At 42.8% G+C, this 288,358-nt stretch overlaps 7 protein-coding genes across 7 annotated transcripts; 4 read left to right on the top strand and 3 right to left on the bottom strand.

The window, feature by feature from the left end:
• Positions 1 to 22,261: 22,261 nt before the first annotated feature.
• ypel2a (yippee-like 2a) lies at positions 22,262 to 30,251 on the top strand (the record flags this gene model as incomplete). The annotated part of the gene is made up of 5 exons (XM_080748458.1): positions 22,262 to 22,339; positions 24,172 to 24,436; positions 26,976 to 27,019; positions 28,149 to 28,257; positions 30,162 to 30,251. The coding sequence occupies exons 2-5, from the start codon at positions 24,329 to 24,331 to the stop codon at positions 30,249 to 30,251; spliced, it is 351 nt and encodes a 116-aa protein (XP_080604584.1). The 5' UTR covers positions 22,262 to 22,339; positions 24,172 to 24,328.
• Positions 30,252 to 53,696: 23,445 nt separating this feature from the next.
• Positions 53,697 to 55,317, bottom strand: LOC308304886 (nuclear factor 7, brain-like; the record flags this gene model as incomplete). Its single annotated transcript, XM_080749514.1, has 1 exon — positions 53,697 to 55,317. One exon carries the CDS (start codon positions 55,315 to 55,317, stop codon positions 53,896 to 53,898), a length of 1,422 nt encoding a protein of 473 aa, XP_080605640.1. The 3' UTR covers positions 53,697 to 53,895.
• Positions 55,318 to 71,189: 15,872 nt separating this feature from the next.
• pom121 (POM121 transmembrane nucleoporin) lies at positions 71,190 to 99,274 on the top strand. The gene is made up of 14 exons (XM_080748763.1): positions 71,190 to 71,851; positions 73,504 to 73,722; positions 74,912 to 75,076; positions 76,223 to 76,303; positions 78,202 to 78,373; positions 80,114 to 80,202; positions 81,033 to 81,112; positions 82,344 to 82,465; positions 83,709 to 83,808; positions 85,481 to 85,915; positions 87,236 to 87,498; positions 88,415 to 89,744; positions 92,152 to 92,256; positions 94,220 to 99,274. Exons 1-14 carry the CDS (start codon positions 71,211 to 71,213, stop codon positions 94,315 to 94,317), a joined length of 3,900 nt encoding a protein of 1,299 aa, XP_080604889.1. The 5' UTR covers positions 71,190 to 71,210; the 3' UTR covers positions 94,318 to 99,274.
• Positions 99,275 to 104,992: 5,718 nt separating this feature from the next.
• Positions 104,993 to 192,880, top strand: ppm1e (protein phosphatase, Mg2+/Mn2+ dependent, 1E; the record flags this gene model as incomplete). The annotated part of the gene is made up of 9 exons (XM_080749512.1): positions 104,993 to 105,174; positions 171,250 to 171,374; positions 178,407 to 178,606; positions 183,589 to 183,777; positions 185,189 to 185,332; positions 186,176 to 186,269; positions 191,169 to 191,347; positions 191,936 to 192,163; positions 192,248 to 192,880. The coding sequence occupies 9 exons, from the start codon at positions 104,993 to 104,995 to the stop codon at positions 192,878 to 192,880; spliced, it is 1,974 nt and encodes a 657-aa protein (XP_080605638.1).
• LOC308304084 (ribonuclease P protein subunit p29-like) lies at positions 156,358 to 157,026 on the top strand (the record flags this gene model as incomplete). The annotated part of the gene is made up of 1 exon (XM_080748643.1): positions 156,358 to 157,026. One exon carries the CDS (start codon positions 156,358 to 156,360, stop codon positions 157,024 to 157,026), a length of 669 nt encoding a protein of 222 aa, XP_080604769.1.
• Positions 192,881 to 212,693: 19,813 nt separating the features above from the next.
• Positions 212,694 to 270,055, bottom strand: trim37 (tripartite motif containing 37). The gene is made up of 25 exons (XM_080748751.1): positions 269,878 to 270,055; positions 266,586 to 266,665; positions 265,961 to 266,062; positions 264,615 to 264,655; positions 262,784 to 262,900; positions 260,047 to 260,134; positions 257,430 to 257,552; positions 255,431 to 255,554; positions 251,590 to 251,657; positions 250,795 to 250,919; positions 246,312 to 246,362; positions 245,239 to 245,320; positions 244,009 to 244,085; positions 242,847 to 243,026; positions 239,356 to 239,470; positions 237,521 to 237,721; positions 231,780 to 231,913; positions 225,447 to 225,529; positions 221,351 to 221,563; positions 219,050 to 219,385; positions 217,017 to 217,163; positions 216,318 to 216,540; positions 216,025 to 216,116; positions 215,511 to 215,633; positions 212,694 to 214,653 (listed from the first exon to the last, which is right to left on the bottom strand). The coding sequence occupies exons 2-25, from the start codon at positions 266,604 to 266,606 to the stop codon at positions 214,586 to 214,588; spliced, it is 2,934 nt and encodes a 977-aa protein (XP_080604877.1). The 5' UTR covers positions 266,607 to 266,665; positions 269,878 to 270,055; the 3' UTR covers positions 212,694 to 214,585.
• Positions 270,056 to 272,283: 2,228 nt separating this feature from the next.
• rabgef1 (RAB guanine nucleotide exchange factor (GEF) 1) lies at positions 272,284 to 288,149 on the bottom strand. The gene is made up of 9 exons (XM_080749055.1): positions 288,087 to 288,149; positions 285,519 to 285,716; positions 284,209 to 284,429; positions 280,681 to 280,847; positions 279,416 to 279,497; positions 278,741 to 278,873; positions 277,920 to 278,011; positions 277,120 to 277,376; positions 272,284 to 275,100 (listed from the first exon to the last, which is right to left on the bottom strand). The coding sequence occupies exons 2-9, from the start codon at positions 285,695 to 285,697 to the stop codon at positions 274,678 to 274,680; spliced, it is 1,554 nt and encodes a 517-aa protein (XP_080605181.1). The 5' UTR covers positions 285,698 to 285,716; positions 288,087 to 288,149; the 3' UTR covers positions 272,284 to 274,677.
• Positions 288,150 to 288,358: the final 209 nt, after the last annotated feature.

Below are 288,358 nucleotides of genomic sequence, written 5' to 3'. Positions count from 1 at the left end.
AGGAGAAGCAAGCAGTGAGCGACATAGAGAAATCTGCGGGATTCACGGCCATCGCAGCATATGAGTTAATAATCAATTTCTCAATAAATATTCAACGGAAGCTTCGGAAGCTTGACTTAAGGTAGTGAAGTGATTTTATTTGGTTAAAATAATTTATTATATCAACCTTTTAACAAAAAAAGTTTTGTTTTAAACAAAAAACTATCACTTATCCAACCTTAAAATAAATATTGCGAATAAAATCGCAATCGCAATATTAGTCCGAAAAATCGCAATTAGATATTTTCCCAAAATCGTGCAGCCCTACTTTAAACCTAGTATATGCATCTGCTATTTTCAAATAAATCTTGAAAAACAACACATCAACACAAATCCGGACAGAGGGTTCCATCATGGCAAAACATTTTCAGAAGGGGATCAGGGACAAATACATATTATTTATTTGGGGGTCCTTGACATGAAAATATTTGAGAAACACTGATTTAAACAACATTTGAAGCAAGCCGAAAATAAGCAACTACATCAGGGGTCTTCAACGTTTTCAGGCCAAGGACCCCTTAGCTGAGAGAGTGATGAAGCAGGGACCCCCACAACCTGTTCATAGATTCCATATAGTTTCATCGTTTGACAGCAAAATCATCAGTGTATTTTGGATTCATGTCAATTTGTGCTTTAAAATATTTAACCACTTGAACTTGACCTTTCACTCTGCTCTTTTTCCCCTCTACACCAAAGCTCTTTGCCGAAAATAGCAGATCTACAAGCTTGTAGATCTGCTATTTTTGGTTGAAGTTCTCAGAATATGGAGGGTTCAAGTGGTTAATATAAAAAAAGGAGAAAAATAGTTTCTATCACACAAAGATTTGGAGGACCCCCTGTAGTAACTCTGAGGACCCCCTAGGGGTCCCGGACCCCCTGTTGAAGACCCCTGAACTACATTATAGAAACAAGCCCCCCACCCCCCAAAAAAAACACAACCTGCAACAACCAATATTTACAAGTGGCTTTACAGGAAAACAAGCCCAAAGTCGCTTATAATAAGCAGACATGGCAACCCTGCATACAAAGTCCATAGAGTGGAGCTTGTTTTTTAGCCAGCGGCCCTCTGCCAGGCACCCCCCCCCCCCCCCCCACCCCACCCCCCCAGCACCTATTCTTTGACTTGTTGTTCACACCTATTTCCTGCCCCACTGCTTAAGCACCATATGGGGAAGTACAGACACATGGAATAATAATAACTAGAAATACTGTTCCTACGAAACAGTGTGGGCTGGCATGGAACACCATGTATGGGCACAAATATCTACCCAACAGGCACTGCCACATATATGGGCATAAAAAATCATCAACATTACTTCTGAGACTCCTACATTTCATATACTTTATATCATTTAGGACGAAATTCATTTGCAAGTGTGATTCGAGTTGTGGTTGGTTGTTTAAGTTGGACAAAATGTGGACAAAATATTTCCCCAAATATGGATATGACTGACGTCTGACATCATAGATGTCTTATGTTATAGACCTCATGAGACTCACACAATATGTCCATATATGGGCATTCCAAGATAGGGGATTCATATTGATGACATCAGGGATCTCCATATATGGGCATACTAGGGACAAGGATGGAATGAGATGTCACAATGTGATGTCACAACTATGTGATGTCATAGGTCAGCTATAGACACTGAGTCTGTATCGGTCTACAAACTCAGTGACAGCTTATCCACGACTGAATATGTAATTGTTTGACATATTCTTTTATTTTTTAAATGCATGTGTTGGCACATGTTGGGCAGAATGGACTCAAAAATATTTTACTTGATGTTTGGCACAATTTAAAATTGATTTTGCATGAAGAAAAAAGCATTCAAATATACACCGTGGGCGGATGGCGTATTTCCCGACCTAAAAAAGCATCCTAAATATAAGCAAAGATTTACACCATGGTCAGAGGTGGCGTATTTCCCGACGTATTTCCAGCATAAATCCAAGACCAAAACACATTGATGAATTTGACCCCGAACCTGAGAATCGTCCTAAATGTATTTTGGTTGTAATAGTCCAGTCATTTTAGGCCAAAATTTGTCCAAACCTAGAACAAATTGCAATAGTAGCAAACTCAACTGATTTTGTATCCTCAATATGTCCTTAGTGAGGGAAAAAAAGTCCCAAGGAATCCCACCGGGGCAAAGTTTTGAAAACGACCTATCTACCTTCACTTACTATACACTACAATATAAAGGAAAAAATGACTGAAAAAAAATCTGCTTTAAGTGGGATGTGAGGGGTCAAACTAGGGGTTTGTCATCATGCTGAATCCATTGCAGGCATTTGTTTTGCACAAAAAACATTCTGTGGGCTAGAAATGGCCTTAGAAAACAATACACGTATGGGTGCGTTTTCATGTTAGTCGGAGGCCTTAGGGTTTTTTTTTCTCGTGCTAATCAGTCTAAAAGTTCAAAATCTTGCACAGATGTAGCTCAGGGCATGCTCTAATGATTTAGCTAGGGCGCCCGAGTCTGCGACCTTCGGGGTCGCCACAGCACCAACAAAACTCTGAAAAGTGATGACTCATCACTTTTCATCACTAAAGTCGATGGGAGCCCAACTTGATTTGGCCGCTGTGGCGACCCCGAATGTTGCAGACTCGGGCGCCCTAGCTAAATCATTAGAGCATGCCCTGAGCTACATCTGTGCAAAATTTTGAACTTTTAGACTGATTAGCACGAGAAAAAAAAAAACCCTAAGGCCTCCGACTAACATGAAAACGCACCCATACGTGTATTGTTTTCTATTGCTACTATTGCAATTTGTTCTAGGTCTAACCCTAAAATGACTGGACTATAAAGTGCTTGATGAATCGGGCCCAGTATCTCTAAAGTCATGTCATCAACATGGATCTGTCCCATTTCCCATATTCCCTCCTGATTGGCTATGATTGCCCATATTCGCGTCGCTTTTTGGTGTTTATGGAAAAAGGCGAATCGCGAATACTTTGCTTTTTTGGTTCGCTTATTCACGTCGCTTTCGCTAATTCGCCGGTATGTACAGAGCTTTACTGGTTTAACCACTAAAGCCCCATTAACACATTGACCGCCATTTTAACATACCTCCGTACTCCCACCTGCCATTCGTCTCCATAGACTTCCATGTAATTGGGTGTGCACGGATCATGCACACCCATGCCTAGATAATGCACCACGTGTGTCCACATTGCTCACAGCTTTCAAACAAAAAAATCCGAATGGAAATCCGTTCAGGCATTCATGAGATAACAGCCACTATGTTTAACAAAGATGGCTGCCAAAATGGCTGCCATGCTTGAAAGATGGGGTTGCTATGGGGGTTAAACATGCAATTTCGCGATTGCTATCATGCCTACTCCATTTTTTGGGGTCCAAATTTTTTTTTGAAAAAAATTCTTTTTTTTTTTTTTTTTTTTTTTTTATTCTCGGGACTATCGGGCCTGGCGGGGAAAGACATTGGAATAATCTCGGGACTATCGGGCCTGGCAGGGAATGAGTTAAAAACATGGCGACGCCAGGCTATGCCGCCGATATAAGGCTCTGAAAGGCACCAGCGTTCTCCTGATCAAGAGGAACGGCTTTTAAGGACAGTCCACACCAATCATTCACCACACAACAACTTGCAACATGCAATTCCTTGCAACATGCAATTCCTTGCAACATGCAATTCCTTGCAAGTACTTGCAAGCAGGGCTGTATTAACCATTGGGCCGGTGGGGCCGTTGCCAGGGGCCCTTGGCTCTCAGGGGCCCTTGGCTCTCAGGGGCCCTTGGGGGAACTTGCCCGCGTGGTCAATGACAATTTACTGTGTAATTTAATGTGTGGGCCCCTCCTCTGTTGTCTACAGGTGCTTTCTTGGTCCACAGATGATCATCATGGCTTAAAATCCAAGCTGGATAGTGCGTGTCAGGAGGGAGGAGGGGTTATGGTGGGGGGTGGGGGGCCCCTAAAAAATTATCGGCCAGGGGCCCTCGCGGGGGTTAATCCGTCCATGCTTGCAAGTTGCAACCATTATCCCAAATGGCAGTTGCAAGGAGTTGCATTGGTGTGGACTGGCCTTTAAATGACAACATTGGACGCCTTCTGTCTGACCACCGTTGTCTCACGAGCATATCGTCGTTGTCGGGTGGAAACCTTGTATGTCCACTCCAAACCATTCGTTTTTATCATTTAAATAAATGAACTAAACTAGTGAAAACAGCCGATCTACAAGCACACAACGCCTCGTGGTGCGAGGCGTTGTGTGAGGAGATACCGTCATACCGTCTGTAAACAGTGACTTATTACCGCGATAACTAAAAATCCATACCGCCCTAGCCCTATTTGTGTGCACGTGCCTGCATGAGCTTGCTGCTTAGCAGAAACTGAGCCTTGGGATTTGTATGTTCACCTGTTGTCTCATAGCCCTACAGCCTATTACTATAAGGGAAGGAACTTACACGTGAAGTAATAATAATGTAAAGATATTCTAAACCTAACCCTAACCTCAGTAAAACTATGTCTAAACCTAACCCTAAAACCTAATCCTAAAATCTAACCCTAACCCTTAGTCGGACTAATGGGTGGTCGAAATATCGTGATTTCACCTAGTGTGACAAGACTACTCAAGTCCACCATAACATGTGGATGAAAGTATGCAGTGTGTGAAAGTGTAAATGCGATGTTTTCATAGTTTTTTTGCGTGTTTTTTTCCGCATTACTTTTCTACCAGTCCTTTCCATAGCAACCAGCCTCCAGGCAGGCCCAGGTGGCCAGTTGGTCCGACGGCCCATCTGGCTAGCCCAGCTGCCGTGTCTTAAGCCTTAGTACTATCACTATGCACCGTTGTCGGCTTGAAAACCTGCTCTTGTCGACAAGCGACGCCACTGTGCAATGGAGTATACAAGCTTTAAAGCTGCAATCTGGAACTCATTTGATTAATAAGCATTAAGTGATATTTTCTTGTTGAAGCACTATACCTTTGTTTGTCTCATCTCTTTGTGTCATCACACAGGTTTTTCAAAAAACCTTAGAAGGATTCAAAAAAGGATTCTTATAGAATCGGGTAAAAATTCTAATTTTCACAATTTTTCAAAAATAGCAGATCTACAAGCTCGCAGCGCGGCACTCGGTGCCGCGCTGTGAGCTTGTATATCTGCTATTTTTCAATAGTTAAAGCATAAAATAATGATACACAATAATGTGTACCCGTTCTAATGGGTTGTTGCATGATGAGTGCCATGCACCGTGTGTTCAATTAAAGTGGTTGTTGCATTGATGAGTGCCATCCACGTGTGTTTAATTAAAGTGGTTGTTGCATTGATGAGTGCCATGCACCGTGTGTTTGTGTTTGAGAGGATCACAGTTGTTTATTCAGTATCAGAGCTGATTATGTGTGTGTGTGTGGAGCCAGTTAGGATTATCACATGTTAGTAGGTTAAACTCTGACGCTGTCGACGCAACACTGCACTTCTCCACTGCAGAGATGAGGTGAACTCTGCTGTGTTTACAACAGCAGCAACAGCCCAGCGAGCTTCTCTTTTCACACTGTCGGTGTTAAATTAACACCCCAGGGTGTTGCTGTGTACTGTGTACGCTCTACTGTGTACGTTCTCAGACCTGAAGCACTTAAAAGGATATTTCACGTCTATACTGCGAGCACCCCAGACAGTTTTTGAGTCACTTGATTCAGTATTTAGATATTTGATATTCATTTTATTATCAGACACGCCCTCTTCCTATACAAGCCCATTGTAACTTCAAACTATTTCAGTCGTGATAGATTCATCGAAAACACCCATCCTTGTTTTTATATATCTTTGGGGGTAAATAAAAAAAGGGAAATACAATAAAAAAAAATCACACCCAATGTGAAGTGAGTGGTGGTCGTGCTTGCATAACGTCTTCAGACTAGGGATGTCAAAAATGGACCTTTATCAAAATCGATTATTCTATAGCAATAATCGAATATTATTCGAAAATCGATAATTAATTAAAAAAAAAAAAAACATTTTTTTTTCTTCTGTTTTCTTTTTTTTTACTGGATTTCAATGCACATTTACATATGTACAACATGGCTCTTCAGGTAATTGGTAGCCTAACTACTACTCTTCATCTTTCTTTTTAGTGTGCCAGTGTACTGTTCACCTAATCTCTCAAGAACAGATTCTGTGATGCTTTACAATACAGAGGACGCTGTTTTCCCTTTTCTTTGATGATGGACACCAAGTACCAAACAATCAAGCCTGAATCAATCACACCTGTGTCTGAGACAGGGGGGGAGGGGAGTGTGTAGCAGGCAGCTGCCACTCTGCTGTGCTCCTTCACTCTGTCTACACAGTTTACAGTTGGTGCTGGTGTGAATAATAAATCAATGGCCATTTACTATTATCATTAATACTATTGTTAGCCTATATTCTATATTCTGGTTGAAACTAACTAACTAAGCCAAAAAATAGTATTAAAAAAAATAAAATATATATATATATGTTACAGTATGTTCAAGAAACCAGTAAAAGTTGTCAAGGAGCACTCGTTTTGACGTTCACCACACACTAATCACCACCAGATGGCGACGTCAGCCACTGCTCTGCCATTCACCAGAGTGTATATAAGAGAGTTACGTCACGCTTTGAACTCGCCGCAGACCGGAAGTGTTTACTCTTTATTTACTAGCCTAGCCTAGCCTAGCCTAGCCTAGCCTAGCCATTAGCTCCATTGTAGTCACTTGGACAGGGCGTTTAACGTGCGCTTAAATATAACGATTGCATTCACCACGGCTTCGTAACTCGCGCGGCGCTCCGCCGGCCGCGCGGCCCTGGCCCGCTCTTCGCGGCCACTCGCGCCTGCGGCGCTCGGGGGCGAAGAGCAGGACCAAGGTCCGCTGGCCTTCGCGCCGCTTGGGGCTTCGTGGACCCAGGGGGGCCTCGTAACTCGTTTGGGCTTCGTGGATACAGGGGGGCTTCGGTAGCCGCTCGCAGTGTCGTGGACAATAGAGCGGCGCACCGCCTGGAGTACGTTGTTGTGGCGACCGCTTGCTCCGCCCCGTGCCGCACCACGAGTGCTCCGCGTCTCGAATGTGCTGTTTCTCTAATATACTATGACATATGTATATATATATATATATATATATATATATATATATATATATATATTAATATTAATATTTTTTCGATTTTCGATTATGAAATATTAAAATCGAATATTGATTAATCGAACGAATATTCGAAAATCGATTATTCGGTGACATCCCTACTTCAGACTAGGATTGCTATGGCAAAACGCTGAGGAAAAAGGCTACAGACACACGCACAGCCACTCTATGGAGCGGTTTACCACCGCTCAAAAATACATAGGAAAAAAGGAATAGTTAGATAATAACACACTTAAATAAAGCGCTTTTCGACATAAGGTTACAAAGTGCTTTACAATAGCGAGATAAATGCTTAGGAATGCAACAAAGACAAAAAGAATCTCCATGAATTCAGTGCTCCTTCACGGCGTGTGTAATTGATAGAAAATAAGTCGTTTTTTGGGGGGTGAAAGTTCTACTCCTTTAAAGTAAGTCAAGTTGAACTAACTAAACTAACTAACTAAACAAACTAAAACATAAAGATTATACCTAAATAGAGTGCACCGACCGGATATATTGATGTATTTACTTGTTTACATCTCATCAAGGGCGCCACTAATTGTGTGGGTGACTGTCCATGGTTGAGTTGTGTAATTAAGGAAGTTTAGAGAGAACATGATGCCCTGAAGACAAGAGTGTTGAATTTCAGCATGGTCTGATCCTGAAGGAGAAGCAACAAGCAGTACTCCCAGTGGCGTCAGTTCAGAAAAAGCTAAGGTATGGCAACATGACTGGTGTCTTGCACGCGCGCAGACACCAGTCATGTTGCCATACCTTAGCAAGAGGCATGATACATTTATTTTAAGAAGTACATTTTTTGAAGCGGTGAAAGCCGCTTCCAAGGAGTGGCTTTGTGTGTCCCCCATGTCCATATATGGTCATTTCAGTCCAGAATGAACAGGTTTTATCTGTCCGTAAATGTGTGTCCCCCATGTCCATATATGGTCATTTCAGTCCAGAATGAACAGGTTTTATCTGTCCGTAGATTTGTGTCCCATATGTGTCCCCCATGTCCATATATGGACATTTCAGTCCAGAATGAACAGGTTTTATCTGTCCCGTACGTCCAGAATATGTGTGTAGTGTCCGTCCCGGTCTGATGATTGGATGATTAAAAATGTCCAATGAGACCATAGTTTGAGGATTGGTCAAGCTTCACATGACAATCCGGCCCTCCAGATAAAATCATTCATTCATTCAGAATTCTGTAGCTCTAGACAATTTTATACTCATTCATTCACCGCTTCACTTCGAACCGAGGTTTGATTTTTATTCCTCCCTTTCTACGGTTTCCTGGGCAGCCTGGAACAGTTGTTCAAGTGCAGCTAAACTTGGCATGTTAGTAAACGTGCCACTATTAACAATAATGCATTGCACCTGTGCAGCTGACCTGCGGAACCTGGGAATATACCATTCTGTCAAGATGGTGAGAATACAAGTGTGGAGAAAACAATTATAATACCTTGTTAAAGTGACCATTTTGTTTAATTTTGCATTTGTAGTTATTTTACTGTAATTTAACAACATAATAACCAGAACAGATAGACAAAGAGACATTCATGGATTTATATTTAAAAGTAACTTTTATTTTCCCCCCAGGGTATGGCAGCTGCATACCCCTGCCATACCCAATTGACGCCCCTGAGTGCTCCCATTCTCAAAGTAAAAGTAGCTCGCAAGACCATCATCATGTAGAAATACTCTGTTTACATGTCTAAATACTCTGTTATTTGAAGATCTGGATCCAAATCCACAGATCCAAAAAATAGTATTATGTTTGGTGATGTTCTGTATTGTCAGAATCAGCTTAGTTTGCCTTCGTTTTAGAGGCTAAATGAGCCTCTTCGCCGTACAATGTAAGTCATTGAGGAGCATATTTTACCAAAGTGGTCTGGCCCTTTAAACTATGTTAGCTCATTTTGCTGGGGACCCCCTGGAACCCCCTCAAGGACCCCTGGGTGTCCCCCACAAGGAACCCACTTTGAGAAGCAGTTCTACTGGGTTCACACAGGAAATACTCATCATGAAGTAATCTGACCATAGAGGAAGTGAGCATATAGCATGCTTTGTGTCCTGGGTAAGAAACAAAACAATGTACTCAGGTTTCTCTGCAGGGCTGAACGTCCATTCTTTTCTTATTGATTATTCCATAGATAACTGTATTCCATTAAACCAATAATCGAGCTCGTCAAATCATAAAGTAGTGAATCAAATCATACACAGCAAGTGAGGATGGTGCTGATCATTCTGATCAATCACCTATATGTCAGTGGTTCTCAAACCTTTTTTTTATTTATTTCAAAGACCCCTCATCACTCTTCGAGCGTACAAACGAAACCAACATTTGGTTCCGGGTTTTCTTTTTTACACAAGTCCATTTTTATTTCCACTGCAAGGTGGAACCAGAACTTTCAGGAACCTGAACCTATTTTTTTTGTTTTTGTTTTGTTTCCATTGCACACGGCCCGGTTCCAGACGAGGTTCCTGGAACCTTTTTTAGGTCCTGCTCCTGAGGTAGAAACCTTAGTTCTGGGGGCCAGCAGCGCTGCTGCTCTTTTTTTTTTTTTTTTTTCCCTGCTTCATCTCTCTCTCTCAGCTAAAGGGGTTTGATTCCTTGAATTTAATAGTTTAATTGATTGATTGATTGATTGTGAACAAAGAGGAGAGGAACATTTCATTGTGTAATTCAGTGGTTCTCAACCTGTGGGCCGGGTCCCCCAGGGGGGTCCCCATTATTTTCTCACTCAACAGTAAACAAACCAACATACAGTATAAGTATAGTATAAGTGTATAGAGGGTATCTGCACACATTTCTAAAGTGACAATTTAAGACCTTTTTTAGTACCTCTGCTCAAACATTGTTAAAATCTGATTATTTTGGGGGTCGCGGCCTGAAAAGGTTGAGGACCACTGCATGGTGTAATTGGTAGTAGTGGCTCCTGAAAGGCAGCATATCAATCCCCCATGATGCATTGTGCAGACTCCAGCCAGCCAGAGGTGTGGGTTTAGGTTTGCTGTTGCTCAGTTCAGTTCAGGTCAGGTCAGGTAAGGACCTGGGAATACCAGTGAGTGAGAGAGAGAGAGAGAGAGACAGAGAGAGAGAGAGAGAGAGAGAGGATTCACTTGGCTTGTACAAACCGGATATCCCTGTTCAAGAGCCACAAGCTATCTTGACTGTTGATTTCAATATGTGGGTCACGACCCAGTCTGCACTGGGGTGAGTAATGTGATTCACTGATTGTGGGGACCCCAGGTGCCCTTGGGGATATGTTTGCTATTCAAAAATAGCAGATCTACAAGCTCACAGCACGCCACTTCATGCTGCAGACTTGTTTTTTTTTTCCTTCTTTTCTTTCTTCTTTAGGCCTATTTTTTTCCTTTGTTTCTTTCTTTTTTAGGAAAATTTTTCTTTATCTTTTGATCATTTAGATGTTTACTTCTGGGGGTCCCAGGCCCAAAACATTTTCAGATGGGCGTCTGCGGTCATCAATTTGGGGGTCCTTGGCACGAGAATGTTTGAGAACCACTGCTGAACTACCACTAAACGAACCTGGAGTAAACAAAGTGACATGCTATCTTTCCATCTAAGAGCTAAATGCAGCACATTCTGCCGTGACGGTGTGAGTCAGAGGTGGCTTTGCCGCCGTCTCTTTGATAACACACAGAAAGAGTTCTTTGTCTCCCTTTCCCTCTTTTCCTGCATCTGCCTGTCTGTCTGTCTCTCTCTCTCTCTCTCTCACTCTCTATCTCTCTCTCTCACACTCACTCTCTCTCTCTCTCTCTCTCTCCCTCTCTCTGTTGTGTTGCCATTTGGTATGGGACGATATGGATATCGGATATGCAGCTCGGCAAATACAGGGTGAATTGATTCCTGTGCATGACGGAGGACGATATCACGATAAATTAAATGTCCACGATACGATTATCATGAGTGTTTTTTAGCACGATAAACGATAATATCGCGTATCGTCCCATCCCTAGTTGCCATCTCCTCTCCTCTGCCTTATGCTGTACTCAGTGGTGGAAAAAGTAGCCTACTAAAGTAAAGGTATCAGTACTGCAATTTAGAAATACTCAAGTTCAATTCCGGAAATGCTCTGTCGCTGTGAGCTTGTAGATCTGCTATTTTCAAATATCCCAAGTATATATAGGGCCGAAGTGGTTAAAGTAGTAGTTCACCCCCAAAATGACTTTTTTTCTATTGATTACTCACGCCATGGAGACATGAGTTCAGTAATAATTTTTTTGTATTTGTCGCATTACAAAGACAAAACATTTATTCTAGTAAATTTACCCCCATTGATTCCGGATGGGGACCCAAGTGCATTTGGGTCCCCATCCGGATGGGGGTACATTTATTGTAATCAAATTATTGGCTTAGGAATGCGACAAAAAACTAAAAATATTATTGAACTCAAGTCTCCATGGCGTGAGTAATCAATAGAAAAAAAAAGTCATTTTGGGGGTGAACTACTCCTTTAATGCATGTTTTGTAATAATAATCACAATCTACAAAGTAACTAGTAACTAAAGTTTTCAAATAATTGTAGTGGATTAAAAGTACCGTACAATAATTGCCTCTGAGATGTAGTGGAGTAGATCAAGTAAAAGTATTGAAAATTGGAAATACTGCCGAGTAAAAAATGCCTCAAAATTACACTTGAGTACATGTACTTCTTAGTTACTTTACACCACTGGCTGTACTTTTCCCTCTTTATCTCTCTGTCCTGTGTTGTCGTCGGGAACCCAGTGGTTCTCAAACCTTTTGTCTCAAGACCCAAAATCACACCCTTGGATTTGACCTAATACTTTCCAGTGCCCTCAGCGTTGAGCAGGGGCGTCACACCAAATTCTGGGCCCTGGGTACAAGGATTCACTGCGGGCCCCCCATGAATGTTAACTATTGAAAAATAGCAGATATACAAGCTCACTCGCTGCAAGCTTGGTAGATCTGCTATTTTTGAAAAATTGTGAAAATGTGTGCAAGAAATCCATGTTTCCATGTCAGTGATGCTCAAACTTTTTTCATGTGAAGGACCCCCAAAATGATATGAATTTGGCCACGGACCCCCATCTCAAAATATTTAGTTCCAGGGACCCCCCCGGGAGCAAAATTTGAGTTACAAATGTTACAAAATACATATTCAAAGATTTGCACACATTTTTCACGACTTTTCAAAAATAGCAGATCTACAAGCTTGCAGCGCGGCACTCGGTGCCGCGCTGTGAGCTTGTATATCTGCTATTTTTCAATAGCTAAAGTTACTAAAGGGCCCCTCCACCTTGGGCCCTAGTAACTCAGTCCCACTTTCCTACCCCTTGTGACACCCCTGGCATTGAGAGCTTGCACTGGAAAATCCTCACCCAGCCTACGTAAAACTCTTCGAAACACGTCACTAATGTGGGCTGGTGGCAGTCCTCCAACGGAAGCTCTCTGAACTGTATTACATTTTATTGCTTGAAGGATGTTGGAGTTGGTTCTGGTTAAGGCTGCAGCGCAGGACTTGTTTTAATGAATACAGCATTATTTGAACCAATCTGTAGGCTAGAGCAGGGGTTTTCAAAGTGGGTGACGGGGCACCCTGGGGTGCCGTGACAGCAGTCCAGGGGTGCCGCGAGATCATTTGATAATATTTTGAATTTATTTGGACACTTGAAAAAAATATTATTTAGTATAATTTTAAACTTGTACAAAGTACAAAGTTATTTTCAGTCAGTTCTAAGTACCAAAATGGCTATTATGTCAACGTTTTCCTCGCAACATAATCACTAAAATATCGTCACTGTCGGGCAGAAACCTTGTATCTCCAAGTTTCAAATGTGTACGTCTTTTGCCCTGCTTCATCATACAAGACCGTCGCACAAAACTAGTGAAAACAGCCGATCTACAAGCACTGTGTGCTTGTAGATCTGCTGTTTTCACTAGTTTAGTATATTTTATAGATGATAAATACAAAATGAACGGTTTTGGACACAAGGTTTCCATCCGACAACGACGATATGCTATAAATATAAGGTGCTGGGAGAGAAAATTATTATGTAGGGGTGCCTCGGATTTAAAAAAAAATAATATTTATGGGGTGCCCTGAGACAAAAAAGTTTGGGAACCCCTGGGCTAGAGTATGTACTGAGCAAGTACTGAAATGTTTACCATTGAGCTAATAGAGCCTGTCGGCTTGCCCAGGGGATAAACTGAATCTTGACCTTCAGGTCAGAATGTGTCAGATTCTGTGTCTAGGTGAGACATGACCTTTGACACCATCTCAATGTCTCAATAGAAAATACAATCACCCCAAGTGTATACGTTTTATTCTGTTAACAGTACACACTAGCATAAAGACTGGATGACATAAAAGGTTATATATAGTAATATAATTAAGGATGCAACCACACTTGCAAATGAATTCCATCCATTAGGGGTGGGCAATACAATCGATATGGCAATAATTTATTTGCCAATACAGGCCGTAGTATCGCGATACTTTGAGGAAAATAAAACATGTTCCCATGCATAGAAACCAATGGTAAAAGTCCGGTCCTGACACTCCGCTGCCTCTAGATGTCGCTGTACTATAGTAGCTACTTCCCCTTCCCACGGTTCAGTGAATGAGGTCTCTCGAGAAAATGGCTGCGAACGATGAAAACAACAACATTAGAGCAGCGTCTTCAGCTTTTAAAGCTGATATATCGCAATAGTATCGCAATAGTATCGCAATAGTATCGTATCGCAAATATTCGCAATTTACCCTTTTTGTGATACTATTGCATCGTGACCCAAGTATCGTGATACGTATTGCATCGCGAGATTCTTGCCGATATCCACCCCTACCGTCCATGTCCCTTTTATGCCCATATATGGAGATAATATTAAGCCCATATCTGGGAATGCCCATATGGACATACTGTGTCCATATAAAACACAGGACGATAACAGTATACGAGACATACAAACAATATCAGCCTTCAGGAGTGGCTCAGGAGGTAGAGCGACCCATCTGGGAACCAGAAGGTTCCAGGTTCCATTATTATACAAAAAAAAAAAAAAAAAAAAAACAGTATTTAAAATCACACAATATCACTAAAACTAAAAAAAAAGGCAAAACAGACCAAACATAATGTTCAGTAAATAAATGAAATTACTCTACATATGCGGGCGCCTGATGGAGGGGAAAGGAACTGATTTGAATAACGTGTTCCTTCCACGCGCTACGTCCTACCGGGGGAGCTCCCCCCTGTCAGGTGATAAGAAGCCCCCTGCTCACTCCTCATGCACTGAAGGAAGCATGAGCTCAGTTCGGGGCTCTCCCCAGGTTGGGAGAGGGAGAGCAGAGCCCAGGATTACAGCTTAGGCAATTTGGCACTGGGTGAAAAATGGGTTAGAAAATCGTGAGATAAAAAATTTAAGAGAAAAAAAAAAGAAACAGAACAATAGTAACCTCTAGTAGACACAAAAGCAGAAGTACTGTAGTAGTAATAGTATACATTATAATATCCTCAATACCAGTCAATATTCTGCATTCTTTCGACAAAATACTTTGGATTCTCCTCCTTACAAATGAACGACAGGATTCACTTTAAATGCCTGCAAAGTTCCCCTACTATTTACATCGAAAGCTCTCCTCATCTCTGGCCAAATGTCCTATTTTCATTCTGGTCTCCCTGTCTTCAGATAGTGGCCATAGTGTTCTGAAAAATTCACACTTCAAAGACAGTACCAAACCGTACGCCTTTCCTTTATATAGCAACAAAACCCCAGTCCTATCTGTGTAGTGAAAAGACAACCGTAGCGCTGCAGTTCATTTAACCACTTTCACCACTCAGACCATTGCTATTACCACCTTTTCTGGGGGAAATAGACGATCTACAAGCTCACAACGCGTCAAAGCGTGACACGTTGTGAGCTTTTAGATCGGCTATTTTCAGCCAAAGGGGGGCCTCGGTCCACAAAGTACCGGTATATAGGGTTTACATGGTAAAGCACAGCCCTATATATATACCGGTATGTACAGTACAATACATTAGTTAAATAATAATAAAAATCTATCTACAATCTCACAATGTGTCGCATCGTGACACGTGGTTAGCTTGTAGATCTGCTGTTTCAGCTACTCAAACAAAACTAATGGCTACAAATCTGACATCTTCTAAACATGACATGCCCAAAAAAGAGTGGTTAAAAAACCAACCCACCCAAATACATATTTAGACCCTGGTCCAGGGCGTCAGCATCACAGAACATGACTCACACACACACACACACACACACACACACACACACACACACACACACACACACACACACACACACACACACACACACACACACACACACACACACACACAGAGAGAGAGAGTTTTAACCCATTTAGAACGGGTACACAGTATTGTGTATCATTATTGTATGCTTTAACTATTGAAAAATAGCAGATATAGATAGATACCTTTATTATCCCAAGGGGGAAATTCACAGCGCTTGTAGATCTGCTATTTTTGAAAAATCGTGAAAATTAGAATTTTTACCCGATTCTATAAGTGTCTTTTGAATACTTCTAAGATTTTTTGAAAAACCTGTGTTTCTATGTCAGCAATCTGGCCAGCCATCGTCAAAGAAAAGGTCCTTTTCACTTAACTGGAGCTCAGTCTGTTCTTGAGAGACTACTATGTCAGTGGTTCTCAAACCTTTTCATGTGAAAGACCCCCAAAATGATATGTAATTGGCCACGTACCCCCATCTCAAAATATTTAGTTCCAGGGACCACCCAGAAGCAAAATTTGAGTTACAAACGTTCGCTTTGAAAATACATATATTCAAAGATTTGCACACATTTTCACGACAATTTCAAAAATAGCAGATCTACATGCTCGCAGCGCGGCACTCGGTGCCGCGCTGTGAGCTTGTAGATCTGCTATTTTTCACTGGTTAAAGCATTCAATAATTCTAGGCCTAAATGGGTAATCTACTGTAGCAGTTGGACCCGCAGCAGCTGCTGTCCTTTGGTAGCTTGGCTGTAACCCAGGAAGCTTACAGTCTTTTACACATGCGTACAACGGAAGTCATCCCCCCTCCTCCCAACCGTGGGAATTTGTTGGAAAGCATCACTGGAAACCTTGTACTGTACGTCCAAAACAGTTACTCTTCAGGAAATGGGAGGATAAAAAAAGAACCGGGGTTCCAAATGGATCCCATTTACAGTAGTCGCAAGCTTGGAAATGTGTTTCATCGGTTAAATATTTATAAAACGGCAGACAAACGTAACTGATTTGATTTACACTTTCAAATGATTTTAGAATAGCTTTTGCCTGACACTATTTTACTACGACAGTAGAGTGTGTGTGTGTGTGTGTGTGTGTGTGTGTGTGTGTGTGTGTGTGTGTGTGTGTGTGTGTGTGTGTGTGTGTGTGTGTGTGTGTGTGTGTGTGTGTGTGTGTGTGTGTGTGTGTGTGTGTGTGTGCGCGTGCGTGTGTGCGTGTGTGTGTGCAGGAGGCTTGGTGCTAGGTGGCTTTACCTTGAGGGCATGTGTTTTTCTTTGTATTTATTTTTTATTGATTGAATACTTTATTAGTCAGAAATGTAAACAGCTCGGAGGTACAGTAAGAGTCCTGGGGACTTCCTGTTTCCATTGTGGCCCTATGTTTTCAATTCATCATCATAGCATTAGAAAAAACACAATACGTCAACAACAACAAAACACTATTATGTACAAAGGAGATGGGAAATGACATTTAGCCGACCTCCCATTTAGTCTTCCTCTTTCTTTATTATATATTCTTAGGCCAATTTTGAAAGAAACCAGTGTTTTCACATCCTGTATGTGGTGTGCAATCTGTGTAGAGTCCTCACATAAGGGTCCATTTGGTTAATTGGTTCCATTGGTACACTCCGCTGAGAGTGAGGTTTTTAGTGTGGAAGACCTGGGAATGGGCTAAGGACAGTTCTAGCAGATGGCACGAACGCTCGCACACGCACGTATACATACGCACGCACAGTCGCATCCACACACACAGTCGCATCCACACACACACACGCACACGCACACACACACACAGGTTGGTTGAGGTTCCACGGCTATTGAGAGCTATCAGTGTCAGCTGCAGACCTGGCCAAGAACTGTCTTGTGTTTTAATCTCCCTCCCTATATACTGTAAGCTAAATCTTCATTTGCATCGCTTCCAGAAAAGAACCAGCGTTTGGGCAAGCGACAACATTGTACTACAGCGTATACGGTAGATTTGATTTGGTTTGGTTTGGTTCAAGTTAGTGATGAATGCTGTTTGTAAAAACAACATGGTGTACTGTATGAATGACTTCATCGCACAACGTGAAGCTGATTTCCAGACACATCGTTAAAATATCACAACGCGATGCAACCTACTGTGAGCTTGTAGATCGGCTATTTAAACATTTTGGACATACTCCGCGAGGCGTTGTGTGCTTGTAGATCGTCTGTTTTCACTAGTTTTGTGCGACAGTCTTGTATTGTATGATGAAGCAGGGCTTTGCTTTACGTACACATTTGAAACTTGGAGATACAAGGTTTCTGCCCAACAGTGACGATATTTTAGTGATTACGTTGCGAGGAAAACGTTGAGATAATAGCCATTTTGGTTAGAACTGACTGAAAACAACTTTGTACTTCAAGTTTAAAATGATACTAAATATTTTTTCAAGTGTCCAAATAAATTCCAAATATTATCAAATTATCTCGCGGCACCCCTGGACTGCCGTCACGGCACCCCTGGACTGCCGTCACGGCACCCCAGGGTGCCCCGTCACCCACTTTGAAAACCCCTGCTGTAGTGAGCTGTAGTACCAGTAAAGGATGGTCTGTCTTCATAAATTCACCATCTTTGGTACCAGCCAGACCTTGACCTTGATTATGAACGTGACCTTTGTCTGCTGATCAATTACTCTAGGGGTGCAGCAGGCAATCCAGCTACCAGAACATGATTTTTTATGAATAAATCAATCAATTGATAATTTTATAAAATAATCAATCCAATTCATCAATATTGTGGGCATGTGAAAAGTAGATAAAAAAAAACGGAACGAGTTGCGACCTCTGCTATTTTCACTATAACAAAGTATAACATTTGTTGATTGCTAAGAAAATAATATACGTGGTTTCCTTTAGTTGATTTTCTTTTTTGCTTTCATATTTGAGTTTCATAATCTTTATATGAAATACTTTAATGGTTTCCTGTGCAAATAAGCCAAGTGCTTACTAGGATCTCCTTTTAGTTGTACCAGAGAACTGTACCGTCATGAAACTGTACCTTTTCCTATGCAAACTTCTAATAAAGTCTTCAATCAATCAGTCAGTAGGAATCTTAAAAAAATAAAAAAATAAAAACATTTTGAGAAAAAGAAAATTTAGGAAAGGTTACAAATACATGATATTTCCTCGCGACCCATAAAAAGTGGTCCTGAAATGGAAGCGCTGTCCTATGATTGTGAAGCGGTGCATTAGGTTAATGACGTATGGGATAAAATGGCTCATGTTTTATTCACACTCAAAGGTATAGGCTTAGAGTTTCATGCTTCCTCTTCTCCTGGACGCGTCTCAGTGTCCACTTACGTCACCATAATGTCAGTCCAGGAGACCAGCCTCCGCTGGAGATCTGTTATGTTTAACGTTTGGAACATTTCACCTTACATAATAATGACACACATTGAAAGTGGTAAAAGAAAAAAAGAAATCTAGAAACAACGGCTGCATAATTTCTGATACCGTTATCGTCTCGACTTGTCAGGTGGAAACGAAATGTCCCAAACTTTTCAGGATTCAAATAAAAAAATCGTAAAAGTGCAGAATCCACAAGCTTGAAATGCGGCACTGTTGTTTGTAGTATGATCGAGTAAGGTGTCCATTTACAAGAAGAAGAAAAAAATACTCAAAAAGTTAAAATATGGAATTTCTGCCGGACAGAAATGATATATTAGTCTGACGCCTGGTTGAAATGGTTAACTTAACATTAACAAACAACGGCTTCATAATTACAGATGTTAAAAAAAGGCCCGTTGAATAACGGGAAATATATCGCCTCTGTCCAAAGCTGTTACTTTTCACTGTTCAAATTCAGAAATAGCAAAAGTACAGTAGCGGAACGATAAGCTCCAAGCTTTCGCGACACGTTCCGAGCTTATGGTTCTGCTTGTGGATCTGCTACTTTTGATGCTTGTGTGTGACGCTTAGGAATGCACCGATACAGTTTTTTTCAATTTCGATCCGATCCGATATATTAATACAATTGATATTTCCCGATACCTATACCCGATACTTACAGTAGGCTACATACCAAGTATAAAAATATGCATCACCTTTCAATTAAAGCCATTTATTAATTGTAGGATAGGCTTCAGTTCAAATAACTGAGTAGTGCAGTCAGTGCAACTGAGTGCAAAATGCAATGGAAACACGTGTCTCGTCTCAAGAGTGGAGGAGCGACGAAAAAGCTTTGCTGGATAAGATTTGTGGGATATCGTTTATTTAATAATTATATGCTAATAATATGTTTGGTTATGGGCTTACAATAGCGTGATTGTGGTGTATATTTATAAGCCAGAGACTTTTTGTTTTATCATGTCCGATATACTGATATCCGTTGTCCGATAACATTAATTAAGTCACATCAGGAACCGATACAGCGTCGGTATCGGTGCACCCCTAGTGGCGCTGTGATGGTGTGACAACGCAGGATCAAGTATCGTTCGTCTGTCAGTGTCAGCCTCGTACGTACCTCTGACCTCTGACCTCCTATGCCCCCCTGCAATGCTCTGACCTCAGCACTTCCATTCACACCCCGCTAAGAGACCCCCTCACACACACACACACACACACACACACACACACACACACACACACACACATTGTGCCAACCAGTGGCTCCTGAGTCAGCAGGCCTCCACAGCTGAAGAGCTGCTTAGCTCAGGGATACTGCAGGAGGTGGGGGACCACAGGGCTGAACCCCAGGACCCCTCGCGGACTGACTGGGACACACAACACTTTAACCCCATAAAGGCCGGGATAAGCATCTGATAAAATCGTTTTTTTAGCTATATATACAGTGTAGACATAGCGACAGATGATTTCTTAGGATTTCAAATAGTGGTTCTCAAAAGTAGCAGATGTACAAGCTTTCACTTCATGCCACGTTGCAAGCTTGTACATCTGCAATATTTGAACATTTTTGAAAAAAATGCAAAACTCAAATCTTCTCTTCCGGGGATCTCTGGCACACAAAACATTTTCTAATTGGGGCCTGCAAGGCAAAATACTAATATTTTTTGGGGTCCTTGGCATGAAAAAGTTTGAGAACCACTGATTTAGAAGTGCATTCGCAGACACGGATGGATTAACTCCCGCGAGGGCCCTGGGGCCGGTCATTTTTTAGGACCCCCCGACCATAACCTCCGCTCCCTCCCGATGTCCTACCCAGCCTTACCATGATGATCATCTGTGGGTCAAGAAAGCACCTGTAGACAACAGAGGAGGGGCCCACATATTTGATATTTCTTATACATTTCATTTTAGTAAATTGTCGATGACCCCGCGCCCGCGGCCCAGTTCCCCCAAGGGCCCCTGAGAGCCAAGGGCCCCTGGCCCCGGACCCACCAAACCTATGGCTAATCCAGCCTTGTTCGTAGAATGGGCCTTTAGAGAATAGGTCATTTTTAGAGAGACAATGGCTGACTGCACACCTGACCAACTGGTCCAACAAGATACAGTGTAGTCACTGTGTAAGCTGCCCCTGCCCTGCATGCATGCTCTCTGGTTTTAAAGGCTTTGGATGCTGCCAGACCTGAGCCGCTTACCTGTCTGTGTGTCTGTGTACCTGTGTGTGTGTCTGTGCGTGCACGCGTGTGTGCGTGTGCGCACGTGCGTGCGTCGACAACTGTAACTCTAATCTGGAGGCCATATGCTTGCTAAGCCCTGTAAATCTGTTGTGTCGTGGAGCAGTCAAAAGGGGCATTTTTTTCTGTGTCATCTTTTCAGACAGCATGCTTTTAGGGATGAACGATATTGGGTTCAAATCAAGTTCAGTTCTGCCTCAGTTGTGGGAAGAAGGCCTGTCCCAATTATTACATAATGCCCAGTCGCAATTATTTGAGATAATCACAATTATTTTTGTCATAATCGGAATCATCGTTTCCACATTGAAAAATGTATTTTCGTACATTTTCCAAAAATAGCAATGTGTCACTTTTTGAGATGTGTTGATCAGCTATTTCCGCTTTCTTAAAAAAAAAAAAAAAAAAGTAGTATACAATTATTAAATGTGTCAGTAATTTCTTTGTATATTTAAAGGGGAAAACCACCCATTTTCATTTTGTGGAAATAAATAAATTCTGTGTTGCCTTGAACTGGAGGATTGATTTTGGGGTTTGTATTTGCAAAGTACACCGGTGTGATGTCATCACGGTGTACTTTGCAATACAAACCCCAAAATCAATCCTCCAGTTCAAGGCAACACAGAATTTATTTATTTCCACACAACATATTAATGACATAAATATTGAAAATGGGTGGTTTTCCCCTTTAAGTTCTCATATCTCCGTCACCGTTGCACACTCCTTGCCTGCCAAACCACAACCTCCATCCCTCATTTCTCACATGGTCCTCTTCTAGTGCCACCATGAGGCCCATTCTTGCAAAACACATTTTTGGACACTGCTCCTACAAGTTTTGCCCTAAAATCACGCAAAGCGGTACACAGTATCTCTAAAGTCATGTCATCAACATGGATCTGTCCCATTTCCCATATTCCCTCCTGATTGGCAACCATTGCTTTCTAAAGTTTGTGTATGCGACCTGACGGTCGCTTATCTCCCGATTTAGGGAGTCTTACTGGTTATTATTTGTGTGACAATTAATGGTCACCTTCGATGTGTAACGGTGACAGCCCTAGTTGTGTGCCAGCCATCTCTGAGCTAACCTCCATGTGTGTTCTCTTCAGGCTTGGTGTGAGGTGGTCCTGGTGACTCCATCATCACAGACCTTGTGGCTAGTGGGCTTGTGGACCTTGTGACCTAGCGGTCCTGGTGGCATGATCATCACAGACCCTGGTGTCTAGCGATCCTGGTGACTCCATCATCACAGACCTTGTGGCTAGTGGTCGTGTGGACCTTGTGACCTAGCGGTCTTGGAGGCTCCATCATCACGGACCTTGCCCGCCTGCTGCCCTGCTTGCCCTGCAGGTAAACCTGTCACAAGTATTACATAATAATCGTCTAATCGCAATTTGACATAATCGTCATTATCTTGTCATAATTGTCATAATCGTTTCCATGTTGAGAAATGTTAATATATTTTCCAAAATGTTCAAAAATAGTGGAAATAGCAGATCTATGAACTCACACGATGCGACGCGTTGTGAGCTTGTAGATCGTCTATTTCCACTATCAATGTTCTTTTTTGAGCGGTGGTAAACCGCTCCATAGAGTGGCTGGGTGTGTGTCTGTAGCCACTTTTTCCTCAGTGTTTTGCCATAGCATTGTGTGTGTTTGTAGCATGGCCTGTACATCCTAGACTTAAATCCTAGTCGGAAGACATTATGCAAGCACGACCACCGCTCACTTCACATTGGGTGTGATTTTTTAAGTATACCGTTGCCAAACATGTCATTAATTTCTTTGTATATTTAGGTTATGTGTCATATTATATGTGCCATGTGCAACTTCAAAGCCTACAAGCCAAACAGAAATGTAATTGTCAACGACAAAAAACACAATTAAACTGCTGATCGCAATTATTTGAGTGACAATTAATCGTCATGTAAAATGTCATGATCATGACAGCCCTAATAATAACTAGAAAATACTGTTCCTACGAAACAGTGTGGGCTCGCTGCTCCCTCATTGGCTAAAGTGATGCCACCAAGAACGCTGATCCTCATTGGCTAAGGGCCCTGCCTTTGTACTGTCGAGGAGAACCTGACTGATACACTGCCTTTGTAATAGATTACGTCATTTTTGAGGAGAACTTGACTGATAGATTACGTCATTTTTGAGGAGAACTTGACTGATAGATTACGTCATTTTTAGGAGAACTTGATAGATAAATAATGAAGATAACAAAGTGTTCTCGCTTTCAATGAGCCCACAATAATAACTAGAAAGGTTGTAATTGGAAATTGCAAGTGTGGTTGCCGTGACTATATTCTGCAGCAAGCTAAAGCCCTTTGAACACAGGCGTGTTTATCCGCACGGATAAAGCGGACAATTTCATTTTTTTAAAAGAAAACAATGATTCTCTACGACCTCATGCACACAGGATCCGAATTAGCCATGCGACGAGTGGCTGCGGCCGTGCGTTTTTTTCTCGATCTAACCCAGTTCGATTCGTGCATCTTGTCGCATGCGGTAAAAAACTCATCACTCCTTTTATGACTCCTTTTGGGATCCGCAGCGCCGATTCAGCACAGCCTTGCACACCAAATCCAATGCGTTTCATTCATGCAGCAAACGAAAAAAACGCAATTGTCCTGTGTGCAAAGGGCTTATCATGTGAAGCCAGACCAATCCTCGTAAAAACATCTCCCGTAACGCTGCTCTAAAATTTCCACCACACGTAAACAATAATGGAGTCCCAAATCACTTCCTGGTTGTTTTCTGTGGATCTGATATAGAAATGCATTTCTATGCTCTGAATGGACGGCAAGCGGAGCGGCTCAATTCACATTCATTCTTTGCATAAGGCTGCCCTCTGCCGCCAGCTTGGCTAAAGTACACATATAATAGGTCCAATGAAAAAAAGAAATCGTTTGGAAATAATCAATAGATCTTTTTCTATAACATCGCAAAGGTAAGCTGCTTTTTGCTGGCACCAGCCCCAATAAATAAATAATAAATCTGGCAGTAGAACTGTTAATAAAAATAATAAAACTTTATTTGTATAGCACCTTTCATGACATGAAATGCAGCTCAAAGCGCTTTACAGAGCAGAAAATGAAGCACAGCTGCTTAACAGAAAGAATACACATGATTACAATAAAGTTGGTCCATTCATTCATACATTGCCCTACCTGCAGGTCCACGGGGGCGTCCAACCCTTTCCTCCTGCTCCGCCCGCCCCGGCCCCGACTCCGCCTGGGCCCCAGCACCAGCAACACCGTCATCCCCACCTCCTACACAGCCTCCACCTCCCTGTCGGCGCCCAGGCAGCCGCCCCCGCCGCCCCTGGGCAAGATGACGCGCTCCAAGACCTTCCAGGCGTACCTGCCCAACTGCCACCGCACCTACAGCTGCATCCACTGCCGAGCGCACCTGGCCAACCACGACGAGCTCATCTCCAAGGTACGGTGTGTGTGTGTGTGTGTGTGTGTGTGTGTGTGTGTGTGTGTGTGTGTGTGTGTGTGTGTGTGTGTGTGTGTGTGTGTGTGTGTGTGGTCTCATCTCTGGAGAAAGTGCTTCTCAGAACCTTTTCTGTTGGAGGACATCCAAAATGATGATGTCTTAACTAATTTCTAGCCGATCCCGCGTATACTCGTGAAAAATACTCAAGTATTTAGAGTGCCGATCCCGAGTATACTCGCGAAAAGTACTGTATATAGAGTAACACTGGCGTTCTTACCCGAGGGTCCGTTGAAAATGATTGGCACGATTGGACTCGCTGATTCATCATCATCACGGATGCACGTGCACAAAATAGTAATCCCTTAACATGGAGGCCGACGGGGAATCTCATCTTTAATGTCCATTATCTCCAAACAACACTTTTAAAGCCAAGGATGGCATTAGATTCTCGCTAATAAAACACATGTTGAAAGGCATCGATCGGCCATTACACAACCGCATGTTGATGACGATCGCTTCCGGTGAATGACGTCATGACGTCAAACCGGAAGTGTTTACGCTCTGGCCTTCAAAATAAGACAACGGTCGTGGATGCAGCCTGCGGGAGGCACGCTGGACATGTTAACCCGTTCATTTCTGGAGCACTAAATGGGTTGTTAAGCTGAGCGGAACCCCCCCATCTCAAAAATATATATATTTGTGCCAGGCAACTTTATAATAGTTTTAGATTTTTCATCATAGTTTAGTTTTAATTAGTTCTAATTCAGTTCGTCTTCATTTGTTTTTAAAGCGGGTTTGCTCGTTTGTATTAGTTTTGACTAAAGCGCTTACTTTTAGTGTTTGGTGTTTCTGTCGCGTATCTGTCTTTGTTCACCCCCGTAGCCAATCAGGGACCAGCATTCTTGGTGACGTCACGATCAACAGCCAATGAGGGATCAGCATTCTGGGTGACGTCACCAACAACAAGTGCGACCTGATATATAAATAGCAAGGCACGCTCTGCTGGCATATAAGTAGGCCATACTCTGTGCCACGCTGTGAGCTTGTATATCTGCTATTTATTTCAATAGCATAAAACAATGGTTAAATTAATAATGCGTCATAATATGTCTTTAAAAACATCTTTCAGGAGGTGTGTTTTATATAATAAAGGTGGGTGTTTAATAAAGGACATTATTTCCAGCAGCCATATGGCTGTTTGAATGGCCAGAGGCCTGCGTCTGTCCACTCTGCACCAGGCTTTGTTCCATTGTGTTGTTCCAAGGCTTTTGGGTTGGTTTGTTGTCGTGACTGATATGCCCTCAGGGCCCAGGATAGCCTACCATATTTACATTCAATATACATATCCAGCTGGAGCGCTGTTTAAACAGTCTCTGACCTCAATAATGATATAGGCTTGTCTTTGGTCCTGCAAACCAGTGTTGCCATGTCTGCTTCTTATAAGCGACTTTGGCCTTGTTTTCTTTCTTTAACTCATTGCATGCCAGGCCCGATAGTCCTGAGATTATTTCAATGTCTTTCCCCGCCAGGCCCGATAATCCCGAGAAAAAGAAAAAAAAATTTTAATTCAATTTTTTTTTTTTCAAAAACATTTTTGGACCCCAAAGAATTTAGTAGGCATGATAGCAATCGCGAAATTGCATGTTTAACCCCCATAGCAACCCCATCTTTCAAACATGGCAGCCATCTTTGTTTACATTTTAGGAAAACATAATGGCTGCTATCTCATGAATGCCTGAACGGATTTCCATTCGGATTTTTTTGTTTGAAAGCTGTGAGCAATGTGGACACACGTGGTGCATTATCTAGGCATGGGTGTGCATGATCCGTGCACTATGAATTACATGGAAGTCTATGGAGACAGGGGCAGGGGAGAGTACGAAGGTATTGTTAAATGGCGGGGAATGTGTTAAAGTCGCAGGTAAATATTGGTAGTTGCGCGTTTTTTTGGGGGGGCTCTTTTCTGAAGTGTATTGTTTATTTGGGCTTGTTTTCTAATGTTTATTATTGTTATTATTATAATAATTATTTTCATGTCAAGGACGCCCAAATGAATATGTTTTCGTCCGCGGACACCATCTGATTATTCTTATTCTTGCAACTTTGCAACTTTTATACTCAAGTCTTCATTTCAAAGGGCCTGTCAATCATTTTACCCAATATTAAACTATTGAAAATCTAATGCCACCGATCTGACACAAATTCCGGCAAAATGATCGATAAATCTACTATCCCTGTTCTGAGGAAATGATTTGAGATGTCTCACATTATCTTTGTACTGACAAAACTAATGTTAAGGAATTAGGAGCTGGCATTGTGATATGGGACTAGATATCGGCTGGGATTTTGGATCTAAATGTTGTGCTTTCCTAGTTTTTAATTGCTTAAGCCCTATTTTATACTTTACCCATCAAAAATCTGAAAAGTGAAACCACAGTAGTTCAATCTAGATCAGCAATTGTTTGTATTATAATTTTTTAAATACATGAAAAAACATATATATTGTGATGTTTGATTTTGTCCTGTTTCTCTGTTCCAGTCATTCCAAGGGAGTCAAGGCAGAGCTTACCTCTTCAATTCCGTGTAAGTACTTTGCTTACCTTTACATTTTCATCTAGTTTTCGTTTAGTTTTGTCAGTGAAAAACAGTAGTCGACGGGCTTTCTTCACCAAGCCCCACCCCTACCCTTTTTCCCTCTGCACCAAATGTGTTTGCAGGAAATAGCTGAACCACATGATATGCTATTTATATTTATATTATTATTATTATTATTATTTCTTTAACTATATTTTTTAATTGCATGTCCACGGCAGCTCCGACCACGAGCAGTGGGATTTAATGCTAAATCTCCACAACTATACAGTGTGTGGATGTGTTGTTGTAGCTAGGGATGGGATGATACGCAATATTATCGTTTATCGTGATAAAAAACACTCACGATAATCGTATCGTGGAGATTTAATTTATTGTGATATCGTCCTCCGTCATGCACTGGGATCAATTCACCTTTTATTTGCCGAGCTGCATATCCGCATATCTGGTACCACCCTCTATAATCGGTAAAAGGTACTTGTAATATACGTACTTGATACAGTCTTTTTTTCACTCTCTATCAGATGTCTTTGAGCTCACAGCGCGTCACATTGTGACACGTTGTGAGCTTGTAGATCAGCTATTTTTTGGCAAATGTTCAGCCCCTGGACTTTGATCATCGCGATAATATTGTAAATCATGATTTCTTTTGTCACAATAATCATGATATGAAATGTTCATATCGTCCCATCCCTAGTTGTAGCTCCATCCAGGCACCACTACACAGTGTGTGGATGTGAGCACGTGGCGCTGTGGAAAGCTAGAACCAAAGGAAAGCTCGTTTTTTTATGCAGAAGAAGAATTGAGCAGTGATTTTCACTTCAGAGTTATCTCGGCATGCATTCGTCTCATAGCAACCGATGATCGCTTGTACAGTACAGAACAGCGATATTAATCAGATTGATTAATAAAGACCAGTAGACGGAGATCTCCGTCTTTGGGAAGAAATTAGTTAATGGATGGAATGATATCAGATTACCATAAGAAAAGCACTCCTACGAAATTCCCCTTTAATGTCTGACTGTACCTCGTACTGTTTAAGTTTCTAACAATATAAAGTACTAATAAAGTATTCAATCAATCAATCAATCATTCAATCAATCAATGTGTGTGTGTGCAGGGTGAATGTGGGCTGTGGACCGGCGGAGGAGCGGGTTCTGCTGACGGGTCTGCACGCCGTGGCCGACATCTACTGTGAGAACTGTAAAACCACCTTGGGATGGAAATATGTACGTACACACACACACACACACACACACACACACACACACACACACACACACACACACACACACACACACACACACACACACACACCTCATTTCAATGCTGTTGGGCATGAGGGTGGATGAGAGACCGGCATGCCGCCTTATTTTGTTCTTAACACTTCTGTTGCCAACCCTGAGTTTCCCGAGTTTGGGCCGTTTTTGAAGATTTTTTTTTAAATGTTTTTTGGACCTCAAAAATGTATTAGGCATGATCGCGATCGCGAAATTGCATGTTTAACCCCCATACCAATCCATTCTTTAAACATGGCAGCCATGTTTGTTTACATCTGAAGAAAACATACCAACAACGTGGTGCATGATCTAGGCATGGGCGTGCACGATCCATGCACTATGAATTACATGGAAGTCTATGGAGACCATGGCATCTTGGACCTTCAAAGAGATTTAATTGATTGCAACTTAAGTGTTAAAGGAGTAGTTCACCCAAAACATGACTCATCCTCTATCATTACATGCCCCATGAAGCACTGTCTCCTACTGAGTCTGCTATTGACCCGCTCATCAAAGTATTGTCTTAGGAATGCCACAAAAACTAAAAAAATCTCCATGAATTCAAGTCTTCACTGGGTGTTTAATAATTAATTGGTGAGATACTCCTTTAAACAACATCAGACAACAACAGAAACCCTTCCATTTGTTTTGACAGCCGTTACTTTTAGATCTGCTACTTTATTATATTTTATTTTTAATCTTTATTAACTCACCCACCGCTATTTTTAAGACCCTTCTGAGGGTCCACACCGCCAGGATTTTGCCTACCTTTAACGTGGGCGCGCGCGCGAATCCATTGCGCGATGGTTCACCGATTGCATTCACAATATGATCCAGGCAGGGTAAGCAACAAAGCACTACAGCCTTCCATCGCTCAAAGCGAAACCGACGGAGCGCCACGCTGGTGTTGCACAACATTAAACCGGATGACATTTCGGCAGACAGGATACAGGCGTCGTTGTCCCGCCCCCCCATTTCCGTTCTGGAACATCCAGATCCGTTTTTTGTGAATAGGGCGGGTCCACAGAGCGCTATGGACGGCGAATCGGCGATCATACTTTTTTGTTTTATAGTTATTAAAGCTAATGATAGCTCGTCATATTCGTCATAAGCAGAGTGGACCCATAACTATAGCTCGTCAAACTCGTCCAATGTAGTGGATGAGTTAACATCGATCACATTATAGACAAGACAAACAACACAACTTACATTACAAACAAAACTACATTAATGTTATATATATTACAATAATAAAACAGTGTGCAGTATATTAAAGGAGGAGGACAGACCCTAGGAACTGGTTCAGTATGTTCATGGTTCAAGCCCAGGCAGGTTGTTGACAAAGTTCATAAATGGATACCATGTGTTGTGGAATCTCCCTGTGGGGCCATTGAGAGTACTCCTAATTTTCTCCACCTTGATATCAAGGTAGATTTGCTACTTTTGCTACTTTTGTGTGATGCTGTAGCATGAATTTTAGTATGAAGGGGCATCAGTGGCTCAGGGGTACATAAAGCGTCATTAGAACACGTAGGTTTCCCAGTTCAATCCCAGGCTCCCCCAGAGTTAGTGTTGAGTCCTTGAGCAAGACTCTGAACCCCTAGTTGCTCCCGGTGAGCAGGCGGATGCATTGCATGGTTTCCTCCCCCATCGGTGTATGAGTGTGGGTGTGAATGGGAGAATGTAATGCACAATCTGTGTAAAGCGCCTTGGATAAAGGCGCTAAATAAATGCACCATTTACCATTTACGGGGGAAAAAAATACAAAAGGTTAGAACATGGAGATGAGAGATTTCTGCCCGACAACAGCGATATCCAACCATGTCTCTTGTCTTCATGTCGTCGTTTTGCAGGAGCACGCCTTCGAGAGCAGTCAGAAGTACAAGGAGGGCAAGTTCATCATCGAACTGGCCCACATGATCAAGGACAACGGCTGGGACTGAACATGTTCCCCCCGGGAGGCGTGGCTTAGGAATAAAGGGCGTGGCTTGCCGATGGACGTCTAAAAGCAGGAACTCACTGTCCAGTCAGCGTTCACACTCCGTTCACGGCCACACGCCAACACCAGCGTGTGCGTGTGCGTCCTTCATTAGCTCACAATCTGTAAGACAAACGGACCGTGAAAAGACAACTTTGAGACGATGCGCAACACGCGTGTACACAACACACACACACACACACACACACACACACACACACACACACACACACACACACACACACACACACACTCACACACACACACACACACTCACTCACAGCTCACACACGTACATGAATATTGTCCCAATGAGACACCGTTTATTTTTTTTCGTGGTGTCACCTTCCCTTCTTTTTTTCTCGTATTCTCCATCCCTCGTCCGGAGTGGCGTCGTTGCCGTCCCAGCTTCCTCGTTCCTTCTCATTCTTTAATCTTAGCCTCCTCGTTGGTGGAGGGTTTCTGAGCCCCCCTTCCCCCCCTTCTCAAGCCCACATCCCATGCTGACGGGCCACAGTCTGGGTATGCCCCCCCCCCCGGCCAGGCTGGATCGCAGCACTCTAGTCTGCGCTCGCGTGGACAGGAGTCAGTGGAGGAAGGGGAGAGGACACCGCTGATGATGTTGTCCTTTGGCATGTCTTTGTCAGCGCACTGAATGGGAATGCGTCACGTCTTTTCAGACCATTGAATGGTGCAGTAGGCGAGATACTGAGCTACAAGTAGGTCGTCACCATTACCCTACCATGTACAGGGTTCCCATGGTCATGACATTCCTGGAAATATTTTGAAATTGGAAAAAAAGAATTCCAGTACTGGAAGAGTTTTTAGGAACCTTGAGTTCATCAAGGGTCCTGGAAAGTCCTGGAAAAAATGGCTATCCATTGTTTTTGGTTATTGATTTTGTTAACTCATTTGCTGCCACCGACTTTGAGGGTTTCCTGACAAATCTTTCTTACCTTTTGACGTCAGTGGGCGAGTGCGTGTCCATCGTGCACAATCCGCATGCATGCACGCCAAGGTCCATTTGTGGCATGCACGCTTTATTTTTGCCTTTGGACATTGCACAATAGGAGTAAGAGACTCGTTATTGCGCTGAATGATTGTTATATAGTCCTGGAAATTAAGTTAAATATTCTGGAAAAGTTTTGGAAATTCATTAGTAAAAATTTGTGGGAACCCTGCCTGTAACTCCGTATCTCAGCAACTGCACCATTCAAAGGTCTGAAAAGACGTGACAAATTCCCATTCAGTGCGTTGATATCGTTCGAATGGGGTGTTCTGTCCAACTATCAGTGACTCCTGCTCTCTCCCCCCGTGGTGGTTTCTCCGGGGACAGCAGACATCCCAAGTCTCCCGGATGTTGCGCGAGTCTCCCGGAAATCAGCGTCTCCTCCCGGACACCCGCGAGTGGCACTAAACCTCCCAGAAATCCCGGCCGCTCCCGCAAATGCTTGCCATATCCGGCTGGATCCGGTCGAAAAAACCGGATCTGCAACCCGCGATGTGTTCTTCATCGTCGAACTGTCAGTCTGGCAAATGCATGATTGTAATTCGCTGTGGGAGATGTGGGCGTCTAAAAGTGACCAACCACTGGTGTGGGTTCTCTTCTCAAGAGTCGAGACTCAAGCGCGAGAATATAATCAGCTCGTAACAGTAAACAGACAGGTTTTTGACAGGTCTTGCTTAATATGAATAAAATAACAGTACATTACAGCTGTCGGTTCTTTTTCGCTGGACATACAACTGGACAAGCTGCGTCAGCCTGTGCGACGCACGGCAGCCTGTGTCTCACTGTGAGAGTGACATAACTTTCTCCCAAATAGGTAAGAAAGACATCATTCTATAAATTAACCCGATTATATTAAGCCTAAATGGTTCCGCCGCCATGCAGAACGGTTTTTAACAGTTTTTAACCATTTTTAACCGTAGAAAAATGAGTAAAATCCGAGAAAAAAAACTATGTTTTTTCGCAGCGCGTACGCGAGAGCGGGTGCACGCGCGCTGTGCGCGCGTGCACAGGAGACATCCCGGAAATGGGGATCGTCAACTTTGGGATGTCTGGGATAGTGGTGGTGATGGGGTTTTTATTACTGTATGTGGGGTTCATCTTTTCCCCAGTTAAAGGAGTAATTCACTCCCAAAATGGGAGGTGTTGGGGGTGAAGTGCTCAGGCCCTTATGGGAATGTAAGTCCATATACAAATATTCGATTGTATCAAAGAATGTGTCATCGCACGCACGCACACACACACGCGCGCACACACACACACACACACACACACACACACACACACACACACACACACACACACACACACACACACACACTCAGCACCTTAAAAAAACGAGCTGAACTTCTGAAATCAGACTGTTTTGACTGTTGGAACTGAAGAAAAAAACCATACGAAAAAAAACAGGCAGAAAATGTTCTTGCTTTTTCTTTTCTTTTTTTTTAAATATTTGCTTAAGATTTTTATTATTTATTCATGTGTTTCAAGTTACTATAAAATGTATGCTTTACTTAATTTATTTGGCCCCATTGTGACAAATGGTAGCAATCTTTATGAGGTAAACACTTTTTGTCATGTTGTCTTTTTATTTATTTTTCTTTGCCTTTTGTCAGTGTGATGTTACTACACAGCGGAAAAAACCCAGAACTCTGAAGGCATACAAATGGCCCCGTGAAGGGGATTTCGCTGTTTACCGCCCCTCGGATGCTTTATAGCAGTAGAACGACGCGAGGAACACTTTTGAAAAGTGAAGCATTTGACGTGGTCGACGATAGAGGGAGGATTGTGGCACATGCTAGCGTGGTTAATGCTAGCAGCGTTCTTCAAGACAGCCTTCGAGAGACATTTGGAGTCGCGGGGAATATCTTGTTAAGGAAGTGAGCCCAGAACAACTGGACTAACCCGGGTCGTGATACTGGACTTATTGTCGTAAATCGGGCTCACTCTCGAGCCGGACATGTGCTGTTCTCTTGAGACTCTACGCTCTCATCGGATGTATTCATGCCAGAATGTCACATTTTGTAAACAGATTTTTTTCTCTCACGTCCTACTCCTCGCTGGTTTGTTTGTTTGTTTGTTTGTTTGTTTGTTTGTTTAATTATTATAATGTTTATTTTTATTACAAAGAAAATCATGTTACTGGAGACAATTATGTTTTTGTTTTTTCTTGAGTCCCTAAAAGCCTTGAACTCAAGAACCAATACAAACATCAAGAATGTGTTTTTTTAACGGTGTAAAAGAAAAAGAAACTGCCACAGAAATGGGGATCAATGTGGAATCTAAAACCAATCAAAAGGGAGTCGAGCGTCCCTCCGCAACCAAAGACTGTCTCAGCAGTGAGCCGTGGACCTACAGTAGTGAACCGTAGACCTACAGTAGTGAACCGTGGACCTACAGTAGTAGAGACATCAGGAAGTGACCCATATGAACCCTAGCGTCCCTATACTGGGGAAACATTTGGTTTAGAGCCAGGGGTCTTCAACAGGGGGCCCGGGACCCTTCAGAGATACCGCAAGAGCCAAATCTTTGCGTGATGATAATTAGTGACTTTATTCTTAATCTTTATTTTTACATTAACCGCTTGAACCCTCGCACCCCAATTCTGAGGAGAGGGGACATTAGACGAAAATAGACAGATCTACAAGCTCACTCTGCGGCGCGCTGTGCAAGCTTGTAGATCGGGTAGAAGGGTGTTTGGCGTACGGGGGGGCGGGGGGGGGGGGGGGGGGGGGGCAGATCAAGTACAGAGCCAAAATGTCACGTTTACAAAGTAATGAGGGCTTAAAGTGGTTAAATGTCTGAAAATACACGTTTAACATGAATCCATTATGTTGTGGGGTGGCTGGGTGGGGTCCCTGCTTCATCCCTCTCTCTCAGCTAAGGGGTCCATGGCCTGAGAAAAATGTTGAAGACCCTGGTGTAGGGGGGGACAGTAGCCTAGTATAGACCCCAGGGAGTGGTCGATGAAGCATTGGGTCTGGCTATAGGAGCCAGTGGAAGGCAGGCCTTTCTCTGTGAGATCCTGATAATAGCTGTATATTCTATACGAAGCATAAAGCATTATATATTGTGATAAAAACCATATTTGCATTGTGTAAATAGCCATATTCCATGTTCTATTTATTTATTCACTCATTCAAAGTTGACGATTGGTTATTATTTTAGTGTATACATGCTTTGCTGTCTTGTCTTGTGCTATAGCGGGACACGCGACAGGTTTAGATTTCCTACTTTTTTACACTTTGACGAAAGAGACGTTTTCAATTTTAGTGTCTTGTAAAAGAAAGAATTATGGCAATATGAGGACTCAATAAAGATTCTCGTCTGATGATCAGTATTGTATACTCTTCTTTTTTTTACCACCGATGTTCTACTTCACTACGTGAATAGCATTATGTAGAAAAACAGTTAGACCACTGACTGAATTCACGTAATTATCCCCAAAATTCTCACATTTCTGATTTCACTAGTCCTGTGCCTGGGGGTGTGCACGTGTGCACAGTATCTAAGGGATTGAATGTAGGAGTCTCAGAAGTAATGTTGGAGTGCCCATTGGGCAGATCTTTATGCCCATATATGGTGTTCCATGTCCAGGCCAGTTTGTGATGTCAGTACTATGACGTCAGAGTATGACGTCAGAGTAGCAAGCAGACAGACAGTTACCATGGCGGCGAAACTGTGTAGTATCAGTGATGTCAGCATGCAGATGGACAGACGGATGGACGGACAGACATTCTCTAAATTAATAGTCAGTAACCAGACTATAGTCCTGGGGAAACTTTATTCTCTGTTTCTAGAGTAACTAAAAGTTTGACCCCTACTCCTCCCACAGTTTTCGCGCCACACACTCGTGCCATATGTCAAATCGACCATATTTTCCCAAATATGGAGATGACTGACATCACAGACCACATGAGACCATATGTCCATATATGGGCATTCCCCCCGAAAACGTTAATATATATATATATATATATATAAGTCCATATATGTATGGATATATATTAAAGGATGACTTAAAAAATATGTCCATATACAGTATGGGCATTCCCAGATGATGCCCTGTTAGGGTTTATAGATGCCCTGTTAGGGTACCTACCCCCTTATACTCATATATGGGGATCCCCAGGCATCTGGATGAATTTAGTTCATTGACACACTAAAAGCAGGCTCTGGTCCCACATAGGTCAAATCAGCCCAGTAATGCACCACAAGATGCAGAAAATTCACTTCCCAAAACTCAAATATGATTTAAACCACAGGGCTCTCTCAATTTCACAAATTGTTCATTCTCTAGTTAGATATCTGTATTGTGAGATTTGTGACAGACTTTGTGAGTTCCTGAGATGTACAGTAATACCTCAAACATTTACACTCATTCATGAGTTGTACTGTATACACGTGGTGTGTGTGCGTTCGTGCGTGCGACTGTGTGTGCATGAACCCTAGCAGTAAGTGTGTATGAACCCTGGGAGTGTGTGTGTGTGTGTGTGTGTGTGTGTGTGTGTGTGTGTGTGTGTGTGTGTGTGCGTGTGCGTGTGTGTGTGTGTGTGTGTGTGTGTGTGTGTGTGTGTGTGTGTGTGTGTCTAAAAACTGCTGGGTCAAAAACAACTCAACTTGGGTTATTTTTGATCCAACTCACGGGTCAAATAGGGACCGATGCCAGGTTTGGTTATTTTAACGCAAGAAATTTGGTTATGAATGTTGACCCATAATTTGGGTCAAATAAATAACCAAATTATTTGTTTAAAATGACCCAAGATTGTAGTCAATTTAACCCAGGTTTTGGGTTGAGTGGGCTAAATGAATACAACCTACAAATGCATGGTCTGGAGAATGACAATGCCAATATTATCTGACATAACATAAAATCAGAAATGTTTCAGGGTTTTTTCACAGATGATTTGTTCAAAGTTTAGTAAAATCAACAGAAAAGTGCATAATTAAATATATATGCAACAATGTTGATAATACTATAATCAGAATAGTTTAGAGAAGATAAACAAAATAATCTCAAAATTACCATGAGTTCTTCTCTTTCAGACCAACTGGGGGAGGGAGCTCAACCCTAAGCTAGCAGCCAAGCACTTACGGTTAGGGTTTAGGCTCAAATACTGACAAATAAAATTCAGACATATGACAGTCAGCTTGCCGAGACAGACACATGGATATGACATATTTAGCATTTTTAGCTCCCAACAGCTTAGAAAATGTCTCTGGAAACCTAGACAAATGCTTTTCCCAGCCTGCTTTGCAAACAGGTTCATGGTGCCTGTCCCCTGATTGGCCCAAAGCTAGACCACTGACCCAAGTATATGGGTTACCACTAACCCCAAAAACGGGTCACCCCCAGATAAATATTACCTAACTCAAACAACCCTGGAATTGGGTCAAAATAATATCCCAATAACTCAAGGAAGGGTTGTGGCTCTGAGAAATGACCCCGAAATTTGACCTAACACAAATGACCCATGATTTGGGTCAAGAAATGACCCATGAGTTTTTAGTGTGTGTGTGTGTGTGTGTGTGTGTGTGTGTGTGTGTGTGTGTGTGTGTGTGTGTGTGTGTGTGCGTGCGTGCGTGTCTTTGTAATGCATGTTGGTTCTCTACATCAGCAGATGGTAGCACATGGGTATCCTAGCAACAGGGCTTCCAGAAACAAACTGAATGGCCTCTGTTAGAGGGGGCGGGGCATCTATCTCTGTCTGTTAACACACCACCAGCAAGACATCACCTGTCAACGCCAGGCGTTGTGAGCATGTAGATCTGCTATTTTCTCAATAGAACCGTGTCACTCCTTCCAATGATGAGGCAGTTGGTTTTGTGTAACTGATGTTTATTCACGCAACACCCTTAAAGTTTAAACACCGTCAAAATAGTTAACAGAAAATAATAATCGGGATATAGCAATAATAATAAACAACTCAAAAAACGCAAAAACAATAAAGGAAAATACATCTAAATTAAATGACCTTTCTGGCTGCAACTGAAACAAAATATAAACACAAATCCATCAATTAAACTAACTAGTCCTTACCCGTTCAAAGATATGAGCTCCGAAATGATGTGCAGTGTCTGGGATATGGGGTGTGCACTGTGCACACAGTATATGAGGGATGGAAAGTAACTTTAACTGGTGCTTGCATGATAATATGTAGGAGCATCAATGTAAGAAATACCCGTTTCATTTAATGGCTATAGAGATACTGTGTACCGATCTGCCAGATTTTCACTCTGTTAAAAACCTTCCCTGGCACTGATAGCAGTGTGATCCTCTATAATTTCCGCAGTTACTAAGGTCCTCTTTCTTTGGGATCTTGATGAGGTAGCCCTCTTTCCAGTCTGCCGGAACCTCTTCTTCCTCCCATATCTTCATGAAGAGTGGGTGGAGCATCTTCACTGTGATTTCCAGATCTGACTTCAGTGCCTCCGCAGGGATGTTGTCTGGTCCTACCGCCTTTCCGTTCCTCAGTTGCTTGATAGCCTTCCTTATTTCTTCTATTGTTGGTGAGTTGCAGGTTATGGGTAGGTCTGTGTCAGCTTGTCTGATGTCTGGTGGGTTCTGTGGTGCTGGCCGGTTTAGAAGTTCTTCAAAATACTCCTTCCACCTGTTCTTCCGTTCCTCATCTCCCGTTATCGTTCTGCCCTCTTTGTCCTTCACAGGTCTTTCTGGTTTGCTGTACTTTCCTGCCAGCTTCTTGGTGATGTTGTACAATTCCCTCAACAAAGTCTGCAATCTGCAAAGTAGCTAGTAACTAAAGTTTTCAAATGTAGTGGAGTAAAAGTATAACATTTGCCTCTGAGATGTAGTGGAGTAGAAGTAAAAGTACTGAAACTGGAAATACTCAAGTAAAGTACAAATACCTCAAAACTGTACTTAAGTACAGCACTTAAGTAAATGTACTTAGTTACTTTACACCACTGGTTTTATCTTACTTTAATCTAACCTGATCTCTGGTTTATCTATTCAGCAGATCAATGAACCTAACAACCCAGAGCTCTGAAAGACCACATGCTCTTGTGTAACAGAGTGAGAGAGAATAGCTTAACTGCTATACATTAGGCAATTGCTCTTTTATGGAACAGGCGGGGGAGGCAGGCCAGGCTGTTTTAATTTAGAAGAGATGAGATTAGAGAGTGTGTGTGTGTGTGTGTATGTGTGTGTGTGTGTGTGTGTGTGTGTGTGTGTGTGTGTGTGTGTGTGTGTGTGTGTGTGTGTGTGTGTGTGTGTGTGTGCAGGGGCGTCACAAGGGGTAGGAAAGTGGGACTGAGTTACTAGGGCCCAAGGTGGTGGAGGGGCCTTAATTATGTTATACTTTAGCTATTGAAAAATAGCAGATATACAAGCTCACAGCGCGGCACCGAGTGCCGCGCTGCGAGCGTGTAGATCTGCTATTTTTGAAAAGTCGTGAAAATGTGTGCAAATCTTTGAATATATGTATTTTTTAAGCGAACATTTGTAACTAAAACTTTGCTTCTGGGGGGGTCCCTGGAACTAAATATTTTGAGATGGGGGTCCATGGCCAAATACATATCATCTTGGAGGTCCTTGACATGAAAAAGTTTGAGCACCACTGACATGGAAACATAGGTTTCTTGCACACATTTTCAAAAAAATTCAAAAATAGCAGATCTACAAGCTCGCAGTGCGGCACTCGGTGCCGCGCTGTGAGCTTGTATATCTGCTATTTTTCAATAGTTAAAGCACAGGGGCCCCACAGTGAATCCTTGTACCCGGGGCCCAGAATTTGGTGCGACACCCCTGCGCGCGTGTGTGTGTGTGTGTGTGTGTGTGTGTGTGTGTGTGTGTGTGTGTGTGTGTGTGTGTGTGTGTGTGTGTGTGTGTGTGTGTGAGTGAGTGAGTGAGTGAGTGAGTGAGTGAGTGAGTGAGTGAGTGAGTGAGTGTGTGTGTGTGTGTGTGTGTGTGTGTGTGTGTGTGTGTGTGTGTGTGTGCGTTTGTCTAGCTATACTTATGGGGACCATACGCATGTTCACACACTCACATGCTGGGGACGTCTGACACAGTGGGGACAAAATCGTAGGTCCCCATAATTATTATCATTCAGGGAGATAGGGGGCAGTGTTGCTGAGTGTCTGGTGCTTTTTTTAAGCAAGTCCCACAATTCGCGTTTTCATGTCATATGACAGGTGTGTTAACCCAGTGGGGACCCCCCCAAAAAAATTATTTTTTTCCTGCAGTTTTTGTGTGAGTGTGTGAGAGAATGGGAGAATGAGAGATTCACACACTACTAGCCAATCACAGGTCCGATATTTGCATACAATGACGTTGGCTTCAAGTCAGTTTTTCAGGCCTGTGGGACCACAGGAAAGTGGTGTCCCCATAATCGATGCAAACCCGCGCAGGTCCCCATAATCGATGTTAACAAACATGTGTGTGTGTGTGTGTGTGTGTGTGTGTGCCACCGCTGCTAAAAATAACAGAGCCCTCAGTGTGCGTTGGTGGAAAGGCTGTGTGTACAAAGGCCAGTTAAAACCCACAGGGGGAACGTTGTCACAAAACATGTCAGGGCTAAAAGTTCATGCTTTACAGCTGAGTGGGATTAATCCTTCTGAATGTGGGACAGGGGTCTTCAACAGGGGGTCCGGGACTGATTGATTGATTCATTCAGTGTTTCTCAACCTTTTTTCTGCATGGGCACACTTTTCATGTCTCAAGAATCCATGGGCAGTGGGCACACCAACATAATACAGAGGTGTAAATATCGTCACTGTCGGGAAGAAACCTTGTATCTCCAAGTTTCAAATTTGTACGTTTCTTCGCAAAGTAAAGCCCTGCTTCATCATACAAGGCTGTCGTACAACAGTAGTGAAAACAGCAGATCTACAAGCACACAATGCCTCGCGTCGCGAGGCGTTGTGTGCTTGTAGAACGGCTGTTTTCACTAGTTTAAATAATTTTTAAAATGATAAATACAATACTGGCTTTCAAGCAGTTTCAAGGGGCACACTTGACCCTTCTCAGGGGCACACCAAAGGTCCCCAGGCACAGTGGTTGAGAAACACTGGATTAATTGATTGATTGAAGACTTTTACTAATCTATTAAGACCTGAGGCTGATTCCAAAAATGTCTTCTACTAATGTATTCTACACAGTTTCCTGAAAAACACACGTTTCCTTGCCAGTGGTTTCCAAACGTTTTCATGTCAAGGACCCCCAAAATGATATACTGTAGGTATTTGGCCGCGGACCCCCATCTCAAAATGTTTTGTTCCAGGGATCCCCAGAAGTAAAGATTTTTCAAAAGGTTAGATTTATATTCAATGAATTACACAAATTGTCAAGATATTTCAAAAATAGCAAATCTACAAGCTTGCAGCTTGTTTATGGGCAGGAAGCGCAAGGGATATTTCAACATTTTGGGTCATTTTATCATCTACTCAGGCCTTTGATGAGCACCTCAGACTGTTTTTAAATTGCTCGATTCAGTATTTAGATATTTTTATTTTTTCCCGGTACAAACCCATTGTAACTTCAAACTCCATTTTAACCATGTTAGATTAATTGAAAACACCTGTCCTTGGCTCTGGAGACTCCTAATAAGTGAGGAAGCCATGTTATATTTTTATCTTTGTGTGAATTGTTACTTTTTTATTTATCTACCGCTTGAACACTGGCATCCCTATATTTTGGAAGGAACATTCGGCGAAAAGTAAGCCATTTACCTGCCATTTACCAAACAACCCTGAAACAGTGGTAAATCAGCCAACAACCCAAGACCCTCGAATGGTAAATTGCTTTTCTACCACTTCTACCACATAAATGAAAGAAAACACAGTTGTAACTTGCAAAATTAATGTTACAACTGCAACACAACAGTGGGCGGGGTCCATGAGCCAACTCAAGGTTGTTGACTGATTTACCACTGTTTTAAGCCAATCAGAATCCAGTATCTGAACATGTGACCACAAAAAGTGGTAGAATAGCAAATCTACAAGGCATTGTGAGCTTGCAGATCGTCTGTTTTGGGCAAAAAGAGTTTGGGTCAAGGAAGATCAAAGAAGGAATGGACACCGACTTCATTTTAGGCTCCATGGCCATCCGCCATGACACTTTGGGTGGCCAAACTTGCAACGGAAGCTCAAAGAATAACATTGCGTCTATGAGCTTCAGCTGGGACAGCTCATGAACAAAAAATAATTCTGAACGATAGAGACCTTCATAAAACACTCAGCTCAGGAATATAAAAGAAGACATGTGACACATTGTTTTGTGCTGTGTTGCTTTTCGGTGAGTACACTGTATAACATTATAGAGGCATCTAAAGAGCACAATTTACGTTTCTGAACTAGATAGTATCGCGAGACCCTCCACCATTCCCTGTCTGGAATCCAAATCTCGCGATAGCTCCGAGACAGAAACGGCCGCCGCCGCTGTTTAGCTGCCTCAATAACATTATGTACCGTGCACATCGAAAAGCAATAGATTGTAAAAATACCTGTGATATGTCTTCTTTTGTATTCCTGGAGCGATTATACAACAAAGGTCTCAATCGTTCAGAATATTTTTTTGTCCATGAGCTGTCCCAGCTGAAGCTCATAGACGCCAATGTTATTCATCCAGCTTACGTTGCACGTTTGGCCACCCAAAGTGTCATGGCGCATGGACCGTGGTGTGGGCTGACTGTTCTTGCTGAGACTTTCTTTGGTTTGGGTGGGGAAGGGACCAAATCCAGTGAAAGCAGACCAAATCCAGTGAAAGGTCAAGTTATTGACCCAGAAGGTATTGACAGTTTAAGTGGTTGAATGTGTGAAATACACATTAACATGAATCCAACATACGCTGGTGGTGATAGTGCTGTCAAACATGTCTCTACGAAACGAAGCTGTGTACCTAATATGAAAACAAAACTTTTAGAGCATATCTGTAGTGATAATATGGCCATACCTAACTGTAGATGCTAAAAAAGTGATAGATTCCTGTGTCTGTGTACAGGGGCGTCAATTGGGTATGGCAGGGGTATGCAGCTGCCATACCCTGGATCCAGGGGGGAAAATAAAAGTTACTTTTAAATATAAATCCATGAATGTCTCTTTGTCTATCTGTGCTGGTTATTATGTTGTTAAATTACAGTAAAATAATTACAAATGCAGAATTTAACAAAATGGTCACTTTAACAAGGTATTATAATTATATTCTCCACACTTTTATTTACTCCCCATCTTGATAAAATGGTAAATTCACAGGTTTCACAGGTCAGCTGCACAGGTGCAATGCATTATTGTTAATTGTGGCACTTTTACTAACACGCCAAGTTTAGCTGCCCTTGAACAACCATTCCAGGCTGCAATGTCCAGCCCAAGAAACCGTAAAAACGGGGGAATTACCGAAAAATAGAATGTACTTCTTAAAATAAATGTATCATGCCTGTTAATAAGGTATGGCAACATGATTGGTGTCTTCGCGTGCAAGACACCAGTCATGTTGCCATATAGCTTTTTCTGAACTGACGCCACTGTCTGTGTATTATAACAAAACAATTACATGCAGCCCTAAGTAATGCCCCTGAATAAAAAACGTTATGCGTGATGACACACATTAATTCTACTTAATAATTCATGAGGTCAGAATTTTCATGAGGTCAACTTCAACAACTCCCTGTGAGCCACCGTTCACCGTGCTGGTTTCGTGGCTGTCTCCCCCCTTCCCCCGCGTCCCGTTCGTCCTCTCCGCACAGCAGAGCGCTGGCCTCAGCCAATCACAAGCCACGGCCGACGTCTCTTCCTATGAACACAAATTGTTTCCGTAGCCGCTGCCTTGTTACAGTCTATGGGAGCGCTGCTACGGAAAAGCTGTGACACTCAGCGCTGCCCGTCCTGTGCCTTCCTGGCCCGTTTCACTAGAAAATGCGTCACCATACGGAAGTATATTAAGTGGAGCACTTCCGTTGCAGTGCGACTTTAAAGATGATTCCAAATCAATGGGGATGCATTTAGGCCTACTACAATACATTTTCTGCGACGAATACAACAAAAATATTATTGAACTCAAGTCTCCATGCCGTGAGTAATCAATAGAAAAAAAGTAATTTGGGGGGTGAACTACTCCTTTAAGTTTTGAGCTTTAGATCTGCTATTATTATCTAATTCTTTATAATGGCGACACTATTTTGGGATGTAAATATAGGCAAACAACTTCAAAAAAAAAAAAAAAAAAAACATTCAGAAATAGCAGATCTACAAGCTCCCACAACAACATCACCCGACACAACACTTTGGCTTAAGTGGATAACATGTCAGATGATTGACCCAGTGGCCAGAGGGTATCTGATACTCTCTACTGCCTCCTGTGGCTCACAGTGTGAGCATGTAAATAGTACTGTACCACTGACATCTGAGTTTACAGCATGTCAGTTCAACTAGTGTAGCGTGACGGTCAGTGCTGTATCAACTACAGTAATGACATGTTGATGTAATTCATTATCATTAAAATCATTGCCAATTATTTGTGGGCCCACTTGTCCCTTATGGTACCAACATCAATACAGCATGGAATTGTGGACAAAACCCTATCCAACAATAACAAAATATTCAATGTTTTGGAAACATTCCTTGGGCTAAAAATGGCCCCAGAACATGATGGTTTAGTGATGAAAAGTGATGAGTCATCACTTTTCATCAGTTTTGTGGGCGTTGTCTGGGGCCAATGAATGTTTTTTGTGCAAAACAAATGCTTGCAATGGATTCAGCATCATGACAAACCCCTAGTTAGACCCCTCACATCCTACTTAAAGCCAATCTTTTTTCTGGGTATTTTCCTCCTGTATAGAAAGTCGATGGGAGCCCAACTTGATTTGGCCACTGTGGGTATTTGCAGTGAGCAGATTATGGTAGATTTTTTATCCTGGCTAGTAGACCTAATTTCCTGTCAGAATCAGTTGAAAAACTAAATAACACAATTTTTTCCAACCTCAGCTTTATTTTTACTGGACTACTAAATCAAATGACAAATGGTGGTCCGAGGCTCAAATAAATAAAGGCCCTCGCTATGAAAAGGATTGAAACCACTGGCGTACGTGATGCATAAATGTGTGTCAGTGGTACAACCATGTCATCAGTGTATGACTGACATGTTGAACTTGGCCTGGGAGCTTTGCCCCAGCCCGGTCAGCCACCAGGGCTTATCGTTTAGGAGGCCCACGGGCCATCTGCTGCCAGCCCAGTGTGTACGTGCACACACACACACACACACACACACACACACACACACACACACACACACACACACACACACACACACGTGCGTGCGAAGACTCGTGCAGACACGTGCTGCGAGATAGACAAGTGTGTCATGTCAGTCAATCCATAGAGGCTTGTTTATAGTCAACTTTTTCTTGAAAAACGGATGCTAAAATAAAAATAATGTTTCGAAAATATTTTATATAAAAATAGGCTTCATATATGTGTTTCTATTCAAAAATGACCACAAAAAGCGTAAAATAATGATAAAATAATCATTTTGACCATTGTCAGACCGACACTTTGTTTACATTCTAGTCTATAGACTAGGATGTAAACAAAGTGCCGGCCCTACAATGAAAAAGTTGACTATAGCTCCTTTAATGTTGCTTTATTCGTTTTAGGTTATTTCCTGGGTGTATCCTTTGCTTGCTTATCCTCGCCAATAGAGGGTATGCGCGTGACATCATCATCATACCAGGAAGTTATGCGGGAAAGCCTACTGAGTGGCAAAAAAAAAAAAAAAAAAAAAAACGACTTTCTGGCCTTGACGGCTCATACATCCAAACAGAAAAGTCCTATCTGATTGCATTGAACAACGTCAAACTCACTTTGCCACTCAATTTGCCATTCACTTTATTCATGCGCATAATATACTTTCACTGGGTTATGGTCCATTTTGGTGGGGGTGGTGAGACACTTTTGAAGTGATAATGATTGTACCTTTACTTTATTGTCTCCACCAGCCGAAGGCTGAGGGAGAGTATGTTTTCCCCTCCGTCCGTCCGTCCGTCCGTCCGTCTTTGAGACCCATTGGTGTAGCAGAGTGTTTCTGTCTGACTCAGTTTGACCCCAATGGAACACAGCCTTAAATTAGCATCATTGGTAACACCTGTGAAGGAAGCAAATATAAGGAAGTGGCGCGCTCTCTTTCCAATATGGCTGCTGGGCATATATTGGCTGTGTTTGGGGGAGGACGGCCAGGCAGAGAGGGGGTGATCTTTGCTGCTGGTGTATATTTCTCAGAAGAGAGTATGTTTGGGGTTGGGGGGGCTTCAGGTCTTAGTAATTAGCCTATACTCTTAGCAGCAGATGGTATGGACGGGCTGGGGAGGGGAGGGGAGGGGAGGGGGACCGGGAGATAATAGCAGACTAGAGTCACAGCTGTGTAGAGCAGGACAGGGCTAATGACATAGTAGACCTCTCATTTATAAAAGGGCTTTCACACACACACACACACACACACACACACACACACACACACACACACACACACACACACACACACACACACACACACACACACACACACACACACACACACACAGACACAGACACACACAGCTTAACCCAACACACACTCAAATCCCCGCCGTCCCCGGTGTCGACTTAACTCTGAAAATGGTACAAATGGAACCCAAGTGGGCCCATGTTTGGACCCACCGTGAGGGGTTTCCATTTTGGTTCCGTTTGGTACTAGTCTAGACATGAGCCGCTTTCCAATCCGAGGGGTTCGCACTTTGAAGTGCGCATTAGGTTAGATCTACAAGCTCACAATGCGTCGCAACGCAACGCATTGTGAGCTTGTAGATACGCTATTTGGCGCGGCCCAGTGACGTCATAGCCCTTCAAATGCGCACTTCAAAGTGCGAACCCCTCGGATTGGAAAGCGGCTATGGTTTCTGAACTGTCCACACGCAGAGCTCACCTGCCTCTGAGACGGTGAGTAGACAGAAATGGTGCCATCAGCGTTGGTGTTATTTGACACAAGGTTGGAAAAAGTGGTCCTTTAATTAAGTCTTTTTTTTTTATATATATCCCAAAATACTCAATCTGGAAAATATTTGAAAACTTCAAAACTGTTATTATAAAGCAATACAAAACCCACTCACAACCGCTTTGAATAGGAGTGCCCAAACCCTACAACCAGGTTAGGTATCATTTACAGCAGTGGTGCTCAACCTGTGGTCTGGGACCCCCACGTGATTTTGGGGGGTCCCCAGATGATTCTCACTCAACACTAAACTACAGGGGCACGGTGGTGCAGTTGTTAGCGCTGTCGCTTCTGTAGCTAAGGTCCTGGGTTCGATTCCCACCGGATATCTGTGCTACCCTACAAAGGCAGAGTGCAGTAACTACGAATTGAAATTTCACAAAAGAATGGGTTTAAAAATGATCAGCCAAATTAGATATTGAAGCAATAAGCCACAAGAGGCGAGTGGTTACCTGGTATTTTACACCGGCTGAGAGGCGTAGGGAGACACGAGGCACAGCCGAGTGTCTCCAACCCTCTCAGCCGGTGTAAAATACAGGTAACCACAAGCCTCGCGTGGCTTATTGCTTTTCTAAAGCGGTTACAATATGGCAACATGAAAAATCATAGACATGTACCAATTAAAACTGTTCTATTTCACTAATAATACACAATAAGGGTAAGAAAGTAGTCCCCTGCTACAAGAAAGTAGTTCCTGGCCAGGCTGCAGAAACAACTGTGGAAAGAAATAACGCACCTGGGTTTGATATAAACTGATTCAAGGTGTGGGTTATAGTCTCATATACCACAGCAACCAGCCAATCAGAATCAAGACATGGAACTAGTTGTTGTTTTAGAAAGGCATATAAGTGATATTACACTGATTATATATCTGTTCTTGAGGTAATTGTTCATCCCCCACTATCATGAAGGCTAATTTGACTTTTGGGGTACAGAAATAAGTCGGTGTGTCCAAAAACGTAGTTACTGCACTCTGTCTTTGTAGGGCAGTGTGGCCCTGGGGGCGTGCTTTCTCCTCTACGTCATCAGTGCCCATACCCTAGGTGGGGTTGGTGAAAGGGCCCTGTGTCCCCTGGGGTAGGTGCCCTCACAAAAACATGCAGATCCAATGATTTACATTAGTACATGACTACCGATCATGGTGTAAGCATCCTTGCACCATCTGCATCGAGTAATCTCCATGCATGAAAACTGTTCCACCCCTTTAAATTGTACATATTTTATTTTGTATTGTATTATATTGATTGATTGTATTGTACTGTTGCTTTGACAATGTAAACGTATGTTTTCTCATGCCAATAAAGCCCTTTGAATTGGATTGAATTGAAATTGAATATGCCAGAGGTTTGGTCAACAAGCAGCTGATTAGCAACTTCACTCAGGCAAGGAGCATTGTTCTCTGAACACTGTTTAGAAGGTGGGGAGGGAAGAAATGCTGTCTGTCCATTGTGATGCGTGTCTGTGTTTACAGCAGTGGTTGAAAGTAACATTCTAGTACTGTACTTAAAGCAGCACTTTGTAACTTTCCTCCTCTACCCCGGATTTGAACCCTGTTTCCTGTTTATGTGCTGTCATTTTCACCATTGAGCTAATAGAGCCTGAATGCTTGCTCAGGGGATACATGGAGTGAATCTTGACCATCAGGTCAAAATGTCAGATCCTGTGTCTAGGTGAGACATGAGCTTTGACACGATCTAAATGTCTCAATGGAAGAGCAGGAGGACAAACATACAACCACCCCAGTTATATAAGTTATGTTGTATTAACATACTTACTAGGGGTGTAACGATACATTTTAATAGCGATTCGATACGTATCACGATACATGGTTTACGATACATGGACGATATTGGTTCATTCATGGCGATACGATACGATTCGATTCTATGATTTAAAATCGATATAGTAACTATTTAGCAAAGAAATTAAATCTGTGTGAAAGGTGTAGATAGTGCAGGTTTTTAAGGGAAACATGTATTATTATGGATATAAATAACACAGTGATTATCTGCCAAATACATGGACATTGTATAATTGACAAACCTGCACCTTGACATGAACCCAGAGATTAAAGACATTTATCGATAGACCAGTGTAGCTATATGGAAAGGAAAAGTTATAAAAACCTCTCCTTTTAATTTTTTCTTCTTATAAATTCTAAATACAATGCACAAGTAGGTAGTATCGATACAATCGATTCTTTGCACTGCCGATTCGATACGATACAAATTCAAACGATACGATTCGATTATATCTGTTTTCATTTCGATATACTTCGATTTTATTTTAAGTTAAAAACGATATTTCGATGCAGTTCTATATAGTTACACCCCTAATACTTACAGATTAGACAAAATTACATTTTACTCATAAAAGAAAAGTAAGGCTTACATAGGGAGGCTTTAAGTACATGTATTTTACTAGAGTATTTCTGTTTTCTGATACTTCTACTCCACTACTTATCAGGTGCATGTGTTATTTGACAGCTTTAGTTACTATGTTGCTTTCCAGATTTAAATTATACAAATCACATTAGTACTTATTAAAGGAGTAGTTCACCCCTAAAATGACTTTTTTTTCCTATTGATTACTCACGCCATGGAGAGTAGAGTTCAATAATATTTTTTGGTTTTTGTCACATTCCTAAGACAAAAAATTGATTCGAGTAAATTTACCCCCATTGATTCCGGATGGGGACCCGTTTCGAAACGGGTCCCCATCCGGAATCAATGGGGGTAAATTTACTGTTATCACATTTTTGTCTTAAGGAATGCGACAAAAAACTAAAAATATTATTGAACTCTAGTCTCCATGGCGTGACTAATCAATAGAAAAAAAAAGTCATTTTGGGGGTGAACTACTCCTATAAGCCCCATTTAATTCTTCAGCTATTCGAAAATAGCCGATCTACAAGCTCACATCAGCAATACCTTTATTTATTTTTACTCAAGTCACATACAGGGCAGGTTTACAGTATCTATCTGCATAATGGCTACAGCATGTGTCCGTCCTGAACACAATAGAGGTGAAAGGAGGCTTGGAAGCGTTCCCACTTCCCAGGGCACAGGGGCGTCACGCCAAATTCTGGGCCCTGGGTACAAGGATTCACTGCGGGGCCCCCCATGAATGTTAACTATTAGTAGAGATGTTACCGATCAATCGGCAATGGATCGGATCGGGCCGATCAAAGCGTGATTGGCGATAATCGGTGGTTTAGATCAAAAGGTAAATTCACCGATCCGATCCGATCGGTGCATCCGATCAACCAGCCGTTCAGTATGCCCACTTGAGGCCATTTTGGGGTATTGATTTCCACAGTGCTGAAGGAATAATTAGTTACTGCTATGATAATAAATACATAGTAATGCTATAAGGCAAATATATAAATGAATTCATGAGTGAATTAATTAATTAGAGTTAAAACATTAACATTTAGAAAATATAAATAATATATAAATAATAACTTGATCGGATCGGTGATTGATCGGTATCGGGTGATCAAACTTTTGTGATCGGTGCTCGGTGATCGGTTCCAAAAAACCTGATCGGACCATCCCTAAAAAATAGCAGATATACAAGCTCACAGCGCGGCACCGAGTGCCGCGCTGCGAGCTTGTATATCTGCTATTTTTGAAAAATCTTGAAATTGTGTGCAAGAAACCTATGTCAAGGACCCCCAAGATGATATGTATTTGGCCACAGACCCCGATATCAAAATATTTAGTTCCAGGGACCCCCAGAAGCAAAATTTGAGTTAGAAATGTTCGCTTAAAAAAGACATATATTCAAAGATTTTTTTCACAACTTTTCAAAAATAGCAGATCTACAAGCTCGCAGCGCGGCACTCGGTGCCGCGCTGTGTGCTTGTATATCTGCTATTTTTCAATAGATAAAGTTATTAGGGCCCCTCCACCTTGGACACTGAGAGCTCCTCAGAGAAATGCACAAGTTCTTGATTTTATTGTTTCATTATAGTTCCAGTTCCAGCCAGGGCTTGAGTGCCATACACAGGTCATCATGTTCCCTGATGGGATTTCCAAAAGCCCGATGTACACTTTGTCGTACAGCGGTGTCATTCACCCAAAATAGCAGATCTACAAGCTGTCTTAGCTGTGTGACCCCTTGTAGGCTTTTAGATCTGCAATTTCTGGCGAGCGACACTGTCGACTACACTTGTAATGTTGGAAGAAATGTTTTAGCTCTATACACTGGAGTCCCTCCTGGATCTATACAAGGCCCTTTAGTATTTTACTTATTTTCCACCAAATGCCTTTGCTGAAAATAGCAGATCTACAGACGCTTGTTGATCTGCTATTTTCTTTTTTTGTTTTGGGTGCCCAAACGGGCTAGTCCCAGTTGTCCAACGTCCCAGTTGGGCGACCAGACTGTAAAGCAAGCGATCTTCATCCCATTCGTGCGTTTATCGTGGGCTTGCCCTGGCCATATAAATATAACGATTGCATTCACCACGGCTTCGTAACTCGCGCGGCGCGGCCCTGGCCCGCTCTTCGCAGGCACTCGCGCCTGCAGCGCTCGGGGGCGAAGAGCAGGACCAAGGTCCGCTGGCCTTCGCGCCGCTTGCAATGTCGTGGACAATAATTACAGTCGGACATTGGACAACTGGGATTTTCCCGCCCAAACTAGTGGGTCCCACACTCTTTTGGGTTGCGACTCGAGCGTAAAGGTTTGGTCACCACTGCTCTGACTAAACTCAGGTCGGTTTCGACCTCAGCTGCAGGAAAGGAACAGTGATTTAGGCTCCTTCGACCCCTGACCTCCAAACTGAATGTAGATGACAGTTAATGAATGTTAAAGGACTCACATCTGCTCCCAAACACACGCTAATGGGGGCTTTATCCTGCACTCCCCTGGCATACACAGACAGGCGTGCACACACTCACACACTCACACAGACACGCACACTCTCTCTCTCTCTCTCTCTCTCTCTCACACACACACACACACATGCGCACGCACGCGCACACACACACGCGCACACACACACGCACGCATGCACGCGCGCACACACACACACACACACACACACACACACACACACACATACACACACACACACACATTCACACAAATTGGTCTACCACACAATTCTGCTTCCTGCATACCAGTTAATGGCAAAAAGAAGACATAAGGTACCAGCGTTTGTAGCTTGGGCATGTTCTGCAAAGAGATTTTCACGTAGAGCAGGGGTCTTCAACGTTTTCAGGCCAAGGACCCCTTAGTTGAGAGAGAGATAAAGCAGGGACCCTCACAGCATTATATAGAATCCATATAGCTTCATCGTTTGACAGCACAATCATCAGTGTATTTTGGATTCATGTCAATTTGTGTTTTCAGATATTTAACCACTTGAACCGTCAATACTTAATAAACATGACCTTTCACTCTGTACTTAGTGTGCTCTTTTCCCCCTCTACACCAAACCACGTTGCTGAAAATAGCCTGCTATTTTTGTCTAAAGTTCTCAGAATATGGACTCTGTGGTTCAAATGGTTAAAACAAAAAAGGAGAAAAAAAAGTTTCTATCACATAAAGATTTGGAGGACCCCCTGTAGTAACTCTGAGGACCCCCTAGGGGTCCCGGAACCCCTGTTGATTTTTAGAACACAGTTCTTATATGATACAATCGATGGGGAAAATAATCCATAGGCGAGGGGATAGCACCCTCTAGTGGCACGACTCTACACCTGATGTAATCACAACTTGCAATACAACTCACTGATGTCATTCCAAGGGTGACAATTGCATCCCACATGTTCTTCTAATGGCTTTGATTGTCACCGTTTAGATTGCTCTGCAAGTGATCCAAGCCAGTTCTGTTTTCCCACATCCCATTTGTCATTTAATGTCACGAAGGCAAGATTACATAATCTTTTTTTTAATACATGTATACAAATAAATGATCAATACAAAAATAATACTCAAAGGTGATGGGGACAGCTGGGTGCTTTTTCCTAGTGTAATTCAAGGGTTCCCAAAATGTTCAGGTCACAACCCCCCAAAAGAATCCTATTTGAGCTGGGGACCCCCCGTCCTCCCCTCATCCTCCCCACCCTGAAAAGCACTAGGAATTGTAGGCTGCTGGCAATACATTTAGTTTGACTCGGTTCCTCACATATATTGCGAAAATAGCCGAACTACAAGCTCACAACACCTCGCACTGTGTTGTGAGCTTGTAGATCATCTATTTTCACAATGTTTGCCTCTTTCTTTTCAATTTGGCCAATCGATATCGAAAATCTCTTAGGTCTTCAATTTTAACTTTAGAAACTGTATGTTGGTTCTTTTACTGTTGAGTGAGAAAACAACATTAAGCTAATCACTCCCAAAATAATAACCCAATTAAAGACCCAATTATTGGCTTAGGAATCCATTGGGTGAGTAATTGACAGAAAGAAAATAAGAAGTTATTTTTGGAGTGGAATATCCCTTTAACCATTATGCCCAAACTTTTGGCATCTTTAAAAATAGTTCCAATTGCCAATCTACAAGCTCTCAACGTCTCGATGTAGAGCGTCTATTTTAAAAGGATTTTCAAAACTGTAAAGCATGGATGGCTAAAAGATTTAGACATAAGGGGTAAGGTGGCACACCATCTATTATTCCCAGTCATTGTGTTGAAATAATTAAATATCATTCACTAGACCAGCAACGGCCTACAAGGGCAGTGTTTGGGCACACTTTTCATGTCCCAAGAATACATGGGCAGGGCACACCAACATAATACGGGGGTGTAAACATCATCACTGTCAGGAAGAAACCTTGTATCTCCAAGTTTCAAATTTGTAAGTTTCTTCACAAAGTAAAGCGCTGCTTCATCATACAAGGCTGTCGCACAACAGTAGTGAAAACAGCAGATCTACAAGCACACAACGCCTCGTTGTGTGCTTGTAGATCGGCTGTTTTCAATAGTTTAAAATCATTTTTAAAATGATAAATACAATACTGGCTTTCAGGCAGTTTCAAGGGGTACACTTGACCCTTCTCAGGGGCACACCAAAGGACAAGGTCCCCAGGCACAGTGGTTGAGAAACACAGTACTAAGGAACGATGAAAGATCCCTGACATTATCAGTATATAGCTGATGTTGTCAGTCTATGGCCATACACATATCGGCGGTCCTGGAAAACAATCATAAAGATTCTAATATTGACTGGTATTCCTCTTTAAAGACGGGTTTGTCTAAATGTCTACAAACGTCCTAGTCTTTAACTCATTTACTACCAATGAGAAGTTATGACGAGCTATTTTAAAAAGCCTGCTGTACCAATGACGAGTCTTGACGGATTTCTTTTTTATTGCATTTAAACCAACATTACACTGCAGTTTATCTGCTCAAAAAGTAGCGATTCTTGTTTTGAACAGGGAAAAAAAAAGATCTGCATTGCCTCCCATGTTCAATTTTGCAGGAAAACGCCCATTTCTCAGGGTCCTGATCCGGCCACTCGTCTTCTGCATTCACACGCTGCGAGCACATTGAAAGGTAAGAAAAGCAAAAAAATAACCGGGATATGACGAGTAGTTTGGTTAAATATTCCGGTAGTGAATGAGTTCAAGAAGAATACCAGTCGATTTTCTTGATTTAGACTCTAAATCAACATCCCCATCATGTCAAGTACATTGTTCTACCGTCACAATGACCTTCTCTGGCAATATCTTCAGAGGGAGAGCAGAAATGGCGTTGATGTACGGAAACAGCGTGTCGGTGAACGTGTGCGCGAAGGTGTGCACGTGCGTGTCAGTGTCCGGGTCGGAGAACGACAGCTTCCCCTCGTCCCAGTCCAGCCGGACTCGGATCCTGCGAGGTTTCTGCTTCACCGAGAGGATGGAGGGCTTGGTCTCCGTGCTGTGCGAGTGTGCTGCCGTGTAGTACTTATCCTCAAACAGGCCGATGCTCCAGCATTTGCCCCCTACGGTCCCCTTCCTCAGGTAGGTCTCCGCCAGCAGCACGCCCAGCTCCCACTGCTCGCCGTCTCCCACCTCCACGTCCCAGCTGTGGGTGCCCGAGTGGAAGCCCTGGGAGCCCAGGACATGCCAGTAGTGGTCGAACCTCTCCGGATTGTCGGGCAGCGGCTGGCGGTCTCCGCCCCACGACACGCTGGTCAGGTCGTCGGAGAGGACCAGCGCCGGGTAGGCGGTGTTGGGGTCGAGGATGACGGGCGCGTACGAGACGATGTCCTTCATCTTGTCCCAGACTCTGAAGGCCAGGTTGCCCAGGTGCTTGGCCACGTCGATCAGCACCCCCGAGACCGGCTGCGGGTCCGGCAGCGTGAACTGGACGTGCGCCATCGTGGCCTCGAAGTTCAGCATGAACAGGATGGGCTCGGCTCTCAGCTGCTCCTCCACGGCTCGGATTTGGCGCGACAGTGCGGACATCTCTCCGTCCAGAGCCTCGATCCTCTCCCTCATCGTCCGACTCTTCCGCTGCTCTTCCTCCCTCAGCGCGGCGACGCAGGCCTCCTCTTCGTCCTCCAGGAAACGATGAAGCTTCTTGAACTGCTCCTTCATCTGCGTCTCCGTGTAGCGAGTCTGGGCCTTGATGTGCGCCGCCGTTTGATCGTAGCTCGCTTTGACTTGATTGAAGGCGTCCAGCTTCTCCAGCAAGAGGTTCAGCGACTTCTGGACGCCCAGCTTGTGATCCAGCGCCACTTCGTCGATGGGGCTGAAACCGTGGCCCGTGTGTCTCTTAGAATCCTTGCACACGACGCACGTGGGCTGCTGACACTGCAGACAGAAGAGCTTGAGTTTCTCGGCGTGCAGACCGCAGAGGACCTCCGTCGACACCCTCCGGTGTCTCTCCTGCACGAAGGCCTCGCACAGGTTCTTCAGAGCCAGGTTGCAGACGGGATCGTTTAAGTTGACCTTCTTACAGACCGGGCACTCCTTTATCACCTTGTTGCTCCACCACTCCTGCAGACAGGCGTCGCAGAAGCTGTGGCTGCACGACAGGAGGACGGGAGCCTTGTAGACGTCACAGCACACGGGACAAGAGATGTCCTCTTCTGAGAACAGAGACAACTGGGAGGACGCCATGATGACGACGGTTTATGGTCTCTGAGAGTTCAGGTACGAAACGATCAACTCGAGAATCAGCCAGTGCTCAGTGGTTGGTGACGCTCCCTCTGTAGAATCTTTACTTCTACTATGAATCCTTATCCTGCCTCCAGGGAATACACGCCACCGTTGTTGGTCTTCTACTTGTTGCACTTCAGTCAGTCAGAAGCACCCATCACGTCATCAAACTGTAATAAATAAATAAATAAAAACAATGCATTAAATATGAGTTCATATTGCACACATAGAAACATGAAAAATGTGGGTGATTATTCAGCCTGTCAAACCAGGAACCCTTGAATAACTGTGCACGCGCGTGCCCATTCATACACCGTACACGTTCATGCAAACCAGGCTTGTCAACTCTCCTGGATTTTGAACCCATCTCCTGGGAGTCTCCTGGATTGGCAAATCTCCTGGATTTCTCCTGGATTTGGTATCAAACTCCCAAAATTCACCAGAACACAGGAAATTACATCTACTATGTAGGCCTACATTTTTTTCTGGGGGAGGACCCCCAGACCCCCCGCTTTAGGGTTGGGGGCAATGCATGCAAGAAAGATCATATACGTGTAATGACTTAAAGATGAGAAGTCATTATTATTCACCTACATTTGGCATTTTAAGGCTGAAATTGTACCAGTGCTAGTAAAGCAATCCTGATAAAAGTATCAAACATGCACAAAATTCAACAGAACACAGGAAAATATATATATCTGTTAAGAGGTTTTGGGGAGAGGACCCCCAGTCCCCGGTAAGGGAGTTCCGCGCACCCCCAAAAAAATTCATCTCCTGGATTCTGACCGTCCAATGTTGACAACCCTGATGCAAACGCATGTATACGCAACATAGGGTGATGAGGGTTCCCAAACTTCTCAGGCCGTGACCCCCCAAAATAATCATTTGAACTGGGGATCCCCCCACCCTGACAAGCACTTGGAATTGTAGGAGTTGAAGCATTACATTTAGTTTGACTCACTTCCACAGATGCATTGCATATTGTGAAAATTGCAGTTCTACAAGCTCATAACGCCTCACGGTTGTGAGCTTGTAGATCGGCTATTTTTATAGTATTGTTTTTTTTTTTTGCCTTTTTGTATTTGTGTTTTGTTGAAAGTCCTTAAAATTGTCACTTTAACATTTAAAATATGCAGTTACAGTACCCTGGCCTGTACACAATGGAAAGGCTACTACTGTATGTTGGTTTGTTTATTGTTGAGTGAGAAAATCATCTGGGAGTGGCGACCCCCTAAAATCACTGGGGGTCACTATCCCCAGTTTGGGAACCGCTGCCATATGTTGTTTACATACATCTAAAACGACTGATTTGCAAACATCAACTACAGCATTTGTTCATGTTTTCAGATTGGTTTATAGGTGTGCATGTTTTATATGAATTCTGGCGAAATCCGGGACAATGTTGTAATGAATGTTGAATCTTGACTCTGGAACTTATTTTTAACTCTTAGCTCGGGACACGCAGCTTGAAGTGGAGACTGGATGATAATACACATTATAGCTACACCAAAACAACGCATAAAGAACACACATACCTGCATACAATTCCGAGCAAACGTGTCACAAACTTATTGTTCAAATGAATCAGGCAAGGCAATGTTCCCTTTAGTTTCAAACCTTTGAACTTTATGTAAATGCAAGAGTAAAACTTTTCACGGAGTTGCAAGTTGCAACAACTAAATATGTCCCCGTACAACGAAGCCGCAAGGAACCTTTTTATGTGGGTACACTAGTTCCTGTGTGAAACATACAGGCATGCATTGCCTGCTTTCCTAAAAACACTGCCTACTTTCCAAAAAAAAAAAAAGGGGGGTAGGCAACTTTAGGCACGGGTGCCAACTGCCAACATTGGCACAGGGGAGGGTGATCACTGTGACACTGGCAAAAAGTGCATGTGAGAGAGAGGATTTCTATTTTAAAATCAAATATATTTTTTGTAGTCAATTAAATGAAGTCATCTAATTTACATAAAATTACAAACTGCACAAAGTGCACTGTGCACATATACCAGGCTTGTCAACTCTCCTGGATTTCCCAGGAGTCTCCTGGATTTTGAACCCCTCTCCTGGGAGTCTCCTGGATTGGCAAATCTCCTGGATTTCTCCTGGATTTTATATCAAACTCCCAAAATTCACCAGAACACAGGAAATGACATCTACTATGTTAAAAATGTTCTGGGGGAGGACCCCCAGACCCCCCGCTTTAGGGGGTGGGGGCAATGCATGCAAGAAAGATCATACAGATATTCACTTAAAGGGACTACACCATGAATTTACATATTTCCAATTTGTATGTATTTTCTTGGTGTCCCACCAGCAACTTCTATCCTCACAAAGTCCTATTTCTGACCATTGTGTCTTTCTCAGTTTATGGGCAGATCTATGTTGGCATGTCTCAGAACGGTCCTGATTGTGAAAGGTCAGATTTGTGATGTCACAAGGCCTGAGAAGGAGGCAGGAGGAGCTGGGAGAGGGTCGGGGAGGGGTGGGCAGGCCTGAGAAGGAGGCAGGAGGAGCTGGGAGAGGGTTGGGGAGGGGTGGGCAGGCCTGCTGAGCAGGAGGTGGGGAGGAGTGTGGGGCCAAAACTGGCTCAATAGCGCAGTCCTCCCACTCAGGACAAGGTGGTACTGCAGCTGAAAATGCTCTGAAAGCCAGGCAGAAATGACAGGGGCTCTGTATTCAGGAGTGGTAATTTAGCCTCAAACCTTTTCAAAAACGTTTTTGGGACACAAACAGTGTTATATAAATTATTTTTAAATGCATGGTGTAGGACCTTTAAGTAATGACTTAAAGATGAGAAATCATTATTAAAGATGTCCTTTTGCTTCAGTCATCAAATCTGTACACCAACATTTGGCATTTTAAGGCTGAAATTGTACCCATGCTAGTAAAGCAAGCCTGATAAAAGTATCAAACATGCCCAAAATTCACCAGAACACAGGAGATTAAATCTACTATGTTAAAACTGTTCTGGGGAAGACCCGCTTTAGGGGTGGGGGCAATGCATGCAAGATCATATAGATATTCACTTAAATAATGACTTACAGATGAGACGTCATTATTAAAGATGTCTTACTTTGTTTCTGTCATCAGATCTGTACACCTACATTTGGCATATTAGGCTGAAATTGTACACATGCTAGTAAAGTAAGCCTGATAAATGTATCAAACATGCACAAAATTCAACAGAACACAGGAAAATATATCTATTAATATGTTTTGGGGAGAGGACCCCCCCCCCCCAGACCCCGGTTCCGCGCACCCCCCAAAAATAAATCTCCTGGATTCTGACAGTCCAATGTTGACAACCCTGCATATACACCAGTCAAACGTAGCTTTTCTCATTCAATGTGTTTCCTTTATTTTCATGACTATTCATACTGTAGATTCTCACTGAAGGCATCAAGACTATAATGGAATTATTTAGAACAAACAAAAAAGTGTGAAATAACTCAAAACATGTTTTATATTTTAGATTCTTCAAAGTAGTCACCCTTTGCTTTGATTACTGCTTTGCCATACTGATGTGTTAGATGCTTATATGAGCCCAATAACCCTGAACAATTCCAAAGGAATATAGGCCTAGGCTCTGTTATTTGCATGTAAAAGTATTAATTCCCCCCCTTGATGGTGTTCAACTCATAGATAGGCCTAAAAATGATCCAGCAGGACCACCACATTATATCCCGCAAAGCCCTGTGATCTAAATTATTTACCTTTGAATGTTAAAAATAACAATTCCCCCAAGAAAGTAACCACGCAAGAAAGGAGCCACACTATAATCCGTTTTCTGTAAGTGTAGGCCACTAAAATCCAATAGTCCATCACCAGTGGTACATCAAATCTTCTGACTGCCAGATATTACATTCAATAAGTAGGCTACAAATACAAAAATAATGAGTTCATGTAATACACGTCACACCGTTTCATAGTCTAGTCTGATGATGAGAAAGTCAGGCTGGCCCAACAATATCACAAGGATAAAGGAATGTTTGGGCTTCTGTGGATGTCCAAGAGTCCATTTGAGCCATCATTATCTCGAGTGTTGTTAAGATTCCTGGTCCCTGCAGTCAGTGAATGACAAACACAGATAACAGATTGCCCTTGACTTTTAACACATACGATGGTGTCTTATAAGTTATACACTACATAGACAGACATTATTTAATATGAATTTAAAATATCCCATCACCCTGGCGTATAGCATTGTACATAGCCTACAATGCCTGATGATGACCTTATAGCTAGGGATCATAGGAGAAGGGATTAAAGGAGTAGTTCACCCCCAAAATGACTTTTTTTCTATTGATTAGTCATGCCATGGAGAGTAGAGTTCAATAATATTTTTAGTTTTTTGTCGCATTCCTAAGACAAAAATGTGATAACAATAAATGTAGCCTACCCCCCCTTCGTTCCGGATGGAACGGGTCCCCATCTGGAATCAATGGGGGTAAATTTACTCAAATCAAATTTTTGTCTTAGGAATGTGACAAAAACAAAAAAATATTATTGAACTCTACTCTCCATCAAGAGTAATCAATAGAAAAAAAGTCATTTTGGGGGTGAACTACTCCTTTAAACCCAGGAGGGTAAAAGTTCAAATATAAAGGCATGGTTGATACTGACACCTAGTGGCGATGTGCAGTACAGCACAACCCATAATCAAATGTTACCAAATCAAGAAATAACTTCATTAAAATCACGTAAGACAGATATTTTTTAAAGACTTCTCTGCCTAAAGGTGACATCTTGGCTCCTACAAGCTGCCAAATATCATGACATACAAATATCACATGTGCTTTTATAAAGAAAGAAATAAAGACAGACAGACAGACAGACAGACAGACAGACAGACAGACAGACAGACAGACAGACAGACAGACAGACAGACAGACAGACAGACCATAGACATAGATATCTGTGAGACAGACAGCCTGTAGACTGACTGACTGACTGACTGAAAGAACTCCAGGCCAACTCCAGAGGCAGGGTCCAGGGAGGTGTAGTGTAGGGGGGGCCGCGGAGGGACCCAGGGCTTCAGCTCACATGCCACACAGGCCCATGCACCAGTTGCTGCACCACAGCAAAACTAAACAAAGCACATAAAAAGTCACAGCAACTATGACATGCCAGCGGAAGTGCTTTGTTACATGCTTTGTTACGACTACAAAAGTCAGCGGCAGGCTGTAGGGGAAGAGGCCAACGTATAGGATGGACCACCATGCCTTCACTTGCAGCCGCAGAACAAACTCCATCCATACTCCATATCATGTCACCTTCAGGCGGCTGTGACTCGTGACTTGTAAATAGACTAAGCCCCCATGCCCCCCCCCCCTTTTCTGCTTTTGTAAATGATGTTACGCTCTTTCAGCTTTTGAAATTGATGTTATCCTAGATAAAGTACTATCTTCTATCCGTCTGTCTTTCAATGTTATATGAGATACATAAAGTGTGGTTTGTGGTGTAAATAAGCCGTAAGGCTTTCTAGGATCTCCTTTTAGTTGACCTTGTACCAGTGATTTGTCTGTCATGAAACTACTTTTTTCTAGTGCAAACTGCTAATAAATTCTTCAATCAATCAAAAACTCCACAGGGAGGAACAAACACACTCCATCCATACTCCACAGGGATGATCATGTTCCAATTCCCATCTATACTAAAACACTATAGCAGTGGTTCTCAACGTGGGTCCAGCGACCGCCAGGGGTCCTTGGGGAGGTTCCAGGTGGTCCGACCTCAGCCAAATTATTGATAGTCAGGAACCAAATGGACCCTGTCAGTAACCTCTGAGAGTGTACAAATGAAAACAGATTTTGGTATAAACACTATCCTTGAATCACCAATTTCCACATTTTATTTGTACACTCTCAGAGTTAGGTGTCAATCTGCAAATATTCTATTGCAGTTTTTGCTCACCCTGTTACTTGCACTATTGTATCTAATTTATGTGAAGTGCCCAGCTTCTCACCAGAACCCGCTCCAGAGGCCAGGGACCACATCATCAGGCCAGTCCTCCAAGACCTTCACATGGCTTCCGGTCAAACACAGATACTGATTTCACCTACCTAATGATCACCTCCTACAAGGACCTCAACAACCTAACCCCAAGCTACCTCTCTGTCCTCTTCCACCACTATTACCAAGTCAGCATCATCACAGACCCTGAGGGAACGGAAGGGTCTGTGATGATGCCGACTTCCTGGTGGTCCCCCCAACTGCCCCAAGACAAAGCGCTGAACTTGGGGGTGACAGGGCCGCCCCCTCCCTCTGGAGCTCACTCCCACAACAAACGTCCAAGCTGCCCCCACCCTCTACTCATTTTAAAACTACCCTCCAAACCTGCCTCTCCTTCAGACTCGCCTTCCTTGCTTAAATTCAATTCCCCTTCTCATTAAGACCTGAGTCCGAGTGGACAATTGCCTTCTAAATCAGTAGTTCTAACACTTTCAAAATGTTTCAAAATTTCAAAAATAGCTGATGTACAGTACAAGCTTGCTGTGTGTTACAAATTATTGTGCTGTGAGCTTGTATATCTGCTATTTTCGAATAGCCAATGCAAAAATCTGAATCATCTGCATGTAGTTGCATTCCAGTAATACATACAGTATAGTAGGGCAAAAGGCCTACCGTGGACACGAACCCCAAGACTTAAAAGTATTCCCGTTTTGGTGCCTGGGTTTCCCTATAGCGCCCACTTTTCCAAAGGCTGGTGCCCACTCTGTTTTGGTGCCCAACCTTCCTTTTTACCAGGTTTGTCTTTCTTTGGTTGCTGCATAGTGTATTATTGTGCACTGCACACACAGAACCATGCATTAGCCCAGCAGGAGAGCTATACCACATGAGAGTGTGAAAACAACATGTTTTGAAACATGTATTATAATACTTCTCCTGGTTTATGAGTAGGGGCAGAGTAATAATAATAGTGGGGGCAGGGGTTGACACTAAGGTCTCGGAGGCACTTGCCGCTTGGGCAAGTACAGCTTATGTTCTACTTGCCCAAAGGTCATGCCCACTTGCCCACAAAGTAAATCATCCATTATAAAATGATAGATAAAATTGTATTTACCGTTCAATTTAAAACTTCTGTTTTATATTTTATGCCAAATACCTACATAGCTATGAATATGAGTATGACAATTGATTATTTTATATTTTCATGTGTAGCAACTGTGAAAACAGCACATTAAAGGTAAATAGTGCTCTTATTTTACATTCCACAGACCAGAAGACTGGTCACGTTCAAGTAGTAGACAGATATCTCGTGCTGTGTTTATAGACGGTTGTGTCCTCTCAAATGAGCACTTGCCGGGTTGGGCAACCTGAAAGCAAACTCCACCTGCCCAAAAGTGTTATTTGGGGTGGGCATCCCTTAGGCTTCCTACAAACAGTAACATCATATATCGTCTAACGTTTGAGAATGAGGGGCGGAGGGTGGGTCCAATTCATTTTCTATGGAAGTCATGTTTCATGTCTCTTCCAAGCCGCTTGTCCAAGAGACAAGTAGATTCAAGCCAAGCGGCTTGGAAGAGACATGAAACCATGTGACTTCCATAGAGAATGAATTGTACCACCCTCCCGAATTCCCTCATTCTCAAACGATACGGAGACGATTTATCACGCTTTAGTATGAACGCAGCCTCAGTGTCAAAGCCTGGTGGTAGGGGTGCAACAGTTAATCAAACTAATCAATGTCTCGTTGGCCTAGATTATAAAGAAATAATAATACATCAGATATAGCGCTTCTCATTGTAACCATAGTCGCTTTACAAAAACAAAACAATAAACCTTTGAGAAAACAATAGTTGAAAGGCAAAACATTTGCAACAATAAGCTAAGACAGGGAGATTTGAATTGAGTTTAGGCGGGGAAAACTATTATACTTTTTGAAAAATCTTGAAAAGTGTGAATTATAATAATTGATGATTAGTGATTTAATAACACATTATTTAATAACTGATCCCTATTTTGGGCAGGCCATATAGGCATTATTTCAGGGATCGTGTAGGATGGGATTTATTATTTACAGTATTTGGGAACTGCTTCACTTTAGGGGAAATTGGAAAAAAAATGTTTTTATAATTTAGTATGATAATCATTATAGATTAATCAGATTAATCTAGTTATAATCTTAGTAGCCTATCAATTTGGATTATTACAGAAAATGTAATGTCTCCTTTGAGGTCTACAGCAAGTCAGCAACATTGTATGAAACAGACAGACAGGCAGACAGACAGACAGACAGACAGACAGACAGACAGACAGACAGACAGACAGACAGACAGACAGACAGACAGACAGACAACAACAACAACAACAACAAACTGGGGATAATTATGTCATCAAACATATAATTTTCCAAATGTCTGTCTGTCTGTCTGAGTGAGTGTCTGTCTGTCTGTCTGTCTGTCTGTGTGAGTGAGTGTCTGTCACAGCGTTTCTCCTCAGTGGCTGGAGCAATTGATCTGAAATCGCATCACCATTAGCATATCAACACACCTAACATAACTGTGAAGCCCGTTTGTCACTTTCACAAATCATATGCTGTATATTAGCATTTTATGGTGTATCTATATCTATTCTGCATCTAGCTTGAGGCAATCTGAGTTCCCAGAGGTAATTTCTTCCGCCACTAGGTGGCGAAAACTAAGCTTGAGGCATATCTATTCTGCATCTAGCATGAGGCAACATGTTTAACCAGCTCTGTGTGTGTGTGTGTGTGTGTGTGTGTGTGTGTGTGTGTGTGTGTGTGTGTGTGTGTGTGCCCAGGCGGGTGGGCGGGCGGGGGGTCGTTTGTCTTGCCCTGTTACAGATTTTGTCCAAAAATCATGCAGATCGGTACTGAGTAAGATCTGCACATGGCTTAACGACAACAAATTATCAATTCACCTGGGAAAAACCGAGTCCATCATCCTCTTTGGATCAAATCATAACCTCAAAAAGGTAGATGACTTCACAATCAAAGTGGGTGACAAGGTCATAACACGAAAAAACGAAATCTCTTACTTAGGATGTATCCTTGAAGCTAATCTTTCCAGCGAAAAGATGACTTCAAAAGTAATAAAAAAAATCAACCAACGAACTCGTTTCCTACAGAGGATCACCCCAATGGTCAACTTCAACACACTGAAGACCATAGCTGGTGCAATAATCCAGCCCCTCTTTGACTACGGAGTCCACGTATGGTATCGTGACGCCCCACAAGCCCTTAAAACTAAACTCCAAACAGCCCAAAATAAACTAATTAGGGTCCTGCTTAACCTTCCCTATCAGACTCACCTCACCGCTACTCACCAGTTAAGAGTGGGGTGGCTCAGAGTAGATGACAGAGTACAGCAACTTGCAATGGGCCTGGTGTACAAGATACACTACACCACTATGATACCCAAGTACCTGTCAAAATACTTTATAAACGTTAAGGATGTCCATAATTACAACACCAGAGGCAGTGCCACAGATGGTCACCAGCACTTTCGCCTATAACATATTCGCCTACACGCATTTGGTCCTTTCACCTGGCATTTTCACCTTGGAGGAGAGTCTTTTCACCTACCTGTCTGAGCCATTTCACCTACCCTCAATTCTGCTGTCAGACTGTCCATGTTTGCAAATTATCTCTTTGTCATTTAAATATTATAGTGACTGTGACAGTGGTGTCAAGTGAATCTAACAGTTTACTTGACATTTATTATTTACATCACATTTTATTCCTAAAAAATGGCAAAATAGTTTTTTATGCCTGTTGACAGGCAAGGTTGATTCTATAGGCCTACTTAGGTGTAGCATATCTTATATATGTAGTGGGTTGAGCATTTTATTATGTCATGTGACTCCCTAATTAACCAATATTCAGGACAGCTGAGACACCTGGCTGTATAAAGGGGAGCCACACCCGGCTATCAGTGTGGCTGGCTGGCTTGTTGTGTTTGCCTGGTGGCGTGTTGGGTTGTAGGTGCAAGATGTCTTTGAAGGTATGCAGTGTGCAAGTTCTTCACCTGTGTTTTTGTAAATGTAAAGTTATCAGCAAAATCTGAGTGTTTCTTAATCTTACAGGCATCCGACAGTGGGAATCCCGCCATGGGATAGGCTGATTTCCCCCATCTGTATTCTTCACAGCTTCACATCATTGTATGTGGATCTGCTGGTTTCTTATAGCTCCAAGCTCCTGTTTCAGTTGTATGCAGCCCGTGGACCAGTTGGGAGCGCTGATTGCGTGGCCTCCCACGCCATAGCCTCATATGCTCGCATGTGGTGCTTTTCAGTTCCAGTTGGTTCAGTGCAGTGCGGCTTCATGGGATAGAGTGCTGGGCTGGGCTTTTCTCAATCTGAGGTAAAGGGCTGCCTATGATTGTAGTATTGTTTTATGGTTTCAATTTGTATTGTTATTAATCTTGTTTTTCCTTTAAATAGGAGGAACTCTGTTTTGCCTCTGCTGTTTTTGTCCTCTTTATTGTTTTGTTTTGTTAGATTCATGTTTTGTTTTGTAAACCAGCTGATTATTTTAGTTAAATCACATAACAGATACATTTTGGCTCCGGCCATGCCAGTGGGTCAGTAGTCTGACAGGGGGTGCAGGTCACAGGAGGTGTATAGGCTGTATCTGGGGTTGTGCTTAGCTATAGTGCATGATAATTAACTGCTGCATGCTTTATTATACAGTTTTTATTATGAGTGTTTGACCGTGTGTTTCTCTTGCAGTGAAGTGTGTGTGCTCTGCCATGTGTGCGCCCTTTGGTGGCGGTTTAGACTTTCCCCCTCACTCCTTCACCCCTTGCCTCCCTCCTGTATGCAGGACGCATACAGCCACTCTGTTCGATATTGATAATTTTGTAATCATTTTAAATAAGTTTCTTGCAGTAAATAATATATTATAATGACCTTCCATTTATATATGCTCATATTTTATTCTGCCTTTAACTATGAATAAAACAAGTGTTCTCTTTTTAAACTGGAATCGCACGTCTCTGCTCCCATTCATTATTATCAAACCTGTTGTTGGGTATTGATGTACATTGTGCAATTTAAGGTATTCTCTGGGTGAAATTCCCAGAGTGGCGTTGTCTGGTTGCCTGTTTCCGGGCCTAAGTGCCCTGGTCACATTTGGCGTTGTCGGCAGGATAATTGTAAAGTAGAGACGTGTAATTCTAGTTAGTTTTCTCAACTGGTTTGCACTTTGTTTTTTGTTTTGTTGTAAATGTTCGAGTTCTTGAATTAAGTAACCATTGTTATTTTGTTGAGGACAAAAACAGCAGTTGGCCCTGGATTCCACTCAAGGCACTGTGGACATCTGCCTGTGCATCTCGTGGATGGGCAGGACGGTAGGACCTGCAAGACTGACTGCTCCAGGTGGAAAAGGGAACACTGGTGCAAGAGCCTGTTGCATCTGAACAGAACTCTCTACCTCAGACTTTACTGACCTGGCTCTGAATCAACGGACTTGGTTTTATCGTCGGGACATCGATAGAAAGTAGGGGGTAGATTGTAGTGGGTTGAGCATTTTATTATGTCATGTGACTCCCTAATTAACCAATATTCAGGACAGCTGAGACACCTGGCTGTATAAAGGGGAGCCACACCCGGCTATCAGTGTGGCTGGCTGGCTTGTTGTGTTTGCCTGGTGGCGTGTTGGGTTGTAGGTGCAAGATGTCTTTGAAGGTATGCAGTGTGCAAGTTCTTCACCTGTGTTTTTGTAAATGTAAAGTTATCAGCAAAATCTGAGTGTTTCTTAATCTTACAGGCATCCGACAGTGGGAATCCCGCCATGGGATAGGCTGATTTCCCCCATCTGTATTCTTCACAGCTTCACATCATTGTATGTGGATCTGCTGGTTTCTTATAGCTCCAAGCTCCTGTTTCAGTTGTATGCAGCCCGTGGACCAGTTGGGAGCGCTGATTGCGTGGCCTCCCACGCCATAGCCTCATATGCTCGCATGTGGTGCTTTTCAGTTCCAGTTGGTTCAGTGCAGTGCGGCTTCATGGGATAGAGTGCTGGGCTGGGCTTTTCTCAATCTGAGGTAAAGGGCTGCCTATGATTGTAGTATTGTTTTATGGTTTCAATTTGTATTGTTATTAATCTTGTTTTTCCTTTAAATAGGAGGAACTCTGTTTTGCCTCTGCTGTTTTTGTCCTCTTTATTGTTTTGTTTTGTTAGATTCATGTTTTGTTTTGTAAACCAGCTGATTATTTTAGTTAAATCACATAACAGATACATTTTGGCTCCGGCCATGCCAGTGGGTCAGTAGTCCGACAGGGGGTGCAGGTCACAGGAGGTGTATAGGCTGTATCTGGGGTTGTGCTTAGCTATAGTGCATGATAATTAACTGCTGCATGCTTTATTATACAGTTTTTATTATGAGTGTTTGACCGTGTGTTTCTCTTGCAGTGAAGTGTGTGTGCTCTGCCATGTGTGCGCCCTTTGGTGGCGGTTTAGACTTTCCCCCTCACTCCTTCACCCCTTGCCTCCCTCCTGTATGCAGGACGCATACAGCCACTCTGTTCGATATTGATAATTTTGTAATCATTTTAAATAAGTTTCTTGCAGTAAATAATCTATAAATGCGACAAATCTCTGTCTGTTTGTTTGTAATCCGCGTATCTCAAGAACCGTTCGTCCCACCGGCTTCAGATTCGGCACGCGCGTTCCCCGCTGCGGCGCGGAGTGCAGTGCCGGGCCTCGGCCCGACTCGGCTTGCGGTTTTCCTGAAGCGGCGCGAAACGTTCGGAATCTCCTTACGCGGAGCTGATTGTTAACATCAGGCTGTTCCTGAGGAAATCGGCACAATCGCTGACTCATTGTGACATCACTTCATAAAAGGCTCTGACATCACGTACGCCAGGAGTCAACAAAAAGTCTATCTATAAATGCGAGAAGTCTCTGTCTGTCTGTCTGTGTGTCTGTAATCCGCGTATCTCGAGAACCGTTCGTCCCACCGGCTTCAGATTCGGCACGCGCGTTCCCCGCCGCGGCACGGAGTGCAGTGCCGGGTCTCGACCCGACCCGACGCGCGGTTTTCCCGAACCGGCGCGAAACGTTCGGAATCTCCTTATGCGGAAATCGGCGCAAAATCGGCGTAAGCGCTGACTCATTGTGACATCACTGCAGTGCCGGGCGCAAGCGCTGAGTCATTGTGACATCACTGCAGGCAGATACAGGGGCCTAGCCTCGACCCGACAGATATCTCCGTATATAGGCATAAAAGGGACACAGACAGATATATGGGCATAAAAGGGACACAGACTGAGATCTCCATATATGGGCATATGGGCAGATACAGAGATCTCCATATATGGGCAATACAGGGGCCTTGCCTCGACCCGACAGATATCTCCGTATATGGGCATAAAAGGGACACAGACAGATATCTCCATATATGGACATAAATGGACAGAGGCAAACAGATGGTCAAAGATCTCCATATATGGGCATAAAATGGACGCAGACAGACAGATACAGACTGAGATCTCCATATATGGGCATATGGGCAGATACAGAGATCTCCATATATGGGCAATACAGGGGCCTTGCCTCGACCCGACAGATATCTCCGTATATGGGCATAAAAGGGACACAGACAGATATCTCCATATATGGACATAAATGGACAGAGGCAAACAGATGGTCAAAGATCTCCATATATGGGCATAAAATGGACGCAGACAGACAGATACAGATATCTCCATATATGGGCATAAATGGACACAGGCAAACAGATGTTCAAAACGGGTCCTATGACAACAGGTATAATGAGGTTTGCATTAAAGGGGGAACCGGCACTGTGTCTGCAACACAGTTGGAGGCACAGACAGATACTCCATATATGGGCATAAAATGGACGCAGATAGACAGATATCTCCATATATGGGCATAAAATGGACCCAGAACTATAACTGCAGTGATCTCCACATATGGACATAAAATGGACGCCGACAGACAGACAGACAGATACAGATATCTCCATATATGGGCATAAATGGACACAGGCAGACAGATGGTCAAAACGGATCCTATGAAAACAGGTATAATGGGGTTTGCATGGGCGGGGCATTCATTCCCTATTTACATTGTTCCGAGTTGGCCAGGTCGCCGTTCGGGCGGCCCAGCTTCTAGTATATTATAATGACCTTCCATTTATATATGCTGCCTTTAACTATGAATAAAACAAGTGTTCTCTTTTTAAACTGGAATCGCACGTCTCTGCTCCCATTCATTATTATCAAACCTGTTGTTGGGTATTGATGTACATTGTGCAATTTAAGGTATTCTCTGGGTGAAATTCCCAGAGTGGCGTTGTCTGGTTGCCTGTTTCCGGGCCTAAGTGCCCTGGTCACATATAGACCTACATATATATATTTTGTATAGCCTAATGTTAAAACAATATAGGCCTACAATACTGTTCATTTTACAATACTGTTCAATACTGCACCAAAGAATGTATAGTATCGGGACATGGATTAATTAATTATTTGGGCGCACCTGATTCCAATAGCTCTGTATTTATGTGATTACTATGGAGTGCATAGGATAGCCGTGTGTAGGTTTGACATGTAACACCACTGTCACAGTCACTATAGGCCTAATATTTAAATGACAAAGAGATAATATGAAAACATGGACAGTCTGAGGGTAGGCGAAATGGCTCAGACAGGTAGGTGAAAAGACTCTCCTCCACGGCAAAAGTGCCCCGCGAAAAGACCTGGCGAAAATGTTATAGGCGATTATGCCTGACACCCCACAGGTCACGTTCAACCCAGAGTCAACTCAAAGAAAGGGTCGAACTCGTTCTTCTGCTATACCACAAAAATGTGGAATGCCTTACCGAAGGCCATAAAGGAGTGTGGATCACTAGCATCCTTTAAAATTGCCCTGAAAAACCACTTACAGGCAGCAGCCGTTCGCAACTGGTAAAAAACCTAGCCCAACCCTACCCTCCCTGCCCCTTCCTTGTATATACTTGTATATTCTTTGTATATACTTACTGTTTGTTTAGATTTACTGTATATTCCTTGTATATACTTACTGTTTGTTTAGATTTACTGTTTTCTTTTCTTTTTTTCCCCCTTTTTCTTTACATATCTACTGCATAGTACTGTGTTCTATTTGTCTGTCATTCAATGTTATATGAGATACTTAAATGGTTTCCTGTTGAAATAAGCTTAGTCTTTTCATGGATCTCCTTTTAGTAGACCTTGTACCAGTGAACTGTACCGTCATGAATCTGTACATTTTCCTATGCAAACTTCTAATAAAGCCTTCAATCAATCAATCAATCAATCAATCAAACAAACAAACAAACAAACAAACAAACAAACAAACAAACAGTATCTCTGTAGCCATTAAACGAAACGGGTATTTCTTACATTGATGCCTCTACATATTATCATGCAAGCACCAGTTAAAGTTACTTTCCATCCCTCATATACTGTGTGCACAGTGCACATCCCATAACCCACACACTGCACATCATTTCGGAGCTCATATCTTTGAACGGGTAAGGGCTAGTTTATATGGATTAGGTCAAATGTACAGCATTATATTATAGCAACAACAGTTTCTATTTGACAGTTTGAAATTGTTGACATCCTGGCGTCACCGGGATTTTCACCGATAATCGCCTGCTTTCTTTGTACTACTCAGAGCTCTGATCCGGTCTAGAACCCGCCTACCATATCCGGCCATTTTACACGAACACACCACGCACAAACAAACAACCGTTTCCGTATCCGCTCCAGACCGGATCCGCAAACCGCAAAACCCGAATCGAGTCGACGTTGAAGCAGAGTGCCAGAAGAAGAAGAGCGAAGCAGCAGGAATGCATCATGGGATACTAGAGTCCTCCGGCTTGGCGGCGCGGTGCCGCCATGTCTCCTAGAGAGAAACACTTGCTATTTGTTCTCTCTGTGTCGGCGGCCGTTCTGCTCTCGCTCACCGTGCTTCTCTACTGCGTCCCCGCTCTCCTTCTAGTCTCGCTAACCCTCGGAGTCTGCGGCATTGCGTGTTATTATTGCAACGGACAGTCGCTGTACGCAAGGCTAGGCCCCGTCGATCCGCGGCGTGGACTGACCGCGGTGGCCGCGCTCCGGCGCTGGTTGACCGGCAGGGCCGCGAACGGAGCCCCGGCGGCGGCAGCTCCTCTGGCGGGGAGGACCTCCAGGAGCCACCGCGGCGGCAACAAAGCAGCAGCGGCGGCAGCCCACCACGTTGTTGTCCGGGACTCGGGCGCATATCCCGGCTTTGGCCTCCCTCCACAGACCGCCGGTGTTGGACTGGGTGTTTACAGGAGAGCAGGAGGGGACTCGTCGCTGTTCAGCCCCCGGGACATCCTCATGGGCTCCTACATCAGCAGACCCGAGGGGCCGCCGCCGCCGCCTGTCGTGGCCGGCATGAGAGGCTCCTCCGGCGGCTCCGGAGCCGTGGTTTACCCCCGGGACCAGCTCCGAGAGAGGCTGAGCCGGCCCAACCATGCGGTGCACACCCCCAACAGGAGACTGTCCTTCTCCGGGTGAGTGGAGGAACGCTTTTCAAGTCATAGCTTGGTAGTACTTGATCATGTTGTTGGTCATGAACACGGTCAAGTATTGAGTCAAAGAAGTGGAATCAACCTTAACGGGTCAATTTGGTTCCATTCCCTGCCTGGCTTGACCCAAATTTGAGAATCACTCACAAGCTCTCAAACCTTATAATTACAACGACCCCTAATAAGTCTTGACAGTTACAGACCTGTATTGAGTCAAAGTGGGGTCAAGGGAATGGAATCAAATGGGCCCGTTAGGGTCCTTAACGGGTCCCTGGACCCCACTTTGAGAATCACTGACATGAGTGGCTCTCAAACGTTATGATTTCAACAGTTGACAGTTACATACATGTAAGGGTCTATTTAGACCTCCTCAACCTGACCCCACTCTGACAACCACTTATTAGACAATACACAGGGATGGCTCATTAAGACTGTGCAAACTGTCTGGGAATGGTAACAATTTATATTTAATTGTATGATAATAGCATTTAATCATAAGTGAAATCATAGACATGTACATCCTGCAAGCCGACTGGGTGGTGGGGGATGCATTTATTTATTTATTCTGCATATTATATCCTATGCTTTGTACTGGTGGTGATGAATGTCTATATTAACAGGAGGTGCTCCAATGTTTCATTAAGAAACAAAGTCTAGCCCGCCATATTTCAAAATGCATGAGGCTTATACTTTATAGACCTCATTATCAGTGGAATTGCGTTATGTGAACAGCTTGGGTCATTTCCTGTCAGACCGTCTACAGATCCTCCCACGCACTGCAACAGGAAATCCACCTGGACCCATTTAACAACATGTTGATGTTGTGAAGTGTGATCTAAGGTAGAAGGGTGAAACTGAAACTGATGTAGTAGAACTATGGCAAACGGTGGTAGCTGTGTTTAATATGAGTATATTCTACAATTAATAACAACAAGTAAGAAGTACAACAAATGAACACTTCTACAACTAATACGTCTTGGGGCACCTGATCATAGACATCATCATGAAGCAAGAGATTTCACTTATGTTTGTCACTTCATCTATGATTATCTGCTATATAAATACACACATCATATAATTATGTATTAAGTGTTAATAGACATGTTTATTCAGTTTAAACAGGTCATAATCATGAAACATCTTTACTTTATGTTACTTGAGATTTTATTAATCTTGGCTTGCTCTTTTGTTTACTACTTTTGCTCTTTACCTTTGCCTCTCCTGTGTTTAAAACTTGTTTCCCCTGCATTATCTTTGCAGGGGGGATGCATAAGGGTTACTTTATACCATGCTAATTATTATGTTTGAATATTTTATTGTTAAATAAGTATGTATGTATGATTTATGTGTATTGTGTAGTAGGCTGTGTATGTAGTTTTCATTTTAATATTTTTCTAGATAGGCAGCCAAAACAGTCTACAAGCTTTTCGGTTATTTGAAGCATTTGTTGTGGTCAAACTAGCAAAGAGATGGAGGCACACAAACTGATTGAACCCGACTGAACCAAATGAACCCTTCAGGTTTCATTTGGTTCCATTTTGTACACTGTCAGAGTTAAGGGGGAGACCATGAAATGTGAAAGTTTGAGAACCCCTGCTTTAATCCATGTGTATATTGTTTGTTTCTTCTCCTCCCAGGGAGCAGGTGGGCACGGCCAGCAGGTTCACCATCACCCCTCAGCGCCACTACCCCCTGCAGCAGACAGGCATGTCCTCAGTGGGCCTGCTGCCCCCGGCCCAGTGGGACAGCTTCAGGAAGAAGAACGTCCTCAGCCCGCGCAACTCCTCCCTGCTGGCCAGTCCTGTCACGGTCAAGATCGCCAGGCCAGACCACCACAGCTCCTACAGATCCCCATTGTAAGTTAATTTGATTATTTACAGACCACCACATAGGGGTGGGCGATATGGAAAAATACAATATCACGATATCTTTCCAAGCTGCATCACGATACACGATTTTATCACGATTCTTTTTCATGTTGGTTTTTATGGTTATTTTTCAAGTTACTTGACAAAAACTAGACTCTCTGGGTTCCTTTTGGGAGGTCTAAATTGAACTTTACAAGTATGTAACTCTGACAGTATACAAATGTCAGAGTTAAGGGGAGACCTCGACATTTTAAAGTTTGAGAACTACTGATTTAGACCAAAATGCAGGTTTAAATTGAATTCTGCAATTCCTCAATTGTATCACGATATATACGATATCTCTGAAAAGGCATATCGTGGACACATTGTATCGTCTAAACGATAATTATCATCATACAGCCCACCCCTACCACCACAGTTCCTACAGATCCCCACTGTACGTTAATTTCATTTTTCCCAGAAGTTATTCAAACTATTCATCTCGCATGGCTTAAAAGATCTCAGTTGCCATGACTGATTTCGGTCATTTGAGGTCCTGTAAAAAGCATGTCCTCTATGGAAGCATGTCGCGCACCGGAAACGGTGATCTACGAGCTCACAGTGTGTCTTGCTGCGACACGTTGTGAGCTTGTAGATCTATGCTATTTTCAGCATGCAACCAAGTGTAAAATCAGCCATTAACAATGCCATCAAGGCCTGCCAAAATACATTTTTGTCTCTGTAGATTTAGTTGACTAAAATCATATGATATTCAGTAGACTAAAACTAAAATGTTCATTTGACTAAAATGACTAAAACTAGAACTGCACTCTGTTGAGGTGCCAACTTGTGATGCCTGTGGTGAGCGTGCCATGAGGTGCGCTCACCACTGGTGGTGATGCCAGTGATATCACCACGGGCAATACCAGGAATACTGGTCCCTCACTGGCTGTTAATGATGAATGTGCCAGAAATGCTGGTCCCTGATTGGACCACAGTCTTAAACACACACAGCTGCCTACCTACATACCTACCTGCTTACATACGCTGCCGAACACAGTACTTTTGCGCTCTGCTGGCGCAAGTAACTAAGTGAAATGTTATTCAAAAGACTGACTAAACAAAATTAAAAAGAATTAGCTGTCCAAATGAACGGTTGAATGGTGGTTTAAGTTGTGGATGTTTGTTTTCTCTTTAGTTTGGAGCATGTGGGCTCCCCCAGAGGGCTGTGCTCTCCGGGCCCCCCGGCCCCCGCGGACCCCTGCTCCAGGGAGACTGTCCTCAAGGTGCTCAAAGAGAGCCGCAAGAGGGAGGTGGTCGACGAGGACAGGACTCTTACAGATGAGCAGAAGAGCAAAAGAAGGTGTGTAGGAGCAGCAACACATACAGCAGCTCCCATTCTGTCAAAGCACTTTGCACAAATGGTTAGGACAGTGATTCTCAACCTTTTTCACACCAAGGTGCTGTTTTGATGTGTTGCCATAGGAAAGATAACGGGCAAATGTTGATCAAAATAACAATTATTGTGACCGTCAGGTCGCAGTTACTATCAAAACCTCCACCGGCTGTCAGTCTGTTGGTCTGTCTCATTTCTCACGTGGCCCTCTTCTAGCGCCATCATGAGGCCGATTCTTGCAAAACACATTTTTGGACACTGCTACAGATTTTGCCCTAAAATCACGCAAAGTGGTACACAGTATCTCTAAAGTCATGTCATCAACATGGATCTGTCCCATTTACCATATTCCCTCCTGATTGGCTACCATGGCCTTCTAAAGTTTGTGTATGCAATTTAGGGAGTCTTACTGCTAATTCTCTAAGTGTGTAGACTTTACTGTAAATGAAGTAATGCAGATTTAACTGTCTGTAATGTAACTCTTGAGAGCGTAAAATGAAACCAAATGGACCCTTTAGGTCAAGAGTAAAATGGATTAAGAGGATCCATTTGGTTACCAAATATCCATCATTTAGCTGGGGACCACCTGTAACACCTTCAAGGACCAGACCACTGGAGGTCCCCGGACCACTGGTTGAAAACCACTGGGCCCAATTAATCGATCATCATATCAGTAAATAGTAACAGTAAATGAATCCTGAGATTATTATTTTTGTATTCCTATTTTGTAATATTTGCGTGTGAAGAGCATGTTGGAAAAATGTTAAGTAAAAGATAAATTACTACATTGAAATAATTTGAACTAATATGTGCATCAGTAGGGCTAATATATCAGGAAATGACAATACATCCATAACCCAGAATCACAGTTGAAGTATAACTGGTGTAAGGTCAAACTCTAATGGAAACCTGTATTGCAATATCAGTTTCTATCGAATTGACCATGAAATTAGAGGGATATCGGGCAACATTTCAATATTGTGCATCCCTGGTGACATGGTACAGTACAGGCCAGTGACCTGTCCTGTGCTGTGCTGTGTCCACCAGGTCCCTGTGAGACCAAGTGAAAGATTGAGCTTGCGTCTTTAAACCATCTTAATCTCCTTTCCACAGACGCAACGACAGTGGAGGAAGTGCACATTCTGCCTTTGAGCCCCTTCTGCCCAACGGAGTGCAATCCCAGCTTGTACCCAAGTGAGTTTAATGCCTGTTTAAACCATTTAACTATCACAGATTGGGAGTTGGGATATCGTATTTTTGTGTCTGTTAGTATTTGTTAAAAAATACCATGATTAGGGCTGTCACGATTATGACATTTTACTTGACGATTGATTATTTGGCACTCAAATAATTGCGATTAACGATTTAATTGTGTTTTTGTCGTTGACAATTACATTTCTGTTTGGCTTGTAGGCTTTGAAGTTGCACATGGTAGATATGACACATAACCTAAATCTACAAAGAAATTACAGACATATTTGACAACTTATGCTTTAAATAGAACATTGATAGTGGAAATAGCCGATCTACAAGCTCACAACGCATCGCATCTGTGAGCTTGTAGATCTTCTATTTCCACTATTTTTGACTTTCTTTTAAATATATGAACATTTTTCAACATGGAAACGATTATGACGATAATGAAAAATAATCACGATTATGTAAAAAAAAAAAACACGATTGGACGATTATGTAATATTTGTGACAGTCCTAACCATGATATCTGATTTTGTCTTTATCGCCCAGCTTTGGTCCTTAACATGTATGTGCCCTCGAACTACTGTTTTCTCATGAGCGTGTGTGGTGCTTATAGCAGCCTGATAGCCCTGTGACTGTTAACCTTCCTCACTGAAGCCTCTTATCACAACATCTGCTTGGCAGCTGTCTTGCTTTTAAGTCTCTGACTAATTAAGATGCGATCTCCGCCCAAGACAAAACATGAAAGAAATGCATTCCATCTCCGGTTTACTTCCCGTATCTGCATGAAGTAGGGCCGCTTTGCAGGTTAGAGTATTATTTCCAATGGGAGGGTGAACGTGAACACAGCTTCTGAACCATTCTTTAGACCAGGGGTTCCCAAACCTTTTTTGGCTCAGGGCACCCCTGGCCCTGTAAATATTTTTTTCATCCGAGGCACCCCTACATTATATTCATCATTTTCACTCCCAGCACCTTCTATTTATAGCATATTTTAGCGATTATGTTGCGAGGAAAACATTGAGATAATAGCCATTTTGGTTAGAACTGACAGAAAATAACTTTGTACTTAGAGTATAAAATGATACTGAATATATTTTTTAAGCGTCCATATGAATTCTAAATATTATCAAATTACCTCGCGGCACCCCTGGACTGCTGTCGGCGGCACCCCAGGGTGCCCCGTCACCCACTTTGAAAACCCCTGGTTTAGACCCATGGTCACTGAACTAACACAAGCCACATAATATTCCATAAGATTTTAAAATGGCTTTTTTCAGAGAGAGACAAATCAGAAGAAAATCGACTTTTCTTACCGACCACACTCTCACAGGGTCTAGCACCAGTAAACAAAGGACATTCACAAGATCTGCCATCTGCGCTTAGGGAACCATTTGTAGGATTTGTGTACCATTCTTGCTCGAGTGGCTCCAATTGCGGTGGTCTAGTCTTTCTAAATCAGTGGTTCCCAAACGTTTTGGCTCAAGACCTAGTTTGCATGGGACCCCAACTAGTGAAAGTAGCACATCTATTAACTTCTTAAACCTTTTTTAATATATTCATGGCAATTATTAGATTTTTTCTTTTTTTCTTTTCTTTATGAAATACTTTTGGAAAATGTTGTTTTTAATTGATGAAAAGTTGTGATTTTCTTAGTTTGAACTTTTTTAAATCTTTTGACATAATAAACACACACACACACACACACACACACACACACACACACACACACACACACACACACACACACACACTATTGTTTAAATGTAGGAAAGACATTCACCCGCGACCTATGAAAATGCATCCGCGACCCAGTGTTGGCCGGGTCCCGAACCCACTCACTGTTTTGGGGAAACGTTGTTCTAAACCAGCCGTCTCTGTCTCCATCCCTGCAGGCCGGGAACCCTGAAGCGAGGCCTGAACTTCGTGGCTGCGGAGGACGGCGTCATGAAGCGCTCCCGGACCTCCTCCGTCAGCTCAATGAGCGGAGGCCACGTCCTCCACACCACCTCCTCCCCCCGCAACGCCATCCAGAGCTCCTACAGCTCCTCGCAGGGCTTCGCCCAGGTAGGGCTGTCACAATTATTACATAATCGTCTAATCGTGATTATTTGACATTATCGCAATTATTTTGTCATAATCGTCATAATCGTGAATGTTGAAAAATGTCCGAAATAGTGGAAATAGCAGATCTACAAGCTCACAACGGATGCGACGCGTTGTGAGCTTGTAGATTGGCTATTTCCACTATCAAAGTTATTTTTTAAGTAGTAAGTTGTCAAATATGTCAGTAATGTCTTTGTATATTTAGGTTATGTGTCATATCTACCATGTACAACTTCAAAAGCCATACAGAAATGTAATTATCAACGACAAAAACACAATTAAATCGTTAATCGCCAATTATTTGAGTGACAATTAATCGTCATGTTGTAAAATGTCATATCGTGACAGCCCTACGCCCAGGTACTGGAAACACCAGTCATATGATCCAGTGTACCAGTGATGTTTTTGACATCAAATTTTGATTTAGTTTTAGTCTTTTGAATAAAATGTCATTTAGTTGTAGACATAATTTAGTCACCTGAAACGTTTTTAGTTTTAGTCTAGTTTTAGTTGACTGAATATCCTAAGATTTTAGGCGACTAAATCTACAGTTGATTTAGTCAAATAAAATGTATTTTGGCAGGCCTTGATGGCATCGTACTGAGTGATCAGCTATTTTCAGCACGCAACACTGGAGAGCAACCAAACATAAAATCACTCTATTCCCTACTAGTCCCTCCCTAACATTTTAGTCTAGTTTTTATTTTGTTGACGAAATTGTCAATATATTTAGTCTTAGTTTTAGTCATCACAGCTTAGTTTTTATTTCGTTTTTTTTAGTCGACAAACATTCTTTGTCATAGTTTTAGTCGACGAAATCAACACTGTCATGTTCTTTATCGTCAGTTCACACTGAAATGTGTCTTGCGACACAGCAGCCATGTATGCGAAACATGTATACACTACGGATGAGACGATATGAAACTTTCATACCACGATTATTGTGACCAAAGAAATTGCGATTTAAGATAATCAAAATTACAAACAACATTATCCTGCGGCGGAACATTGCCAACAATTGCAGATCTACAAGCTCACAACGCGTCGCAACGTGGCGAGTTGTGAGCTTGTAGATCGGCTATTTCTTTTTGGGCAAATAAAAGGTGAATTGATCCCAGTGGATGACGGAGGTCGATTTCACGATCAAGTTAATCTCCACGATGCAATTATCTTGAGTGTTTCTATATGGATTATCGTCCCATCCCTAATATAGACACACATTTGACATACAAAGGAACAAAACAGGATTACATGCATAAGTACATGCAGACAAGAGCAATGTCCACCGCCTAGCCTACCACTGGCCAAAGTGGTTGATTGATTTCATTAGATTGTTGGTAAAAGACAAAAATAAGTCACAATATAACTTAAACCTAGGATAACACATTACAAAATGTTATCTCAAATCTTTGAGTGTCAAGGACCCCCAAATTGTTGTGTATTTGGCAACGGACACCCCATCTGAAAATGTTTTGTCCCAGGGACTCCCAGCAATCCAACAATCAAAATGTTTGGAAACATTTTCTATATTTTCTCATTTTTACAAAAATGGCACATATTATACAAGCTTGCAGTGAGGCACGGAGTGAGGTGAAGATTTGAACCTTGTCGTGGTTAAATCTGTACCGTCAACCTAAAACTGAAGCTCTGACCAGTGTTGACCACGAATACAAAACTAATCTAACTTTGTTTTGTCTTTAGTGGAAGAGGCCATCGACGCACGCCTCCCCTCTCTCCAGCCCTGTGTCGTCTCGCTCTCAAACCCCAGAGAGAGCCTCTGTAAAGCCCAGGTAAGAGTTCTGCTTCTGACCAGCTGTTTTTGCCATGGGACAAGTTCCTTGTAGATTTTGGTGGTTGCGTTTTTTGGGGGCTTGTTTCTTAACATTTGCTGCCAGCATTTTTGTATTTATTTATCCTATAAGTTCTGCCATGGACGGAGATCTCTGTCTATCTGTCTATCTTTATTTAATAAGCGTATTAATATCACCGTTGTCTCCCCGTTGATCGATCCTCTGTTGCTAGGAGACAAAATAACCCGAAACAAATCATCAGTTCCCCATCCGGTCCCATTCTTATTCCCCAAAAGAAGTACGCTTTCCTCCGGTTTCCACAGCGCCACGAGGTCCCATCCATATGCATTGTAGTGGAGCCCGGGGCGGAGCTACAACAACACGGAAGCAAGGCCACTGTATTGCTCACATTCAGTACTAGTATAGAGTGCTCCGCAAAAAATCGGAGCACATGCACAGCAGTGTGCACGCTCGCGATCGCCCTCGAAAAACATGGTAATACACTGAAAACGCTGGCACAAAAGTGTATACTTCAATGGGGAAAAAAAACAGATCTCCGTCTATGGCACAAAATGTGTGGCTGCTTATTTGGGATTGCTTCCTAAATGTTGTTTAAACCAGTGGTTCTCAAACATTTGTCATATCTTAGACCCCCCGGCTTGTAGATTGGATATTTTCAAATAGTCAATCTAGGTTTAAAGTGCTTGTGTGGCCTGTAGTTGCGTCTTTTTGGGCTTGTTTTCCATCTCACTTTCATCACACTTTCTCTCTTGTTTTTGGCAACACTGCTAACAAGTCGAAGTGCTGAAACACTGTGTTTTTTTCTCCAGGGAGGAAGAGGCCCAGTCTCCCAGCTCTGCGTCCTCAGTGAAGTCTGTCAAGGTGGCCACAGACACTGAACCCACCATATGTGAGTCTTTATGTACAGTTCACACTGATATAACGTATCCAGTAAAAGTGTTAATATAACACTGAGAGAGTGTTTAAGCCCTCTTACGGACGTTCTGTTGACGTGGGTGTCCTGTCCTCTCCGTTAATTGGTTCTGAATGAGGCCACATCCAGACGGAGACGTGTTTTATCTGAATACGTGAATAAATCTGGAGACGCAGCATCGCAGCCCTTGCGTCTCCGTGTGCACGGCACGCAATTTGGATTCACACCACAGCTCCAGGCGGAGCCGCTCGTTTCGTTCCACCAGCGTCGGCAGGTAGGGTTAGGTTTGAGCATAGTTTTACTGAGGTTAGGTTTAGGTGGTCGGACCACCCGGCACCTCCGCACGGTGCAAAATAAGCGCTCTCTAGCTCCGGTTCAGCTAGAACCGAGCTATGGTGTGAATCCAAATAAAGTGTGCACAACCAATTACTCATATTTCCTGACATGATAAGTTGATAACACACTAGCCCAACCTCTCCCTTAAGTAGTTTACCCCCAAAATGACTTTTCTATTAATTACTCACACCATGGAGACTTGAGTTCAATAATATCTTTTCATATTTGTCTCATTCCTATTCCTAAGACAAAAAATGCATTTGAGTAAATTACATTTTTGGACATTGATTCCATCCGCAATCAATGGGAGTACATTTTATTGTAATCAAATTATTGTCTTATTGAATGCAACAAAAAACAAAAAATATTATTGAGCTCAAGTCTCTATGGGCGTGAGTAATCAATAGGGAAAAACTAATTTTGGGGGTGAACTACTCATGTAACCCACATGTGCAAAATTCGACTGTCTCTGCCAATGTGAACCTAGCCCTCTGATAAAGAATGTAATGGAGGAATTGGTTTATTGTAATGCAGCGGCAGCGGCCGTTCCTGGAACATATTCCCAAAAGGAAACCTTTATATCGTCACTGTCGGGCCAAAACCTTGTATCTCCAAGTTTTCAAATTTGTATGTTTTTCCACGAAGTAAAGCCCTGCTTCATCAGACAAGGCTGTCGCTCAAAAGTAGTGAAAACAGCAGATCTACAAGCACACAACGCCTCCCACCGCGAGGCGTTGTGTGCTTGTAGATCGGCTGTTTTCACTAGTTTAAATCATTTTAAAAATGATAAATACAGAACGAACAGTTTTGGACATACAAGGTTTTCACCCGACAACACGATATGTATTAAATGACCATGTTGCCATTCCAGCCAGAGTGGCCCCTGTCCCCAAGGTCCCAGTGGCCTTGTCGTCCAGCTCCACCAGCAGCGGAGGGAAACGGAAGAGAAAGATCCAGCTGGTGGCCAGCCATGGTGGGGAGCAGATCTCTCTGGTGAGACCAGCAGTGCATTGTCAAGCGCAGTTCAAATTAAATAAATGGATGAATCATGACCCCTTTTTTCCCCCTTTTTTTTTTAGCCTTACCCTTTATGCCAAACTGCTTTAGCATACTATTTTGAAGAAAAAAAAACAACACATTTTTAAATTGTGAAAATAACTGATCTACCTTGACACATTGTGAGTTTGGAGATAGGCAATTTCTAAATAGTAAAGCATGCCAAAATAGTTAGAGCCAGGGGTCTTCAACGTTTTCAGGCCAAGGACCCCTTAGTTGAGAGAGATGAAGCAGGGACCCCCACAACCTGTTCATAGATTCTATATAGTTTAATCGTTTGACAGCACAATCATTAGTCTATTTTGGAATGATTTCAATTTGTGTTTTCTGATATTTAACCACTTGAACCGTCAATACTTAATGAACTTGACCTTTCACTCTGTACTTGGTCTGCTCTTTTTCCCCTCTACACCAAACCTCTTTACCAAAAATAGCCGATCTACAAGCTCACAATGCCTCGCGCTGCGAGGCGTTGTGAGCTTGTAGATCTGCTATTTTTGACTAAAGTTCTCCGAATATGGTCGGTGGGGTTCAAGTGGTTAATATATGAAAGGAATTTCTATCACACAAAAATTTGGAGGACCCCCTGTAGTAAATCTGAGGACCCCCTAGGGGTCCCCGGACCCCCTGTTGAAGACCCCTGGTTTAGGCATATAAGGTTTAGGCAGAAATAAATTGTCAGTCCATAGTTATTTGCCTTTCTTTTTTCTGTTTCCTTTAATCCCTGGGAGCTCAGTGAATCATATGGGAAGTCCCCCAGCAGTCTAGAGTCTATAGCAGCATAAATAAGGTCTAGTCTACCACAAGCCTGAGCCTGTGTTTCCTAACCGTAAGCTTTATCAAAAAGCATTAAGTATAACGCCTGTCTGCCTCCCTTACCAAAACTAGGAGAGGAGCTTGATGTGACACGGTGTGAGCTTGTACATCAGCCATTTTCTTTTTCGTTTTGAAGAAGAAAAAAAAATAAAAAAAAAATACTTAACCTCCCCTCACCCAATAATGTATTTTTGATTATTTTATTAGTTGATTGTTTTTTTTTCTTTTTTGTTTTTTTAAGATTAAATCGATTAGTTTGATTCATGATTGGATCCCTACTAATGAGCACCAGCTATATTTTCAGCCACATGATAATGATAATGTCTGAGTTGCACTGATCGTAGAAGGTGATTTTCCCTTGCAGCCTCCTCCCCCAGAGCTGGGATACACCATCACTGTCAAAGACCTGGACCAGGAGAAGAGCGCCGCCCTCAAAAAGATCCAGAAAGTCCTGGAAGAAGTCGGTGAGTGTCCAAAACATTTAACTGAAAAACCGCGATGAGGAATTCATTTCCTCTCCAAGAGTTGTTGGCAATCACTTAAACCCATTATATATGGGATGCGATCTACAAGCTTGTAGATCTGCTATTATAGCCAAATTTCCGTCTACCATAACATGTCCAGAATAGGGACTCTTTTAAGGTCCATGCGGTTAAAAAGAGTGAAATAAATACAATATCCTCAGGTATGATCATAATCAAAGGTCATTGAAAAGAAGTGAGTCTTAAGAATAGTCTTTAATAACTCTTTTACTGCCTATTAAGGATTTTTATAGTCTGTCCACTGCCATCAAAGTACCTTACCTTTGTGATTTTATTGAAAAAATAACCATCCATTATTTCCAATAGCGGTCTTGTGGAAGGCGGGCGTATCTCTTAGAGTTGCGGGAAGAAAACCAGGAACGTAGATCCAGGGCTGAAAAAACAACGGAACCAGATGAACGCTCGCCATGGCGGCATGAGAAAAATGACGAGTGCTTGTCAAGCAGTAAAACAGTTAACTTCTTCAGTGCCATATTTAAAGTGGGACCTCTTATATTGCCGGTTCGCCAACAAAGGGTTAAAAAAATAGTGTGCACGCTGGTGCACACATTCGTGCATGCTTTTCACAGCTTTCAAACAAAAAAATCCGCTTGGAAATCCGTTCAGGCATTCAGGAGAAGGCAGGCCTTATGTTTTCTTCAAATGTAAACAAACATGGCTGCCATGTTTGAAAGATGGGGTTGGTATGGGGGTTAAACATGCAATTTCGCGATCGCGATCATGGCTAGTACACTGTTGGAGGTCCAAAAATCTTTTTTTTTCAAGACATTTTTTCAATTTTTTCAATTTTTTTTTTTTTAAAGACGTCCAGAAGACGTCTGGCAGAGAGGTCCATAGTTAAAAATACGTTTTTATTATAGAAAACGTCTTTTTTGGCAGGGTATGAGTTAAAAGGCTCAATAGACTGGGAGCTTCTAATGGTAAAGGGCAGGCTATGCCTAGAGGCTGCAGCAGCAGAGGCACCGCCTCCTCTTCCTGGGTTTGTTTTCAAAGCATCGACCCTGTTCATGTTGCGTCTGTGCAGCTCACTGTTGATTTCGTCGACTAAAACTATGACGAAAAATGTTTGTCGACTGCATTTTTTCACCGACGAAAACAAAATAAAAACAAAATAAAAACTAAGCTGTGATGACTAAAACTAAGACTAAATACTGTATATTGACAATTTCGTCAGCAAAATAGAGACTAGACTAAAACATTAGGGAGGGACTAGTGGAGAAGAGAGTAATTTTATGTTTGGTTGCTCTCAGGTGTTGCGTGCTGAAAATAGCAGATCTACAAGCTCACAACGCGTCGCGCTGCGCAGCGTTGTGAGCTTGTAGATCTGCTATTTTCAGCACACATATTTTCAGCACACAACCAAGTGTGAAATCAGTCATTACTATGCCATCAAGGCCTGCCAAAATGCATTTCAGTTGACTAAATCAACTGTAGATTTAGTCGCCTAAAATCTTATGATATTTAGTCGACTAAAAGTAGACTAAAACTAATACTTTTCAGGTGACTAAATTATGACTATAACTAAATGACATTTAATTCAAAAGACTGACTAAAACTAAACCAAAATTTGCTGTCAAAAACAACACTGGTGCAGCTCCAGAACCAAAGAAGCCCGATCCTCCCGCGGCAGAGACGGCTCCTTCCTCCCAGGCTCCCTCCTCCTCCTCGGTGGACTCTGGCCCCACCCTGGCCAGCCTCCTGGCGGCCCCTCTTCCCACCACCACCACCACCTCCTCCTCCTCCTCTGCCCCGAGCAGCAGCAGCAGTGTGGCGGCAGCAGCAGCACCCATCCCCGTCATCAACCTGGACCCCAGCCCAGCCTCCACCACCACCACCGCCGCCAGCAGCCTGGGCAGCATGAGCACGGGGGCCCCCACCTTCACCACCTCCACCCCGGCTCGCTCCTCCCCGTGCCCCGCAGCCGCCCCGGCCCCTGGCCTCCCCAGCTCCCTGCTGGAGATCCTGAAGATGCAGAGCGTCCCTCCGGCCAGCTCCACGGCCACCACGCTGCTCAGCGCCACCACAGCAGGTAGGTTCAGATTAGGGCTGTCACAATTATTACATAATCGTCTAATCGTGATTTTTTTTTGACATAATCGTGATTATTTGACATAATCGTCATAATCGTTTCCATGTTGAAAAATGTTCATATATTTTTAAGAAAGTCAAAAATAGTGGAAATAGCAGATCTACAAGCTCGTGTGCTTGTAGATCGTCTATTTCCACTATCGATGTTATTTTTTAAGTATAAAGTTGTCAAATATGTCAGTAATTTCTTTGTATATTTAGGCTATGTGTCATATCTACCATGTGCAACTTATAAGCCTAAAAGCCAAACAGAAATGTAATTGTCAATGACAAAAACACAATTAAATCGTTAATCGCAATTATTTGAGTGACAAATAATCGTCATGTAAAATGTCATAATCGTGACAGCCCTAGTTCAGATCAAGGGCCACAACTATCCATCCATGGGCCATACGAGATGTCGCTGTCGGAAAGTTGGCAAAGGTTATCATGCATTTTTGAAAAGCTCTATATGTGTAGATTATAATTTGGTATGATAACCCTTTCTGAGACACAGCTAAATTGGTGTTATCAGCCGCTAGAGTTGGTGTCCCATCTGGAAAAGTTTGGGAAATTAATTGGTAAAGATGTGTGGGAACCCTGGATATAAAACAATTGCAAAGGCACTGAATGTTCCTAAAAGTAGGGTTTTGACCATAGTTCTAAGTTAAAGGAACAGTGGCTATAATAATAAACCTAATTTTCAGAGGGGGTTGAATAATTTCGAACACAACGGTATCATGTGGGACAGAAGCAGTGATGATCACTGCTCATTCCTGTATGGTCATGTCCTTTAGGTTAGGGCTGGGCGATATGGTGATAGTTATCGTGGAGACGATACAATGTCTCCACGATATGCCTTTCAGAGATATCGTATATATCGTGATACAATTGAGGGAGCCTTGTAAAAAATCCTGTTTAATCATTAATACAGAGATTCATTGCAGAATTCAATTTAAACCTGCATTTTGGTCTAAATCAGTTGTTCTCAAACTTTAAAATGTCAAGGTCTCCACTTAACTCTGACAGTATACAAATGAAACCAAATGTACCCGTAAGGGTCCATTTGGTTTCATTTGTATACTGTCAGAGTTACATACTTGTAAAGTTCAATTTAGACCTCCCAAAAGGAACCCAGAGAGTCTAGTTTTTGTCAAGTAACTTGAAAAATAACCATCAAAACCAACGTGAAAAAGAAACGTGATAAAATCGTGTATTGTGATAAAAGCTTGGGAAAATATGGTGATATTGTATTTTTCCACATTGCCCACCCCTACTTTAGGTCCGGTGTTCACCACCACCACGGAGCCCAACGGCTCCGTCCTGAGGCCTGCCTCCACCCTGGCTCAGCCTCCTCCACCTTACTCCACCTCCTCCACACTGTCAGGCCTCAGCCAGCCCTCCAGCAGCGCGAGCTCGGCCTTCAGCCAGGTGCTGGGGGGCCAGAGCACCCAGAGCACCCACACCACCATGGCAGCACCCAGCACCCTGTTTGGTCTGAGCAGCAGCAGCAGCACAGCCACCTCCTCAGTCTCCAGCTCATCGGTAGGGCCCTGTCTCAATTCACCCTGGGTGTCGCTCTCCATTCCAACATGTCGCCACTCCGAAAATTGACTGTCGGAGTGGCGACACTTCCATAGAGGTTAAGTTTAGGGTAAGGGTTAGAGATGGGGTTAGTGTCGGAATGGAGACATGTCGGAGTGGCGGTGTGTGACCATTCACCCTAGGCCTGGACGATTTTGAGAAAAAATCGAATTGCGATTGCGATTTGTTTAGTGATATTTTTTATAGTAGGGTAAGTGATAGTTTTTTAAGGTTGAAGCACTATTTTCTTATAAATTATTTGAACCAAAGAAAATCACTTGGCCTGCCATAAGCCTCAGTTGAATATTGTGTAATACATTTAAAAAGCATTGGAATATTAATAACTAGGCAAATTGGCAATCATGCAATGGTTCAGTTATATTTCCAAAATGTTCCCTTTTATTTTGCTTATTGGCGATATAAAACTTTTTTATTCAGAAAAATCTCAGTAATGCTATAGTCTGCCTCTTATTATTGTCAAGGAAAAATTAACCTTATATCGTTGTCTTGCTTTCATTATGCTCAAGGCAAAAAAATGCACCTATGACACCATGTTTCACACTGTGCTGCAAAGTAACTAAGTACATTTAAGAGCATTTCTGAGAGCAACCAAACGTAAAATGACTCTCTTCTCCGCCAGAACCCCTCCCTAACGTTTTTGTCTAGTTTTTATGTTGTTGACGAAATTGTCAATATATTTAGTCTTAGTTTTAGTCATCACAGAAATTTCATTTTTATTTCGTTTTCGTCATAGTTTTAGTCGACAAAATCAGCACTGGTTCCAATGTTCATTACCAAAAACACACAACTAAACTGTTAATCGCAATTATCTGTTTGACAATGAATGCTCATCTCATCCCTGTTGTAACGGTGACAGCTCTTCACGTCGGCTGCCATGGTTCCCGGCAGCGCCTCTGCGTCCAGCATCTCCACCTCCAACCCTCTGCTGGCCTCGGGCTTCAAGCCCATCTTCGGAGCCTCCACCACCGGCCCGGCCTCCATCTCCTCCTCGGCCTCCGACAGCCAGCCGGCCGTCCCCACCTTCAAGCCTCTGTTTGGCAGCGCCGGCTTCGGACAGCAGCCTGCGGCCACCGCGGCCCCCGCTGCCGTCTCCGTCAGCAGCACCACCTCCATGTTCGGCAGCAACGCCCCGACCTCCATGTTCGGCGGTTTAGCCACCAGTACCTCCTCCAGCAGCACCACCGCCGAGTCGGCCGTCGTCAAGCCTCTGTTTGGAAGCTGGGGCGCTGCCTCCACCACGAGCGCCTCTGCCCCCTCCTCCTCCGTCACCACCGGGACCTTTGGGGTTCAGTTTGGCGCCGCCACCACGGCGGCCCCCGCCGCCCAGACCTCGTCCACGAGCAGCGCGTTCGCCTTCGGCGCCGCTCCCGCCACCACCGCCGCCAGCACCATCCAACCCGCTGCTCCCGCTGCCTCCGCCAGCGCCCAGAACCCCTTCTCCTTCGGCCAGGCGGCAGCACCACCACCCAACACCACCTCCTCCATGTCCTTCAGCCAGAACCCCACCCCCACCACCACCATGTTCGGTGGCTTCGCCATGCCCAGCGCGGCCTCCGCCACCACGGCGGCAGGCGCAACGCAGCAGCCCACCTTCAGCTTTGGAAAGCCGCCGTCGTTTGAAGCGGCCGCCACCACGGCCCCGCCGCCAGCCTACCCCGGTGCCACCCTGACCACGGCGGCGGTTAAACCTTTCAGCTTCGGAGGAGGCAACAACTCGGCGGCGGCCCCCCCAGCGGCCGCCCCGGCTCAGTCTCCCTTCACGTTCGGCTCGGCCGCCGGTCCCGCCCCCACCACGGCCTCCACCTTCGGCTCGGCCGCCGGTCCCGCCCCCACCACGGCCTCCACCTTCGGGACTCCGTCGGCTAAGCCGGCGTTCGGGTCCAGCGGCGGCGGGGGCTTTTCGTTCGGCGGCGCCACCGCGGCGGCTCCGTCGCCCGCTCCCCCGAGCTTCGGAGGGGCCACTCAGACACAGACTGTGCAGGCGTCCGCCTTTGGTTTTGGCGGCCCCGCCGCGGTGCAACAGCAAACCCCCGCCGGCCCCGCTGCTAATCCGGCCTCTGGGTTCAACTTTGGCGGCGCCATGACGGGCACGCAGTTCCAAACGCCCGTCTCTAATAACCAGCCACCGCAGATGAACGTGTCCGGCTTCAACTTTGGAGCTGCTGCTAGCGGTAATTCAACGTTTGGTGAGTAATGAAATGTAGAAAGTTACTTAGCCACTTCAACCCTTTGCCAGTGGTTCTCTGGGCATCTCAATTTGAGAATCACTGCCCTATTAGTCGGGGGATATCTTTAAGTCCTGGAATAAATTCCTTACCAAAACATTTCTTCACCAATGTGTTTGTAAAGGTGTCTAGTAACATATCCCACAAAGACTGAAATTCAGTTTCCCTAGGAGAATCCATGACAGCTGCTGAAAGTTGGGATCCCATTAAATTAATTATACAGGATAAAACACACCAAAATAAATATGCTTTAAGTAGTATGTGAGGGGTCAAACTAGGAGTTTTTCATGATTCTGAATCCATTGCAAGCATTTGTTTCGCATTAAAAACATTCCTAGGATTCTCCTAGGGAAACTGAATTTCAGTCTTTGTGGGATGTGTTATTAGACCCCTTTACAAACACATTGGTGAAGACATTTTTTTGTAAGGAATGTATTCCAGGATATGACACTATTTCTGAAGATATCCCCCGACTATATGCTCTTCATTGACCAGGGTCGACCAGGGGTCTACTCTTGGGGGCCCCCTCTTGTTTATCCCTCTAGTCCAGTGGTTCTCAACCTTTTCAGGCTGGGACCCCCAAAATTATCATATTTTTAACTGGGGACCCCCCCCCCCCCCCCCACCCCTACCCTGACGAGCACTAAGAGTTGAGGCATTACATTTTGTATAACACGGTTCTATTGTGAAAATAGCAGATCTACATGCTCACAACCCCTCACGTTGCGAGGCGTTGTGAGCATGTAGATCTGCTATTTTCAAAATGTCTGCCTCTAATATTTGACAATTTGGCCAATGTTTAATTTGTCAGGTATTAAAACAATCCTTAAATTGTCACCTTATAAATGAGCAGATACCCTCTACGTTTAAACTTTATGGTGCTTAGTTTGTTCACTGTTGAGTGAGAAAACAACATTGGACATTAAGTTCATCATCTGGGGACCCCCCAGTGTGTTCCGACCCACAGATTGAGAACCACTGGTCTAGTTCACTGTTTCCCAAACAGTGGGTCGGGACCCATTTGTGGGTCACCGACAAATATATATAATATATATAAATCTTTATATATATTTATTTTCTATAAAAAAAAAATAGAAAAAAATAAATAAAAGAATCTCAGGTTCTTTTCAAATTTTACAAAATCTAAGAAATTCCATCAATTCTAAAACAAATGTCCCTAACCCTTGTAGATCTTCTATTTTCACTAGTTTGGCTCTCGAGTTAAAAGGATTGTGAACCACTGCTCTAGTCTACGCACCAAATCTCTTTGGAAAGAATAGCTGATCTGCAAGCGCCTCCTGGTGTTGTGAGCTTGTAGGTTGGCTATGTTTGCTAAATATTCAGCTATTTGCAGAATGTTCACCTGGGCTGTTAAGACATGTCCAGAACAGCGATTCTAGGGTTCATGTGGGTTAACTGTTGAAACATCTTACATATAGAATTAGAAACCGCTTATCTCCATGTTTTCACTTGTTGTGTTTTCTTTCGTAAATGAATTCCCTGTTTGATCTGCTACATCGTTTTGATGTGTTTGAGTGATGCTGTAGTTTTGAAAAAACTGAGATCTCCGTCTATAGCACGAAACATGCAACATGTCTTCTATGGAAGCATGTTGCACAGTGAAAATCGGTTATTTTAAAATTAGAGCATTTGAAGTTGTCAAACTAGCATTAGCCTCATCCATAAAATCTTAATTGTGTCAGATGTTTCATATAAAATCAAAGATTAAAGCCAGGGGTCTTCAACGTTTTCAGACCAAGGACCCCTTAGTTGAGAGAGATGAAGCAGGGACCCCCACAAGCTGTTAATACGTAGATTCCATATAGTTTCATTGTTTGACGGCACAATCATCAGTGTATTTTGGATTCATGTCAATTTGTGTTATTAGATATTTAACCACTTGAACCATCAATACTTTAAAAACTTGACCTTTCCCTCTGTACTTAGTCTGCTCTTTTTCCCCTCTACACCAAAGCTCTTTTCCAAAAATAGCCGATCTGCGAGGCGTTGTGAGCTTGTAGATCTGCTATTTTTGGCTAAAGTTAGTTGAATATGGATGCTAAGGTTCAAGTGGTTAATATAAAAAAGGAGAAAAAAAGTTTCTATCACACACAAGATTTGGAGGACCCCCTGTAGTAACTCTGAGGACCCCCTGTTGAAGACCCCTGGGTTAAAGCCTCAATGCAGTGTGTGGAACAGCAGGAGCAGTATCACTAAAACATCATCATTTTACATATTGTGTTAATTGTTTATGAAGTTAGTGTGGAACCTAGTGTGGCTCCTATCACAGCGTTTCACAAATCACACAGTAGTGTGACTTTTTCAGTCATGAGATTTGAATCCATGAACGTTTACATTTTGCCTTCAGGGACATCTACCCCCACCTTTGGACAGAGTGCTCCCGCTCCCATCCCCTTTGGCAGCCCAGCCACTCCCGTGCAAGGCTTCAACTCTGTCGCACCTTCTCCCTTTGGTAAGAGAGAGTACACACACACACACACACACACAAAAAAGGAATAACAACATCCAATCTACAAGGTATAGACCTTGTAGATTGGCTGTTTTTGCACAAGACTGGCATACGACGAAGTATAAAATAGGGCTTAAAACTACACTATGTAACTTTTCTTCTTACTTTTCTCTTACTTTTCCCTCTACCCCGGATTTGAACCTGGTTTCCTGTGCAAGTGCTGACATTTTCACCATTGAGCTAATAGAGCCTGCCTGCTTGCTCAGGGGATAATCTTGACCATCAGGTCGAAATTCATGTCAGAACTTTTGTCTAAGGGAGACATGACCTAAATCAGTGTCTCTCAACCACAGTGCCTGGGGGACCTTTGGTGTGCCCCTGAGAAGGGTCAAGTGTGCCCCTTGAAACTGCTTGAAAGCCAGTATTGTATTTATCATTTTAAAAATGATTTAAACTATTACAGTTTACAGTTTACAGTTTAGGCATTTAGCAGACGCTTTTAATCCAAAGCGACTTACAATAAGCAGATACAACATCGCAATAATAAACAAGATAATAGGTCAGTACATTTACAGCAATATAACAATGTAAATGGATATCTATCTAGAGAAAAACACAATATAATCAAGTTCTAAAGAAACCTAACAAACAAATGTTAACTAGCTTCATGTATGGTCATTGATTTTACTGTAGTGCGAAGGGTTTAGGTGGAGTCTGAAAAGGTGAGTTTTCAGTCCACGGCGAAAGGTAGCGAGTGAGTCCGTTGTTCTAAGTGCGACAGGGAGTTTATTCCACAACTTGGGAGCCAAGAGGGCAAACTGTCTCGGACGAGTGGATTTTTGCCCTGGAGTTTTTAGCGAGGGTTCGGTCAGCATCCCTGTGTTGGCTGATCTAAGTGAACGAGTGGGGGTGTAGGGGTTGATCAGCTTTTGGAGGTATGGAGGAGCCATACCTTCAATAAACTATTGAAAACAGCCGATCTACAAGCACACAGGTGCGAGGCGTTGTGTGCTTGTAGATCTGCTGTTTTCACTACTGTTGTGCGACAGCCTTGTATGATGAAGCAGGGCTTTACTTTGCGAAAAACTTACAAATTTGAAACTTGGAGATACAAGGTTTCTTCCCGACAGTGACGATATTTACACCTCTGTATTATGTTGGTGTGCCCATGGATTCTTGGGACAGGAAAAGTGTGCCCATGCAGAAAAAAGGTTGAGAAACACTGATCTAAATGACTCATACATCAATCATATACCCTGCCACCTAACAATTCACACTTTTCACAATCAATAACTGTTTTTCCCCAGGAGGGGGCGTCTTTGTGTTAAAAATGAGGACTTGGAAGAATTCCCCAATACAGATTGGACAACATGACATTTTATTCTTTAAAAAAGTCACATAGTGCTGCTTTAAGTTAACTTGCTTTCTCTATATCAGGGGTCTTCAAAGTTTTCAGACCAAGGACCCCTTAGTTGAGAGAGAGATGATGCGGGGACCCCCACAAGCTGTTCATAGATTCCATATAGTTTCATTGTTTGACAGCATGATCATCAGTGTACTTTGGATTCATGTCACTTTGTGTTTTCAGATATTTAACAACTTGAACCGTCAATACTTAAAAACTTGACCTTTCACTCTGTACTTAGTCTGCTCTTTTCCCCCCTCTACACCAAACCTCTTTGCCGAAAATAGCCAATCTACAAGCTCACAAGTTGTGAGCTTGAAGATCTGCTATTTTTGGCTAAGGTTCTCAGAATTCGGACGTTACGGTTAAGTGGTTAATACGAAAAAGGAGAAAAAAAGTTCGACAGTTTTGGGGCCAGGAGAGCAAATTGTCTAGGACGGCTGCATTTTTGCCCTGGGGTTCATAGCGAGGGTTCTGTCAGCATCCCTGAAACGTGTTGGTCGGGCGTTCCTCTCACACTGATGATGACACATCATTGTTTTTCTGCTTTCATTCTCACAGGCGCGCCGACTCCTTCTTTCTCCATCGGCGCCAGCTCCAAGCCCTCCGGCGCCCGCCAAAGGCTGCAGGCCCGCAGACAGCACCCCAGAAAGAAGTAACTGGCTTGCTATAACCCAGTGGTTCTCAAAACTCTTTTTTTTTTATTTAAAGGATCCCCCATAACTAAAGGAACAGAATGGACCCTTGCGGTGGGTCCATTGGGTTCCATTAGTTTGCTCTCAGAGTTACAGAACTGCAGGGTTCATTTGGAACCCTCTGGAGGAACCCTGGCGATGCCCCCTGACCCCACTTTGAGAACCACTGCAACAACCCAAGACTCTGTGCGTGCGTGTGTGTCGGGGAGGACGTATATTTTTCTGTCGCTACTGTTGCTGCTATGGCTAAATACGACTAGCATAGCTGCCTGTTCTAAACCCCACACCTCACCCTTAAAAGACCACACTCTCCGTGCGTGCGTGCTTGTGTGTGTGTGAGTGAGCGTGTGTTTTTCCCGGGCCGTGCTCACCCTCGTGTTTGCCGGGGGGGAATTTAAACCCTTTTTATGCCCCGAGTTCTGTTGCTGCTTGGCTGACTTTACGACGACCCAGGAGGGAACCGGACGGCTCATGGAAGTGGATCTGAAACGCAAAATGTATATTCTACTTGAAAAAGAAGCGAGGCCGTTTAAAAAGAAAATTAAACGGCATCGATTCTACGCAAACGACGCATAATACAACTTAATCCCCCTCCCCCTCTTCACTGTCTTTGGTGTCTCCCATGTTTTTGTCCCAAGATGAGTCAGACTCATGCTTTTTTTTTTTTTTTTTTTTATGTGACATGCTAACCGTGTGAAGTGTAAGTGTATGTTAGTAAATGTATCAGGTCAAGAGCATATTCTTTAACCATGTCAAACAGTATAGGGCTTTAATGCACCATTTTATTTAATGTTCCCAATGTGAATACATACACAAAGCTCTTCGAAGACTATTATATTTTAATTGCGTTTTCTTTTTTTTTGGATGATGTAAAGAATTTGCTCTCGTCTTTGCGAATGAATGACCATAGCATGTCTGAATACCGAGACCCTTTGTGGGGCTTTTTGTTTTCATTGAATACATTATTATATGCATTCCCCTTACATTTGAAGTACTTTTTTTAGCAGACAACGTGTGTTTGTTTCGTTTGCCTAGCGTCCTCGATCGTGGTGATTTGCCAATGTTTGAAACCAAAGCCAGTTGTTAAGAAAACGACTCCCCTTGTGACATAACCAGACAGTGACTTTAGGAGGAGCCTAATTAATGTCAACTGTAAAGCCGCATGTTCACTTGTACAAGACGAGAACAAGTGGTTCAAGTGTTTGTTTTATTTATTTATTTTTTCACATTGGGAGCCCCATTTGTTTGGTCCCAGTATAGACCATTTTCACATGGCGGTCATTCTGGCAGTTTGCATTGAAGAAACGGGGTGGCATTTCATTAACTTAACTTAATTGAAAAATGACCACCGTGTGAATATGGTCCATTGCGTGATTAAAATGTCAAAACATCTTGTTACGCTGTGTTGGCTCCGACAGTCAAATCCTCAGTGTTCCTTTAACCCTTTGAGCGTACAAATGGAGCTTTTCTGACTCATTTATTAACTCTTAGTGTACAAATGGAACCTTTTGCGGCCATTTGCTTCCATTTGTAGTCTCGGTTAAATGTTAAATGAGCACTGAAGACTTATACTGTGTAATCCACTGGTTGAGACTTAACTACTTGACTACCTCTCTTTTTCAACACCGATTTCCTTATTCAGTGTAGCTGTGGCGCAAATGAGGCGACAACAACCCCTTTAGATGTCAAAACAATAAAGAACCTAGTGTAATATGTGAATGACTTAATTCCTACTAAGATGAGTTTGATGATCATTTAGGTGACACCTCTTTTCCTCTGAAATGCTCTCGAGATGTACAATGGCACAGGAACTGTTACGTTGCAGAACATACTGATTTAATGTCACGTAAACGTAATGTTTAGTCATGAATACTCAAATACCTCCCAGAGGGTGCTTTGTATCTTAAATCATTAAGTTAAGATTCCACTTTCAGTTTAAGGCCATAGAAAAATATACCATATTCCTTTCATAAACCACAGTTTATTTAAAGACCTCCTTCTCCCAATACGTGGCATTCTTTCCCAACAGTCAGAAAGGCCATACACCCTGTTTTTTCTGCATACGAGCTTGTCGAGCTATACTCTGGTAAACATGTGTGACACTTGTCAGCATTTGAAAATCCAACAGCGGTTGTTTTCCTTTTGAATCAAAAGTACAGACTGGAGCCTTTTTCTGGAATGATCACATTCGCTTTCCCCCTCCCAGCAATGACTTTCACTTACTTTAGATCTTTAATGTAATGTTTTTCTTTTTTTAATTGTTACTACTGTAGATTTGCCTTATTGGGTCGCACCTGGAGGAAATGAATGTGAATGGCAGCATATTTGGTAGTGTTGTTAGGCATTGGTCTTAACGTGGGGATCAACTGCAGTCGAGGATGGGAGTCTATTTTATATTTTTGTATGGCTTTTTATGAAGGGCTGCTTGCTTCTCGCAACTGGCACCAAGATCCTTTTATTCCCCCCACGAAACAGATTTCTTTCCCCTCTGAAAACCATGCAAAAAAAGGAGCCGTTTTATTAGGTTGATACTTTGTTTCAAAGGTCTTGGTGAATTAAATAGTTTACATATAAGCCTAATGGATACTTATAGCAACGAGGCAAAGTTTTCTCACATGATAAAAAAACTACATATTTTTCAACTTAAAAAAGCGACAACTCGGAAAAATGCACCGGCCGTTCTTGTCGAGCGCCGGTTGCGCAAATTAGGCTTTTGAATGATTCCCATTGGATCGGGTCTCTTTTTCTTCTTCTTTTTTTTTTTAGTATTGATGAATGTATTTGTCGAAAGTGAATTTAAAAACTGTTTCCACAAAAGCTCACGTTCATTCATGCTGGACTGAAACTCAGGACTGAAGGGAACTGAAGGGGGGGGTAAATAAATGTACGTTTAATATTAATGTGTGATCTTTGACCAACCAGGGAAGGTGAGCAGAGATGCCCTGGGGGGTGGAGGTTAATGTTGCACTCCTAAACACCTGACTTACACCTGCTTGTGCGCGGGTGCCGGGCACCCAAACTTCTTTCGGTGCTCGGCACTAAGGACGGGACGATATGAAAATGTCATATCACGATTATTGTGACAAAATAAATCACGATTTACGATATTATCGCGATAATCCATTATCCTGGGTTGGAACATTTGCCAAAAAATAGCAGATCTACGAGCTTGTAGATCGGCTATTTTTTGGCAAAGACATTTGATAGTGAAAGAGAGATTATAGCAAGTATGTATATTATAAGTACATTTTACCAATTATGGAGGGTTTAAGTGGTACCAGATATGAAGCTCAGCAAAACAGGTGAATTGATCCCAGTGCATGATGGAGGAAAATATCACGATAAATTAAATCTTCACGATACGATTATCGTGGGTGTTTTTTTATCGCGATAAACGATAATATCGCGTATCGTCCCATCTTTAACTCGGCACCCGCGCACAACCAAGTACAACTCAGGCTTTAGACTAGAAGCATATATTATGAGGTCGATTATTTGTTTTTCCAAGTCCTAATTTTTAACACGAAGACGCCCCCCTCCCGGACAAACCAGGATCCATTCTGAAATGTGTGAATTTGTACATGGGTGGGTGGGTGTATGGGGGGGCTTAACCAGTGGCTAACCGATGCTTAAAACAAAGAACAAGAAAATGTATATATTTTTGTATATCAAGCAGGTTTCTATTAGAGTTCCTTCAAGCGCTTGGCTCAGTGAGGCTCTTGGTCTAACATGTATGTTAGTTAAAGACCAAACTTTTTTTTTTTAATTTTTTGTTTGTGCTAATTCATTACATTTTTCCCCAACCATATTGTTGTCGTGGAAATAAAACGGTCAAAGTTTTCCCCTGTCAGGCGTTTATTTTAAATGTCTTTTTTACATGGTCTGGTATGTGAATGGTTGTGTTTTCAAAGCTCTTTGGCTGGAACATGGTCTCATGTGGGTTTCACAGAACATGGGATATCAACCATATAATAGTTAAACAGTTAATTTTATTTCCACACTGTTTGTGGTGGTGACTGTTCACATTTATTTAATTAACCGCTCTCATCCTGCTTTCCCAATTTTGAGCATGTCATTATAGGTGATAAATAAGCAATTCGAAACATTTGGAAAAGGTAAATAAGTGTTGATGTTCCTTTATTTTTTAAATTATTTTGTAAAATCACTGGCAATACTTAAAGATTGATTTTTGCACTACCATCGGCTTTCCGACATTCCAGTCAACCCTGTGACCCACTGAACCCATGAAACTTGACTTTTTTTCTTTTCTTTTTTCTCGTTTAGTTTAAATTATAATTTGTGTTTTTCCGCAGCCCATTTTAAAATATTTGTTATACAGTATTGAGAAGCACAAATAATCTGTGTCAACGACTTATAATAGCGAGGGTTCTGTTAGCAAAAGGAGGAACCTTTTTTTATTTTCACGGCGTACGTCAAATGGACTCCTCTTTTCCTATACGTGTCAAGCAGATCTACCATTATTTCACCTTGAAAAGTGTGAGGAACAATGATTGTGTGATGGATATGTGTGTGCTATTTAAGTCTCGCTCCAGACATGAAAACGGCCCTTAAAATATTTCACTTTTTTTGTACAAGGGAACCAAACAAAGGCTGTGGTTTCGGAGTGATCAGGAGTGATTGGAGAATGACTGCACAGTCAAATCCTCTCTGGTAATGTTATCTCTGAGCTGGTACAAATGTAACCAAACGGGCCCGTAAAAGAGTCCAATTGGTCACGCGTGTGCACTCTTTGAGTTCCAAATGGATAAAATAACAGTGGGGATTTTACTGCGTATAAGACGTGCCTACGGATTTGGGACTTTAATTGTCTGTGACGGTGTGCGTGAGTGTGCAGATGTTGTGTGAACGTCGCTGCGCTGGGCAGGGCAGTGTAATATAGCCTCTACTCATGATGTCTTGAATTGTGCTGGTTTTAAATAAAAATGTGACAAAGTTGACACTGGTGAATTACTTTCCGTTGAATGGACGATATAACAGAAAAACGCACAAGCCTCTTTTGTCCTTTTCCTCTCTTTTATCTCCTGTCCTTTTTGTTGCCTTTGAAATAGATGGTGGATGATGGTAGATGAGTAAGCCTGGCTACGCGAGGTTAGTAAGATGGAGGTCTTAAGCCTAATTTATGTTTAGTTGGTCTTCAGCCTGATTTAGTTGGGGTGCATTTACCTGATGGAATTACAGACATTAATTGGTATAGTAATAAAACAGTAAAATGCATTTAATAGCCAGTTATTGTACTATAGTTTATAACGCATTGTCTACCCAATGGCTATGACCAAATGGCTTTGTTTGTGGTTAACTGCTGCTAATTAACACTGTTATCTTGCCCAAAGAGACATAACAGCACTTAATAAATCAGATGTATAACCTTCAATATGATCTGTAGTAAATTGTATTGAATACATTTGATAGTACTTTTGGGGTCACTGGGGATAGATTTCAGACTATCATATTTTATCCAGTCTAGTTTCTCCCAAATCTATTATTTTGGCTTTTATGTCGTAACAGTTTAACTTCTACTCTTGAACTTGTTTGTTGTCATTTAATGAGATGCTGTGTGAAAAGTTTGATATTGTAGCCTGAGAGTGGCGCTAGAGGATAGCTCATACTATCCTTGCTGATGAGAGTCATGGCAATCTGCCATTAGATTTTGGGCTATCATTCATGCATCATCAGACATTGTGTCCTAATGGTGGCACTAATGGAAAGGTCATTGGGCAGTGGTGGAAAGTGACAAAGTACATAAGGTACATCAGGCATTTTTTTTTCTCTCAAACTTTTGTAACCAATTTTTCACCCAGAGCCAATTGCCTAAGCTGTAATCCTGGGCTCTGCTCTCCCTCTGCCAACCTGGGGAGAGCCCCGAACTGAGCTCATGCTTCCTTCAGTGCATGAGGAGTGCATAGGCCACTTCTTATCACCTGACAGAAGCACATGCCAAGTGCTTCTAGAAAAGAAAATCAGCATATCCATAAAGCTTATTGACATAGTGCTGTAAAATCTCCTGGTAGATGGCTTTGTTGACTCAGGACTTAAAACACAGTGGACCTTGATTTTCAAATGAAATGCAGAATCCAAGTTGCTTGATGGTGTCATGGGTGCCATTTCATCTGCTGGTGTTGGTCCGTGTCAACACAGCCATCTATCTGGAGATTTTAGAGCACTTTGTGCTTCCATTATGTTGGTAAGCTTAATGAGATGTTGATTTTCCTTTTCCAGAAGAACTTGGCACCTGCCCACAATGCCAAAACTACTAGTCACTGGTGTACTGACCATGGCATTACTGTGCATGACTGACCAGTGACCAGCCAACTGGCCTGACCTGGACCCCATGGTTGATCTGTGTTGTATCGTCAAGAGGAAGACGAGAGACCAGACCCAACCATACAGATGAGTTTAAGGTCTCTATCAAAGCAATACGGGGCTTCCCATAATACCTCAGCAGTACCGCAGGCTGACCACCTTCATGCCACGCCCCATCAAAAGTATTCCAGACCAAGTATTGAGTGCATAAATTAACATAGTTTTCAAAAAGGTTGACTGACATTTGTGTTTTATAAATCCTTCTTTTGAGCGGTCTTTTGAATATTTCACTGAAAGTTTCATTTTTTGAATTGTATTACACAAGAAAATGAACTTTTACACAATATGGACCTGTACATCTCAGCATATATCGTCTCTGTCGGGTGGAAAACAAAGTTGCAGATCTCAAATCGCGTCGCTTTGAGACTTCGAGCTTGCAGAACTGCTGCTTTTGATGCTTTTGGGTGACTGCAGTGTAGGATGATCAAGTCGGGCATTGACTTACGGAAAAACACAAAAAGTAAAGATTTAAGAGGTTTCTGCCCGATAACTGCGATATGTAACATCGCCTTAATCACCTGGGCATAGAGCATCGCAGCGGAAGTGGTTAACTGGGGTCACTTAAAAATCGCCCATTCATTTTCCCCATAGACTTTTACAAAAATATTTATAACAATTATGTTAAGCCTCGAACAAAGCCATCCAGGATGGCAGTGAATCATGAACATGAGACCTTTGTTTCTATGAAAAGAACGTTTTGAAAATCGTTAAATAAAGGGTATTTATTAAATGTAGTAAATTTGTAATCAAATAATGTAATATTAAAATATGTTTTCACATAGGATCAAAGGTTTTTGGTCATGATTCACTGCCATCCTGGATGGCTTTGTTCGAGGCTTAACATAATTGTTATAAATATTTTTGTTAAAGTCTATGGGGAAAATGAATGGGCGATTTTTAAGTGACCCCAGTAAACCACTTCCGCTGCGATGCTCTATAGTGACTAGCCATCGTAATCACCTGGGCATAGTGACTATAGCCATCGTAATCACCTGGGCATAGTGACAATAGCCATCGTAATCACCTGGGCATAGTGACTGTAGCCATCGTAATCACCTGGGCATAGTGACTGTAGCCATCTTAATCACCTGGGCATAGGGACTGTAGCCATCTAAATCACCTGGGCATAGTGACCATAGCCATCTTAATCACCTGGGCATAGTGACTATAGCCATCTTAATCACCTGGGCATAGTGACTCTAGCCCTCTTAATCACCTGGGCATAGTGACTATAGCCATCTTAATCACCTGGGCATAGTGACTATAGCCATCTTAATCACCTGGGCATAGTGACTATAGCCATCTTAATCACCTGGGCATAGTGACTATAGCCATCTTAATCACCTGGGCATAGTGACTATAGCCATCTTAATCACCTGGGCATAGTGACTATAGCCATCTTAATCACCTGAGCATAGTGACTCTAGCCATCTTAATCACCTGGGCATAGTGACTCTAGCCATCTTAATCACCTGGGCATAGTGACTCTAGCCATCTTAATCACCTGGGCATAGTGACTCTAGCCATCTTAATCACCTGGGCATAGTGACTATAGCCATCTTAATCACCTGGGCATAGTGACTATAGCCATCTTAATCACCTGGGCATAGTGACTATAGCCATCTTAATCACCTGGGCATAGTGACTCTAGCCATCTTAATCACCTGGGCATAGTGACTCTAGCCATCTTAATCACCTGGGCATAGTGACTCTAGCCATCTTAATCACCTGGGCATAGTGACTCTAGCCATCTTAATCACCTGGGCATAGTGACTATAGCCATCTTAATCACCTGGGCATAGTGACTATAGCCATCTTAATCACCTGGGCATAGTGACTCTAGCCATCTTAATCACCTGGGCATAGTGACTCTAGCCATCTTAATCACCTGGGCATAGTGACTCTAGCCATCTTAATCACCTGGGCATAGTGACTCTAGCCATCTTAATCACCTGGGCATAGTGACTATAGCCATCTTAATCACCTGGGCATAGTGACTATAGCCATCGACACCTCATATCAAGGACGTGCAGAGAATGTTAAGAGAGGCAGGGGCTGAAATTCCTAAAAGGTAATTTTTGGTGAAAATATCGAAAATAACTGACCCCTACATGGGGAGCTCCAAGCTCAGGTTGGCTATTTTCGGTGCTTGATACCACACTGAACTAGTCAAGTCAATAATGGAGATGTGACGTACAGCATGGATTTATACAAAGAGAGGGCAATTCTTTCAACATAAGAGGCTGCATGCATTCAAGTTCAGGAGAGTTTGGACAAGACAATTCTCTTGAATGTTGCCTTCAGGTATGGCATGGAAAGAGGGGCATTTGCATTTCTTTCACTAGGCTATAGTAAAAACTACATTCATGGTCTGGGCACTTTTTACAGACAGATAAAAGGGCAGGGGATCAAACTCCCTTTGATGTCTATGTGTGCACATGCCTACCTCATATTGTGGTATTTCTTCTTCAGTAAAGAATCTGAGTATAGGCTACTTCTTCCACCAGTGTCATTGGCTCACCTAAATCAGTAGGGACCAAGACCAACCATCCCCCCATCGATGATGCACTACAGTGAATTACCCACTCAGCAAGTTGCATGGTAATCCTCCCATTAGATTAGGCCATACTTGTGTGGAAGTGGAAATTGTGTGGAAAGGTCATTGGGTCACCAAATGTAGCCATCATCTAGGGAGTTGGTGTTTGTGTGTGACACATGCACGCACACACACGCTTGCTTTTCAAATTTTCAAATTCACCTTTACTACATGGGGAGGGTGCAAAAAAAATACTTTTTTTTTAGGAAAAAGCACATTAAAATAAATTCTCTCTAAGAACAAAAGCAATAATCCTGTTTCTATACTGTCTCAGACTGAGTCAGTTCAAAATCTGTTTAATCACTTTACAGCAGCTAATCTGAATATAGCCGACCTACAGTACAAGCTCACAATGGGCGATGCTTCTGAGCATCTACCTTGTAGATCTCCTATTTAGATATTGATAATTGATCGGGGGGTCTGATCAATTATCAATATCTAAACCGTTTGACATGAATTTTGATTGATTGAAGAATTTTATTGGAAGGTTGCAGGAAAAAGTACAGTTTCATGACAGTAGCCATATAAATCACTGGTACACGGTCAACTAAAAAGAGATCCTAGTATTAAAGCTTTTCGGCTTATTTACACAGGAACCACTTTATGTATCTCATATAACATTGAAAGACAGACGGATTAGAACACAGTAGACTACTTTGCATAGGATATCAATAACAAAAGGGGAAAAAACATTCTAAAAGAAGAAAACAGGAAATTAAAAGAAAAGAAAGATGAAAAGGGCAGGTAAGTATGGACTTAGTCTATTTTTACACATAAATGTGGTTCCAGATATAGGCTCGTTTGAATATCAAAAAATAGCCTATAAAAACCTGTCAGTCACCCCCGTCCGCCCACTCTGCCCCATCTCCATCTCTCCCCCAGTTCAGAAAAAGCTAAGGTATGGCAACATGACTGGTGTCTTGCACGCGCGCGAAGGCGCTCGTGCAAGACAGTGGCGTCAGTTCAGAAAAAGCTATGTTGCCATAGGCCTACCTTAGCAACAGGCATATACGTTTATTTTAAGAAGTACGTTTTATTGTTTCTATGGTTTCTTGGGCTGGGTAGGGCAGCCTGGAACGGTTCAAGTGCATTGCACCTGTGCAGCTGACCTGCGGAACCTGGGAATATACAATGTTCTCAAATTGGGGAGAAAAAAAGTGTGGAGCATATCATTATAATTTATAATACCTTATTATTTTGCAATTGTAGTTATTTTACTCTATTTAACAACATAATAACCAGCACAGATAGACAAAGAGACATTCATGGATTTATATTTAAAAGTAACTTATTTCCCCCCCCCTGGACCCAGGGTATGGCAGCTGCATACCCCTGCCATACCCAATTGACACCCCTGTCCCCATGCGCGTTCACGAGCCGGCGCACACACGCAGAGTGGTGGAGAACAAGTCCGTCTCCAGCAGCTTGCCGCCCCAACACAGACCAGCCTCTCCCCCTCTCTCTCTCTCTCTCTCTCTCTCTCTCGCTCTGCCTCTACCTCTCTCTGCCAAAGTGTCAGTCAGTACAGTCACAGCAGCGCAGCCTCTCTCTCTCTCTCCCTCTCTCTCTCTCTAGTCTTCTGGTAACCGGCGGGGCTTTCTCTCTCTCTCCTCTATCACTTCCCTTCTCTTCTCTTCGTCTTGTCCCGGGCAATGAGAAGCGATGGCCGGCTCTTTGGCAGAGGAGAAAACCTTCCGGAGGTTCCTGGAGCTCTTCCTGCGGGAGATGAGGCCGCCGCTGCAGGAGAACGACCCGCTGCCCATGCGCCCTCTGTCGGACCTGGTGTCGGACGACGAGGTGGAAGGGGAGTGCCTGGACCTGTGCCTGCAGCACCTGTACAAATAGTTGAGTTGTTCACCATTCTTCTCTCGCTTTTTATGTTCATTTACACCTTTTTTGTTTTGTTTTATTTTGCACGTTTGTGGTCACGAATACGATTTCTGAAATTGTGTTAAAGTGAGGCATTTCAGAAAATTGTTAAGTTATTGAATGAGCGAGGGTTTTTTATATTTGTATTGAATTGAATTGAATTGAACGGGGTTCTCTGTTTGCAGCCCGGCTGATGAGTCATAGCAGAGTAATTAGTCTTTATTTAAACCAGCTGCGTCGCTCGAGCTACAAGCCCACCGACTCGTACAGTTCACGTTGAGAGCTTGTAGTTCGGCTGTCTTGTCGGCAAACGACAGCCGAACTACAAGCTCACTCTCACTTGACTCCAGAGGCGTCAATTGGGTATGGCAAGCTATGGCAGCTGTCATAATTGGCTACAGGGGGAAATAATAAAATGTACTTTTCATTGTGCCTGCGTTGCTGAGGTATGGCAACATGACTGGTGTCTTAAGACACCAGTCATGTTGCCATACCTTAGCTTTTTCTGAACTGACGCCACTGCTTGACTCGAGAGCGTGTAGTTCGGGCGGCTCTTATAGTCAAGCGACTCCCGCTGTTTAAGCTCTGAAATGAACAAATATGCTAATTAAAAAAACAAGACAGCTTGTTCACACTTTGCTTAATCACATACTAATAGTATATACTCGTTCATTAAAGTCGGTTTGACGAGCCTTTTCTTATTATTAGTTATAGTGAGATGAGATACAAAATACATCTCCCAGTTGTTGCCCAATCCTTTATTTCATTTAAAACATTAAACCAGCGTTTGAACGCGTTGTTTTAACTGTAAGGTTTTTGCAGTGTTTTGTGTGCAGGCCCCTGTCAGTGTGTGAGGAGGAGAGGTGAATCCCCTCGGTTTGTTTTTGCGTAGCTCGGGACGTCATTGATAGCTGGCGTCGCCATCACTCCGCTCTGGTCCTCATCCCATTATCCCATAGCCTGGAGGGAGGGCGGACGGGTCGCCTCGCGCTGTGATTGGATGATAGCCGGGTTGGTTGTCACGGAAACCTCAGCAGACGTGCAGCCAGAGAGCTGGCATCACTTTAATTTAACTTTTAATCTCTTGTTTTGAGAGTTTTAGACCTCTTGTTTCCGTTTCCTCTCGTAATATATTTATATTATCTATGTGTTCTTATCATTTGCTGACAGTTGTACCGGCCCAGGTCTAATTGATTGATTGATTGATTGAAGTAATAGCTATTTATTAGAAGTTTTGCATAGGAAAAGGTACAGTTTCATGACAGTACAGTTCACTGATACAAGGTCAACTAAAAGGAACCACTGCTTTTTCTTTCTTTTCTCCCCCCCACCCCCCATCTCTATTGGGTCTATGAATAAGAACCACTGCTGGTCTATGAATAAGCTTGAAAACGTTGTTCCGCGTCAGCGGGGGCCCGGCAACCAACTGTCCAATCACATCAGGGCCGTCCCTCCGGGCTATGGGCTGTCTCAGCGCATCTTCACGGCGGGCTAAAAATAGCTGCAGACACCGGTCACGCTATGAGCCTCAAATCGAAGCCAGATCGTTGCGTTCTAATAGCTTCTATTAACACTACACTAATAGGGCTTGTATGGTTGATAGTGATACATAGCCTACAACATCCCCACACACACACAGGCTCATAATAGCTAGTATATTATGTTATAATCTGCATTTTGAAAGCACATCATGCACTACTACTAACTAGATCAGTGATTCTGAGCCTTTTAAAGGTCAAGGTTTCAGGAGGATTCTATAGGCTATGTTTTTTCACATGAATCAAAATGCAAGATGTGTACTTGCTGGTGGAGAAGACCAAGCGAAGAGAGGGAGGAAGAGATTGAGGTTAAGAAGTAGAGAATGAAGCCCTATAACTTGAGCAGGGCAGACAAACTCTTCCCTGAGCCGTAATGCTCTCTTTGGCCTGATTTCGGGGGCCGAAATAGACGCAGGAAGTGTGCTGGGAATGACAGTGTTGGAAGTAGTCATCTGGGGCACAATGGCAAGGAGAGAACCTGTCTTGACTGTTTCCATCTTGATGTGACCTGGATTAAATGTACAATGTTTAATGGCAAAGTAACCTTCCTATCAACGCCTGGTACATACAATTAATGCTTCAAAAGGTTAGTGTAGTGGATTCTTGTAAGAGGAAAGTGGAGTAATTTCATGCATCCCTACTTAAATGAGTATTGGGAGTAGTGGCGAACTATTTCTGTAGAAGAGTCAGTTTAGTGTCTTTGTCATACGACAGGGCATAAATTAGAGCAGCGATTCCCAACCTGTGGCTCGGGGGCCCATTGGTGGGTCATGAGGATAATGCAATCCCCTTGCCTGCCATGGCCTCACTAATATCACCATGTAGATATTGGTCTGGAATCTCTGAGGTTTTCAAGGGGCGGATAAAGAAAAAAAGAAGCCTCTGGCGATAAAGACGCCCCATATTTGCATAGTGGACCCTGATTGGGCCCTCACTACTTAAGAGGGAGTGAAATCCAATCACAACTGAGCGGTGCCAGACCAAATCTGCAGAGGATTATTATAATAATTTTTTGCAATGGCAGATTCTCACAGGCTGGTAATCCAGCACTTGCAGCGTCGCAGGTTCGAGTCCCGATCCTGACCACATTTTCTACCAGTCACCCCCCCAATCTCTCCCCCCGTCAGCCTACTGTAAACCTATCAATAAAGGAAGAAAAAGACCCCAAAAAAGAAAGTGTGGGTACATAAAAATGCAGCAAACAAATACAAAACATCATAACTCCTAAATTAAATTAGGAACATACTTCCTTAACATCAATTTGTGTATTGAGTACCGAAGTCTGACGTCCCAACCACAACCCCTGGGCCATAAAAAATCCCTTGATATAAGAGATGTGTTCCAAAAATGTAATAAAACAAGTCTGGGCATTCTGCCAGTATCGTTTATTTTGATACAGTCTGTAATCTGTAGGCGTGCTTGTATTTTCAGTTTATTTGGATAAATTAGTAATTTTCTGGCTTCTGTTTATGCTTGGGCAAAATGCCTGGTCATTTTATTTTTTTGTCATTTTAAAACACCGTTCTTATATTAAGTGATTTAAAGAAATGCAGTTGGATCTATGAATGGGTACATTATTTGATGAAAGAGAACACAGAGCCGGCACACTGGAACCAGCTTCTGCAGTATTTTATTTGACCACTAAGGTGATGTTTTGAGCCTGGTTAGTCTGTATTTATTTGACTTTTCTGACACGCTGTGTCAGTGTGTAGATTGCTTGCCTATTTTGGAACAGGGCTTAATTGTTTACATAATACACATTGAATGTCCTGAAACAGAAACACATTCTAATGAATGTCCTCAAACGAAATTGAGTAAAAGGTCAAACATGACATTCGGTTGTCTAGGACTGTCCAAAATTGATGTGACACATTGAATGAACTTGTAGATTTGCTATTTTCAAATGACCGAAGTGTATACTATATACTGTATATAGTTGAAGTGGTTAATGTATGTTTTGTAATAATAATCAAAATTTAAAAAGTAACTAAAGTTTTCAAATAATTTTAGCAGAGTAAAAGTATAACATTTGTCTCTGAGATGTAGTGGAGTAGAAGTAAAACGTATGGGAAATTGGAAATACTCCAGTAAAGTAAAAACTGTATTTAATTACAGTACGTAAGTATGTGTACTTAGTTACATTACACCACTACATCTACGCCAGAAGAAACCAAAGTTGGCGGCTTGGCTCATGACCCGTGCCCCACCGACTTCCATGGAGCTAACTTTAAATGGACTATTAGGCTGAGTATTTATTGTGAAAATGTGTGTCAGTGATGCTCTAACATTGCGTGTGATGACTAACTCAAAGTGTAATTCAGAATTTTTGTGAAACCCAGCTGTTTTCTCATGACCTTGGGTATTTTATAGTCTCTTCACCTCTCTCTCTCTCTCTCTCTCTCTCTCTCTCTCTCTCTCTCTCTCTCTCTCTCTCTCTCTCTGAGGCCGGGGGTTCTAAATGGACCCTTACAGGTCTGTAGTACACTCTCAGAGTTCTTTGAAATTGAAATATGTTTGAGAACCATATTATGCCATACATCAAAAGCTGAACATTTCTTCGCTGGAAGGCATTTACATTTTACAGTTGTCTCACTTCCCTCTTGTCTTCTCCCGAAGCTCTTTGAGGTTTGAACGTGGATGAAAGGTTGGGTTGTAAATGAAACAATTCATTAGTATCATTGGCGTACCAACAACAGCTGTTATCAGCAGGTGTTGAGGGCACTGCCGCATTGGCACATCATTATCATTTTGTCAGATCAGCTCCACGCAAAGCAGCCCTTTTGTCTCCTCACAATTTGTATTTTATTCAAATGTACACGTGGAGGGCTGTGGACAATGGTGGCACCTGCGCAAATAACTCAGAGAGTCTACAAATGCAACCAAAATGGACTATTTTACTCTCTATTGCAGTTGAGTAGCATTGCGTGGATGTGCAAAAAAATCTGAGATCATTCCCTGTTTAAGTTTACACTGATGCAAGCACACGATCTCCTACTCTGCTTGTTTCTCTGAATATAAATACGAATAGAAGTCAAATGCACACAAAAGGTTGTACACAAAAGTAAGCGAGGCGTTAGCCATAGGGATGCACTGATATCTTATCGGTATCGGGTCCCGATATGACTGAATTAAGTCATATTGGGAGATCAGATATCGGACACGACGTCACCGATCCAAGTCACAGATGAAAAATAATAATAAAAAAGTCTCTGGCTTATAAATATGCAACAATTGTTAGCCCATAACCAAACATTTTAGCATATACTGTATTGGTGCAGCATTATTGAGGAAGTCGCATGGAAATTATAAACCTTTCACAAGCGAGACCTTAAACAGGCCCAAAGAATTATAAAAGCAATATAAAACAACAGATAAAAGCAACAATAGATGAACACCTTTATTGCTCCCCTGATGGAAATCAGTTGTCATGGCAGTAGTGCAGTTGGAGACCAAACAGCACAGATGCAGATACAATCTAAATAAATAGTAAAGTAAACATAAGAGTGTACAGGTAGGCTACTGACATACAGGGATCAGGAATAGTGTACCAAAAACCAACAGGAGATTCAGTGCATGGCTCAAGACGGGAGGTGCAAGCTGTTCCTCAGCGGTGGGGTATGGGGACAACCAGGGGTCCAAGATGGACCCACACCGGTCTGTAACTCTGAGAATGTACGAATTGGAACCAAATGGACCCACGATGGTCTGTAACTATGAGAATGTACAAATTAGAACCAAATGGACCCTTACTGGGTCTGTAACTCTGAGAATGTACGAATTAGAACCAAATGGACCCTTACTGGTCTGTAACTCTGAGAATGTACTAATGGAACCAAATGAACCTGTACAAAACAACAACTGGGGGTTCCTTTAAATTAGAATGGTAGAGAATTACTGCTCGCTGCACGGACCACACACACACACACACACACACACACACACACACACACACACACACACACACACACACACACACACACACACACACACACACACACACACACACAGCAGCAGCAGCCTCCTCTTTACATCAGCCAGTGTGGGAGACTTCCGCCGGGCCGGGCTCCCTCCCTCCCGGTGGCATTTCCTGTGTGTGTGTGTGTTTGTGTGCGTGTGCGTGTCGCCGGCCGGTGCGCACGCTGTGCAGCCAACGTCAGCGCAGCCTCCTGTCATGCAGCCCCGCTGATTAGTTTGTCTCTGGGCTGAACATCTAATAATAGACTCCACGAGGAGGCAAGAGATCGCTTTCCTAGCCCCTGTTGTGCGCGCGTGCGTGTGCGCGCGTGCGTGTGCGCGCGTGCGCGATCGACGTTTGCCTTTTAAATGATGACAGATGAGGAGAATAAGATTGCGATTTCCCCCATGCTGGAGGCGGTGCGGAGAGGGGAGGGGGTTTGGGGGGGGATGTACATTTTAAACCAGAGAGAAACGTGTTGTGTGTGTGTGTGTGTGTGTGTGTGTGTGTGTGTGTGTGAGTCAACATTCCTGGAGGGGGGTGGGTGGTGGGCCATGGGAGGGGTGGGGGGGGCTCAGTGGCAAAACGAGGCATCAGCCCACGCATCCATCCATCCGCTCTCGGGAGAGAAGACGGTGTTCCTTTTTTAAAAGATCATTTTGAAGTCATTTCTAACCTCTTACACTGTTCTATTCTTAGTAAAAACGGACCTGAGTTGGTGCACTCTCCCCCCATGTTCTGTACACAGAATGTCTTGGCTGAACATGGCCCATGTACAAGCTATATTATAAATATTCTATGATCTGCTATTTTAGGTGGATGTTCCTCCCAGGACAGCCATGCCAGGGCTCAAGTGGTTAAAGACCGCTAAGTTTACAAGTCATAGATTTGTTACCCAAATAAGGCCTTCCTGAATCCTGACCCAACCCCACGTTGTTGTAATGTCAAAACGAGCGGGGGTGTAGAAACATTACCTCCAAGAGCACGCTTATGTGCACTATTTCATATTTTTTGCCTTCTTGTAGATCTGCTATTTAGGCATCACTCAAAGGAGCATAAAATGGGGTTCAACCACTTAAACCCGCAAACTTCTTTGCCTTTTTTTTATTATTATTTTGAAAAACATTTTTAAATAGTTCAAATAGCTGATCTGCAAATTGTCAATATATTTAGTATTAGTTTTAGTCATCACAGCTTAGTTTTTATTTAGTTATTATTTAGTTTTCGTCAGTGAAAAAAACACAGTCGACAAAAAAGAAATCGTCATAGTTTTAGTCGATGAAATCAACACTGCTGGGTCTTCTGGTGAAAATAAGAGCATTATAATGGCGTGTAAAACTGAAAACCTAGAATTTTCCACAGACAAAACCAAGTCTTGCCACGGACACATGTATCCGTGTACGGACATGTTGATGACCCCTGCGTGGAGCAAAGGTCACTAGCCAGGGTCGAACCTGAGGCGTTGCAAAGTGCTTGTAGCAACGCGTCAGCTCCCAGAGACAGACAGGGTTTGGTGGGAAGCTATGCCGCACAGCAACTGGTTCCTGACTATTTAGCTCAAGACCCAAAAGAGAAATTAGACGTTTGCCCGGGACCCAAACTAGTGAAAATAGCATGTCTACAAACTTTTAATACATTTATTTATTTATTGGAAATTAATAGATTCAATTGTATTATTATAATTATTTGTAATGAAATACCTTTGAAACATTTTGGAATCTTTTTTAATCGATGATTTTGTTTTTTGTTTTTAATCTTTTTAAATATATATTGTTTTAATGTAGGAAAGGGGGGGGGGGGCGTGCGTGCGTGCGTGCGTGCGTGCGTGCAGTATGTGGGTGCGGTTCCCCCAGGCCGCCTGTAAAACCAATCAAGATATGACCAGGATTGAATGCCCCCCCCCCCCCCCCCCCCCCCCGCTGGGAGAACTGATAGACAGTAATTGAGAGAGAAGAGGCTCTCCTCAAACCCCATTAACAGCCACGTCCTCCACAGCTGTAAACAAGCACAATTCAGCTTCCTCTGACGCGCACACACACACACACACACACACACACACACACACACACACACACGGACATACGCACGCACACACGGACATACACACGCACACACACACACACTATCATTATCAACCAGTACACCGATTGATGAGTATTGAGATATTTTTACTTGATTAAAAATTGCATTTTACCACAATAGAGACATCCTCTGTTACAAGTAAAGGGCCTGTGTTAAAAAATATATATAACATGAGTGAAAGTAGAAAAGTATTGGCATCAAAATGATACCTAAGTAACAAGTATAAGTACTCAAGTACTACTATTTTCCCAGGAATCTGTCAAAACATTTGAAATATATACTGTGCATCTCAAATGTTTACCTATTTTCAAGATTTATTTTGAAAATAGCCAATGTACTGTATATATACGAGGGTTACCCCCTAAAAGACCCCTGGGGGTCCCCGGACCCCACTTTGAGACTCAGTGGTGTGGTGGCAGGGAGGGAGGGAGGGAGGGTGACGGGGGATTTGCATGCTGACACGTGTCTCTCAACCTCATCAGACAGACGGAGCAGGAAACTCAACCAAACATGGATTAACCACAGCAGGAAGGAGTGTGGTTTAAAAATAATCCCAAGTTGGGGAAGTGATCGGCCAACCACTAACCACTAGTAGGCCTGTCACAATTATTACATCTAATTACGTCTAATCACAATACTTTGACAGAATCGCAATTATTTTGTCATAATCGTTACGTGTTGAAAATAGTGGAAATAGCAGATATACAAGCGTCACAACGCGTTGTATCTTGTAGATCGGCTATTTCCTCTATCAATCTTCTATTTTAAGTTGTCAAATATGTCAGTAATTTATTTGTATATTTAGGTTGTGTGTCATATCTGCCATGATGTGCAACTTCAAAGACTACAAGCCAAACAGAAATGTTATTGTCAATGACAAAAACACAATTAAATCGTTAATCGCAACTATTTGAGTGACAATTAATCTACAAGCTCACAATGTATCGCGCTGTGATGCGTTGTGAGCTTGTACTGTAGATCTGCTATTTTTCAGAGCGCAACACCCAAGCGCAACCAAACATAAAAAGGACTTTAGTTCTACTGGAGCTCTTCTCCACTAGTCCCTGCCTAACATTTTAGTCTAGTTATTATTTGTTCTCTTCATGCAATTACAATATGCTGTGACATGTATTCTGTTTGTTCCAAGCCCTGCATCTATAAGAGGGGAGACAGACTAGTGAAAACATTGAAAGACCACTATGCTTACCACAAGAGTTGCCATAGAAACCAGTGATGCCTCATTGGTCTATTAATGGCACAGATGGAATGGGTTTGAATGTCCAGAATCTTTGTCTAAATATACTTTATTCTTTGGGGGGGGGGGGTATCAGCAAACTCATTACCTTTTGATCATTTTAAATATCATATTTGTGAGAGGATCCTACGTTTGAGACTATAGCATGTACAGTAGGGTAGCGCAGTCGGTAGAGCGCTCACCTTTGGACCACAAGGTCAAGGATTCGATCCCGGACGGGCACTTCCAAATCCGTGTACGAGTAGCGTGGCTTGATCTACAAGCAGTGCTTGTAGATCGGCCGTTTTCACTAGTTTAAATCATTTTTAAAATGATAAATACAATACTGGCTTTCAAGCCGTTTCAAGGGGCACACTTGACCCTTCTCAGGGGCACACCAAAGGTCCCCAGGCACAGTGGTTGAGAAACACTGGTCTAGGACATTTTAACAGGGATAGACCCCCTGCGTTCTCGGCTGATACAAACGACAGGCCCCTCCGTCCTACTTACTAACTTACTTACATACAGTGTTAATTTAACTCTGGGAGTGTACAAATGGAACCAAATGAACCCTTATGTGTCCTTAGGTTCCAAACCAAGAGCTGTACATCCTGGGTTTTACTGTGTACATATGGCTACACTATAAATAGAACTACTGTATATAGTAAGTGGTGTAAATATACCAAGCTTACACGGTGTTGATGATTCATTATTCATGACAAAGGCTAGTCGGACATGGTTTATTGAAAGGCAGTGCAGCTGTCAAAGTGCACACCCACGCCGTCGTCATTGGATATGGTCGCTGTCGGGCAGAAACCTTGTATCTCCGTATTTCACAGTTTCATGTTGTCTTTGGCAGATTAACGCCCTACTTGGTCATCCGAGAATGTCGCACTAAAGAAGTGAAAATAGACGATTTGTAAGTTCACAACGAGGTGCATTGCAGCGTGTTGTGACGTTGTAGATCGTCTGTTTTGCGGTGCTATTTTCGAATGTTTAAAAGTGAGCGCTGCTTTTAACCCACTCCACACCAATGATTCACAAAGTTCTCCTTCCAACATGCAACTCCTTGCAACCATTATAGAGGGTATGCGTGTGACATCATCATCATACCAGGAAGTTATGCGGGAACGCCTAGTAAGTGGCAAAAAACTACTTTCTGGCCTTGACAGCCCATACATCAAAACAGAAGAGTCCTATCTGATTGCATTAAACGACGTTAAACTCACTTTGCCACTCACTTTGCCACTTTTTCACTATGCCTCCGTATACCCTCTATTATTTAAAGTTGACTTATAAACTGTTAAGTTGCAAGGAGCTGCGACTAGTTGCATTGGTGCGCTTTGGTCTTTAGCCTGCTCAACAGCACCACTTGAAGTCTAGGTCACCCAGTGGTATTGCAGCTGTTGAGGCCGTACTCATACATACGGACAGACAGACAGACATACACACTCGGTTAAGTGTTGGAGCGATAGGCACCGCTCAATAATAACAAAACAAAAGGAACGGTTTCGGACATACAGGGTTTTCGACCCGACATCGACGGATGTAGTAAATGTTGAACCTAGCGCCCGGGGGTGTTTTAATCAGGTGATTTATTGCACTTTATGTCATAGCATAGGGTTTGGAGAGAGGGAACATAAAATGTAATATGCCAGCCACTCCATTACTGGATCACTGTGTCTGCTTAGCTTCAGGACCATGGACAGCTGCTGCCAAAGGAGACGGCCAGCGGCACTCAATCCAAAGAGTGAGCTCTTTGGTTATTTAGTGTTATTAACCCATTTGTGAGCTTGTAGATCTGCTATTTTTGAAAAATCATGATCTTTGAATATATCTACTTAAAAGCGAACATTTGTAACTCAAATATTTACTTCTGGGTGGTCCCTGGAACAACATATTTTGAGATGGGGGTCCGTGGCCAAATACCTGTAATTTTGGGGGTCCTTGACATGAAAAGGTTTGAGAACAGCATGATTTAGGGGAAGGATTTAGAAGTCGAGTCAAAGATCGGGTCAAAGATATTCAAAGACTTGCACTCATTTTCACGATTTTTCAAAAATAGCAGATCTACCAGCTCGCAGCGCGGCACTCGGTGCCGCGCTGTGAGCTTGTATATCTGCTATTTTTCTAAAGTTAAAGCATAAAATAATGGTTAAAGTGGTTCAAATCTAACGCGACTCGGGCGCATTCCAGGTATTTGAGAGTTAACGTAGAGTTAATTCAGTGTTTCTCAAACTTTTACATTTCAAGGTTTCCCCTTAAAGGGATATTCCACTTTCAACAGGGAAACACCTTATAGGGTGTGCCAAATGTAGTTCTAAGAGCGGCCATTTCTTGGGACAACACAGCCTTACACAGGTGTTCTGATTAGACTATAGCATTAGTTCTATGCAATCAAACAATTGAAACACCTGTGTTTTGTCACAAGAAATGGCCGCTAAGGACTACAATGACGTAGCCGCTGGCACACACTATAGGCTTTTCTCCACACACACACACACACACACACACCCATTGAAACTTCAAACTCCATTTTAACCATGATAGATTCATTAAAAACACCCATTATTTTTTTCTGGTGACTCATTATACCATCCTATTACCTGAGCAGGCCATTTTTCAATAACCTTTTTCATTTATTTTTAATAATTATTTGGGAAAATGGAAAAAATGAAATACAAAAAATAATTATTAAAAATAAATGAAAAAGGTTATCGAAAAAACACGGCCTGCTCACGTATGAGGAGGGTAATCAGTCATCAGAAAAAAATAATGTTTGTTTTTAATGAATCTATCATGGTTAAAATGAAGTTTGAAGTTACAATGGGTGTGTGTGGGGAGAGGCCCTGGGCCTGGAGGGCCTGGTAACATTTACATCAAATATCTAAATATTGAATCAAGCAAATTAAAAACTGTTCAGGGTGTTCATAAAAGCCTGATTAGACGATAAAATGACAAAAGGTTTTTTGAAAGTGGAATATCCCTCTAAGTCCAAGGTGCAGTTGGCTCTCAGAAGCAGACATGTGGCTCCCTCAGTGGGCAGACGTGGCCTAGTATAGTCTAGCCCTCAGGGTCAAGGACACAGCTCACCTACCTTTCATACAGTCCAGACCTCCCAAAGGCCTTCGACGCAGTGTTTCTCAGCCCTGTTCCTCTCAAGCCAAGGACCCTCTGATATGAATTAGGCCACGCGGGCCCCCCAAAGTACACTTTCCCAAACTGGTACCAGGGGCGTCACAAGGGGGGGAAAAGTGGTACTGAGTTACTAGGGGCCCAAGGTGGAGGGGCCTTAATTATTTTATACTTTAGCTATTGAAAAATAGCAGATATTTTGAGTGCCGCGCTGCGAGCTTGTAGATCTGCTATTTTTGAAAAAGTCGAGAAAATGTGTGCAAATTTTGCTTCTTGGGGGTCCCTGGAACTAAATATAAATATTTTGAGATGGGAGTCCATGGCCAAATACATGTCCTTCACATGAAAAAGTTTGAGCACCACTGACAAAGAAACATAGGTTTTTCAAAAAACCGTAGAAAGATTTAGAAGACATTTTATACAATCGGGTCAAAAATATTTATGAAATCGGGTCAAAGACTCGCACAAATTTTCACGATTTGTATATCTGCTATTTTTCAATAGTTAAAGCACAAAATAATGCATAATAATGCGTTCCCAGTCTAAATGGGTTAAACCCCCTCCCCCTATGAAGAACATTCATGGGGGGCCCGCAGTGAATCTTTGTACCCAGGGCCCAGGATTTGGTGCGACACCCCTGACTGGTACGAATGCTGTGCAGCACACTTGGTCTTTCAACAAGACAAATGTCCACATGTCTTCCCCCCCCCTTCTCTGCTCCCTCCATTGGCTCCCAGGAGAGTACAAAACACTGATGTTGGCCTCGGCAGTTGGCACAGGAAAGTTTGAGAACTACTGTGTCATAGGGCTGTGGCTCTCAATTATTTTGGGGTGTCCCCAGATGATTAACTTAATGTTAACATTGTTTTCTCACTCAACATTAAACAGACCAATATACAGTATACGTGTATACAGGTATCTGCAGATTTCTAAACTGACAAATTAAGGACTTTTAAGACCTTTTTAAACATGGTTATTTGGAGGTCGCTGCCTGAAAAGGTTGCCAACCCCTGTCATAGGGGACAGGCAGATGTAGAAAGGACCCAATGAGTGGATGCGATGGTTGCTGCATGTGGTGAACAAGCTAAAACACCTTGGAGTGGTCTTACATAAGAGACCACCGCCCCCGGACCATATAGGAAACACTTTGCTGCAAACAGCTCTGTGGTGCTGTAAAGTAACTAAGTACATTTACTCCAGTACTGTACTTACTTAGGTACAATTCAGTAATTTAGTAACCGGATCATTTTCTATACTTTTACTTCTACTCCGCTACATCAAATATTGTACTTTTTACTCCATTACAATTATTTGACAGCCTTAGTTGCTGGTTACTTTGAAGATTTAGATTATTATCACAATACTCGGGTAAAAAGAAAGTACTTTTTCCACTACATTGCTGCAAAGATCTCATTGCTGCCATTTAACAATACCTTCGTACTCTCATATGCCCCTGTCTCCATAGACTTCCATGTAATTCATAGTGCACGGATCATGCACACCCATGCCTAGATAATGCACCACGTGTGTCCACATTGCTCACAGCTTTCAAACAAAAAAATCCGAATGGAAATCCGTTCAGGCATTCATGAGATAGCAGCCATTATGTTTTCCTAAAATGTAAACAAAGATGGCTGCCATGTTTGAAAGATGGGGTTGCTATGGGGGTTAAACATGCAATTTCGCGATTGCTATCATGCCTACTACATTTTTTGGGGTCAAAACATTTTTTTTGATTTTTTTTTTCTTTTTCTTTTCAAAAACGGGAAATTTCCGGGTTCTACGGGCATGGCAGGGCGGTACAACGGGATTTTTCCGGAATTTTCGGCCATAGCAGCATATGAGTTAAGGAAGGACTATGAGCGATATTATCGTTTATCGTGATAAAAAAACACTCACGATAATCGTATCGTGGAGATTTATCGTGAAATTAGCCCTATTCACGACCCGCCCACTCAGCATCCCCCGGGTGCTGAAGTCCCGTTTTGAAGGGGTAAATCCTACTAGAGCCTATAGAGTTAGCACAGAAATCGCAAATTTAATGCAATTTCCGAATAGTAAAGTATAAAATACGGCTAGCATGATCAAGAACACAAAATAGTAAACGGCACAAAGCATTATAATTTACTTTACCGTTAGAAATAACGATTTGCTGGCTTTAAGTCCAGTATAGTTTCCCCTTCTAAATTGAAGTCAGCACCCGGGGAAAACTGAGAAACGGAAGTAGGTGGGCGGGCCGTGAATAGGGCTAATCGTCCTCTGTCATGCACTGGGATCAATTCACCTTTTATTTGACCTATTATTGGTAAAAGGTACTTAATAATATACTGTACGTACTTGATACAGACTTTTTGTCATTCTCTATCAAATGTCTTTGGCAAAGAATAGCCGACCTATTATATCCACATGACAATGGACTTTGATCATCGCAACAATATCATAAATCACGATTTCTTTTGTCACAATAATCGTTACATGAAATGTTCATATCGTCCCATCCCTATTGTCGCAGTGTTTATAAAATGAGCGCTGGCTCTCTCTCCGGGGACCCTCTGGGCTAGTGGGCGGCTGTCTGTCTGTCTGTCTGTCTGTCCGCTCCCTCCCAGGCTGTCTGTCTGTCCGCTCCCTCCCAGTCTTTTCATTTCAGTAAAAGAGGTCCTTGACCTCGTCTCTTCCTGTGCTTTGCCAGCCGGCTAATTTGATCGAATGCTATAATTGATTGGCTCGCCTCCCTCCATCCATCCCGCCAGTGGCGTCAGTTCAGGAAAAAGCTAAGGTATGGCAACATGACTGGTGTCTTGCCTTCGCGCGAGTGCAAGACACCAGTCATGTTGCCTTACCTATAGCAACAGGCATGATACATTTATTTTAAGAAGTACATTTTATGTTTTCCCCCCGTTTCTACGGTTTCTTGGGCTGGATATGGCAGCCTGGAACGGTTGTTCAAGTGCAGCTAAACTTGTTAGTAAACAATTAACAATAATGCATTGCACATGTGCAGCTGACCTGCGGAACCTGGGAATATACGATTTTGTCAAGATGGGGAGAATAAAAGTGTGTAGAATATAATTATAATTCCTTGTTAAAGTGACCATTTTAAATGTTGCATTCGTAGTTACCGGTATTTTAATGTAATTTAACAACATAATAACCAGCACAGATAGACAAAGAGACATTCATGGATTTATATTTAAAAGTAACTTTTATTTCCCCCCCTGGACCCAGGGTATGGCAGCTGCATACCCAATTGACACCCCTGCATCCCGCCATCCCTCCCTCCCTCCTTTTTACTCATTCCCAAAAAAGTTATTTCTTTTCATGAATTAATAACAAAATGCAAATATATTTTCAGTAATTTCATGAAGAAATCAAAGAAAAATCTACAAAATTCTATAAATTAGAACACAAATGTTAAAGAAGTAGTGAAAACAGCCGATCTACAAGCACATGATCGATCTGCTGTTTTCACAAGTTTGGGTCCTGGGCAAACGTTGTCTTTTGGGTCTCGAAATAAAAAGTTTGGGAACCACTGCTCTACCATATAGTAGGGATGGGACGATATGAAAATGTCATATCACGATTATTGTGACAAAAGAAATCGTGATTTACGATATTATCGCGATAATCAAAATCCATTATCCTGTGGCGGAACATTTGCCCAAAAATTGCAGATATACAAGCTTGTAGATCGGCAATTGTTTTGGCAAAGACATTTGATAGAAGACTGTATCAAGTACGTATATTATAAGTACCTTTTACCAATTACAGAGGTTTAACTGGTAATGGATATGCAGCTCCGCAAATAAAAGGTAAATTGATCCCAGTGCAGTGTACGGAGGACGATATCACGATAAATTAAATCTCCACGATACGATTATCGTGAGTGTTTTTTTTTATCACGATAAACGATAATATCGCTTATCGTCCCATCTCTACCATATAGATTGGAAAAGATTACATTTATTCTTCAAAAAAAAAGGTTACACAGTGCGACTTTAACTCGGATACTCTTTTCGAACGAGACCAATCATCAAAAATAGGTAATAAAATAAGTGGGTTTAAATGCAATGACATTGCCTCTTTCATTCCCATTGTGGCACGCGGCACAATGGAAGACGCATCTCATCCACTTCATCATGGTTGAAGTGAGGTTCGGCAGCCTCCTCTGTACAAAACATGCAGTCAAAAGGCTTTGTATGGAAACAGCGTAGAGTGGATAAATAGACCGCCTCTCTCTCTCTCTCTCTCCCCAGGGGCGTCACAAGGGGGGGGGAGTGGGACTGAGTTACTAGGGCCCAAGGTGGAGGGGCCTTCATTATTGTATGCTTTAACTATTGAAAAATAGCAGATATACAAGCTCGTAGCGCGGCACCGAGTGCCACGCTGCGAGCTTGTTGATCTGCTATTTTTGAAAAGTTGTGTAAAATGTGTGCAAATCTTTGAATACATACACGTCAAACATTTGTACGTCAAATTTTGCTTCTGTGGGGGTCCCTGGAACTAAATATTTTGAGATGGGGGTCTGTGGCCAAATACATATCCTCTTGGGGGTCATTCACATGAAAAGGTTTGAGCACCAGTGACAGAAACACAACGTTTAAAAAAAAAAGAAGGATTTGAAATATTCACGATTTTTCAAAAATAGCAGATCTACAAGCTCGCAGCGCGGCACTCGGTGCCGCGCTGTGAGCTTGTATATCTGCTATTTTTCAATAGTTAAAGCACAAAATAACGCATAATAATAAGGCGTTCCTAGTCTAAATGGGCTAAACCCCCTCATCCCCCTATGAAGAACATTCATGGGGGGGCCCGAAGTGAATCCTTGTACCCAGGGCCCAGGATTTGGTGCGACACCCCTGTCTCTCTCCCAGACATTGTGAGGCTGTTGTTTGTTGGCATACTGTTCAGAGTGCTTTGTGTCCGGGGTTGCTGTCAGAGTCTATTACAGCGCTCCTGTATTGTCTGTTCGCAGCGCGCCTCCATTAGAGACTGATCCATGCCAGAGTTATGGGGGTCTGTCTGACTCTGATCCCAATTTTCTAAGAGCAGTGGTTTCTCAAAACCTCCGAATTGATGTGTTTGGCCATCTGAAAATGTTACATCATGTTCCCCCAGAAGAAAAGATCTGTATTAACAAAAGTCTAATTTTGATATTAATGGTTGCCAGGGATGTAATTAATTAATTCGGTAGAGCTTCTGCTTCTGCTTTTTCAGTGTTTTTATCTGATTTATGCTCCAAGACTACCTGGCTGCATACACTAGGGTCCTGTTGAGGTCCACGGGAGACAGGAACCTCAACAAGTGGCAGGAAGTGACCTCACACCTCTTTCTTGCTCTACCCCATGGAGGTTAAGTTTAGGGTTAGGGGTAGAGTTGGGTTGTCTAAAAGATAACATGTACACATAGCGACAATGCGGCTCAAAGGGACTGTAGTGCCTTGGACTGCAAGGCAGAGACGTCACGTGACCTCCACAAGCGGCATGAAGTCACTTGCGCACTGTGAGGTCACTTCCTGCCACTTGTTGAGGTTCCTGTCTCCCGTGGACCTCAACAGGACCCTAGTGTCTGCAGCCAGGTGCTGCTCGATTTTTGAGGCTCTATGAACACAGCGCTGGTCCCGGAATAATCCGATTACATTTAGGAAACGTTACATCCTGACTTAAGTCAGTAAAAGTACTCGACGGTCGGATTTGAAATCCCGACTTTAGTCTGGATAGGCACTCTGTGTGTAAAAGAAACCCCCTCATAAATAGCACAAGGCAAGCTCGAGGGGGTTCTATAGTCCTAGACCAGTGATTCTCAACCTGTGGGCATTGCAAGGGGCCCACAAAAGATGTATAGATGATCATGTAACATTAATCATTCATGAAAATAATATACTTTTACTGCTCCTAGTATCGACGATGGTCGATCTCTTGTATAGTATTGTATGTCTGCATGTGTCTTGATGAATTGAATACACAGGACCACAATGTTATCCTGTACCTCTCTACCTTTTGCAATCTGCATTTTCTTTAACATTCTTGAACATTCACCAAAAGTCAAACAATGGCCTCTATAGATTTAATAATGAGATGACATTTCATAAAATAAATATTCACTAAATTGCCAATCCGTGATGTCGGTGTCACTTCCTGGTGGCCAAGCCGTCGTATTGTCATTTAACAGCAGACTAATAATCAGAACAGGGCGTCCACTTAAATCCCTCATGTACTGTCTCAGAACAAAACGACCTCCTTTCTGCACTGAACTAGTTTCACAACCTGAAACAATGAGATACACTTCTGCTCTACCGTCTTGAGATGATGCTAACATCAGGTACATTCACTCCTGGATGTGTGGACACCATCACAGTTAAAGACAGTGCAACAGATTAATAAAACAACAACAATAACATTGTGGAATGTGGAAAAGGTAGTAGTAGTAGTAGTAGTGGACAAGTATATCGTCGTTGTCGGGCAGAAACCTCGTATCTCCCAAGTTTCAAATTTGTAAGTTCTTTCGTAAACTAAGTAAAGCCCTGATTCACCATACAAGGCGGTCGCACAAAAGTAGTGAAAACAGCCGATCTACAAGCACACAACGCCTCGCGCTGCGAGTTGTTATAAAATCAAACCTCGGTTCGAAGTGGAGTGGTGAATCTGAGCAGCGTGCGTGCGTACGTGCGTGCGTGCGTGCGTGCGTGTATGTGTGTGTGTGTGTGTTGAGTGTGCCTGGCCTGCACAAAACAGCGCCCCTCCTTTAACTAGTGTGTTGTGTGTGGCCACTCAAGGTATTGCCAGGCTACGGACACCCACCCAGCCACCCACGGACATACCCACGGACATACCTGTCTATTGGGAGTGCTTTCACCACTCCAAAAACGTCACTTTAGAAATGTGCAGATAGCCTGTATACACGGTATATAACGGTATGCCCTATAGTAGCATTGGATGTGGGTCTATCCCAGGCTGGGAAATTACTTGCTGGAAGTAATCCCTTAATCAGGGTCTCTCTGGGATTACCATTGAGGACAGCCCACCCGGCCCACCACAATGGATGCCACTAATTCAGGCTGCAGAGTCTAGTTTTTATCAGCTCGTGGATAGTGATGGGATGATAAGCGATATTATCGTTTAATGTGATAAAAAAAAACACTCTCGATAATCGTATTGTGGAGTTTTAATTTCATGTGAAATCGTCCTCCGTCATGCATCAGGTTCAATTCACCTTTTATTTGCCGAGCTGCATATTATCCGGTACCATTGAAACCCTCTATAATTGGTCAAATTATAGAGGGTTTGTACTAAGTCTTTTTTTCACTCTCTACCAAATCTGTTGTGAGCTTGTAGATCTGCTATTTTTTGGCAAATGTTCCGCCTTAGAATAATGGATTTTGATTATCGCGATAACATCGTAAATCGTGATTTATTTTGTCACAATAATCGTGACATGAAATGTTCATATCGTCCCATCCCGAGTCATAGAATACGGCCTGTTCAACATCTCCTCCTCCAGACCAACCTTCCCTTGTTTGCATCGTTCTCACAATAGCCAATGAGAAGGGCCATTTCCCCTCATTTGCATCGCTCCCGTCACGCTTCCAGGCTATGGGATGGATAATGGAGGGGGGGTGTGGATGCCTAGGCTATGGGGTAATACTGAAAGCCGAATCACGGTCCATCATTTCTCTATAAATAGCCCTGTCATTCATTTTGATAATAATCAAAAGAATACCGCACAATTTGTGCATCCCATATTGCGGGAAGCAGCCTTTAGTTTCCAAAGATGGGACGAGCGGGTGTGTGTGTGTGTGTGTGTGTGTGTGTGTGTGTGTGTGTGTGTGTGTGTGTGTGTGTGTGTGTGTGTGTGTGTGTGTGTGTGTGTGTGTGTGTGTGTGTGTGTGTGTGTGTGTGTGTGTGTGTGTGTGTGTGTGTGTGTGTGTGTGTGTGTGTGTGTGTGTGTGTGTGGCATTATTAGTCTTTGTTATGCTAAAGAAAACAACAAGTACGACCTGATATTGACTTATGTCATTTCTAGTTTCGTTCCTGTCTCTCCATATTCTAACCTTTCTGTGTTTTTTTTCCTGTAAATGAACTTGATCATACTAAAGCGTCACACAAAAGCATCAAAAGTAGCAGATTCACAAGCTTGAGCTTGTAGATCTGCTACTTTTGAATCCTGAACATTTCTGGTTTTGGGTCTTATGTGGTTTCTACGCGACAGAGATGATATTATAGTGTTGTTTTTGTTTGGTTTTAAAAAGAAATGCTTGTTGGGCCGTGCATGGCTATCGTTCACGGATTCAACTTTATTGTTATATCACAGTTGTAAAAGTGTAGGTATAATTATTGTTCTCTTCTGGGTATCCCTTTCTGATGGGGGGGTCTGCGGCCAAATGCATACCATTTTGGGGTCCTTGGCATGAAAAGGTTTTAGAACTGCTCATTTAGAAGGTATTTGGAGGGTGGCCCTCAGGTTTTAATGTGTGAAATGTGGTTAGAATGTTTCTTTTATCATCAAGACATATAAAGCCCTCCTCCTCGGGCTGTGTAGCAGCATGACCACAAAGTGGGACATGCATGGCTGCCATTTAGGCCATGTCCACGCTAATGCAGATACATCTTAACCACTTCCACCACCGTGTCCCCATTCTGGAGCATGTCGTAATGCGCACAACGTTTGAAAGTTGCAGATCTGCTATTTGGATTTGAAAAAAGAAACAGATCAATAGACCCCTCCTTGGGGGACACCGGTGAAAGAAGGATAAGCGTTTTTCTCCACTTTGGCGGAACGTTTTTGACTACTGAAAAGCCATTTTTGGCTAAAACGGATTGTTTACGAAACGTTCTCCGAAGTCAAATGCATTTTGAAAGCGTTGGTGTTGTGTCGTAACGCGGTGTTGACTGGGGAAAACATTGCTTTTCTAAGAAGGTTGATCTAAGATTGTCTTGTTGTGCCAAACATCCAAAATGGTGTCAATGGCTACAAATTCGTTTTTTCTGGTTTTGATTGTTGCTTTTGAATGCCTCTGTCCCTGAGATATGGGCAGTGAATATCTACTGTATCCCTGAGATATGGGCAGTGAATATCTCTGTATCCCTGAGATATGGGCAGTGAATATCTACTGTATCCTTGAGATATGGGCAGTGAATATCTACTGTATCCCTGAGATATGGGCAGTGAATATCTACTGTATCCCTGAGATATGGGCAGTGAATATCTACTGTATCCCTGAGATATGGGCAGTGAATATCTACTGTATCCTTGAGATATGGGCAGTGAATATCTCTGTATCCCTGAGATATTGGCAGTGAATATCTCTGTATCCCTGAGATATGGGCAGTGAATATCTACTGTATCCGTTAGATATGGGCAGTGAATATCTCTGTATCCCTGAGATATGGGCAGTGAATATCTACTGTATCCGTTAGATATGGGCAGTGAATATCTCTGTATCCCTGAGATATGGGCAGTGAATATCTACTGTATCCGTTAGATATGGGCAGTGAATATCTCTGTATCCCTGAGATATGGGCAGTGAATATCTACTGTATCCTTGAGATATGGGCAGTGACTATCTCTGTATCCCTGAGATATGGGCAGTGAATATCTACTGTATCCTTGAGATATGGGCAGTGAATATCTCTGTATCCCTGAGATATGGGCAGTGACTATCTCTGTATCCCTGAGATATGGACAGTGAATATCTACTGTATCCCTGAGATATGGGCAGTGAATATCTACTGTATCCTTGAGATATGGGCAGTGAATATCTCTGTATCCCTGAGATATGGGCAGTGAATATCTACTGTATCCTTGAGATATGGACAGTGAATATCTCTGTATCCCTGAGATATGGACAGTGAATATCTACTGTATCCCTGAGATATGGACAGTGAATATCTACTGTATCTCTGAGATATGGACAGTGAATATCTACTGTATCTCTGAGATATGGACAGTGAATATCTACTGTATCTCTGAGATATGGACAGTGAATATCTACTGTATCCCTGAGATATGGGCAGTGAATATCTACTGTATCCTTGAGATATGGGCAGTGAATATCTATGTATCCCTGAGATATGGACAGTGAATATCTCTGTATCCCTGAGATATGGACAGTGAATATCTACTGTATCCCTGAGATATGGACAGTGAATATCTACTGTATCGCTGAGATATGGACAGTGAATATCTCTGTATCCCTGAGATATGGGCAGTGAATATCTCTGTATCCCTGAGATATGGGCAGTGAATATCTCTGTATCCCTGAGATATGGGCAATGAATGTCTTGTATCTCTGAGATATGGGCAGTGAATATCTACTGTATCCCTGAGATATGGGCAGTGAATATCTACTGTATCCCTGAGATATGGGCAGTGAATATCTACTGTATCCCTAAGATATGGGCAGTGAATATCTCTGTATCCCTGAGATATGGGCAGTGAATATCTCTGTATCCCTGAGATATGGGCAGTGAATATCTACTGTATCCCTGAGATATGGGCAGTGAATATCTCTGTATCTCTGAGATATGGGCAGTGAATATCTCTGTATCCCTGAGATATGGGCAGTGAATATCTCTGTATCCTTGAGATATGGGCAGTGAATATCTCTGTATCCCTGAGATATGGGCAGTGAATATCTCTGTATCCCTGAGATATGGGCAGTGAATATCTACTGTATCCCTGAGATATGGGCAGTGAATATCTACTGTATCCCTGAGATATGGACAGTGAATATCTACTGTATCCTTTAGATATGGGCAGTGAATATCTCTGTATCCCTGAGATATGGACAGTGAATATCTACTGTATCCCTGAGATATGGACAGTGAATATCTCTGTATCCCTGAGATATGGACAGTGAATATCTATGTATCCCTGAGATATGGACAGTGAATATCTACTGTATCTCTGAGATATGGGCAGTGAATATCTCTGTATCCCTGAGATATGGACAGTGAATATCTACTGTATCTCTGAGATATGGGCAGTGAATATCTCTGTATCCCTGAGATATGGACAGTGAATATCTACTGTATCTCTGAGATATGGACAGTGAATATCTACTGTATCTCTGAGATATGGACAGTGAATATCTCTGTATCCCTGAGATATTGGCAGTGAATATCTACTGTATCTCTGAGATATGGGCAGTGAATATCTCTGTATCCCTGAGATATGGGCAGTGAATATCTCTGTATCCCTGAGATATTGGCAGTGAATATCTCTGTATCCCTGATATATGGGCAGTGAATTGGCAGCACTAGCTGAGTGTATCAGAAGGTCAGTGGTTTTTATCCCAGGGCTGAACTCTTGACCCCGACAGCAACACATAACAACTTTATATCGATGCTGTCGGGCAGAAACCCTTTTATCTCCATGTTTTAATCTTTCTTGTTTTGTTTTTTTCTCGCAAATTAACGTCCTACTTGATCATACTACAACGTCACAGAAAAGCACCAAAAGCAGCGGATGTCGATTGTCTACTTTTGCTGTTTTTTAAATTTGAATGCTGAAAAGCAACAGTTTTGGACATATGAGATTTCCAGCTGACAGAGACGATTATTATGTTAACATTTTCCATCATGTAAATGTCGCCCTCAGCTAAATGAAATCAAGGAGATTCATGCATGAGATGTCTTTCTCATGCATTAGAAGGGACATGTCTTTTTTTTCCTTCCTCTTTTGAGGAAGGCAACAGCTGACTATTCAGTATTAACTCATTTTGTAGGGACCCCCTGCTACGCCCATCCCAAGCACCTTGAGAACCACTGATCTAAGCAGCATAGAAAAACGCAGCACGCAGCCTGCTGGCTCCAACCTGACATGGGGAGGCTTTGTAGTGTAGCTGAGACTTCACTGGAGTCTGGAGTGATGTGCGCTCTCTCTTGCTCTCTCTATTTCTTTGTTGTTTTTTCCCCTTAGAAGTCTAGCAGCAGAGTTGTGAATAGACTGCAACCTTTCAATGGAGTGTTTTTTAGGAACAGAGGTAAAAAGCGCATTGCAGCAGCAGTCCAACCTACTTGACATAAAAGCACCATCATCTTGTTGAGTTAGGAATGGTCACATTTTTTGGCAATATTTATTTCTGGAGATGAAAGTATGTTTGTTTTGGTAAGTTGATATAGGACTTTAAAAAAACTCAAATCACATTCTATAATAACACCTGGGCCTTGTTACTTCTGGCTTGATCAAGGGAGTCAGTTTTCCTATTACTGGTAGTCTATTAGTCTATTTAACTCATCCCTTTTTGCTAACTAATTGCGACCGTCAGGTCGCAGTTACTATCAAAACCTCCACTGGCTGTCTATCTGTCAGTCACGTCACGTCACGTCATGTCACGTCGCGTTACGTCGTGTCGTGTCGTGTCGTGTCACACTTTTCCCCTACTCATATCTCTGCCACCGTTACCCCTATACATGCCAAACTTTGCACACACACTCCTTGGCTGCCAAACCACAACCTCCACTCATTTCTCACCGTGAGGCAGATTCTTGCACGACACATTTTTGGACACTGTTCCTTCAGATTTTGCCCTAAAATCACGCAAAAAGTCATGTCTCCACATGGATCTGTCCCATTTCCCATATTCCCTCCTGATTGGCTACCATTGCCTTCTAAAGTTTGTGTATGCGACCTGACGGTTGCTTATCTCCCGATTTAGGGAGTCTTACTGGTATGATTTATGTCTTATATCCTTGTTGAACTGATTTATAAGGGCTTAAGAAAATCAAACCCTGGTTATACATATGGTTTATGTGGGGTGGAATCCTCATACGGTATGTCCAGAACTGTTACTATTCAGGGTTAGCCTGGGTGCCAGCCTGCTGCGTTGCATTCAGTGGGTTGGTTTTGTCACTTGGCTTCTCAGTCTGGGAAGCCCCCATTTGACTTGTATTTCCGAACGTTAACGAACTGTTAACGTAGGCAACGTTGTTGCTGATTGGATGTTCTTCCGTAGAACAGGGGTTCCCAAACTTGTTTTGTCTCAGGGCACCCCATAAATATTTTTTTAAACCGACTCATCCGAGGCACCCCAACATTATAATTTTCTCGCCCAGCACCTTATATTTATAGCATTGTCGGATGGAAACCTTGTGGGCCTATGTCCAAAACCGTTTTGTATTTATCATCTATAAAATGTACTAAACTAGTGAAAACAGCAGATCTACAAGCACACAACCGTTGTGTGCTTGTAGATCGTCTGTTTACACTAGTTTTGTGCGACAGTCTTGTAGGATGCAAGGCTTTGCTTTACCAAAAGACGTACACATTTGAAACTTGGAGATACGAGGTTTCTGCCCGACAGTGACGATATTTTAGTGATTATGTTGCGAAGAAAATGTTGAGATAATAGCCATTTTTAGAACTGGCTGAAAATACTTCAAGTTTAAAATGATACTAAATATTTTTGTGTCCAAGTGGCCAAATAAATTCCAAACATTATCAAATTATCTCGTGGCACCTCTGGACTGCCGTCACGGCACCCCAGGGTGCCCCGTCACCCACTTTGAAAACCCCTGCCATAGAAACAGAGTTGGGTCCTGGAGGGGGTTCCAGGGGGTCCCCAGCTGAATGACCGATAGACTAATAGGTCTGTAACTCTAGCTCCTCATATTTCCAGGATGAAGCTTAGTGGTTCTGTTGAATCCATGGTCTTGACCTTCAGTCAATTCGGGAGTAAGTAAGGAACAACACAGACTCTCAAGGGAGATTTATACTCGGAAAAGAGCAGATCTACAAGCACACAGAGCTACTTTGGGGGTATGAAATGGCAGGCACAAAGTCAGTGTTTCTCAAACTTTTTTCTGCATGGGCACACGTACATTTCATGTCCCAAGAATCCATGGGCACACCAACATAATACGGAGGTGTAAATATCGTCACTGTCGGGAAGAAACCTTGTATCTCCAAGTTTCAAATTTGTACGTTTCTTCGCAAAGTAAAGCCCTGCTTCATCATACAAGGCTGTTGCACAAGTTTAAATCTTATTTAAACTGATAAATACAATACTGGCTTTCAAGCAGTTTCAAGGGGCACACTTGACCCTTCTCAGGGGCACACCAAAGGTCCCCAGGCACAGTGGTTGAGAAACACTGCACTAAGTAATAATCAGGCACTGACTATTTGGGCCTGCCTGAGGTGCTTTTACGCTCTTAGCCTGGTTTAGAATGTGTCTCAAAGTGTGGTCCGAGCTGAAAGCAGGACTGAGCAGGACATGGAATGTTCCGTCCATTCCACTCAAAAACCAGACTGCGTTGAGAATGTGTCCAACGCGTCCGTACTCGTCACTGAGTTGGACATTCAACAGTCTCTCTCCCGGTGTTCGGCTGGAGAGAGAGACGTGTTTGCCTCTAAAACAGGAACCTTCATTAATGTACAGCTCTGGAGAGAGAGAGAGAAAGAGAGAGAGAGTCCTAATTTTTGGAAGAGCAATGACCTTCAAAACATCCAAACCTGCTCAGCTGCCCTGTTTTTCCTTCCTTCCTCTCTCTCTCTCTCTCTCTCTCTCTCTCTCTCTCTCTCTCTCTCTCTCTCTCTCTCCCTCCCTCCCTCCCTGTGGAGTCGGTGCGGTGGGCCAGTGTTGGGGAAAAAGTACTGAGATGTAAAAAGTGTGATCATACCGCGAGTAAAAGTACAAAAGTATTGGTGTACTTCAAGTACCAAAAGTAAAAAATACTCATGCAGAATGTGCCATTTCACAAGTGTTCAAAATGTATAAATAATGAGTATTTAATGCATGTTTTGTATAGTAATTTAAAAAAGTAACTAGTAACTAAAGTTGTTAAATAAGTGTAGTGGTGTAGAAAGTACAATTTTTGCCTCAGAGATGTAGTGGAGGGGAAGTAAAAGTATTGAAAATTGAAAATACCAGTAAAGTAAAAAAAAATAATAATAATACAAATCCTCACATACCGAGGGCTGAAACCGCCCGGACCATAATTAAATATCTGCCAGGGCTCCAGGTGTTGTCATTGTGGACGGACATGTTTCGCGTGGGTTTCTCCACGCTTTCCATCTGCAGATAGTTGTTCCTTCTGCTCATAGTAAGATGTTGAATCATATTTGTGACAAATGTTACTGAATGCAAATGAACGTTAAAGGTGTGGCAGGTGAGGTGTTAAATAGCCCTAGTAGTCTGATAGCAGTCGTTGCTATAGAGCAGTGGTTTTCAACCGGTGGTCCGGGGACCACCAGTGGTCCTTGAGGGGGTTCCAGGTGGTCCCCTTTTTGTCGCATTCCTAAGACAAGAAATGTACTCCAATTGATTCCGGATGGGGACTCAAATGCATTTGGGTCTCCATCCGGAATCAATGGGGGTAAATGTACTATAATCATTTTTTTGTCTTTTTTTGTGGGGGGGGGGGGGGGGGGGGGGACAAATGCAAAAAAATATTATTGAATCCAAATCTCCATGGCTTGAGTAATCAATAGAAACCCCTACATCACCAGCATTGCTTAATTCACAAGAAGTCTACAAACTTGCTTTCATAGCACACTAATGATTAATGTCATTACTCTCCTATAGCTTACACTTTGTCAGTCACTCTGGATAACATTGTCTGCCAAATACCTTGTAAAGCGTAGGTAGAGCGGAAAGATCTGAGTCACACCCTCCTGCTAGCAGGGGCGTCAATTGGGTATGGCAGGGGTATGCAGCTGCCATACCCTGGGTCCAGGGGGAAGATAAAAGTTAGTTCTAAATATGAATCCATGAATGTCTCTTTGTCTATCTGTGCGGGTTATTATGTTGGTAAATTACAGTAAAATAACTACAAATGCAACATTTAACAAAATGGTCACTTAAACAAGGTATTATGATTAGGCTATATATAATGATATATTACATGTACTTCTTCTTAAAATAAATATATCACGCCTGTTGCTAAGGTATGCCAACATGACTGGTGTCTTGCGCGCGTGCAAGACACCAGTCATGTTGCCATACCTTAGCTTTTTCTGAACCGACGCCACTGCCTGCTAGTCAGCTTATGCCAAATACTCAGTCCCTCCCAAGCTGTGTTTTTCTCTGTCGGGTGGAAACTTCACGTAGGACTGTCACGATTATGACATTTTACACGACGATAAATTTTCTCTCAAATAATTGCGATTAACGATTTAATTGTGTTTCTGTCATTGACAATTACATTTCTGTTTGGCTTTTAGGCTTTGAAGTTACACATGGTAGATATGACGTGTACATAAGCTAAATATACAAAGAAATTACTTGACATATTTGACAACTTTATACTTAAAAAAGAACGTTGATAGTGGAAATAGCCGATCTACAAGCTCACAACGCGTCGCGATGCGACGCGTTGTGAGCTTGTAGATCTGCTATTTCCACTATTTTTGACATGGAAACGGTTATGACGATTATGAAAAATAATCACGATTATCTCAAATAATCACGATTAGACGATTATGTAATAATTGTGACAGCCCTAACCTCATGTGTCCAAAACGGTTACTTCTCAGGGTTCAAATTCAAAACATTTGCAGAAGTAGCTGACCGACGAGCTCGAAACACGCCGCTTCGCCTGCGGATCTGCTACTTTTGATGCTGTTGTGAGACGCTGTAGTACGATCAGCGACGGCTCCAGAGAATTGTGACTTGGGGGGCAATGGGGGGGCTGGCCTTTTTAGAGCGGGGGCTAATGAATTTTGGCAACAAACAATAATGAATAATACTAATACGACAAACAAGATTCTCTTGCTTAGGGTATTGATGATAACTGAACTGAACATGACCAGATCATTGCCAGATGCCAGCTCCAAATCTGTGGAATGTAGGTGTAAGACGCTGAAGACGCTTTCCAGCACAAATTGTCCATATAGATTGGTTTACATAGAAGTCAGTCAGTTGTCTTTCACATATTCATATATATTTCATTTATTTATTCCATAAATATGTTTCATCACAATTGTGCTTGTGGGGAGGGGGGCTTAGCTAAGCCCCCCCCCCCCCCCGGAGGCCATCCCTGAGTACGATGAAGTGGGGACGTTAATTTACGTGAAAAAAACCCCACAAAAGTTCAAATATGGAGATAGCTCAATGTGTGAAGGCAGTCCACATGTTAACCACTGTCAACCCGGTGTCCCTATTTTGGGCATGCCATTATAGGGGAAAGTTAAGTGTTTCCAATGTTCTTTTTGTTCATTTTTCAAAGATTCAAAAGCAGATTTAGAATTTGCTCATAAGATTTTACGTCATCACACGACATATATGTATAAAACAGGCCATAATCGGGGGTGGTTTGTCGTTAGAATTTAATATGATTTTGTAACCCAAAGCATTTTTTAGGCCCACGGTTGTATTTGGCGCAGCCTACTTGTCAGGAATCAGTCTGTTTGAAGTAAGAGTATAAGCCATCATTTCTATAGCACTGTGTGGCAGGCAGATTTCAAAAGCTGATTGCTGTGCAAATCCTTTGGGCAGAGGCTGCCGCGGCTTAAACATTGGATGTTGCAGTGGTTTGGTGAATGCCCTGCTGCTCTGGTTGGCAGGGATATTTCTCTGTTAGCCACTTTCCACCTGTTCCAGAATCCTACATCTACTGGAGTTAAAGTACAAAAGTATTGGCATCAAAATGTACTTAAAGTACCAAAAGTAAGAGTGCTCATTATGCAGAATGTCCCATTTAACAAATCTTAAATTAAATTGGTCCATGGTAAATAGTGCATTTATATAGCGCTTTTATCCAAAGCGCTTTACAGAGATTGTGCATTACATTCACCCATTCACGCACACATTCATACACCGGTGGTGAAGGAAACCATGCAAGGCACCAACCTGCTCACCGGGAGCAACTAGGGGCTCAGAGTCTTGCCCAAGGACCCTTCGACATTAACTCAGGGGGAGCCCGGATTTGAACTGTGAACCCTTCGGGAACTCTTCGTGCTCTAATAACGGTTTCTCTACCCCTGAGCTATGCCGCCCCCCAAGATCCACATGGGTCCCGGCCCACTGTTTGGGAAACAGTGGTGTAAATCATCCTCTAGAGCAGTGGTTCTCAAGCTTTTCTGGCTGTGACCCCCAAAATAATCATATTTTAACTGGGGCGCCCTCCCACCCTGACGAGCACTAAGAGTTGAGGCATTACATTTTGTATAACACGGTTCTATTGTGAAAATAGCAGATCTACATGCTCACAACGCCTCGCAACAATTTGGCCAATGTTTAATTTGTCATTTTACGGTCGGACTACACCAAAAAATGCGCGCATACGCGCCTACTGTCCGTGAAGACCCTCGCGTATGCGTAAACGCTCCAGGCTACACCAAGGAGGGAGTATATGTGAGGAAGACCAGATAGTCTGTGTACAAAACGCATACGCGTGCTTAAAAAATAGAACCAATCCTATTTTTAGGGAATGCGTATCCATGGTTCGCGCTATCCGTACGCCTGGTGTAGCCGGCTGAATTGATATACATTGGATCTATCCAAAACGCGCATACGCGTGCACGACCAGCATACGCACGCATACGCACTGACATGCGCGACTTGGTGTAGCCCGGCCGTTAGAGGTATTAAAAAGTCCTTAAATTGCCACTTTAGAAATGTGCAGATACCTCATATACACTTATACTTTATGTTTGTTTGTTTATTGTTGAGTGAGAAAACAATGTTGCACATTAAGTTAATCATCTGGGGACCTCCCAAAATAACTTGGGTCCCGTTCCACAGGTTGAGAACCACTGCTCTAGAGATGCTAACCATGGAGATAGATGCAGTAGTGTGGACTCATATGGCCCCTCTCTCTCCCAGAGCACATCCATGAACTGTCTCTCCAATTTGACTAAATGGCCGTGGCCTTATCCAGCCTGTCGGCCGCTAAGCAGCTTTATCTCCATCATTTTCACTGGGCACAGGGTTGCCATGTCCGCTTATTATAAGCGATTTTTGACTTGAGTTCAATAATATTTTTAGTTTTTTGTTGCATTCCTAAGACAATAATTTACAATAAATGTGCACACATTGATTCCGGATGGGGACCCAAATATATTTGGGTACCCATCCGAAATCAATGGGGGTAAATTTACTATAATCATTTTTGTCTTAGGAATGCGACAAATACAACAAAAGTGTAGTCACTCACTTATATCTAATGCTTTTTAAATCAATCTCAAACATTTCTATGTCAAGCACCCCCATCTGAAAATATTTTGTGCCCATACATGATTTGTGTTGTTAACATTTTTGAGCGGTGGTAAACCGCTCCTATAAGTGGCTGTGCGTGTGTCTGTAGCCTTTTTCCTCAGCGTTTTGCCATAGTAAAATGTGTGTACGTAGCATCATGTTTGTCTAGTGATGTCATATGTCGTGTGTCTGTAGCCTTTTTCCTCAGCGTTTTGCCATAGCAAAACGTGTGTGTGTAGCATACCCTGTACATCCTAGACTCAAATCCTAGTCTGAAGACGTTATGCAAGCACGACCACCGCTCACTTCACATTGGGTGTGATTTTTTTGAAAATATTCCAAAATGTGCATGTTTCAATTTTTTTTTTTTTTTTGAGAACCTGGTTGCTTATTTTTCTCACAGAATCTGGCAGCACGGACAGCAAAGCGAGGCGTGGCCCTCGGTGTCCTGTGACACCTCTTAAACGCATCAGAGTAAAGTCTGCATTATTGAGGCGGCCAGCCGCTACCTGCATATTTAATAGAGGCACCATGCTATTGCTTACCTGTTGAGACCTCTAGCAGTCACCTATTAGCTCTACCCCCTAAGGGCTCTCATTATGACTGCCTTATTTGTCCCTTAGACTCACCTCGTCGGCTAGAAAGAAATAAAAGCCTGTTTACTTGAACCCAACCCTAGTGGTTCCTCAATAGCGATCGCAAGCTTGGCCAGTAATTGTTTGTCTGGTGCCTGGCCTGGCCTGCTGTAGAGGCCTCGTTCCATGGTGATTGCTCAGGTGTATCAGTGATATCACTTAGTGATATCAGAGCTCAGGATGATATGTTTCCTTTTTGTCTCGGAAGGTTTCTGTTTGCTACCTGTTGTCTGTCTCTCGTCAGCGTCTATTATATGATATGATATAGTACTGTATGGTCAGTTCACACTGAAATTTGTCTTGCGACACAGCAGCCATATATGCGAAAACATATACAGTATACAAACATATAGTATGTGGTATGATCAAGTTAGGGCATTAATGTACAAAAAAAAAACAGAAGTTTAATTATGGAGATAAGAGATTTCTACCCAACAACAACAACTATATGCTAGTCTAATTGAACTCATATCTGTGGTTATTGGAAACATATTTGTTCAGCCATTACTCAGCAGTGAATTAATGTTGCGTCACAGGCATGCAGGCCCGGATTAATGCCCGGGGCAGCATAGACCAGTGGTGTAAAGTACCTAAGTACCTTTACTTAAGTACTGTACTTAAGTACAATTTTGAGGTATTTGTTGTCTACTTTACTTGAGTATTTCCGATTTCCAATACTTTTACTTCTACTCCACTACATCTGTGATCCAAACATTGTAGTTTTACTCCACTACATTGATTTGAAAACGTATTACTTTGTAGATTTGGATTATTATTACAGAACATGCATTACCCACTTCAACCTATACATTTCGGTGTAGGAATCCATGTTGTACGTCGTAGGGCATTCACGAATAGTGATTTTTAGTATTCGAATTATTCGACCTCAAAGTATTCGAATAGTCGAATATTCGACAGGACTGGCCAAACTGTCAAACTACAAGAGGCAAACATTGTGAAAATAGCCGATCTAACCGAGTCACATTAAATGTAATACCTACAGTTCCAAGTGCTTGTCAGGGTGGGGGTCCCCAGTGCAAATATGTTTATTTTGGGGGTCACAGCCTAAAAAGGTTTGAGAACCCCTGGTATAGAGCATTAACAAATTCATCCACCAGGGGCATTGACAACTCATTCTTATGACTTCCTATCTAGCCAAGCTTTATAAACTATATATATTTTTTAAAGAAAACTATAAAAAAAAAATAACAACCGAATATTCGACTTCGGTGAACAACGTCGAATAGTGACTTTGATATTCGAATATTCGAACATTCGAATATTTGGTGAATGCCTTAGTACGTCACATCTCCAGTTGTGAAAGAGTGCGGGGTCGCGCCCCCGAAAATAGATGATCTACAAGGTCTCAACGCGTCGCAGTTGAGAGCTTGTTTTTGCCAAAAGTGCCCTTCATGGGAATGTCAGCCCCTGCCTCTCTAACATTCTCTGCACGTCCCTGCACGCACACATCAGCAGCCAGTGGTGGAAACTGGAAAGTAACTAAGTACATTTACTTAAGTACTGTACTTAAAGGAGTAGTTCACCACTTTTCAACCTGTCTTCATATAATAGGTCCTCACTAATGTTCATGATAAAATATCACAATTTTTTTCTACTCAGTCCAAGTCTCCTAGGAGAGCTGTGGGAAGTTCAGAATCCATCGTCTTGTGACATCATCATTTTCCAAAAAAAAAAATTAATCAATATTTTTGAAAAAGATATTTAGATTTTTATTATCGTGAGAACAATGGCTTCCACTTTAAAATTGCAACTTTTCAGGAATAAAAAGCCTGCAGTTTCTATAAACTGGATTGGCAATCGATGATGTCACAAGACTATGGGTTTCTGACCTGCCCACAGCCCTCCTCTGAGAAAAAAAAGAAAAAAAAAAAGAAAAGCTATTTTTGAGTGAGGACCAATTATATGAACATAGGTTGAAAAGTGGTGGAGTGCCCCTTTAAGTACAATTTTGAGGTATTTTTACTTTACTAGAGTAGGCTATTTACAATATCCAATACTTTTATTTCTACTCCTCTACATCTCAAAAGCAAATATTATACTTTTACTCGACTACAATTAAAGGTGTATTCAGTGATAATGAAAGTGGCCGGGGGTCATCTTGTTCCTTACTGGCCTTACAGCGTGGAAATGTTTTTTATAGATTTTCTGCACCATTATAATGTTCTCGTTTTGATCATTAGACCCAATCACTGAATATTGGTAGGCCTACGTCTCCACCTTCAGGATATGTATGATACTGATTTACTAAGAGACTGTGGCATTTTATCAGTTCAGTAGTTTACAATTTAGGCATTTAGCAGACGTTCTTAATTCAGAGCGACTGTGGTTCTCAAAACCTTTATTTTGACCATCATAACTAAACATCATAACTTAACTACGACCATACTCTACCCTGATTGGTCGAGGACTGGCTGGCTACCTCTGAAAACCGAATCTAGCTATGCTTGTAACACGGGCCATGGTGGAAGTCCTTATATGGTCAGCACACATTCTATTGAGGAGAATGAATGGAAAATGTACCAATTATATTTTAATTTGAATGAAATACAATCACTGAATATAACTTTAATAATACAAAAATGTTGTTACTAGTTGCTTTGAAGATTTTGATTATTATTACAAAACATACCTTAAGCACTTCAGCCCGTTATAGATATCAGCCACAGTGAGGATTACGTGCTTAATCACACTAATCGATTTAGTTGATTCCATCTGTGAGTCGAGTTGATTGGTTGAGGAAAAATGCATTGGAATTGTTGCCGTGTGGCCAAAATACGCATCATTTCTGGGGTTTTGATAACTAACTGATTCTGAATGCATTTTGTAGAATCGGCCTCGGGTCTCAATGGGTTAAGCAGCCTCACCTATGAATGCATACACAAACAGGGGTGTGTCATGCAGTGGTAAGGCTCCCCTGCAGCCCATTACCACACACACGCACACACACGCACACACAGTCTCAGCTGTTAGATTACATAACAGGAGGCTCTACACACACACACACACACACACACACACACACACACACACACACACACACACACCCACACACACACACAGCCGCGCCTGTCTGAAAACCTGGGAGGGAATTCCACTTACAGGAGCTTTGACAATCTAAAGGCCTGGGTGGGTGGGAGGGAGGCACCCACACACTGAAACGACACTGTAAAAACACTCACTGCCGGGTGGAAACCATACTGTATGTTCAATTCCACCCACACACTGAAATTACAGTGTAAAAGCCTTGTATGTCCAAAACTACATTGTAAAAAAAAATATGATGTTGGGTGGAAACCTTGTATGTCCAAAACTACACTGCTCATCAAATTATTGGCTTAGGATTATATAGCAGATATACAAGCAAAGGTATGTCACTTTGTGCCACACTATGGGCTTGTAGATCTGCTATTTTAGAAAAGTATTTTTTTGTCTCTTTTTTTTAAGCGAACAATCATATCTTTGCTTCTGCAGGGGATCCTTGGAACAAAATATTTTCAGATGAGGCTGTATCATTTTGAGCACGGCTGATATAGCGATGATGATTTTCACGAAACAAGGATTTAGAAGCATTTAGATTACGATTTTGAATCGGCCTCAGGTCTTTACAGGTTAAACTTTTCTATCTCTCCGTCAACTCTGTTCTACATGGACGAACGGACAATGCGGCCGCTTCAAAACAAGAGGGCCTCATAAAGCCCTTACGGATCAAGCACTACACTGGCTTTGTGTTGGATCAAGCACTACGCTGGCTTTGTGTTGACTATTCTAATTTGGTTCCAGATTAGACACGGCACTGTGCGGAGGCGTTGACATGGAACACATTGTCATCAGTGGTGTAAAGTAACTAAGTACATGTACTTATGTGCAATTTTGAGTTATTTGTATATTACTTGAGTATTTCCAATTCCCAATACTTTTACTTCTACTCAACTATACGTCTCGCATCCAAATATTGTACCACTACAAGTATTTGAACACTTTAGTTACTAGTTACTTTGCGGATGTAAATTGTAATATTATAAAACATACATGAACCAATTTAGCCCTAGTTTATACCTGAAAATAGGCGATCTACAAGCTCACAACGCGTTGCATCGTGACGCGCTGTGAGCTTGTAGATCAGCATTTTGTACTTTTACTTATGGTACTTTAAGTATATTAGGTGCTAATACTTTTGTACTTTTACTTGTACGTTTTGAACTCCAGACTTTTACTTGCAACAGAGTATTTCCCCATTGCAGTATTGATACTACTTCTACTTAAGTAAAGAATTGTGAGTTTTCCCACCACTGCACGTTGTCATTGTGAATGCACAGAACACAAGCAGCAGCCCTTTGACGTCAGTCAGATGTCGTACGCTCGGCTGTTTCCCCCCCACGCTACACCGCTTCCTCCTTGTGCCCCGTGTTACATCACCCGCATCCCAGAAAGCATCTGGGGACGCGCCGAGCGCCAAGGTATAGGGATGACGTACGCACACACATCACGCTACGGTGCCTTAGCTCGCCACGCTCCAGTTCACAGCCGAGAGAGAGAGAGAGAGAGAGAGCCTTTCTCGTCCCCCAAAGTCACTGTATTCACAATCCATGTTTTTCTATCTACAAGTTTCTGCTATTTTTGATTAGCCAACGTATAAATGGAAAAAGTGATTAGAATCATTGTGATGCTACGTTCGCTACTCTCGCTGGGGACCCCCTGGAACCTCCCCCAAGGACCCCACTTTGAGAACCAATGATCTAGCTTGGGGAGGCTTCTCTAACAATAGATGAATGCAAATCTCTGTGTGTGTGTGTGTGTGTGTGTGTGTGTGTGTGTGTGTGTGTGTGTGTGTGCGTGTGCGTGTGCGTGTGCGTGTGCGTGTGCGCGTGTGTGTGTCCTTCGCACATGTTGAGAATTGTGTGACCGATTGGTTTCAGAGTCGGCGCATGTTGCAGAGTAACCTGAGGCGGTGCTGTCGGTGCCTGTAGTGTGAAAGACACAAATCCCCAAACATGGTCGGATCACCGGTTGGAATCTTCAATATGGGGCATAGAACTGACACAGACCATTACAGAGAGCTCCATATATGGGTATACGAGTAAGACGCCTCAGGGCGACAAGCGACAGAGCCACAGTGATGTGCACAGCAGGGATCACCATATATGGGCATAAAAGGGATTTGTTCCCCTGGCATCACAGGGATCTCCATATCTCCATATATGGACATACTGTAACAGGGATTTGTTACCCCTGGCATCACAGGTATCTCTCTAACAGGGCATCATTAATATTGATGACATCAGGGAACTCCATATATGGGCATAAAAGGGATTCTGTTAGTGCGACATCACAGTGAAGCCAGAGCGTGATGTCAGAGCGGCAAACCCATTCTGGTAGAGAGGTTCCCCTGACATCACAGTGACATCAGAGCATGATGTCAGAGCGGCGAACCAATAGAAACCCATAAAAATGTGCACACGTGCACGGACGCGGACAAGCTGTGACGTTTCTTATGGTAAACTGTGAACCTTCGGTCGCAAACAAACATCTTTGTTGATGAATCGAATACATTACCACAATATTACATGCTGTTATTTATATTTCTGAATGATAAATTAAGGATTCAATCAATAAAAAATTAAAAACTTGCACAGAGACCTGAACCTAGCTTGAGATGGGTATTATCCAACATGTTTACAGTTGATTGATTGATTGATTGAAACAAGTCTGATAACAGATACATGCAGTGTAGTCAAAGGTTGTGTGTCGCAGACAGTCCTCGGTGACTGTGTGTACCTTCATGTTGGAATGTGAGGTGTGTGTGTGTGTGGCGCTATGAGCAGGTTCATACAAGAGCGTTTTCGAGAGCGATTAGCTTAACATGACCGCTGGCAAGTGTGTGCGTGTCTGTGCATGTCTGTGTGTGTATGCTCCTTTGACTCCGCTTGCAGTATGAGGCCGATGACCCCGCATTTTTGGTCTAATTTGAGAAACAGACATTGTGAGGATACTTTTCCTGTCCTTACAAAAACACGTTAAAACACGTTTTCTTTTAGGATCTAGAGAACATGCTCCCTCCCATGTCTGTAGGCCAGTGGTGTAAAGTAACTAAGTAGATTTACTTAAGTACTGTACTTTACTTGAGTGTTTCCAATTTCTGATACTTTTACTTCTACTCCACTGCATCTTGGATCCAAAGATTACTTTTACTCCTCTATAAATATTTGAAAACTTTAGTATTATAAACCATACTTTAACCCCTTTAGCCCTATTGTATACCTAGGCTATTTGAAAATAGATGATGTGCCCCATTCTGATCTTGTAGATCTGCTATTTTCAAACATTTTGTACTTTTACTTTTGGTGCTTGAGGTATATTTTGATGCCAAATGCTTTCGTGCTCTTCTTACTCAATTACATTTTGAATTCCGGACTTCTACTTGTAAGGCTGCACCCACACCATTTCACTCCATTTCAATGAGAATGGAGTGAAAATGGAGAGAAATTTTCTACTAGCATGAAACCTCTCCATTCTCATTGAAATGCATTGGCGGAATGGGGAATCCACCCTCAGCCAAGGGTGCACGCACACCAAAGTATGGTCACCAGCGGATGAACTCTTTTGGTGCGCGGCTGACTAAAAACTCGGAGAGTGTATTCTGTCCCGAAGCCTGTCAGTCACTTCCAGGACCCTCCCCATTCCGCCTTCAACTCACCTGATTGGACAGAGGGGGGAAACCGGAGAATTTATCTGCTCCAGCATAAATTCAAAGTGTGCGCAGAAATCCTCTACTGGCATGAAACCGCCCCATTCCCATTGAAATGCATTGGCGGAATGGGGAATCCACTCTCATAGGTACTTTGGTGTGGGTGCAGCCTAACACAGTATTTCTACATTGCAGTATTGATACTTTTACTTAAGTAAAACGTGTGAGTACGTTTTCCAACACTGCTGTAGGCTATAAACCTTTTTGAACTATAGTTGGGAAGGCAGGACTTTGGGGAAGTCGGGATGTCTGGAGGTGCCACAGGGTTCAGACAGAAGGTTCAGAAGTTCTGAATGACATAAGTTGTAGTAGTAGTACTAGTTCTGAATGAAAATAGCCGATCTACAAGCTCACAAAGCATGGCAATGGGCATAGTGATTTGAGCAGTGGTTTGGGGTTGAATACTGTAATTCAGGGGTCTTCAATGTTTTCAGGCTACTTTGACCAATATATAGATGGTTTAAGTGGTACCGGATATGCAGCTCGGCAAATAAAAGGTGAATTGATCCCAGTGCATGACGGAGGACGATTTCACGATAAATTAAATCTCCACGATACGATTATTGTGAGTGTTTTTTTATCACGATAAACGATAACATCGCGTATCGTCCCATCCCTAGTTGTTGATGAGGGATTTTTTTTTTTTTTTTTGAAAGAAAAATAATAATAAAGAAAAAAGGCACAACTGTGTGTGTTGGGGGGGGGGAGCGTCCTCTCCTCAGCAGGGTTGCCATGTCTGCTTATTATAAGCAACGTTGGGCTTGTTTTTCTGTAAAGTCGCTTGTAAATATTGGTAGTTACGGGTTGCAGTTATTTATTTTTGACTTGTTTCTAAAGTGTACTGGTTTATTCGGGCTCACGACGCGTCGCGTTGTGAGCTTGTAGATCTGCTATTTTCAAATGTGGCCTATATAACAGTTGCTTCTTCTGGGCTTGTTTTCGTAGACCTGGTTGCTTGTTTCTCTCGTGAAACCTGGCATACGCTGCTCCTGGGATGACTGTGCATGTTGCTGCTGGGCAGGGTGTCATGCAGGGTTGTCATCGGGGTGTCATCGCGGTGTCATCGGGGTGGTGGGACGTTGCCAGCTGGCTCCTGTTGGAACGCCAGCGTCCTACAGCAGCTCTCTGTCACTAACAAGGCCATCATGGTCCCGGGTGGCTCGGCATGTCAGCTGTGCGTGATTCAGAGTCGTCTCATGTCCCCAGGGACGTGCTGGGCCCCTGATTCAGCCCGGGAAAAAGAGTTGGAGAGGCCCTCATTGCGCGCTATAGAGAGAGATCTCTCTATAGATCTCTCTATAGCGCTGCTGCTACTCAAAGATTTACCATTTCAGATCATGACAAGTGACAAGCCAGTGGGCCAATTACATGAGTTATATTTCGTTGTTGTCGGGTGGAAACCTTGTATGTCCAAAACCGTTTGTTTTGTATTTATCATTTTAAAAATGATTTAAACTAGTGAAAACAGCCGATCTACAAGCACACAACGCCTCGTGGTGCGAGGCGTTGTGTGCTTGTAGATCTGCTGTTTTCACTACTTTTGTGCGACAGCCTTGTATGATGAAGTTTACAAATTTGAAACTTGGAGATACGAGGTTTCTGCCCGACAGTGACGATTTACTTTGTTGGCCGCCCAGCCCCCAACTTGGAACAAAGGCTGACATTTCATTTTACATTTTTTCCTAATGGCCGGCCTGGAACGGCCGGGAATGAACCGGCCGTTCGGGAGTTGTCCCGCTTTTCCCAATGGCCAGCATGTCCCTGCTCTGCCTCAGCGTCTGATGGAAGACACGTTGCCTGTGTAGGAAATTAACCTGCACAACAACAAAGCTGCTATCAGGACTGCTCGGTTAAGAGGATCAGGGTCATTGATTGATTGATTGATTGATTGAAGAATGTATTAGCAGTTTGCAATAGAAAAAAAAGTGCAGTTTCATGACAGCACAAATCACTGGTACAAGGTCAACTAAAAGGAGATCCTAGAAAGCCTCACGGCTTATTTACACAGGAACCACACTTTATGTATCTCATATAACATTGAAAGACAGACGGATAGAACATAGTACTTTATCTAGGATAACATCAATTTCAAATGCAGAAAAGGCATAGCATCAATTACAAAAGCAGAACAAGGAGGGGTGGAGCATGGGGGCTTAGTCTATTTACAAGTCACGGGTAGCAGCCGCCTGAAGGTGACTTTTCATACCAATGTGGAAGGAGGCTAGGGATTTGCACTCCTTTAAGGCTTGCAGAAGGGCGTTCCACATGTTGGTGGTATAGCAGGAGAACGAATTAGAGCCTTGTTTAGTGTTAAATCTACGTTGAACATGATTAGTGGGGCTGCCTCTGGTGTTGTTATCGTGGACATCCTTGACCTTTAGGAAGTATAGTTTGTCATGTACATGGGTATCTTGGAGGTGTAGTGAATCTTGTACACCAGGCCCATTGCAAGATGCTGTACTCTGTCAGCTACTTTGAGCCACCCCACGCTTTCGTGGTGATGATCGGTAAGGTGGGCCCGAGGAGGAAGACCAAGCACGACCCTAATTAGTTTGTTCTGGGCTGTCATCAACATGTCAGTACACAGACAAATGAGTCCGTGGCCAGACAAGACTTAGTTATGTCCATTCCCACTCCCACCCACACCCCCACCTCTCAAGTGTTTTCCACAAGAATTGAAAACGATACAATGACCTGGATAATGCAGTGGTTCTCAACCTTTTCAGGCCGCGACCCCCAAAATAATCATATTTTAACTGGGGACCCCGACAAGCCCTAAGAGTTCAGGCATTACAATTTGTATAACACGGTTCTATTGTGAAAATATCCGATCTACATGCTCACAACGCCTCGTTGTGAGCATGTAGATCTGCTATTTACACAATTTCTGCCTCTAATATTTGACAATTTAGCCAATGTTTAATTTGCCATTTTAAAGGTATTAAAAAGTCCTTAAATTGTCACTTTAGAAATGTGCAGATACCCTCTATATATACTTAAACTTTAGGTTGGTTTGTCTACTGTTGAGTGAGAAAACAATGTTGCACATTAAGCTAATCATCTGGGGACCCCCCAAAATAATTTGGGAACCCCCTTTGGGGGTCCCAACCCACAGGTTGAGAACCACTGAGATAATGAATCAAAGCCAAAACCAGCGCACTGTAAGTACAAACAGTTTAAAAGCATGAACAAGATGTGAATGTGAAGAGATGAACTGTGTTCAATGTCGGTTAAAATGTAGGACTACCAAAATAGGTATATATTTTTTAAGTGAATGCCTGTTTTTTGTAGCACGTTGCAGGGAATTTATCCTTCCCCTTTTAAAAGCAGGAGATTGAAAGAAAACCTATAGAAAGTGAACGCTTTCCCGGAAAAGCACATACAGTAAGCGCTACCTTTTGAGAACCTTCCCATGAGCTTACCATCGCTGTCACACAAAAGAACCAAACAATAAAATGTACTGTGAATTGGGAGAACGGGAAGGAAAATGCACATGACAGCAAAGGTCGTACAACTTGGCACGAGGACCAAAGTGATTCGTCGGTCGGCGCCAGTTTGAACGCGGCGACCTGTCAGTCACAGGTATCCATGTTGCCATGGATACAACCTTGCTCTAGCCCTCAAGGGGTTGTTCATTCATTTGATAAAGAAAGGCGAGCAGACAGACAGACTGACACTCCAGACCAGACCTATAGGAAGTGCCAACCATGGTCAACCCTGACCCACGGAGGCCTATGGACTCCTGCTTTTGTGTGCACTACCGTCTGGTAGGCTACTCTGTCTGGGCTTCATTCTAAATGGGCTGAATCCACAACTTAAATGCAGGATTCTACCCTATAGAACAGTGTTTCTCAACCACTGTGCCTGGGGACCTTTGGTGTGCCCCTGAGAAGGGTCAAGTGTGCCCCTTGAAACTGCCTGAAAGCCAGTATTGTATTTATCATTTTAAAAATGATGATCGTGCTTTCAAACGATGAAACTATATGGAATCTATGAAAAGGTTGTGGGGGTCCCTGCTTCATCTCTCTAAACTAAGGGGTCCTTGGCCTGAAAACATTGAAGACCCCTCCCTGGCTTAAATTGTAAATTGTGACAGAGTATTTCTACACTGGTGTTGCTACTTTTACTGAAAAATAGTAGAGTTTGTCTTACGCCTCTTGTGTGGAGATCCGTTTTGAAACTGTGGGAATATTCCCTTCTAAAGCACTTGTCCCTTGAGGCATTCATGATTAAAACCTGGTTGAACCCCCTGATCAGACAATAATGTGACTGGCATTTAAGTAATAATCCCTGTTGAATTGCATGGAACTGTGCCCTATTCTGGGAATATCATAATAATAGGTGAATATTCAGTGACAGTAGGCTGTACAGATCTGAGCCCAGTTAGCAAAGCATATTACAGTGTAGGTGGTTAGAATACGTAGGTAACCATTTTGAGTGGTGCAGACCCGCTCCTACATTTCACTTTGTGTGAATTAGCAGCATACAAGGAAGTGCAAAGTGAGAATGTTAAAATGTTTTCATTTATTGCTTTCTATCCTTTTAGCGATTTTAATTACTGTGATTTCAGTGGTTGGGGGCATGCGTTCAAGTGGCTTAATATGTCTTTTTAGACACAATTATCCCATTTCCAAGATAGTAGTTAATAAAGAAATCGCCGGCTTGTGTCTAAAAAGACATATTTAGCCACCACTGAAATCAAAGTCATTAAAATCACTAAAACTATATAAAGAAGTAAATGAAAACATTTTGACTTTTCTTTTCTTTTCTCTAATTACAATCTAAAATATGAACCCTTGTTGTAAAAAAAACAAAGTTGTCCTTTAGTTTAGTTTAGTTTAGTTTTAGTTTATTTCGATCCTCATCAAAAGTTTCACAAAAACATAAAACATTACAGCAATTTCTAGCTGATCGAAAAGGCATAGGCCGAAGCTCAGAGCTTATTAATGCCTATCCTTTTCCCCTATAATTAACATTTCAATTTAAAATAAAAGTTCATATTGCATGAACACTCAAACATCCGTTTTACTTTAACAATGTCACTGTTCGTAATAAAACGAACCTTTCCAAATTACTTGAATTATTCAGAAAAATAAAATAAGTCAAAAATCAAATCAAATAAAATATCTTACAATTGTATACAGTACATCAGTACATATAGTTTATACCCACATTCTGTATGCTTATTACCAACACCAATACTGCCACATCACACCCTGTCGCTCATCTAAATACTATACTTATAAATGTAATTATTTGTTTTTATTTAACAATTTAATTATTGAATTCCTTTAGGTCGCTAGATTTTCATTTCTATATTTCTCCAAAACAATCTCCTTTAGCTGTTTTTTAAATTGTCTCAAATCTTTGCAGATTTGGACCTGCTCCGGTAAAACGTTCCATAATTGGACTCCTCTGACAGATATGCACATGCTCTTCATGGTCGTCCGAGCCCCAATATGTTTAAAGTTCTTTTCCCTTCTCAATTCATACCTCCCCTCCCTATCCTTGAACAAACTCTGTACATGACCAGGTAGTAGTTTATACCTTGCCTTATACATAATCTGTAATGTTTTAAATTCAACTAGGTCATGAAACTTAAATGATTTGGAATTTAAAAATAATACATTTGTGTGATCATGATAACCTACCTTATGAACTATACGTATTGCTTTTTTTTGGATAATGCATAATGGATTTAGGTTTGTATGATAGGTGTTTCCCCACACCTCCACACAATAGGATAGGTAAGGCAGTATTAGTGTGTTATACAGCATGAACAGTGAATTGTTGTTCAAAATATTCTTAACCTTGTACAATATCCCAATACTCCTAGACACTTTTGCCAGTACATGATTTATATGGGCTTTCCAACTGAACTTATGGTCAATTACGACTCCGAGGAACATGTTCTCATATACTCTTTCCAACATTACATTATCTATCGTTAATTCAACCTTTGCATTTAATTCAATTTTTTTGTTTCCAAAAATCATAAATTTTGTTTTTTTTAGGTTAAGTGATAATTTATTTGAATCGAACCATAATTTCAGTTTCCCCAGTTCAGTAGAGACAACCCTCAGCAGTTGCTGGAGGTTCTCCCCGGAGCAAAAGATATTAGTGTCATCTGCAAAAATAACAAACTTCAAAATATTTGAAACTTTACATATGTCATTTATATATAAGATAAATAACTTAGGGCCTAATATAGACCCTTGTGGAACGCCACAAGTAATATCTAATCTTGTTGACATAAACTCCCCCATCTGTACAAACTGTTTTCTATTTTCAATATAACTTTTGATCCACTTAAGCCCTACCCCTCTAATTCCATAATTGTCCATCTTGTGTAGTAAAATTTCATGATTAATAGTGTCAAAAGCTTTCTTTAGATCAATAAATACTCCTACTGCATATTTCTTATCTTGAACTGAAGTTGTTAATTCTTCTATTAACTCAATTAATGCCAGTGAGGTAGATCTATTGGTTCTAAATCCATACTGACAATCTGTCAGCAGATCATGTTTTTCTATGAAGCTATCCAATCTAGCAGAAAATAGTTTTTCTAGGATCTTAGAGAATTGAGATAGCAAGGAAACTGGCCTGTAGTTAGTAAAAATATGTTTGTCTCCTGCTTTATGTATAGGTATTACTTTAGCAATTTTCATCTGGCAAGGAAAAGATCCTGATTTAAATGATGCATTACAAATATGAACTAAAGGGTCAGCAATAGAATTGATTATATTTTTTATAAGTTTCATGTCAATGCCATTCCAGTCCGTCGATGTTTTGCTTTTAAATTTTTGTACAATATCAATAATTTCATGTCTGTCTGTTTTGCGCAGGAAAATTGAGTCTGGATTTCTTTCATCAAGATTTTGAACATCCCTCCCTAAGGGAGAGGTTATTTCATTTGCCAGTTTGGGACCCACTCCTACAAAAAAATCATTGAACCCCTGAACCACATCATTCATGTTGTCAATTGTGTTTTCATTAACAACAAAATGATCAGTATAGTTAGAGTTTTTTTTATTTCTTATAATGCTATTTAATATATTCCAGGTACCCTTAATATTATTTTTATTCCTATCCAGTAATGTATTATAATATTCTTTCTTACATTTCCTAATTATATCCATTAATTTATTTTTATATCTTTTATATTTAATTTCTTTATCTCTAGTTCTATATCTTAAAAATTCTCTGTACAAAGTATTCTTTTTTTTACATGCATTTGTCAATCCCCTTGTGAACCAGGGCTTTTCTATGCGTTTAGGTTTCATACTGCATCTCTGCATTGGGCAGTTCCTTTCATATAGCTGTAAGAATGTTTTTAAAAAATGATCATAAGCTAGATCCACATTGTCTGTTTCATATACGTTCCTCCAACCTTCATTTAACAATTCACTATTTAAGGCATCAATAGCTACTTCCGTTCTCAATCTCTTGTATCTGGCTATGTTACTTTCCCTCTTCAGGCTATAGTCACAGTCATATATTGCAAAGACTGGCATATGATCGGTAAGGTCTTTTAACAACAAACCACTCACAATGTTATCATCCATATTATTGGTAAAAATATTATCTATGATGGTAGCTGAATGTGGTGTTATTCTGCTAGGCTGAGTTATAATAGGATAAAGGCTCATACTATACATTGCCGCTATGAATTCATCAATTGCTAAGTATTTATGAGGATTAAGAAGATCAACGTTGTAATCACCGCAAACATAAGCAATCTTCTGCTCAGTAGTACTTGAGAACATGTCTTCCATAAAATTCTTAAAAGTTTCTATTCTGGAATTAGGTTCCCTATATACACAGCTGACAATGATATTCTTCTTTTTTTCCATGTTGATCTCAATCGTGACACATTCACAAGTATCTTCAATAGCAGTAGTCATAGTTTCTAATATTTTGTATTTCAATCTTTTATCCACAAACAATGCTGTTCCCCCTCCTGTTTTTTTGGATTTCTTTACAGTAATGAACCAGTTATCAAGTGTGTAACCTAAATTCAGGCTGTCATTTCTCACCGCAGTTTCCCCTGATAATATAGCCTATCGCTGCAGTCGGGCAGAAACCTTGTATTCCCACAAACATGAATGGTGTGATAACGATAAGACAATTTTGAGACATATATATATATATATATATATATACACACACCATGATACAACAAGGCACGGAAATGCATGGCCGGGTGTCACCCCTGAAGGTGTGGGTGAGGAGGAGAGTAGATGATGAATGGGGAGAAGACAGACTGGGTAGAGATAATAATAGAGTCTGCAGCCGTCCCACACTCCCACGGTTTAGTGCACGGATCGACATTTTCCATTGCCAAAGGATTCTTCATCAGGGATATCGTGATGAAGATCTCTTGGCAGTAAACAGTGGGAGCAAACGACAGTCTATTATTATCATCGCTGAGGCCGATCTCCTGTTTGTCCTCCTGCCTGCAGCTGATGATGATCACCACAGTGGATGCCACAACGTCGCTCCCAAACAGTGGCTTCTTCAGGAAATGGAACGAAAATGGGTGTGAAATTGTGAAAAGAAAAAGCCAATCTACAAGCTCACAACGCAGGGCCGGTTCTAGGATTCTGGTGGCCCCCCCAAAACCAGGGGTGAAAGTGGCTTGACGTTCTTGCCAGAACTCCCAGAGATGAAAATCAGGGACACCTCTTGGCCGCACGGCAACCAAATATTTTTGGGGGGATAAACCCCCCGAAATGCATAGAAAACTGCGTTTTGGCACAGCGCAACCACAACCAAAGATGTATTTTCTCCCCCTGTGAAGTGGCCCCCCCTAGTGGTTACGGCCCTAAGCGACCGCTTATATTTCTTATAGCAGAAACCGGCCCTGTCACGTGTCAGTTATTTTCACTACTACTGCTTGACACTCTTGTGCAAGGAAGTAGGGGCATTAAGGTGGCGGAAAAGACATTGAAATGTGAAGATACAAGCTAGGTTTCTGCTCAACAGGGACGGCATGCTCTGTGTTCATAAACAACTTGTGTTCCTCCTTGTATGCTAAATGCCTAAACTGATAAACCTACGGTTCAGTCCCAGATGTTGAAGTAGACCTATGAGAAAAAGGTTAACTCGTGCCTCGCGACCATATCTGGCCTCCATCTCCTGGTGACCTTGGCCTCCAACATGTAGACAAACTTTCCATGCAGCCCTTCGAAGGACGGCGCCTTACTTCCCACTGGTATTTTGAAGCTGAAGTGGTAGTCATGGGTCCCTTTGGGAAGCACAGTCCCTTCTGCGCTTTCTGGAATCAAAAACTGTTTGAGTTTGAATCTTTTGTGTGAGCGGTATGTGTTACCGCCAGACGAGTAACGCACAATGGCGTCCCCTTTCAGCTTGATGAAAATGTGTTTGACTTTGGTTTCTTTCTCCAGCCGGAAGGTAACGGTCCCTCTGAGCAGATCGCCAACATTATACGTTGAGCTATGGTCTTTCACCGAAGGCATTTATGTTATGCAAAGTATACTGCACGCAGCAGTACGTACAGTGTGTAAGTGATAATCTATTTGAATGTAAGTGCAATACTTGGACCTGCAGCCTGTGATATCATATGTGTGATGTCAGTCATCTGTGACATCAATATAGTCATCTCTGACATATTTACGACGTATGACTCCAAATTAGGGAAAGGTTTGAACATTATGAGTGGATTTTTCCCCCGCGTAGCGTGCACAAGAAACTTGACGCCGATTCCATTGGTTTACAAGATTAGGTCCTCAAATCGGGAGTCCGAGCCACTACACAGCCCTCGCAACTATGTCACACCAGAAGCCGATGATAGGCCCATATATGGGCATATACTGTACGGAGATCCAGTTGCCCACAAATCCCATATATGAAGAACTCTCTTGTCATCAATATGATGATGTCATAGTGTGGCCTGGACTCCATATTTGGGCATTGCTAACACAGTCACACAGAACTCCACATATGGGCATAAACGGTACACAGTATGCATAGGCAACTAGTGTGAACATAAATGTAATGCCTGTAAAGTTCCAGATATTTTGCCTGCATGCAATAGTGGTATCTGTGACAAAATGGATGCAGTCTCCCGGTGGGCTCTCCTCACTGGTACGCGAGACAGTAGGACATAACAGCTTTGACAACACAGACATGTGTGTGGGGAGGGATCAATTGACATAACGATTACATTTGGGAATAAAAAGCTAAAACATAATTAAAAATGTGGCCCAGTAACCTGGAGTTAGTTCTTCCGCAAATTGACGTTTTCAGCAGATGATAAAATGTCAGTTGAATCTTTATCGTCTAAAACGTGTTAATGCCACAGTCACGATCCTGAAATACCACATTTCTGTTTCTCCCGGTGAAATCTAGTGTTTTAGGAAAACACTAGTCATTTGGTTCATACAAAATGTAAATCCCAAAGAAAAATGTATTAACCACAAAATCATTATAAACAGCCCAGAATCTTAGATCTTAAACAACATAAAAGGACAAAGAGGGCCCTGCAGACAAAAGAAATGCAACAACCCTCCATAAGCATGATGGGAAATATCTTACCATGAAAGCACAGTGCGTTGACTGCCTGCGAAGCAGAGATCTCTGTTCTGTTGATTTCAGGTTCTATAAGCTGTAGTTACAAAATATTTACTCTGATTCTCTGCTTTCATGACGTGATTTTGCCACATAGGGTAGTCTGATAGGGTAGACAAAGTACGTTTTGTTACCATGGAGATGCGTGCGTGAGACCGCATTCACTTCCTTGTTCGCTATCGGAAACTCTTAGACTGTATGAATCCTCAAATCGACAACATCGATATATATATATATACGTATATATTGACAGGGGCTGAATCTTTTATCTTCTTCTGTCATTCCTTTTTTGCATGGCGCGTACCAACCAGTGTGCTACGAGGCCTTTTATTTTCAAGTAGTCGGAATTCATCCGACTACTTGAACGGACGGGGGAAGTGGAGGAGGCGAGGGCGGCTGATACGCCGGAACGCCAGGTAATCCGTCTGTCTGCTCACTATTGGACTCTTGGCTGGACGTTGAGCGAGACCGTTGATCATTTTGGAGACGTGAGTATGCAGGTGGAAAACTGCTAGTACTGATGTTTGCTAGTACTGACCGTGCGATAGGGACAGCAACTGGAGGGATGTCGTTGTGCGTTGGTTCCCCAAAGCCCTGTGGCTTGTAGGGTGGAGGAATGCGTGGCTTGTAGGGTGGAGGAATTTGTGGCTTGTAGGGTGGAGGGATGTCATTGCATGTCGTTGCCCCAGAGCCCTGTGGCTTGTAGATTGGGGGGCCGTCATCCTGGGTTGGTTCCACGACTCCAGGTTGTGGAGGGACAGGCTTGGAGCCAGCGGGTAGCACGATCACGTGGAACTTCACCTCCGGATTGACAGCAGAATTGGCGTCCCACTCTAAATACGCCTTTAGATAGTATTGCAATGAGATGATGGCGCAGTTGAGGATTGTCTGGGTCTGGCCTTTTGGAACCAGCAATTTACTCGTGATGGTTTTGCTTTTGTTGGGTTTAATGGTCTTCCCCTCCGCGCTGCACACCTCCTCTTTAGAGAAAAGGGTTTGGCCTTCGGCACGATACACCACGTTCTGAACGAGTTTGAATTTGGGCTTCATTTCCTTAGATGAGGAATTTTCGACTACGGCCGTAACAGTCATTTTGGCACCTGCACAACAAGTGCTTCTGTCGACAGAGGCCTTCATTTGGACCCATTCTTCGGAGGACGTCCCAAGCTCCTTTCCTATGGAAGCAACCAGAGGTTCGATTACAGATGGTGGAGTGGCCCTGTTAACAAAGGTTAACTCGTGGCTTGTGACACTCTCAAACCCTCTAAACTCTTTGGTGACCTTGGCCTCCAACGTGTAGACAATCCTTCCATGCAACCCTTTGAAGGACGGCGGCGCATTTTCCACTGGTATTTGGATGCTGAAGGGGTAGACATGTTTCCCTTTAGGAAGCAGAGTCACAAACATGCTTTCTGGAATTAAAAACTGTTTGAGTTTGAAGAATCTATTGTGTGCACGGCATGGTTTGCCGCAGGCCGACCAATTGACAATGGCATCCCCTTTCAGTTTGATGAAAATGTGTTTAACTGCTTTTTTCTCCTTCAACTTGAATTTAACTCTCCCTGTGACCAGATCACCTGCTGAAAAGGTCTTATGCTTGTTGAGAGCATTGTAAGTAACACTAAGCTGTACCATGGGTCTCTTTAGGAAGTGAAGTCTCTTCTCTTTCAAGGTTTCTTTCTTTCAACCTGTGATGATGTCATCTGTGTCGTCTCTGTTATATCTGTGACGTATGACTCAAAATTCAGGCAAGGTTTCTGCCCAAGCCCAGTCCCATTGTTTGTACTACTTTGGCCTACTGTGTGCGCAAGAGACTTGGTGCTGATTGTTCCAGCAGTTTGAAAGATTGGCTCCTACGGCGCAGAAAGGAGTCCTCTCAGTCGGAATATAACATCATAGTACTGAGATCAGTCTATGACCATATTTAGGCACGACTAACAGTGAACTCCATGTATGGGCATAAAAGGGACATAGTGTGCAAAACTGTGCATAGACAAAGAGTGTGAACATTTGTCTGACATGTTCCTGACATGTTCCTAGGCTTTTAGTGGTGCGAGGTTAGAATGCAACAAGGAGCCAATGAACACAATCATGGAAGTGTCTGAAGAAAGACTCGTTCAGGCCACAACTCCTCCTGAACTGGAGGACATTCTGGGTGCTGAGTCTCAAAAGATTCAAGCTGTTATCTTTGCTAAATCATTCGTGAGGAACGCTATGCCTAGCAGGACACCACGGCAAGTCGGCAAAACGTTTGATCGCCAGGCTTTGATGACCAGACCCCAACGGACGGACAAAAAGGGGACTAGGAAGAAGGTCAAAGGGCTTAACGCCAGACAGAAGAGGGAGATGAAGGTCTTCCAGATCAAACCTGAGCACCAGAGGTATGAACTCTTCCTACCTCTTCATGAACTATGGAAACAGTACGTCGTCGAATTGTGTAACGGATTGAAACCGGGGAGCGATCCACTGTTGGTTCAGCAGAAGCTTTTGAAGGCAGACTTGCACGGTGCAATTCTCACCGTGGCGCGGTCCAAATGCCCATCGTACGTGGGCACAACGGGGATTCTGGTCCAGGAATTCAAGCACGTGTTCAAAATCATCACCCGAGAAGACAAACTAAAGGTTATCCCCAAGAGGAACAGCGTGTTCGCAGTGGAAGTCAACGGCTTTGTCTCCCACATTTACGGGAGCAAGTTTGAACACCGCGCTAGCGAACGCTCAGCCAAGAAGTTTAAAGTCAAAGGGACTATTGACTTGTAGTGCCAGTGACATGGCAGTGTGACAGAAGTGGATTCAGTAGCTTAAGTACCAGCCTGCTATGCTACGTTCCGTGGATCTGTTTTGTCACTTCGCTTCTCAGTCTGGACATGATTCAGTTGACTCGTATTTCCGAACGTCAGTTGTGACGTGGGCGACGTCGTTGCTGATTGGATGTTGTTCCAACGAATCAGAGTGGGTTTAGGGTGGCTACGTCATCAGCCAGCCAATACACAATGGTGTATTTGTCCTGCCCTGCACCAAAGACCAATAAGAAAAATAGTGATGCACGATATTATCGGTAGCATATCAATATCTGACGATATTTCATTAAAAAAAGCAAAATCGGTATCGAACCGATGTAAGAATAATTCAGATATTTTTCACTGATATTGACTGAAGTTTTATTGACTGAATATACACCAATATTAACAGATATTTCATCCGTATTGACACATTAATAATGTGACCGTTAATGGCCAATAATACATTAAAAGAATCAGCAATGAGCTCATTATGAATAATATAATGTAATATCAGTATTGGACAGTTTTGTGCATCTCTAGTAAAATCGCTTTTTGGTTTTGTGCTGCTACCCTCTGTTCAGTTCCTTTTATTGGTACATTGTATACCATGCAAGAGACAAACGTTTGAAAGCACACCGCCCAACATTACTCAACTGAAATAGGATTAGATGTAGATTATTATTACAATAAATACATTAACTTCGGCTTTATGCTCCGGCTGTTAAATAATCGCTGAGCCATCCCCACCGCTGCTTGCATGACGGCCACATATCTGGGTCATTTCACCATGTTGGCACAGGATTAAGCAGCTAGCTCCGCTGCCAGCATTGCATTGCGTCACCAGCAGTGTTGTGTCCATGTGACGATGTGTCGCGCACTCGTGCTACCTGCTCGGCAGGGCGCGTTCAAGAGCAACAGTCAGAGAGAGTGCAGCGCTTTGAAAACAGAGAGCATTGGGGGTGAAAGTGTCTGAACGCAGTTCCAGGACTGGTGCTAACTAACTCTTCCACCCACATCCAGTGACACGCTCTGAATGCTAGGACAGGAGGAGGCTGGGGAGGTGGAGGGGGTTTATACAATGTCAAGAAGTCATTTGTGGTAGCAGTGGTAGCGGTAGTGGTAGTGGTATTTTTGTAGGCTATCCCTATTTCTACTAAGCAACAAGCTATAGGCTTTGACTAGATTTACATAAGAAAAAGAAGATGCGCATCAGCAATGGTTTTCTCAGTGGCGTGCTAAACCTAAAGTCAAATATACATAAAAAATAGGAATTGGATTCCTTCATGAAGGCTCTTAGCCGAAGTGCGTAAGCGTTCTTTTTGGTGTGTGCCAATAAAATAGTGGAAATGTGAGTACTTTGTCCTCCACTGATTTACATTTTTGGATGTGCTACATTTTTGGAATTCAATTCCTATTTTTTATGTATTTAGATTTACAGTAGCTTTACCCCGGATCATTTCCATAGCTTCCGCTGCTCCAGAATCTATGACGGAAGCATTTGGAAATGGCAGGAGGCGACAGTCTGCCTGACATACTGGGCCTATTCCTTACTTCCTTTCAAAGGTCTTACCAATTATACTAATTAAAGATCTGTTCTGTTTAGTGTAGTGTAGTTTTCAAACCCCCATAAGTGTGAGAGTGTACAAATGGACAATCTCAGAGTTATGCACCTGTAAGTGGCCTTTTGAAACCCCCCAAGGAACCATGGGGGTAACTGCACTAACTGGACATAGTTTTGAGACCCACTGTTGTGGAGTGTTTCCAGTGAGCCATGTCGCGCAACCCGCAATTTGTATGTTGTGGAGACCCTCGTTTGAACACGTCCCTGGTTGGTGACCCTCCCCCAAACAAGCATGTAGCTCACTGCCCAGGGTCCCAAATGGACCCTCAGGAATCCCAATGACCAACAGGCCACAGCATGCACAAATAGCACAATATCAGCAGCCAGACTGGAACAGGGCCTTCATTAGGATCATTGGTAACACACCAAGGAGCTATGGAAGAGGCCCAATCTCTTTCCAATATGGCCTATTGACTGACTTTGATTGACTGATTAATTATTTTATTAAACAAAAATGGAGAACAGTACAAGTATAGTCAATGCAAATTGAAATGTAATACAGTACATAGTTAAACACCCTGCCTAAAAGGAACATCCCAATTAAGACTGTTTACGGTCTTTTTTTACATTGGAAGCCCTCGGTATTGACTGATTAAGTCACAGCATTGGATATATTTTTAAATGATTGCCCAGTTGTTAAAGCAAAAATGAAAGCACAATAAATCTGCATTAGCCCTAGCTGTCCCACCTAATGTAATAGGAGGTTTCTTTCACCTGGACAGAGCTACTTCAGGATCAGCAGAACACACATCCAAATGTTTGTTATGGCTCTCGCTGTAAACGTCAATAAGTTATAGAGCCATAAAATATGTGATAGATTTTACTGAACAAGACACTATCCACTGGCTGGCCCTCTGGCTGTCACACACTGCTTACTCATGAGTGCCTGCTGGATCCCTGTAAATTAAAGACACCTCCATCCATCCATCTTTAACCGCTTATCCGGAATCGGGTCGCGGGGGTAACAGTTCCAACTGAGACCTCCAGATTTTCTTATCCCGAGCAACTTCCTCCACTCCCTCAGGGAGTATACCGAGGCGTTCCCAAGCCAGTTTGGAGAATATAATCCCTCCATCTGGTCTTTGGTCTGCCACAGGGTCTCCTCCCAGTAGGACGCACATCGAGGACCTTCCTAGGAAGGCACTCGGGGGGCATCCGTACTAGATGACCGAACCACCCAAGCTGACTCCTTTCCAAGTGTAGGAGCAGCGCTTCTACTCCAAGTCTCTCTCGGGTGACTGAACTTCTCACCCTATCTCTAAGGGAGATACCAGCCACCCGTCTGAGGAAACCCATTTTGTCCGCTTGCACCCGCGACCTTATACTTTCGGTCATGACCCACACTTCATGACCATAGGTGAGAGTAGGAACGAAGATTGCTCGGTAGACAGAGAGCTTTGCCTTCCGGCTCAACTCTTTTTTTCTTCACCACAGTGCGATTTAGCGACTGCAAAACCGCTCCTGCTGCTCTGATTCTCCGGCTGATCTCCTTCTCCTTCTTCCCCTTTCTCTCATTCGTGAACAAGACCCAGAGATACTTAAACTCCTTCACCTGGAGTAAAGCCTCATTCCCTACTTGGACTGCACAACCTTCTCTGCTTGAAAAGCTACCTTGAGATAACTTCAGCTGATTTGTGACTATACAAATCAAATTGCCTTGTCTTTGCTGCGCTAAATAATAAGCAAACTTCAAATCAAACACGTTACGCACTGTAACGATCCACCATAGAGCAGATTATTATAACAGTTAACGGCACTCAGTAGAGACTAAAATAACAAACATCCACAGATAATTACAATAGTTACAATTAATACATTCAAGATGAATAACAATACTAGCTGTACTGCCCATGACTGTGATAGAAAATGATCTGGGGTTTGAGTCTCCCAATTTAACAACATAAAAACGTTATTATATTAATGTAAGAAACAGAACAATTAGCAGGGCCTACATGTGGAGCAAGCAGCTGTATTCTGCCATGTATGAATCAGTCTATTTATCCTAGTTTAAAATGGATATCGCAGTGGGAATGAAACAGATTTGTTCCCCTTTTTGTCCAGAGGAACTGTACTCTATAGCCTAGAGTAACTGAAAGGAGTGGTGAAGGGTCTTTGAAAATGGAGTCTGCTTGTCTGTTTTTTTCTTTTTTTTTCTTTTTTTTTTCTCTACAGTATATCGTCGTTGTCGGGTGAAAACCTTGTATGTCCAAAACCGTTCGTTTTGCATTTATTATTTAAACATGATTAAACTAGTGAAAACAGCCACTGCAATGCGTTGTGAGCTTGTAGATCTGCTTTTTTCTAACATTTTGTACTTTTACTTTTGGTATTTTAAGTATATTTTGATGCCAATACTTTCATACTTTTCCTCAAGTACATTTTTAATTTCCGGGCTTTTACTTGTAACAGAGTATTTCTATATTGCAGTATTGATACTGTTACTCAAGTGAAACATTTGAGAACTTTTTCCACCCCTGATGTCAGTGGTTCTCAACCTGTGGGTCGGGACCCCCAGGGCAGACAGACAGAAAGAGTTGAGAACCACTGATTTATGTCCTCAGAGTTAATCCAGGGGGTCCTCCAAATCTTTGAGTGATAGAAAAATGTTTTTTTTTCTCCTTTTTTATATTAACCACTTGAACCCTAGTGTCCATATTCAGAGCCAAAAATAGCAGATCTACAAGCTCACAACGCCTCGCAGCGTTAGGCGTTGTGAGCTTGTAGATCGGCTATTTTCGGCAAAGCGCTTTGGTCTAGAGGGGAAAAAGAGCAGAATAAGTACAGAGTGAAAGGTCAAGTTTATTAAGTATTGACGGTTGAAGAGGTTAAATACCTGAAAACACAAATTGACATGAATCCAAAATACACTGATGATTGTGCTGTCAAACAATGAAACTATGTGGAATCTATGAACAGGTTGTGGGGTCCCTGCTTCATCTCTCTCTCTCAACTAAGGGGTCCTTGGCCTGAAAACGTTGAAGACCACTGTTCTAGAATCTGACATATGACATTGATCGTGACCTTGATTTTTTTTTTGATCAGCTTCATGAAAGTGTGTCCGTCCTCACGCCCTGTCCCCGATTATTCTGTTCACACATTGTTGTCCTGGTTGTACTAGTGTGTTCCCTCAATCTAATCACGCACACGCACGCACGCACGCACGCACACACACACACAAACTATACAGTGCGTTTCATTCTCTCGTGCCGATGAAGGACCGAGATCAATATCTCACTGATTACAACTGTAAGTAATTACAATTAAACTAATTAGTAATTACACTAAAACTAATCAATTGCTTTTTGGCACAGAGCAAAGCCTCGGTTCCCTATCCTCACCTCCACTCCATCCTCTCTCTCTCTCTCTCTCTCTCTCTCTCTCTCTCTCTCTCCCTCCGTTCCATGCTGAGCCTCTCTTCTCTCCAAGGCGTGACGTCAAATCCAGGCTCCCCGACCGACACACTTCCCCCCCCCACCCCCCCACCCCCCTTTACCCTAGCAGCTGCAGTAAGCCGCAGTAAAGCCATCATCTCTCCCTCTCTCTCTCTCTCTCTCTCTCTCTCTCTCTCTCTCTCTGTTTGTCTCTTTCTCTTTTGTATGAATCCCGATTTATACTTCGTCGTATTCCGACGATAGTCGATAGATCTGTGAGCTTGTACCCTCCTGTGGTCAGCCACAGACCCAGCCGTTGCAGGGACGGTATGTGTAATGTCCACAAAGGGCAGGGAAGGATTCCCCCTGATTATAACCACTATTATAATCAGTGGTGTAAAGTAACTAAGTACATTTACTTAAGTACTGTGCTTAAGTACAGTTTTGAGGTATCTGTACTTTACTTGAGTATTTCCAGTTGTCAGTACTTTTACTTCTACGCCACTACATCTCAGAGGCAAACATTGTACTTTTACTCCATTACGATTATCTGAAAACTTTAGTTACTAGTTACTTAGCAGATATAAATGATTATAATATAAAACATACCGGCACATTAATCCACTTTAGCCCTATTTTTATGATAGTAATATAACTAACTTTTTAAATGTTTTTCTTCCCAGTGTCCCACGCCCTTCTTTTTTTTCACACCCTAATTGATCACTAAAAGCGCCAACACAAAATGAAGCAAACGCGGTGGGAAAGCGACGCTTGTGGATCTTCTATATTTTTGCTGCTTTCGAATTTGAATCCTGTATAAAGTGACAGTTTTGTGGGACGCAAGAGGGATACCACCCGACACAGAGACGATCATAGCATTCCCACAAAATAAGACAAATCCCCACTTCCGGGCAACAAGCATAAAACGAACCCCCATCCTCCCCCACCCCCCAAAAAGAATAATGAAATAAATCACATTAAATTGTAAGGTTTGCTGCAAGCGCAGGCTTTTAATCCCCCCCTCCCACCCCGCCTCCCGGCCTTTCATGGTTTTCTCACGACGCTGTGACCTCACTGGTGATGCTGTCAGGAAGGGGGGGGGGGGTGGGGTGGGGGGGGGGGTCTCCATCCTTCCTTCCTTCCATCCATCCATTGGCCGAGGCCTCTGTGATGGGCTTTGCCTAAGCCAATGAGGGCTCCCTACCTCAGCATCCGCCCCCGCTCCCAGCAACGCAACGAGCACACTGATGGAATGTTGGAGTCCCGCAGAGCATGAGGAGCTAGACAGAGAGAGAGAGAGAGAGAGAGAGAGAGAGAGAGAGAGAGAGAGAGAGAGAGAGAGAGAGAGAGAGAGAGAGAGAGAGAGAGAGAGAGAGAGAGAGAGAGAAAGAGAGGTTTCTATGAATGGATACAGCGGGGGCTTTCTCTCGCAGGGACGTGCAGAGAATGTTAAGAGAGGCAGGGGCTGAAATTCCTAAAAGGGGCCTTTTGGTGGAAATATATCGAAAATAGCCGACCTCCAAGCTCACAACGCGTCGCGCTGCGACGCGTTGTGAGCTTGGAGGTCGGCTATTTTCGGTGCGTGATACTACACTGAACTAAGCACCAGTAAGACTCCCTAATCGGGAGATAAGCGACCGTCAGGTCGCAGTGTGATTTGAGAGCAAAATGTGTAGGAGGAGCAGTGTCCAAAAAAGTGTTTCGTCGGCCTGATGGTGGCGCTATATGGGAGAGATCCATGTTGATGACATGAGTGTGTAGACGTGTTGTGTACCGATTTGCATGATTTTAGGGCAAAAGCTGTAGGAGCAGTGTCCAAAAATATATTTGAAGAAATCGGCCTGATGGTGGTGCTATATGGGACAGATCCATGGTGATGAGATGTGTAGACCTACTGTGTACCAATTTGCGTGATTTTAGGGCAAAATCTGTAGGAGAAGTGTCCAAAAATGTGTTTCAGTAGTTTTTTTCCTACTGTCTGTCAGTCTCTCATACGCTCGTGACGTGACGCCAATCCGTGAAGACGACGTTTGGGGTTGGCCAATCAGAGAATGTGTTGCTTTCTCAGACCCCGCAGGCTGACAGATAAATATCAGTGATTTTTCTTCTCGGAAATCGTTGGTCCGCCATGCGGTTCAGCGCGCCTCAGGGCTATATGACACACGCGTCACGTTTGAGACGACTACTGTCCCAAGTTTTGCCAGGGACATTGTGTGTGTGTGTGTGTGTGTGTGTGTGTGTGTGTGTGTGTGTGTGTGTGTGTGTGTGTGTGTGTGTGTGTGTGTGTGTGTGTGTGTGTGTGTGTGTGTGTGTGTGTGTGTGTGTGACACACACAACGATTCCGTGAATTAGATTACATACAGTAATACATATGAATCCTCATGGCATTACAATGGTTTTATCACTGACAAGCTGGCAGTAGTGGCAGGCTGCCAGTTAGCATATTTTTCATGTCAAGGACCCCCAAATTGAAAAGAAATGCCAGGGACCCCCTTAAGAGAAGACTTTTATGGCTCTAGCAGTGACAACGCTGTGCAATGTACGTACAGGCTTTAAGTAAACTAAAGCGTGGCTACAATGTCCGGCCTACATCCTGGCACAAACAGCTCAAAGTTTGTTGTCCGCTCAAAAACCAGGGAAGAAAAACTTGTTTAAAAAATGTCCGCCTTCAAAGGTTATTTTACGCCAGGGTCCCATTGGATAAGCTTTGCAGGACACGGTGTGATTGGCTTGTGGGTAGGGATGGAGCTTGTTCGTTTTTATTGATAATGAGCACCTTATTGATCCTGCTTATTGAGCCAGGCTTTTATGGAGCCCACTATTGAGCCTTTTCTAATATTTTGTGGAAAGATATTAGAAGACAAATTCTTTATTGGCCAGTCATTGTGACTGTGAGTTTGTGGCTGACCACCATTTATGAAGATGATTGACAAATATCATTAAATCCTGGGCTCTGCTCTCCCTCTGCCGCGCCTGGGGAGACAACGGACAAACCTCATGCTTCCTTCTATGCATGGGTAGTCCAAGTTATTCCAACCAGTTCCTTTCCCCTCCATCAGGCGCCCCGGCTGGCCAGGGGGAGGCATTATTGAGACCAGGATTACTGCATGTTTTTGTGAGGGTATCAACCCTAGGAGACACGGGGAGAACATGCAAACTCCACACAGAAGGGCCCCCACCTAGGGTGTGGGCGCTGATGACGTGTTTTCATGTGTGGCTGTTGCAGTGGTGTAAAGTAACTCAGTACATTTACCTAAGTACTGTACTTAAGTACAGCTTTGAGGTATTTGTACTTTACTTGAGTATTTCCAGTTTTCAGTACTTTTACTTCTACTCCACTACATCTCGGATCCAAATATTGTACTTTTACTCCACTACAATTATTTGAAAACTTTAGTGTACTAGTTACTTTGCAGATATGATTATATTATAAAACATACATTAATGCACTTTAGCCCTATTCTATACCGTGGCTATTTGAAAATAGCCGATCATAAGCTCACGTTGAGAGCTTGTAGATCTGCTGTTTTCAGACATTTTGTACTTTTACATTTTTATGCCAATACTTTCGTACTTTTACTCAAGTACATTTTGAATTCTGGACTTTTACTTGTTAGGGTGCCCTCACACCAAAATACCTATGAGAGTGGAATCCGCGTTCCGCCAATGCATTTCAATGAGAAGGGAGCGTTTTTTGCAGAAATCCTCTGCTGGCATGAAACCGCTTCACTCTCATTGAAATGCATTGGCGGAACGCAGATTCCACTCTCATAGGTATTTTGGTGTGAGGGCACCCTAAGGCTGCCCTCAGACCAAAATACCTACGAGAGTGGAATCCGCGTTCCGCCAATGCATTTCAATGAGAAGGGAGCGTGTTTTGCAGAAATCCTCTGCTGGCATGAAACCGCTTCACTCTCATTGAAATGCATTGGCGGAACGCGGATTCCACTCTCATAGGTACTTTGGTGTGAGGGCACCCTTACGGAGTATTTCTACATTGCAGTATTGATACTTTTACTCAAGTAAAATATTTGAGTACTTTTTCCACCACTGCGCTGTTAGTAGTAGTGTGAATCAAGTAGGGGGCGATAAATTACAAGAAAAAAAGAAAAAACTCCAAAACGTAGAATAGGGAGTTAAGGGGTTTCTGCCCTGCAGACGGCAGGCGATGTATAAGTTGATTTGAGTCGTGCATAAAGGGAGGCAGAAGTTGCGTTGCCATGGTTACCATCCGTCTTTGTGGTGGCCTGGTTGCCCGGGTGACTCACATATAGAGCAGCCCGTCATTGGAGCGACCTTGAGATGCTCCATTTCTCTGCTCCATCCTCCGTCTCTCTCTCTCTCTCTCTCTTTCTCTGTCCCTCCCTCCCTCCACTGCCCTGCCTGTCCTCTTCCCGTCTCGAAGAAGACAAAACTACTCGATAAGTCAGTGGTTCTCAACCTTTTCAGGCCGTAAACCCCCCCAAAAAGTATCATGTTTGAACTGGGGACCCGGGACACCCCCCACCAGCAATGCCTGCTATGTTTTTTTTGGGAGACTGCCCATAAGTCCGAAATGTCATTAGTCCTACATCTCATTAGTCCGAATTTAGTTAGGTTTAGGTTTTAGGGTTAGGTTTAGGCATAGTTTCACTGAGGTTAGGGTTAGGTTTATGTCGTCCTATATTCGGGCCAATACGGTAAATCAGCTCGTCGGTAGATTGGCTATTTTAGAGTTTCTCTCTATAATTTATAGAATTTCTTTGATTTAGTTTATTTTTATTTTTATTCATCTCTAATCTTTTTAAGTAACGTAAAGAACTATATGAAACAACAATGAATTATAAAAGGATATTTACACACAACCCATAAAAAGTAGGTTCGCAACCACAAAAACCCATTGTTTGGGAACCACTGGTGTGAGTGATAGTCCCAGCAATAGAAAGAACATAGTCCATCAGCGTTACGTCCTGTGTACAACCAACTGGTGTTTCCACACTTAACAACAAGCCGATAGGGTGTGAGTGAAGAAGAAGAAGAAGAATTTACCTACGTCCTCCCACAAGGGAAATTCAGTTTTCAGCTTAACCCAGCTGCGCACAAGGCACGCAGGGGGAGGGAACAGTGATAGCTGGAGTGGGGAATCGTACCTGCGACCTCTGGGACCTCCGGAGGAGTGGGGAATCGTACCTGCGACCTCTGGGACCTCCGGAGTCCTACAGTAGGTGTGGACACTAACCACTCAGCTATCACTGCACTGAGTGACTGTCTGGACCTCAAGCATTGTGAAGCATCGTTACAGCTGGCCTCTACCGATGCTTTCACTCAACTAGGGATGGGACGATAAGAAGCGATATTATCGTTTATCGTGATAAAAAAACACTCACGATAATCATATCGTGGAGATTTAATTTATCGCGATATCGTCCTCCGTCATGCACTGGGATCAATTCACCTTTTATTTGCCGAGCTGCATATCCTGTACAGCTTAACTCCTCTATTGGTGAAAGGTACTTATAATATACGTACTTGATACAGTAATTTTTTCACTCTCTATCAAATGTCTTTGCCAAAAAAATAGCTGATCTACAAGCTCACAACGCGTCACGTTGTGACGCGTTGTGAGCTTGTAGATCAGCTATTTTTTGGCAAAGACAAATGTTCCGCCCCAGGATAATGGATTTTGATTATCGTGATAATATTGTAAATCGCGATTTCTTTTGTCACAATAATCGTGATATGACATTTTCATATCGTCCCATCCCTACACCCAGCAGCAGCTGGAGAGAGAGGAGCATTTCTTTCTTGTTGGCTCTTCAAAGCCGCCCCATAATTGAATCTTCGCCCCCCGATCAGAGGAAACCGTCTGTCCGGGAGGAAACCTAATACTGTATGTCCAAAACGGTTTCTTTTCAGGTTTTTAAAGGACAACTTTAGTTTTTTTTACAACAAGGGTGCATATTTTAGATAGTCATTAGAGAAAAGAAAGGCGTTGTGTGCTTGTAGATTGGCTGTTTTCACTAGTTCAAATCATTTAAATCATAAAATGATAAATACAAAACAAACGGTTTTGGACATACAAGGTTTCCACCCGACAACAACGAAATATAAGTCATGTACAGTAATTGGCCCACTGGCTTGTCATTTGTCATGATCTGAAATGGCAAATCTTTGAGTAGCAGCAGCGCTATAGAGAGAGATCTCTCTCTATGGCACGCATGAGGGCCTCTCCAACTCTTTTCCGGGGCTGAATCAGGGGCCCAGCACGTCCCTGGTCATGTCATGTGGTCTACCTGCACAGCCTTTGTGATCTACTGGTAGATCCCGATCTACCTTTTGGGCACCCCTGATTTAGAGTATTATCACAAAACATACATTAACCACTTCAGCCTTATACTGTATATACTTTGGATATTTGAAAATAGCAGATCTACAAGCTATAGCGACGCAGTGCGTTAAACTAGGGTTTTTACTGTGCAGAGTTTTTTATCCAATCTGAAGTGGGGGGAGAATTAAAAAAGAGGCCAACAAGCTCGTGCCAACGTGTGATTGGTGGCGCTGGAGTTTTTTTAAGCTGTTTTATTGAGGAAACGACTTGTGCTCTGGTGGGATTAATCTGTGCAGCCAGTGAACGTGTGTAATGGACAGCCTGCTGGGAGTACACTGTGTTGTCTTCTTTTGTTCTGAGCCCAGCCTCACCGGATCAAAGGTCTTTATTAAACTGGACTCTTGGACTTGAGGATGAACTGATTGGATATTTTGGTGGTCAAATGTCATAAGGTTATGGTGAAGTGTTGTGACTATACAGGGCGCAGCAGTTACCTCGATTGAATCGATCTTTTCCGCTGCCATTGGAGATTGACAGACAGACAGACAGACAGACAGACAGACAGACAGACAGACAGACAGACAGACAGACAGACAGACAGACAGACAGACAGACATCTGTCTGGGATAGGGAATCACTAGGGAATCAATTACTGCAGAATATATTCACGTCAGCAACCGTCAGCAACCACACTTGTGTCCAAAACTGTTACTTTTCAGGATTCAAATTCAAAAATGCGGATTATAAAGCATTATAGAGGCGACCTTTGAAGGGGTCAGAAACCCCGCCTCTTTATTTGTTTAATCAGACTTGAGAACATGAGAAGAAATCTAAAATGTAGGCGTGGTTATCTGCTGTTGTGGGGGGAGGGGTGGAGTAATGCATGCACATCATTGTGTTCCATCAGATAGAAGCTGTCGGCAGTGGGCACTTGTTGCTGTTTGCATTTCGGAAACAAATTTTAAAACCAGCCATATAGTGATTTTGTGTTTCATGACTCTTTAAGTAAAGTGTTACCAAAAGCACAAATATGGAGTTAAGAGGTTTCTGCCCGACACCAACGCTCTATAGGTCATTTGCATGTGTCGTCCCTGGGCATATATAGACTGGACTCATTCCACTCACTCCTTGGCAGTTTGTGAAAAGCATGTCACCGTGTTTTGCTCCCGATAGCCTTTTGTTCCCTGGGTTTCTGGGTCTCGTCCCAGATTTCTGCTCCTTCTCACCAGCCTTGTGTTTTTGACCTTCTTGCCTTGTCTTTTGGACTTTTGGATGTTTGCCTGCTCCTCTGGAAGTATTTTTTTTCCTCCCTGTGTGGATTAGACCTTCCCCGTGTGCTTGAGCGCCTGCCTGTCTCGCCATGTTGTTAAGCCTTTGCCGCTCCAGTTGTTTGGAAATTACTTCTTTGTTGAACTTGCTCTGCCCTGCTGCTGGCTGCCTTTAGGTTCACCTCTCCAATCAGGGACGTGCTGGGCCCCTGATTCAGCCCGGGAAAAAGAGTTGTAGAGGCCCTCATTGCGCACTAATAGAGAGAGATCTCTCTAATAGCGCTGCTGCTACTCAAAGATGTGCCATTTCAGATCATGACAAGTGACAAGCCAGTGGGCCAATTACTGTACATGAGTTATATTTCGTCGTTGTCGGATGGAAACCTTGTATGTTTGTATTTATCATTTAAAACATGATTTAGCCGATCTACAAGCACACAACGCCTCGCACCGCGAGGCGGTGTGTGCTTGTAGATCAGCTGTTTTCACTACTTTTGTGCAACAGCCTTATATGATGAAGCAGGGCTTTGCTTTGCGAAAAAATTTATACATTTGAAACTTGGAGATACAAGGTTTCTGCCAGACAGTGACGATTTACTTTGTTGGCCGCCTAGCCCCCAAAATGGAACGAAGGCCGACATTTTATTTCTATTTTTTTCCTAATGGCCGGCCTGGACCGGCCGGGAATGAACCGGCCGTTCGGGAGTTGTCCCGCTTTTCCCAATGGCCAGCACGTCCCTGTCTCCAATGCACTGTAACAAGAAAAGACTCAATTTTTCTGGTGCTTAGAATTAGACGAGGGCGGGAGGGGGGTTAATATAGCAATCACTACCATTTTAACCACTTCAACTATTATTTGATACGTTGGCTGCAATCTTTCATATATTCTAGATGCATTGTGCATGCAGTGAAATATTCAAAAGAGGAAGATGAGACTGAGAGACACCAGACTTAACCACTAAGGCCTCTTTCAAAGCAAACCTGGGCTTCCATAACAGTAAGGTAAAGTTAGCCTATTGCTAGACCAATCTGGGAACTAAATCTAGATCACTATAGCTTTCTTCACAAATGTGTTCATAAAGGTGTCTACTATCACCTCTGAACTTTGTCAAACCCAACTCCCTTGACATACTTTGTGGGAGCCAATCAAAGTTATTGGGTAAAAAAATGTTTTTTTAAGGTGTTATAGCCACGAATCATAAATCATATATATATATTTTTTTCTTCTTTTTTATTATTATTATTATTATTTTTTTCTTCTTCAAAAGAACATTAAAATTTACTCTCCTAAGTACTCCTACAACTCCATCTGAAAGGTTGAAAAAAATTGCAAGTAGAAATTAATTCGGGTCCTGCAGGGTTAAACATTGGCCAAATTGTCAAATATTAGAGGCAGAAATTGTGAAAATAGCAGATCTACATGCTCACAACGCCTCGCACATGTAGATCTGCTATTTTCACAATAGAACCGTGTTATACAAAATGTAATGCCTCAACTCTTAGTGCTTATCAGGGAAAATATGATTATTTTGGGGGTTGCGGCCTGAAAAGGTTGAGAACCTCTGTCCTACTAGACACTGTCTCTCCTCGTGCAGTTCCAATAAAGTCTTGTCCTGTCTTGTGTCTCCTCCAGTAACTGTCCCTGCTCGCTGGCAGCAGCCCTGGCCCGGGCCACGGCAGACAGCCTCCTCCAGAGCGACCTGTCCATCCCATACCTCAGCAAGACCCTGGAGGACGGAGGAGCAGACCCGCTACGCCGTGAGTCTCTCTGTGTGTGTGTGTGTGTGTGTGTGTGTGTGTGTGTGTGTGTGTGTGTGTGTGTGTGTGTGTGTGTGTGTGGGTGTGTGTGGGTGTGGGTGTGGGTGTGTGGGTGCGTGCGTGCGCGTGTGTGTGTTACTACACTACAGCAATGCTTTTCTATTTCAGCAATAAAAAGAGTTTTGTTTTCTTTTTCTGTTTAACATAAGTATATTTCCCTTAGATTGTAATTAAAGAATATAAAAGAAGAGTGAAGATTTCATTTACTTCTTTCTATTGTTTTAGAGATTCTTATTTCAGTGGTTTGGGGGCATGCGTACAAGTGGCTAAATATGTAATTTTACACAGAATAAGCCCATTCCCAAGATACAACGCAACCTTTCATGGTTGGACGTGACTTATGGGGGCTAGAGGTGTTACTGTAAATAGCAATAAAGAAACTGCTGGCTTATTGCGTCTAAAAAGACATATTTAGCCACTTGTACGCATGCCCCCATGCGTACGCATGCCCCACATTTTAGCACGGTAAACGCGATAAAACAATAGAACGAAGCAAATGAAAACATTTTAACACTCACTTTTTCTTTTCTCTAATTACAATCTAAAATATGAACCCTTTGTTGTAAAAAAACAAAGTTGTCCTTTAATTCCTCCCCCTCGCACATGTCGGTGTGTCGTCACTGCAGCTGTGTCCTACTGACTCCTAGTGAGGAGCCCCCACCGGGAGGACGTAGAGCAGTGGTTCTCAAACTTTCAAATGTCAAGGTCTCCCCTTTAACTCTGACAGTGTACAAATGGAACCACATCATTTGGTTCCATTTGTACACTGTCAGAGTTCCAGACTTGTATGGGTACATTTAGACCCCCCCTAAAGGAACCCCCCCCCAGAGTCCCCCACTTTGAGAAGCACTGACATGGAGCATTAGTCCTACTCAGGGGTGAAAGTGCCTTGAGGTTCTTGCATAGAAAACTGCATGTTGGCAGAGTTGAGTCAAGGCCCTTTCCCACTGGGCATGATAACGATAAAGATAACGATAAAAACTATCGTTTTCAATTGAAGTGGATGGCAGCATCCACACCACAACAATAAAGCCGTCACAATTGATGTGAACGCCGACATATTGACGTTATCTTTAACGCGTCTGGTGGGAACAAAGCTTTATACCTACAGTATAACACACAACAGGTCTTACAGCGGCATAGACTGATACAGAAATGACATTTGTCCGTGCCTATGCATAGCAGCATCAACAAAGAAAGAAATAGCCTACTGATAGTCAGAGCAACATCATGCCGTCATAGTCAAGTCTCCATCACCTGTTCTCTCCCCTGGCCCCCGCACACATTTAAAACTTATAAAAGTGCTATATAAATTCCAGATAATATATTATTATTGTTGTTATTGTTATTACCTGTGCTTGCTTCTGGTGGTCCTGCTGGCTCTTCTTCTTACAGGGTCTCTGTGCCTCCTCCTCCCTGGGTCTCAACCTGCTCTGGGCGTTGTTCTACTAACTTTGTGATTTAACCACATTATCAGCTTCTTCAGCACTCTCTATTCTCGTAAACGTCTGCGTGAGGGTCCATTTGGTTCCATTTGTACACTCTCAGAGTTATGGGGAGGTCCTTGAAATAAAAGGTTTCAGAGCCACTGTGCTACACATGAAATGGAACAGAGCCTTCATTAGTATCATTTGGTAACATCTTTGAAGGAAGTGAGAGGAGACCCAACTTGTGTGCTGTGCATATAGCCTATTGCAGTGTTTCTCAACCACTGTGCCTGGGGACCTTTGGTGTGCCCCTGAGAAAGGTCAAGTGTGCCCCTTGAAACGGCTTTAAAGCCAGTATTGTATTTGTCATTTTAAAAATGATTTAAACGAGTGAAAACAGCCGATCTACAAGCACAAAACGCCTCGTGCGAGGCGTTTTGTGCTTGTAGATCTGCTGTTTTCACTGTTGTGCGACACAGCCTTGTATGATGAAGCAGGGCTTTACTTTGCGAAGAAACGTACACGTTTGAAACTTGGAGATACAAGGTTTCTTCCCGACGGTGACGATATTTACACCCCCGTATTATGTTGGTGTGCCCATGGATTCTTGGGACATGAAAAGTGTGCCCATGCAGAAAAAGAGTTTGAGAAGCACTGGCCTATTGTGTTGGTATGGTCAACGCCTGGTGTACCGCCGTGGATTCAAACCCCAGAATCTTGGTACTGTAGCTCTCACAACGTAGACAAATCACAATTTGACAAAAAGAAGAAAAAACAAAACAAAACAAAAAACAATCCTGACAAAAAAGAAACAAGCTGGTGAAAAGGGCGTAATATTTACTGTACACTGAGCTTGGATGCAGTTACTTTACAGTGGCACATTGATCGAAAAGTATGGAATGATTTTGAAAACATTTACACAAAACCTTCTCTTACTGGGATCCCTGGCACTAGGGATGGGACGATAAGCGATATTAAACAACATAAAAAACACAATAATCGTATTGTGGAGATTTAATTTAATGTGAATTCGTCCTCCGTCATGCGCTGGGAGAAATTTTACCCAGCAGATCTACAAGCAGATCTGCAATTGTGTGGCAAATGTTCCGCCCCATCAGGATAATGGATGTTGGGGATATTTCGATTATCGCGATAATATCGTAAATCGCGATTTCTTTGGTCACAATAATCGTGATATGAAATGTTCACATGGTCCCATCCCTATCTGGCACAGAATCATTTCAGGTGGTAGTCCGCTGTCCACAGCCAAAGACTAGTAGTGTATGAATTTGGTTCTCCTTGACATGAAAATGTTTGAGTTCGAGCACCATACACACGGCACGCCGATTTTTGTAATGTGCACCGATATGTTTTTGGGATCTCAAAAATACAGAGTTAAGAGTAGACTTTAGTGGTTATGAATGGAAGGCACCTCGGCTGCAATGTATATTGGGTTACAGCGCTAATATGGGATGATAATTGTAGCTTCATGAGTGCTGGGTCACATTTGTCCCTCTGAGACTAAATGTGTGCCATTTTCGAGGATATACTTACTTTAAGTGGGCAACCAGGATGGTAGGGGTGTGTGCGTGTGCGTGTGCGTGTGCGTGTGTGTGTGCGTGTGCGTGCGTGTGTGTGTGTGCGTGTGCGTGTGCGTGTGCGTGTGTGTGTGTGTGTGTGTGTGTGGTTAGTGCCCTGCTCAAGAGCACTTGGCTGTGACAGTGGAAGCTCACAGTGTCCCCAGCTGGTTCCTTGTCTCGTTGTTTGTGTGTCTAGCACAGACGGGAGATTACATAAAGAGAGAGAGAGACACACACACACACACATGCACACGCACACAGACACGCACACAGACACGCACACAGACACACGCACACACTCTGAACTGTACTAAGTTGGAGGGATAAATCTAGTTCCACGTCCCTGTAGACTAGAGGGTACCAAAAAAAAGGAAAATGGAGTGGAATGAGATGAAGGAACAGAGAGAGACAGACGGAGGGACATGGAGAGAGAGAGAGAGAGAGAGAGAGAGAGAGAGAGAGAGAGAGAGAGAGAGAGAGAGAGAGAGAGAGAGAGAGAGAGAGAGAGGATAGAGAGTCTGTTCGTCACAGCTGTTCATGGAGGCCACTCAAAGACATCTTGTGGTTCTTGCAGTCGGGCAGAAACCTCTTCATCATACGTTGCACAAAAGTAGTGAAAATAGCAGAGCTACAAGCTCACAATGCAATGTCTAGCTGTTAGATTGACAGTGTTAGTGTGTGAGAGATGGAAGGTCACGGCCCGGTCAAAGTCCACAAACATATTGCTTTGTGTCCATTTAATCCGCACAGCGTCTGTGCCTGTTTTCTTTTTATCCCACGATTTTGTAACCCATTTTTTTCACCCAGTGCCAATTGCCTAAGCTGTAATCCTGGGTGCTACTCTCCCTTTGCCAACCTGGGGAGAGCCCCGAACTGAGCTCATGAGGAGTGAGCAGGGCGCTTCTTATCACCTGACAGGGGGGGGGGGGGAGTTTCCCTGTTTGGATGTAGCATGTAGAAGGAACACATTGTTATTCCAACCAGTTCCTTTCCCCTCCATCAGGCGCCCCAGCAGCAGCGGCTCCAGAGAATTGGGACTTGGGGGGCTATGGGGGAGCTGGCTTTTTTAGAGCGGGGGCTAATACATTTTGGCAACATACAATAATGAATAGTATATGACAAACGAATAGTATATGACACTCGCACCTAGGTTATGGATAACTGAACAGACCAGATCATTGGCAGTTTCCAGCTCCAAATCTGAGGACTGTAGGTGATCGGATCGGGTTTTTGTGAGGGCTGAAGATGCTTTCCAGCATAAAAAGTAAGATTTTATAGTATGGTTTTTAGAAGTCAGTTGTCTTTCACATATTCATATACATTTTATTTATTTCTTAAATATTTTTCATCAGTATTGGGTTTGTGGGGTGGGGGGGCTTAGGGAGTGCTAAGCCTTCATCAGGGGGGGCTAAAGCCCCCTCCTGCAGCCGCCACTGCGCCCCAGCTTTTTTGTGAGGGTACCTACCTACCCTAGGAGACACGGGGAGAACATGCAATCTCCACACAGAAAGGCGCTGTCGCCAGCCCCACCTAGGATATGGGCACTGGTGACTGGAGGAGAGAACACACCCATAGTGTCCTCAGCGGGAATCGAACCCAGGACCTTCCAGCTATGAGGCGACAGCGCTACCGACTACTGCAGCACCGTGACCCCAATGTCTCTAAAACCCATACAAGCAACGCATTGTATACAAGCACCGAGAGAAGCCATTGTTTTTAAATGTCTAGCGATGTAATACTCAAACCTTTTTGTCATCCTAAACTAATACTTTAACACCTTTGAAACATTTAAAACCTTTAACTCTTCAAAAACCTTTAAAACCTTTAACACTTTCAACACCTTTTTTAAACCCTTTAAAACGGTAGACCTTCAAAACCTTTTGAACCATAAACATTTAAAACCTTTAGAACATTTAAAATCTTTAGAACCTTTAAACATTTAACACCTTTAACATCTTAAGAACATAAAACCTTTAGAACTTTAAACTTTTAAAACCTTTTAAACATTTAAAACTTTTAGAACCTTGAGAACATTCAACTTTTAAAACCTTCAACACCACTAATACTTTACACCTTTTAAAACGTGTACACTGTTTCTTAATTTTTAAACGGAAATGTTTAGGGTATTTTTGAAGAGTATAGTGTATCGTGTACGTTTTAAATTTTTTCATGCTAAAAAACACATGACTCATTGATAGTGATTTATTTTCTGTATGACCTGTTGTACAGGTCAGGTTTTTTGTCCTTGTTGGGAAAGAGTGAAGAGATCCTTTGGAGATACGCGATGGGGAGCTAGGAGGCCCGCGGACACTGATCAAAAGGAAGCGGTCTACATCGCAGTGCAAGGGCCCACTCTGACCACTGAGAGCACAGTTACTCTCAGCCAGAGTACAGATGCTCTCAGCCAGAGTGGTACTGGTAGGAGTGTTGGAGTATAATTTCATTTGATTATTGTTATTGGACTGAACTGATTAGGCACCATTTAAGAACTGAATCAAAGTGCCATTGGACTGAGACACACTGAACTGTAAATTCATTTTTATTTTTATTAAGACACAAACTGAATTAATTTAACACTAAGTTGAAGTATAACAATTGTGTTGTATTTTATTTTTCATTACATTCATTTCCAAGTTGTGATTGAAAGCATTATGTTCATTTTATTTAGATTATTATTATTTTAAACTGATATTTACCTCTACTTGTGATAGTTGAAAAAAAGACAACTCAAGATAAATATATTTGAACCAAAATAGAGACAAAATAGAAACAAACTAGTTTACTCAAATTAGTTAGAGACCTATCTAAAATAGTTGTCCTAAAATAGGAAACTAAAATAAAAAAAGATAAAATCTACCGGTATTTTACCATTAGGTTTAAAGGAAATGAAAAAGGGAAAGTGGGATACCTTACCTTTGAGATACCTGCAAGATATTTTTATTTTGTTTATTGGGTTTTTGGGTTTTAAGGCCATTGTGTGTTGTTGTATGTATTGTCTTTGTCATTGTCTAACTATAAGTAGAAATGTATTGGCTATTGAATTCAAAGTAAGTTGTCTAATATTTTACTGTCCCCACTCATAAGATCCTATAGAACTAGTCTCTGTGATATAGGTGCTACACAATATAAGTGTGTGTGTGTGTGTGTGTGTGTGTGTGTGTGTGTGTGTGTGTGTGTGTGTGTGTGTGCGCGTGTGTCAGTGGTGTAAAGTAACAAAATAAGTATTTAAATTTCCAATACTTTTACTTCTACTCTGCTACATCTCGGATCCAAATATTGTACTTTAACTCCACTACATGTATTTGAATACTTTAGTTACTAGTTTCTTTGATTATTATTACAAAACATTCATTACCCACTTGAGCCATATATACATTTCGGCCATTTGAAAATAGCCTATCTACAGGTACAAGCTCACAACGCGTCCTGATCGATGTGACGCCTTGTGAGCTTGTAGATCTGCTATTTTCAAATGATTTTCACACATGTGAAAACTCCAAATAGGACATTCTGCAATCTGCATAACGAGTACTTTCTACTTTTGTAGGCTACTTTAAGTATATTTTGATACCAACACGTTTGTACTTTTAGGCTGAAGCCACACCAAAGTACCTATGAGAGTTGTTTCCCCATTCCGCCAATGCATTTCAATGGGAATGGGGCGGTTTCATGCCAGTAGAGGATTTCTGCAAAACAACTACACTCCATTCTCATTGAAATGCATTGGCGGAATGTTGTCGGCACGTGCGCAAGACACCAGTCATGTTGCCATACAGTACCTTAGTTTTTGCTGAACTGACGCCACTGATTGCTACATTGCAGTATTGATACTTTTACTTGAGTAAAAAGTACTTTTCCCACCCTGTGCGTGCGTGCGTACGTGTGTTGTGTGTGTGTGTGTGTGTGTGTGTGTATGTGTGTGTGTGTGTTGTGCGCGTGTGTGATTGTGCGTGCGTGCGCTACAGAGCTGGAGGCGGAGAGGTTTGCGCGGCTAGCGTTCAACAGGCTGTTTGAGACGTGTCTGCTGTGGCTGAAGGAGTTCCCGTACCGCCGGCGCCCGCTGCCGTACTACGAGACCTCCATCCACGCCATCAAGAACATGAGGCGCAAGATGGAGGACAAGCACGTGGTCATCCCCGACTTCAACAGCCTCTTCAACATACAGGTACAACTCAGTGTTGTTTTTGACAGCAAATTTTGATTTAGTTTTAGTCATAGTCTTTTGAATAAAATGACATTTTGTTGTAGTCTTAATTTAGTCAGCTGAAAAGTTTTTGTTTTAGTCTAGTTTTAGTTGACTGAATATCATAAGATTTTAGGCGACTAAATCTACAGTTGATTTAGTGAACTAAAATGTATTTTGGCAGGCCTTGATGGTATCGCTATGACTGATTTTACACTTGGTTGCATAATGAAAATAGCTGATCTACAAGCTCACAACGCGTCACGCTGCGACGCGTTGTGAGCTTGTAGATCAGCTATTTTCAGCACGCAACATCGGAGATCAACCAAACATAAAATGACTCTTCTCCACTAGTCCCTCCCCAACATTTTAGTCTGGTTTTTATTTTCTTGACGAAATTGTCAATATATTTAGTCTTAGTTTTAGTCATTACAGCTTAGTTTTTATTTCGTTTTTATTTTGTTTTCGTCAGTGAAAAAAACGCAGTCGACAAACATTTTTCGTCATAGTTTTAGTCAACGAAATCAACACTGGTACAACTACAACAACTAAATGCACTTAGTGGTGGTAAGCTATGTAACTGTAAGCTATGTAACTGAGTTACGTAACTAAGTTACATTTTGCTGTAACTTGCTGGTAACGGAGTTACATTCATATTTCTGTAACTCGTCAAGTAACTGAGATAACCTTTTGGGTCATTTTTGGCTCAAGTTACAAGTTACAAGAAGTTACCAGTGAAGTTATAATTTTACATTTAAGTTTTGTTCAGATTGACGATCAAATGTCCTCAACAGATCATAATTTTCTTATTTTTTAACTTTATTTTAGGAACACAGATGTTTACTAGAGAAAATGTAAATCTTTTTGAAATAAAACATAAAACTCAGTTGAGAGGCATATTTCTGCTGGCATGTGACTTTTTTTGTTGGATATTATGTACACCAAATGTGCATTCTCAATTTAACGCTGAAAAAAAAGTACATCAAGTTACTCAAGTTACTTTTTCTATGTAACTTGAAACTTTATAAGTTACATTTCTCCAGGGCTATAACTTTAACTTGATCAAGTTACTGCCATGGTGAGTTACTTGTAACTGTACAAGTTACTTGTAACTGTACAAGTTACGCTTTCAAAGTAACTTCCCCAACACTGGTAACTAAGTACACTTTACTCAAGTACTGTACTTGACCCATTTAGGCCTGGAATTATTTTATACTTTAGCTATTGAAAAATAGCAGATCTACTATTTTTGAAAAGTCGTGAAAATGTGTGTAAATCTTTGAATCTTTTAATATATATATATATTTTTGGGGCTTTTTATTCCTTTATTTATAGATGTGTAAGTAGGCTGACAGGAAATGGGGAGAGAGATGGGGGGTGACACGCAGCAAAGGTCGTCAGGATCGGGACTCGAACCTGTGACGCTACAAGGCTTGTCTGGAATACCAGCCTAGTTGCCTGGACCACTACCCTGTGGCCCAGGCCAAATATATGTATTTCTAAAGCGAACATTTGTAACTCAAATTTTGCTTCTGGGGGTCCCTGTAAGGAAATATTTTGAGATGGGGGTCCGTGGCCAAATACATGTCATTTTGGGGGTCCTTGACATGAAAAAGTTTGAGCACCACTGACATAGAAGTAAACCTTAGAAGGATTTAGAAGACTTTAGAAGACAGATCTACAAGCTCACAGCGAGGCACTCGGTGCCGCGCTGTGAGCTTGTATATCTATATATATCGTCGTTGTCGGGTGGAAACCTCGTATCTCCAAGTTTCAAATTTGTATGTTCTTTCGCAAAGTAAAGCCCTGCTTCATAGTACAAGGCCGTCGCACAAAAGTTGTGAAAACAGCCGATCTACAAGCACACATGCTTGTACTGTAGATCGACTGTTTTCACTAGTTTAAATCATTTTTAAAACGAAAAATGCGAAACGAACGGTTTTGGACACACAAGGTTTTCACCCGACAACAACGATATACACAATTATCATCATGGGTGTCAACCTTAAGCCCGTGAAAATACAAGATCTACAGGTTCGACGTCGCAACGCCAAATAACGTCCAATTAGCCCTATTCACGGCCCGCCCACTCAGCATCCCCCTGGTGCTGAAGTCACGTTTTGAAGAGTTAACACAGAAATCGCAAATTTAATGCAATTTCCGAATAGTAAAGTATAAAATACGGCTAGCATGATCAAGAACACAAGATAGTAAAAAGCACAAAGCATTATAATTTACTTTACCGTTCGAAATAATGATTTGTTGGCTTTAAGTCCAGCTATTTCTGTCATAGTTTCCCCTTCTAAACTGACGTCAGCACCAGGAAGTTGCTGAGAAATATGCTGAGTGGGCGGGCCGTGAATAGGGCTAATTGCAAATAACTTGGGGTTATTTTTACTCAATCTTTCTCCCCAATTTAGTTGTTATGCCAATTGATTCCTCCCCACCAACATTCTACGACACTAAACAAACGTGTTGCGCTCATTTAAAACACTCTCCACAACGTAAGACTCTGGTGCGTTTCAACAGCTGTCACCTCAATTATGGAAAAGCGGCGCAGTCTCGTTAACCAATCAGGAGCCATCCTTCAGGGACCCCCCTCCAGAGCCCCCAGATCCTTGCCAAAGCTGCTGGATTCACTTATAATTAACTTCATAATTCCTCTGGATCAAATGTTAATCCCATTTTGGTAAATGTGCAGCTGGTTGTTAAAGCCAGTTAATTGACATTAATACCTACTTAATTACAGGAGACGGATGAGAAGGTGGCACCAGTACACAGTAACATTCTCATTGTTACTTTAACTGTGAGCGTGCACAAATGGAACCACAGTTCAAAGTAACACTGATGACTTACTTACTAGATGGATTATCAGTTTACATCTAAAACAGATTGGCAGATTACTCTACACCAGGGTTCCCCGATTAGTTTTCCCCAAGGGCTGAATTATGTCTAGGGTACCAAGCCGGTACCAAGCCGTACCAACATTGCAGGGGGGCGACGGTGGCGTTCCCGCTACTCCAGCGCCAGTTTTCATCGTTGTCGGGTGAAAATCTTGTATGTCCAAAACCGTTCGTTTTGAATTTATCATTTTAGATCTGCTGTTTTCACTACTTTTGTGCGACGGCCTTGTATGATTTGTGAAAGAACGTACAAATTTGAAGATACGAGATTTCTACCCGACAACGACGATATACTAGTGTTGTTGCTGCTCTTATACCACCATTATTACTGGGGTTGGTGTGGGCCAGACAGTAGCCCCCCGCGGGCCGCAAATGGCCCGCAGGCCGCCTATTGGGGAACCCTGCTCTACACCATACATGGGCAACTGGCGGCCCGGGGGCCACATGCAGCCCCCAACTTCACTTAATGCGGCCCGCTGGTTATGACTGGAATACTGATATATTATTGATTTCAGCTGTTACAATTCCAACCATGCAAACATGACTCACTTTAATTATTCAGTCTATATTAGTAGCTTAATGACTTAGCACTAGTCTTTTTTATATTCAATGTATTTGTATTTAAGCTCATGAAGTTAACACAAGAACATATAAATGCATTTGAAAAATGTTACTTTTCATGGTTCCAATTCAAAAATTGCACTGTGACACATTTTGAGCTTGTAGATTGGCTATTTTTGAGTGTATATGCATCGTGACCCTTGCGGCCCTCTGGAGTTAAGGTAAAAATATAGTGGCCCTCTCATTATTAAAGTCGCCCACCCCTGCTCTACACAGACATGAATAATATCTGTGTATCAAATCTGATATGGTATGTTTTTTTTGCCATACACGTCATGTGTCACATTCTGTTTTGTGGCTTTTGAGGTAACAGTTAGGATGGATACATGCATAATACAGATACCTGTGTGCTTTCTATTTGCTCTGCTGTTGTAAGCACAGTATAGTAAGGTGGCGGAGGGCAAATAACTTTTATTAGCCGTGGCCAAATATGCCTAACATATCAATTTGGAGGTCCTTGACATGAAAATGTTTGACAACCACTGGCATAGACCCCTCTATTTAACCCATTAAAAACGTTTTTATGCTCTGACTATTGAAAATCGTGACCAATGTATTTTCTTTTTGCGACCATAGGTCGCACTTACTACAGAAAGCTGCTCGAGGTGTCTGTCCGTCCGTCCGTCCGTCCGTCCGTCCGTCACACACGTCACACGTGTGTGACGGACGAATAGGTACCGCCAAGGCGGTACCTATTCGTCCGCCTTGGCGGCGCGGAGACCCCACCCCTCATTTCTCACATGGCCCTCTAGCGCCACCATGAGGCCGATTCAGATTTTGCCCTAAAATCACGAAAATCACTACACAGTATGTCTACACTCATGTCATCAACATGCTCAGGAAGATTTTGGAAAAACACATTTTTGCTCTATTTGTGGAGATAAGTGACCTACGGTCGCTTATCTCCCGATTAGGGAGTCTTACTGGTAATATATATTTACTATGCCTGGGGGTGTGCACAGTATATGAGGGATTGAATGTACGAGTCTCAGAAGTAATGTTGGAGAACCCAGGGCAGAATAGTCACCATTGATGTCCAGTTGTGCAAAACCTGTTGTATCAGTCTGTCTGGCTGGCACTCCTTTATACCCATACGGTATATGGTGTCATCTCCAAATTTGAGCACTGTAGTGAGTCAGTGATGTCAGTCAGTGATGTCAGTGAGTGATGTAATTTGGGCATTGTTTCAGCATGCGGCTGTTTACCATGGTGGCAACACTGTTTAGTATCAGTGATGTCAGCATGCAGAAAGGCGGGCAGACGGACAGACATTCGCTAAATTAATTGTTAGATTTATTTGGGCACAACAGGTTAAAAGTAACATACTTTTACAGCAGGATTGGATCCCAGTGTCCCATGTATCACTGTCCTTGCCAACATGGCGTGTCAGACTTCAGTCTCTTAACTGTAACTCTTTAACGTGTTCCCCTCCCCCCACAGGACCAGGAGGAGCAGGCGTTCTTCGCGGTGTACGACGGCCACGGCGGCGTGGACGCCGCCATCTACGCCGCCAACCACCTCCACGTCAACCTGGTGCACCAGGAGAGCTTTAGGTCCGACCCCAGCGAGGCGCTCTGCAGAGCCTTCAAGGTCACCGATGAGCGCTTCATCAAGAAAGCCTCGCGCGAGGTAAGGTCTGTCACCGCTATGTACACCCAGGGAGGGTCCCCAGATGCCACTCGTCGGTTTGTAGTCCTTAGGGTGGTTGTGTTCCATTCTCGAACCTTCTTTTAATCGCAACAGTTCAACTCACTTCACTTCAATTTGTTGTATCTTTGTGTGTATGCGTGTGTGTGTGTGTGTGTGTGTGTGTGTGTGTGTGCGCGTGTGTGCGTGTGTGTGCGCGTGTGTATGTCTCTATCACTGGTGGGAAAAGTACTCACAAGTTGTACTTAAATAAAAGTATCAATACTGCACTATAGATGTACTCCGTACAAGTAAAAGTCCAGAGTTCAAAATGTACTTGAGTAAAAGTATGATAGTATTGGCATCAAAGAGTATTTAAAGTACCAAAAGTAGAAGTATGAAATGTTTGAAAATAGCAGATCTACGAGCTCACAGTGAGCTTGTAGATCTGCTATTTTCAAACCGCCTAGGTATGAAATAGGGCTAAAGTGGTTAATGTATGTTTTATAATATTATAATCTATGTTTGCAAAGTAACTAGTAACTAAAGTTTTCAAATAATTGTAGTGGAGTAAAAGTTAAATATTTGGATCTGAGATGTAGTGGAGTAGAAGTAAAAAATGTAAATAATGGTAACACTTTCTATGAAGCCCACATTTATAAAGCATTATGAGGGCATCCATAATGCATTATAATGCATTCAAGTAAAGTACAAATACTTTAAAAGTGTACTTAAGTACAGTACTTAAGTCAGGGGTCGGCAACCCAAAATGTTGAAAGAGCCATATTGGACCAAAAAAACTAAAAACAAATCTGTCTGGAGCCGCAAAAAATGTAAAGCCTTATATAAGCCTTATAATGAAGGCAACACATGCTGTAAGTGTCTACCGGTATATTAGCTATATTAGCCTACTATCAAAATGATTAAGGAGGCTACAAATACATAATGAGCATTCATGATTAAATGTTTATTTTCCTGCAGCGCATCCTGAAGACAATGTTGAAATGTAATATTTATTCTACACATTTTTACAGCATTGGAAAACGTTAAGAATGTTTGTGTCATGTCTGTCCTCCTACAGAAACCGTATTAAAACAAAAAATATATTCCCCCCCCCCCCATCTTTTTCCATTTTCATACATTTTTGAAAAAGCTCCAGGGAGCCATTAATGCGGCGCTAAAGAGCCGCATCCGGCTCTAGAAACGCGGGTGGCTGACCCCTGACTTAAGTAAATGTACTTGGTTGCTTTACACCACTGGTCTCTGTGTGTGTGTGTGTGTGTGTGTGTGTGTGTGTGTGTGTGTGTGTGTGTGTGTCTGTGTGTGTGTGTGTGTGTGTGTGTCTGTGTGTGTGTGTGTGTGTGTGTGTGTGTCTGTGTGTGTGTGTGTGTGTGTGTGTGTGTGTGTGCATCAGAACCTGCGGTGTGGCTCCACCGGGGTGGTGACCTTCCTGCGGGGCAGGATGCTGTATGTGGCCTGGCTGGGAGACTCTCAGGTCATGCTGGTCAGGAGGGGAGAGGCTGTGGAGCTGATGAAACCTCACAAACCAGACCGAGAGGTAGGTACACACACGCACACACACGCACGCACGCACGCACGCACGCACGCACGCACGCACGCACGCACGCACGCACGCACGCACGCACGCACGCACGCACGCACACACACACACACACACACACACACACACACACACACTAGGGATGGGACGATAAGCAATATTATCGTTTATCGTGATAAAAAACACTCACGATAATCGTATCGTGATGATTTAATTTATCGTGATATCGTCCTCCATCATGCACTAGTCTGGGATCAATTCACCTTTTATTTGCAGAGTGTATATATATATATATATATATATATATACACGTACTTGATACAGTCTTTTTTCCACTCTCTATCAAATGTCTTTGCCAAAAAAACGCGTCACAATGCGACACGTTGTGAGCTTGTAGATCTGCTATATTTTGGCATATGTTCCGCCCCAGGATAATGGATTTTGATTATCGCGATAATATCGTAAATCGTGATTTCTTTTGTCAGAATAATCGTGATATGACATTTTCATATCGTCCCATCCCTAACACACACACACACACACACACACACACACACACACGCACACACACACACACACACACACACACACACACACACACACACACACACACACACACACACACACACGCACACACACACACTGTAGACTGTTTCTCATACTCAGTGGAAGGAGATTTGTCTTATCTGTATTGTGTAACACTGAGATACAACCAAGATACAATGATTGATCATTATAATAAAAACATTCATCCGACCACTTTACACAGGCAGGCTGTCGGCTTGTACACCTAACTAACTCCAACAACTGATCTGTGTGTCTGCGTGCGTGTGTTTGCAGGATGAGAAGCAGAGGATCGAGGCGCTAGGAGGCTGTGTCATCTGGTTTGGAACGTGGAGGGTTAACGGCAGTCTGTCAGTCTCCAGGTCTATAGGTAAACGTCACCCATACAGTCTGTCTCAGGGATGGGACGATAAGCGATACTATCGTTTATCGCGATAATAAACACTCAAGATAATCGTATCGTGGAGATTTAATTTATCGTGAAATCGTCCTCCGTCATGCACTGGGATCAATTCACCTTTTATTTGCCGAGCTGCATATCTGGTACCACTTAAACCCCCTATTGGTAAAAAATACTTATGATATACATACTTTTTTACACTCGATACGTTGTGAGCTTGTAGATCGCTATTTTTTGGCAAATGTTCCCCCCCAGGATAATGGATGTTGGGGATATTTTGATTATCGCGATGATATCGTAAATCACGATTTCTTTGGTCACAATAATCGTGATATGTTCATATGGTCCCGTCCCCAGTCTGTCTGTGTGCAGACCAAGCCCCCAGAACCCTGGGGGCGCCCTGAAACCAAATGGACATGGTGGCCGTTTTGAGGTACTGCAGTTGGGTCTACTCACATGAACGCGCGTCTAGGCTTCTTTGTATTGACGCGCGTTCATACCGGAAGTGCTCGTTCATGAAGCGCGTCCATGAACACAAATTATGACGAAAAATGCGTCACAGTGGCCCCACTACGTCACGGTTTTACTACGCGGAAGGAGGGGTGAAAACGCTTCATGCGCTGGGTGAGCAACTCAATGCATGTGGACGGGCAGGGATATCTGGTGTCCTCTCTATTCTTATTATAGAGCATCGCAGTTGAAGCCCCACCCCGTCCTCACTCTGGTGTCGGAAGCGTTTTCCGCATTCATTTCTTCCATAGACATTTCATAAAGTATTTATTTAAACGTTTTTAAGCCTTGGACAAAGCCACCTCGGCTGGAGAGGGATCATGTCAATATTCACATTGAATGCAAAGATTAATTAGAGCGCTGAAAAAAAGGACAGGGTACAAGACTGTGTACATCATTATTTTTAAAATCGCGGAAACTACACTCCCAGAATGCCTTGCGAATGTTGTTGTTGTTTCCTGAAATACAGCCCTTAAATCACGCTCAGTTTAGTTGTCCAGGCCAGCATATGGCCTGAAATGTAGTGATTGGCATCTCTGTGGACTCTCTTATCGTCATCTTTAACACAGTGCATCATATTTGTAAAAGAAAGTATTCGCTCACGCAGTTCTGCTGATGTGCAATAATCTGCCGGGCAGACAGGGGGCAGTAAGCTACTTCCGCGGTAACCGCAAGATATGTGAAAGAAGAAGAAGCTAGACCAATCACAGACGTCGTTTTTATGTTTAGCATTATGGGAAATGCAGTTCTTCTCCGTGCGATCTTGATTAAAACGTGTTTTTAATAAAACTAGAGTGATTGCATACATACTCGGGGGTTCTACAGGAGCATATGGAACCATTTTACAACCACCAGCCTAGTGGTAAGTGTACATTGAATTGCTACGACTTTGTGGCTGATAATGAAAAATCCTATGGTAAATATGAATGGCCAGCTTGCTTCCGACACCTCACTGCGATGCTCTATAACTCTATGGTGCAGACCCATAGGTACACATCCTACCAAAGGAAACAGAGCTGGCACATGATCCCTTGGAGGGTTACAGTAGGTGCAGCAGGAGCAACGGAAATCACAGGCAAAACTAAAATACAACACTGTGATTTACAGGGCTTACAGGTCACAAAGCTTTATTGATTAACGCTTCGACCACAAAGTCTTCTTCAGACATCAGTTTAAAATACCTTTTATTGATTTTCAAAATGAAGCAATGAAAAAACAAGACAGTACACAAGGTCAACAAGTTCAAAGCATAAAAGTGCAGGGAAGAAAAGACAACACGAAACAAGACAAATACCAAAATGTAATAGATAAACCCCCCCAGAGCGCTGCTATATTCAATTACCAAAGATCAGGAGAACTGCTCCTGCTCCAGGAAGGACATGAAATGAAGAGTTTGTGTCAACTCTGTCAGACATCCTGGGCACCTCCTTTCCCTTTCTAGCACGTTAAAATGAGCTTCTTCTTCGGGACAGATCCATACTGTAGGTCAGTGTTTCTCAACCTGTGCCTGGGGACCTTTGGTGTGCCCCTGAGAAGGGCCAAGTGTGCCCCTTTAAACTGCTTGAAAGCCAGTATTGTATTTATCATTTTAGAAATGATTTAAACTAGTGAAAACAGCCGATCTACAAGCACACAACGCCTCGCGGTGCGAGGCGTTGTGTGCTTGTAGATCGGCTGTTTTCACTACTGTTGTGCGACAGCCTTGTATGATGAAGCAGGGCTTTACTTTGCGAAGAAACATACAAATTTGAAACTTGGAGATACTAGGTTTCTTCCCGACAGTGACGATATTTACCCCCCCGTATTATGTTGGTGTGCCCATGGATTCTTGGGACATGAAAAGTGTGCCCATGCAGAAAAAAGGTTGAGAAAAACTGCTGTAGGTAAACATCAAACTTTGATCCTCTATAGCAGGGGTCGGCAACCTTTTTTGAAATTAAGTGCCATGTCTTTAGTTTCTAGAAGGTCAGTTGTACCATGTCAACATTCATTGTAATGACACAACATTCTGACATGTTTTGATTGGCAGGACATTGTTATAACGATCATTAGACGCACAATAATCCATCTATCTCCCCGACTCCCTCCCCAGTCAAAGCTGAGATTTGAATGTAGAATTATGTGCAGGGTATAATTTCCAGTGAATTAGGTGACTTAATTGAATTGACCACGTTGAAAAAAAAGAAAAGGACAAAAAAAAAAGAAAAAGAAATAATATATATACATCTGCCAGTGTGCCAGTGATCACCCTCCCCTGTGCCCATGTTGGCAACCGTGCCTAAGGTTGCCTACCCCTGCTCTACAGTATCTATTCTATACACTCCCAACATCCCCAAGATCAATTCTGGCTCAGTTGCCGGTTTCCCCCCTCTCTCTGCTCTTACTTTCCTGTCTTGTTTCTTTCAAGCAAGTAGAAATGCCCCTGCCGTCGTCAGTTAGTTCAGTAGAAATGCCCCTGCCGTCAGTTAGTTCAGTAGAAATGCCCCTGCTGTCGTCAGTTAGTTCAGTAGAAATGCCCCTGTCGTCAGTTAGTTCAGTAGAGATGCCCCTGCTGTCGTCAGTTAGTTCAGTAGAAATGCCCCTGCCGTCAGTTAGTTCAGTAGAACTGCCCCTGCCGTCAGTTAGTTCAGTAGAGATGCCCCTGTCGTCAGTTAGTTCAGTAGAGATGCCCCTGCTGCCGTCAGTTAGTTCAGTAGAAATGCCCCTGCCGTCAGTTAGTTCAGTAGAGATGCCCCTGCCGTCAGTTAGTTCAGTAGAGATGCCCCTGCCGTCAGTTAGTTCAGTAGAAATGCCCCTGCCGTCAGTTAGTACAGTAGAAATGCCCCTGCCGTCAGTTAGTTCAGTAGAAATGCCCCTGCCGTCGTCAGTTAGTTCAGTAGAAATGCCCCTGCCGTCAGTTAGTTCAGTAGAAATGCCCCTGCTGTCAGTTAGTTCAGTAGAAATGCCCCTGCTGTCAGTTAGTTCAGTAGAAATGCCCCTGCTGTCAGTTAGTTCAGTAGAAATGCCCCTGCCGTCAGTTAGTTCAGTAGAAATGCCCCTGCCGTCAGTTAGTTCAGTAGAAATGCCCCTGCCGTCAGTTAGTTCAGTAGAAATGCCCCTGCCGTCAGTTAGTTCAGTAGAAATGCCCCTGCCGTCAGTTAGTTCAGTGTCTCCGACATGATGAGGCTTCCCTTTGTGCCGGGATGCGAGAAACTGCAGACCTTCTAAGCAGTGCGGTGTCAAAAAGTCTGATATGTTAAAAGACCTTGTCCTCCTCTGCCAAGAACTACCCAGCAGACTGTCTTCTCTCAGTTCCACGCAGGCGCTAGCGGAAATGTCAGCACTCTTCTCGGATTCCCAGGGGGGGATTCCAAATTCGTCAAAAGAAAAGTACATCCTACGTCTTTTTTCCTAAGCACTGTTCCGTGACCTCGATGGGAAATGTCACGAGGTCAAGGAATGATGTGAAGTATAGAAGTCATTAAGGACTGGAAAAGACAGCCGCAGTGCTGAGAATCCCATCACATTCACACTTAGGCTATGGTGTAGTGTGGCAGTGGATGATGAATAGATGTGGGTCTGCCATGGTGTCCAAAAGGAAATGCCTGTATAAATGCTGTCTGACTAGAAGCAGGGACAAAATATATCGTCTCTAGGGCGCAGAGGCATGGAATGGTAACCGGAACGCGCGCCCCAATTTCTTTTCGCGGGCTGCTCGTCCCCAGTGGTTCTTGTATTTGTTTTACTGAGGGCTAGCCGTAGTTTTACTGAGGATACCTTTCTAAGGAGAAGTGATAATTACCCAGGGGCATAGTTCCGCCGATTTAAAACGAATCCAATACGGAACAAAAACTTCCTATGTTTGGCCACTAGTTGCGCTGTTTTCCCCCCGCGAGGTACCAAAAAGAATTTGTCTACATTGGACCCTATTCGTTTTCCCCTTTGATTTTCTAACCTTAATAAACTTTGTCATAAATACTTTATGGTTCCTGTCGCTAGTGAAAAACTGCCTTTCAATCACCATGATATGCGTTTTGTGCAAATATGGTCCCATTTATGTTAAAATTGATGATAAATTTGCAGGGGGAGTGACCAACTAAACTGATACCAGCTGGCTGTGTTCTTCTTCTTGTGCTTTATTTCGGGAGGCTCAACACCACATTCTCCCATGTATCCCTGCGGTTCCATGTGACCGTTGGCAGCCAATAGCATTCCTTATGATTCCTTGGGTACCATTCAAACATTGATGGCGACACCCATACAAGGGACAAATAAAAACTAATTTTCGCAGCATAAAAACCAATGGCTTCTTATCGTCCATATTTTTTTCCAGTCTATGTAATTACCTCACCCTCCTTCTTATCGCGTCCATCTCCCCAGGCGACAACGAGCACAAGCCCTACATCTCGGGCGACGCGGACCATGCCACCTTCCCCCTGGACGGCTCAGAGGACTACCTGATCCTGGCCTGCGACGGCTTCTGGGACACGGTGACGCCGGACGAGGCGGTGCGCGTGGTCTCGGACCACCTGACGGAGAACGCCGGAGACACGGCCATGGTGGGTGTGTGTGTGGTGGCAGACGTTTATAGAGCAGGGTTTTTCAAAGACAAATATTTAGTATTCAATGATATTTAGTATCATTTTAAACTTGAAGTACAAAGTTATTTTCAGTCAGTTCTAACCAAAATGGCTATTATCTAAACGTTTTCCTCGCAACATAATCACTAACATATCGTGCACTGTCTGGCAGAAACCTTGTATCTCCAAGTTTCAAATGTGTAAGTCTTTTGGTAAAGACTGTCGCACAAAACTAGTGAAAACAGCCGATCTACAAGCACATCGCGAGGCGTTGTGTGCTTGTAGATCTGCTGTTTTCACTAGTTTAGTACATTTTATAGATGATATATACAAAACGAACGGTTGGTTTCCACCCGACAACGACGATATGCTATAAATATAAGGTGCTGGGAGTGAGTCGTGAGAATTATAATGTAGGGGTGCCCTGAGACAAAAAAGTTTGGGAACCCCTGGTTTATAGAGTGCCAAATGATATGTATTGTGTACTTGTTGGCCTTCCATTCAGACTCACTGAAGGTCTAGTGTCTGAACCTTCTCCTGACTGGACCTTCATGTGTTCCACCGCAGGTCGCCCACAAGCTGGTGGCGTCGGCCCGCGACGCCGGCTCCAGCGACAACATCTCCGTCATCGTGGTGTTCCTGCGCGACCCGCGCTGCCCGCACCCCCCGCCCCCCATGCTGGTGGTGGGCAGCGAGGCAGACATGGCAGAGGAGGAGGAGGCGGGCACGGGAGTGGGCGTGGGAGTGGGTGAGGCGGCGGAGCCGGACGAAGAGGAGGCGCCCGAGGCCCCGGGGGCGACTGAGGCGGACACCGAGGAGGAGGAGAACGAGGAGGAGGAGGAGGTGGAGGAGATGAGGGGAGGGGGCGGGGGGGAGAAGGGCAGCAGCACGGGCGCCGGGAGCAAGCAGTGGGGCAGCCGGGGGAAGCAGTGCTCTGCGCCCGCCGACCTCGGCTACGAGGACCGCATGGACTCCTTCACCGACCGGACCAGCCTCAGCCTGCTGGGGGCGGGGGAGGGCAGGGTCTCGCTGACCGCCCCGGCGCACGTCCCCTCGCCGGCCCCCTCCTCGCGGGGCGGCGACAGCCTGGCACCCTCCGGGGGCTGGGGGTCCTCCTCCGGGGACTGGGGGTCATCCTCCGGGGGCTGGGGGTCATCCTCCGGGGTCCGCGTCTTCCGCCCAACCCGGAGGCCCAGAGCCAAGCCCTGCGTCCCCGCCTGCCTCGATGAGCAGTCCGCCACCGGCCTCCCGTCAGACCCGATGTGGGCCCTGGCGGCGCCCGGCCTTGAGGAGCAGCAGCAGCAGGGCAGACGCCAGCGGAGGATGGCGTCGTGCGGCGCCGCGGCGGGGGGTCCCCGGTGGAGCCCCAGGAGGAGGAGGCTGACGGGTAGAGACGGACGCCTCCCAGGCTCCTCTCATCCCAGCGTGCCCTGCTCCCGGCGCCGCGCCGCCGCCGAGACCCGGCCCGGGGTGGCGGCGGCCCGATCCCTCCACCTCGACACCTGCCTCTGAAGAGGCAACACCTCTTCAGACCCTCCACCCTGATCTCCCACAAGCTCCTCCATCCACCCAAACAACATGCCCACCCCACCCCACGCTGCATCTGCTCTGTATCCCCGCCCCCCCCCCCTCTCAACCACCCCAAACAACCTCTTCACGTTTCGTTTGTAGCAGCTATGGCTCACGGAGGAGCCGCTGTCCACCTGACGACTAGCATCATCTGCCGCTCAGGGTGAAGAGCGCCCCTCCCCCCCGTCGATGGGTGAAAACGGCGGCAGTGATGCCCGAGGCTGCAAGCTGTGTAGTCCAGTGGTTCTCAACCTTTTCAGGCAGCGGCCCCCAAAATAATCATATTTTAACTGGGGACCCCCCCACCCTGACAAGCATTAATAGTTGATGCTTTGCATTTTGTATAACACGGTTCTGTTGTGAAAATAGCTGATCTACATGCTCACAACGCCTCGCAACTGCCTCTAACATTTGACAATTTGGCCGATGTTTAATTTGTCATTTTAGAGGTATTAAAAAGTCCTTAAGTCGTCACTTTAGAAATGTGCAGATACACTTAAACTTTAGGTTGGTTTGTTTACTGTTGAGGGAGAAAACAATGTTGCGCATTAAGTTAATCATCTAGGGACCCCCCCCCCAAAAAAAATAAAATAATTTGAGGACCCCCCGACCCACAGGTTGAGAACCACTGAGGTAGAGCGTATAACCTGCCTCCTCAAACTCCCCTCCGCCCCACAGACATGCACTGTAACTCGGGTGGGGAGGGGGCAGAACAATCAAGCAGGGCAGCTGCGTGGTTCTCTCTCTCTCCCCCCATCGGAAGAGACGAAACGCATCCATCATCATCAACCCACCCACTCTCTCTCTCTCTGTCCATAGATAAAACGCTTTAAAAACAGGATTATAAGATTAAGCAGTCACTTACCTGAACCACGGCAACATGTAGAGCGATATGTACTCCAAGCGGGAAGGGGGGAACGGGGACGGCGGGGGGGGGGGGGGGGGGGGGGGGGACACACCATAGAGGGGGATAATGGTGTTGAGTAGGAGGGGGGAGGGTATTGTTAAGAAATTATATTCTATTTATAGTCTTTTGTCGGATCACATGGTTCTCTTTGTCGCGTAGACTTGCTTCTTGGACATGCCTGCCGCGAGGCTGCGTTTACACGGAGAGAGGAACGAGGAGCAGGAGAGACTTCCCAGCAGGCTTGAGACTTGACTGTATGTGTGTCAAGTGCCCTGTTTTTTTTTGTTTTTTTTTTTTAAGTAGAGGCTCTTTTCGACTGCTAGAGCTAGAGCAGGGGTCTTCAAAAGGGGGTCCGGGGCCCCTAGGGGGTCCTCAGAGTTACTACAGGGGGGCCGCCAAATCTTTGTGTGATAGAAAAGCTCACAAAGCCTCGCGCTGCGAGGCGTTGTGAGCTTGTAGATCGGATATTTTCGGCAAAGAGGTTTGGTGTAGAGGGGAAAAAGAGCAGACTAAGTACAAAGGGAAAGGTCAAGTTTATTAAGTATTGACGGTTCAAGTGGTTAAATATCTGAAAACACAAATTGACATGAATCCAAAATACACTGATGATTGTGCTGTCAAACAATGACACTATATGCAATCTATGAACAGGTTGTGGGGGTCCCTGCTTCATCTCTCTCAACTAAGGGGTCCTTGGCCTGAAAAGTTGAAGACCCCTGGACTAGAGGGAAACTGTGTTCCCATCATGCACCACGGCTGGCTGTGTGCTAATCCTCCTGGGTTCTGGATTCCCCCAGAACTTCACAAATGGATCATTTGTTTTTTCGAAAATAGCTGATCTACAAACTCTATATCTATAAAGCAGGGGTCTTCAACAGGGGGTCCGGGACCCCTAGGGGGTCCTCCAAACCTTTGTGATAGGATCATTCTTTTAAATGAACAACATCCCTATTCTGAGAAGAACTTTAGCCGAAAATAACAGCAGCACGAGGCGTTGAGAGCTTGTAGATCGGCTATTTTCGGCAAATAGGTTTGGTGTAGAGGTAAAAAAAGAGCAGACCAAGTACAGAGTGACAGGTCAAGTTAACGAAAAACACGGATCGAAACATAGACTGATGACAGTGCGGTCAAACAAGTCTATGAATCTATCCGTGAAATTGATTTGAAATCTGCATCATGCAATATGTAGAGGGGGGGGGGGGTCCCTGCTTCATCTCTCTCTCAGATAAGGGGTCCTTGGCCTGAAAACGTTGAAGACCCCTGCTATAAAGCACCTTCCGTGGTTCTGATTGTAAAATGGAAGAAAACAGGAACAAAATGAGACCCATCGCAGAACCTCAGGCAGAACCTCAACCCATCGCAGAACCTCACGCTGGAAAGTCTTCAGAGTTTATGGAAAGATTCGGTCGAAAGGAGCCATCAAAGTGTTGCCATTTTTTTGTAACCGGGCCAGGACCGTTCAGACCCCCTCCCCCCACTCCCTCCCACAGAACACGTGCCTTCCTCGTCTGTCACTCCAGCCTACCGTATCGTCCCACTGTATCGTCCCACTAACTCCCCAACCAGGAAAGAACATCAGCTCCATTTCAACTCCAACTCTGTATATAAACGGACACTGTTTAAGGACATGTTATATCACTGAGAAGGCGTGTGTATTTCCATGTGGTAACAACTCCCAACTGTGTGTGTGTCCTTTTAACACTTATATCTATCGACAAACGTAAAGCCATAATGCTGTCTTCGTCGCTGGGGGGAGGGGCAGTTGCACACGCCGTCGGTTCAAAACCCATAACGCGTCTCACCTCACTCACTGCTTCCCATGTCGAATCCATGTTGTGTTTTGTTTTGAACGCGATCACGCTCGAGATGCAACTCTGTTTTTTTTTCAGTAACCCTCAATGTGCCTCCTCTTTCCTGGCCCAGTCAACAGTTCTTATCCACTTTAAAACCCTCAAAGCCAAAGTGCAGTAACTATACGCAGATAATATCTAACTGATTAAAGGGTTTAAACGTGTTTCAACTGGTCAAAATGGGTTATTAGTACCGGTAGTCATGTTTTTACACTAATTGTAATATCTGTTCTTGAGGTAATTGTTTATCCCCCAAATGAACAAAAGCTCATTTGACCTTTGGGAAACACACATACGTCTGTGTTTCCTAAGACCTAGTTGCTGCTCTTTGGCTTTGTAGGGCAGCGTACTTTGATCACTTTTTCCAGTCTACACTAAATGTCTTCGCCAAAAAGATAGCCGATCTACAAGCTCACAACGTTGACTGTTTCCGTTTTCTCCGTCATTATAAGCTATGTGGACGCTGGGGTTCCACCTGGTTAAAAACAAGCCCGTCAAGCTAAGGATCTAATGTCACTGGAACAAGCGTTTCAACTCTCATAAGTATTGTCGACCTCGCAAGGTGGCGCCATCTTGAGAGATTTGCGTGCCACATATTAAAACAGCTGTTTTTGGAAACAATGTCAGGTCAGTTACTGCTAATGCACCTACCGCCAGTAGGAGGCAGCGCAGCCTCAGTGAACGGCCGTGTAAATCGGTGGCTCTCAAAGTAGGATCTGCAGACCCCCAGGGGTCCTTGAGGCGGGCTCCAGGAGAGTTCCGCAGTTGAACCAATGGAACCAAATGGAGCTGGAATCTAGCCGTCAGTGTCACAAAAAAAAAAGTCAACTGAGAAAAAGTGGAAAAAACTGTTTACGACGCGTTACATATTCTAGGCTGTGTGTGTGTGTGTGTGTGTGCGCGCCAGACTCCTGAATACTTTGCGTACACTCTCCAAACATAGACCACACATACATAGCAGTTTTCTGATTTTTTTGTAAAGTCAGACATACAACATTGCTTGGCCGTATCATTGCTTCCTGTCCTGTCACTTAAGCCAGCTTTTGTCAGACTCTTTTTCTGAGAGCAAGAAAGCTGACACTATTTGTGTGCCCCCCTCACATTGCCTTGTGCTTCTGTACCCTGTTGTGTAATGAAAACAAAAATAAGACATTCACATATCTGTACTGTATGTGATCTGTATCCGTTCGGAGCTTCAAACAGTTCTTTTCAACTGCAAGAACTAAGTGAACCTTGTGTAAAGTATTTCACGGTTTCACAAATTTGTGTCCATACATAAATTTGTGGGGTGGTTCTGGTAATGGATGGAAAACACCATCCCAGAACGTCACAAGTTCGTCACTGGGAGGAGTTCCGGGTTTTTACGGAGGATTTCTGGGTTTTTACCTGCTTTGTAGTGCAGGGGTCTTCAACAGGGGGTCAGGGACCCCTAGGGGGTCCTCAGAGTTACTACAAGGGGGCCGCCAAATCTTTGTGTGATAGAAACTTGTTCTTATATTAACCACTTGAACCCTAGTGTCCATATTCTGAGAACTTTAGCCAAAAATAGCAGATCTATCTATCGGCTATTTGCGGCAAAGAGCTTTGAAGGGGGAAAAGAGCAGACTAAGTACAGAGTGAAAGGACACGTTTATTAAGTATTGACCGTTCAAGTGGTTAAATATCTGAAAACACACATTAACATGAATTCAAAATACACTGATGATCGTGCTGTGTCAAACAATGAAACTATATCTATGAAAAGATTGTGTGGGGGTCCCTGCTTCATCTCTCTCTCTCAACCAAGGGGTCCTTGGCCTGTTGAAGACCCCTGTTGTAGTGGAAAATAGTCTTCTGGCTCAGTCAGCGTTGTGACGCCGGGCTGTATGGAGGCTTAAACTACTGCAATACATGCGTCCATGACACCCACACGGCTGTCGTGATGTTGTTGTGTACATAATAATCTGCCAGTCACCCACAGAAGCAATAAAAAAGCAGAAAGGTCACCGTCATTCATTACTCCAGGTAAAAAATACCAGACACACGTCAAAAGCACCCCGATTTCCTCCTCCTCTCCTCTCAGCCGCGCAGCGATTTCCGTTCCTTTGGTGACGAAAACGGAACGGCGGTTTGGCCTTCTTCTCCCCTTCTTCCCTCCGATGTCGACATCACAGAGGCTGTCCGTGACTCTGCACTGGAACACAAAAAGTGTCCCCCCTCCCCTCCCGCACCTCTGTAAAAAGCAATAATGAAAGGCCCTTTTCTTTCGAAGGGGTTTGTCTTCACAGAACAGGGGGCGAGGCCCATGCAGCGCACTGAAAAACAAAGAAGGCCTCGGTCACACTTTGCACTGATATTTGAAAAAAAGGTGAACCGGAAAAAAGAACGCCGGTTCGTACACACACCCCCCCCCCCCTTCCCACCCTGTGAATCCTGCCTATTATATCGTCACTGTCGGACGAAACCTCGTATCTTCAAGTTTCACATTTTTTATTTTTTTCGCAAAGCAAAGCCCTGGTTCATCATACAAGGCCGTCGCACACAACGCCTCGCGGTGCGAGGCGTTGTGTGCTTGTAGATCGGCTGTTTTTGCTAGCTTAAATCATTTTAAAAATTATAAATACAAAACAAAAGTTTTTGGACATACAAGGTTTCCACCCGACAACGTCAATATCCTATAGATCTGAAATAACTGCCCGCGAATGTCCGCGTTCCACACGTTTCCCAGTCTTTGACCACGTAAAGCACCTATACTTTAAATAGCCGCAGTCTGCAAGATCATGGCGCGTTGCCATACATTAACGCAGTGGTTTTCATAAGCCTTTTCATATCTAGGTCCATTCGTTATTGGGCGTTTGAGCCACGGACCTCCATTTGATTAGATTTCGCCCATATTAGACCCCATCTCAAGAGTTAAGGGTCCGTTTGGTTACCAACTCCATCATTTAGCTAGGGACAACTTGTAACCCCCTCAAGGACCACTGGTTGAGAACCACTGCATTAATGTGTTTAGGGTTGGGATCTTTTTTTAACATTTAAACGATTCCGGACCCTTTGACGATTCCCAATTTAATGGTCCATTTGTACACTCTCAGAGTTATTAAATATAGTCCTTGTATAGCAGACATGAAGTTCACATACCAGCCTCTGACAGTGTGATTTAAAAATAAAGTTCTGGAAACTAAAAATGCAGGGGTAAAGTAACTACCGTAGGTACATTTACTTAAGTACTGTACTTAACCTTGCTTATTGAACACTTTTTAGGTGTTTGTACTTTACTTGAGTATTTCCAATGTCCAATACTTTCACTTCTACTCCACTAGGCCTACATTTCGGATCCAAATATTATACTTTTACTCAATTTATTTGAAAACTTTAGTTACTAGTTATATAGTTATATATATATAAATTATGATATTATAAAGCATAACCACTTTAGCCTTTAACCATTTTATACCTTGGCTATTTGAAAATAGCCGATCTACAAGCTCGTGACGCGTTGTGAGCTTGTAGATCTACTATTTTCAAACATTTTGTACTTTTACTTTTGGCACTTTAAAGGGGAGAACCACCCATTTTCAATATTGAAATATGTCATTAATATACCTTTGAGTTGTTATGTGGAAATAAGAAATATTGAAAAAGGGTTGTTCTCCTCTTTAAGTCCATTTTGATGCCAACACTTTCATACTTTTACTCAAGTACATTGCTACATTGCAGTATTGATACTTTTACTTAAATATATACTTTAGTACTTTTTCCACCACTGCAAAAATGCGATGGAACCCATTCCCATTCCTCAACGGTGGGTCCTGGTTCCCCCATGTTTCCGAATCCCAACCCTACAGTATAGACGCGTTGTGGTCTTGTAGATCCACTATTTCTGTCCGGTTTAAGCGTGGTTTGTATAGCCATGTCCTGTTGTTCGCTAGTTTTCTTTCCCTAGGAGGAAAAAGGGATAACCACGCCCCGAGCGTTTGTTTCCGGTGGAGATGATGGAGGCGCGCCGTCTCAGGCGACCTTGAGCCACGTGAGACATGCTACCGCCGAGCGAGCGGTAGCGAACGAGTCGCCGTGCCGAGCGTTGCGAAGGTTGCATGAGCCGACTCAGCGCTGTTAGAAGTTGTAAACCAGGGGGACAGAATAGTAAATCTTCGTCCCCCCGACTCTCGGCGCCTTCGTGCGGTCCAAGTGAACACAGCGGAGCGCTCCCTACCTCCGGTTCAGCCAATCACAAGCTTCCACGGGCGGGTCTTAACTGTGCCGCGACCAATCAAATGAGTTTGCGGCGTGGTTATCCCTTTTTTTTAAGAAAACTTGCGTCCTGTTCAGAAGTGAATGCCAGTGCCTGCAAGGTGACCTGACGCTGATGTGTGGGCACAGGCCACTGGACCTGATGCGTGGGCACAGGCCTGATGCGTGGGCACAGGCCTGATGCGTGGGCACAGGCCTGATGCGTGGGCAGGCCACCAGACCAAGCCATTCTGTTCTCCTCGGTCACTCCTGTCCTAGGGGTTTCACACACAAATAATGTTCTGTTCATTTAGGTTAACGACCACTATGGTAAATAAAAGAAAAAAGAAAAGAAAAAAAGAAAACTGTACTTGTAATGTCTGTGTTATGATGATAGTATATAAATATGTGTATCTTAACTGGTGACTATTATCATGTATATAAAGATTAGACCCAATCTTGCTCCGCTTGCCTGTGGTTTTTGTTTTGCTTTTGTCTCCTTCGTCATTTAACTTGGGATGGGGGTCTCTCTATCTGTCTGTGCCAAGGTTTTTTTTAGTTTTGCATTTAGGCTTTTTTTTTCTTTCTTTCTTATGAATTTTAGATTAGTATTGATTTGTTTTTCAAGCAGTTTTATAAGTTTTAGTCTTATTAGTTTTATTTTATTATACTATGGACGGGGTCATTCAAAAAGGTCATTGCTTGGTAACAAATGTATTCAGATTGAATCCTGGCACAGCAAGAACAAAAAGGATCAATTTCACAACCACCAAAATACTAGGCTTGTGTGTGAAATAAACGGACAAATCTGAAATCTAAGGACATTTGCTGTATGATTTTAGTTTGCTTTGTAAACACAATATGCTTTAAGTTAGTTGTTTTGTAAAGCTTAATTTCTATTTTATTTTGGAGCAGTAAGTGATATTTTTGTTGTTGTTAAAATAATAAGCTCTATGTTCCGATAGCAACCGTTGCTATAGACTAGAGTGTTTAATGTGGTACATTTATATAGCGCCTTTATCCAAAGCGCTTTACAGAGATTGTGCATTACATCAGTGTTTCTCAACCTGTAGGTCGGGACCCCCGACCCCCAGGGGGGTCCCCAAATTATTTGAGGGGGTCCCCAGATGATTAACTGGTTACATGTCATTCCGACATGTCTCCATTCCGACATGTCTCCATTCCGACACTAACCCTATACCTAACCCTAACCTCTATGGAAGTGTCGCCACTCCGACAATAAGAAGTCAATGTGGGAATGGAGACATGTCGGAATAGAGAGCAGCCCCCTGATTAACTGATGATTAATTGTTTTCTCACTCAACAGTAAACAAACCGACATAAAGTTAAAGTGTATAGAGGGTATCTGCACGTTTCTAAAGTAGCAATTTAAGGACTTTTTAAAACCTCTAAAATGATAAATTAAACATTTGCCAAATTGTCAAATATTAGAGGCAGAAATTTTGAAAATAGCCGATCTACATGCTCACAACGCCTTGCGTTGCGAGGCGTTGCTATCGGAAAAACACGGCCAGATCACGTATTAGGAGCGTATTATGAGTCACCAGCAAAAATGTAGGGTGTTTTCAATGAATCTATCATGGTTAAAATGGAGTTTGAAGTTACGATGGGTGTGTATGGGGAGAGGAGGGCCTGATAACATTCACTTCAAATATCTAAATATTGAAGCCCAGATTTTTTTTAATGTGTTTTCCCACTGGTTTTTGACCGGACAAAGACACATGTTGGAGCTATAGCTCCTGTTCCAGGTGCACGGCTCAAAAACAAACGTTTATCTAAGAGATGCTACGGAGCAGTTTGTCTGTCCTCGGGGTGGGTGTGGCGCTCCGGAGGCTCAGGCCAAGAGTCTTAACTAGAACGGTTCCACCCTCCTCCACCCGCCGGGCCCTGGCAGCGCCACGGACCCTTTTAATTACCCAGGATCAGGGACGTGCAGAGGATGTTAGAGAGGCAGGGGCTGACATTTCTAAAAGGGCCTTTTGGTGAAAATATCAAAAATCGCAGACCTCCAAGCTCACAACGGAGGTCGGCCATTTTCGGTGCACTGAACTATAAGCATAATCAAGTCAATACAAGAGATGTGGTGTAACTGGATGGATTTCTACGTAGAGAGAGCAATTCTTTCAACATGAGATGCTGCGTTCAAGTTCAGGAGAGTTTGGACAAGGCGATTATCTTGAACACTGCTTTCAGGGTATGGCATGGAAAGAGGGCATTTGTGTTTCTTTCACCATAGTAAAAACTCCATTCATGCTCTGAAGAGGGCACTCTTTACAGAGGGATAAAAGGACAGGGGCTCAAGCCCCCTTTGATGTCTATGTGTGCGCGTGCCTGCCCAGGATGCTTTTTAATCAAGCCCTTACACCTAGCCTGTGGTGATATCCGTGTACGGACAAGATGGCTAGTTTTCACACCGTGGGTGACGCACGCATGCTGGCCTGCGCGCAGCGACAGCAATGATGACAAGGCAGTCAATGGTGCCAACTAATATGACAGATTCATTCTGGACCACTGGTTGTCAAAGAGGTCCTTGAGGGGGTTCCAGGGGGTCCCTGGTAAAATGAGGAACAGTTTAATTATTAAAAAACATGAATATTGTGTAAAAGTACTTTGAACTTTCATATATTCTAGATGCATTGCACATTCAGTGAATTATTCCAAACCTCTTTTGTTAAAATTTTGAATTTTTATGGAATAATACAGTTCATGAATATCAAGTCCATATTTCAAAATATTACAATGTTACACGAGACCACTCAAAACATGGATTTATAATAGAGAAATGTCAACCTTCTGAAGTCAGAGTTGCTTGAAGTCCAGTGGGAAGTTTCTGCAGTCAGTTATGATTTGGGGTCTGCTATATGCCATCTGCAATGCTTTTTCTTTTTTACACAATATTCCAATTTTACGAGATGGGATCTGTAACATACAATAATCAGCTTTTTCCTAAGATTGTAATATAATTTGATTACTTTTAATTTCTTTCTAAATACATGTTTTAAAGCAGGATAGTCACTAGTTAAAAGGTGGATATTATTGCGACCGTAGGTCGCATTTACTACCAAAACCTCCACCGGCTGTCTGTGAGTGAGTGAGTCAGTGAGTCCGTCACACTTTTGCCCTGCTCATATCTCCACAACCGTTGCCCCCATCCATGCCAAATTTTGCACACACACTCCTTGACTGCCAAACTACAACCTCCAAGGACCCCCGGAGCCCCAGGGACCCCCAGGTCCCTGGGGAACCTCCAGATGTAAAAAATGACCAAATGTGCTCACACGTCACACTTTTTCCCTGCTTATATCTCCGCACCCGTTGACCCGATCCATGCCAGATTTTACACACACACACACACACACACACACACACACACACACACACACACACACTCCTTGCCTGCCAAACTACAACCTCCAAGGACCCCCGGAGCCCCAGAGACCCCCAGGTCCCTGGGGGACCCCCAGATGTAAAAAATGACCAAATGTGCTCACACGTCACACTTTTTCCCTGCTTATATCTCCGCACCCGTTGACCCGATCCATGCCAGATTTTACACACACACACACACACACACACACACACACACACTCCTTGCCTGCCAAACTACAACCTCCAAGGACCCCCGGAGCCCCAGAGACCCCCAGGTCCCTGGGGGACCCCCAGATGTAAAAAATGACCAAATGTGCAAAAATGACCACCCCAACGGGGCTGCTCGCGGGGAATTCCCGGGGACCACCGACTCCTGGTGCTCCAGAACGGATGCAAAAGTGGTGGCGCCCCCAGTGGAGGACCCCCTGCCACTGCAGTGCACATAAAATGCCGTAACTCGGGCTAGGAGCGTCCGGGAGAGCCGGGGCCGGTACCTATTCGTCCGCCAAGGCAACGCGGAGACCCCACCCCTCATTTCTCACATGGCCCTATTCTAGCGCCACCTTCAGGCCGATTTTTAAAACACATTTTTGGACACTGCTCCTACAGTTTTTGCCCTAAAATCACGAATATCACTACACAGCATGTCTACACTCATGTCATCAACATGGATCAGGAAGATGTTGCCCTATTTGTGGAGATAAGCCACCTACGGTCGCTTATCTCCCGATTAGGGAGTCTTACTGGTATACTATATCCCCCAAAACATGACAGAAATTGCATGTTCTAGCAACAACCTTAAATCTACAAGCTCTCACCCCAGAAGAAGCTCTCACATGGCCCACCTAGAGCATGATATTGTTTTTACGGTGGGAATCTATTCAGTCTCTGTTCAATCACACACGTGTTTGATTAGTGTAGTCATATACAGACACGTATACACATAGACATCAAAGGGGGCTTGCGCCCCTGCCCTTTTACCCGTCTGTAAAAAGTGCCTTCTCCAGACCATGAATGCCGTTTTTACTATGGTGAAAGAAATGAAAATGCCCCTCTTTCCATGCCATACCTGAAGGCAGCATTCAAGAGAATTGCCTTGTCCAAACTCTCCTGAATTGAATGCAGCATGTTATGTTGAAAGAATTGTCTTTTTTAATCTTAGTTTAGTGTGGTCAAGTACCACCAGTAAGATATATTCACCAAAAGGCCCTTTTAGAAATGTCAGCCCCCTGGGGCGCCCGCTGGCCTGGTGGTCAAGGCGCATGTCACATGTTAGGCTATGATGCCTGCTGGCGTCGCCGGTTCGATTCCCGATTCAGATGACCTTTGCCACATGTCATTCCCCATCTCTCTCCCCATTTCCTGTCAGTCTTGTCCTATCAATAAAGGCACAAAAAGCCTAAAAACAAATCTTTAAAAAAAAGATATTGGGTTCAAAACTCAACTTCAACATTTTCACTGTCCATTTGAATTCTAAAAGTTGGGTTAAATATTACTTTCCTGATAAATTCTGCATGTCAGCATGGCTCAAGAGATGAGTCAAGGGTTAATATGTGGATGGTCTTGGGTTCAAACCCCATGATCAATGTTTTTATTGTCCATTTGAATTCTAAAAGTTGGGTTAAATATTACTTTCCTGATACATTCTGCATGTCAGCATGGCTCAAGAGATGAGTCAAGGGTTAATATGTGGATGGTCTTGGGTTCAAACCCCATGATCAATGTTTTTATTGTCCATTTGAATTTTAAAAGGTGGGTTAAATATTACTTTCCTGATTGATTCTCCATGTCAGCATGGCTCAAGAGATGAGTCAAGGGTTAATATGTGGATTGTCTTGGGTTCAAACCCCATGATCAACATTTTCACTGTCCATTTGAATTCTAAAAGTTGGGTTAAATATTACTTTCCTGATAAATTCTGTATGTCAGCATGGCTCAAGAGATAAGTCAAGGATTTAAGTATGGAGGGTTGGGGGTTCAAAGCCCTAGATCAACATTTTCAATGTCCATCTGAATTCTAAAAGGTGGGTTAAATATAACATTCCCAATTGTCTCTCTGTGCCAGCATGGCTCAAGAGATAAACCAAAGGTTCATATACCAAAGGTTGTGTGTTCAAAACCAAACAAAACTAAAAGCCAACTCAAAAAGCTCAAACAAAACTAAAAGTCAACTCAAATAAAACAACAAAAATCTCAAAAGCCAAAATAAAAAACTTGCAATGGTGTAAAAACACGATTAAACAATAGCTAATGCCTCAACAGTGTCATACAATAAAAAGTAATTTATGAAATCAATATGTAAATTTCCTAGACTCCTCCCCCTGGAGGTGGGCTTTATCTATGCTCCACCCTCTCCTACCGGAGCTAAAAGAGGGCGTGAAGAAGAGGTTGGGCTCCTCCCTCTCCTACCAGAGCTAAAAGAGGGTGTGACGAGGGCGGTGAGCTGCTTCCATGTTAAAAAGACCAAAGTTGAAGACTTTCCAGTAGTGAGATTCAAACCCACATCCTTCAGGTTGTGAGTCCTCTGCTTTACCTCTGCACCACCAGGACTTTCACACTAATGACATGTCGGAGGTTATATTTAAAGTGAAAAGGATAGCCGACAGGTCAATAGATGAAAATCCACAGCAAACACCTATACCCCTGACAGAGTGACTGAATCTACTAGATACACCCTCTTATGACCAGGGTTCATTGACAACTGCAATTTAGGTTGTTCTTTAAAACCATCTTATTAGAACATCCAGATTTACACGTTCATTGAAAGCACATTTTATTCGTTTCAGATGATCAAGAAAGACTATAACAGTTTCAACCAAGTAATTTTTTTAATGTTTTTTGTTAAATCAAGTGCATTTGCGGGTTTCACTTTTGAATAAAAAAAAATATGACTGTTTGCAACTAGTTTCTCAATGTGGTATTATAACCATAGCTTCATTGATTAGCTAAATTAAGTTTATTCGAGAAAACTTATGTACTGCATTGCTTTGAGCTGTTCTAATAAATTACGTAAATTGAAAACTACCACTTCCATTTCATGTATTTATTGCAAAAAACACCAATTATTTAAACAAACAACTGATAGCTGTACTGCAAACAATTTAGCCTCACAAGAAAGTATGACATTATTTTTTTCAGTATGACGTTAAGTGACATTTTTCATAGATTACTCCCATCAAAAATACTAAACCCCTTTTAGTCAGGGTGTGACTCAAGTGTTAGTCAAGAGGCAGAGCAGATCTAATAGACAATGTTTTTTTTTCACCAAACACAGGATCACAAGAATAAACATAGGCATATATTGAGACCACTAAATCGTAGCTACTGCTACTGAACACTGTGTAAGCATTTAACTATGAAACGGAGGGTTTAAATACTCACAGGGTTAAACAGACACAGGTGAACACAACTGACAATTAAGACAGGGATTGGCTAAGAGACTAACAGGACACAGGTGGAGAAAACTAGCAAGCACAGGGAGGTGAGATAAGACAGTAACAGAGTAGAACTGGAACAATTGGAACAATAATGCCTACAGAATGAAAGAAAGACAAGAAAAAAGTAAAACCTAAAGAACAACAGGACACACTGAAATAATGCTACAAAACAAAACACAAGGATTTGTATAGCCAAATGTTAAATATCTCTAATAAATTTCATCCAAACATAAAGCAATACAGAATGCATATCAACAGTTATTTGATCAGGACCTTGTGTGCTCCTCCATGGTACAGCTACTTTGGTGATGGTTAATGACAAAGTTCTTCCATGCTTCTGTGGCAGCAGACCTATGTCAGTGGTTTGTAAGCTCACGGTTTGCGGTTCTAGACCACATTTGTCTTTGATACTATGGCGCCATGCTAATCTTTTCTGTATCGTTCCAATTTTAGCATGGCACCATACTTATCTTCTCTGTATCGTTCCAATTTTAGTACCACTTTACCTCATGGTTCCACCTCATAGAGGCATAGTCTCAATAAAATATAGCCTCCCAAAAAGTACCGCCCCCTTCTCGAGGTGGTCCAATAGGAAATGGGCCCTATCACACCAGTCCCCTTTTCAGGAGAGAACTGTTCAGACACACTCACTCAGAAAATCACAGAAATGAAAACCAAGGCTTAAAGTTAATGAATTGTAAAAATACACTGGGAATAATAAAAATAAGACATTTGGTGGAATTCAAGTGTGACTCGTATCACGGCAACCACAGTTCTTCTTTCTAGTCTATTCATGAAATTATTGAGAAAAATATCAGAGCCTGCTTACCGTCCAGAACATGATGAAGTACTGTAGGTCTGTAGCGGTGATGAACAGGCAGTAGACCAGTTTGTGATTTGAGGCATTTTGTCCAAAACGGATCAATCTTACAAACTTTGAAAGCCAATCTCAGCCAATCAGGATGGAATATGGACAATCAGACAGATCCATGTCGATCACATGACTGTAGAGATACTGTCTACCGATTTGCGTGATCTTTGGACTAAATCTGTAGGAGTACTGGCCAAAAGGTAGTTTTGCACAAATTAGCCTCCTGGTGGCGCTAGAACAGGCCCATGTGAAAAATGTGGGGCAGAGGTTCTGAATTGGCATCCAGGGAGTGCGCTTACAAAGTTTGAAACTCATCGGTGGAGTTATAGGTAAAAGCACGAATCGGCCTCTTATAGCGCCACCATGATGCTGATTTTAAAAAGTTGAAGTGGCATTTCTTCCTTAGCCTAGTGGGAACATGTGTGCGCGATTTCATGTTAATTGCACTCTGCGTTTGTGATTTGAGGCATTTTGTCCAAAACGGACCAATCTTACAAACTTTGAAAGCCAATCTCAGCCAATCAGGATGGAATATGGACAATCAGACAGATCCATGTCGATCACATGACTGTAGAGATCCTGTCTACCAATTTGTGTGATTTTTGGACAAAATCTGTAGGAGTAGTGTACAGAAATGTGTTTTGCAAACATCAGCCTCATGGTGGCGCTAGAACAGGGCCATTTGAAAAATGTGGGGCAGAGGTTCTGAATTTGCATCCAGGGAGTGTGTGTGCTCATTTTGGCAGCGACCGGGCCAACGGCGCTAGAGATTAGCTGGTAACAAACTTGGAGGACAGATGGACGGACGGACGGACGGACGGACGCACTCTCCCCCTGCCTTCGGCTGGTGGAGACAATTAGTAAATTAGTCTTCACTTGTACCACACACTGTGAGCTTATAGACCGCCCATTTGGGGCATAAGAAAGCCCAACTAACAACCCAAAGGAAATAATGCAACAATAACATAAATGTACCAATACTAACGGAAGCTAGCTGCCTCTATGGGGGAGCTGCATGTAAAGTTTAGCTTTTGATGTTATGAATGAATGGTCTGTCTCCATCACCTAAACTGTTCCCCCAGTCCCGATCATACAGTATAGGTTCCTGTCTAGCCTGGGGTCAAACCTACTGTAGGTATCCATGTCTTACCTGCTTGACTAAGTCACCTACACCGGGAAGCAAGGGGGCTTGAACCCATGATCTTCAGACAGCTTCCTATGACAGTATACAGCCTGCTCCTCCCCAGTTTTTCTTCTATAATTAGGCTAATACGACGATATAAGCAAAATACATATACAAATGTGCAGTTAAATGATTTTGTTTTGGTATCATTGCTGTGCTGTGGGTTGATTGATTAGAATTTCAGGAGGGTGTAGCGGTTCAAGGGTCGAAACACCTGATGATCGATGGTTACCGCCTGAAGACATCAAATGTTCCTTTGCCAAGGCGACATTCACCAAACGTGAATGGAGGAGAAGCATCGTTAGATGTAATTATAATCACTGTTGAAACAAGCATCTGGCTTTTTTCCCCGTGATGAATCCATTTGGCTTTTGTTCAAAACAAGCACAATGGATCACTGTGACAAAATGCTCTCTACATTATCAAATCCTATGAGTGGCAGGTATCCATTTTGAAGAATCTTGTCCCGTCCTGTCCTGTCGCGAATAGATTGGAAAGTGTACGCTGAAAATAACCCCTGCTGAAAAAATATGATTTCTCAAGCAAAAATTCACATGTAGGCCTATGTGGTTTGGTTTATTCACTCAAGATATTCAGGTAAGTTTGGTTTTGTTTTAATGAATTTAGACAAGACGTCGACAACCGGAAACCTCTAAAATGAAAATTGAGCAGGCCTATGATAAACTAAGGGCCTTCCAGCTAAACAATTAGAACCAAATTGACCATCGTGGGTCAGTAACGCTAAGAGCGTACGCATGGAACCAAATGAACCTGTACGCTCTCAGAGGTAAATTAACACTGAGGAGTTCACAGTGCACATACAGTAGGCGGCCCATATCTGGTTCGTCTCCGAGGAAGAGAAGAGGGCTGGTAGAAACACGTGAGTCACCCCTGCAAATCAATACAAATGTGCAGACTTGAGTGCTCCAGTCATTTGTCTTATTTTGAAGTTTCCAGAGATAATAAATAATATGAATTGTATCGAGGGTCCTTGAAATGTAAAAAAAAAAAAAAAAAAGTAGAGGATCGTGACTGCAGTGATTAAATGACTCATACACCTGAACTGGTCGTGACTGTGTGTTGTGTGAACCGCTGCTGTTGTGCATGAAAAACACAGTGGCTGCCATGCAGGAGAGGAAAACTCATATATGTTCAAACCGTTACTTTTGCAGGATTATTGTAGATCTGCTATTCATTTAAATATATATATATATATATATATAGACCTATATATATTTTTTTTGCAAGTCTTTGAATATATATTTTAAAAGCGAACATTTGTAACTCAAATATTTGCTTCTAGGGGGTCCCTGGAACAACATATTTTGAGATCGGGGGGGTTGCTCGGCACATATTTGGCATTGTGTGAGCATCACACACAGCATGAAACCACTTTAAGATGAGGTACTATCAGAACATAACACTCTATAGTAACTAGTACTATCAGAACATAACACTCTATAGTAACTAGTACTAATCAGAACATAGACGGGTACCAGAGCAAAAGTTGCTACGTCATGCCACTGCCTGTGGAGACTGGAGACACACACACACACACTCACGCGTCGTTCTCTTCAAAGCCGCATGCATCAAAGCCTGCTTCTACCTGGCAGAAGAAGAGAACGTGTACAGTATGTTAGGTTTCTTTAGAACTTGATTATATTGTGTTTTTCTCTAGATAGATATCCATTTACATTGTTATATTGCTGTTAATGTACTGACCTATTATCTTGTTTATTATTGCGATGTTGTATCTGCTTATTGTAAGTCGCTTTGGATTAAAAGCGTCTGCTAAATGCCTAAACTGTAAACTGTAAACTGTATGTGTGTGCAGGGGCGTCACACCAAATTCTGGGCCCTGGGTACAAGGATTCACTGCGGGCCCCCCATGAATGTTAACTATTGAAAAATAGCAGATATACAAGCTCACAGCGCGGCACCGAGTGCCGCGCTGTGAGCTTGTAGATCTGCTATTTTTGAAAAATCGTGAAAATGTGTGCAAGAAACCTATGTCAAGGACCTCCAAGATGATATGTATTTGGCCACGGACCCCGATCTCAAAATATTTAGTTCCAGGGACCCCCAGAAGCAAAATTTGAGTTAGGAATGTTCGCTTAAAAAATAAATATATTCAAAGATTTTCACACATTTTCACAACTTTTCAAAAATAGAAGATCTACAAGCTCGCAGCGCAGCACTCGGTGCCGCGCTGTGAGCTTGTATATCTCCACCTTGGGCCCCAGTAACTCAGTCCCACTTTCCTACCCCTTGTGACGCCCCTGTGTGTGTGTGCATGAGGGAGGGCTCTGTCGCTGTTCACTCACCCACGTAATGTCTAGACTGCTGGCTCAGCACGCCAGGCAGGCCGTGTCTTCCATATGCCATCATGGGCGTGTGCGCACGGAGCACAGACTACACACTGGCCCAGGCGCATCAAGACAGACTAAAGAGCAGGGGTCTTTAATGTTTTTCAGGCCAACAAAGCTGAAAGACGAAGCAGAAACCCCTACATCTTGTATACCATTGTGTTGCAGATTGAACTTTTTCATAGATTTCATAGCCTTGGTGGACACCACTATCATCAGTGTTAATTGTGACTGAAGGCCTCAGTTTACCATGAGAAATGTCACAGCGTGTCCGCGTGTAGACATGTAGACGTGTACACATTTTTACAGTCTATGGGTTTGCCGCATCATGCTCTGATGTCACTGTGATGTCCGGCACATCTTGTCCACGTATCTGTGCATCTCGGAAGGTCACGCCTGACACTGTGACTGTGGTTCCCTTGACACATCATTGTGACATCACAGGTGACATCAGCTATGTAAAAGTCCATATATCACAGGTGACATCAGCTATGTAAAAGTCCATATATGGGTAATACCCAGAATCACTTTTATGCCCATGTATGAAGATAGATGTCATCGATATATATCACTGGCCAGATGGCCAAGACATGGCCCATATCTGTGTGGCTGGTTCAGATAGGGATCTCCATGTATGGGCATAAAAGGGATGTACTATATACAGTAAATGGATCTCCATATAGGGGTAACTGGTCCGATATACATCACTGAAACCTTTTTTATTATTTTATTTTTCTTTACAGATTATACTGTTTTTCTAGATAGATATTCATTTGCATTTGTTATATTGCTGTTGATGTACTGACATTTGTTTATTATTGTGATATTTGATCTGCTTATTGTAAGTCGCTTTGGATTAAAAGCGTCTGCTAAATGCCTAAACTGTAAACTGTAATTGTAAACTGGCCAAATGGCCAAGAATTGGCGCAACCTCGCTCTTTAGGTCTGCAACCTTGGGTTGTTTACGTCCTGTTGAGAGCAACCTTTGACTGTTTCCCCCACAACTGGGACGCTAGGCATCCAAAAGTGAAAGCTTTGTCTGCAGTAACTCTGAGGACCCCCTGTTGAAGACCCCTTGACCAGAGAGTAAAGCCCTTTGCACACAGGCGCGTTTAACCGCGCGGATAAAACGGACAATTTAATTTTTTGAAAAGAAAACAATGATTCTCTACGACCTCATGCACACCGGCTCCGAATTAGCCGTGCGACGAGTGGCTGCCGCCGTGCGTTTTTCTCTCGATCGAACCCAGTTCGATTCGTGCATCTTGTCGCATGCGGTAAAAAACTCATCACTCCTTTTATGACTCCTTTTTGGATCCGCAGCGCCGATTCCGCACAGCCTTGCACACCAAATCCAATGCGTTTTATTCATGCCGCAAACGAAAAAAACGCAACTGTCCTGTGTGAAAAGGGCTTTAGACCCAAGATGCAAGTGCAGTTCTCAAAAGAAAGGAACACCCATTTCATTGTAGTACGAAAATGTATATCAACAAAACAGACATTGAATCTCATCTCAAAAATCATGACTTGTGGGACAGTGGCAAGTTTGGCAGTAAACCATAAAATATTTAATTTATTAGTCCATACTCTGTTAGTTACATGAAATAAATGTACACGACCAAGTAAAAATCCTAAATATGCATTCTGCTGATAAAATAAAATAAAAGGAAATAAAAAAATGATTAAAGCAAACATCAAATAAAAACAAAGCAAACATGACTGAAATAGTACAGACACAAGAAGAGTAGAAACGAACACCAAAGATACTTCATTATTAATCACATTTCATGCTCATGTACCTACTGTGTAGCATACTTCACACTTCCATACTGCAATAACTAAATAAAACATGTTTAAAACCGGATTTTGTGCAGGAAAAAAAAAAACAGAAATCTGTATTGATGAATTGTGACAAAGTTTGAAGAACACACCTGCGTTTTACGCGTTAAGTCAGAATTCTACTTTGTGTGGGGATGTGTTGCACGCCAAAAATGGAGATCTCACACTGTTGGTGAGCTTGGAGATCGCCCATTTTCGGCGAGCGAACCAACACACCTATATATAAACTAACTAAGCCTAAAAGCCTCTCTGAATACAGCCAATAAAAGCCATGCAGTTGTTTTTTAGGCACAATGAACGGTGGAAAAACATCCTTCATCTCTATGCGACAAGAAGTGTCTACTCGCAAATGAAGATTATTTTACAGTGCAAACGAAACGTGAACTTTCCAAACACATGTACAGTTGTGTCAACAGTGTCATTCATTCGAGTCACAAGTTCCTTTGAGGGTGGAAATGACACGTTCTATTATTTAGGTGGTGTCTATCCAAACACCTGAGATCAAAGGAACAAAAGAACACTCAAACTAACTAGACGCGAGGAGCAGACTGATGTGGATAGCAACGTTACAGCTCAAGATATCGTGGGTGGGGAAAGGTGGCGCTCACAAGCAAGCATGTAGTTGATGAGAACTGCAGTTCAGTACTGTATAGTCGTATGTTACGAACAAGTGGACTTCATATCTGTTATACAATTACAATACCGGTGGTTCTCAAACATCATTTCAAGGACCACCATAACTCTTGAGTGTGTACAAATGGAACCAAATGGACCCTTACGGTTACAGACCTGTAAGGGTCCATTTGGAACCCCCGATAGGAATCGTTAAAACGGGAATCGTGGAATCGTTAAAGATCCAAACGCCTCTCTCAAGGGTCCATGTTAAAACCGTTAAGTACGAGGCACTAAATGAACAACCCTGCAGTTCTATTAGCGGTGAGTGGTTACATTAGTGAGAGCTCGGTAAATTAAAAGGTGGCCATGAAAAGTACATTTCAGGGGGTTCATTTACATCAACGATACCAAAACATAACATGTCGCTCTCTCACACACAGTCTTTTCAGTCTGCTTTTCAGTCTTTTACAAAAATGATAGAATCATTAATGCGTGAACGATGCAGTGGATAATGTCCTCTCCAAAGTGGTGTTTGCATGCAAATCCTATGTCTGGTGGAAACCTCATAATATCCAAAACTGTTGCTTTTCAGGATTCAAATTCAGAAGTAGCAGATCGTCGAGTTCAAATCGCGTCACTTTGCGCCACGCTTCGAGCTTGCAGATCTGCTACTTTTGTTTGTCGCTGTAGTGTGATCAAGTAGAGCGTTAACGGACGCAAAAAACACTAAAGTCAGAGTATGGAGACAGGAGGTTTCTGTCCGACAGCGATGAAATCCCAAGCTAGGTGTAGTTTCTAAAGGTGGTGGTGGTGGTGGTGGTGCTCTGCTCTCATACTGCTGAGGCAACCACTGAGAAGAAGAACAAGCTAGGTGTAGTTTCTAAAGGTGGTGGTGCTCTGCTCTCATACTGCTGAGAAGAAGAGTGCAGGTTGGAGGAGACAGAACAAGACCATCTCTCGGTGAGCCCTCCTTACAGATCACCTCTCAGTGGGCTCTCCCACAATGAAGCCCAGGCCCAGGTCGTCAGAGAGGAGCAGCTGCTCTCCTGGGGAGGACACGGACACTTTTAGCAACAATAATTAACTTTTAACCAAACCATTTGTCAAGACATGGGGGGAGATACAAGTGTTGTGGAGAATATACCTTGAGAACATGAATATGTATGCTATGTGAAAGCAATCATTTTGTTCTATTTTGCTAAGTTAGTTTAAAGTAATTTAAAAACAGAATAATCAACACAGATAGTCATAGAAACATTCGTGAATCTATTTTAAGAAGTACATTTATTTTTTTCTAGAGCCAAGGTATGGCAGCTTCCATACCTTGCCATACCCAACTGACGCCTCTGGACAATAGGTTTCTGCCCAACAACGACATGGTTTAGTGTGAGTGTGCGCTGGTTTGGTGTGGAGACCTTGGGTACTATGGGTAGTGGGTTGTTTAGTGTGCAGACCACAGATATAAAAAGCTAGATGCCTCGTTCTCCTCTGCAGTTCATTGGAGTGATGTGCAACAGTTGTAGTCCGGACTTCCTGGAAAAACCAAGGGAACGCTGCCAGTCAAGTGACAACTGGCCAATCACAGCACGTCTTTTCCGGGACTTATCCAAGGACTACAATTCAATTCAACAGAGCCAGTTCCGATGTTGCGCTGGTCAGCTGTTCTTACAGGCTGCGTACTTAAAGACCCGCCCCCACCTGCCTCTGATTGGCCTAGCAACTTCCCTATGTGTGACGCACATGGAAGCGATGCACACGTGATTCCCTTGGTCCCTCGATGCATATGCACCAGAGCCGAAGGAGGCGTCTACCTTTCTATGTCTATGGTGCAGACCATGGGTACTATGGGTAGTTTACTGTGCAGACCTTGGGTACTATGGGTAATGGGTAGTGGGTTGTTTACCTGCGGAGGCCTGAGGCTGGCCTTGGTAGAGGCCATCGGTGGCCTCGTCCTCGTTGTCCGTGTCACAGTCGATGTCACTGTCACTGCTCATGCTGGGCAGCAGGCGCACACACTGCTTCTGGCCTGCTCCCACACATGTACACGTACGCACGCACGCACACAAATACACAAACACACGAAACATTCATGTTACACACAAGTTGGATAACTATAAACAAGATGACCCGTGGTTGTTTTGAGTGGTGCGGTCTCATCCTGAAGAGAAGAAAATAGTCGATCTACAACCTCAAAACGCGGCACGAAGCGTCGCGTTGTGAGCTTGTAGATCTGCCATTTTCACTAGTTTAGGTCCCGGGAAAACTTCTAAATTCACTTTGGGCCTTGAGCTAAAAAGTTTGGGAACCCTTGCTCTAGCACCTTCCAGGAATGCGAGGTTCCAACAAAAAGTTGACGTGGCTTTACGTGTGAAAGGTGTGGCGAGTGCATGTGTGAAAGGTGTGGTGAGCGAGCTGACCTTCTTCCAGATGTGAGGAGGAGGAGGGGCCCTCCTGGGTGGACAGCAGGTGGACACTAGCAGGTTCCTGACACTCTGGAGACAGCCCTGCCCTAGTTCCAGGGACCACCCAGAGGCAAAATTTGAGTTACAAACGTTCGCTTTGAAAAATACATAATATTCAAAGATTTGCACCCATTTTCATGACTTTTTTCAAAAATAGCAGATCTACCGCTGCGAGCTTGTATATCTGCTATTTTTCACTGGTTAAAGCATTCAACAATTCTAGGCCTAAAATGGGTTTTAACACCTACCCCAGTGCTCTGGATGTGGTGGTGGGGCTGGGGAGCACCAGGGTGTAGTGGCTGCTGCTGCTGCTGGCTGCTCCTGTGGCAGCAGAGGAACCCTGGGCTCTGTAGGAGTGGAGCGGAGCCTCCTCTGATGCTGCATGCTGCTTGTCTGAGGAGGAGGAGGAGGGGAGGACCAGGGAGAGGAGAGGAGGGATGTGGAGGACACCGTCAGGCTTCAGGGACGCTGCTGCTAGGGATGGGACCATGTTATGAAAATGTTATATCACCATTATTTTTGTGACCAAAGAAATCGTGATTTAAGATATTATGGCGATAATCAAACTATCCCAAAAATCCATTATATCCTGGGGCGGAACATTTGCCAAAAATAATATCAGCTTTTTTTTGGCAAAGCGTTTTGTCTTTATTTATTTTTAATTTCTTTGCTTTAACAGTTCTACTGCCAGATTTATTATTTATTTAGTGGGGCTGGTGCCAGCAAAAAGCAGCTTACCTTTGCGATGTAATAGAAAAAGATCTATTGATTATTTCCAAACGTTTTTTTTTTCTTTTCTTTTCTTTCTTTATTTTTTTTTTTTTTCATAAGGGCAGCCTTATGCAAAGAATGAATGTGAATTGGGCCGCTCCGCTTGCCATCCATTCAGAGCATAGAAATGCATTTCTAGATCAGACCATCAGTTTGGTTCCAGCAGTGCTACTGACCCTCAGTGTCTCTGGGACAGAGGAGGCTCTCGGTGGCTGCCTCTCCCTCTGCTCCTCTCAGCTCCTTGTCCAGGCCCTCCGCGCTGGGACCCCTCCTCAGCACCAGGGGACCGCTGGCCTCCGGCTTGGGGGACATGCACTTCTTGGCTGCAGGAACCAAATGCAGGGCTCAGCAGTGTCACAAAGTAAAGGAGTGCTTCTCAAAATTTTTCATGTCAAGGACGTCTGAAAAACGTTGTGTGTCAGGGATCCATACAAGACATGGGTTGACACTAAGGCATTTTATTTCTGAATCCACCCGAGTGCCTGGACCTGTTCTCTTGTGCCTCTGTGGCACATGCTGTCCTCTTTTGCTCCCTGCGAGATTTGTGTTGTTAAATAGTTTCAACAAGATCTTTTGAAAATAGCAGATGGAACTCCGTAACTCTCTCCGAGTGTGTGCAAATGTAACAAAATAGATCCTCTTTAGGTGACTTTTACACACTCCCAAGAGTGACAGACCTCTACGTTACAGACCACTAAAAGAACCCTGAGGGTTCCTCTTCAAGAAACCACTGCAGTATATAAAGCAGGGGCCAGCAACCTTTTTGAAATGAAGTGCCATGTTTTTATTTTCTAGATAGTGTGCCACGTCAACATACATTTTAATAACACACCATCAAACATTCAGACATATTTTGATTGTCAGGACATTGTTATAATCAGGGGTCTCAAACTCTATTTACCTTGGGGCCGATGGAGGCAGTCTGGCTGGGCCGCAGCCTCAGCGCACATGCACGCGAGCGCAGCGCGTGCATGTCATTATTATACTGTAGTTTCATACCAGTCTAACAACTACTGTATCTATCTCCCCATCAACGAAAAAAAATAAATAAAATCCAATCTTCTCAAATGTCTTTTTTATTTTTTAACACAAAATAATATTAACAAAGACCCTGGTGTAAACAAGTTGTGTATAACTTTCCTCAGGTACATCCCTTCTTTGGTAGTAAATTTGTATGGAACATGTACTGTACTGTTAACTGTACTGTATTATTATTGTTGTCTGCTCTGCACACAACACTGTAAAAGTGCCATTCATATAAAACTTGCGGGCCGCACTAACATTAAACTTTCATATTAAGGTGGGGGCCACAAAATATCATCTCGCGCAGTGGTGTAAAGTAACTAAGTACATTTACTTAAGTACACTTTTGAGTTATTTGTACTTTACTTGAGTAATTCCAATTTCCAATACTTTTACTTCTACTCCACTACATCTAAGATCCAAATATTATACTTTTACTCCACTACATTTATTTCAAAACTTTAGTTACTAGTTTCTTTGTAGATTGTTATTGTTAATACAAAAAATACATTAACCACTTCAGCCGTATATACATTTTGGCCATTTGAAAATAGCAGATCTACAAGCTCACAATGCGTCGCGATTGAGCTTGTAGATCGGCTATTTTCAAAAGATTTTTATACAATAATGATAACTTGAAATGGGACATTCTGCACAATGAGTACTTTTACTTTTGGTACTTTTAGTACATTTTGATACCAATACTTTTGTACTTTTACTCAAGTAAATGTTGAATACCGGACTTCTACTTGTAACAGAGTACATCTGCATTGCAGTATTGATACTTTTACTTAAGTAAAGAATGTAAGTACTTTTTACACCACTGATCTCGCTCTCGCGGGCCGCAAATGGCCCCCGGGCCGCCAGTTTGAGACCCCTTATAATGATCATTAGACTCAAAGCAATAATCTACCTATTTATCTCCCCAATTCCCTCCCCAGTCAGAGTTTTAATGAATGTAGAATTATATGCAGGATGTAATTCGTTGTGAATTAAGTGACTTAATTTAATTCATAAAAAAAAGAAAAAACAGTCATCACCTTCCCCTGTGCCAATGTTGGCACCAGTACCTAAGGTAGGTTGTCTGTAGAGTGTATGTTCAGTAAACGGGGGGTATACATCCTCACCTGGCCGGCAGTGGTATAGAGTGTATTGTTCAGTAAACGGGGGGTGTATACATCCTCACCTGGCCGGCAGTGCTTGGAGCGAGCGGCGGAGCCTTTCCTCAGCATCTCCAGCTGGCTGCTCTTGTGGAAGGCCAGCGCCGCCAGCTCCGGGTCCACGTGGAGCGAGGCGGGCCCCTGCTCCACGCCGAAGGAGGCCCCCGAGGGCCCCGGCCGGGGCTCCCCGGGCCCCCCCGTCCCCCGCGCCTCCATCACCTGACACTTGATGTCCGACATCTTGCTGCGCACCTCGGCCATCTGGGCCTTGAGGCGGATCAGGACCCCGGAGTCTGGGGCCGAGCGCCGCACCGCCTGGGGCCGGCGTTCCCCTCGCTCCTTCCTGGGGTGGTGGGGGTGGGCTGGGGAGGGGGGACCAAGAGAAGACTGATTATCCTGCTTAGGCCTAGAATTATGTAATGCTTTAACTATTGAAAAATAGCAGATATACAAGCTCACAGCGCGTGAGCTTGTACATCTGTACATCTGATTTTTTGAAAAATCTTTGATATTTGCTTCAGGGGTGGTCCCTGGAACAACATATTTTGAGATGGGGGAGAACCACTGATTTAGAAGAAGGATTTAGAAGACATTTATAGAATTGGGTTAAAAATATTCAAATGATTTTTCAAAAATAGCAGATCTACAAGCTCGCAGGGCAGCACTGTGAGCTTGTAGCTCTGCTATTTTTTAACAGTTAAAGCATAAAACAATGGTTAAAGCGGTTCAAATCTAAAGTGACACAGATTTGCGTTCAGGCCTAAAACATTCGAACACAGGAAATCCTGAGTGTAAAAATGTCTACTACTGTAAATCCATTTTTCAGAAAGCTGTCTTTCTGAAATCTCTTCATGAGGAAAAGCTTTTAGGACAGTTATGTTGCTCTATCAGTGGTTCTCAAACGTTTTCATGTCAAGGACCCCCCAAAATAAAATGACAAAACATTTTTATACAGTTTTCAATTAGAGCTCCCACATTTTTGGAATTCCCTGCCTGAGGACATCAGGCATGTGTTGAATCTGTGCCTCGTTTTAAATCCCTGCTTTATATATATATATATATATATATATATATATATATTATAATAATAAATTCGACTAAGTTGCTGTTGATGCTTAATCCCCCTCATTTTAATATATTCACCATATTTTATACGTCTCCTGTGCTGTTGTCTAGATGTGCGTTTAGTTTCTCTGTGTGAAACAGTTTGTAACCCAGCTTTTGAAAAGTGCAATTCCAATCAGATTTCTAATAGCGTCGATGTCGTGCGGACCTCATTATGTTCAAAACTAACTTTTCGGGATTCAGATTCAGGAATGGCAGGCTCAAAACACACCGCTTTGTGCCTCGTTTCAAGCTTGAGGATCTGCATCTTTTTGGGGGATGAGCAGCAGAGTGGCAGTAGCTCAGGACAGTCAGGAGGTAGAGCGGCCACTTGGGAAGCCAATCCCGGGTTCCCCCAGAGTTGGTGTCGAAGTGTCCTTGAGCAAGACTCTGAACCCCTAGTTGCTCCCCAATGAGCAGGTTGGTGCCTTGCATGATTTTCTCTGTCATCGGTGTATGCAGAGGTTAAAGCCAAAAAGAATCCCAAGACAAATGTATTTTCAGACCAATCCCAATATGTGATTTTGCACCACACACCAATATTTGGGATGTTTCCCTGAAGTTCTGAACTGCCTTCACTGAATGTTGTTATTTCGAGGGAGGGCGAGTGCCAAAGTGCGGCCGGCCCTCGACCGCGGCATGCTAGTCTGGCCAATTCAAATACTCATATCTTGAAATTATACTGCTTTTTAGTTTGGAGATCACAAAAAATAGACGACTTTGTCATTCACGCTACAGCCATTGCTCCGCCTTTTTTTCTTTTTCCTTTTTTTTGCGGATCTGCACTGATCTCAGAAATAGCTCCTATGGAATCCTCGAGACTGAAATCAGTCCCAAGGACTGAGAACTGAATCCCCTGGGTGTATGAATGTGTGTGTGAATGGGTGAATGTAATGCACAATCATTGTATATCGCCTTAGATAAAGGCGCTATATAAATGAACCATTTACCATTTAACACAAACGGTTGGATTTGAAAACCTCGACTTTAGTCGGGTTTCGCAGTAACTGTGTTAAGTAGGGAGTTAAACGAAAAAGGGAAAAAAGAGAAGAAAAAAAAGGACCATCTAACAAATTACAGCATCCATCCAAGTATCCCTCCAGCTCCATCTCCATCTCAATGCTTCATCCCCTGGTGTGTGTGTGTGTGTGTGTGTGTGTGTGTGTGTGTGTACCTTGGCTGTGCAGCAGTGAAACGGGGGGCCACAGTGTGTTTGTGTGTACCTTGGCTGTGCAGCAGTGAAACGGGGGGGCGGGGCTGCAGCCCCCACAGGGCCTCCACGTTGCTGCGTTCCTTCAGGTCCAGCAGCTGGATGAGGATGAGCGGGTCGATGTCCAGCAGGCTGTTGGTGCTGCTGCCGCCCGGCCCCACGGCGCCGCAGCCCCCCGCAGCGCTGCAGCTACGATGCAGCAGGCACACGCTGGGGCTCGGACCACCTGCCACACATTGACAACACAATATAGACCCTCCAGAAAAACGCGGGCAAAAATCCTTGATTATGCGGGCTAAAATCCTTGATTTTGCGGGCAAAAATCCTCGATTATGTGTGAATTTATGCGATGACAATGCGAAACTATGCGAAATATGCGGGAACTTGTGAAAGTTGAGATTAAATGCGAAATTATGCGAAATATGCGGGAACTTAAAAAACATATTTATAGCCTATGTACAGTATATATACATATTATAATAAAAATTGATAACTATTAATTAAACCACTTTAATATACAGTACACTGGCTATTTGGAAATAGACAATCTACAAGCTCACAACATCACTAAGTAGTCATCAAAGTAGTCAAAACACGAATTTAAGGGTCTTTGAGTGAATTGAGAAATGCAAAACAGACTTTTTTGACTGCCTTTTATTATTTTCAAGGCAAAAAAGCAAACCTCTGTCAAATATCTGCAATTTAATTACCTTAATGGGCTACATCAAGGCAAAAATAATTACCCTATGGCCTATGCGATTGCTAAGGATACAGCTCACTGCTAAAGCAAAACTCTGGTTTATTTATGTGGTTTTGCTCTCTCTAAAGGGATTTAAGGGATTAAAATGTTATGCATTCAATTGCTGTTCCTATCCATCCATGGAATACTGCGTGCTACTTTTTTTCGGAGAGGTGCTCGTTTGCTTTGAACGGCAACGACACAACGTTTCAAACGGAGTACAATGGAGACCTCAAAACAAGTAGGATAAACTTTAATTTGTCGTTTCTTGAAGTTTGAGGACCGAGGAAGAGTGTGTTATTCTAGCGTCACGTTGGCGAGGGCCAACGCTCATACCGTATATAGCCTACATTATGCCTGCATCTCTCTCTCTGTCTGCCTGCAGTTCTCACGGTGCAGCGTGCACGCAATCGCACGGCACACACACACACACACACACACACACAGAGAGGAGCCACGTGTTTCTCAGCGCATCATTGTTTTGCTTCTGTTTTGTGTCTGAACGTGATTGAACGGTGAAGCATGACTATACTTTTATGCGAAAAAGTGCGGGGATTGTGAAATCAAGCGATGCCCGCATATTTCGCATATTTTCCGCGGAAATATGCGAAATATGCGGTGAATATGCGGGGATTGTGAAATAATGCGAGCCCCTGCATAATCAGCGGCATTTATTGATTATTGCGGGAAATTCTGCGATCGCATAATCGCGTTTTTCTGGAGGGTGTAACAATATCTTTTATTAAAACTTAGGCCTAGAATTATTGAATGCTTTGAAAAAGTTGTGAAAATTTGTGCAAATCTTTGAATATATGTATTTTTAAAGCGAACGTTTGGAACTCAAATTTTGCTTCTGGGGGTGGTCCCTGGGACTAGATATTTTGAGATGGGGGTCAGTGGCCAAATAAATATCAGTTTGGGGGTCCTTCATATGAAAAAGTATGAGAACCACTGACATAGTAGTCTCTCAAGAACAGTCTAACTGAGCTCCAGTTAAGTGAAAAGGACCTTTTCTTTGACGATGGCTGGCCAGATTGCTGACATAGAAACATAGGTTTTTTTTCAAAAAACCTTAGAAGGATTCAAAAGACACTTATAGAATCGGGTAAAAAGTCTAATTTTCACAATTTTTCAAAAATAGCAGATCTATAAGCTCGCAGCGCGGCGCTGCAAGCTTGTCTATCTGCTATTTTTCAATAGTTAAAACATAAAATAATGATACACAACAATGTGTACCCGTTCTAAATGGGTTAAACCAGGGGTCTTGTGACATTTTTCAGCCCAAGAACCCCCTTGGCTAGCTGAGAGAGAGAGAAGCAGGGACCCTCCACTACATATTGTATGAAATCTTGTTGCAGATTAAACTTTTTCATAAGATTTCATAGACGGCTTCGTTGACTTCTTTGATAGCACTATCATCAGAGCACCGTATGTTGGATTCATGTTAAAGGAGTAGTTCACCCCCAAAATGACTTTTTTTTCTAATTGATTACTCACGCCATGGAAACTTGTGTTCAATAATATTTTTTGCATTCCTAAAACAAAGAATTGATCTTATATATACATTCCTTTAAGAGCCACGCCCACACTCCACACAACGGACATGAAGCCTCCACACAACGGACATGAAGCCTCCACACAACGGACATGTTTGAAGCCTGATTCGCCCCCTGTCGCCACTGGGGGGCACTGTTCACTAATATATGAGACAGCAATGTGTTCACTGCTCTCTGGGCAGCCTGTGATGCTGATAAAAAATTATAAAAAATGATTTCATGTAATCAGCTTTCTGCACACCTTCTTCAAGATGGCTGCCAAAATGGCCGCCATCCACATGCTGTAATTGTTTGTGTGTGTTAATCTAAAAATGCATTTTTGAAAACATTTTAATCTGACTTAAAACCTAAACCCTTATGTTGATCAAATATAGAGCAGTCCTGCCTGAGCGCCCGGAGGGCACGAAGTCCTAGGAATGGAGCGGCCGCACAGCGGCCGCGAATTTCTAGTTACAATACATTTTACCCCATTGTAAATGTATTATGTTTTTTTCTTTTGTCTTAGGTCTCCATGGCATGAGAAATCAATAGAAAAAAATTTCATTTTGGGGGTGAACTACTCCTTTAACTCATTAGAGGTCCACGGCGTGCCAACACGTCAATCTCTTTGATGTCTGTGAGCCCACGACGCGTTTGACGCGTTGTACAGTAAACTATACTGTACTGTAGCTACTGTACCAGGCTACCACGGTGACAAAAAACACTCCATTTCCCGAAATACAGCGCGAGATCACGTGACCGGGAAGTGCCGTCTCCCTCATAGACATGCAGAAAAGTGCATTTTTCTCCTAATCTAGCTTTTAAATCACCTTCATGTTTAAAACGCAGCCTTTTCTACCAGCCGTTACAAAAGCTCTGTGGCCAGTGATTGTTTAAAAACAGTCCTGACTGAAAGAAAATATTATCGTGAAAATAAACAGGACATACTTGGATTACATTTACTCTGATTACTTTTTTGGCAGGATCTCAAAGGTAGGTAAAATGGCGGGTTGCCATGGGCACCTGCCGATTAAATGTTGAATAATCCTGGGCACCCGATGTGTTAATGTGAATTGTTTTAGCCATTAAACTTGACCTTTCACTCTGTACCTGATCTGCTCTTTTCCCCTGTAAGCCAAAAATAGCAGAAAAACATCACACTTCATATAGTAGTAACTTTAAAGGGGAATCCAATTCATCCAAAGCACCTCTCATCTCACACCTACATTCTATGGAATATAAAAAGCCAAGCAATCATGATGATTGGATGTTTTTTATGCATTATAGAAGAGGATGTATTTTAGAGTTAATGGGTAGAGTAGGTTATTTCAGAAAGTGGATGCTTTTACATGCACATTTAATTTGTCTGATACTGGCATAATCAGAGACATCAGGATCATGTGCAATTTATTGAGGGTGTTTCTTTGAGAGTGATCCATTTTAACCTGCTGTATCTACAGTACATTTCTTGCCCTGTAACTGTATCTCAACTGCTGTGCTGCCTTAAGGTCAATACATACAGCACTCCTTTCAGGCTTTTTGAACTATAATCTGGAGAGTCAGGACGTCTGAAGGTGCACAGGTTCCCAGGAAAGGTTCTTACGGCCACTTCCGAAGCTCGGAATGGCATCAAATTAGTAGTTATATCACCTCCCTTTCCATAGAAAGTCTGGACATCGGAAGGACTACATATCCCTAGATATATAGGGTTAGTGTCGGAATGGAGACATGTCGGAAAGGAGACATGTCTCCATAGTGTGACTACAGTAGGAAAAATGTTATGTGTGGCCCCAGTACAGCCAGTCATAGTGTGACTACAGTAGGATCAGTGTTACCTGTGGCCCCGGCCAGGTCCTCAGACAGCTCTCCTTCCTCTGGCTCCAGCGCCCCGTTGAACTCCACGTCGTTCTCCCCCGACCTGCACACACACATATTCCTATAAGGATTACTGGCCTTGGGAGGACGTCAGAATTCTAGGGTAAAGGTCTTTGCACACTGCTGCATGTGTGCAACCACCTTAAAGGAGTAGTTCACCCCCAAAATGACATTTTGGGGGTGAACTACTCCTTTAAGACTAGAGGCCGATTCTACAAATGTTCAAAGATATAGCAGATGTACACCTGCTGCTGTTGTCTAATGGTCCTCACAATTTTCATTTCTCAAATTCTTCAAGCGCGCGCACACACACACACACACACACACACACACACACACACACACACACACACACACACACACACACACACACACACACACACACACACACACACACACACACACACACACACACACACACACACACACACACACACACACACACACACACACAGTGTACAATCAGCATAAAGCAGGTGTAACGTAGATGGAAAATCATAAGTAGATTCGCTATCATTTCCAGAAGGATTTAACAGGAATATGTAATGTAGCATTCATCCTATCCTGACAGCACTGTCATAATCCTCTTAACAAAAGTACATGAGCAGAAAATACAAGACCTTTCTGTTCAACTTTACGGTTCTGTCGGGTGGAAAACATTTTTTGTCCAAAATGGATGGAAATAAAAATAGCAAAAGGAGCAGATCTACAGAAGTCAAAACCTACTTTAGATGCTTTTCAGTGACGCTGTAGAATGGGAAAGGGATATTTCACTTAAAAAAAAAACTTTGGTAATTGTATCGTCTAATCAGGCTTCTACCACTTTTTCGAGTCACGTGTTCAAATGCTGGATTCTGATTGGCTAAATTCCGGAGGTTATGACAGAACAACTGCCGCAAAGTTGTGTGAGGACTTGTCCGAGATCAATGCGCCTCAGTGTACATCCGGGGACTTCAGGAGGTAGTCGGAACACCTTTCCCCCAACCAACAAATGACCGTGGCAACGGTCCTATGTTTACTAACGTGCATGCTATAGTCGCCGATTTATTTGGATCCAATGCAATCCGCCAACTTTAAAGCCCCTTTTCTCTGAACCTATGCCTTTCTGGAAGCGAACAGCCTCTATTTACGGCCGGAACGGTACTTCTAACTGACGTTAGCTTAGCTGTAAGCTAGACGCATGGATTAGTATGGAGTTGGCGCCATCTGTTGGTGAGTAGAAGATGTTGTTGGTGGAACTATCTGCTGTCTCGCGGAAGTTTTATAGGCAATAATGATTGTAACTTAAGATCCTTGCAAGTTACAACTATGTGTTTTCTTTCATGTATAAGGGAAAAAGTGGTAGAAAAGCTATTTACCACTCGGGGTCGGACATTATGCTCTGATAATGTCCTGTGTGAGGGTGTGATCGGACTCGGCTTCGCCTCGTCCGATCACCCCCTCACACAGGACATTATCAGAGCATAATGTCCTCTCACTCGGGGTAAATTGCTTACTTTTATGAACACCCTGAACAGTTTTTAATTTGCTTGATTCAATATTTAGATATTTGATGTAAATGTTACCAGGCCCTCCAGGCCCAGGGCCTCTCCCCACACACACCCAGTAAATTCAAACTTCATTTTAACCATGATAGATTCATTAAAAACACCCATTATTCTTTTCTGGGTACCATCCTAATACATGAGCAGGCCGTGTTTTTTTCGATAACTTTTTTCATTTATTTTTAATAATTATTTTTTGTATTTCATTTTTTCCATTTTCCCAAATAAGTATTAAACATAAATGAAAAAAGTTATTGAAAAAACACAGCCTGCTCACGTAAAGTGGAATATCCCTTTAACACATTTCTGAAGAATCTAGTGTCTTGAGCGCTCGATATGGAGTGTTTTTGAGCTCGTCGATCTGCTACTTTTGCCATTTTCAGATTTGAATCCTGATAAAGTAACAGTTTTGGACAGGCTTCCACGCGACACAGACACTATAACCGTGTTCCAAAAATAATAAATGAGTCCAGACATTTTTACTCGCATGCTTACCAGGCATAAACTGATCCTGGAAAACTAAGTTATCCAAAGAGGCCAGACACACAAGCCCGCCTACAAATCACAGACTCAAATATAACTACATTATCATAAAAGATACAAAGCCAGATCCATGGCAGAACGCCCATTGCTTTGGAACATAGTTCTAATATTAAGTGATTTAAAAACAACACAGGGTCAGTGTTATTTTTGACAGCAGATTTTGATTTAGTTTTAGTCATAGTCTTTTGAATAAAATCTCATTTAGTTTTAGTCATAATTTAGTCAACTGAAAAGTTTTAGTTTTTTAGTCTAATTTTAGTCGACTAAATATCATAAGATTTTATGGCGACTAAATCTACAGTTGATTTAGTCAATTAAAATGTATTTTGGCAGGCCTTGATGGCATCGTAATGACAGATTTTACACTTGATTGCGTGCTGAAGATAGCTGATCTACAAGTTCACAACGCGTTGCAGCGTGGCACGTTGTGAGCTTGTAGATCGGCTATTTTCAGCACGCAACACCTGAGAGCAACCAAACATAAAATGACTCTCTTCTCCACCAGTCCCTCCCTAACGTTTTAGTCTAGTTTTTATTTTGTTGACGAAATTGTCAATATATTTAGTCTTAGTTTTAGTAATCACAGCTTAGTTTTTATTTAGTTTTCGTCAGTGAAAAAAACACAGTCGACAAACATTTTTCGTCATAGTTGTAGTCGACGAAATCAACACTGCACAGGGTATAATAACTGTTCATTTACACAATCTGGAACTTCCTTTCAGAAGCCACAATGGTAACCAGAAAGACCGCCCCAAAACACTCCTGCCCACATTTCTTCCACGGACGTATTTTAACCGCGCGTGCACCTGTTATAGTTTACAGGATTGGAAGCCGTGCGTGCTTCAACTCTTTTATCGTAATACAAAGTTAGTGTATATCCAACATCAACAATTTGTTCTGTTAGTTCTACATTGTGTCTGATAATGTTGGTTTTGAAATGGTTTATTAGTGGCAAGGGAGGGGCAGCCAAATGGCATCGGATGTTATTCTCTCATCACAGCGTTCTTGTAGTCTATGACTTTACAGTAAATTAATACTGTTCATAAAGGTTGTTCTTGCTAGGCAATCTCCTTCATAATAATCTAAATTTGTAATGTGAAACACTTTGTAATTATAGCGCTAATAAGCAGAGACTGACACACACAAGTCCAGGTGCCCACGCACTCATGCACACACGCATTTGCTTTTGTACAACTGGTCTGGCCTGGATTAACTTTGGCTTTTTAGCACTTTGCCCAATCAGGTCGGTGACCTAAAATGACTTTGAATCCCCTGATGTTATGTCACTCTTCCTTCACTCCTTTGTTAAAGCTGCGTGGCCATGGCTTTAGACGTTCACTCTTGATTTGAAATGTACCATGGAATACATTTCCTCAACACATTTACAAGTAGTACAATTAAGTTAATAATTCAACTCCAAATAGGAATCAAGGATGCAGACAAAGGACAATTCACCAAGCCGTCCCAGTTGTGAAATTAAAGTATATTCACGCCTTCACAAGAATATATTAATAATCACAAAATCACAAATACTAGAGTTTGTGTAAGATCAGGCATGGCATTTCACTGATGAAGACGTAGGGCTCCTATTCCCTTAAGGAATCCGGTGAGGGATTCCTTCACGGTTCCAGTAAAAATAAATACAAATATAAATCTATTTAATTTTGGCCTGTAATTTTTGATAAACACAAATTCTTAAAAGTTATGTCCAGAGACCCTCTGGGTTATTTGAGGTGTGTAACTCTTGAGAGTGTACAGATGGAACCAAATGGACCAAAACTGTTAATGTTCAGGATTCAAATAAATAAATGGCACATCTACGAGAGTGGCATCAGGCCTAAACCACTGAAAAAGCTGTTTTGACGACACAAGTCGTCCATGGCGTCCAATGTATTCAATTTAAATTTTTGCTTGCTAAGAAATACAATATATTATTTGGGAAATATTAATCACCAACAACGTTTAAGTGATTTCTACATCAGTTAAGTGCATTTTTACCATTCATGTCTAAATGTTTGTCAGAGCAGCACTGCGAGGATGTTTATTTTTATTTTCTTTCTCTTCCCCAGATGTATGGTAGTCTGTCTCTGTTCTCTCATGCTGGGTGGGAGGGTGATAATGTCTGTGTACACAACTACTGTCTCAGCCAGTGGAGCCCATGGAGAATGACTCACGGCCCTCTCACACAGATAGAGAGAGGCAAAAAGGCACTTGGTGTGTTTGCGTGTGTGTGTGTTGTGTTTGCGTGTGTGTGTGTGTGTGTGTGTGTGTGTGTGTGTGTGTGTGTGTGTGTGTGTGTGTGTGTGTGTGTGTGTGTTTGTTGGGGGAGGGGGGGGAGAGAGAGAGAGAGAGAGAGAGAGAGAGAGAGAGAGAGAGAGAGAGAGAGAGAGAGCGAGAGCGCGAGAGAGCGAGAGAGAGAGAGAGAGGGAAGAGGGGTGGGCACACAGAGGCTAGAGTGGCACTGATGGATAGTGGTGTGTGTGTGTGTGTGTGGGGGGGGGGGGGGGGGGGGGGGGCTCCCTCACAGATGGCCTGAGGGCGCCACACTCTAAAATAACACCCATTTACAGTGATTTTCTTTCCGGTGTGCGTGTGTGTGTGTGTGTGTGTGTGTGTGTGTGTGTGTGTGTGTGTGTGTGTGCGTTGGCGTCCGTGCACATCCATGCCTGCGCGCGCTTGTGTGTGTGTGCGGGCACGGTGAATGTCACACACCTCGCTTGAGTGTTGGTTGTTGGAAGACGCTCGTGTGCTCGTGGGAGGAGGGACGTCAATTAAATCAAAATGTCACACAGCTGGTTACGTTGTGTAAGCAACTACTTCCATACATGGCAAAAGCCCTGTTACTTGAACCTGTTTAGGACAGTACTTGTCCTGTACTATCTATCTACGACTATCTATTGCGACCGTCAGGGAGCAGTTTACTATGAAAACCTCCACCGGCCGTCCGTCCGTCCGTCGGTCACACGTCACACCTTTGCCCTGCTCATATCTCCGCATCAGTATGACATCACACCACATGTGTACACAAACCTTTGTGTACGTTGCTGTGGCAACAGTCTGTTGTTGCTGGTCTGTTAGTGTACGTTAGCAACCACCTTAGCAACCATGGTTTTACCCTAGCAACCAACTGTTTACCCTAGCAACCAACTGTTTACCATAGCAACCATGTTTTTTTACCCTAGCAACCAACTGTTTACCATAGCAACCAGATACGCAGAGCAGGGATCTCCATATATGGGCATAAACAGGTGACATCACACTGATGTCAGATACTCAGAGCAGGGATTTCTCCATAATATATGGGCATAAAAGGGATTCTGTTAGGGATCTCCATATATGGGCATAAAAGGGATTCTGTTAGGGATCTCCATATATGGGCATAAAAGGGATTCTGTTAGGGATCTCCATATATGGGCATAAAAGGGATTCTGTTAGCTGTTAGTGATCTCCATATATGGGCATAAAAGGGATGCTGTTAGGGATCTCCATATATGGGCATAAAAGGGATTCTGTTAGGGATCTCCATATATGGGCATGAAAGGGATTCTGTTAGGGATCTCCATATATGGGCATAAAAGGGATTGTATCCCAGATGATGCCCTGTTAGGAGATCCACACTAACAGAATCCATATATGGTCCTACCGACAGCTGCTATAAGCCAACCCTGGCGATAAGGTCTGAGTCGAAGAAATGCTTCTTTCCTGGCAAGAATTGCCCCTTTATACTGTAGGGCTCGTTTGTGTATTGTATGACATCACGCCACATCATCGGCTGAGGACTGTGTGATGTCATCATATCTCCATATATGGAGACATAAGTTGCTCATGCCCAAATATGGGCTGGTGAGGTCAGACTTAGTGTGATGCGTATTTTATCTCCATATATGGAGATTCAACTTCAATGAGTAACCATGGCAAACTGTCAACTGCCCGTATGTCTTGATAATTGGTAAAACAAACCTTTGGCCGATAAGCGACCAACGGTCGCTTATCTCCCGATTAGGGAGTCTTACTGGTATATATATATATATATATATATATATATATATATATATATATATATATCCACGACCCTGTTAAGACACTCCCAGACGTCTTACCTGGTTACCAGGTAAACAGGTGGCACTGCCGCTGCTGGTGAGAAAAAAATAAAACTACAAATCCCATGATGCAAAGCGGCCGCGAGCTGCTATCGACAGTACTCACATGGTCTCCTCGTCGATGTCGTTCTCCTCCGTGTTGCTGGTGGCCGTGGAGCTTCCAGACGTGCTGCTGCCGTCCAGCGGGTTCACTTCCTCCTCCGTCAGGAAGTCCACCTCCAGGTCCCCGTCAGAGAGCTCCTACACACACACACACACACAATCATCCAATGGCACTGTAGTCTTGTGTGGCCAGACTGTTGACTCGCGCAATTTTCAAATGCTCCCGTCATACAGTCTGGGGTAACGGAAGTCTGATGCTGTGGCATGGACAGACAGCCAAAGACCAGCATGCTCGCCAAGTACACATTTATCTTTAAACCCTAAACATTAAAATAGAAGGGCGGCCTACAACATAACGAGGCATATTCAAAGATAAGGTTGACGCGAGGACAGTGACAGCCAGACACCGCTGCACATAACTGAAGCAACTTAAGCAAAGCTCAGATCGATTCCAGGAGGAAATGGAGACAGACAGACAGGAGAGGAGGAGACAGAATGGATGGAGAGAAAAGCTAACACAATGCTGCTTTTTTATTATTATGTTGACCTGCACCTGCTCCTACCAACCATAATTGTACAGAATAGTGGTACAAGGCATTGCTGCCAGGTATGCTTAACCCTGGAAGACCCAAAAATAGAAATACTTGAACATATTTTTTTTTACTTGTCCAGATGAGTATTTTGGAGGAAAGTAATGTTAAAAAAATGTTTTTGTAAGATTTTATAAAAAAAATCATGCTCTAATTTATATGGGGGATATTTTTCACAATAATAACATACTGTATGTAGATGTTCTAGACATTCTAATTATCACTAAAACAATTATTACAGGCATTTTACTTAAAGGCCGGATGACACACAAAGAACTTTAATTGCGACCGTAGGTCGCATTTACTACCAAAACCTCCACCGGCTGTCTGTCAGTGAGTGAGTGAGTGAGTGAGTCAGTGAGTCCGTCACACTTTTGCCCTGCTCATATCTCTACAACCGTTGCCCCCATCCATGCCAAATTTTGCACACACACTCCTTGACTGCCAAACTACAACCTCCAAGGACCCCCGGAGCCCCAGGGACCCCCAGGTCCCTGGGGGACCCCCAGATGTAAAAAATGACCAAATGTGCAAAAATGACCAAATGACCACCCCAACGGGGCTGCTCGCGGGGAATTCCCGGGGACCACCGACTCCTGGTGCTCCAGAACGGATGCAAAAGTGGTGGCGCCCCCAGTGGAGGACCCCCTGCCACTGCAGCGCACATAAAATGCCGTAACTCGGGTTAGGAGCGTCCGGGAGAGCCGGGGCCGGTACCTATTCGTCCGCCAAGGCAACACGGAGACCCCACCCCTCATTTCTCACATGGCCCTATTCTAGCGCCACCTTCAGGCCGATTTTTAAAACACATTTTTGGACACTGCTCCTACAGTTTTTGCCCTAAAATCACGAATATCACTACACAGCATGTCTACACTCATGTCATCAACATGGATCAGGAAGATTTTGGAAAAACAAATTTTTGCCCTATTTGTGGAGATAAGCCACCTACGGTCGCTTATCTCCCGATTAGGGAGTCTTACTGGTGTTATGATACAGTAGGTCACGTGGTCTTTCTCCAAACAGTCTGAAAAGGAGGCGGGCCGTATCAGTTAGTAGTGAATGTATACTTCGTCCGTCGTGCGGTGCCGCGCACAACGTGATGCGTTGTTGTTAGCTTGTAGCAGTGCCGCACCGCAAGGCTATTTTGAGAGCTATTGTGTGTGTACACGCGCGCACGCACGTCTCTGACACATACACACACACAGGCTACACACACAGTGTATGAGCCACGGACTTCAGTACTCCACTGTGCTCCGGTGAGACAGCAGGACATTACTGCTAAAAGGGCTCAGAGCTGCCGAGGAGGAGATCGCTGGACCCTCGTTCTAATCTCTGACACCTTTTTGTTAGAAGACTTGTACTTTGTACGCGGTTTGGGTGGATTCTATAACAGATTCTATAAAAATGTTACCCCTAGAACTGCTTGTTTTAAAATTCGGTTTATGAATTGTCGCATTTCTCCTCCTCGCACGGTTAAGTTGGGTTTCACAAGATACTGCTCGCCGCTCAACTCCGGCCCTCCCCCCATATTACCCAATCAAATTAATTCATTTCAGTTACTGTACAGAAAGTACTACTTCCAGTAAAGTAACTACAATAAATTAATTTGATTGGGTAATTTATAAGGGTGTCGGAAAAAATCGATATGAATCGATTATCGGTTTCAACACTAGCGATACGGCCGCATCGATGCGCGTTTACCCGGATCGGTCCAAATCGCGGCCGTATCGGTCGATGTATCGGTCCTAAAGTAATTAATCGGATTAATCGGATTTTAGCATTAAATAATTAACCTGCTGTGAAATTCTGAACTTACTTACTCATCGTTTACTGTTACAAATCATTACTTCAAAAGTGAGCGCTCTGCTAGCACAGTCAGTGCTGCAGTGAGTGCAACGGAAAGAAAAAAAAAGAAAAAGCTGCCTGCTGCTCTGTCCTCCAAATAGAGCTGTGTTTCTACGTACTGCAGTCACTGTCCTGCGGAAAGCCGCAGATCTACAAGCCCACAGGGTGTTGCATGTGGATGGGTTGTAAACTTATAGATCTGCTACTTCCGATGCAGCGTGTATGACGCTCGCATGTGCGACACACAGCGACTTGTAAACAAACCAACAACGTGTTAGTTGAGTTCCATCACTATGGATTCATTATTCCAGTGGAGAAACGCAAGTTTGGATTTTATAAGAATGCGACAGTAATGGATTGGATTATAACACTTTTCCCAGTAGAACCCGGTTCTACTAGAACCATCAGAAGTCCCCGCGCTTGTCGACAGCAAAGGTAATAATCACAGCATCAGCTTTTATGGCAAAGGGCTACTATAGAGTATTGGTTTTCAAAGTGGGGTCCGGGGACCCCCAAGGGTCCTTGAGGGAGTTCTAGGGGGTCCTCGGCGAAATGATAGGAACCAAATGGACCCTTGGGTATGTGTAACTCAGGGGAGTGTACAAATGGAACCAAATGGACCCTAATGAACCCTTGGGTATGTGTAACTCAGGGGAGTGTACAAATGGAACCAAATGGACCCTAATGAACCCTTGGGTAAACTTAAGACAGCCTGATCCATGTCAAACTGGAGGTCCTTGACATTGATTTTTTTAGAACTACTGCAGTAGAGCCATAAGATAACAAGTAGACATGATGTGTGCCAGACTTCAAATGTTGCACTTATAGCCTACTTTATACTGCTGTTGTTACTGTTGTAAAGTGGATCTCTTTGAAATGATCTTATTGACTGAATAACAGCAGGCTCTTTTACTAGTTTTATTTGGTGATCTGATCTGTGGCATTGCTGAGGATTGATCTGATCTGTGGCATTGGTGAGGATGTATTTTAGTTTTTCAGTGTTATTATAGCAGCTTTGCAAAGTACAATTATTGCACTGTACTGAAGCCTGAAGGGCCAGGCCTTTTGTGTGTTTGTTTTATATTTCTCCACCTGACCAACTGTAACTGCTAAAGTGAAGTTCTTAGAAATGGGTGTGTGAGACAGATTTTCAAACCATGTCAGTAGGCTTTGTAGTTTACATTAATTTTTTTTTGTATCTACATGTCTGTGTCTATTTTATGATTTGTCATCCATCTTTCTTTACAATTTTCTGTTATTCCATGGTCTTTTATGAGATATCCATTATTTGAAGGTCAGCAATGCTACTTTATAGATTATAGCTTCTTAATTGAATGGAAAATTAATGTTTCATTAAACGTATGTATCAGATCACACCGTATCGCATCGAAACGTATCGAATCGTATCGAATCCAATCGAATCGCATAAAATCCACAAAATCGAACTCGTATCGAAATCGTATCGAAATTGCACCGTATCGAATCGTATCGAATCGTTCTGTATGTAAGCCGTATCGTTTCCGAATCGAATCGTTAGCCCATGTATCGGATACGTATCGAATCGCCTTGTAGGGGATGGATACACACCCCTAGTAATTTAACATGGGGGTACATGACATCATTAAAAAATTTGGCTAATTTGATAGCCTTAATTAGCTGTTTTGGCCATGTCACCCGACCTTCAAGTTTTTATGAGGAATAGCTTCAGTGAAAAAAGTGAGATGTTGTTCATCCAGACTCTGGAATGTCAGCCTCTGTGGGGGGTATTTATATGCAAATATCATGGCCAATGGCATTGTAATACTAAACAATAGGATCCAATGGTGATGTTTAGGTGGTAGGGGGAGCAAAATCATTTAAACCATTTTTTTTGTTGATAATACAAATGTTGTGATACTGCAACAGTGGGTCTGACAGGGTTAAGCGACTTTGGGTTATTGCGACCGTAGGTCGCATTTACTACCAAAACCTCCACGGGCTGTCTGTGAGTGAGTGAGTCAGTGAGTCCGTCACACTTTTGCCCTGCTCATATCTCCACAACCGTTGCCCCCATCCATGCCAAATTTTGCAGACACAATCCTTACCTGCCAAACTACAACCTCCAAGGACCCCCGGAGCTCCAGGGACCCCCAGGTCCCTGGGGGACCCCCAGGTGTAAAAAAATGTCTGTCCGTGAGTCATACGTCACACGTCACACTTTTGCCCTGCTCATATCTCCACAACCGTTGCCCCCATCCATGCCAACTTTTGCACACACACTCCTTACCTGCCAAACTACAACCTCCAAGGACCCCCGGAGCTCCAGGGACCCCCAGGTGTAAAAAATGACCAAATGTGCAAAAATGACCAAATGACCACCCCCACGGGGCTGCTCACGGGGAATTCCTGGGGACCACCCACTCCTGGTGCTCCAGAACGGATGCAAAAGTGGTGGCGCCCCCAGTGGAGGACCCCCTCCACTGCAGCTCACATAAAATGCCCTAACTCGGCCTAGGAGCGTCCGGGAGAGCCGGGGCCAGTACCTATTCGTCCACCTACGGTCGCTTATCTCCCGATTAGGGAGTCTTACTGGTAAATATTGGTAGTTGAGGGTTGCAGTGTTGTTTCTAAGGTGTAATTGCTTTTGGGCTTGTTTCCTAAATGTTGTTTGAACCCGGGATTCTCAAAGGTTTCATGTCAACGACCCCCACATTAATATGTAATGTGTAATGCCCATCTGAACACATTTTGTGCCAGGGACCCCGTACCAGATTTGAGTCGCGATACACAAGCTTGTAGATCGGCTATTTTCAAAATACATATGCTTAAAAAAGTGCTCATGTAGCCCAGTGTTTCTCAACCACTGTGCCTGGGGACCTTTGGTGTGCCCCTGAGAAGGGTCAAGTGTGACTGTGCCCCTTGAAACTGCTTGAAAGCCAGTATCGTATTTATCATTTAAAAAATGATTTAAACTAGTGAAAACAGCCGATCTGCTTTGTAGATCTGCTGTTTTCACTACTGTTGTGCGACAGCCTTGTATGATGAAACAGGGCTTTAATTTGCGAAGAAACGTACACATTTGAAAATTGGAGATACAAGGTTTCTACCCGACAGGGACAATATTTACACCCCCGCATTATGTTGGTGTGGCCATGGATTCTTGGGACATGAAAAGTGTGCCTATGCAGAAAAAAGGTTGAGAAACACTGATGTAGCCTACGTCGCTTCTTTTAGGCTCGTTTTCGTAGACCTAGTTGCTCATTTCTCTTGTATATATCGGTCAACAGTGGCACTAGGGTTGGTGTGGATAGCGGCGGTGTTGACTCACGTTGGAGTCGTCGTGCTGGGTCTTCTGCTCTTCCTCCTCTTCCTCCGCCTCTTTGGCATCTCCGGCACTCGAGTGAACGCCGTCCTCGCTCTTCCCTGAGCGGGGGTCCCTCTCAGAGGCCAGGGACCCCGTCCCCGGCCTCATGTCAGGGGGGGACGAGCTGCGAGATGTCTGCCTGCGAAACAACTCGATGGCCAGCCTCTGAAACCAACCAAAACACACAACACTGTGACACGATTCTTAAACAAGAGAAATTCAGCCCAAACCTGAGGATACTACCAGACGAGGACTTCGAATGGACCAGGGTTCGAATCCCAGATTGGATCCAAGTCTTTCAGGGCTCTGTAATTGATCCCCTCCTTTTTTACCTCTACACCAAATATTTTTGCCCCCCAAAAAATCCCAATGCGTTGCGTAGCAACATGTTTGGAGCTTGGAGATCCGCCGCCATTTTTGCCAAATGTTTGGCCCAGATTTGGGACGCTAGCGTTCATGTGGTTAATGACTGACAACTGACCACATTTAAAAAATGATATCTATTTAGCCAACAACCCACAGTGCAGATGTTACGTCTTTAACGTGAAGCATCTCCGCGTCTCAGTGAAAGGGAAGCTTTCTTAACCACCAATGTATTGTGTAGCAATTGTGACAGTCAGGTAGCTAAGCCAGGTAATGCGCTTTCCGAGCAACTTTCAAAATAATGGAATTACTGAATTCAATCGTTCTTACACGTGAATACATTTTTACATTACTCTAAAATGGGGTGGGAATGTGGGATGTGGAATAATTTAAAGGAGTAGTTCACCCCCAAAATGTCATTTTCTTTCTATTGATTACTCACACCATGGAGACTTGAGTTCAATAATATATATTATTTCTTTGTATTTGTCGCATTCCTAACACAAAACATGGATTAGTAGATTTACCCCCCATGTATTCCAGATAGGGACCCAAATGCATTTGGGGGTAAAATTATTGTTATCAAATTGTAGTCTTAGGAAAGCGACAAAAAACAACAAATATTATTGAACTCAAGTCTCCATGGTGCGAGTAATCAATAGAAAAAAGTCATTTTGGGGGTGAACTACTCCTTTAAGATTAGCAGCTAAAACACTTAAATTACAGCCCACACTGCCTATTCCAAATCACCAGAGACCGTTATCTTTTATTAGGGAAGATGATGTTTCAAACAGCATCCTAACCAGGCTAATCAGAGCACTACTTTGCAGTCTCTCTGCCAAATTAAAGGGAGAATCGTTACATAATGTGAAAATGCTCTGGGTTCATTTTCCAAAGCTCGAAATAAAAGCAGGTTCACACTGCTCGCTCTTCATCATGGTACGGTGCACAAACACACACACGGCGTGTCACAATTATTGCATAATCGTCTGATAGCAATTATTTTGTCATAATCATTTCGTTTCCATGTCGAAAAATGATCATATTTTTTCAAAGATTTTCCAAAATAGTGGAAATAGCAGATCTACAAGCTTGTAGATCAGCTATTTCCACGATCAATGTTCTTTTTTCAGTATAAAGTTGTAATTTCTTTGTAGATTATGTCATATCTGCTATGTGCAACTTCAAAGCCTAATAGCCAAACAGAAATTGATTGATTGACAACAAGCATTATGTACAAAACAAAGACGCACATTTGAGTCAAAAGGATGAAACAAGAAAGCCCAGAGAGGCTTATTTCCATTGTTGACAAATGTAAGTTTCAACGACAAAAACACAATTAAATCATTAATCGCAATTACTTGAGTGACAATTAATCGTCGTGTAAAATATCATAATCGTGACAGCCCTAACATAAACACACACACCCCCCCTACCTCTTTGAGGTTGTTGATCTGCTGGACGTAGCTAGACTGCGCGGCCTCCAGCTGGCTGATGTACCAGTACTGATCTCTGCACTTCTGGAAGAAGGTGGGCGAGCGCACCTGGTACCTGCAATGGTCACACATAGTGGTCAATACACCTGGTACCTGTAATGGTAACGACATTAGGTCAATACACCTGGTACCTGCAATGGTTACACATAGTGGTCAATACACCTGGTACCTGTAATGGTAACGACATTAGGTCAATACACCTGGTACCTGCAATGGTCACACATAGTGGTCAATACACCTGGTACCTGTAATGGTAACGACATTAGGTCAATACACCTGGTACCTGCAATGGTCACACATAGTGGTCAATACACCTGGTACCTGTAATGGTAACGACATTAGGTCAATACACCTGGTACCTGCAATGTCATTGGTCACACATAGTGGTCAATACACCTGGTACCTGCAATGGTCACACATAGTGGTCAATACACCTGGTACCTGCAATGGTTACACAACACTAGGTCAATACACCTGGTACCTGCAAAGGTCACAACACTAGGTCAATACACCTGGTACCTGCAATGTTACAACTAGGGATGGGACGATACGCGATATTATCGTGATAAAAAACACTCACGATAGTTGTATCGTGGAGATTTAATTTATCGTGATATCGTCCTCCGTCATGCACTGGGATCAATTCACCTTTTATTTGCCGAGCTGCATATCCCGTACCACTTAAACCCTCTATAATTGGTAAAAGGTACTTATAATACCAAATATTAACTTTTTTCACTCTCTATCAAATGTCTTTGCCAAAAAATAGCCGATCTACAAGCTCACAACGCGTCGCTTGTAGATCGGCTATTTTTTGGCAAAATTGTTCCGCCCCAGGATAATGGATTTTGATTATCGCGATAATATCCTAAATCGCTTTTGTCACAATGATCGTGATATGACATTTTCATATCGTCCCATCCCTAGTTACAACACTAGGTCAATTCACCTGGTACCTGCAATGGTTACACAACACTATAATGGTCAATTCACCTAGTACAGTACCAGCAACAGTTACACCATACAAGCAGACAATTCACAGAGGACTTTACTGTGTGATAAAAAAGAAAAAGGACATGTTGATTGTTTGAGCTTTTAACAGTTTAAGCCACCCTCTCAGCTATGAGCCGAGGTCCTGCTTTAAGCCTGCAGCGGACAATTTTTTCAATAACTTGCCATGGCTGTGTATTATCCCACTTATTACATGGCTACTTATGGACAAAATCAATAATTTGACATGAGAATGTAATGTTTTATTGGCTTACAAGCTCCTGCTTCCATAGCAACTATAACAGAGGCAGCGCAGCAACGTTGTTGAGTAATAGCAGACTTTACCACTTAACCCATTTAGAACGGGTACACATTTTGTGTATCATTATTTTATGCTTTAACTATTGAAAAATAGCAGATATACAAGCTCACAGCGCGGCACCGAGTGCCGCGCTGCGAGCTTGTAGATCTGCTATTTTTGAAAAATCGTGAAAATTAGAATTTTGACCCGATTCTATAAGTGTCTTTTGAATCCTTCTAAGATTTGTTGAAAAACCTGTGTTTCTATGTCAGCAATCTGGCCAGCCATCATCAAAGAAAAGGTCCTTTTCACTTAACTGGAGCTCAGTTAGTCTGTTCTTGAGAGACTACTATGTCAGTGGTTCTCAAACCTTTTCATGTGAAGGACCCCCAAAATGATATTTGGCCACGGACCCCCATCTCAAAATATTTAGTTCCAGGGACCACCCAGAAGCAAAATTTGAGTTACAAACATTCGCTTTAAAAATACATATATTCAAAGATTTCCACACATTTTCACGACTTTTTCAAAAATAGCAGATCTACAAGCTCGCAGCGCGGCACTCGGTGCCGCGCTGTGAGCTTGTATATCTGCTATTTTTCACTGGTTAAAGCATTCAATAATTCTAGGCCTAAATGGGTTAAACCCTCTATTCTTAGTCAAATGGACCCCAGTTGAATAGCTTGCTGCTGGGCAGAAAATGACAATTAAAAAAATACACGTAAATGACAAACAGATGATAGCTTCCTTTCTCGGCCTTCGGGAGGTAGCATTCAGAGTGTGGAATAGTCGTCTGGCCACGAAAGTCTAGTCAGACTCTTATGGAGGCTGTCACGATCATGACATTTTCGTCAAATAATTGCCATACAAATAGCTGTGATTAATGATTGAATTGTGTCACGATATCACGATTATTGTGACAAAAGAAATCGCGATTTAGAATATTATCACGATAATCAAAACCATTATCCTGGGGTAGAACATTTGCCAAAAAATTGCAGATCTACGAGCTCACAACGAGTCGCGTTGTGAGCTTGTGGATAGGCTATTTTTTGGCAAAGACATTTGAAAGAGTGAAGAAAAAAAAAAAAAACTTTATCAAGTACATATATTACCCTTTACCTTTTACCAATTCTAGAGGGTTTAAGTGGTACCGGATATGCAGCTCGGCAAATAAAAAGTGAATTGATCCCAGTGCATGACGGAGGACGATATCACAATAAATTAAATCTCCACGATACGATTATCGCGAGTGTTTTTTATCACGATAAACAACGCGTATCGTCCCATCCCTAGCCATCACGCAGCCCTCCCTTTTGAGTGTCGGCGGCCGCGTGGCCTAACTCGCTTGATGCCTTTTCTCCCCCAAAATGTTCTCCCCCCCGTTGGCCTCGCGGCCCAAATACCGGTTCGCGGCCCAGGCGAGGCCGCTCTGCAGCCCACAGGGGTCTTGTTGACTGTGTTAAAAGATCATACAGACATGTTTACCCACTGAATATGACTCACCGGTTGAGCCTATACAGCAATTATCCACAACATACTGCAATTTGTTTGAGTTTGAAATGAGTACCAGATTGAATGTCTTTTCCACATGGTGTTGCACACCACAGTTTAAAGCCATACGACAGTGGTAGAGCTGTGTACGGTAGTTTACAGTAAACTTTTAGTTTTTGTTCCGGTTATGTCATTGGCGTGTGGTTCCATTCCATTCCATTCGTACTTAATATTTATCCCACGATTTTGTAAAGCATTATTGACCCAGTGCCAATTGTCTAAGCAGTGATCCTAGGCGCTGCTCTCCCTCTGCCAACCTGGAGAGAGCCCTGAACTGAGCTCATGCATCCTTCAATGCTTCTTATCACCTGACAGGGAGGAGTATCCCCAGTAGGACGTAGTGTGTAGAAGGAAACACGTTATTCCGACCGGTTCCTTTCCCCTCCATCAGGCGCCCCGGCTGACCCGGGGGAGGCAGTATAGAGACTAGGATTACTGCATTGTTTTGCTGTTATCTGCTATTTTTCAATAGATAAAGCATATATAGATATAGATAAGATATAGATAATTCCAGGCCTAAATGGGTTAAACGCCAGTGCTTCTCACCGTAGCACCAGGGTGTCAGTATGCATGTTGAGGTACTCACCGTAGCACCAGGGTGTCAGTCTGCATGTTGAGGTACCCCTCGCTGGCCAGCAGGTCCAGTCTGAAGAAGCGGTTGTATCCCCAGCACTCTCCCACCTCGAAGTCCGACGCAAACTCTCTGATGATGTTCTTGGTGGGGTCGCTGGACGCCTGGTGCACCATCTCCACACGGTACTCATACCTGAGAGACACACCACCATTACAAAATGTAACGAGACAATTCCTTGTCATACAAATAATTGCAATTGACGATTTAACTGTGTTCTTGGCATTGAACATCATGAATAAAAACAGAATTTCTGTTTGACTTTTAGGCTTCATAATCAACTAGAAGCAGTGCTCTTCTGAGCACAGGTCTCTGCCAGGTCAGGTATGTTATCGTGGCCTCCTGGTGGCGCTATAATAGTCCAATGTGAAAAGGGTTAGGATGTCTTCTTCTGCCTTTTACGGTAATCTGACGCTGCATTCATGATTTGAGGCATTTTGCTCGAAAAAGGTGGCGCTATAACATGCCATGTGAAAAGGATGGCATTTGTTCCTCGACCTAGTGGGAATTTGCGTGCAAAGTTTCATGGAAATTGCAACCTGCGTTCATGATTTGAGACGTTTTGTTCAAAACGGAGCAATCCTGCAAACTTTGGAAGCCAATGTTAGCCAATTAGGACTATAGAGATACTGTGTACTGATTTGCGTGATTTTTGGATAAAATAGTAATATCCCAAAAAGTGTTTTACGAAAGTCGGCCTCCTGGTGGCGCTCTAAAAGACAGATATGAAAAATGCAGGGCGAATGTATTTCCTTGGCCTCTAGGGAGTGCACATACATTTTACAATGAACGGCGGAGTTCATATAGTAATAGTATATAGTTAGTTTGTTATAGCGCCACCATGAGGCTGATTATAAAAAAATCAAGAGGCATGTCTTCCTCAGGACGTGCAACATTTCACGGAAATCGCACTCTGTGTTCATCATTTGAGGCATTTTGTTCAAAAGGGAGCACTCTTGCAAACATAACCCCAAGCCAACTCTTTTTAACCCCAAAACACCCATTGTTCTGGTGAGGACCTGGAATATTATCCTCACAATGTCTATTAATCAAATCCTACTATACACAAATATAGTAACTGAGTAACTAACACACACACACACACTTTTGGACATACTTTGAAGTCTCAGGAAGTCCAGCAGACAGCTCCAAGAACACAGAGAGGTAGTTCCCTCGAACCACTCCGTTACCGTCCTACAAACGCACACACACACACACACACACACACACACACACACACACACACACACACACACACACACACACACACACACACACACACACACACACACACACACACACAAATATATTCGGACAAATGTCTCTCCTTCCCTGCAAAGTGAAATATATTCGGACAAATGTCTCTCCTTCCCTGCAAAGTGAAGTCCAGTTCAAACAGGTGTCCACTTGTTTGAACTGGACTTCGCTTCGGGGGACGCAAGGTTAGCCAGCAACACATTTCTGAAATTTCAAACCGGGTTATAGGTTTATACTAGTATAATATTAATAATACAGTTTTAACCTGATCATTTACTGTAAATGTCTGACTGACCATCCATCCAGCTATGATATGTTGAACTACAATTTTGTTCTACTCTGTGACATCAAGTATTTCTGGCGTTTCTGCCTCATTATGCACATGCCAATGAAGCAGGATTTAACTGCTTTTAAAGAACAGGTGACAACACAGGAACTACAGTATGTTTTCCGAAACTCAATTTCATTCAAGGTTGAGGAACACAGTTAAATGGGAGTGGAGTGTTTTTAATTAAGTCTGAGAGTGTGGAATGGGTAAAATCTGTCAAATCAGGGATACAATACGAAAAACTGACCTGTAAGGGTTACATGACCAGAGTTAAATAGAGAAACAAGCCATGTCGTTTGTGCGTAATGTCGCCCTCTAGGGGGTTCATGCTGGTATTGTTTTGTATTCAAATCGCCATTGGGGATTCTGCGATCGCTGCATATAAGGACTGTGTTAAAAAAATAAACACACCATGTGCGCGTTTCTGTCAGCGGGGGGGTTCTGCATAGTTTATGATATTCATTCATATCTGATATAGCCTGTGTAACTCGTTTATAGCGTTTATTGTGTTACTCTTTGGGTAAATCTGTAAATTTCCACCTTAGTCGATGCTTCATATCCATTTGGGTCAATCCGAGAGCATGGTGTGTTTATATTTTTAACACAGTTCTTATATGCGGTGATTGCAAATTCCCCAATGGCGATTTGAATACAAAACAATACCAGCATGAACCCCGTAGAGGGCGACATTTCACGCCATTTCACGGAAGTGACATCACTACTGAATTAACAGCTCCTCATTTTACTACAGCGATTACTCACCGGGTAGACTTTAAGTCTCCAACAGAGTCCAGAGATCTGTAGAGGAGGACTGTACACTGGGTCAGCCCTCTGCCTTAGAGTGCTACACACACACGTACGTCACACGCGCACACGCACACACGCACACACGCACACACACACACACACACACACACACACAGTGCTGTCAATGAAAATGATAGTCATTCAGGAATCACGATGAGTCACAGGTTAATTAGCAGAGAGCCTTGCAGTATTTAATCACTGCCTTGCACCTGCGACCTCACAGCGTCGCCAAAAGTTACATTAAAGCCGATGAAAGATGCATGTGTTGAGATTCATAATAGTAGTAAACACCAGCCTACTAGTAAATACCAGCCTAATATACTAACAGAGGGTGAAGGAAAAAGCCTGGAATCAGACGAATCTGCCCTTGGCAGAAAAATGGCTGCAGTGATATAATCTGGCTACGCTAGTAACACTAGTTTACTTCACTGTTCGGGGGGTCTGCCATGAGGAAAAAGAAAAAAGAAAAAACACTAGGCACTGCACCGTTGTTCCAGCCATGGCCTTTGTGGCCTCCTTGAAATGCCTGCCCTGCTTACAACACACATTCACTTTCAAAATTGTACAGAAATAGCTGAATGTACAAGCTTACGATGAATCGCATCACAATGCATTGTGACCTTGTGGATCTGCCATTTTCGCTACTTTTGCACAACAGTTTTGTACGACAAATACATACAAAACATAACTTATATGGAAATATGGGGATATAAGGTTTCTTCCCGACAGCGACTATGTTTTTTGGGATCCCGGTGAGCAGGTTGGTGGTGCCTTGCATGGTTTCCTCCGCCATCAGTGTATGAATGGGTGAATGTAATGCATAATCTATGTAAAGCGCCTTGGATAAAGGTGCAATATAAATGCACCATTTACCATTTGTGTCCTCTTGGAGGAGAGAAATGTACAGGGGGAAAAAAAGATTTATCTCTCTTGTCTGCATCAGCAAATCAGAAACTCTGGTAAAAAAAAAAGAAAAGAATAAGTAAACTTTGCCATTACTCTGCCACCGTGTAAGTGACATGATTTACCTGAAGTTGGCCAAGACGAAAGTGCTTGAGTCATAGGCTGGAACCAGTTCACTGCGGAGACAGACAGACAGACAGACAGACAGACAGAGAGAGGTGTTTTAAGTGACAGAAATGAAGACATCCACGGTAGCTGTGGATACTGCTTAACATTGGGCATAAAAATATCTCCTGTGCATTATGACTCATTGATGCTTGACGTAAAGGCTCATGAAGCGCCTTCACTTCCTGGTAGACAGGAGTGCAGGGGCGTCAAAAAGGGGGGGAAAGTGGGACTGAGGGCCCAAGGTGGAGGGGCCTTAATTATTTTATACTTTAGCTATTGAAAAATAGAAGATTTACAAGCTCTCAGCGCGGCACCGAGTGCCGCGCTACGAGCTTGTAGATCTGCTATTTTTGAAAAGTGGTGAAAATGTGTGGAAATCTTTGAATATATGTATTTTTTTAAGCAAACATTTTTAACTCAAATTTTGCTTCTGGGGGGTCCCTGGAACGTAATATTTTGAGATGGGGGGTCCGTGGCCAAATACATATCATTTTAAGGGTCCTCCCCCCCCCCAATATGAAGAACATTCATGGGGGGCCCGCAGTGAATCCTTGTACCCAGGGCCCAGGATTTGGTGGGACACCCCTGCAAGAGCGTAGGAGGAAATAGCCATAGTAGAGACCAGCGGTGGAAGGGAACTACCGTAAATCCCCAATTAGTAGCCCGGGCGTTTATTTCGCAAAATGGGGTCGGACCCCGGGCGCTTAAAAGGGACCAGGCGGCTATTGGTAACAGGCTTTTATTTATTTTGGCACTGGCCAGCACTGGGCCATTATTTGGTAATTTTTTCTTTCTCAAACTATATAATAGTAATAATAATCAAAATGTTATAATAAATGTTAGAATTATTATTATTTTAATTGTTATGAACACCCAGAAAATAGCACATTGCGATCTATTAGACCAAACCTCATTTAAAAAATATCAAGAGTGTATGAATGCCTTTTAAAAAAATATATATACTATTATTTATACTAAGGGAATCTTTCTCCAAAATAATCAATTACCGCATACCAGCAAAGACGCATCTAGGTCTGACTCTGTAGTCAACGAGCCGACTCAACGACCCAATTAGCGTAGAAGTCCTGCAGCTGGTGCTCTGACTGGACTCTGACATGACCACTGAACAGCTCCACTATCCTGACATTAAAATATTATGGTATTGCATTATGATTAAGCCTTCTGCATTCCCCTTGAACCTCAAAATAATGGATTACTTCTTCAAAATGCGGATAACAAGAGGCAGCAACAGGTAATGAGTTATTCTGATCCAGCTGGTGTTATTGTCCAGTCTTTCTCCATCACAACGTTTTGCCATTAAAGTAGCCTACTCACGCAAACTTTGCATTGTAGCAACGTTTTAGACAGTAATGAATGGTGGTCAGTGAGCAGAGAGCAGCAGACTCCTTAGTCCTTTTTTCCTCTCTTTTTTTTGTGTCCTTTGGCAATCTGTTCCCCGACGCACAGACAGACAGTGCGTCCTGCGTGCGCGTCATATGGTAGCGCAGCACTGGGCTGGGCTGGGCTGGGCACCATATACATTTGGCTTAGAAGTAGAAGTGTCTGTTCACAGGGCTGTGAGCTTGTAGATTTGCTGTTTTCAGCGCATTACCGTCATGCAACATATGACCCGTAGCGACGCACAGCGAGTGCGGTGCGTTGCAACGTGCTGTCACAGCACTGCTGTGAGCTTGCAGATTTGCTGTTTTCAGCGCACCACTGCCATGCAACATAAATGACCAGTTAAGTTGAATAAATAGCAAATAATACCAAACAACCAAACAAATAATAGCCCGGGCTCTTACATAAAACATAATAAGGATAATATTAATTGCAAATAACGGCCCAGGCGCTTATACGGACCGTGCGCTTATTTGAAACAGGCGTTTATTGCGCAAAATGGGGTCAGACCCCGGGCGGATATATGGGACCCGGCGGCAGTTTGCCACCGGGCGATTAATTGGGGATTTACGGTATGTACATTTACTCAAGTACAGCTTTGAGGTACTTTTACTTTGTTTGAGGATTTCCGTTCGTCACTACTATGTGCTTCTACTCCACTACATCTCAGAGGCAAATGTTGTCCTTTTCTTACTCCACTACAATTATTTGAAAACTTTGGTTACTAGTTACTTTGCGAATCATCTTCAACTCATGCTCTGCCACGTGACGAGTTTAAAGGTATCTGTGGTGAGTTGAAAGCTTAGTCTACTTAGTGGACGCAGTCTGGGCCCCCCACCTTCTATGCAAAATGAAAAATATTCCACCTGATGGAGAAACTCTTCCTGGTTGAAGACTGTTTTTTACAAAACAGCTCTTTGCAGAGCTGAATAACACCCAACGAGACTAATGCTGTTAATGCGGTCTGCTAACTTGGGCAGTAGTGAGTTGGCGCCAATGCGCCATGAGATCAAGTGACCGGGAAGTCTGTCTCCCTGATTCACTTCAGTGTAACACTGCTGCACAAACATGCATTTTTCTCCTAATCTAACTTTTAAATCACCTTCATGTTTAAAACGTGGCCTTTTCTACCGGCCGTTACAAAAGCTAAAAGCCTATATCTCTGGACAGGGATTATTTTCCCATTCTAGGTGACCTGTGGGCGTCTTTTGAATGCTCCCGTGCGCGATTTTTACTATGGTACTGTACGTGAAAAACTCTCGCTTTCATGGCAGTAAATGAGAATACAAAACCCCCTATTTGCTATTTGAAAATAGACAATCTACATGCTCACAACACGTCGCAATGGGGCACGTTGTGAGCTTGTAGATCTGCTATTTTCCAAACAATTTGACAAATGGCTTCAAAAGTATTTTTGCTTTTGGTACTTTAAATACATTTTGATGCCAATACCTTTGTTAGCAGGACACGTTACTTGAATAAAAGTACTAGTATTTCTACACTGTGGTGGTATTGTTACCTTTAGTTAAATAAAAGTACTTCTTCCACCACTGGTAGAGATGCAGGAATCGGCACTGACGTCATGCAGATATCACCCACCCGTCCTCCCACCCAAACCAATTATTTCCTCCGACTTGTAGACTTATATTGGCAGACATAACTTATAATTATTTCATACAGAACATGTTGAGAAGCTCAAATTAAATGGAAATGTCACCCATACCAGCCGTAGAGCTCCATATCGTCGTTGTCGGGTGGAAACCTCGTATCTCCAAGTTTCAAATTTGTACGTTCTTTCGCAAAGTAAAGCCCTGCTTCATCATACAAGGCCGTCGCACAAAAGTAGTGAAAACAGCCGATCTGCTGTTTTCACTAGTTTAGTTCTTTTTTTAAATGATAAATGCAAAACGAACGGTTTTGGACATACAAGGTTTTCACCCGACAAGGACGATATGCAAACGCAGCGGATACAAACCATATCACAGGGACAAATGCTGTTTGCCATTATCAATTTAAACCGTACTGTATACACTTAATTGTATAAGTGTTGGGACCATGCCGAATGACATAGCAGAGAAAAAAGACTGTTACTTTTCAGGATTCAAATTCAAAAACAGCAAAGTTGCAGAGCTACAAGCTCAAAACGAGTGGCTTCACCACTGTTCAAGCTTGCAGATCCACTACTTTTGATTCTTGTGTGTGATGCTGTAGTATGCTTTACGAAATAATAACACAACATGTTTAAATATGGGAGGTTCTACACAACAGCAACGAAACATCACAGAACTTCTCAGGTTCCTGAAAGGTTTCAGGTTCTGGGAAGGAATGGGACGATTATGGATATGAACATTTCATATCACTATTATTGTGACCAAAGAAATTGTGACTTACGACATCGCGATATTCAAAATATCCACAACATCCATTATTCTGGGGCATAACATTTGCCAAAAAATAGCAGACCTACAAGCAAAAAAAAAAAAAAAGACTATCAAGTACATATATTATAAGCAGGGCTGTCTTCTAAAAATCGACGCGTCGTTTTAAGCCCCCGGAATCAACGCCAATTGTTTGAGTCGAGCCGTCGAAAATATATAATATATAATTTTTTGTCACACCGGTTACTGTGGTGCGCTATGAGAGTGCTGGACTGGACTGTCATGTACTTCGTATTGAGTCTTACACTAAAACAATGTTCATATTACTGTTTTATTGTATTATGTTGATGTGGTTTAAAGCAAGTTTTTTTTTTTATTATTATGTTTTACATAAACGATTCGTCGACGCGTCAGATCTCGAGTCGACTTGATAAATCCTGAGTCGAAGACAGCCCTAATTATAAGTACGTTTTACCAATAGAGGGTTTAAATGGTACCGGATATGAAGCTCAGCAAATAAAAGGTGAATTGATCCCAGTGCATGACGGAGGACGACTACGATAAATAAAATCTCTGCGATACAATTATCATGAGTGTTTTTTTTATCACCATAATATCGCTTATCGTCCCATGATCCCTAGTTGTGGGTTGTTCCACTTACCTGGTGAAGTCAGGAGGCACCGGCGTGGTGACAAAGGACTGCATGGGTTTACGGTGGACCTGCTGGAACATGAGCAGGATCTCTGGGCTCTTGGAGATCAGCTCACTCTTACTGCAGGAGTGGAGCTGTCGCACGCGCACGCACACACACACACACACACACACACACACAGTTAATTTGGGACAGGCTACAGGCTAATGCGAGACAAACACGACTAGATAAACCTCTATACTAATATGTTGTAGAAGTTTAGGGTTTAACTCTCAAATACCTGGAACGCGCCCAGGTCGTGTTAGATTTTAACCACTTTAACCATTATTTTATGCTTTAACTTTAGAACAATAGCAGATATACAAGCTCACAGCGCGGCACCGAGTGCCGCGCTGCGAGCTTGTAGATCTGCTATTTTTGAAAAATCGTGAAAATGAAATAGTCTTTGAATATCTTTGACCAAATATTTGACCCGACTTCTAAATCCTTCCTCTAAATCAGCTGTTCTCAAACATTTTCATGTCAAGGACCCCCAGAATTACATTTATTCGGCCGCAGACACCCATCTCAAAATATGTTGTTCCAGGGACCCCCCAGAAGCAGAGATTTGAGTTACAAAAGTCTGCTTTGAAAAATATATTTTGAAAAATGTGCACGATTTTTTTTTAAATAGCAGATCTACAAGCTCGCAGCGCGGCACTCGGTGCCGCGCTGTGAGCTTGTATATCTGCTATTTTTCACTGGTTAAAGCATTCAATAATTCCTAGGCCTAAATGGTTTAAAGAGGTCAAGTGAGCTACAAACCTGGTGTTCAACTTCTTGTAGGAGAGACTCCAGGAGCTCCGTCTCTTGAGTCAGAGAAGTCTTCTGGCCTGTAGGGGGTGGTAGGAAATGAAGTAAATCTACTAAATGCTGCGTTCAACCCAACCTCACGTAGCCAGGCTTACTCATCTGCGAAGGGGAAAAGCCTGGTGACAATATGAGGCAGAGTGTGTTCTAGGGGTGGGGTGGGGCCGGGCGGGAATTTACACAGATTTTGGTCACTTTACTTTTTTCAACCTCGACCCAGAACTAGTTTGGAAGCTGGGTGAGATAGCAAGCAACAAGCAGCACTATTATGCTGCCGCAGAGTCTCAGGTCAAGTGTTGCTCAAGCCATACTGTGTAAATTAAAAAAGGGTAGGGTTGAATTAGCATAGGGAATTGGTTAACAGCAACGGGCACAAACTCATCTCCATATTTTAACTGTGGGTTTTGTTTTGTTTTCATAAATGAATGCCCTACTTGATCATACTACAGCGTCAAACATAAGTCTTTTAGAATTTCAGTCCCAAAAGGTAAAATCCTGACATGTGACAATGGTTTCCGACAGACGATATGAAACAAAAAACGTACAATGATTGAGCGAGCCGAATTGGAATACTGAGAAAAGCACTTGTCACACAGCGACAAGTGTCGGGGCATCAGTTTGTAGCTTTGTGTCGCTGTCCCTGTCGTTTTGTCACCTCTAGTGTGAACACAGCATTAGAGAGCAACATTCAAAGCACAGACACAGCATGCTTTCACAGTACAAATGAAACTAAGAACAACTAATAAGGCAGACAAACAGACAGACTCACTGTATCAGGCTCTACTAAAACACAGCCAAAGAATGGTTCACGGCATCCACAGATACAAAAACACAAGCATCCACAGATACAAAAACACAACAACAAATACATTTTACATTTAGGGATGTATTCTGAATTTCCGGTTACGCAAGGATATTTCGATATTTTTCTTTTATTTTTGGCTATATTGGTTCATTTGCATATAATAATAATAAAAACATGCAGACAAAGTGTAACAGGGGAGATAAAAGCCAATAACAATAAAAATAGGCACAAACAACCTCTTCAGCACCAGTAGTTTTACTGTACAGTAAAAGCCTCAGTGTTAAGCCCTTTGCACACAGGACAGTTGCGTTTCTTCCGTTTGCTGTATGAATAAAACGCATTGGATTTGGTGTGCAAGGCTGTGTGGAATCGGCACTGCGGATCCAAAAGGGAGTCATAAAAGGAGTGATGAGTTTTTTACCGCATGCGACAAGACGCACGAATCGAACTGGGTTCGATCGAGAAAGAAACGCACGGCGGCAGCCACTCGTCGCACGGCTAATTCGGAGCCGGTGTGCATGAGGTCATAGAGAATCATTGTTTTCTTTTCAAAAAATTATATTGTCCGTTTTATCCGTGCGGTTAAACGCGCCTGTGTGCAAAGGGCTTTAGTGTGCAAAGGGCTTTAGTGTTGTCCATTTGTACACAGACATGGTTGGACGTAGAGAAGAACAGAACAGCATGCAGCTGCTCCTCAGATATATAACTACATTACTTTCAGAGATAATGGCCTTGTAAATGAAGCCAGGAGCCACTTAAGAGAGGTTTCCCCACCGGTGGAAACTAATGCCAGGTTGGCTACATTAGTCAGATGTTATCTGTGTGTGGCAGCCATGCACTCCAACAGGGATATACTTCATTGCACAAGTGTGCGACTCTGCAGTGCACCACAAAAGCTAACAACACAGTGTGTTGTTTTTTTATCTTGCAAATCTGTTATATTTGTTTGTGTGACACGATCGTACTACAGAGTACAAATTAGGCTTATGTGGAACTGACTACGCACCAGATTTGACACCAGAACACCCCCCCTCCCCACAAAATCCAGCTGTGTGTGTAGGCTAATGCATTTGATTATAATTAGATCCAAACCTTTCAATTTTTCATGTAGGATGCATTTTGAAAGGAGACTAAAGAAATACCGCAGCTACCATTCTGATATAAAATGTTCAATTTATTTTTTCATGTGAGCCGTAGCTGTATTGCAGATTCATGTTTACTAACCGTTAATTGACCAAATAATTGTTGCGAAGCTTTCCATATTGTAAGCCAAGTGCAGCCAGCATGTATGCCTGGAGGTCCTGAACACATGTTACCCAGATCAAACGTATAGATCAAATACACAGTCAGTCCACCAGGCTGTTATTTATATCCTCGCTGTCACGCACAAACCTCATATCTCCGTGTTTCAACTTGGTTTTGGTTGTTTTCATGTAAATTAAATGTCTTCACCATGCAAGAGTTGTCAGACAAAAAAAAGTAGTGAAAATATTTCCACTAATTAAAAATAATAATAATAATAACAATGTTATTTTAAACAATCAGTGGTGTAAAGTAACTGAGTATATTTACTTTAGATATTCTTTTTAGGTATTTGTACTTTACTTGAGTATTTCCAGTTTTCAGTACTTTTACTTCTACTGCACTACATTCTCAGAGGCAAATATTATACTTTTACTCCACTACAGTTATTTGAAAACTTTAGTTACTAGCTACTTTGCAGATATAAATTATGAAATTGGAAAACATACATTAATCCACTATTTCTCTATTTTATACGTAGGCTATTTGAAAATAACTGATCTACAAGCTCACAACGCGTCGCATTGCAACGCGTTGTGAGCTTGTAGAACGGCTATTTTCAAAGATTTTGTACATTTACTTTTGGTACTTTAAGTACATTTTGATGCCAATACTTTCATACTTTTACTCAAGTACATTTTGAATTCTGGACTTTTACTTGTAAGGGTGCCCTCACACCAAAATACCTATGAGAGTGGAATCCGCGTTCCACCAATGCATTTCAATGAGAGTGAAGCGGTTTCATGCCAGCAGAGGATTTCTGCAAAAAACGCTCCCTTATCATTGAAATGCATTAGCGGAATGCAGATTCCACTCTCATAGGTATTTTGGTGTGAGGGCACCCTAACGGAGTATTTCTACACTGCTGTATTTCAGTTTACAGTTTAGGCATTTAGCAGACACTTTTAATCCAAAGAGACTTACAATAAGCAAGGTAATACATCACTATAATAAGCAAGATAATATGTATTGATACTTTTACTTAAGTATAAAATGTGAGTACTTTTTTACAACACTGGAACGGTTTTGGACATACAAGGTTTCCACCCGACAGAGACGACATTCAGCTCAAGCCGTGTAGTGCACAAGTGCGTGGGTGTGTGTGCGAGTGTGAGCGTGCGTGTGCACATCAAAGGGCATGTGTGGATGAGTGCGTGGGAGAGGAGAGTGGGAGTTCAGAGTGCCGTGTGTGTGTTTTGTTTTCTTCCTAGATGGTGCTTCAATCACGTTGCCCACTAGAGCGTCCCAGAGGGGAGAGATAGTATGAACCCTGATGCTGGTCAGACTCTGGAGCAGGGATGGGACGATAAGAACATTTCATATCACGATTATTGTGACAAAATAAATGGTGATTCACGATATTATCGCGATGATCAAAATCCATTATACTGGGGCGGAACATTTGCCAAAAAATAGCAGATCTACAAGCTCACATTGTAGATCGGCTATTTTTTGGCAAAGACATTTGATAGAGAGTGAAAAGAAAGACTGCATCAAGTACCTTTTACCAATTATAGAGGGTTTAAGTGGTACTGGATATGCAGCTCGGCAAATAAAAGGTGAATTGATCCCAGTGCATGACGGAGGACGATATCACGATAAATTAAATCTCCATGATACGATTATCATGAATGTTTTGACTCTGGAGGCAGCAGGAGGGTGAGTGTGCGGTCGAGCAGCCCTTCTTACCCATGAGGGTGATGAGCTTGTTTTTGAGCTGGTTGTCCAGGCGAGCGATCATCATCTCCACGGCGTTGCGGATCTCCCTAACGCGCTCGTCCTTCGCTCCCCGCACCGCCTCCACATTGCGCTCCTGACGGAAGGAGGGAGAGAGGACATGGGAGGATTTAACCCATTTAGGCCTAGAATTACTGAATGCTTTAATGCTCAGCTTGTAGATCTGCTATTTTTGAAAAAGTTGTGAAAATGTGTGCAAATCTCTTTGAATATATGTATTTTCAAAGCGAACGTTTGTAACTCAAATGTTGCTTCTGGGGGGTCCCTGGAACTAAATATTTTGAGATGGGTGTCAGTGGCCAAATAAATATCGGTTTGGGGGTCCTTCACATGAACAGGTTTGAGCACCACTGGCACTGACATAGTAGTCTCTCAAGAACAGACTAACTAAATTTGGGCCCACTGTGCATTTGAGTTTGGCATCCCTGTTTTAGACTCTAGTCTTGCAGTGTAATTTATTAATGAAATGTTTTAATTGGGATTTGTCTGATTTTCAGTTATTATATATTTGTTAACTGTTTTAGAAAAGGCCAGAGGAAGCCGTTCCTTACAGTGATTTTACATCAGGGTTGTAGACAGTCTGCTCTGTGTTGTGCCTAACAACACCATTTAGCAGTTCTAAAACATCTGTAAATCACAACCACTTTAAGATTTTCAGTTAATTGATAACTTGGTGCCATCTAGTGGCAACTGTCAGCATTGCAACATAAGAATCAGTCAGAGTGGTTTGGTGTAGACCAGACTCAGAGTCTACTACAACTTCACACATACTTTAACTTGTCACTATGACGCATCCATAACCATATAAGGACTTCAATTATACCGTCTAACCTCAATGTGTCATCGTGGCATCAGGCACAAACAAATCAGTCAGCTCCATATATGGGCAGTTGGGCACAAAAGCAACAAGGACAGACAGATATTACAGAGATCTCCATATATGGGCATATCGTTCATATTGGCATTGCGAACTTGCGACGTACCTCTAGTTCTACGACACAGGTGAAGACGTCCAAGTTTAGTACGATTAGAGGGGAAGATGCATTGTTGTGGGGGCAGACAGACATTACAAACACCATTGGGTGAGCTCATAAATCTGATGTATGAGTAATGTCGTACAACCCATTAACACATGGGCTGCTAAGGTTTATAACATTTATAGCTGTTGCTGCTGCCACCATTGACTTACGCTTTGTTTTGACGTGCCTCGCAAGCTTCGTGCGTGTGCACGTGCGTGTCCAGAGAAGATTGTTTACAAACACTCGCGAAACTAAAATCCAAAAATCGCGGTAAAATCGCGGTAAAGTGTCGCCGTGAAAACAATCAGCTCTCTGCTTCCATGGGGCAGTTTTCATGTCATTCTGAGATAAAGCCGTTCTTATGTTTCAAAGTAGAATGTAAAGCATGATAAGTCCTTCCGTGATGTCTTCCCCAGAGGGGCTGCCTGCATTGAGTGGGTGACGTAATGCACTAGGGTCATTCAAAGGGCAGCTCCAGTCTCAAAAAGTTAACTGTTTGTTGCCACGTCTGTGAACGATATAACTTCCTGTGGCAGGGGGACACCTAGTGGCCATAACTCGTCCCTGAACGAGTTTGGCTCCCCAGGTGTTAAGACTGGGAACGCATCTGTGCCACGTAAACACTTTAACTATGCTTTTGTTTATACTTTGGGGGGGGGGGGGGGGGGGGGGCGGTCCCAGGAAACATTTGGAGATGTAATTTTTGGGGGTCCTTGAGAACCACTGATTTAGAAGACATTTATAGAATCGGGTCAAAACTATTTCAAAGACTTGCACAAATGTTCAGGATTAAAAAAAATAAAAAAGCAGATCTACAAGCTCGCAGTGCTGTGCTCTGAGCTTGTAGATCTGCTATTTTGTTTATAGTTAAAGCATAAAATAATGGTTAAAGTGGTCAAGATGTCTTAAATGAAGCGTCGGGGGTTCCTCACCACTTCCTGCACCAGGCTGATCAGCTCCATGAGGCGGCGGCGGAGCTTGGCCACCTCCTCGTTGACCTTGGTGACGTGCTGCTCGTAGATCTCCACCAGGGGCTTGAAGGTGTGGCCTCCATGCTGGAACCACACCACACAACACAAGACACAACCGTATGAACAACATGGAGGATGCCATTCTTCTATGACGGTTACTACGTTCCAGCCGAGACAGAAATAGCAAGACTCTGCATTTCCGGTTTTTCTCCCGCATCTGTGTGAAGTAGGTGGCCACCTTTTTAGGAGACCGAAAGCAGGTTGGAGTCTATGCACCAGTTTCCACGGGAATTTACTGTAGAATTATGTGCGGGGAACCGTCCAGAGAAGAGCTGACATACAAGCTCACGCCATGTCGCAGATGCAACCGTTGTAAGCTTGTACAGTAGATCACACTAGGCTGCGACGCCGGAACTGCCGCCCACCTTCTGCGCAATGCCACGATGGGACGTTGTAAAGTTGTGGATAGTTTCCAATGGAAGAGTGAGCGTGAACACAGCTTCTGAACACTGGTCAACTGAACTAAATATTGAACCCGATCGTCACAACTCACAAGCCACAAATCAAACGAATCAATAGAAAATCAACTTTATTATCAACCTTTCTGTCCCAGCAACAAACTCTTGCGGGATCTAGCACCAGTAAACATACAGTAGGACGTGTGCGAGATTTCCGTCATTATACGACGGCGCCCACTTAGGAGACCATTTGTAGGATGTGTGTACCATGTCTCCTCTAGCGGCTCCAATTGAGAAGGTGCATCTTCCTGAATTAAAAATCTTTGATAACAGTCACTACGTTGCAGTCAAACTGCTTAGAGCATACATGGGCAACTGGCGGCCCGGGGGCCACATGTGGCCCCCACCTTCACTTCATGCGGCCCGCAGGTTAATACCGGAATACTGTTATATTATTGATTTCAGCTGTTACAATTCCAAACATGACCTGCTTTAATTCCGTCAGTCTATATTAGTAGCTTAATGACTAGTATAGTAGTATTAAAATGTATTTTTTTTAATGTTTTTTAAGTTAACATGACTATTAACTAAATGCGTTTGAAATTAATTCAAAATGTTATTCCAATTTAAAAAAAAAAAATGAAAAAAAAATCAGGATTCCAATTCAAAAGAAGCAAAAATAGCTGCGATGCGTTTTGAGCTTGTAGATCGGCTATTTTTGCTTCTTTTGTATGAGATACTAGAATGACAAAGTAGGACGTAGCGATATGCAATGTGGCCCTCTGGAGTGAAGGTGGAATATAGTGGCCCTCGCCATCATCAAAGTTGCCCACCCCTGGCTTAGAGAGTACGACCGATGACAATCCTGATTTTGGAGAGTCCTCCTAGCCCATCGATGACAGCTGTTTGGAACGTTATTTTTCAGAAAGTGTTAATAGATGAACAGAACATTTCTGAAAACATACTAGGGACACCAGGCTGTTAAAATCATGACCCAACGATAGCAATTATCTGCATAATAATTGCTAATACTGCTGTTGTCAAAAAGCCAAATAAATTAAGCTATACAGTATATGGGTCTGGCTCTGCTGCTTCGTATGAGGACAAACGTTTTCGTCAGGATTTCATATCCGATGCACTGCCGACTTCAACGACATGGACAGACTTTTTAAACTTGTTCTATTTCTGTGTTTGTTCAGTGGAAATTCAAGTCCAGGATAAAACATTTAGACAAGACCAAGATAACGAATAATGGATAACAAATAAATGAAATAATACATAATCTCATAGAAATATAAATAAAAAGCAGACAGAGAGACAAAGGGAGAGATTATTGAGGTCCTAAAAGACAACGATCAGTTAAAACAAGACATTAACCATGGCACATTCGTCAGCTAGACAAACTGCTTTAAACATACAGAGAGAACAGTCAACCTCATTTCAGTTCATTATGCTTCTAGGTCTGTTACTGTATGAAGAAAATGGTAACCGTCTTTTTATGCTATGAATTGGATCTATTAAGTAGCCAATAAATCGGAGGTAAATTGGAATTGTAGGAATTGACAATTTGGCCAATGTTTGACCAGTTTTTATAGTATAGTTTGTTGATGTATTTAGATGCAGTCATTTTTCTTTTCTTTGGAGGTATTAACACAGTTTGTATTGGTACCACCCCTGTGCCAACCCCGAGTTTCCCCGAGTTTTTTTTTTAATTTTTTTTTTTCAAAAACATTTTTTTTTGGACCTCCAGAAATGTATTAGGCATGATCGCGATCGCGAAATTGCATGTTTAACCCCCAAACCAGCCCATTCTTTCAAACATGGCAGCCATGTTTGTTTACATCTGAAGAAAACATAATGGCTGCTAAATCATGAATGCCTGAACGGATTTCCAAGCGGATTTTTTTGTTTGAAAGCTGTGAACAGTGTGCACACACGTGGTGCATCATCTAGGCATGGGCATGCACGATCCGTGCACTATAAATTACATGGAGGTCTATGGAGACCATGGCATCGCGGGACATTGAAGAGAAAAAATCATTGCAACATAAGTGTTAAAAAAGGTCTTAAAAGTCCTTAGATTCACTTTCACTAGTAACATGAATGAGTGTCAGATTTACCATGCCTCCCCATAGCGCACACTGGTGGCAGATGCACTTCTTACAAGTCCAACAGAACACGCTCAGCTTCTCATGGTGGCTCTCACATCTAGAATAAAGAGAATAAATAAATACATACTTGGAGAGTGTTTTGACATACTTGTGAGTTGAGACAGACAACAAAACAAAGCTCTTTTCTTAGCAATCAATTTATCTTTACCTTTTCTTTTTTTCATCCGCAAAACAAGATTAACAACTTAAACCCTATTTTATACTTTGTCTTAAAGTGGCATTAAGAGCAAAAATATCAACAAAAGCCATTTCTAGGTGATAGAAAACGGTGCACACCACCTTGAAACTATTACCAAATATAGTAGGCAAAGGGAAATATGCCAAATATGCCGTATGCCGACATGTTATGGTTCAAGTCAGGTTTGACATTAACCCATTTAGGCCTACACTTAATGAATGCTTTAACCAGTGAAAAATAGCAGATATACAAGCTCACAGCGCTGCGAGCTTGTAGATCTGCTATTTTTGAAAAAGTCGTGAAATTGTGTGCAAATCTTTGAATATGTGTATTTTGAAAGCGAACGTTTTTAATGCAAATTTTGCTTCTGGGTGGTCCCTGGAACTCAAAATTTTGAGATGGGGGTGCGTGACCCCCATCTCAAACACATATCAATACATATCACATATCAATACATATAAATACATATCTTTTTGGGGGTCCTTCACATGAAAAAGTTTGAGAACCACTGACATAGCAGTCTCTCAAGAACAGACTAACTGAGCTCCAGTTAAGTGAAAAGGATTTTTTCTTTGACGATGGCTGGCCAGATTGCTGACATAGAAACATAGGTTTTTCAACCAAAAAAAACCTTAGAAGTATTCAAAAGACACTTATAGAATCGGGTCAAAATTCAAATTTTCACAATTTTTCAAAAATAGCAGATCTACAAGCTTGCAGCGCGGCACTCGGTGCCACGCTGCGAGCTTGTATATCTGCTATTTTTCAATAGTTAAAGCATAACATAATGATACACAATAATGTGTACCCGTTCTGAATGGGTTTAACTCCACTCAGGGGAACACTGCTGGTGGGGACATTAATTAAAAATGCACCTGGGGAGTGCAAAACCTGCCCGCATCAATATCTCTTGTTATGCAGCAACTTGGTTGATTGTTAGCCTGCAAGCATGGGAGAGCCAACAACTCAAGAGCAAATAGGAACATTTTCTAGATGAGAAACCCCGGCTATTTTAATGAGTTTTGCATCAAAAAGGCCCAAGGTTAAGACTAGGGCTGTCACAATTATTACATAATCATCTAATCGTGATTTTTTTTGACATAATCATGATTATTTTTCATAATCGTCATAATCGTTTCCATGTTGAAAAATGTTCATATATTTAAAAGAAAATAGTAAAAAATAGTGGAAATAGCAGATCTACAAGCTCACAATCAATGTTCTTTTTTAAGTATAAAGTTGTCAAATATAAAGTAATTTCTTTGTATATTTAGGTTATGTGTCGTATCTACCATGTGCAACTTAAAAGCCAAACAGAAATGTAATTGTCAACAACAAAAACACAATTACATTGTTAATCGGAATTATTTGAATGACAAATGTTGTCATTCAATGTTGACATGTTAAATGTCATAATTGTGACAGCCCTAACTTAAGACCACAATGAAAGTCATAATATCAAGAATGAAGCATCATAGAACAAGATATGAGCAGACTGGCTGCGTTTGTACAACCAGGTGCGTTTGTTCAATTCATTGTTTTCCTGTATTCCCGAGACATTGTCATTTTGATCTTGATTGGGAGCTTTCTTTGACATTCTCAAGTTAATCAGCTAGTTATCATTGGCACCACGTTTTGTGAAATCTGCCAATTCGTTCGCAAGTTATTTTGTTCACAGACACTTAAACAGGCAGGGGTAACACCCTGCCAAGCATCCCCGTGGGCAGAGTAATTACATGTAATAGAAATCTATACACAAACATGTACCGTACAAACCCCAACAAAAATAATAAAACAAGCTAAATTTGCTTCCTGATAATTATATATTTTTAGGCCTAGAATTATTGAATGCTTTAACCAGTGAAAAATAGCAGATATACAAGCTCACAGCGCTGTGAGCTTGTATATCTGCTATTTTTGAAAAAGTAGTGAAAATGTGTGCAAATCTTTGAATATATGTATTTTCAAAGCGAACGTTTGTAACTCAAATTTTGCTTCTGGGGGGTCCCTGGAACTAGATATTTTGAGATGGGGGTCCGTGGCCAAATAAAAATCAGTTTGGGGGTCCTTGACATGAAAAGCTTTGAGAACCTCTGACATAGTAGTCTCTCAAGAACAGACTAACTGAGCTCCAGTTAAGTGAAAAGGACCTTTTATTTGATGATGGCTGGCCAGATTGCTGACATAGAAACACAGGTTTTTCAAAAAATCTTAGAAGGATTCAAAAGACACTTATAGAATCGGTTAAAAATTCTAATTTTCACGATTTTTTCAAAAATAGCAGATCTACAAGCTCGCAGCGCGTCACTCGGTGCCGCGCCGTGAGCTTGTATATCTGCTATTTTTCAATAGTTAAAGCATAAAATAATGATACACAATAATGTGTACCCGTTCTAAATGGGTTCTTAAATACAGTAAATGGTGGAAGAGGGAACGGCAAGGCAGAGGCGGGAAAGAGGATCTATCAAACAAGGTGGATTGGGAAGAAAATAATCTATGGTCACTGACTTGTCTTTGTCATTTTCCTCATGTTTGGAGAGGTTGCAGAGCTGCAACGTGTCCAACTGCTGTGTCACCTCTTCTGCCCAGCGACAGTTGACCAGCTCCCTCAGCTGTAGTGGAGCCCTGGGGATGAGCAGACACACACACACACACATTATAGGTACATAAATATAATAATAGTAGTCAAAAACATAGGTCTGATTTATGCATTTACTTTGTTGCTTAGCACAGTGGTCCTCAACCTTTAGTTTGGGTCGGGACCCCCACATGATTTCTGGGGGTCCCCAGATGACAGTGAAGTGACAGTGATTATATTAGGGGTCACGGCCTGAAAAGGTTGAGAACCACTGGCTTAGCAGAGCTGTACAAGCTTACAACGTGTTGCGCTAGCCTGTGACACATTGTGAGCTTGTAGATTGGCATTTTAGGTCATAAATTAAATCCGTTCATACCCAATGCCATCTATCCTAGGTGTACTAAATCATGTGAGCCATGGCAGTGGTTCCCAAACTGGGGGTCCCCAAATTATTCTGGGGTATCCCGATGATTTGATTAATGTGCAACATTATTTTCTCACTCAACGGTAAACAAACCAACATACAGGGCTGTACAAGTGTATACGGGGTAACAGCACATTTCTAAAGTGACAATTTAATTATGTAACAAAGAGGCAAACATTGAGAAAATACCACTGTGAGGCATGGTGAGCTTGTAGATCGGCTATTTTCACAATAGTTAACTGTGGAACCAAGTCAAACTAAATGTAATGCCTACAATTCTAAGTGCTTGTCCAGGTGGGGGGTTCCCAGTTCAAATGTGATCATTTTGGGGGCGGTCTCACAGCCTGTAAAGTTTGGGAACCCTCATCCTATGGTGAACTGAGCATCACTGGTTCTTTACAGGTGCAGATTGTAGTGAGGTGTGGATACAGTGAATTAGAGAGGTCTCCATCAGATTGTAGTGAGGTGTGGGTACAGTGAGTTAGAGAGGTCTCCATCAGATTGTAGTGAGGTGTGGGTACAGTGAATTAGAGAGGTCTCCATCAGATTGTAGTGAGGTGTGGGTACAGAGAGGTCTCCGTCAGATTGTAGTGAGGTGTGGGTACAGTGAATTAGAGAGAGGTCTCCATCAGATTGTAGTGAGGTGTGGGTACAGTGAATTAGAGAGAGGTCTCCATCAGATTGTAGTGAGGTGTGGGTACAGTGAATTAGAGAGAGGTCTCCATCAGATTGTAGTGAGGTGTGGGTACAGTGAATTAGAGAGAGGTCTCCATCAGATTGTAGTGAGGTGTGGGTACAGTGAATTAGAAAGGTCTCCACCAGATTGTAGTGAGGTGTGGGTACAGTGAATTAGAAAGGTCTCCATCAGATTGTAGTGGGTGTGGGTACAGTGAATTAGAAAGGTCTCCACCAGATTGTAGTGAGGTGTGGGTACAGTGAATTAGAAAGGTCTCCATCAGATTGTAGTGGGTGTGGGTACAGTGAGTTAGAGAGGTCTCCATCAGATTGTAGTGAGGTGTGGGTAGAGTTAGAGAGAGGTCTCCATCAGATTGTAGTGAGGTGTGGGTAGAGTTAGAGAGAGGTCTCCATCAGATTGTAGTGAGGTGTAGGTACAGTGAGTTAGAGAGGTCTCCATCAGATTGCAGTGAGGTGTAGGTACAGTGAGTTAGAGAGGTCTCCATCAGATTGCAGTGAGGTGTAGGTACAGTGAGTTAGAGAGGTCTCCATCAGATTGTAGTGAGGTGTGGGTAGACTGGGTACAGTGAGTTAGAGAGAGGTCTCCATCAGATTGCAGTGAGGTGTGGGTAAAGTTAGAGTCTCCATCAACTGGTTCTTACCGGCAGTGTGGGCACTGTGCTCTCTGCTCCGTCAGCCAGCGCTGTGAAAAGGACAACGTTAAGTTGCGTGAATCCTTTCATACACGTATACAATATACACATGTATATGTTGAGCTTTATAGACAAAATGTTGAATTATGGATGCACGATATAGACATTTTGGTCGATATCCGAAAACGGCCAAATTGTTCGATAGCAATATTACAGATATTGCAATACATTTCAGTAGGGTTTACATTATTTGTTGTATGTTTTAGCAGAAGCAGACATCTTGTAAAACGGTGTCTTCTCAAACAACTTAAACATATTAAAGATTAGCTTTTATTCGTTCTGCATGTTGACCCTTTTTGAAAGCTTCACCAGAAAATCTGTAGACTTCAATCATGACAAAATTATTTTCCAGATTCTCATTCTCATCAATCAATCAAACTTTAAGGACACTTGGTCCATAGCAACATAAATAAACATAATAAACAATACAAAAAACAACTTTATGTTACCAACTTCTTGCATAATATAAATATTTCCTGATATGATGAACGATTAATTGTGCAACCCCAATTCAAATAATGTCAACACCACCAGGGAGGGACCTAAAACAAATTCAACACGAGTAAAACATCAGATGCCGACAAATATTGGGGGTGAGTAAAACATTGTACACTGGTCATTTTTAAACATGGGAGTAGTGGGATAACCTTTGGCTTTAGATTGACCAGTAAGACTTGTGCTTCTCAAAGTGGATTCCAGGGACTCTGTGGGTAACTTTAGGTGGGTCTAAATTGACCCATACAAGTAACGGGTTGATTTGGTTCCATTTGTACACTGTCAGAGTTAAGGGGAGACCTTGACATTTGAAAGTTTGAGAAACAGAGTTAAGCCCTTTGCACACAGGCGCGTTTATCCGCACGGATAAAACGGACAATTTCATTTTTATAAAAGAAAACAATGATTCTCTACGACCTCATGCACACCGGATCCGAATTAGCCGTGCGACGAGTGGCTGCGGCCGTGCGTTTTTTCTCGATCGAAACCAGTTCGATTCGTGCGTCTTGTCGCATGCGGTAAAAAACTCATCACTCCTTTTATGACTCCTTTTGGGATCCGCAGCGCAGATTCCGCACAGCATTGCACACCAAATCCAATGCGTTTTATTCATGCAGCAAACGATAAAAACGCAACTGTCCTGTGTGCAAAGGGCTTAAGACCAAGCCAAAGGAGCCAACAGTCAACTCAAACCATAGAAAAGCACACAGTACCAGTATCACCCCATAGAGGGCAGGACTAGTGTAACATGTACAGGTAACAGTGAGAGGGTGACATCCCTAGGTGTGAGTCTTTCTCACCCGTATGCAGCTGAAGCAGCAGAGTTTGGAACAGTGTGGACACAGGCGAGCGTCCCTCAGCTTCTCCATGCAGATGAAACAGCGGAACACCTCCGCAATACTCTGTTAGGACACAGAGAGAAGACACCATTCACACTCTAAATGGCTTTGCAGACAGGCGCAATTTCTCGCACAGAAGAAAAAATAAAAATAAAAATAAAAAACAATTTTTTTCAAGAGAAACCTCTGATTCTCTATCTATGACCTCATGCACACCTGCTCTGAATTTGCTCCGAATAGCTAAGCTTATAGATCTGCCTTTTTCACTAGTTTGGGTCCCGGGCAAACGTCTAATCTCTCTTAGGTCTACACCTGAAAAGTTTGGAAACGACTGCTATAGACCATTTAACATTTATGTACAAATTAAAATTCTGAAATAAAAATGTTATCATTTTAAAATGTATTTACTATTTACTGAAAAAAAAGAGAGATTGTACACTTACTTCAGTTTCATATAATGTTTGTTTTACATTTTCTACTTATGAAGGATTGGTTCTCCATCAACTCTACGTGGCATAATTTAAGGGCATGACAACTCTCCACCATAATAGGACGTCACATAGTATGTGACAGCAGTGACACATACCTCAACGCTTTGTTCATCCATTTCCGCCAGTTTGGTTCTCTTGATGGAGGAGAACTCAAAGGCCGACCTCAAACAAGAGCCTAGGAAGAAGGATGAGGAGAGAAGTTAGGGGAACATACTACGACATTCTCTATGTATTGTTCTGTATCTGCGCACCGGCCACAAAACACTCCACAGTACAGCTGTTCCAATACCCGTAACAGTATCAGAAAAGCTGCAGATGCTGCTCTAAATGCTGGTCATCGGTATCGGCGAGTATGCCAGTCTATGCCGATCCGATAGAGCCGCAATATTTCAAATGCTTCAGTTGATGTAGCATGTTTTCGTTTTTTTCCCAAAAAAATCTGTTTATTAAAGTTTTTTAAGTTTACAAAAAATTAAGTGGTCAAATGTATCAAAACTCTAATGGAACAGCTAGGAAGTGTTAAACCAGACTTAAAACAAAACAATAACTAGACACACTGTAAACACCACATTGAAATAAAATCATAAAGAAAGGGACAAGACAAAAAATGGAAACAACAAGACCTCACTGACTGCTCCGTGACTCCAGTGCAAATGTTCAAAACCGCCATTAAAAGGTGACAGTTAAAGAATGTTATTTAGATGTTTTAAGTAGTCCTTAGGTCACCTGCTGGGATCCTAGTTACTTTAGTTTTTGGCACTTCATCGTTTTCTTTGCACAATATTTACTTGACCGCCTGTCGTTTGACTCATGCCATTTACTCAGATCATGCACACGTTTGTGAGTCACACTGGATAAGAGTACTAGGCATACAAGAATCTAAAAAGAAAAATAATCAATTAGCTTTTGTTGAGCTACCGAAAATAGCAGATCTATAACGTTGTGAGCTTGTAGATTATTTTTGGCAAACGTTCCCCTCAGAATAGGGATGTTAAGTCAATTTCGGAGTGGCGACATGTCGGAATGGAGAGCGACACCCCTGGGACCTCAAGTGGTTAACAAGTGTAAAGTGTAAGCATTATTTTTGATTGTGGCAATTTTCATATCTTCCCAACACTAGCCCAGTGCAATTTGTAAGGCAACCAATGACATCATTTATTCATCGCGTAGATCGCATGCCATCGCTGCAGCAACCGTGGGTAGCCATGATTGACATAATGGGGGCAATGACGAACATCTGGGGATAATTTGTTTTCATACACATAGCCTTGACGACAACAAAGACAAAAAATAGAATTTGATCTAGAGATGTTCAGTTCATGAATACTTTAAGTATCTATGAGGAGTGGCCCCAGCCCCTAGGGAACAGAATGCCTGGGAATCCTACTGGGATTCCCCGACAGTGTGGGGACTGGGAGGGAGTTGGCTGAAAACACAGGAGGTGCTGTGTTTTGGTGTCCCGAGTGATTTGGCCCCAAATCATTCAGGGAAACGACACATGTTGTTCCCACCACTTGTTCCCTTGGCTGCACCAAACGTCAACAAAGAGCTCAGCAACTGTTTACGCTCCTCCATGGGGAGGAGTGATGGCCACTATATTTATAGCTTCACTGAATGAATATATTCTACAATGCTAATCACGCACAGAGTTTCATACACATTAGGTTGAGCTTTGCTTTTGTCTTACTTTGATCAAGCCACATTTCTGTCTCATTTCTGAATGAATAATACGTACCAGTAACTTCTTTCTTTATTCCAATTTAAACTTCCCATTCCTTATTACTTCAAGTGTACAGCAGCCTTGGGTGGTGCATGGTTTTTATTGCGTACAGTACCACCCTACTGCTGTCATGGTGCATGGTTTTTATTGCGTACGAACAGTACCACTCACTGTATTGCGGTCATGGTGCACGCTTTTTATTGCGTACAATGTACGTACTGTACAACTGTACTGCATGGACTTCATTGTGGGAGCTGCATTAGCTCCCCGCAATTTGCACTGCACCACCATGATGCCAAATTGGTGTCAGACCGCCATTCCGAAACACCTCCATTCCGAAAAAGGGTTAGGGTTAGGGTTAGGGTTAGGGTTAGAAGTCAATGTTCGGAATGGCGGTGTTTCGGAATGGCGGGGTGTAACCGCCAAATTAGGGTATGGTTTTATTTTATTTTTAACAGATAAGGTTTAACTCAAATCAAATTGAGCCTGTAAAGTATCCCCTGTAATGATGCTATCGTGTTATACAGGAAACGAGGCCCTGCATACATTTGAGTTAGAAACAACTGTATAGTCTACATGTTGACCCCTGGTTACCTTCAAACATCACTGGGCCCTGCATATAGCCTGGTTAGTTACAAACATCACTGGGCCCTGCAGATAACCTGGTTAGTTACAAACATCACTGGGCCCTGCAGATAACCTGGTTAGTTACAAACATCACTGGGCCCTGCATATAACCTGGTATAGTTGCAAACATCACTGGGCCCTGCAGATAACCTGGTTAGTTACAAACATCACTGGGCCCTGCATATAACCTGGTATAGTTGCAAACATCACTGGGCCCTGCAGATAACCTGGTTAGTTACAAACATCACTGGGCCCTGGCTTGCAGATAACCTGGTTAGTTAATAGTTACAAACATCACTGGGCCCTGCCTATAACCTGGTTAGTTGCAAACATCACTGGGCCCTGCATATAACCTGGTTAGTTACAAACATCACTGGGCCCTGCATATAACCTGGTATAGTTGCAAACATCACTGGGCCCTGCATATAACCTGGTATAGTTGCAAACATCACTGGGCCCTGCATATAACCTTGTTAGTTACAAATATCACTGGGCCCTGGCATGTAGATAACCTGGTTACCAACTGCAAACATCACTGCAGAGTGCACACTGCAGTCTGCAGCATCCGACGCATTGACAGCTAGACACTGTCTGGAAGCATCGCTACAGCAGCAGCTCCTTAACTCACGTTGTTTATATGTGTATGCTGCGAAAGCAGTGGGTTTTACTGGACAACACAAAGGAAAACATTATATAAATGTTTAATGTATCGCATTAAAATCTACCATTAGCAACAAGGCGAGCTAGCTCACCCGTAACATCCGAATTGGTGTCCTATCTAGCCCTATTCAGGGCTAGTGTCCTATCGAATTCTGACACTTTCCCGTTCAACAGGTCAGATAACACAACGGCTCAACATTGTGTTTGAAATTAACAACATAGAATTAAACATTATTTAGAAATAACATTACTCAACGACCACAAAATAAGACAAATGCAGCAATAGACCGCTTTCAAAGAGCCAGCGAAGCACAGCATTCGATAGGTCACTATGTGTGGTGTAGCATGGCTATGATGTTTAGCCAGGTATGCTAGCTTACCTTTCTGAGGAGGACTCGGTTTGTTGTGCTTCTGTCTTCCTCCTGTGTGTTGTCTTTACAAGTCTTTACAAGCCAACAGCAGCTCAGCAGTAACACTGCTTCATGTCCACACAGCAACACTTAGCTGTTCGTTAATTCACTGTTTTAGTGTTTCAGGCTCGCATTGGCTTTGATATTAAACACAGCTCAGCAACATCACTGTCTGTCAACACAACACCAGGCACTTGTTACCCTACTTCCGGCTTTTACCACGTTGTCCTCCACAATAAAAGCGTACGATCCATCAAAAAAAAGAAAAAAAAAGAAAAAGTACATTTTCTTGAAACGTTCACATATTTTCTGAAACTTTCACATATTCTAGATACATTGTACATTCAGTGAATTATTCCAAACTTTTTGTTCCCCAGTTAAAATGGGATTATTTTGGGAATTGCGGGTGAAAAGGTTGAACCACTGGACTATAGAACTGCAAGGAGCAGCACAGTAAAATAAGGCATCATTCATAAGGCACAATAACTACTGGTGGAAGTGGAACTGACCTATATAACATCAAGAATTGTATTTCATTCTCCATGACCATGTCCCTGGTGAACCTGCATAGATTGGGTCTAGCTGAGAGAGAGAGAGAGAGAGAGAGAGAGAGAGAGAGAGAGAGAGAGAGAGAGAGAGAGAGAGAGAGAGAGAGAGAGAGAGAGAGAGAGAGAGAGAGAGAGAGAGAGAGGCCCTTGTCCTAGTTCAATCACACAGTACACTTTAGTATCAGGATAAGCCTGCATGGGCACTCTTTCACAGAGGGCACAAATGGCTTTCCTAAATCCATCCTAATCTAATTCTACAAAGATAGAATGAGTGCTTTGGGCAAAGGTTGGAAGATCATTTGCCCAGAGAACAGCCACAGATTTGGTTCAGTTTGAGACAGCCTTCCTTTAACACGATAAGACATGTTAAAAAGTGACCCTAACCAAAATAATGTCCTGAAGCTCTCTTTTATATCCCATACTGACCTTAACCACATTTTATAAGGATGGTAATGTTGGCTGTTCCATTACTTTGGTCCCAAGCAACCAATTCACTGTACTGTGTCTGTATGTGGGGACTGCCCATAAGTCAGAAATCTCATTAGTCCTACATCTCATTAGTCCGAATTTAGTTAGGGTTAGGTTTATAGGGATAGTTTTACTGAGGTTAGGGTTTGGGTTAGGTTTAGGCAGTTTTACTGAGGTTAGGGTTAGGTTTGGGCATAGTATTTTTCAGCAGGTTAACATCACCAGATTATGACTAATGGGATGTAGGAACAATGAGATGTAGGACCAATGCCATGGCAACCTGTATGCACCCACACACACATCAAAGGAGGATGTCCCTACTACTGATTTTGGCAGTCCGTGACCTTTCCTGTAGCGCCACCTTTGGGCCATAAGGAACTTCAACATAGCTTAAAAAAAATGTGTAAACATATTATACAGATAATACAGTAACTATTTTACATGTATGTATATATATATATATATCATAGCACCTGGTCTGTTTTAATCAATCACTGTGAAGTCAAGAACTTGTTGGTTTCTATTCTCAAATTAAACTCATAGATACATCATACAGATAAAAACAATATCTATCACAGATATTCTTTTTATCTGTGATATATATATATATATATATATATATTTTTTTTTTTTATCTGTATCTACCATCCACTTGAATGGAAAAATATCTGGAGAAAGAGATTAATTTTATCTGTCATCTGGCCCAGTGGGAATGGGCCTTTACCCCTCATTACTAAACTTTGCCTTGTTTTACTATTTTGAAAAACATTTTAAAATACTTCAAATAGGCGATCGACATTGACACGTTGTGAGCTATTTGAAAATGTTTTTTTTCGAAATAGCAAAGAAAAAAAGAAAAAAAAAAGAAATTAGAGATGGGTTAAGGCACCGGTGAAAATAGGGCCCCTAATGTCATGTGTCCGGAGAAGCATGACAGGAAGACATAGAAAAACTAACATGGCAAAAATGGCTAGACAGAAAATATGCCAGACATTGTTGTACATCAGTGAACCATTTAGTTCATCAGTTCCCTTTCAACAATAAATACATGCACTGTAGTATTTCCATCCCACCACAAGGTGGCAACATGACAAAGATGCTAAGACAGCAAAGCCTGGATCCAAGACATTTTATTCATAGCACAAGCACTCAACAAACCACCCATCATTTTGAGGTGGGTACATTATAAATAGTGATTTCATAACCTGGCAAATACATATATATATATGTATAGTCCCAAAAACGCAAAAAAACAGATATGCCATACAATAATAATAATAACATGACTCAATTCAAAGTTCAGGTACAATTATACACATATACCTGTAGTTGAACAACGTTTCTTTTAAGCTGTCTGGTGCCGTCAGTTCTTGTATTAAAACTAAATGAAATAAAAAAAGAAAGAAAGAAAATGGTTTCAAACTAATTTAAAAATAAACAAAGTTAATAGTGACTAAAACGCCTACATACAGTATCTACTACTGCTTAATAAGGCAGTTATGGACCGAGCCTCAAAGTGTCTTTAGTGGAGTACCTGTTTAGCATTAGCTTATAGCAACTATGTGACTCTGCGTGCAATCGTGTCCCTTTTAAAGTAAGTTGTGAATGATTTGTACAGCCCAGTATTGTGTTCATGGGTTTTAGTTGTGTATCGTAACATATTGTATAGTATTGTTGTAAACACAGATTATATTGTTTGAAGACAAGATGTGCGTATGTAGTTTTTGAATTATTATTTTTTTGTTATGCACTTCTCTCTAACAATATCTTATATTCACAAAATTATATACAGAATGATAAATCTTTGCTTTTTGGATCTTCTCTAACCTCCTGTGTATGTCATTCATTGTAGTCTGTTTGTCATTAATGAGCAGACCGGAAACAGAATCAGACAAAAAATGAAAATAGTGATTCATTTCCTCTCCAATTTAGCACTGAATTGGTTATTTCTCTCTCTTTCTTTCTCTCTCTCTCTGCAGTGAGCTGGCAGAGTATTCAAAGGAGTTCATTACTGTGTGTACAGTATAGCAGGGGTAATATCTCAAGTCATTATTGTAATGCACAAGTGTAAGTGCTGATTCAAACTCCACTTTTAGAGGCGAATTCATTTCGGTTCGGTTCGGGGAGTCACAAAATCTCTGTGGCACCGAACAGACGAAATAACGACGGTACCCGCCCCCTCCGAACCTCTGAATGACGTCATATTGTAGTTTGGACAGAGCCGAACCGAAATAAATTTGGCTCTAAAAGTGGAGTATGAACGAGTATGAATAAAATGGGAATATGTTATAAAGAATTAATGAAAGAAACAAGGAGTGTTTATGGGGCTGAATGAATAACATGGACCATAATATTCCACTAATAATCAGAACTAAATAGCTCAAAAAAATAAAATACAAATATAGTCCATGTAAACACACTCGGTTAAACGTCATTATGTGTACAGTATACAGTGTCAACCATATAGGACAATACTATTCCCTTTCCTTGTGATCTCTTAAGACTATACACACTGTAAAATTGTGAGTGTCAAGTTAACCACATAAACCCTCTATACTTGGAGTTAGGGTTAGGGTTACTTTTGTCCGGGGTCGGCTATGAACTTGGTCCGCACTTTTGTTATATTACACACCGAACTGACGCCTTGTGAGCGTGTAGATCTGCTACGTTTGGTGAGCATTCCCCCCGGGATAGGGACGCTAGTGTTCCAAGTTATCTGAGCGTATTCAGGTTTGGTAAACCTGCGGTTTTGAACAGCGGCAAATGGTAAAGCAGCACACGTGGTACAAACTGAAATCACCAGCAGAACATGACTACATTCTACGTTTGGCAGTCAGCAATTACCCCCAAATGTCCACCTAAAAATAAATAACCCAGTTTCCCCTCAGCAGTACGAGCTCAAGAACTAATCTTCAACGACTACAAGGTTGTTGTTTTTTTTCCTCATGTTTGAGTACCATGGAGTGACGACAAAGACCTGAAACTTACCAGATTTAGGCCAGAGGTTAATTCAAATTAACTAGAACAAGAACGAACAGCTCTATTGGAAACCTATTACGGTGTACCAGTTAATTTCATGAATACAACATTTTAGTACAGTAATATGCATTCAAAGGCATTGTGGTCCAGTTAGAATTTGGTTCAGTGCAATAAAGACCATCGACCCCTTTTGCTTTTTAACCACTTAAACCCTATACTTATTTGATCGGAGTCCCTCAGGGCTCTATAGTAGGCCCCCCTCCTGTTTTCGCCACATATACTAATATATATTTTTGCTGAGAACAGGCTGAAATATTTGCTCCCAGCAGAGGGACGCTCGGGTTTAAGTGGTTTCATCTTTAAAAAGAAAAGGTTTAAGGACAACTTTCTTTCTTTTTTTACAACAAGGGTTCATATTTTAGTTTGTAATTAGAGAAAAGAAAAGATGAGTGTTAAAATGTTTTCATTTACTGCTTTCTATTGTTTTAGTGATTTTAATATTTTGATTTAAGCAGGCGATTTCTTTGTTACTACCGGTATTTACACCAGCCCCCATAAGTCACATGAAAGATTGCGGTGCATTTGGGAAAGGGCTTATTGGGCCCGATTCATCAAGCACTTTAAGGCCAAATTACACCCACATTTTGATCTTACCGGCATTTAGGACAATTCCCAAGTTAGGAGTCAGATTCAGCTATGTTTTTTTTGTCATGTAAAATATGAATCCTTGTTGTAAAAAAAACCCAAAATTGTCCTTTAACTCTGCTGACTTGTTTTACCCGGCGAACATCTGGGGCGTGAGCGGCGGCGGCAGCCGGTCGTTCTCCGTGTTGTCGGCGTCGATGGCGGAGACGGCGCGCGGGCGGACCTCCAGCGGGTAGCGGTCCAGGATGCCCTGCACCTCCCGCTCCACGCTGTCCTGCCAGGAGGTCAGCTGGCTCTGCAGGCTGTGGGCGGCCTCCGTCAGCTGCTCCTGCCTCCGGTCCAGGCCCGACAGCAGCTCCAGGTTCTGCTGGAGCTCGGCCAGCACGGGGTTCACGGCCGCGCGCTCCGCCGCCGGGGCGGCGGTCCCGGGCCAGCCGTCCTCCGTCTCGGGCCGCCGCGGGGAGGCCTGGCCCGACATGTAGCGCTCAAACTCCTCCTCGGACAGGTTGAGGGACTGGGCGTCCAGCTTCTCGATGAAGGCCACGGCACAGCACTGCGGTGAAGTGACGGTGACACACACACACACAAAAACATGTCGTTACAACTCTTGTGATGTTATGACTACAGCAGCGCTACTCAACCCGCGGCCCACGGGCCGCATGCGGCCCTTTCCGCATGTCTGTGCGGCCCGTCATGATCTAATAAAAATATAATTTTTCTATCAAGTGAACGCAGCATTTCTCAGTGTGTATCGGTACATGACGGCTGAAATCATGATATATCGTTCGCTGAGTGTCTGGATCGGTAAACTCCACGGATGTATGTATCGTTTTTTTCATGTAGTATTTCATTCTATCCTACGTTTCCGAGGCACATTGAATGCACCATCTCAGCTCCCTCCCCAAAAGCCAATCTTTAACGCGAGTCGCCACCACAGCACTCGGACATTCATTCTGCAGGCAGACAGACAGTGCAGAAGTGCACACAGACGAACTAGCAATGCACTGAATGAAGCAGCAGCCGCACAGGTTAAAAATGCAAGATTAGCAGTACAGTAATTAGCGTTATAATAACATCCATGAGTGTCCGCTGCGCTGATTGTTGTCACAGAGTAGCACAGGCTGAGTGATATTATAATCAACGGCCGTTTCTTGGCGAATCTCCGACGGTATTGATTGAGATCATTTTGTTAAAGAAAGCTTCTGCGCTATATCTGCACACACAAGACAACAACGTTGCTGGGTGTTGTAGGACTACTGCTTGTGTTTAAAACAAAGTATTTTTCACTGTTTTATAACTTTCCTGTTGAGTGTTGATGCATGGTGCAACTCTCTCTCTCTTTCTCTGCTGCTGTTCTGTTCTGGGAAAGAAGCCTAATTTATACTTCGCAGTACAAGGGTGTCGCACCTTAAATAGGAGACCTACAAGCTCACAACACGTCGTGGATGCGACACGCTGTGAGCTTGTAGGTCTATGTTTTTAAAACATTTTTGGCTAAAATGGCATAATCTTGGATATTATTATAATGTAATATAATAAACCAGGGAGTTGTTTTTCAGGCCAAGGACCCCTTAGCTGAGAGAGAGATAAAGCAGGGACCCTCACTGTAGGCTAGGTATTATAGCCTACTGTAGGCTATTATATAAAACTGTATCACAAATATTTGGCAGCCCCCCCTGTAATAACCTGAGGATTGGGGTCCCTAACCCCCCAGTTGAAGACATGTACTACTACTAATAATGATATAGGCCTACTTTATGATTAGTAATCAAACAATTCTACAATAGCAGCAGTTGGGTTGTTAGGCCCAAAATGTGGCTGTTTTCTGTGTGTTTCCTTAATTATTAGACAAAATCATTGTAAACGTCCCAAATGGGACCGTCATTTTTAGCTTGCGGCCCTTTGACTTTTGGCATTTTGCTGAGTGGCCCCTGAGCCATCTTAAGTTGAGTAGCCCTGGACTACAGTATGACCCATATGTTGGTTCAGACGATCTATCGGACATTATTTTAATGTTTGGACGACGTTGGTATCAGCACTAGAGCAGCCAATAATGTCCTCACACACACACACACACACACACACACACACACACACACACACACACACACACACACACACACACACACACACACACACACACACACACACACACACACACACACACACACACACACACACACACACACACACAATATACAGTATTTACATCACTTGTGGAGACATTACATAGACTTCCATTCATTTTTATGCAAGTCCTGTGGCCTTAACCTAATCCTAACCGTTGTGAGGACCTACTATTTTGTCAGAGGGGTGCCATGGCATTGGTCCGAAGGTTCATTAGTCCGAATTTGTTAAGAATACTATGCCTAACCCTAACACTAACCCTAACCTCAGTAACCCTAACTAAATTCGGACTAATGAACCTTCGGACTAATGAACCTTCGGACTTATGGGCAGTCCCCGTCAGGGGTCCCCTGCAGGTGACTGTGTGAACATGCGTTTAGTCCCCATAAGTATAGCTAGACAAACTCACACACACACACACACACACGCATACACACACACAGACCAGGTTGGTGAAGTAGTATCCGTCCTCTCCGGTCATCAGCCGGCTGGGGTTGCAGAAGCGAGTGATGTACTGGATGTTGGACTGGAGGCGGGGCGGGTTGGCCTTCAGCACGATGTAGATGAGGGCCGGGAGGAAGTCGTCGGCGGAGGCCGGCTCCTTCTTGGTGATCTTGATGGCGGCGAAGATGTGCTTGCTGCAGCGCGTGATGCACGTCAGCTTGTCCCGGGGAACTCTCTTGGAGTCCATCTCTATGATGTCTGAGGAGGAAGGGAAGGGTTAATTAGTTTAATTAGTCCTTGAGTCACAACAAGCTGGATGGTGGTCAGGAAACTGTCTTTTTACAATGAGTAGAATAACAATGGAGCAGCCTTCAATGCCATGTTATGGACATTCAGTGTGGAATGCACTCTAATGATCAGCCTTGTCCTGGCGCCATGAAACACTTTATACACATGACATACTGTTTGACACATGACATGACATACTGTATGGCACATGACATGACATGACATACAGCAGGGTTCCCCAATTAGTTTTCCCCAAGGGCCGAATAATGTCTAGGGTACCAAGCAGAGGGCCATAGCATTGCAGGGGACGACGACGGTGTTCCCGCTACTCCAGTGACAGTTCAGATATCGTCGTTGTCGGGTGAAAATCTTGTATGTCCAAAACCGTTTGTTTGGGGTTGGTGTGGGCCAGACAGTAGGCAGGCCAGACAGTAGGCGGGCCAGACAGTAGGCGGGCCGCCTATTGGGGAACCCTGACATACAGTATGACACGTGACAGTGCTGCTGTCACACCTGTTATTGCTTTGACCACGTTGTCAGACACCTCAGGCTGCTCCTCGTCCATAGGTACATACAGCATCTGGATGTCCACCCAGTGCAACGTCCTGGACACACACACACACACACACACACACACACACACACACACACACACACACACACACACACACACACACACACACACACACACACACACACACACACACACACACACACACACACACACACACACACACACACAGAGAGAGATTGGGTTAAATAAAGTGTACTGGCCACACGCAACAAAAGTGCAGCCACAAATCGTCAAATGCACATTCATTATACTGTAGCATGTATTGCACAACCTCGGGGGGTATGATTAGAAACAGCACAGGCACGATATATACTACATTATTTTGGAAAATAATAATAATATATATGTTTTTACAAACATTTATTATTTTATAATCTTTATAACACTTATAAAATACAGACACCAGGGTTGGTAAGAAAGACAAACCCTATTCTAATTTGTATCAACAATACAATAAATACATAAGTTCTTAATTTTCTGATCAACCTTTTTTTTTTTTGTCCACTGACTCCACACCGATCCCAGTCATTTCATATCTTAATCCAATATATTTTTTTTAATTAACTTGTTTTCTTTCTTATTCTTCTCATCAAACCATTCAAAGCTCAAAACGATGAGCACAATACTCAATTTCATAACTGAGAATATTGAATGATTTGCACTTCCCGTATTTTAAGATCCTTTCTGATAGTTTAAAACAAAGTAGAAGAATGATCACAGCGAACAGCGATGAACTGTGTTTCTCTATAGGGAGACTGACCTGATCCTGTGCTGCGTGGCCAGATCTTTCTTCTCATCGTCGCTGGTTTCTGGACAGAACACCATCTTATACAGACGGGTCATGATGTACTTCTCCACCTGGTCCATGACGCGCTCCACGCGCTCTGAATTGCCTTAGGGAATAATACACAGAGCATATTACTGACTTATTCTATCCACCTGTTTCCGCAAGACTTTACTGTAGAATTATCTGCAGGACACTTCCGCGACATACAAGCTCACGTCGCGTCGCAGATGCAACCGCTGTGAGCTTGTAGATCACACTCGGCTGCGACGCCGGAAATGCCGCTCGCCTTCTGCGCAATGCACAATGGGTTGTTGGAAAGTTGTGGACAGAGCAGGGTTTCCCAAAGTGGGTGCCGTGATGCCAGTCCAGGGGTGCCTCAGAATAATATGATATTTGGAATTCATCAATATCACTACATTAATATCACTTCACTATGCTTAGTAAACAGACCTGATTTGCACTGTACTTAGAGACACTTCAACACTTACAAGGCAGACTGGCGGGGCAAATAGGAAAGCTTCTGATTACCAGACAGCCTCTCTACCCTCTCAGCTATGGCTGCCCTTACCTTACTTTACCTTACCCGATAGTGTGTCCTTGTTATCAGCTAATCATGTGATACAGTAGGTACGGGTTCCCAGCACTAACCTTTGAAGTGGGTCATCAAGCGGTCCGACATGTTCTGGTAGAAGTCTTGAACACACTCTGAGAGCTCATCAGCACCAAGGTCCTGACCAGACAAAAGGTCAGACATGGATATGAGCCATACATACTGGTACAGACATACAAACTGACAGTCAAGACATCGGTCAGACTATGCATCAAGACAGGCGCAAAAAAAGCGACATAATGCCTCTGTTCTTTGATTCTTTCTTCTGGACAACAGTCAAAAACGTACTAGTTCTGGGCAGATCAATTCATCATTGGTCTGTTTAATTGATTGATTGATTGAAGACTTTATTAGAAGTTTGCATAGAAAAAAGTACAGTTTCATGACGGTACAGTTCACTGGTACAAGGTCAACTAAAAGGAGATCCTAGAAAAGACTAAGCTTATTTCCATAGGAAACCATTGAAGTATCTCATATAACATTGAATGACAGACGGAAAGAACACAATACTATGCAGTAGATATAGTAAAAGAAAGTAAATAAAAATAAAATAAACAGCGCAAAAAATACATACAGTAGGTAAATACAAAGTTTGTTATTGCCAGTTGCAAATGGCTGGCGCCTGTAAGTGGTTTTTCAGGGAGATTTTAAAGGATGCTAGGGAACCACACTCCTTTAAGGCAGGTAGGGCATTCCACATTTTGGTTGTATAGCAGAAGAACGAGTTTGACCCTTTGTTTGAGTTGACTTTGGGTTGAGCGTGATCTGTGGCGCTGCCTCTGGTGTTTTAATTGTGGACGTCCTTAACGTTTATAAAGTATTTTGCCAGGTACATGGGTATCTTGGTGGTGTATTGTATCTTGTACACCAGGCCCATTGCAAGTTGCTTGATTTTGTATTGAATACCAAAATGACGACCAGATGATTGTTAAAACATATAAAAGGCCTTTAAATATTACATTATGAGGTGTAACTTCACACCAACTTTCAAAATATTAGATTTGCTGTTGAGGGGATGGATAAGCAGATATGTCTGACACATATGCAAGCTTGTGCATCTGTTATTTTTGAAAAATCTTGAAATCATTTTGAATTATTTAGTTTTGTTTTTTCTCCCAAAAAGAAAATCTCTTCTGGTGTTCTCCCTGGCACAAAACATTTTAGGGGTCCACGGCAGAATACATATCAATTTGAGGGTCCTTGGCAAGAAAACCTTTTGGGAACCACTGATTTAGAAGGCATTTGTATCGTCCTCGGGTCTTCTTAATGTATTAAAAGTGTTTCATTTGCGTGAGGGCAAGACCTTTTTGTTGCCCATGCTCTCGATGAAGGCCCGGCACTGCTTGTGGATCTCCCGGCCAGGCTTCTGCAGGTTCTTCAAGAAGTCCACAAAGTCCTTGGAGACGCGGTCCGTCTCCATGCTGGCCTGGCGGCTGATGGACGGGCTGGGGGTCTTGCCCTCCTGGGTTTCTGTGGAGGAGGAAGGCTTTGTTTAGTTCCATACTTCCATCTTCACGGCTGGTATGACCTTATTGAGACCTCTGGGACTGAGATGCTGACAGCAGAACTACACTTACATACTAGTGAATTTAAACAACGTATATATGTCATAGTATATTAGAGAAACAGCACATTCGAGACGCGGAGCACTCGTGGTGCGGCACGGGGCGGAGCAAGCGGTCGCCACAACAACGTACTCCAGGCGGTGCGCCGCTCTATTGTCCACGACACTGCGAGCGGCTACCGAAGCCCCCCTGTATCCACGAAGCCCAAACGAGTTACGAGGCCCCCCTGGGTCCACGAAGCCCCAAGCGGCGCGAAGGCCAGCGGACCTTGGTCCTGCTCTTCGCCCCCGAGCGCCGCAGGCGCGAGTGGCCGCGAAGAGCGGGCCAGGGCCACGCGGCCGGCGGAGCGCCGCGCGAGTTACGAAGCCGTGGTGAATGCAATCGTTATATTTATGCCCAGGCCGTAAGGCCTGGGCAAGCGCACGTTAAACGCCCTGTCCAAGTGACTACAATGGAGCTAATGGCTAGGCTAGGCTAGGCTAGGCTAGGCTAGTAAATAAAGAGTAAACACTTCCGGTCTGCGGCGAGTTCAAAGCGTGACGTAACTCTCTTATATACACTCTGGTGAATGGCAGAGCAGTGGCTGACGTCGCCATCTGGTGGTGATTAGTGTGTGGTGAACGTCAAAACGAGTGCTCCTTGACAACTTTTACTGGTTTCTTGAACATACTGTAACATATATATATATACCTTATAAGTCCAATACTTGTTATTTTTCAGGATTCAAAATCATCAAAAGTAGCAGATCTACAAGCTCGAAACGGTCTTTGTTAAAGTGATATTTTCTAATCAATGGGTGGGGTTTGTTCTCCGTTTACATGGGACTGTACTTTGAGGCGATCAATAAACATTTGAAAACGAAATCTCAGCCTGAAGAGATCTAGTCTCATATCACCATATCGATACAATATCAATATATTACCCCGCCCTAGACTGCATCTATCATATAATCCCAACATCCCTGGATCAAATTTGGGTCGGAGACCTAATAGATGTTAAAGGTCACACTATTGCCCCATCGAGACAAATTGATGACATACTAATGAATCTCACAGAGGGATGATCTGGGGTCTAATGCTCTAGTGAGTCAGACTAGTAGGTGTTACTAGCCTGCTATATGTACTGTATAATTATGCACTACAAAGTAAGGCTGGGCGATATTAGGAAAACCTTCGACATATTCCATGATGTTGTTGAATACCTCAATATCAATATTACTCACGATATTAGTAAAAACAATTGCATTATATTGTTTTTAATGTTTTTCTGCTTTAGGTCCACTGCCTGCCTAACCCAGATAATGAAGAGTTTTATTGAAATAACTACACCTGGTTACAGATGGACTGCTTTTTTGCATGTGCTACATGCATGCATAGCGTGTCTGTTAATTAATTTGACACATACACCAATACCTCATTTCAAGCAGTCTTCATCGGTATGTACTGTATACCTTGCATGTTGATACCTCGAATAAGGTACATTTTTGATATATTGCCCAGCCTTACTGGAAGCTAACTGGAAGAAATATAGTAGAATGAGTGAATGACTCAAGGCACCACATCATGTGTATTTGTGCCTAGAGGCTATAATGCTCGTACAGTGGGTTAATCAGGGACAACAAGATCCAGTGCAACACAAACACACCCACCTCTTAGCCTGGCCACCAGCGCTGCCAGTGCAGCCACAATGCGAGGGGATACAATGACAGTAAACCATAAGTAAGCCACATCCAAATCAATAAAACACACAAAATAAAAATGACACACTACTGTACATAAGTTTATGTACACGGCCGGGACTCTAAAGCCGTCAGGCCCTGAATCACACCAAACCCACTGCAAACCATAGGAAGCAACAGCAGCCCGTCTATATGGCATTCAGCTTTGTTTGCAAAGTTGAATGACATTCTTCTAAACCGAGCCATCTAAATAAACCAGAGTCACTGCAGTTACAGCAGAACCAATAAGAGTCTTCTAGCTAAGGAAACCTTTGAGAGGACAGATAGCTTCTCAAAAGTGTCTCTCCCTTGCTCTGGCGGGTTAAGCCGTTACCTTCGGTGGGGGAACCCATTTCCCAGGAGGGGGTAAATATTCCTCTCCAGTCTCTATGGCTCTTCTCCTCTCTCTCAGAGGGGGCTGAGAACAAAATGGGAGGAATGGAGGGGGGGCCGGGAGAGGACAGACGTGAGGGAAAGCCAAAGAGCATGGTGTGGGACCAAGTCAAAGCCCATGTAGGAGACGGGCCGTTTTGAGACAGGGGTTGAGGTGGGTTAGGACAGGGTTATGGGAATGAACGGTTACAACGGTCAAGCCACACACAATTGGGAATGGAATGGATTACACAGACAGACAGTGGTGGTTAGAACTCATTAAAAGTGAGAGACGCAACAGTAAGAAGGAATGGAAACCATACACAGGGAAGACAAGAGTAAAAAAATATTGAATGCATTGTGTTAACGAAATAAGGAAGAATGAAAGAAAAGGTGAAATGTGATGAATGGTGGAGTGATAAATGTATCCTACTAAATAGCGTCACCAGATATCTTTTACCGTTTGCAGTAAGGCTACGTTAGCATCAACCACTCCATGATAAATATCTTCTTATTCTTGTCCCTAATGCCCCTGTACTTTGGTTGGGGACCATGCCCAGAGAGCACTGAGCCACTGGCCAGCAGATAGATCATTTCTCCAGGCAGGGACTTAGTTGTAAATCCAGTAAACATCGTTGCAATTCCCTCCCTCCTTCAGGAGAGGGAAACAACGGGCATGGACCTTAAGTGTTGGCACTTTAAATTGTCATGCTTGATACTCAAATAGGGCGCTTTTCGACCGGCAAAGAACCAGTTCTGGTTCTTTCTCCCGCCTATGGGATGAACCAGAGGTGAGCTTTTCCACCGAGAACCGAGTTGGTTCTGAACCGTAAAAGTTGGTTTGGAACGGGAACCACAAAATCCTTGGTTCCTCTGGTTCAATCTGGTGGAAACGCAAGCCGATTCGCAAGAACGAACCAAGGTTCCAAGAAAGTTGAACGGCACTGGTTCCTGAACCAAGGTTCTTTTGGTGGAAAAGGCCCATAGAGTTAAAGTCAGTGATCAGTCAGTTTCATTTCAAATCTTTTTTTAAGACAACAAAAATAGGTAGAAAAATTAGGTTAAGGTCAAGTTCTCAGGCTTGGTATTGTGGTTACCCGTTTGTATACATCAAGTTTGTCAGGCATGTGTATTTTTGTACCCACGGCTAAAGATAAGAGTCGGCGGTCGCCGGTACCTTTCTTGGGGGCCGTGCGGGACGAGGGGCTGAAGAACTTCTTGACGGTGGTCACTTTGCGAGTCTTCTCGTTGGTCTTCTTCTCCTCGAACTTGGAGAAGGGTCCCAGGGAGGCCTGGCTGGGCTGGGCCTGCGGTGCCAGGGCCTGCTGGGGCGCAGCCTGGGACGGAGCCTGGGCTCCCTGGATGCTGGCGTAGGCCGCCTCCTCCTCCCTCTGCAGCCTGGGTGTGGGGAGAGCAAGGTTATAATAGTTTTGGATTTTTCCATTAGTTTTTATTTGTATTAGTTTTGAGGTTTTGTTTTCAATTACAGTTTAGTTTTAATTCGTTTTTAAAGTGAGGTTGCTAGTTTCGTTTCGTTTTTATTTTTTGAAAATGCTTAGTTTTAGTTTAGTTTTTATTAGTTTTAGTGTTAGTTTTAGTCTTTTACGTAATATGGGGTATTTGTCATCATATTGTTGAGAGTGGCAGGAATGTTAAGACATACAACATCTCTCTTTGACCTCACCAACTGTTGTTTTTTATTTTTTATTTCCACAAAAGACGAAAACTAAGGGGATTTTCTCTATAATTTTAGTTTATTTTAGTTAGTTTTGGGAACACACAATACCGTTTCAGTTAGTTTTCGTTTTTTAAAAAAGCTTAGTTTTTATTTTAACTAAAATGTTTTTCCATTCTAGTTTTCGTTTTTTAGTTAGTTTTCGTTTACTATAATAATTGGGGGAGAGTCACCACAACCAAACCATCAACATCTCCATAGAACACAGCGCTTCTCAACCAGTGCTCCGCTAGCCTCGCGTGGCCAGACTGTTGACCGCGATTTGCTAATGCTCCCGTCATACAGTCTGGGGCAACGGAAGTCTTATGATGAGTATGGATAAAGCGGAAGTGAAGCCTCCTCCCCACTTCCGTTTTGTTTTTAACATTGCGCACATTTATCCTAATATTGGGGCTCAGTTAGCCTGTTCTTGAGAGACTACTATGTCAGTGGTTCTCAAAACTTTTCATGTGAAGAACCCCCAAAATGATATGTATATATGTATACCCCCATCTCAAAATATTTAGTTCCAGGGACCACCCAGAAGCAAAATTTTTGTTACAAATGTTCGCTTTGAAAATACATATATTCAACGATTTGCACACATTTTCATGACTTTTTCAAAAATAGCAGATCTACAAGCTCGAGCTTGTATATCTGCTATTTTTCACTGGTTAAAGCATTCAATAATTCTAGGCCTAAAAGGGTTAATCACACAACAAGACAGTTGATTTGGCTTTCATAGTGTTTGCACATGTGGAAGCTGCTCTTACTTCTCGGCCAGGGCCCAGTCCTCTTGGATCTGTTTCTGGCGGCAGCGGTGGTACTCCTCTCTCCAGCACTTGGAACACAGGCCCTGCCACGCCGCGTTGCCATAGTAACCACATCCCTTCTTACACAGCAGCTCCGACTGGTCCACGTGGATCCCACGCCTCTCCGTCCGCTGACTCATGGTGCTGGATAGACCTGCCCTGTGAGGGACAACCATTGGCTCACAATCAGTTTGTTTGGAAAAGTACCATCTCGAAACTGTAGCGTTTAATTTGTCCTTCTAGTTATGCCACAAAGCCATTTGTGTTTTGGAAAGAAGTAAACCATATTCATAGTTAAGAATGAATGTTTTGTATAATGATGATGATGATGATGATGATGATTCATTCTTGTGACTGACTATATGTAACTGAATATTAAGACTTTAGACTTGAGTTTGCAAGCTCTGTACTTCACTGTATCCAGTGGATATACCTGACCCTTAGTTAATATTTATTACACGGCTTGGTTGAATGCTTGATTCTGATTGGTCAATCGCTGAAACCAGCAGTGAATTATTTCTGTATAATGACCGCTCCGCTCTATAGCAGAGGCTGCAATGTGTAAATCTTGTGCTGTATCCAACATGACAGTAAACAAACACACAGTGTCATTTACAACTAAACGTTGCTCTCGAATGTTTTGGAAAACATTTGAAGCAAGAAATAGACGATGCAGTAATCAAATATGGATTATAATACTTCCTTGTTTTGAGTCGAGGTGACGTTGCGCTCTGCGGACAGACAGTGCAACGCTTGTGGAATCAAATTCACCCAGGAGTAGTGAGTACAAAGATGTTAGCTGGACTATGTCTTTTTTGGTCTCTCTCCATAAAGTTGATACATTATCTAGCTGAGATCAGAATTCTACCACTGACAAGGCTGGAAGGAACTAGAGAGTAATGGGGCTCAATAGCCAACAATAACAGAAATGACATCTAACCATTTCAAAAGGCAACATTTGTCTCCCACACTTTTTACAAAACATTTTATTGTAAAGATGAATGAACCATTCCATGGTCATATGATGGCGTCGTGGACGGAGAATAGCAGATCTATAAACTCACAGCATGTCGTCCTATCATCCGATGTACTGTGAGCTTATACAGATCGCAATTTTTTGGACTCTGCAACGCAGTGGCACAATGAAGTATATCTGGCTTAACCACATGAACCCTAGCCTTCCTCTAGCCGCAAATTGCAACACTAGATTTTTTTATACTCGGATGAATCTAGGGTTGCAATACCTCCCATAGGGATCCAATGCATGAAAACAGTTTTTTGCTATCTGATTGTATTAAACGACTTCAAACTCACCAATATTGTGGCTCTATGGAAAGCTTGGAATTTACTCTTGCTATCTGCAAAGTGTTTGTTTCTGAAAATTCCACCGTGGAATTGTTATGATTTATTTTCTGTCAATAAAATCCGAGCAGCCATGTTTTTTTTCTAAGTCTTGAACTTAGGAAGCGCTCGTCTTCTATAACACCACGTCCCGCTGCCTCCTGCATTAGGCTATGTGACAGAACCAGCTGGTACACAGGACTGCTGAGTGACTTCCCACGAGCGCTTCCAAACTCCAGCACTTAGAAAAAATAATCACCCAAACTGAATTTCTTGACAGAAAATAAAATCATAACAATTCCACGGTGGATTTTTCAGAAACAAACACTTTGCAGATAGCAAGAGTAAATTCCAAGCTTTCCATAGAGCCACAATATTGGTGAGTTTGAAGTCGTTTAATACAATCAGATAGCAAAAAACTGTTTTCATGCATTGGATCCCTATGGGAGGTATTGCAACCCTAGATTCATCCGAGTATAAAAAAATCTAGTGTTGCAATTTGCGGCTAGCCTTCCTCCTATTCTAGGACGAACATTCACAGACAATAGCCAATCTACAAGCTCACAATGCATGGGTGTGCTTGTAGATCACCTTTTTTCAGCTAGGACATTTTGGTGTTTAAGGCAAAAAAGGAGCAAACCTAGTATAGACCTGGAGAACCCTGGTCAACTAAGTATTTAGGGTTTCAGTGTTTAAACAGTGACATTGTGACACATGTTGCATGCAAGCACCTGGAGGAGATCTGTGCTCTGAAGTTGTTGGTCTGTGTTGCAACTTGCAAATGTTGCAATGTTTCTGAATGGAGATAGCCAGAATTAGTTCCCATTAATGCAATGCAACAACTTTAGGGAGTTAACCAGGTTTCTTAACTTAAATGGTGTTCATTCAACCATGTAGATTTAACAAGCCCATCGTTTTGTTTGGGTCATCAAAAAGTAAATCGCCGTTTAAATTGAGGTTACTGGCAACAACCCTATATTTCGCCCTAGAAATGCAGTACACCCATTGATAGCATATATATAGCCAGCTAGCTACACAACGCTAACCCACACAAGCTGCATTAAACATGCTATAGCTATCGTTAACTGACGGCAGTTTAAACAACAACAACATCATCAACACGTTCTGACAGTCTTTCCTATTGCTTTTAGAACGGCGTTTATTGACGTGGTTGCGTTCATTTCTCACCTGTGGATGTTTTCTCAAGGACGAGTTCTGCTAGAGTGAATGTAAACAACAGCCTCTGTCCTGCTGGCTGCTACCCACCACTGCGCCTGCGTGGCCTGTCAACAAAAAGGACAGATCTACAAGCTGTCAAGGCGTCACGGCTGCGACGCCTTGACAGCTTGTAGATCTGTCCTTTTTTTTTAGATGCGCGGTGGAGTGCAAGGAGAGGTGCGTTCGCTGCGGCCTGGAAAATAACCATGCAGAACGTTTTGGTTGAATACTTTTTTTCTGAA

Source organism: Nannobrachium achirus, assembly GCF_963921795.1.
Source record: "Nannobrachium achirus genome assembly, chromosome: 19".
Classification (NCBI taxonomy): Eukaryota; Metazoa; Chordata; class Actinopteri; order Myctophiformes; family Myctophidae; genus Nannobrachium; species Nannobrachium achirus.
Note: the sequence above shows the minus strand (reverse complement) of the source record. Positions and strands in the feature narration are given on the sequence as shown.

Excerpts from the sequence above, each read along its gene's own strand:
- rabgef1 (XM_080749055.1), bottom strand. The coding sequence starts at position 285,697 with ATGAGTCAGCGGACGGAGAGGCGTGGGATCCACGTGGACCAGTCGGAG. Across the intron at positions 277,377-277,919 it reads CGTGGTCAAAGCAATAACAG|ACATCATAGAGATGGACTCC; the intron begins GTGTGACAGCAG and ends CTTCCTCCTCAG. Across the intron at positions 275,101-277,119 it reads GATACTACTTCACCAACCTG|TGCTGTGCCGTGGCCTTCAT; the intron begins GTCTGTGTGTGT and ends ACTTCACCGCAG.
- pom121 (XM_080748763.1), top strand. The coding sequence starts at position 71,211 with ATGTCTCCTAGAGAGAAACACTTGCTATTTGTTCTCTCTGTGTCGGCG. Across the intron at positions 80,203-81,032 it reads AGAGCCTCTGTAAAGCCCAG|GGAGGAAGAGGCCCAGTCTC; the intron begins GTAAGAGTTCTG and ends TTTTTTCTCCAG. Across the intron at positions 81,113-82,343 it reads AGACACTGAACCCACCATAT|CCAGAGTGGCCCCTGTCCCC; the intron begins GTGAGTCTTTAT and ends TTGCCATTCCAG.
- trim37 (XM_080748751.1), bottom strand. The coding sequence starts at position 266,606 with ATGGATGAACAAAGCGTTGAG. Across the intron at positions 262,901-264,614 it reads GCACAGTGCCCACACTGCCG|GGCTCCACTACAGCTGAGGG; the intron begins GTAAGAACCAGT and ends GCTCATCCCCAG. Across the intron at positions 244,086-245,238 it reads GGAGACTTAAAGTCTACCCG|GACGGTAACGGAGTGGTTCG; the intron begins GTGAGTAATCGC and ends GTGCGTTTGTAG.